The 253,377-nt window shown below is 44.3% G+C and overlaps 8 protein-coding genes across 15 annotated transcripts; 3 read left to right on the top strand and 5 right to left on the bottom strand.

Moving 5' to 3' along the window:
- Window positions 1-202: 202 nt before the first annotated feature.
- PCGF6 (polycomb group ring finger 6) lies at window positions 203-20,728 on the bottom strand. 4 transcript variants are annotated; one of them, XR_014317903.1, is made up of 11 exons: window positions 20,274-20,688; window positions 19,473-19,572; window positions 18,937-19,033; window positions 18,295-18,350; window positions 17,191-17,250; window positions 16,489-16,597; window positions 12,167-12,194; window positions 8,759-8,857; window positions 5,565-5,651; window positions 4,023-4,090; window positions 203-1,882 (listed from the first exon to the last, which is right to left on the bottom strand). XR_014317903.1 is itself a non-coding variant. In XM_082764724.1 (10 exons), exons 1-10 carry the CDS (start codon window positions 20,577-20,579, stop codon window positions 1,826-1,828), a joined length of 999 nt encoding a protein of 332 aa, XP_082620850.1. In that variant the 5' UTR covers window positions 20,580-20,728; the 3' UTR covers window positions 203-1,825. The 4 variants fall into 4 exon arrangements, 1 of the variants encoding a protein (XP_082620850.1); XR_014317901.1 differs by lacking the exon at window positions 12,167-12,194 and having other exon boundaries at window positions 20,274-20,691; XM_082764724.1 differs by lacking the exon at window positions 4,023-4,090 and having other exon boundaries at window positions 20,274-20,728.
- An 81-nt stretch (window positions 20,729-20,809) lies between these two features.
- TAF5 (TATA-box binding protein associated factor 5) lies at window positions 20,810-32,040 on the top strand (the record flags this gene model as incomplete). The annotated part of the gene is made up of 11 exons (XM_082764723.1): window positions 20,810-21,347; window positions 22,548-22,785; window positions 23,888-24,203; window positions 24,865-25,028; window positions 25,487-25,622; window positions 26,142-26,262; window positions 27,236-27,365; window positions 28,071-28,235; window positions 28,649-28,826; window positions 28,975-29,152; window positions 29,490-32,040. The coding sequence occupies 11 exons, from the start codon at window positions 20,810-20,812 to the stop codon at window positions 29,705-29,707; spliced, it is 2,382 nt and encodes a 793-aa protein (XP_082620849.1). The 3' UTR covers window positions 29,708-32,040.
- A 782-nt stretch (window positions 32,041-32,822) lies between these two features.
- Window positions 32,823-35,848, bottom strand: ATP5MK (ATP synthase membrane subunit k). 3 transcript variants are annotated; one of them, XM_082764727.1, is made up of 5 exons: window positions 35,786-35,822; window positions 35,148-35,188; window positions 34,052-34,149; window positions 33,864-33,959; window positions 32,823-32,972 (listed from the first exon to the last, which is right to left on the bottom strand). In XM_082764727.1, exons 3-4 carry the CDS (start codon window positions 34,136-34,138, stop codon window positions 33,867-33,869), a joined length of 180 nt encoding a protein of 59 aa, XP_082620853.1. In that variant the 5' UTR covers window positions 34,139-34,149; window positions 35,148-35,188; window positions 35,786-35,822; the 3' UTR covers window positions 32,823-32,972; window positions 33,864-33,866. The 3 variants fall into 3 exon arrangements, with proteins under 3 accessions (XP_082620853.1, XP_082620852.1, XP_082620851.1); XM_082764726.1 differs by having other exon boundaries at window positions 32,824-32,972; window positions 35,152-35,188; window positions 35,786-35,848; XM_082764725.1 differs by lacking the exon at window positions 35,148-35,188 and having other exon boundaries at window positions 32,825-32,972; window positions 35,786-35,847.
- A 31-nt stretch (window positions 35,849-35,879) lies between these two features.
- On the top strand, window positions 35,880-60,194 carry PDCD11 (programmed cell death 11). Its single transcript, XM_082764839.1, has 36 exons — window positions 35,880-35,993; window positions 36,814-36,931; window positions 37,488-37,619; window positions 37,798-37,965; window positions 38,844-39,005; window positions 39,649-39,772; window positions 40,131-40,312; window positions 40,844-40,951; window positions 41,435-41,641; window positions 41,970-42,094; window positions 42,714-42,774; window positions 43,152-43,298; window positions 43,429-43,680; window positions 43,981-44,124; window positions 44,752-44,952; window positions 45,526-45,696; window positions 46,073-46,292; window positions 47,584-47,733; window positions 48,767-48,882; window positions 49,388-49,908; window positions 50,397-50,459; window positions 50,915-51,011; window positions 51,520-51,609; window positions 51,933-52,035; window positions 52,597-52,774; window positions 53,480-53,536; window positions 54,131-54,253; window positions 54,541-54,663; window positions 54,881-55,085; window positions 55,439-55,561; window positions 55,896-56,042; window positions 57,028-57,278; window positions 57,916-58,084; window positions 58,353-58,506; window positions 59,012-59,177; window positions 59,792-60,194. The coding sequence occupies exons 2-36, from the start codon at window positions 36,824-36,826 to the stop codon at window positions 59,961-59,963; spliced, it is 5,520 nt and encodes a 1,839-aa protein (XP_082620965.1). The 5' UTR covers window positions 35,880-35,993; window positions 36,814-36,823; the 3' UTR covers window positions 59,964-60,194.
- Window positions 60,195-63,316: 3,122 nt separating this feature from the next.
- CALHM2 (calcium homeostasis modulator family member 2) lies at window positions 63,317-67,421 on the bottom strand. Its single transcript, XM_082764840.1, has 3 exons — window positions 67,263-67,421; window positions 64,263-65,243; window positions 63,317-64,183 (listed from the first exon to the last, which is right to left on the bottom strand). The coding sequence occupies exons 2-3, from the start codon at window positions 64,803-64,805 to the stop codon at window positions 63,767-63,769; spliced, it is 960 nt and encodes a 319-aa protein (XP_082620966.1). The 5' UTR covers window positions 64,806-65,243; window positions 67,263-67,421; the 3' UTR covers window positions 63,317-63,766.
- Window positions 67,422-70,524: 3,103 nt separating this feature from the next.
- Window positions 70,525-72,475, bottom strand: CALHM1 (calcium homeostasis modulator 1; the record flags this gene model as incomplete). Its single annotated transcript, XM_082765414.1, has 2 exons — window positions 70,525-71,004; window positions 71,927-72,475. 2 exons carry the CDS (start codon window positions 72,473-72,475, stop codon window positions 70,525-70,527), a joined length of 1,029 nt encoding a protein of 342 aa, XP_082621540.1.
- Window positions 72,476-79,734: 7,259 nt separating this feature from the next.
- Window positions 79,735-82,177, bottom strand: CALHM3 (calcium homeostasis modulator 3; the record flags this gene model as incomplete). Its single annotated transcript, XM_082764645.1, has 3 exons — window positions 79,735-80,178; window positions 80,863-81,118; window positions 81,891-82,177. 3 exons carry the CDS (start codon window positions 82,175-82,177, stop codon window positions 79,735-79,737), a joined length of 987 nt encoding a protein of 328 aa, XP_082620771.1.
- A 15,053-nt stretch (window positions 82,178-97,230) lies between these two features.
- On the top strand, window positions 97,231-251,176 carry NEURL1 (neuralized E3 ubiquitin protein ligase 1). Of its 3 annotated transcripts, none has more exons than XM_082764181.1 (6): window positions 97,231-97,522; window positions 189,673-189,914; window positions 193,760-194,081; window positions 232,974-233,654; window positions 246,828-246,974; window positions 248,285-251,176. In XM_082764181.1, exons 1-6 carry the CDS (start codon window positions 97,438-97,440, stop codon window positions 248,524-248,526), a joined length of 1,719 nt encoding a protein of 572 aa, XP_082620307.1. In that variant the 5' UTR covers window positions 97,231-97,437; the 3' UTR covers window positions 248,527-251,176. The 3 variants fall into 3 exon arrangements, with proteins under 3 accessions (XP_082620307.1, XP_082620309.1, XP_082620308.1); XM_082764183.1 differs by lacking the exon at window positions 97,231-97,522 and adding an exon at window positions 164,819-165,125; XM_082764182.1 differs by lacking the exon at window positions 97,231-97,522 and adding an exon at window positions 165,756-165,847.
- Window positions 251,177-253,377: the final 2,201 nt, after the last annotated feature.

The following is a 253,377-nucleotide window of genomic DNA, read 5'->3' as shown; positions in this document are numbered from 1 at the left end:
CACAAAAAAAGTCTTGTAACTACATAGGCCTTGTATCTATGTTGAAAAATCAATTGGAGATTCTGGTATTAAATTACCTTTCACCATTAAACTGAAGTTTGTGATTCTAACAACCCCAGAGAACATCCAGCAGTTTCAATATTAAATTGCTACAATTTTGAGGCTGACAGAGGTAGCACAGAATGGAAATACGAGAGCTCAATTTAAAATTGGCTAAAATAAACTTTATTTTACTGTTACAATATATAATCTCTTATCAACACAACTCACAAAGTGTTTACAAAATAATCCCATTTTCTGCTGCATTTTAAGCACTAAGTTTGTACAAACTTTGAAAGTAAAATAGGAAACCATAGTTATAAATGTTTGTTAATTTTTTTAGAAGCATCACGGGAATTACTTCCACTAAGACTTTATCTTACGGTGTCATCTTCACAGGCAAAACTGAACATTTATTGTAAAGACCTGAGGAAGGATTCATGAAAGCATTTTTTAGACAAAAGATCCCAGTATTCCTAGGTTGACAGCATAGCAGTGAACGTGACAGGGAGCAAATGCTTTTGAGCTAGCTTAGGCACTCTGAAACGCCTTACAAAGGGATCTCCACCCCCTTCACTACATTGACCATCGAGGGAGCCTGGTACCTAACAGCAGCTTTCACAGCTCTCTCCCATGTTTATGACTGAGAGCGCAGCAAGACCGTAACATACAAAGCTCTGATCCTTAATGCTGCACAAGAAACAATGGAAATCTTACACAGAACTTGAGATATAATTATCACAAAACCCTAGCATTTTTATGTTATTATTTTTTTTTTTATATATAAAAAAAGATATCTATTGTCTTCTGGAAATCTGGTAGTAGTGATAGGCACGTATTTTGTTATTTAACATACTCAAACCTGGTCTGCACTAATACACATTAGAAGGCGTGGAAAAAGCTACTATTTTTTCACTGCTGCTAGAAAGATGGGTGCTAAAATTAAAGAACCTGTGTTTTTGCTAGTCAAGTCATTTGACAGATTTTACGTGACAGCAAAATCAAGCTGACAGTGATTATTGTAAATACAGCAAGCAGGTAGAAAGAGGTGCTACGTTTTCTTTTCCATGCATAGTTTAAACAGCTTACAGCCAGCTCATCTCCATTAAGAGTGGAGATGTACAATCCACCATTTGGTATAAGTCAAGCTACCAGCAAATTTATCTCCAGTGCAAACAAAATTGTTTTTCTTGAAGAAAAACAAGTAAATTTAATGCTACTTCTGGAAAAAATGTTTGTGATACATTATTTTCTACCTATTTTGGTCTGTATTTCAAGAGTTCCCTTCTCACTAAATCACATCTGAAGACAAATGATCACCATTCACTTTTTCTACCAAATGACTGTCTCTTCCCCAGAATACATTATACTGCCCACTGAAGATCATCCCTGAGAGCACTATTCTAGCTAGACACTTAGAAAGTAAGCAAATCCCATAGCTTAGAGGAAAAGGGCTGCTCACCCCATGAGATCTTGTGGTTTTAGGAAGTATTTAAAGAAATGCAGCAACTCTGAGCGTTTAAAGTCCCTGAGCTGAGTGAATTTAAGACAGTCATTTTTAACACAAAGCATAGCAACATCCACAGCTGTACCTACAGAAGCTTTTTTTTTTTTTTTTTTAAAACAGTGATAAAGTCAGATGTTAAATTACAAGCATACAGCAGTTAGCAGTGGTTCCTTTTACTTGCTTCCTGTCACAGAAAACATGATGGCCTTCTTTGGTGAGAAACAGCAGTGAAGAAGCTTGAGGACTTTGCATTCTTTCACCTTCTGATGTATTAGCAATCTAGGTTATGTTTAGCGGAGACACCACGAGGCCATAGTGCAGTACAAGTAAGCCATCCTAGAGAGAAGAGAGATAAACTGTGTTATCATATCACTTTACCTTCTCCATGAGGCATTTTCATCACAGCCCAGTATGACACTTGCATGGCAGAACTGCAGCTTCAACCTCACTCATTTCAGAGCATTCCGCTTCCATAAGAGGAATGCAATTTTTAAGCGTTATAATGGAATTGTCTCATTTTCATATAATAGGCTCCCTTTACAACTTATATTGCTTTCCACATGATACTACGAGGCAGAATAAATCACTTAAATAGCTCTAGAAGGAGCTGCCAAAATCTGGTCATTAACTCAGGACACTGAAAGTCAAAAAGACACAGAAAGAGAATGCAGGAAAAGAGGGAGGAAACACATAGTTGCCTGAGCATGGAACTCAGATTCCAACTTTTAATGTTAATTTTATTAAATTCACTGGTGGCTCTACCTTCTTGCAGCTCTATTACCTTTAGCAACTGGGATAACTTAAGCTAGAAAGACAATATAACAGATCATATCAAAAGTTAAACTTCTTATTCTTAAATAGAAAAGCATTGTTTACATCTCTACAAGTTAGCCAGAGTCTTGAATATGTCAGTAACACATTAAATATAATTGTCAGTTTTTTCCTTATGCAGAAATAGTTAGAGAACTTATGGTGCCAGCTTACCATTTCTTCCTAATTCTAGATGCACAACTAAACACTTCTTAAATCCCCATGCTTCTACTGAAGTTAACAAAAGAACCTTTCACTTGTGAGATGGGATACTTCCTGACTCATTAATGTCTTACTTATGTCACTTAATTCACACGCACAGCTGGTGAAAGGTCTAGCAGTTAGTCTGCTTCCACCTCTGAAACCTGTTCCTGCTACTGATCCCCTGGGAATCTGACTTGTCACGTTAGACCTATTTATATGGACAGGCTTTAGTAAATGTTTTCTTTTGAAGAGAGAAATGCATTAATCACAGCTGACACATTAGAATTTCTACCGTATTTTGGTTTTGATGTTTTATCCATTAACATTAGGACCTGAGATATGTTCCACAGAAGTTCCACAGTTCTGTGTGAAGGACTGCATTTAAAAAACCCACAAACTTGCTCAGTCACTTTCAAATCCATAAACTTTGGCATCTGCAAGTCAAATCCAAGGGAAATAAAATCCAAACGCTTTGTTCTGATCTCCAGTCTTGATCATATGACTGATATCGTTGTGTCCAATGATTCAAAGGGATTAAAATGCAGAAAAGTGGGTCAAAGTAGTCTTTTATATGAAGTGTCAAAAACAACATTTACTCTATGCCTAACAAAGTGGGATGACTACACTACAAAGTGTTGATAGGAGATACTTGTCTTCACTTCTTGTTAGGTGAAACAAGTCCTTTGAAGTTACTTACCAACCTCTTGGCACAGAGTATGTTGCTATACCTCTACAAAGCCGTATTTATACTCATTGTGCCTGCTGGCTACTTCCATAGAAAAAATAAAGCACATTCAAAATTCCTTTCAGAGAACTGTGATCAAAACAATTTTCCTCTATGAAAAAGTTGCTTAAAGAAAATAAAGATTTTCAAGAAAAAATGCTACAATGTATTCTTTGATTAATGAGCTTTCAAATGGATGTATTTGGCAATAAGACATTTCAAGAAGTTAGCTATTTACACAGGATATATCCTTCTTAAACCAAAAGGCCAAGCCAATGCAATTACTTAATTGCTGAGACTTAACCCAGTACTGGTATTGCTTACTCTGTAATTGGCCTCTTTTTAGATATTATACATTTTTATGTCTGTTCAGCTATTTTTTCTAGATACTATTCCGAAAAGGAAATCCAAACTGAAAATGAGGCTTATTACAGATCTCAAATCAGAATAACTCATATGTGCCCAAAGTAAAAAAAAAAAAAAAAAAAAAAAAAAAAAAAAAAAAAAAAAAAGGAGAGAAGTGTAAACCCTTCTTACAGCAACCCCCCAGAAACTTGTAGACCTGTCCTAAAATGGAAAAAATCCTGCCTGTTAAACCCTAATATAAACTAATATAAGCTGAATGACAGAAAAATCGTAGCATATGCACTTTTTGATGTTTTAAGAGCAGCAGTGACAAGAAGCACCCCACTTTCCAAATTCAATATCCCCACAGCAAAGAGTAAAGCACTTTCATACCAGATGCGCGCTAGAGGGTCACGCTAATTAAATCAGATCACAGCTCTTACTGCCTAGCTCAGGAGACGCTAAAAAAACACAATGAGATTGGGTTACAAAAAGGTGAGAGTTACAAAGAGAGCAGTATAATCTGCAAGACCTCTGTGCCAAGGGCCAGGGACATAAAAGAATCTACTCTCTTTAGCTTTTCCCATGTGTGAGCTCATTATACCCATCAGTGACGCAGAGCCTTGAGAAGGACAATTTCAGACAGGAGAAAATAACCAGCAGCTTGGCTCATGTTGCATTTGTGCAGCAGAGGGGACGAAGGTAATGCAGGGAAGAAATTATATGCCTGTGTAATTAACAACAAGCTTCCTTCCTCAGCTACTTGAGGAAACTCTCGATCACAGGCAGATCTCAATGCTTGGTAGCAAAATTGAGCCTTTCAGAAATTTCTGTCAGTCTTTGCAGGAAATTTACTCCTTGCAGTAAATTTCTGAAGCTTTAGTTTTAAAAATTAAGCAGTTACTTCTTTTCATATTAATTCTGTGCAGTAACATTTGTATTTTTCTTCCCTAACTAGAGTTAAAAATCACATTTCAAGCTAATTAGAAAGGCTCAACCAACAAACTCCATTTCATAAACCTTAAAGTATCTTTAAATCTACGAGGCTATAACAAATTTATTGTAAAACTGTACTTGCTGAACATAAGTGCACTTAACATGATTAAAAACAGACGTGTGAAGTAAAACAAGATTTTTTTAAAGCCTTCTATCAAGTACTCAAAAATTATCATGTTAGTCATTTATATTCAACCACTAAGAACAGTTACCTATTCACTCCAATTACAGCAATACAAATAAGTTACTATGGGGTCTGTATTAGGAATACTTATTTTACCAAACTTTAGTCCCAAAGCTGGGAAAAAATCAGACAACCTTGAAGAAGGTTGAACATTTAATCTTCCAACACTTGTCAGAAAGGCACGTAATAATTCTGAACAGGTAAATCCCACTACCTTGTACCTTTTAGTTCAGTCATGCTCTGAGACAGCATTACACATTGCTGCTCAGTATGCAAAAAAGACAAACCCAAAAATCAAAACCACTATGAGCATTTAATAACTCTTTAGGACTAAAACCACCTAAAACATTACAGCGATGACAGCCCAGAAAAACAAATCACGATGTATGTTATGCTGCACTGAATTCTGAGAAACTCTTCCAATATAAATACTGCCAAAGGCATAAATTTGAACATGCATTCTTTGACAAACTGAAACTTATCTGCCTTTCTGAACCCACTTTTCCTCAGCAAAAAGAGTAATTGCTGACGTGAATGAACTTGCAAATGGAAAAAAAAGCAATTCGAAACAGGTAATTTTCTCCTCTAACAGTGACTGTACTCAAAAACCAAACCAAAACATAAAGAACATTTTGCATAAGCTGAAAAGATTTTCTAAGTGATTTCTTCAGGCAAGTTAGTGTTACCTAATAGTTTAAAAAATATTCTAATTTAAACCAGAAAACTTAGCACAAAGCCCCAGCTGCCATACGTACCTGTACAGCACTCTCTCCTATGACTTGCCGGATTTCCCTCAGCGTCTGGTAGTGTTCTAGTAGGTGATCACCACATATTATGTCTACCTGTGAAAGCCCACAAAAACAGTCAAGTTCAACCTACCCTTAGACTAGTAAAACAGCATCTAAGCCCTTTACATTTGATATTTCATAAAGTAAACCCAACATTGTTTGAAAGAGTTGAATTCTAGTGTTTTTGATGCTATAGGCATCTTCACCTTTGCTGTTCAAATGCGTTTAGCATGCACAGCCCAAATGCACTCCCCAGATTGGGGCTCACTTTCGCATCAGAGAAGACGGTTTGGTTCAGCCCCAGTTGGGCATTTCCACTAAAAAACTGTTTAGGAATAGCTGTGATGGATTCAATGGGAATTTAGATTACATATTAAAATGATCCCACAAACATCCTCAGTCATTCATCAGCTGCAAAAAAAGGGCAAGTTGTCAGTGCTACTGGCAAGAAATGAGCCAGTGCTTCCCTCACTCTTACCGTGAGTGAGAAAATGTATGAATAACTCTGCTTAACAAGACTGCTTGGAGGAAGGGTTTGAATAAAAAAGATTAAGCTCACTGTATGCCTCTGTCAGCAAATACTTTTCACACAGTCCTTCAAAATGCAATCAATACTTCTGTGATGCCAGTGAAGGGCGTACTCTGCAATTCTAAGTAACGTCCTCTACTGCAGCTAAACTATGTCAGTGATGCCTGCAATTCTGGAGGTGGCACTTCTGTTAAGTAACTGCCCACAAAGACTGTTACTTTGGGAAAAAATAGATTCAGACTGAGGTATTCTGAATGAGGTATTATGAAAAATAAGTTTCCTTATTAGAGCAGCTAACACAGCACTGTCTCTCTCACAACTGCAGCTCGGTTGTATTCTCCTTATCAGCAATTCCTGGATGTGGAAACCAGAGGGCTGTCACCTGAATTACAATGACCAAACCTCAGAATTAAGAGCACTGACAACATGCCGTTCCACAGCTTTCAGCAACGAGCAAGATTATGCTTTGCCACTGAACTAGTCAGGAAGCATACTGCAGTATCATTACATGTACTCTTCCATGGTTTCTCTTATATAGTCTTCCACGATAGAATGTACTTTGTGCTTCAGTGCAATTTGTCTGTATTTATGCTCTTCTGCATTCTGACCCACTATCTCTCTCCTGTTCTTCATGAAAAGATTTAGGTCTGCTCACGCTGGCAGGTTATTATTCTCAGAAACTGGAACACAAGAATTCTAATCCTTAGAGACTCAGAACAGGCTTATTTACTTCATCTATATAGTGTGAGAATAATGCAGAATACTTCATCCATGCTAGACTTAATCTTAAATAATAGTTCCAAAATGTGCAGAAGATGTAAATTGCATATTACTTCTCCTTTTAGATTCTAGGAGGAAGCAGCAAGAAAAAGCCTGGATATAACATTAAAAATTGATTAGATATTGATCCATATATACGTATGTATATTTAACATCAACATTTGGGCTTTTTAAGAAACCTATCTTTTTGTTTTTGAAAGCTGGTTAAAGTTATTTTTCCTGTTTCCCTTGCATTCTAGCTTCTAGATTTATTAGTCTAGAAGGACAGACATATCTGCTTTGCTTTCCAGTGATGAGTTCAATTACTTCTGTTTCATAAGACTACTTACATAATTTTTGTACCATAAAGTACTGAAAATTCAATTTTGTTCTCACTGGTACATAGTGTGCATACAGACACACTTTATTTGTTCTATTTTTACAGAAAATATAATCTATTTACCCAATATACAATATAAACAGACATAAGGGCAACTGCTGATGAGCTTTCCAAACAGAATGAGAAATCTTGTTTCAAAAATATCCCACTGCTCATCCTCCTGCTGCTCCAGTTTCAAACAGTAGTCATTAAACATCAGTGCCTTCTAATAGATTTGGAATTTTCTCTCATTCACCTCCTCATAGTGCTCAGAATGCCAAATGTCTAATCATCAAATTCTAGCACCTAAGGCAGAATTTCTGCTAGCTAATTGTTATGCTTGAGTTCATTCTGCTAGGACAAAAATATTAAAATATACAATGAAAAAGAAATCCTAGTTCAGCATGGAAAGCAGTTGCAAAATGTATGTCTCACAGCAATCCTTGTGGCTTAAAAAGAATTAATATATTCTATTATTAAGGATGCACCAGCAACAGAAGTGGTATAGATCTACTATAGTCTTGACTGGCTGGTAAATTTGAAGCCAACTAGTACTGACTCCTAGTGAGACAGTGGGAAATTTAACTTCACCTTTTGTTGAAAGGAAAATTGAAGGTGTATCCTCTTAATAACTCGGTCACAGCTTTTAAAATTTGTATTAAAATAAAGCAGCCTTTCCATTATGGCAATTATTTTCATGAAGTGACATTTACTGAGCTATTTATGTAACAAATATGATAACAGGCTACTGTAAGTTAATGCTTACCAAGTAAGCTGAAGTTAAAATGGAAAGCTGTCATATAAGGGACATTCCTCATAAGATTAATCCCAAGGGGAAATCTGGCCTAGAAAGCACTAGATCTCAAATCAATAGTTTCTATGCCAACCCATATTATCCAGGGAAGGACAAAGAAAACATTTTGGAGGTTAGCATGAGTATCTGGGCTAGCTATTCAAAAGCTAGCAAAGCTTTTCATTTCCCTTAGCTGTGATTTTCTTTTCAAAAGGTACCAGAAACCATCTGTTTCAGGGTCTAAAAATTACTCAAAAAATAATTTTTTGGAAAGGAAGTCTATGAAATTATCAGCTAAGACACAGTAACATTTACTCACTAACAGTGAGTTGCAAAGTGGTGAAGTCCAAGCAGAAAGTAACTAACAGGAAAAAAAAAATTCTCAAGTTACCTCTAGTAGGCGATCTCAAGATCACAAAATCTGAAAGACATCCAGAACACAGGTATAGCTTGATTTTGAAAGATTTTGAATTTTGCCTGCTGAAATCTTACATGGCACTTTAGAAACTCTATGCAAATAATAACGAGAACTTAAAACACGTTGCAAATTAGGTGGGAGAGCTATTCCTTGAGAATCACAACACTTCAACAGAATACTTACTCAAAAACCCTAATGTTACTTCTACACTCTAACGAGCAACAGAAACATAGGCATTACATTGATCACAGCAAACTCATACGTGCCCTTACAAGTGGCATACCTGACAAGCAGGGTCCAGATCCATTTTTCTTCTGAGGAACTTCTCCACATGTCCAATTGTTGCCTCCCCTGAAACACGCACAAACTTCTTCTCCAAAGGCTGTAAAGAATAAATGCAAGATGTTAAGACCCTGTACATTTTCAGCCATCATCCCTGGCAAACTCCAAACCTGACTGAAGGCCCAGTAACTGCTGAAGACAGCTTAAGTTTTGGACCTTTCTTTGATATACTTCCAGATTACCTCATACAGAAGAGACTAAATATATATTAACAGACTTCACGTTCAAACTTCCTGCTATTTTAAACAAAAAATAACTACCTATTGACTTCAGTCCTATTTTACTATTGAAGTAGTGGAGAATAAGATTTCCTTTAAATTCAGCACAGAAATTGGTATTACGCAGCTTTTTAAGAACTCTGCTCCCCTTCAGTCCCAGAAAGCAATTACTCAGAATCACAAGAGACTTCCTAAAATTTGCTTCTTTTCCACAAATCAGGCTTTTGCATCAAACATGAATTCAAATAGGTAAACCGTATCATTTTGTAACCAAAGGATCTCAAGTTCCTTGACATGCTAGAAGTATTATGACTCGGGCTAGAATAGATTTAACAGTCCGTGACATTCTAGAATCAATTAAAATAAACTACTATGCGGAACACAAGGGCAAGACTGGTCTGAAACCATTTTGCATAATTTCTAAATACTTTCATAGCAAGGACTGCAACAAGATGACATTTATTATGTCAGCCTCCACAATTTTAATGGGTTTCTTCTCTGTGGATAAAATTTTAAAACAGCTGACTGCTGATACAGGCAGCCAAGCAAACAGGCACAAAGACAGAGCAGATGACTGAGTTCAGAGTAATAAATGGATTTCCTTTTGTGTCAATTAATTGGATTTTTATGTTAACTTCTGAACAGCTGTGATTTACTAGCCAGGTTCATCATATTCTTTTAATTTGAAAAAAAGGTAGATGGGAAGGGGGTCAAAGACTACCCCTGAATTCAATCACAAATTAAGATATGTTGTAACTGTGTTTTTGGAACAATAGTTTGATTTATTAATGTATAAGAGCTAGAAATGCCAGTCAGACCTGACCTAAGCTAATGCAAACTTGATGATGCTGGATTTATGCTTGCTGCATATATAAATCATGGTTTATAGCCAAAAGCCTTATAACCTGTTCTCTCCTTCCACCCCCAGGAGAAAAAAAAAAAAAAAAAAAAAAAAGACAAAAAGGAAACCCTTCATATATGAAGTTCAATGTGTAGTTCAGAAAGATATGGCTGATAAATAATTAAAGAAAAAATAATGCTAAAAAAGGACCAGGGTATGTTTTGTGAAAATGCATAAGAAGGATTTGGAAGGCTGATGAGTAAACCTCTTGATCGTAAAATACAAAAAAAGGCATGAAAATACAGACAAAATGTAGGGAAGAAATACACTGACGCAGGAAGTTAACATGCAATAAGGAATTTGAAAATACTGCAGAATGAATATTAGTTAGAAGATGCAGTATTTCTTAAAAATCATGCAGGAATCTAAATACGCACAAAGGCAGAATGGCACTTTAGTCTATGGACAGTAGGATTATAAGCAGTACAGAGCTATTCACTGTGAGTAAAGGTGGGCAGCTTTTCACCTTCTACATCTTCAGAACACTGGAGTTAAAGTGAATGGAGGTACACTATGGCTTAAATGGGAAAGACACAAAATCACTTTTCTGAGTCACAAACACTCCTTAATGATGTTAGAGCAAGTATTTTTTTTTAAAGGCAAAACTATTCCTGTAGGAATGGCATGCACTTAAGACTATCCGGCAAAATAAGTATCTGACACAAGCATTAATATCAGAAAACATAAGTTAATAAAACGGTTGAATTGCCCTACGGTTATTCTTGTTGGGTCCAAAATGAACAGGATGAAAAACAAACCAGAGAGAAGGGCAAATAAGATCCAGGAAGTATGGCAGGTGATATAAAGGTAAAAAGATTAAAAAATATAAAAACATCAAAGAGTAGCATGACAGGTAATGAGAAAAAAAAGAGTAACAAAATGCTGCATGGGTGCAGGGGTATAACAGGTGATGAAAATTATCCATGTACATTTTCAGGAACATTGCTCCCCTTCTACATATTAATTTCTATTTAAACTCTTTTTGAATATTAAATGTTACTTCTTTGAGAGTTTGAAATTGCTTGCTAAGCTCTGATAATAACAAATGTGATTAGTATTAAAGAGAGCAGGAGTAACTGCAGTCATACCCAGTACTTCAGATTTGTGCCTGAGAATATCCTTATTTAAAGATCAACTCAGCTGAAAACAAAGGAAATTGATTAAAAAATGGAATGAAGACAATCCATATTTCCATTAGTAACACACTTTTTGATCAAATTCTTCAACAGTAAAATTGGAGTTTTGCTGCTAACAATACCAGTAAAATGCTCTTATATTCTGTGCTATTCTATCTTTTGATTCCTACAATTGATACAATGAAAGATAAAATGCAACATACACTGCATAATTTTTAATTATATCTCCTTCTTGCTCCTGAATAGAATCTTTTTCTAAATGTTTAGCCAAAACAGTGGAATGAGATACTGTGCACATCTCTAATTACAGCCTATGAAATAATTATGGCAGTACACAATGTGCAGTTAATCTACAGCTTTTTCTTTTTTTTTTTCTTTTTTTTTTTTTTTAAACACCAATTCAGCTCAGTCATATGATCTATACTGGAAGAAGAGACATTCTTTGGCGAGGACTGGGAATGCTATTTGTTGTTTAGCAGAATGACCACCATTCAGACAACTAATTTTGTTAGTGAAAGGATGTAGAAAAGAATAAATTTGCTGCAGACTAAGGAAGTGCATCATACTGTCCACAAAACTTGCATCATTTTTCTTGTTTAAATTTCAATCATATCACAAATTAGACCATTTTTGTGCTTTGGGTAATGCTTCCTCTGAATAACCTAGGTGAGCTTTTCACTGCAATTAGGCAATCTTCTTCAAAAACAGTTTCGTACGAGAATGACTACACCATTGTTCAGGATTTTAAGAAAAGCCATACTAATGCACCTTTTAGAAGGAGATGCAAGAATAACAACCTAGAATCAGCCAGGGGAAGTTTCATCAACATCATTCCCACTCTCCCAACAAAATTTTAGTTTCCTAGCCTTGGAAGCATTCTCCTACTCTGTAATGTTACACATTGATAGGCTTGACGATGCACTCTAATGCAGGATTATTCATTTATGCTATGCTGGTGAAAGTTCAGGCTGCACTCAATGCAAGAAAAACAAAGAAACTAAATTAAATACATTCAGGTTACACATATTTCTGAAGTGAACATGAGCAAATAAGAGAATAGTGGCATAAGATAAATATTCAAATCACATCTGCACCTTAAAATTCCCTGTGCCTTCGTTAGCTCTGAAAAACAAGAGAAAACACAATCAATATTGCTAAGGTTAACAGTTAGTAACACCCTCAAGCTTTCTTACAATAATGACTTTCTGATTTAATAGTCTGACATACCAAGCTTATTTTTGAATCAGACTCTTCCTTTCATTAAACTAGTATATAAAACCATATTACTCTGAAGTTATATGTATCTTTCCCACCAAGCCTTTATTTGGTTCCCCATTTCTTTTTGTGAATTCAGCTGTTTATGACTTTAAAGTTTGTCTACATGAAATGGAAAATAAATCAACACATCCTAAAGCTCTTTTTACACACACTAACATTAGTTTTCATGGGAACAGGCTGTAATATTAATGCTGTTTAAACATCTACACTTCATTATCCTTGATGTTTGGATCTTTAACAGACAGTACCTAAAAGCCGCTGAGAGAACATGCCCAACCACTAAAGAGGCTTTCTGGGCCAGTGGTTGGCCTTCCAGACTATTTATAATCACAGGATTAATGGTAATGCAATCTAGGAACTCAGAAAAGCAGCAGGTGCTTCTCTGGAAGGGAAAACACACACAGGGTGGCAAATGACCAAATTCCTACCTGCCTTCAATAGAGGTTCATTGATTTACACAGCCTGAGCACGTGACTGTTATCTAGGCTCCACACCCCCATCCTGCAGGGCAGCGTATCAAATTCTCAATGAATTAAGCACAGCTCATGACATTCCATTACTCTTGTATTACTTTAGCAAGTACAGCACAGCAAGGTTAAATTGCAGTATTTCACTGCATTGGAAAAGGCAAAAATCAAATAGCACTACAAATTAACTATATTTCTACTGACCATTTGCTTGCACAGCAAGCACTTGTAACGCTTGTGCAGACCACACATTAGCATGACACTTCAAGTTACTGTAATTAGATAACTCCACCTCTAAATACATACTAACCATCAGACAGACTTAAAAACTATCACCAATTTCTACCACTGAAGTGAAATTTAAATTTACTAGGAAGCAAACATACAAGCTTTTCCACTCCTGCTGTCATTTTCTTTGATATAGTTCCACTGCCACAGGAGACTACTTACTATACTCTAAAGACATAACATAGACAACATCAACTTTCAAAGTAAGAATTTCTGCTGGATTGCCCCATCTATTCTGAGTTTTCTTTATACAAAGAGCTTTCTTAACATCTCATTGCCAAGATAAACTGCTTGATTTTGACCTTTGAAGAAAACAGATTAACCCTTAAAGATAAGGTATAAGATAAGATCAAAGGCTAAAAAATGTTTCAAAAATAAATTGCCACAGATGTCAAGCCATCATCCTTTTTTTGTTCCAATCCTTCTGTGCTTCCTTCCATACAAATAACGAAAACACAGTGGACAGTTTCACATGCTATAGATGTTATTTGCACATTCATGATTGCTTTGCTGCTAGCACTAGAATGGAAGCTTGAAATAAAACTACCAGAAAAAATAAATACAACACAGATTCAAAAGCCATCTTGTTCCACAAGCAGGCATGTACGTGTTTAATTAGTTTTGAGATCTAAAGTGTCTGGCTACTTTCTCTTGCTCTGAAAGGAAAAAAAAAAAAAAAAAAAAAAAAAAAAGCTGTCCCTGCTGAGAATAACCCGGGGCCACAGGGGGAGTAAGTGGTTGCCTTTCACAGCAGAGATCTAAATCAAAGTACTTTTGCCACACTGAATTCAAACTGTATCTAATCCTGCAGTCAAGATAATCTAAGGAAGCTTTCTATAGAGCGATCAAGAAACAGTGTTCCAACCTGAAAGGGACATACTTGGAATAAAATCTAATTTCAGTTATTAAAGTCATTTTTACATTGCAACTGGCAAGGAATCACTCAGACACGGCAATGTTGGTGTAAGCATGCTCCTTCTGCCACCTGGCGGGCCAGCCCAGCAGTACCTGCCACAGGTCCCTGAATGAGCATCCCTCCTGCTCCTGTCTAGATGCTAACCTGAGGTACAGCCACAGCTGAGGCAATAAAATAACCACATGTATATTCCTAGCCCAACACAAACGTAGGGTAAATGGCATTAGATTTATTATTTTCTACTGAAATTTCAGTCAAAACATTTTAAGTTATGTCTGCATACATCCATCTCATCACATTTTAACCAACAAGGTAACAAATCATGCCTGAGCACCAAGACCACTGGGAGCCTGCATTAAATATACGATGAGGCTCATGCAATGTTAATTGAAGAAGAAAAGCTGTTATAAATACAATAAAAAATGATCTTTTAATGTTCTCTAGACAATACACATTGAATAGCTGTGTCTTTGCTTTCCTCTCCTTGTTCAATATGTGACTTTGCTTTACTTACAATCCTGCTCGTAACGTGAAAGCATTAATTTCCTCCTAGTCTCACTTATTCCAAAGTCTGAATGTATTCCCACACCATCCTACGCAGCAGAGGAGCAATATAATACCTTGTTTAAAAAGAGGAACCTGAGACAGACTGTGTCAAAAAGTAACCAAGGATGGCACGTGCTCAGTTTGAGACATCTAAAACTGGATTTGACTGCAGAACACTTCATACTACTGTTCTAGTCATGACTCCCACAGCTTTAAGCTGCATTTGTGAGCATGAAGCACCCCTGCAAGTCAGTCATACAGGAAACTACCACAGAAGTCAATTATGTGGAGTCACAAGCATTTTTCATGGCACAGGCAGGAACCCATCCCTAGATGTTTAGCTGTAAGCCCTTCTTTCTACAATCTCCTGTCTTATCAATTTAAAGAAATAAGGAAGCCACATGATGGTCAACCACACTTAAAAAAAAAAAAATAAATAAGCCACCCCACCTCCACGATCAAAATCTATCCATACAATAATTTTTTTTTTATGCTCTGAATGAAGCAAGGCAGCAGAAAAATTGGATATAAGATGCAAAAGAGCTAGGACATGAAGTCAAATCAAGTTGATGTGCTTTGCTCATAGCTTCCCAGTTAGTGAGGCCTTCATTTTCCATCATTTGTGCAAACTAGTTTGCAGTAATTATGTATTGAGCTCTCCAAACATTTTGTGCAGACAGTCAAGCCAAAGGAGAAGCAGTCTGCATAGAGGGGGTATGTGCTGCACAAGAATCAAGCCACTTCCTCTCTGCACAGTTAAAGCTTTTAATCTACACTATTTCTCAATCGCTGCCATGTAAATCCGCATATGGGCAAAGCAATACAATTTCTTCGTACTGTGTTCCTGAAAACAGCTCAAATGTTTGGGCTGGAATTTCCTCCCTCAACCCCTCCAAGCTATGGCTAAAAGGCGATGCCCAATACAAAAGCTTCAGTATAAATCAATAAAGCCTTGGAAACTGTCAGGCAAACTTAATAATAGCATTGTTAGTCCCATTTATACCATTTAGGGAATTACTGCTCTTGCTGCTTGGGTTTCCTAGCTTGTTTTGGTCAGATAAAACTTGCTGCTTATGAATTATCAAACCACCAATTGCATTTGACAAATTCCTTGTAGGTCTCAAGTTTCTAGCACCTTGTCAGAGAAGTCCCTTAGCCCTAAATGTTAGAAGTTAATAAATACATCAAGAACATGTTTCTACTGGAGTAGCACAATGGCTACAGTAAAAACCTGACTGCAATAAGTGACCTATATTGCTCAGCAAAGCAGAAAAAAAAGACTCTCCTAGACACAGAGCATCAGGCAGACACTATATTTTGTAACTAGGAGTAGAGTAGTCTGGTCACTCACGTCTGTGTGCTGTATCCTGAAGGAACTGTACTGTAGTGCCCAAAACACTAATACTACGCCAATATATTAATACTATGCCAATTTCAGAGATGTCTCCTTGCTTCCTTTTCCCCAGTTCAGAAGGGCTACAACCCTTTCTGGCGTGGTGTCATCAGAATGCATGTTTTTTATGGCTAATAAAAGCATGTCATCATGTATGGTTGCAGCCCCCTAGTTACACGAGCAAGTCCTAGTATAGTCATCATTAACGGTACTGCCACCTACAGGGATTTAGGAAGCACAAGAGACAGGTATTATTCAATTTACTGAGACTACACTACTTTATTGAAAATAAAAGGAATACATCTAAGTTTTAAAGCTCTACACTTTTTAGATATCTATTTTCATAAGAAGACACCTTAAATATTTAACCTTACCTGCCTCATCTAAGGTATTTGTAGTTGGCAGTCACTGTTGCACAGTAAGCTAAAACCAGCCCCCCACACTTGCCACTCAAGACAGAAGAAGTACACACTCAAAACTAAAAGCTCTTGTATCAGCCACTTGCTCTTACATTTGCTCCCAACTCACCCGATGAATTCCAGAAGTATTGAGATGTCAAGCTCTGGTGGGATCCGGAACACAGAGCCCAGAACTTTTCGAGGTCTTCCTCTGCTCGCTGGAACTGGCTGTGGGACAGCTAAAATATTCAAATAGCCAAAATGCAAACACAACTTGAAATAAAAACAGCATAAGACACTAATGTGCGCCAACCAAAACTGATGAGCTCATGGGGAAAAAGCGCCCATGAAATTCATCCTAATTTTTTTTTTTTCCAAATCAGCTGTTTATACTTTTCATCCTGGGTATTTGAACCAGTGTTGTATTAGCTTTCAGCTCAGCATCTCTCCAAACAGAGGTTTATTTGACAGTAAGACAAAAATAACTAGGATAATCCCTCATCTGTCTATGGATGTTCAAGTTCTTATTTTTCCACCTTCTTCACTTCCAATGTTTATTAAGGGCTAGAAAATACAATCTGCTGGTACTTTAAATATGTTTTCCTGGGTGTAGGTGAAATATAATCCGTAAAAATACCCAACCACAATCTGGGTTTTAGTGTGGCTCTTTTCATCTTCTATTTGTGTAATTTGTGAACTATGAAAACCAAGAATCCTATACTTTCATTACCGCCTGTTTTCTTTAGTTGTGAGTTAATATTTGAAGGAAAGCTAAGATAAGTGGGATAGTAAATATTTCCTTAACAGTGTCCTCTAAATGATTAAAGCTCACCTGGTTTGGGCACTTCTAATCCTCTTTCTTTATAAAAGTCATGCATTTGCTTTTTTTCTCCTGAGAAAAGAAGCCAAAACAACACAGAAAAGATTAGAATGTTATTTCAGATGCTGAGAACATCCATACAGTTTCCATTCATCAGAGCTGAAATGCTTTTCAAGTGCCTACAGACCTCCACTATCACTAGTATTCCATACAAAGTTGGGCTACTGGAAATACCTGGACTCAGATTTTGTTAGTAAAAAATGGAAAAAAAAAAAAAAAAAAAAAAAAAGGGTAAGTTGGACAAAAACCATATTGAAATAACTGCACAAAGAAGTATCCCTCTGGCTGTCATTACTCATCTATAGCCCATGTATATAGTCCACTAAACGTGTATTTCACTCAGTCCACCACCAGTAATGGACACATGACAGTGAACACACCTAATAAATCAGAAAAAAACACTCAGAAGTGGGGAGAATAAAAAAGCATTTGAGAGAATCAGTCAGTCCCAGCAACTTTTTTCCTCAGCTGAGAGGAATGAAGTATTGATTAGATGGAATGTTATTTTATTTATACAAAAATACAAAGCATGACTACAAAATATCTGGATGTGTATTTGTACACAATAACACCTGTGTTGCATTAGAGAGCAAAACAAAGCATCTTCAGCACACTGACTGCTGGGTCTATCATCAGAATGGATGCTTTTTCCTGTTTTGGTGTTTTTCAGGGAAAAACACAAAAAAAACAGAGTTGTTGTTTTAAAAATACAATGCATATTATCTTGCAGACAACTAAACATGGAATAGGAATTTTATTAACAAAGCTAACTGCAACATCACTGCTCTTTCATTGTAGTAATTAAAAATAAAACTTCCAGAACACTGTTGCATACCATGTTTCATTCTACACATATTCACCTGTCTGGGGTACATATGGCTATGTATAACAGTAGTTTGTGGCCAGAAAGATGCGAGTTTGCATAGATAATTAAGATTTAAAATCAAATGTTATGGAATTACTTTAAGGAGCTAAGAGTTAAAAATGAGACTTCAAACAACCGTTCTTTCTGCTCATGCTTTGAAACTCTAGATGGCAATAAAGAAATGGACTTACTTTCCTCTAAGTTGACAACTAATTTATAGACTATGTCTTGTAGCTGCCGGTCCAGCCTATCAAAGAGAATAAAAATAAGAGTGTCTTTAATTCAAAACATTCTGTATTACCCCAAACTGGGAGAAAACCACCAAACATATTGTTGAAATATGACATACATAAAAGCAACAGCGCAGCAACTCTACCTGCCTTAATTCATGTCCTGACAACAGAGCTTCAAAAGAAGCCATTAAGTTAAAAAAAAAAAGAAAAGGCACCACCCTTCAAGAATTGCTCAAGAAACCAAAACTCCATTTTCGTAGTTAAAAGCTAAACCATGCCAACAAAAGCTTTGTCTAAAAGACAATCAAAACAAATAGCTAAAACCTCAGTGATCTGTAACGCCATGCAAACGTATAAAAATACCCAGGGTGGAAGGGTAAACAAACCCTAGAAAGGGAAAGAATTTTCAAAGAACAAGGAACTGAATAATTTTACATTTGCTATTAAGCTTCCATAAACAAAGAACACAATATCTCTCTTGTAACTCTTCCTTCATTTGACATAGGAAAGCACTGTACAGGCACTGAGAAAGAAACATTTAAAAGCAAACAGCAAAACTCGACTGAAGTTACACTTACAAAAGAGGCACCAACTTATTACCTGATATTATAAAGGGGCTGTGTCTGATGTACAACTATATTGCATTTTGGACATCTGTTGCTATAGTAGAAGTGTCTCACTATGCAGCTTTTACAAACTGTAAAGAAAAGAAATCCATTAAGTCATGTGTCCATTATACAACGCTAACTGTTTAAGCAAGAGAAACAACTACATTTAGACTTGTCAATAAGGTTTGTCAGAGACAAAAAGTCTTTCAATGACTCTATCAAACTTTTCTTAGAGCCTGCTTAAAAACATAAGGTATGTAGTTGTTCTTGTTTTGTTTTACTTGGACTTGCTCTTTCTCTACACAATATTCCCTTCTTCCCTCTCATCTTGGGTAACTAAGCTGACTTCATGATTTTCTGATGCTTGACATATCCACAAATGCATTTTCCTCAAGGAAATGCACAAGAAGAATAAACACAACGCACACTATCAATAGCAAATTACCTTTGTGAAGCCAGAACACCTGAACACCTGATTCTTGTTTGAATTTGCATCTAGATTCTTAGAATGGAAGCACTGGTACTCACAGGTGTGCAGACACTCTGTAATAGTTGTAGCATCGATAAAGTAACCTTTGCAGATGGAACAGAGGATGTAAGGGGTCAACTCTGCCAGGTTGATCATCCGCTACAAATAAAAAGAGTTGATAAGAGTTTAAATATAGAAGCTAAGATGATAAGTTACGCATTTGCAGCTTCTGAAACATCACATCCTTGAACCATGAAAAAGTTACAGAAAAAATTACAGAAATGGGTTTTCCTAAGAGGTCAATCGTTTGTCGTATAAAGCTCTTTTTTGAAGACTTCTGCCTAGTTTTAGAATTGACCTTTTTTTTGGGAACGGTGATCCAATTTATTTTATGAATCCAATTTATTTCATGATCCTATTTATTTCATGAACTGCCTAAAAACAAACCACAAACCAACTTTTTTGGGGAAAAATGATTCTGAATAAACTGTCAGAAAACATCACACAATCAGCAAGCTCGAAGCGAACACTGGTGGCAAACAAAACCGTTACTTGGAAAGCGCGTGGAAGAAAGCTTTGGGGCTCCAAATTCTGGCTACGAGGTGCGTTTATGAGGACTGTACACACGGAATTTCCCTGCCAGAAACCTGTTACCTCCCCAAAGCCCAGCTTCACCGCTGGCTTAGCCCCGGGAGCTGACCCTGAGGCCACCAGGCGCCTTCCCCCCCCTCCCCCCTCAGCGCTCCCGCCTCGAGCCGCACGCGCCCGCCGGTGGCGCGGGGCACGCCGGGAGCCGGGCCCTGCCGCGCGACGCGGCCGTTACAGCCGTTGGGCGCCTCACGGCCCCCCCCCCCCGCTACCTCCCGGTCGTCGTCCGAGTCGAGCTCGCCGTCGTCCGTCCCGAAGCGTGCCCCGGGGTCCCCCTCGAGCTCCTCTTCCTCCATCTCCTCCTCCTCATCGTCCTCGTCGTCGTCCTCCTCCTCCTCGTCGTCGCCGCTGGACTCGGAGCGGCTCCGCTCGAACTCGAAGGGGACGGGGCGCGACCCCGAGCAGCTGGGGGCTCCCTCCATCTCCCGCTCCTCCTCGGCGGGCCCCGCTGCCGCCGCCGCCGCCGCCGCCCCCTCCCCGCCCGAGAGCACGGAGCCGGCGTCCGCCTCCGCCTCCATCGCTCGGGGCGGGCACCGGGGGGCAACCGCAGGGCCGGCGGCTGGCGGCGCGCGGGGGGTGCTGGGAGTTGTAGTCCTCCAGGCTCCCCCCAGCACAGCGCTTCGCCTCGCCGCCGCCGTAAAGCACCTCCGGCGCCGTCGCAAAGCGAAGCCGCGAGTGCCCGGCCCTTTGCCCTGAGTGTCGCAAAAGCGTCCGCGCTTTGCCGGCGGCGAATGGGGGGCGATGCAAGATGGCGGCGGTAGCTGAGGAGCCGCCGGAGGTGGCGGCGGGGAAGCCCGACCCTGAGGCGGGGACGCCGCCGCAGCCCCCCGCCGCCGCTCCCCCGGCCTCCGCCGCCTCCTCCGCCACAGCCCCGGCCGCTCCTCCGGCTCCGGCGGCTGAGGGGGAGCCGGCGGGGAACGGCGGGGAGGCGGCGGCCGCCGCTGCTAAGGCTGCGGCACCGGGCCCGGCCGCTTCCCCCGCGGCGCTGGACCGGCAGACGCTGGTGGCCGTGCTGCAGTTCCTGCGGAGGAGCAACCTCCGTGAGTCCGAGGAGATCCTCCGCCGGGAAGCTCGCCTGCTCGGCGACGACTTGGGAGCCGCTGCCCTCAGCCCCGCCGGAGCCGGGCTTTTGGGAACGGCCGGAGGCGAGGGGGATGTGGGCGGCAGCGAGGCGCTGCTCAACCGGGTCACCGCCGCCGCCGCCATCTCCGTAGGAGGCAGCGTCGCCACCGTCGCTTCTGCCAGCCCCGGGGTGGCGGCAGCGGCCACCGTGCCGCCGGGGAAAGGTGAGGCCCGAGGGGGGGATGCGGGAGGTGCTGCCGCAGTCTGCAGGGGCCCCTTGGGAATTTGGGGGTGCCCTCGCTTCCTGCAAGCTCCGGGACTCTTCTTTATTCTAGGGCACGAGGAGAGGGATCACGCTGTGCATCCCCTAGAGTGGCACTCCCCGGGGGTTAGGCTTCATCGTCGGTGGGCAGCCCTGGGTCCATCAGTCCCCCACACAACTTGGGAAGAGACTGGGATCTCTCAGGGTGTTCCTCCTGGAGGAAGGGACCAAGGGTAGGGGATCTCTTGCTTACAGGGAGCACGGAGCACTGTCAGAGGAAAGGATGCTTCCCGTTGTCTGTGTGTCCTGTTAGCTAACAGCATTGCAAGAGGATAAACGTTTCCTTTGTAGTTCAAGGTGATGGTCCAGGATGTGGCTGCAGGGATAAGACCAGAGTCCTGACGTACAGGCTGCATTTTACAGAAAGAGCCATAAGATAATTATAGAGGAGGCTTTAAACATTTCTTATATACAGGGTTGCCAGCTGTTTGAAATGTCCTACAGATAATTTGGGTCTAAGTACTTTTAGTCAAGGTGTTTCTTAGGGCAGCTTTGTATAATATCAAAAGTGTTTTGGGATCTTATGTATCTGAGTTCAAGTAAGTGTATAGTATGAAGTCAACTGTATTTTTTTCTTTAACACAGAACAAAGCAATGAACGTGTTTAATGACTGCTATGGAGCATTAGCAAGTGACAAAAAATCATCGCCCTGTAATGGTTCTGTTGTGTTCTTGTTCACTTGACAAACTCCATTTGTTTGGTTACTAGAAACAAAACAGTTATAGTGGATGTATTTTACAGGCTTGGAAAGGTTCAGCTCCTCATTTGACAGTTCCTAGCCTTAGCTGTAAAGATAGTGGGTTCTGGTGATGATGGTGGCATCTTTCCACTTAGCTTAGATGAATTAGGCACTATGTTAAATACCTTATAAGCAACTATTAGCAGAGAAAACACAGAAAATGGTAAAGGGTGCTTGGAGAATAGGCTGATGGAGTGTAGTTAACCTACTGCTGTCCTTTCAATTGTATCATTTCAACGTACAGCTGAACTTAATGTTCAGTTTTGCTTGAGTGCCTCACCTTGGCAGAATTGTTGTCAGCCTCTGTATATTTGCTAGCTCTGTCAGGTGGTCTTACAAGCTGTTGTTAAATGCTTTTGCAGTTGGAGGAGGTGTTGTGGAAGATCAGCCAGATGTGAGCGCAGTATTATCCGCCTACAATCAGCAGGGGGACCCCACGCTGTACGAGGAATATTACAGTGGATTGAAAAACTTCATTGAGTGCTCGCTGGACTGTCATCGAGCTGAATTGTCTCAGCTGTTTTATCCTCTCTTTGTGCACATGTACTTGGAGTTGGTCTACAATCAGCACGAGAGTGAGGCAAAGTCTTTTTTTGAAAGGTAACTTATTTTCATTTGTTGATGTGTGTTATTTGGTGTTCGCTTCTTTTATTAAGTCTGAGCTTAAGGTGTGTGTGTTTATGTACGCATTATTCTGTAATGCTGAAGGGATTTGAAACCTGACCTAATGATTCTGTGGATTACTGTAATTGTTCTTAATCCTTTCCCAACCTCCCGTGTCAGAAAGTTGTGCAAACTACATTTGAACTCTACCCATGCAGATTTTGAGCAGTCTTTATGTTGGTGGGCACCTGGTTTCAAGGTATCAACGAGGAGAAGATGCTACTTTAGGGAGAGATTGTGGGCTCATTTTCTAGCAGTGTAAAATTGCACTGAGATGACAAAGCAATGTATCTTATGTTTGCTGATGTCATAGTACCTACATTGAAATTCTTCTAATAGGATTAAAAGAATTAATTTATAGCTAATTACCGTTTTCTGTGCTTTTACTATGTTTCATTTCTTTATCGCTTGAGGAGAAACTTAAGTTCGGTCTGCTTTCTGGGTTCAGACTGATTATGAAATACTTCAACTCAAAAGGGTAACTTTTTCTTCCCCAAGTACAGTCAGCAAAAAGAGTTCTGCAAATAGCTGTTTCCTGTTGTGAGTATTTTATAACATGATTTGAATAAAAATGGAAAGCTCGTTTTCTCTAGATAAATGGCAGCTGTTAGATAACGTGAGTGGAGAGTGAGAAACATACTCAGTGGTAAATGTACATATTTATATAATGAATCAACTCTAAGCGCATCCAGGTAGTCTTACATAAGAGATGCCTTCTACTTCATGATACCACAAATTTGGGTTTCATTTACGTAAATAAACATGTTAGTGTAACTATTTACTTCAGGCAACCCTTTGTGCATATACATTTCACTGTGATTCTCCTGTTGAATACTTTTGCTGTATGCAGTTTAAGTCACTGATCTATTCCCCCCCGGATTAAATTGATTTTATTAGAAAAATAATCCCATATATAGTTAGTAGCGTCCAAGTGGTACTTACATGTTTTATGTTAAAGTGATGTAAATAAATGTGCGCTTACAAGACTTATTACAAGAACATCATCTCCTATCATGTGTTTTTTTTTGTTTTTCTGTAGATTTCATGGGGATCAGGAGTGTTATTACCAGGATGACCTCCGGGTATTATCTAGTTTAACTAAAAAAGAACATATGAAAGGTAACGAGACCATGCTGGATTTCCGAACGAGCAAGTTTGTGCTGCGTATTTCCCGGGACTCTTACCAACTCTTGAAGAGGCATCTGCAGGAAAAGCAGAACAATCAGATCTGGAACATTGTTCAGGAACATCTCTACATCGATATCTTTGATGGAATGCCTCGAAGTAAACAACAGATAGATGCCATGGTTGGAAGCTTGGCTGGGGAGGCAAAACGAGAGGCAAATAAAGCAAAGGTAGGAGGGAAAGATTGTTGTGCTTTTATTATTGGAACGGTTCTGGAGTAGTTTTTCAGGAAGACACCTTACTTAGTCTAGACTGACTATTCTCACTTGAGATCTTAAAAGACAACATGAACAGAAAAAAGGAAAATAACTGTACAAATAGCTGTTGGCCCCAGTAGAGCGATCAAAATGTGTCATGTAGAAGAAACTGCTGAATCCCAGTGAGAGACAACTTTGTATTCTGTTCGCTGACCTGGACTTAAACTGCTGAATCACTCTGTAGTTTTAACGTGGACACCTGTGTCTTTGGCTTCCTCTTGTACAACAGCAGTAATTCTTACTGCCAGTTGTTACTGCAAGGACTGTTCAAGCAGATCTTGATAGCGTAATGTCACAGTACTTGACAAAATATATGAGCTGTAAGGACTTTGCTTTATGGGAGGTAAGGGGAGAATTTAGAGTTCTCCAGATTAGTTGTTGGATAAAACAGTAGAACATGCGCTACACTTGTTCCAGGCTAACAGTAGTGTATGCAGTAATATTAGACGTACCAGTTTTAAAGGGGCAGCTCTGTTGTTTGACTGTAACATTAAAGAGTTTCCATTTCAAAAATCAGTTTTCAGTAAGAACAGCAGTTACGGTTTTGCATCATACCTATCTTATTGGCTTGCAGGTGTTCTTTGGCTTACTGAAAGAACCAGAGTTTGATGTGCCTTTGGATGATGAAGATGAAGAAGGAGAAAACGAGGAAGGAAAACCAAAGAAGAAAAAACCTAAAAAAGATAGTGTAGGATCAAAAAGTAAAAAACAAGACCCTAATGCTCCTCCCCAAAACAGGTACCAAGGGAATGATGTGTAGAGAAGTCTTGTTAAATCCAGTCTTGTCATGCCAAGTCTGCATCGCTGGTTACATGACATTTTTAGCTCTTTGGCCATTTCAGCTGTAGCCAGCTTTAGCCATAAGATTTCTAAGGGAGGTTATGGAAAGCTTAGCATAAAACCCTCTGCCCTTCACGTCGATCTAGATTTTCCGTGATAAAATTTTATTTGATTGCCTGCTAATCTTTTCAGGTCATACTCATTACTTACCTTGTTCCGCTGCCTGTCTGGAATTTGTAAAGTTATTACCTCTTTTTCTCATCAGATAATCTTTTACATAGTCTTTTATTTTTCCAAATTATTTTTTTTTTCTATTTGAGTATTGAAGTATAGGGTTGCATGGGAAGGTTCTTCTTTCTCTGTTTAAACTGACAATCTGGAAGGTGCTTTTAGTTCGTAAAAATGTGTGCTTGTAGAATTCCTCTGCCTGAACTGAAAGACTCTGACAAACTGGATAAAGTAATGAATGTGAAGGAAGCTGCCAGACGTGTGCGTCTTGGCCCAGAGTGCCTGCCCTCCATCTGCTTCTACACATTCCTTAATGCTTACCAGGTTGGTAAAAGAAGACGTTGGGTAAAATGAAAGAGGGAATCAAAATGATAAACACCTTTATTAAGAAAGAAGACTTAACAGAGTTGACAGGGCTTATCAGAATATTTGGAATAAGCATTGGAAAGTTTAACGTAGTTTAATAAATGATTTCATTTCCACATTCCTCGGATTTGCTCTGATATTGCCATAGTTCTTTTTCCACTTTTCCTATGTGGTCCTAAGTGTATTCCACAGAATACAGTAGATATTTTGCACCAAAATACTGGAAAGAAGTACAGCTTTGTCAGCATTAACTGTGCTTCGCTTATATGCCTTTATGGTGCAAGATTTTGGTGCAAGATTTTTTATCTGTTTATTTCAAATACATGTATATTTTTGTCCAATTTATCCCAGAGTAATCTCTCTTCTTATTTTTGGAAATAACTCTATAGTTATTTTTTTATTAGTATTTATGATTTATTAATATTTGAAATGCATCGTGAAGGATACAAACAACATAAACGGCTATTTTGTGCATAGGGTCTAACTGCAGTGGATATTACAGATGACTCTAGCATGATTGTAGGAGGCTTTGCTGACTCTACAGTAAGAGTGTGGTCTGTGACTCCGAAAAAGCTACGTAGTGTGAAAGCAGCAGCAGGTAATTAAAACCAAAACACTTGAAATGAGCATGTATTGTTTGTGATGCCTGTGTTTTCTGTGAACAGAGAAAGATATCTGTGTCAGGAGAGTTGCTTTCAGCAGTTGGATGTTGTCACTTCAAAGAAACAATATGTGCACAGATGTGTGATTGCATCTTATGTATTGCCATTAGAAATGTATATATTTTTAAAGGTATGAGAAATCTGGTTGTGTACACCTGCTGCTAGGTGGTCAGCACAGAGTTTGAACTAGCCGTAAATAGTGTGGAAATAGCCATCTTGCTCTTGACTGGGTGGTAACTATAGGGTGTAAGAGACAGTTGGGTTCAGGGGATCTAGGGAAGAAAATAGAGGTACCCTGGAGAAAGTTAAAGGGTGGGACTTCGAGAAGGATGAAGGAAAATATCCTGTACCGCAACACCTAGGCAAATTTGTGAAAACCAGGCTGCTTTAATTCTGCTCTGTATGTTGCCGTCTGTTGTGTTAGAAGCTAGATACCAAGGGAACGGTTCTTAGTCTTGGTATTTAACTGAAATGTGTTTGTGATGTTCAGCAAAAGGTAGCCTACAGGTTGAAAGTTGTTTTAAGTTTTTTGTGGTGTGCAGCTGTCAAAACTGATTGAAAAGCATGTTTGTAGTATATTAGCTTTCTGGGAAAAGACACAGAAATATGGCATCTCATGAAGTGTGTCTCAAGGCTGAACACTGTATGTATGAAAAACAGCACCCATTAGGATTAGTTTATCTCTTAGTGAAGATTTGAGAGAGTGATTACTTGTGTAAAACGTTATTTTCACCTTTTACAACAGTAAAAGTGTTGTAAATGCCATTGTATATTTCAAAATTAGCAATCCAAGGTGCTTTGTCCCGTTCACGATGTACTTGCCTCTTTTAGATAAAATACTATTTGTTTTCATGGCATTTGTGTTTGAACTTCTGGCATTTATTATATGAGAACTTTGAAATATTGCAGACCTCAGTCTAATCGACAAAGAATCAGACGATGTCCTGGAGAGGATCATGGATGAGAAAACAGCCAGTGAGTTGAAGATTTTGTATGGTCACAGTGGACCTGTCTATGGCACCAGCTTCAGTCCTGATAGGTAAAATAAGTTTACAAGCTAACTAGCTTACTTGGCTTGAGTCTTAATTGTATGCTCTGAGATGCAAACGCTTCTTAATCCGGCTTTCTCCAGGTTAAAGCAATTCTCTTATATTCTTTAAAACAAGAGATTAAAGAACATTATGTAATTATGAGAGTCCGGACAGTATAGAGGAGGTTTAAATGTCCAAAATATAGCTCCTGTGCAAGTGGCTACATGAGACAGCCATCACAAAAACAGAGTTGAGAAGTAAACTTTGTGTGGAATGTGAATATAGAATCTGTAGTTATGAATTGAGAAGGTGAACATGGTATGAATTCTCTTTCAGGGAACCTTGTCATTTAGTTGTATCACGAATTAAGATTTTTTTAAAGTAACGTAGTGTAACAATTTACTGCTTTTTTTTTCTTTCTCACTATATAAATTGAGTTCCTGAGCAAAGACTAGCTTTCCCCTCCCTTTATTGCTATATCGTCAGACTTAGTCATCAACATTCAAATGTCTCTCTTTTGGGCATAAGGGTATAGGGCTGGATTCTTCTTGTTTACTGTTTATCTCACCAAAATGCTCATTTATGTGTGACACGCTGAAGAGCAGCTGCCCAGTGCCCAGCTTTTCTTATTGTAGAGTTCTTACAGAGTTTATGCAATGGTTGTACAGTCTGTAAGTTTCACGTGCAACATTCTATACTTTGTTCTGTTACAGGAACTATCTGTTGTCCTGTTCTGAGGATGGCACAGTCAGGTTGTGGAGTCTCCAAACGTTCACGTGTTTGGTGGGATATAAAGGACACAATTATCCAGTATGGGATACACAGTTCTCGCCTTATGGGTATTACTTTGTGTCAGGGGGACATGACAGAGTGGCTCGGTAAGAAACCAGATGAGTTCTTTACTTGTCAGGGTCAGTTTTGTGGTGAATTAACCCTGAAAGTGATTAGCTGATATACTCCAGCTTAACCTATAAAAAGAAATAAAATTTATTTCATGTGAATTAAGAGGCTAAATAAATGTTTTAATTTATTTTTTCCTAGTCAACGCACATCAGAAATAATGTCCTCTTATTTGGCTGTTACGAGTATTCTCTCATTGTTAACTAACCATGACAGAATATGCTTTATTTCTCCCTTCTGAGAAGTGTACTTTTCCAGAACAGATCCTGCTAATTCAGTAAACTGCTCAGTAAGAAACCACTGCTTAATTACGTCCTTTTGTTCATCGTTGTGCAATAGATTCTAAATGTTATTATGGCTCTCTATATTAATATAAGCTTTTCTTTTTCAGATTGTGGGCAACAGATCACTACCAGCCTTTACGAATATTTGCTGGCCATCTTGCTGATGTCACATGTACCCGATTTCATCCCAACTCTAACTACATTGCCACTGGCTCAGCAGACAGGACTGTACGGCTCTGGGATGTTCTAAATGGGAATTGTGTAAGAATATTCACTGGACATAAGGTAAAGGCACATCGCTCATTGTGCGGAAGTGACTTTATTTCTGTGGTGGGATTCTGAAGAGTAGCATTTGGAATGAATACAGCTTGACTGGCTGAAAATGATGAGGCTTAACTAATTTGGCTCTCCTCCCCTCTAATGTCTGTTTTAGGGACCAATTCATTCGTTGGCATTTTCTCCTAATGGACGATTCCTGGCTACTGGAGCGACAGATGGCAGAGTTCTGCTGTGGGATATTGGACATGGCTTGATGGTTGGAGAATTGAAAGGGCACACTGACACTATCTATGCGCTTCGATTCAGTAGAGATGGGGAAATCTTAGCATCAGGTAAAATTACCAAGTTAGATGAGAGTGAAGGTTGAGTTTGTGTGCAGTGTAGGGGGAGGAAACTGGAGTCAGAAATAACTCTAAGGCAGACAAGAAGTGGCTGGACCAAGGCTGCAATTGTGAGAACTATAACGTGCATTCACTATGATCAAGGCTTGTTACAACTGTTTCCTTGGATGAGAGCATGTTTTCCTTGGTTGAGGGCATTAAGTATTCAGTTTTGAGTAAACCTGCTTTTTGAGCTGCTTGTTTTCCTGTTGTACTGACTTGCTGTCTTGTAACTTTTTTATGTACATAAAAGAAAAGACTTTAAATTGTTTCTGTTTTTTTTTTAAAGGTTCAATGGATAACACAGTTCGGCTGTGGGATGCCGTGAAAGCATTTGAAGATTTAGAAACTGATGACTTTACTACCGCCACTGGACATATAAACTTGCCTGAAAACTCACAGGACTTATTACTAGGTACATACATGACCAAATCAACCCCAGTTGTACACCTTCATTTTACCCGCAGAAACTTGCTACTAGCTGCAGGAGCCTACAGTTCACAGTAAATGCAGAAGCTGTAAGACTGGCTGTGCCAAGTTGTTGCAGTAGCGACCTCAGGATGTGAGACAAGGAGGAATGTCTTATACAGGTGGACCTCACCCGTCTGTTGCAGGAAAAACAAAACTGTGTAAACTAACTCAAGCAGCATCTTCTGAGTTCTGCTTTCATATTTATCCACAGTTTGAAAATGCTGGAGATTGACAGGACATCATTGTGGCTTTAAAGGAAGGAATTGTTTCATGGTGCTTTTGATAAAAAAAAATATATGTATGTATGTATATGAAAATGGCTGTCTCCTCTCAGAGATGGTATAGAGCTCTGCTGAAACTTTTGGGAAGTTAACAGCCTTGGTATGTGTTCTCAAATGATTTTTTTTTAAAGCACTTAACTTACGGTTGGCAAATGTTTAATCAGTCTCAAGCACAGGTAAAAGCTATTCAGAAAAGAATGTAGTTTAATTCACTATAGCCTGGGCTGGGCAACAGGTTTAGTGAGAGTATCACAGCAACAAATAGGGCATTGAAAAAAATAGGCCCAACAGGCAGAAGCTTGTGGGGAACTGTGGAGAAGTTACATATGGATTTTATGCATCCAAGTACCAAGTCCTGAAAAGATTTCAAACTCCTGTGCTTCTCTGAGGTATCAGAAATGCAGATCTTGTTATTCTGTTTTCACAGGTAGCTTGCTTCTGCTGTGTGATGAGCAACCAGAAATACAGTGTGAACACATTGGAGGGGGGGTGGGGAGAAGGGATTGTTAACAGCCAAAATGGTTTGCCTGCTTTTAACAACAGGGCAATGATTCCTGTCATATTAGATCTCAAAGAGCTTCAAAAACCTGCATCCTTTCTCCATATGGTTTAGTATTTCAAACTGTAAAACTAGTGGACAAGGCATCGAAACATTGCAGAGCAAGCAGTGTAACCAGTTCTAAGTGTGATTATCAGCTCTGAAAGGCTAGTTCAGCTGCTGCTGCTGCTACTTTCCACCCAAAAAAACACCCCAGTAAGTCTTGCTGGACAACCAGTAAAGCTGAGTTTTGTTTCTAAGGAAAAGTAAAACATGCAAAGCACTGGGAGATAGAACTTTTTGGGTCTTTGAACAGGAACATCACTACCAAAAGAAAGCCCTTCCCCTCCTTTTTTTGTTGTTAATCTTACAAGCTCTATACCAGGAAATACGTTTTGTGTTCCCTTTTACTTACAATAAGGGAATGGACCCTTGTATAATGGCTGAGTCTCTACTGAAAATGTGAAAAACAAGATTTGACATTTCTAAGGTAACATAAATGGAGAACTACCTCTTATCATCCTTTCTCTGACTCTAACCCTTGGAGTAAAGGTGCATTAGAGGCATTAAACGTCAAGATAAAGGGTGTAAAATTCATTAGGAAATTCACCTGGAAGTTTTCTTTAAAAGACAAAGTATTTTCTTTAAAACTAAATTATTGAGGTGTTTTTTTTTTTTTTCTTTTTTTTTTTTTCTTTTTTTTTTCGGGATGGTACCTCAAAATTTCCTAGCACCCAATACAACCTGTTGGATTTAATTACGGTGAATCAAGCAAGTTACCTGAAAGCATGTACAGATTTGACAGCTTAAAGAAAACACTGCCACATTCTGCCTTTGTATTTTGTACAGTTTTATACTTTTGATAGTATAATAAATACTAAAACCACACAGCTTGTGTCAGTACACTGTATGTTCTGAGAAGATACTTTTATTCCCCTGATGGTTGCAATGGAAGCAAGAAGGCTGCTTATACGTGTTAGTACTGTCCTGAGAGAAAGTAGTTCAGAAGTGCTGTAGTTGATGACCAACTGTTCAATGTAAATTTAGTTCAAGTGGCAGATGATACATTCTAGCTAATTACGTGTATTACAGTTACCACCACCAATCAGGAAAGCCGTATAGAGCAGAGGCAGTTGGTGTCCACATAAGACAGATTTATTCCTATTAGGGCACTAGATTTTATTCAGAAGGGTGGGCCAGCACCTATAAAGATTCATTAAGAATACACTAATGAGAGTGGGAGAGCACAAGAACCTTGTGCAGTATCTCTGAATTATGTTCTCTTTTTTTCCAAGCAACTGTGCCTATCTCATGTTGCCCTACATTTAGGAATTATATCTGCAGCATGCTTGAGAATCACAAGTCCTAGGTTCAACCCCCGCTGCTGGCAGCCTTCCAAGTGGCATGGTGCTGCATAATCACATTCATGTCAGCACTAGTGTGAAAACTAAAGAACTGTTTTACTGAATATTGGGGGATAGAAAGATGGGGTAAGAGGGCTGTATATACCTAACTGGTAGGAAAATCTCATTGAGATACTGTGTTCAGACAAGAAATAGCACTGAACTACTTAAGTTATTATTGTGAACACCTAGGGTTGTAACAGTTTGGTATCAGCAAAAAGCAAGCTATTTTCATGCTGCAGTTACCTCTTTAAAACAGGCCAGTAACAGAAAAAGCTCAAATACTGTAATTAGTAAACAGCCCCTGTATTTCACTGTTCTGGTCCCCCAATTCCTCCCACTCCCCTTCCTGACTCCTTGACTAAGATGGCTCACAAGAACAAGACAAAATTCTCTCAAATGACTGCTCAGGAAGTACTGCACTAAATTCAATCTCATGATCTAAAGAGATGTAACACCTCCATGCCATCAAATCCCTTTTATACACTTTAAGGAAAAAAAAAACAAACATGTATACTAGGATTGGATCAGTCTATGTTGCGAGCTTTTCACTCAAAAAGGCTCTAGGTAAATCATGGACAACAGAGGCAGAAGCCATTCTATTTTGCACTGTATTAACGTTATTGAAAAAACAATGGTTTTCATGTAAGCCACTAGGTGGGAACACAAAAATGGAAGCAACTGGGACAAGCAAGAATCTGCAGACCGTGTGCTCCACCTACCATAACACTTGGAAGCGAGGAGATGCTCTGCTCATCTGTAAGCTATGTCCTTGGTGATATGGTCATGATGCTGAGGTCTTTCCTAAGACTACCAAGTGTAAGACTAAGACTACCAGGTGCTCATTTTGGGATGTGTTATAAGAGCAAAAGTGTTAAAATAGTCACAAAAGGAATCAGGTATTCCGCCTCCACTACAAATAACTATTTCTGATAGAGGAAAAAAAAAAAAAGTACATTTCTGCTTCATTTTACCATTTCATATTTTCAATAAAGTAATTGTTTATATTTTATTAGCCAGAATAGGACATCAGCTTCCATTACATTGAAACAGAATGAAGGTTCAGACGTGCCAGCAACCTGCCAAGAGAAGAGAGGTCAGACGTAGCACCGCTAGGCAAGGCTTGCTAACTGAGCATCACCCCTTTCCCAAGCCCCAACACTTTTCCATAAGAGCAGGCAAATTTCAACACATACACAAAGAAACGGCTGATGCCCCTTTTACATAAAGCAGTGACAATAACCAGAAGCTTATTGCTTTCTGCCCCGTTCGCAGCCTATGAGGACAACTCATTGTTTTTTTTCCCCAAATGCCATTTCAGTGGATATGTATCTGAAAGTAGACTACAGACTTTTGAAACACTTGGTTGTTGCTATGTAAGAACAAGCTCAAAAACTTTCATATTGTCCTTGCCTAACCAGGTTTGCAAGGTATATATAGTTTCATTGTATAGTGCTCCTTTACTCTGTTCAAAGAGAGGTTTTAACAGAATGCATTGGTCTCTTCCTGGAATTCTCTAATACAATTAAGTCTTTAAGTATTACTTTATTATTTCCATATCCAACAAAGCATCAGTTATTCCCATTCTTACAGTAAAAGTAAGAATCTGAGGCACCTACTACTTGCAGGCAATCCCTGATACACCTGATACAACATCTATCCTTTCCTCCTTCCTCGCTTACCCTTCCTCCCTGCGTGAGGTCCCTAACCCTGTTTGCCATGCTAGAACAGAAAGAATACTGATAACCCTTAATTTCTGTATACCCCCATAACAACCTACTTCATTTAGAATGCCCCAAAATACAATGATGCTATAGTTTAGCTGAGATTTAAAACTGTAAGTACAAAAGTTCACGTGCCCGTGTTTCTCCCTCTAATGATGTTTGTTACTACCAACTTCTCCTTTGTTACTCTTTCTTCCTGGGCTGGCACTGAATCATTTTGGCTCTGGAAGAACATCTGCCACTTACCATTTATTTATCTGCCACAGCAGGAGTCTTCTTTTTAGATCTAAGCTTGAAATATAAGATGAGCATTGCAACGCCTGTGTATGTCGCTATAACGTACTGAAAAACATAATAGTTATGGTTACTTTCAATCTAAAACTCAGAAAACACCATTAGACTAGCCCACAAAAGTTAATTTATGCAATACGTACATTCCTCCTGCCCACCATGGTATAGGAATTGAAGTACTTCTGAAATCCAGTGAACTGGTGTTGAGATCCCGAGTCATGGCCAGCCATGGTTGCTCGTCCTAATAAGCAATATAGGAAAGTTAGCAAGTTTTACGGTCAGTTGGACAAGATCAATACAAAAATCAAGCAGATCTCTACACTGTGCTTAACGCTTCCATTGGCAGCTATTGAATCTGCTTTCAATGTGCCTTTCAAACACACTGGACATACACAAGGAGCAGGTGCATTGTGAACACTGTATCTTAAAGTACAGTATAGATGGCACAAAAGCAGACAAGGAGCTCCAAATGGGAGAACACTTCAGATTTTCAGAGTTCATTCATATCCAAAAGCTTGGTGACGTGATTCATGCTAGACCACTGCTCCATTTTGAGATTCAAAATGCAGTGTTGCAACTGTCATGCTGTATTAGAGTACAAGTGTTTCAACAATAAAATTTGCCCTACTCCCAGCTGCACATTTCTATTGTGTCTTATTTGCCTACCCCTTTATTCGTAGATCTGGCTAAAAAATAAATGTATTTTTTACTTAGCTTTCAGCTATATCAGCAAGCCAATTAAGCCAACTACAAAACCTCAGAAGTACTTTCACAGGTGCAGCAAAACCATTAAATACATGAGGGCATACCTTTGCCTTTTGTCTGCATCTAGATGAAAGTTTCAGACCTACTTTAAGAAGTCAATCAACACACAAGCCTGGCGTGCATACAGTGACATACTTGCAGAATCAGTAAATGGTTGAGGCTGGCACCTCTGGAGATGCCAAAACCCAACCCCAACCTGCTCAAAGGGTCAGCTACAGCAGGTTGCTTGCGAACTTCCCTGTTAGGTTTTGAGCATCTCTGGAGACAGAGCCTCCACAAATACCCTGGGGAATCTGTTCCAGCATTTGATCATCCTTATGACAAAAAAAAAAAATATTCTTTTCAATGTTTAGAGGATAATGATTTTTTAAGGGTATGCTTTCTATATGTTTAAGGAAGATTTATAATTAGGACAAATGTTTATTGTTTACTTTCTAACTCAGCTCAAAGGAAGCACATATGCCACAGCGTTACCTGCCTGATTATGCAGAGATGCTGTCGCCACCAGTACCCTGCTAAAAGAGGGAGACAAAAAAACTGCTGCAGCTGGCTCTGTGTTCATTAACACACTCCTTATGCCTACCTGATCCAACATCCCTGCTGCATAATCAGGTATGCTTGCCTGCAGCTCGGTTAATTATGAAACAGCAAAGAAAACTCACAGAAACAGCCCCTTAATCTCGAAATATTCGCAGTGGATGACTCGGAAAGCCAAAACCACCTATTTTTTTAAGCCAAACCGACTCGGAACCCTGCAAAAACCACCGTGCCCTTCCCAGGGCGGCTCAGAGCGCGGCCCCCACAGCACAGCCCGGCCTTTGGGAACAGCCCGGTGCCCTTGACGGGGACAGCCCGGCCCCCACCGACCCCTCACGGAGCCGGCCCCGCTTGGCAGCCTCAGAGGAGCGCGGCTGACCGGGGGAAGGCTCCCGGCATCGGGAAGGCACCACCACGGCCGCCGAAGGTCGCGGGCACCTCAGGGACCACCCGAGGCCGAGCACCTCACCCAGCCGCAATCCCTCCAAGCATCACGAAGCCGGCAGAAGGAGGCAGCGACCCCCGCCCGCCGCCCTTCACCGAGCCCCCCCCTCACCCCGCGGCCGCCCCACTACCTGGGCCGCCGCCGCGCTCTGCCCTTCCTCAGCGCCCTCCCACAAAATGGCGGCGGCTTCCTGCCCCTCTCCCCGCTTCCGGCGCCGGGCTGAACGCGTGTGGTGGAGGCGGGCATGGCGGCGGCCGCCGGTGACGGGAGGTGAGGGAGAGGTGCGGGTACGGCTCGGTGCTGGTCGCCCGGTGTGGGCTCTAAAGGAGCGTGCTGTGGTGAGTTGTGGTGTTATTCCGCGATTTTGAGGTTAAAGGGGGTCTGCGTGTCTCGCGGAATGCTTTAAGTTTGGGTACTCGGTGCTGTAATGATGATTTTTTGTGAGGGTGGTGTTGGGCAAAGTAATAAAATGTGAGTCGGGACAGTAAGCAAAGCGATCTTTATTTCTTAAGATCCAGTGAGGTTAAGTACGTTTATTAAATATGTATTGAAGTAAGCTTATAGTTCGTCCTAAAGGTGCTTAAAATTATATTAACCGTTGAGCATGGTATAAAAAAAAATGCAATCTAAACTTCCCGCTTAAATCCAGATTTACTGCTTAAATCCAAACTTATTTATCGCTAAAATCCAAACTTTCTATGTGATGACTCGTGCTGGTAGTTGTATCTCGTCTGCTGATTGCAGCAAAGATCTGTTCAGGAAACTTACATGGTTAGAGCATTTTTTCTTATACTTTTAACCATTCTTCTAAGAATATTGTTCTAAAAATGGTGCTTCTAAGCATCTTAAACGCTTGATGCTTCAGTTTTGTAGAATTGGGAGGTAAGTAAGAAGTGTTTGGGATGCACGTGTTCAGGTGGCCCCTTGCAATACTTCTGGTGTACTCAACATCGGATATTCCATGTTTCTATGATAGTCAGATGTTAAATACATTCGCACCTGAGTGGCTTCTTTTTTCCTTACTGACTAACTCAAAAGCAGTCATCTGTTTTCTTGCTTAGTTTTTGGGTAATTCACACTTACACCTCTTCAGCATGCTTGTGAGGAACAAATTTAAGAGCTATGTGTTTATCTTCTATTTTGTCTTTTGTCCTATAGAAGCGCAAGCATGGCATCCATAGAAGAAAACTTCCCCCGAGGGGGCGTCCAGAAAAAACCCACAGAGAAAACGGGAAAAGCACCCAAACCAACGACAGAACAGGACAACTTGTTTGACGTACGTTGTTTTCATGTTCTTGACTAACTCTCCTCAGAGCTCTGAAAATGACTTGTGATCCTTCTTATCCCTTGGTTCTATAGTAGACTAAAGGGACTTCCAGAAAGAGATAACTGCTGCATTCCTGTTGCATCTAGTATTCTAAAGGTGTGATACTTGTTGAATAGGATGACAAAAAGTTCAATCAAAATTATTGTTCAGAATTTAGCTTTTAAATATTCCACAAGCATCTGATCCTGAGGTACTAAGAATCATATAATAGTTTGGATTGGAAGAGACAGTAGATATAGAGTAAGTTTGGTCTTTCTCCTTCTGTGCAGTGAAGTGTGGTGCAGTTCACTTTTGCCACTTCTTTCTGCTCCCAAAATTCACAATCTCAGCCCAAAAGGAGATATTTTGGAGGACTTTTATTTAGATGTATCAGCAAGCTCATTTCCTCTTTTCTCTGATCTAGCATTTTCCTCTAACATTATTCCTGGCAGTGGAGTCTTGCCTTACCACAGTGTTCATTTTCTCTACTTTTGTTGTTTTCGTCTCTGCTTATAATCTAAATTAGGTTCGCCATGAAGAACAATCCCAGAAAAGAAAAAGGAATCAGGAGGATCTCGGAAAGCGGAAAAAGTTCAAGGCAGACAGAAAAGCTGGTGCTAAAGACAAGCCTATGAATATTGAACCACTCACATTTGAGGTTTGTGGATAAATGTTCTATTCTGTGCATCTCTTCTCTCTTAGACTTGTTAAAAAAACATGCTTTCCCTCATTAAATCTGTAAAATACAACAGTAGTTCAGGACAGAAATGTGTCTACCGCACTGCTATTCACTGACTTGCCAAGATACCCACTGTGTACTATTTTTGTTTTCCCAGCACCTTTGTGAGGGGATGCTGCTACTTGGTTGCATCAAAGAGGTCAGTGACTTTGAGCTCGTCATCAGCTTGCCCAATGGACTTACAGGATTTGTGCCAGTCACACAGATCAGCGATGCCTACAGCAAAATGCTGAGCAAGCAGGTGGCCCAAGGGGAAGTCCTGGAGGTGAGACTTCGGGTCAGGGCTGTGATTTGTGTCCGGGAAGTATTAATAATACCCCAGAATCAACACTGAGACCTTGCTTAGGACCTTGGTTCCTGGTGTCTCACTGGCTGACTTCAGTTTGATTATCTATGATGGCTTAGTCTTGGTTAAATAGTTCATGAAGTTCATAGACAGCATGTTGAGGTTGGAGAGATTTGTACTTTTTGCTGCTGTAGCTAAATACTGACCCTTGGCTGTATGTGGTTAAGGGAGGAAGTTATCAAAGTGTTCAGAAGATGATCTGAGGATGCAAATGCCTTTCAGAGGACTTGGTGAATAGTGTGGTCCTTACAATTTCGTTGTGTTTCTGCATGCAATGCATTGCTGCATAAAGCTAATGTAGGCTGACTGTGGACCCAACTTTCCAAAACAGCCTTTGCTATTTCCTGATATTGCTGATCGCTGAAAAGAAAGAGGATGGGGTAAAATGTCACCATGTCTCTGCTCTCAGCGCTCCATAAATTTTCTGAAGTTGTGGCATGTGGGACATGCAAGGTGCTAGCCTTTCAGTGGTGATGTTTTCCTGTGCTAAAGAGGGTGGTGAGGTGAGGGTCTCTGGCTTGGTGCTGAGCTGCAACCTTCTAACTCCATCCTGCATAGGATTCCTTTTTTAAGCAAAGCTTACCAGACTTGCTAATGTGAGGGTTCATCCCTGCCTCTATATTGAGATTTTGATGTTTGTGGTATTTCCTGCCTTTTATTGTAGTCTTGGTAGAGAGCAAGTGTTTTCCTATAGGATTTTGGTTTCTAAAGCTACTTCAGTAACAAATTCTGGCCTTCTTGTATTATGTAATTTTGTTGGATTTGTATGCATTCTTACTGTTATGATCATCTTGCAGGACTTGCATTCTCTCTTGGATATGTATTCTCCAGGGATGCTGGTCAGATGCATTGTGACCAGTGTTGAGAAAAGTGCTGATGGACGTCGGAGTATCAAGTTATCAATCAACCCCAAAAATGTCAATAGGGGTCTGAATGCTTCAGCACTAACATCAGGCATGGTAAGTTCTGGGTCTGCTGCAGCCTCTCTAGGCTTTGGAGGTGCCTCTTGAACAGTGCATGGCGGGGGGGGGTAATGCTTCGGTTTGTCCTTGCATGGTATCAGAGCAGAACACGGAGCTGCTGCTACCAGTGGAATAGACCTGGGAGGAGAGGGCAATATTGGTTCTTGGCTACTGGCCTGAAGGGTGTCACCCATGAAATCCATTCACCTGATTCCGTTTGAATTTGGAAAAATTATTTTATTACTTCTTTCCACATAGGATTCTTTGTTATTTATGCAGACAGTAGTATTTACTAACCTGTCTTGCAGAGGTGCTTTGTCGTTTGTTTCCAGCTTTATGGTTGCAGGTATGTGCCTGCAATTAGAGCACCTGTTATTTTTTATCCCTCTTTTTTTTTTCTTTTTTTTAACCAATGGGTTTATTAACTCTGTACATGCATAGCTAGACAGGGGTACAGTTGAGACCTTGCTGTCAGATGAGCTTGCAAGTAGGAAGGAATGTTGTGTTCTTTCTCCTCTCCAAAATTCTGTTCTCTGTACCAAGTGAGTACACGGGTGGTAAACATCTCGCTAGATGTGTATTCTGTGCAGACTCAGCTGTTTCTTCACATTACTGAACTGCAGTGCTTTCCTCCCAACAGCTGCTCTCAGGCTTTGTGTCTAGTGCAGAAGACCATGGCTACCTCATTGATATCGGAGTCAATGGGACTCATGCTTTTCTGCCTCGTCAGAAAGCCCAAAATTACATCAAAGCAGTCAAGAGAGGTAAGTAGTAGTACAAGAGGAGCTTCTGGGGTTAAAATGGTTGTAGAGAATTGCAGAGATTAAAGCCTGTTATAGCTGTCTTGTTAGTGCACCTCAGTATTATGGTGGAGTCTTTGAGTTGTTGAAAACAGCAGGTTTTTGGCTGGTGGGCAGCAAACTGTTACATGTCAACCTGTTTTCTGCCAGACCGTGTTTCTGCTCCAAGCCCACCCATTTTTGCTGGCAATAGACTTTGACTGAAAGGAGTTCAAACTTCTTAACAATAGCAGCTCTGAAAAAGCTTTGGAGAAAACTGTAGGCAAAAGACAATCCCTTAGTGTTCCTGGAGGGGTTTTTATGCTGTGGCTTGTGTTTGTAGGGCCTGACTTGAAAATAGGTCAGAACCTGAACTGTGTCATCGAGCAAGTAAAGAATGAGGGAAGAATTGTCCGTTTGTCTGTTGATCGATCAGAGGTTGCTGCATCCCTTGCAACAGAGCAACAGAACTGGACACTCTCTAATTTACTGCCAGGGCTGGTGGTGAAAGCTAAAGTGCAGAAGGTAAGCTCTGTTTTTGCTGGTGTTCTCTTTAGTTTTTGAGCTTTCCTGAAGATAGATGAAGATGGAGGTTTTGTACCCTGGAAAACTTAGTTTGGGCTCAATTCCATGAGAAAGGCAAGCGCTTTTTTCAGCTAGACACTCCCACTGGGTCCACCTAAGGTCTGATCTTTGCTATGGTTCTGATGCTATGAGTGTAAAGGCTTCAGCCTGGAGATGGTGATGAACCTTAGAGCAGAACAGATTCCATTTTATGCTTCTATGGTCTTTGCCTAGTATTCAACACCGTAGCAGTAGTCTTCAGAATAAATGTGATATTAGCGAAAAAATAAAGGATTACTTTTACAAATCAGTACAGAAAACAAAGTTGTTAGGAGTTTTCCTGTCTATTTTGATGTGCTTGTTGTTTAGCACTTACAGTGGCTTTTTGTGAAGTGTGTGAACTGCACTCACTTCCTGAGCTACGTGAAAACCAATCAACTTATTTTTCTTTTTTCTTGACATCTTTGTGTGTAATTTCCTTCCCCTCTCTAGGTAGATCCACTGGGGATCAGTCTGACCTTTCTGTCTTCCTTCACTGGCATTGTGGATTTCATGCACGTGGACCCAGATAAATCCATGAACTATTCTCCAAATCAAGTGGTAAGGAGAAAGTGAAACACAAATAGAATTGGTATGTTGCTTACAACATCCTTCCCCAAAATGCTGCTGGAGAAGATAATGGATATTTTTCAGTGGAATCATCTCTGAAATCTTAGTGATGATAGTTGTCTTCTTTATTTGAATTACCATCATGGCTACTTTAGAGCTGTAAAAAGCAAAGCCATTCCAGGGGTAATGGAAGACTTGTTTTCGAAGCGTGAGAGACTTGCAGATGGTGGCAAATGACTTGTGCAGTTGTTTCCCTCATTGCATTGATACCAAACTAGCCCATAAACAGATGGAAGCAAAAACCTCTTGATCTGTAAGCTGTAAAAACTGAGATGATTGTTTTGGTAGCAATATGGGAAAGTGTTCCTGTGAGCAGAGTTCAGGCATCAAGCAGGTCTAAAAAAGCCATGAATTGTATGACTTTCTTCTGTTTTGTATGTGAACTGGTATTTAACAAACATTACCTTCTCCTAGGTGAAAGCCTGTATCCTCTCTGTTCATCCCACCACCAAGGTGGTGCGGCTCACTCTGCGGCAGTCGTTCCTCAATCCTGGAGGATCCCCAAACCAACTCTCCAATGATCGCATAGGAGCAGTGGTGGAGGAGTCAACGGTGAAGGCTTTCTACAAGCAGTTTGGTGCCATCTTTGAGCTTGATGATGGCACTCATGCATTCGCACGGGTAAGTACCAGGGCAGGGAGGGAACTCCTTCATAGATACCAGCTTCTTGGGAAAGAAAGGTAGGACAAGGTTTTACTTTCTCCCTTTAATGTTCTTTGTGAGACTAAAACAACAAAATCTGTAAGATGTTGACTAAATCTAGCCTCTCCTATTTGGGTTGGAGCGTAGCTGAATTGTTCAAGGACTGATGGAACCTGTTGCACAAAGAGTATGTTAGAAAAAAATATTTTTGTCAGCTGCTACTACTTCAGTGTAAGGTCTTCCTTAAGTTTATTTGTAAGTGCTTCCTTTTCCAGACACTAAATTGCTATTTGTTTTTTTTTTCTAGTTGAAACATCTGTCGAAAAACAGAAAATCCTTTAAACCTGCAGCATTTAAGGCAGGATGTAAACATAAATGTCGTATCATTGACTACAGCCTGATGGATGAGATGTGTATTTTATCTCTGAAGTAGTAAGTGCCATAGACTCTTCTAAGAAATTGATCGATGAATTAGAGGGGTTTGGTCAGCATGGAAGATACTACATTGCTTTGCTGAACTGGAACTTGCCATTTTTTTTTTTTTTTTTTTTTTGGCCTCTATCTGTATTGTCTCATGTCAGGTTGTCTAGATACCTCATGTATCCTACCCTAGCCATAGGGTCACCACCTGTATGGTTGGTGGGCTGAGGCTGAAAGAATTTTACTGAGATCATGTCAGAAGATTGACTGAACAGGAAACTGAACGTTGTTCTTCCAAGTCCCAGTCCATTTTGCTCCTCTATCTTAGTGTTTCCATCTGTAGCTTTAAGTAGTGAAGACAATGGGGTTCCCCTTTCTTGGAGCCATGCGTAGTGGCTGTCACCTGGAATGGAACCTGATAAACCTCCCTAAACTTTGTCCAGAGAGCTGTGCTGGGAGTAAAACACAGAATTGCTGCTGGCATTAAAACACAGAAATCTGGTGTTGTAAAGTGCTGGGTATGCATGGGATAATGGGTATTTGGGACACGGTGTAAAGGGGATTGTTTCTCTTATCCTGGGTTCTCTTCAAGTTGACTGACTGGTCGTCTCTTACTGTGTCTCTTTCCTAGTCAAGTTATCGGAGCTCGTTTTCTGCAGTACCAGGATATTCACACAGGGGATGTGGTGCAGGTGAGCTCCTGGGGGACTGACACTATGACGCAGTAATTAAAGAACTGATCTAGCTAATATGCATTTCTTCTGCTTGATATGTGTATTCAACTTCTGATTCAGACTAGTGATGGGAAAGCGAGAAGGAAGACCTTTCCTTGTGGGATTTACAGAAGTAGCCTACGTTTAGGGAAGATGGGTTGTAAAATAAACTTATACAATATGTAACGGTTAATAGGTCAGATTAATTAGGTGTAGTGTGGGTTACACTAAGATTTTATGGAGCACTGTCAAATTTCATGATGGGATGTGGTACAGTGTCTTGGCAGTTTCCTGTCTATGCACAGTCTGCTGTTCTTGTGGAATGCACTGATCCTTTTCTATCCCTTGGGTTCTAGGGCAGAGTGTTGGCTCTGAAACCTATTGGGATGCAGGTGAAAGTGACTGATGGAATTAAAGGGCTTGTGCCATCCTTGCATCTTGCTGATGTAATCCTGAAGCAGCCTGAGAAGAAGTACAACATAGGAGATGAAGTCAAGTGTCGGGTGAGAGCTGCCAGAAAGGGTCTTCAGCTGCTTTAAATTGCCATATTTTGTTCTATAAGAAAATAGCAGCTGTATAGATTAGACAGTGGCAAATACGTTTTTTGAACGTTTTTGTACTCTACTCTTGTAGGTGCTAGAGTGCAATCCTGCAGAAAAGAAGCTATTCCTTACTCTAAAGAAAACTCTTATTCAATCAAAACTTCCAATCCTCTCCAAATACGAAGATGCAGAACTGGGTCTGATCACACATGGCTTTGTGGTGTGTGCAAGAGAATTTGGCTGCATTGTGAAGTTCTACAATGATGTCAAAGGTTTGGTACCAAAGAATGAGTTGAGCGCAGAGCCCATATCTTGTCCTGATAAAGTCTTCCAGGAAGGCCAGGTAATTAACGTATCTATGCCATGCCTTGTAAATGAACGTAAAAGAGTAATCTGCAGTTGAGTCAGCTTTAATGTGAATTTTCTCCTGAGGAGTCAACTGCATCAAGAGATATTCATCTTTCACTTCAAGTAATAGTTTCATCTGTTTAAATGGAGCATGTGAAAGGGACAGCTCTTTGAGTATTTCAGAGCTGTGTTTTTTTTTTTTTTTTTTCGTGTGTGCATTTTCCCATCTCATTTTGTAGGTGTTAGTACACTGAGGAGGCCTATTTAAACTTTTGTTTTATCTTTTTTGTTTCAGGTTGTTAAAGTAATGGTTTTAAAGTGTGAGCCCGAGCAAGAAAGGCTCTTGCTGTCCTTCAAGTTATCAAGCATGTCTGCACCTGAGGGCAAAAGTGAACATACTCCAAAGAAGAAACAGGAAGTGAAATATCAAATAGGAGAGGTATTGAATTAAATGACTGTTCCTCTTTTTGTCTCTTTCTAATTGTTTTACCAAAAAATTTGTATTGCTTTGAGCATCTCTGCTTCAAGAAAAGCTGTTGGAGGTCAGGAACTAGCTCTAAGTGTGCATTTCTTATTGTGTGGCCAGATCAAAAACAAGATCTATGTTGTCAGGATAAAGGAGTCCCAGGACAGTCTTATAGGAGTTACTAATTAACGCTTCTATTCCAAGGTGATCTTTCTTCTGGATGCTGCTGAGTGGTGTTCATTCCAAAAGCAGCTGCTTATGCTCTCTGGAAAAAGATAACTTCAGTGAAATGTTTTGAAATGTCCTTTCCTTCCTTCTTGTCTTTGGAATGAACAGTTTCCAACACCCTGCACCCTTCAGCCTTCAAATTGAAAGTTATAACCAAAAGAATGTTTCTAGCATTTGGCTTCTCTAGGAGCTGAGAATTACTCTTATTTTACTGTGTTTGCATGCTTCTGAGGCTAAGCCCTATTTTCATCAGATTTTTCCTTATATAGCTGGGAGGCTGTGTCAGAGCCCCTGGAGCACAGCATTTGGTAACCTGTGCATTCTTGAAAGGCACTTTGGGTTTTATACCATCTTATTTTTTTGTTTTTCCAGATGGTTGATGTGAAAGTCTTGAAGAAGAAAGAGAATGGGCTAGAGGTTTCTATCTTAGAAGATGAAGGCAATGTGATAGCCTCTCTTCCCACAGTGTACCTCTCTGACTTTGTTGCTAACTGCAAGCTCCTGTGGCATTGTCTTCAAGAGGGAGATGTCTTGCCCAGAGTTATGTGCCTAAGCGACAAGGGGGACCGTATTGTATCCTTTGGCATCTCCACCAGTCAAATGTAGAAGGTGGAAGAGAAGAAAGGGGTGGGGGAAAGGAAAGAAGTGTGTGTCAGGAATCCAGAGTCTCTGCAACAAACTAGTTAATGTGTTGGAGTGTAAGTGTCTGTCACGTTATCTGTGTTTCAGAGAGTCATTATAATTTGTTTGTGTTAAGTGAAGCTCGGCTGCTGCTTAGCATTCCACTAAGACCAGCACTTGGTTGTGAAATCACTGAGCTTCCCAACCAGCTTCTGGGCATCAGTGTTGATCACATCACAACCATAGCAAAAAAAATGCTCCCCTTATAGCAGAAAGGCAGAACTGAAATATTAAGAAAATTTCACTTCAGCTGGTGTGAAACATACATCTTTAATGCTGAGGAGCTTAAGAGACATTGATTGCTAAATTTTAGTGTAGGGGCAGCAAGATTGTAACTGAAATTGTAGGATTACTGCCTAACCTTCCAAAAGTGCTGTAGATCAATAGCTAGTAGCACCAAGAGATTTGATTGGTATCAGGCTCCTTTCATTCGTCTTTTCCCAGTTTTCCTAACTGTTTGTTCAGATACTGTGCAGGAAGTCTGCGGTGATTTCTGCTGTACAGGAGGAGCAAGTTGTGAGAAATTTCTCTGAAATCCAGCCTGGGATGCTGTTGACTGGTTACGTGAGGAATGTTATGCACTTTGGAGTGTTTGTGGAGTTCCCTTTTGGTGTGACAGGACTGGCACCCAAAGTGGTAAGTCATGCATTCACTTGTCTTTGGAAAACAGCATGTATAATCAGCAAAAAAAGGTTGAAATGTTTTTTAAGCAGGGTTGGTGGGAACAGTAGTGTTGGGGGGGTCCTGCATTTATACAGCTTCCCTCAGTGGGATAAAAACACTTTTAATCATGTGTCTTTATTCACTTCCAAAGTGAAGAAAAGGACTTCATTTAATCAGGGATTTCATGTGACGTTTCATGTGACTTCAGTAATTCATTTTAATTGACAGCTTTCTCTTAATTTGGTTAATTTCTTGTGTTTTCATGAAAACCCTTCTCAAGAGCCCTGCAGGTGGCTGATAATTAGCATCTGTGCTCAACAATCCTTACCCCTTTGTTTTCTCTGCACAGAGCATGAGTGACAAGTTTGTGACAGACACCAAGGACCATTTTGTGGTGGGACAGACTGTGATCGCGAAGGTGATGAGCACTGATGAGGAGAAGCAGCGCGTGCTCCTTAATCTGAAGGTGTCAGAGTGCAGCTCAGGCAATCCAGCTGCAGAGAGCTTTTCCCTACTGAATCAATATTTCAAGGAGGTGAAGGAAATCAGGAACTTGTTGAAAAGAAGAGGTAAAAGATTGCACATGTTCTGCCAAAAGCGATCATATCCCAAAAATGGGTTTCCAGAGGTACAAAAAGGGACAACTGTTTTCCTTTTAAATGAAAGAGAGCTCAGTTCAAGCAGACACTTGGCTTTCAAGAACAGTTTATTAGTAAAAGGATGTGTGTGCAGTGTCTGCTATTGACAAGAAGGCTTTTTGGAACTACAGCTGGAAGTAGCCAAAGCATCTGCTCTTCTCACTGAAGTCTGCTAGGTCTCTGGCATTGGTTTGAGGTTAAAACTTAAAGAATTAAAAGTAATATCAGTGAAAAAAATATCAGTGAAGTTAAAAATGAGAGAGGTCAGGGTGAGATTAGATGGTCTGTGGACCAAAGCCTTTCTGCAGGAGACCATTTTTCAGTGTGAATATTTGTAATTGCTTTATGAACCAGTCTAAAAGTTAAGAAACTGAGGCAGTAACATTTCTAACTTCATCTAACATTTTAACTGGCAGTGAAGGACCCTAGCATTCTTTCTAATGGATAATTAAGAACTGTTCCTACTATTCTTATGATGTAGAAATCCATGTTTGTGCACACTGTAATCATTAACTTTTTTTTTTTTTTATTACTGATATAGGTGCATGGAATGCCTGATTTTTTTCACGGAGAGGTTTTTTAAACTGTTCTGAGTCTTAGCTAGGATCTGCTCAACTGGAAGCTATAGTGTTGCCTCAACTAGCTTCAGCACTAGGATAACTATGCTGGCACTTGAATTTTGTGACAGCCCAAACCTAGTACTCATATGAGTTTGTGCAAATGGATTTTTCTACTTGTATTACAGGTTTGCTGAAGAAGTCCTTCAGCAAATGTTTTCTAAAATGGAGTTTTATTACTATTGGGAATACTGGATATCTCACTTTTTTAAAATCAAATTCTGACTGCCTTTTTAGGGTCCCTATATGCAGTAATGTTTCATGTTTTGTTTCCTATGATTGTGAAGTGATGGATCTTTTTTGTGTTTTTTAGTATTAATTCCTGTTTGCTTTCACCTTTTACTATATTCAGTGCTGTGTGCTACTCTTCCTAGAGAGAATGTTTTCCAGTATAACAGTTACCCAGTCACAAGTGTTTCTTCTTAGATTAAGTCATAGAACTTCTTTGTATCTTTACAGATTCAGGGGCCTAAACTGTGTTTTCCTTGATAGATGTGGATGTGAATGCTTGTTCACATTTTCCCAAGAGAACATGAAAACTTTATTATGCTAAGAAATGGCACGGGTAAAACTAACTTGTCAAACCTCTTCCCTTTTTCTAAAAGAGTCTGGCATAGCCCGAAGCCTTTGTGAATTGATGCCTGGGAAGGAGCTGCAGCTGGTTGTGCAGGATGTGAAGGAGGATGGCTCAGCACTGTTCAGTGGCAGCTGTGTGAAAGGCTTGACTGTAACAGCCACTCGCTATCATTTGGGAGGTAGGGCATCTTTTATTTGACTACATGCTTTGGCTTTTGCTCTTGTAGTGTGAAACCTCCATCACGAAATTAATTCTGATGAGGAATCAACACGGGAGGAATCTGCTCAGAGTAGGGACAGGCTCAAAGAGGTAGTTCAGTTTTCTGATGTCTCGCTGATCCATTTGCATCATTTAGAATGCATTGCTTAAGCCTCCCTGTGCCACTGTTAACTAGTTTGTAATACAGACCTAATCCTGCCTCATATCTCAAGCATCTTGTAAGATTTAGTTAGTGCTTTGAAGTCTTTGTCTATGTACACAGACAAAGTATAGAGATAAATACTCATACAAGCCCCAGCTTACTGTCTTTTTTTTACTTTCTCTGGAAGTGTGTTCTTTGGACTATTCTCCATATGAAATTGCTGTTAATTTTTCTTCTAAATCGATGTAAATTTAAAATAGGGCTGCAATTTCAGTGTTTTGTGATTCAGTGATTAAAGCAGTGAAATGGCCTATTACACAGAACCCAACAAACACATGCAGAGATAATGAATAAATCAATTAAACCAATCTCAAGTGTTAAGTTCAGCAGGAGTGGAAACCCAGCATTTCTACATTCAGAAGAGTGTTTGCTTCATCCGCAGCAAATAGGCTTTTTTCTACAAAAGTTGTAATCTCTTGCAAAACCTGTCTTACTTTGAATTTGTGTTTAGTCAGTCTCTTGTCAGTGTTATTCAGAGCTGCATCTTTTGTAAAAGTCAATTTAGTTCTTCCATAAAAGTATGGGACTCATTTTTCCAAATAAAAAAACGTTTTTTTTTCCTCCTTACCATTAACGTTGGAAGAATCTGTTCTCTTCTTAACTTAATACCAGATATATAATACATCTAACTTAGCTCAAGTAACTTAGTTAAAATTAGCAACTAAGCAGTCTCTTTACCACTGCAGTTCTTAAGAATTAAACCTGAACCACTTATCTGTCATGTGCCACTAGCTCAGTAGCTCGAAATTCTTCACTGTCATCATGACGTAATCTTTGTTCTCATCTGTAGATAAAAGTATTGCTCCCGGTGAGAAGACAAAGGGATTGGTTCTTCATGTGGATGCCCTCACATCCAAGGTGTATGTTTCTCTTCGAGAAGAACTGTTAAAGCAAAGACCCAAGCAAGTATGTGTTCAGTTCTAAGACCTGAGTGTTTCTGTTCACGTGTCAAAGTCTGGTGGGTGAATTTTGAAGGAGTGGGCTGTTTCCTTCTTCAGAGCTTTAGACCTCTTTATGGCCTCTCGGTACTTAAAGTTGTTTTACAAAAAAGTTCAAGAGCCACTCTTTGCTCAATCAGATAATGATGGGACAAGGAGGAATATTTTTAAACTAAAAGAGGGGCGATTTAGATTAGAGATTAGGAGGAAATTCTTCAGTCAGAGGGTGGTGAGAAACTGGAACAGGTTGCCCAGAGAGGTTGTGGATGCCCTGTCTGTGGAGGTGGTGTTCAAGACCAGGTTAGATGAGTCCCTGAGCAACCTGATCTAGTGGATGTCATCCTTGTCTGTGGCAGGGGGGTTGGAACTAGATGTTTTTTAAAAGTCCCTCCGAATTCAAGCCATTCTGTGAGGTAAAGGGAAGGGGATCAGAATCTCAGCTGAGGGAAGTCACTCTCTCCTTTTCTGTCTAGCAACTCACAGACAACTCCCAGCACTCTGCCATTGTGCAGCACATAGCAGAAGAGTTTGCCATCGTGTCTCTGGAAACAGGCCAGCTGGCAGCTATCCCCATAGCCTCTCACTTCAATGATACCTTCCGCTTCGACTCAGAAAAACTGAAGGTGGGACAGACAATCTATGTAACCCTAAAAATGGTGAAGGTGAATGAACATGGAGTTGTGTTAGCAGTACAAGACCCAGCAAAGAAGAATGTTTTTGTAAGGGTCCGGAAAGAATCCGAGACAACTTTAGAAGAGATGCTTGCTGCTGCTGTGACACACTCTCTTTCTGTGGGGGATATCGTCACTGGTACTGTTAAATCCGTCAAACCAACCCATGTCACAGTTGCTATTGATGACAAGTTGACAGGTTCAATCCATGCATCCCGGATTCTGGATGAAGTGCCCATAGACTCTTTTCCAACACACACTCTGAAAGCTGGACAGAAGGTGACTGCCCGGGTCATTGGAGGCAGAGATGTGAATACTCACAGGTGGGAATATAAGCATATAATACTGCTTTTTGGGAAATGTGAGAAGTTGCACAGTCACTTAATTCAAATGATCTAGGCTGTTATGTCTGTCACCAGATGCTGTTGCAGCTACCATTGCTGGAGTAGTTGAGACCTTGAGAAAATCTGCTCCTTTGTTGTATTCCAAATCCATGTTTTGGTGAATTAACTCTCTCTACTTATGTCAGTGTATTTATCTGGAGTGTAGGTAGATTAGACGTATTTCTTGCAGTCTTTTATGGTTCAGTGGAAACCTCAAATGCAAGTGGAATCTCTCTCCAGACAGTCAATTCGCTGAAGTACTTTGGATACCTAAATTACCACTGAAATAGTGCTAGGAAGGGCTAAAACAGGAAGGCTTGGTAGTTCTAGGGAAGTTTCACTGTTTTTTGTCAATGCAGAGGGATTACATGTGGCTGGGGGCTGGTGAGGTCATGAGAAGAAACTTTGATCATCTTCCTGTTCTTTAGGTATCTGCCCATCACCCATCCACACTTCACACGATCTATTCCGGAGCTCAGCATTCGACCAAGGTGAGCATTGGCCTCTGAGCTGTTTGCAAATGTTTCACAGACCTTGTATTCATGTAACTTCTCTGCCTTGTTCCTCCCTTTTATGAAGGAGCTGACCATAAGCAAGGAGTTGCAGGTGTAGCAAGGCCTCATGTTCCTTTTTTTACCTTATAGTAGTATTCACATCCAGGTTAGATCATGGTGCTCTCCTAGCGCATGACTTCCTTTGAATATCCTTTTAGCTTGAGGTGCTGCCAGTCTGGACCCTGGAATGTCCCTTCATGTTGGCAGGATTCCTTCTTAAACCCAGGGAAGGATTAATTCCCTGTGGAAGGATGCAGCAGGGGAGGGGATGGGGATGTATATCCCAAACACATTGTCACAGTAGCATTAACTCATTGCAGTTTCTAATTTCTGTCTGTATTGCTAGGACCAAATATTCTTATTGATGTCCTCTTTCTTTCTATTGCAAACAGTGAAATAGAAGGGGAAGCTGAAACAATGAAAGATGGCACCCTCAAGAAACCTGGACTCTACAGTGTTGGACAGACAGTCACCTGTTTTGTGAAGAAGGTGAGGTCAGAGGATTCCTAAAATGTGTGCTGGGGGAGACAGCAATTGAAGGTGACCCCACAGGCTTTAGCTTAAACCTGTAAACAAACTACCAATTCTTCATTAACCATGAGAGTGGCCCATGCAAAGCGCAGCCTCTTATAGGGAGAATAGAGGAAAGGCGCATTTTCTATTCTTGAGAGGGTCAAGCTGATGGAAACTCTTAGATGTACATCTACTGTCAACAAACAGGCTTCCCACCCTGTGCTCTAGCAAAATGGCTTTGAGATATCATGTATGCCACGTGCACCAAATATGGGCATTGTAGATCCCCTCTGTGTGCTCGCCTGTGAATCACAGAAGCATTATACGCACAAGAATAGAACTGAAATCACAGTTTTTGCCTGGTGTAAGAGCAGAGGCTGTAGCGATCATTTCTCGCCTTAAAAATTAGTGAGTCTACTGAGGAAGAGTTTTTTCCACAAGGTCTTACACTGTTTTTCTTTTTGTCTGTCTTGTGTCTTCTCAGTACAACGTCCTCAAAAATTGGCTGGAGGTAGAAGTCACCCCTGATATTCGAGGAAGAGTCCCTCATCTGATGCTGTCTCAGAGCACCAAGGTAAGAGGTGATTATAGGTAAACTACACACGTTTTTCTATGCGTGTGGCTGCAAGTAATGGCCAGAGACACTTTGACATCCATGTGAACTCAAGCCTAGTGCTCTGCTCTAGGCATCATGCCCTTCACTGATAAGCAAATACTGTGCCTGGAGCTAGTTCAGTCCAGGATAACAGAGCCATTGTTGGAAGGCTGAGCTATCTGTCAAGGGTACGCATCTAAGATACATTTAGAAAGCGTAAAGCTTTGTGGGAGAGTATAGCAGTCAGCGTTGTGCAATGCTCCTTTTCCTAGTAATAAGCTGAGGTCTGTTTTTCCTTTCAGGTCTTAAAACATCCAGAAAAGAACTTCAAAAATGGACAAGCCTTGTCTGCTACAGTGACTGGAACAGGTGTCACCGAAACAAACCTCTTCTTGTCACTCATAGGTATGGTGACAAGTAGTCATACCTATAGCGACTATAGGTGTAGCAGGAGCTGCCTGCATGTGATCCTTTTCTTAGAGGAGAGTCTGCACTGACCTCTCCAGGAAAGCTATTGCACTCCAGAGCCAAGCTGTACCTCTTGTAGGACAGAACTAATGCCTGGGACACTCACCCAGGTGTAGCAGTGTGTAAGGTGATAGAGCTCAGACCTTTAGTCTAAAGAATTGCTTGCCTACTGTCTCAGACTGAAGTCTTTCTTTGAGCCTTTATGAATACATTACCTTCTGATCTCAAACATAAGGTAGAACATTTGTCAGTTATCCTGTATCTTAGAACTGTGCAATTAAGGGACTTCTGTGCTATCAAGGCAAATGTTACTGTAAACAACACAAAGACTGTACCTTGCCAAAAGCTTGTGGGTTTGATATGTGACTAGGTAACTAAAATCAGCAAAATCAGCGTCATTGGCTCAGTATCTTTGTTGCCTTGGTTGCATGCTTTTGGGGTGTTATGAAGCCTTCTCCCTCCTTTGATTTTTTTTTTTTCTTTTTTTTTTTTTCCCAGGAATTCCGTCACTGCAGCAGGGTACCATCACTGTAGGTGTGATAGCAAAGATGATTCCTCACGTTGGTTTGACCATCACGCTGCCAGGTGGGAAGACTGGCAAAGTCAGTATTTTTCACCTGAGTGATAAGTACACAGAGAATCCTCTGAGTGACTTCAAAGTTGGTAAGGTTGTCAGGTCAGTAACTTTCTTGTCATTTCTTCGAGTAGCAAGGCGTAGAAATAGATCCCTCTCTGGTGGCAGTCTTTTCACTGATGTCAGACCTGTAAGGTTCAGCCTGCGGCTATGAAGTAACACTGACTTTCTGGGTCAAATGTATTTCAATCTCAAGAAACTGAGGTTTATGAATGCTAATGCATACTGTTGTTTTGCCCCTAGAAGAGAAGGTTATAACCTTTTTAAACGTTTGGCTGAAACAGCCTTGTACTTTCCATGTATGAATGCTTATTTTGGCTGCCTTCTTGGGCTGCCTTTTGAGAGAAAATACTCTCTTAGCTAAGGTGCTGTTGGGACTGAGAGACATCAGTTATCCCAGCTCTGCTGTGGTTCTATTTGGCAAGTCAGTTGTCTTTACAAGTGTAATGTACACATAATTGCATTTCCCTACTACACAGACTTGATGGGAATGCTGGAGGGTACAACAGACCAAGTTGTTCGGCTGTAGCAATCTCCAATTCTTTTGTACTTGTAATAGAGGTACAACAAGTAGACTTGTTCCAAAAAGCCCTTTACCTGGTGTTATGATCCTTTCTGTCAAGCTGGTTTGTGTGGTTTGTTTCCTCTAGAGCTTTGTTCTGCTGGTGAAAATACCTGTTTTCCACTTGTGGCTTTATTCAGTAGGTATAAAAGCTTTCTATTTAACCCCCTTACTCTGCCATGCAGGTGTTACATCCTCGCCAACGAGAATGGCAAAATCCAGTTATCTCTTCGGCAATCCAGGTAGGTGTCTTCCCTCCAGACTGTCAATTTCCAGACTGTCTGTGATGAAAAAGATTGTCCAAATGCTACTGGATTTCACTGTTCATTGTAAAGTGTTCAAAAGACAAGGACTAGATTTTATTTTATTTTATTTTTTATCTTTAAATGATAAGACTTGTTCCTACAAGAATTATTTTTCTAGTGCATCAACAAGTCTGGAAAGCCTGACACTTAATGTAGAGCTGATCAAGAGTTTTCAGATAGAATTTTTGTTTTGCATCATTTCTCAACTTGATTTGACAGCATTTCTTCTTGTTGTTTGTGAAGAAACAAAGCTCCTGCAGTGAGTTTGCAATTCAAACACTTTATTTTCAGTGTTCAGCTGAATTTGGACCGTTTTGAGTAAAAAGCAGACTGTCTTAAATGTCCTTTAAAACAGCCTCATGTATTGTCTGCTCTATACAACAAAAATGCATAAATCATGTTGGAATGAAGTATCTTAGAAACAAATGGGGGCTGCTGTTAATACTGATTTATTTTTTTTAATATCCAGAGCAGAATGTGGTATCCCTTGGTGAATGAGTGCTTTACTTTCTAACCTCTCTTTTCCTTTAGACTAAACCCAAGGAACAGCAGCAAAGTGGAGGATCCTGAAATAACGTCTACTAAGGATGTTAAAAAAGGCCAGCTAGTAAGAGGCTACGTCAAATCAGTCACTCCATCAGGTGTATTCTTTGGGTGAGTAACAAAAATTATACCGCGAAATAAGGGATCCTGGCAAACTTTGGATATAGAATTCTGGGATTTTGTTTAGGGGAGTGTCTGGTGTAGTTCTGTGTTGCAAAATGGATTTCATCCTGGGAATCAAAATGTCATTGCTTCTTTCTTGAGCCTGGGAAACTAAAGTATGGGAAAGATTTTGTGCCTGTGTAGAACTGATGGTGCCACAGATACCATCATTGTGATTTTTTTCTCTTCCTCTGCTATGGCCTACTATTTTTTTTTTTTTTTTTTCCTCTTTTCAGCTTGTCTGCATCTCTTCAGGGCCGAATCCTGTTCCAGAACGTTTCCATTTACTATGTACAGAAACACTCCTTATATGAGAAATACCTGCCTGAAGGAAAGTTTCTCACTGCCAAGGTCCTTGGGTAAGTCCGAGGTTCTTGAAAAGGGGTAATCAGTTAGAAGGGAGATGAGGGGGAGAGGTGGGGATGGAAAGAGGGTAATGGTAAATGGTAGGAAGAATTTTTGAAACCAGTTCATGTACTTGCAGTCATTGTAAAGGCTCTTTATTTTTATTTATCTTTCTACTTATTTATTTATTTTGGTTCTCTTTTTCTCACTGTTCCTGGCAACGAACTGAAGTGTAAATAAAAAAGAAAATCACGTTGAGCTGTCTCTCCTGCCTGAAGACACTGGGATGCCAAGTGTCTTGCCTGAATCCCTGGGCTTGCCACGCTATAATGCAGAGGAAGAGAAAAGAGAAGAAGAGAAAAGAGAAGACAAGGAAAAAAGAGAAGAGCGTAAACTGAAGACAAAACGGAGGAGAAAGAGTTCTGAAATTGAGCAGGTACAGGTGTGATTACTCAGGACTTGCTGGAGGGTTTGATTGGTCTAAATAATGTAAGTGACTGGAACTAGCCCCTGGGATCAGGCACAGGAATTCAAATAGGAAAAAAGATTAAATAACATTGGAGATCAGCAAGTTCAGAAACTGATCCTTTTGGGTTGGAATTAACTGAATAAGCAGCCTGACTGTGTTGCCTATGTGACCTGTCCTGTTGGTCTTGCCAGCATATGTAGGTAAGAGTGAGTTTATTCTGTTGTGTCCATTGTATGAGAGCATAGTGTGCATTCAGAACTGTTTTAAAGACTTATCGCAGCTGTTGCCCTTCACTCTGGACTTGTTTCCTCTTGTTGCAGGAGGCAAAGCCAAAAAAAAGAAAGGTCTGTCCAACAGATGAAAATGACAGTGGAATTGAGGTATATTACCGGGAAGAGGAGGATGGTGACCAGGAGGAAGAGGCAGCTGAAAATAAATCTAAGGTGAGAAGCTTGGAGGAGAGCATGAGTTGGACATGACTTCGCAGCCCTATTGAGATGTATCAGTTCTGGCTGGGATGACAGTAAGCATCATCCTCTCAGATAGGAGTGATGCAGACTGGTGTTTGTCAGCTGTGAATGGTGCAAGGTGGATAGGGTTTGAGGTACAGCAAAGGTGACCAGAGTTGATGGTTTTCTGATGGGCTGTTTGCAAGCATGAGAAGTCAATAATACTGTCTGAAGAGAAGTCTCAAACAAACAGCATCTGTGTCTGGTCTCTGTTTAAAATAAATAAATAAATAAAAATAATCAGATTTAAAACCTTTCCTCCAAGCAGATAAGGAAACGCGGTGAAGCTCCCAGGCTGCAGGTATCCACAGGCTTCACCTGGGATGAGGACATGAAAGCGGTGGATATGGCTGTACTGAATCAGAAGGAAGAAAGCTCGGAGAGTGAGGAGGAGGAGGAGAATCCACAGTCGAAGGTGCCGTCCGTGTACTAGTACTGCCTGCATAGAAGCCGCCACATGGTGGCCATAATGTGTTGTCTTGGTATTTGCATGTCTGTCTGCCCTATAGCAAAGCCTCTTAACCCAAGGGACTATCCCTGACAGCTAATACAGAGCTTCCTTAACTACTCTGACCCCGGGGTTTAGCAGCAGATAATCTTTGAAGCAGAAGAGAAAAGGCCTTATTTTAGTATGGCTGCATCAAAACAGGGTTTCTCCTGTTGGCATACTACAAAATAAAAACAAGTATGTAGGGTCAAACACTTCCATGAAATTAAAATATTTGTATTTGATTTCATCTGTTTTTTACTTTCCTTTAAATTTGGAATATATTCAGAAAAGCGTGGAGATGGAAAAACATTTTCAAATTACAGCTTTCCTAGAAAAAGCACCAAAAATATTCTTCTGTACTGTGATTTTTAACTTTTTTTTTGTTTGTTTAGAATTGTTCTGGTGTGAGCAATCCAACAAAACTGGAAATGAACTCATGAAATGCTCTGTCTGCTTTTCAGGATTTCCCTTCTCCCGCAAAACTCAACTCTGTAGAGGCTGTGTATGGCCAGTGCTTTGCCCAGGGGATAGCTGCCTTGTGTAGAGAACTCTGCCATTTTCTATTCTCAGTCTAGACACCAGTCACCCTAGTGATCCAGCAACGTACCCTAGTCTTGCACAGTTTCTCCCTATGTATTGTGGTTCTCTAGAGTGTAAGGGAGTGGTGAACACTGGCCTAAATAAAGGGTTTAGATGGAAGAATAAAAGCGTGGGTGGTTGTGAAGTGTGAATACTGCAGTTGGGATGCAAGGCTAACGAAGTACTTTTGACTCTCAATGTATCTTGGTAATGAAACCAGATTTCCTGTAGTGCTCTTCCTTTTGGAGGTATGAACTGTACATGTGCAGACTCTGCCTGTTGTCACATGAAGTGTCTCCTCTTCCCCAATCCTCTGTTCTTGCTCTTTTAGCCGAAGAAACAAACAAAGAAGGAGAAGGAGCTGGAGAAGCAGAAAAAGGAGAAAGAGCTTTGCAAATTAGAGGCAGCTCTGATGGATCCTAGCCGTCAGCCCCAGTCAGCAGATGATTTTGACCGCCTGGTGCTGAGCAGTCCTGACAGCTCCATCCTCTGGCTGCAGTACATGGCTTTCCACCTCCAGGCTACTGAGATTGAGAAGGCCAGAGCTGTGGCAGAGAGAGCGCTTAAAACAATTTGCTTCAGGTAAGAATGGGGTTCTGCCTTTCTTTGCCCCACAGGATAATGGTGGGTTCATGGTGATGGGAGAAGAATCTTGGTAGCACCGTTGGTGCATGTGCATGTGAAGTGGAAAAGTCTAAGTGAGCTCAAAAGGATTAAATGGTGGCAATTGTGAGCTGGCCCTTTGAAGGTCTGGCTTGAGTCACCACACTTGGCCTGCAGCTGGCTTGCTGCAGCTTGTGGTCACAGTAACTCCCCAGGGTATCACTGAGCACATGGGCTTACCTCTGAGCAGTTGGAAGGGTTGGGAAGAGCAAAGCACTGTCAGTAATGTCCTTAAATGAAAACATGAAATAAACTGTGAAGCTGTCGTTGCCCTTTTCATAGGGCTACACCCCTGGGTATTAAAGCATCTCCGCAGCATGATTAAGTATATTGTGCTTTCCTGAATCACCTTTGTGGTTTTTAATTATAAACAACAGTGATCAAAAGTTCTAGTGTCAACTGGTGTGCTCTGTTCCAGGAGTGCTGTTTCAGTGAAGGGGTATGCTCCCCTCCCTTGTCTCAGTAACAGGCTACAAGTCAGCGAGTCTTTAGGTGGTTTGCAAAAAGCTGATGAAGGCTGGTAAAAGCCTAAATGTTCTTGTTTGTCTGCTTCAAGGGAAGAACAAGAGAAGCTGAACGTCTGGGTTGCTCTGTTGAACTTAGAGAACATGTATGGTACTGAGGAGACACTGATGAAGGTCTTTGAGAGAGCTGTTCAATACAACGAGCCTCTGAAAGTCTTCCAGCATTTGTGTGACATCTATGCCAATTCTGAGAAGTACAAGGTAAGATAGTGCAAGCAGGTCCCAGGCAAGTATCCCATTCAGTCACGCCATTAAGCTACCAGTCCTGGCTGTGTAAGCTTCCAGGTGCCAGGCATTAGGCCCATCCTGTTCCTAACAGGGATTAACAGTTATGGTTGGTGGCAGAAAAGGAACTACTGATACTTGCCTCTCACAGATGTTCGGAGATGCCTGGGTTGGGAGCACGAGTTTTAGAGCTGCAAGGCTTTATTATGAATCTGTGTGATCTAATCCAACTTTGTCCTTCCAGCAAGCAGAAGAATTGTACCACACAATGCTGAGGCGTTTCCGTCAGGAGAAATCAGTGTGGCTGAAATACGCCTCTTTCCTCCTGAAGCAAGGCCAGACTGAGGCTACACACAGGCTTTTGGAACGTGCTCTCAAGGCTCTGCCCACTAAAGAACGTAAGCACTCTTCCATATCCATAATTTGGACTATGCGTTGATGGGTCTCCAGTATTTTTGCAATATTGCTGAGCAATATTTCCAATACTGCTTTGCAATGTCTCTGTGATAGTGTAATAAGTGAAAACTGCAGCCAGTGGGTGCTGAACGTGGTGCCCTTCACTGTAAGGGGAGGGAAAATGTCAACCTGGATATCAAGGATATATGTATAACATAAAGCAACCAAAGCCAAGAGAACTTTTGAGTCTTGCAGACATCAAGATTAATTTGAATATACATAGAAACTTCTGTCATCCACGGAGAGCTGAAATGGGAAGTGAACTGTGACCCTTCCTCCACTGTGATCTTCCACCTTGGACCAGAACTGCTTTACAAGTCATTTGTCTCTGGGTAGAGATTGGTGCTGTCTCTGTGCTTGCCTGTTCTGCATAATTATAACTCATTTGTGCCTCGTCATAGGGAAGAGGGCTGCTGTGATCCTCTAACATGTCATTGCTTGTTCCAGATGTGGATGTTATTTCAAGGTTTGCACAACTGGAGTTCCGTTTTGGGGACACAGAGCATGCCAAAGCCCTCTTTGATAGCACCCTCAACAGCTACCCCAAGCGGACAGACATCTGGTCTATCTACATGGACATCATGATCAAACATGGCAGCCAGAAGGAAGTGCGGTGAGTTGTGCTACAGCAGGCTGGGGACGGGCAGAGTGTGGTGTTTAGAGTTATATTTTAAAAGAGTAGAGGTGCTTTGCAGCATGGTGATGTTGAGGGCCTCCCAGAGCAAAGGTGGATTTGTATCACCTAGAGAAAGAAAACTGGGGCGTGTGGAAAGGCTTGCCTTCCCCAGGCCTGGGGTGATTGCAAGGAGATCTACAAGGCATAGGAGGATTGATTTGTAAGGAGTGCATGACAAAAACTAGAGGACTTGCACTGAGGTTCATCCCTTCCATGTTTTGTAACATAAAACTGAGGAGAATGGTCACTTTTTGACAAGAGTTGACAGAAGGAAGTTCTATTTCCTACACTATAGATCCAGCTGTGGCCACTATATGAATGTAGGGTCAAATACAATGACTGGATCATAGCTTAAGCTGACCGGTGATGTTAGAGTTCTGCAAGCAAACAGAAGGCTTCTACCTTAAGGTTTTCACCAGTTCTCATGAATCTTTCAAGCAGCTGATTGAATGTCTCCCCTAAGTGTCTGCACTTTGTTCAAATGCAGGTGCAGGGCTTGTGTTGAGTGCTGTCACCAACACAGTGACCTGAATCACTTTGATTTTTTGCAGGGACATCTTTGAGAAGGTCATACACCTGAACCTGGCACCGAAGAAGATGAAATTCTTCTTTAAACGCTACCTGGATTATGAGAAGAAATATGGCACAGAAGAAACTATCTTGGCTGTTAAAACAGCTGCGCTAGAGTATGTAGAGGCAAAGAGTTCCCTTGCTGACGCCTAAATACAGTACAAGTAAAAGCAGAGAGGCTTGGCTCTCCATGTGAAGTGGGAATTGAGAGGTGTGGAGTTCCATTGTGGATGTCCATGGACAGTGGATTTCTGGACAGTATTGATCTATGACCAAACCAAACTGAAAGATCAAACAGTCTAAGGAAAAGATGTGATGAATGTTTGCAGCTTTGTCTGGATGTTACAAATCTGTGTCTCTTGATGACTTTGAAGACAGTTTTTTAAGTAGAGACTGTTTTATAACCAATAGTGTTGGTGCCTTTATCCTTGTTCTTGTAACTCTCTGGTAAGATGGGTATGTGATCATCCACGTATTTTATAGATGGAGAACTGAAGGTGAGGGGGAAAGCAGGAGATGCAGGCAGGTGATTATCCAATGCAAATGCTGGCAAGTGGGTGCCCAAATTCAAAAGACTAAACTTACTCATTGTAGGTACTCTGAACTCGAAACCAGACTTATCCAGGATCAAACCCTTCTACATCTCTGAATGCCCATTGTTGGCAAGGCTGAATGATTATGCATCTAATTCATTCCCAAATCCACTGGGATCTAGAAACAAGTTATTTTACTGCTTACCTCCAGGGAGAGCAGGGTACTGTACATATTCTCATGCTCAGTGCCCTTCTGGGGGAGGAGGCTGCTTTCTTGCAACGTCTAGTTAGCAGCTGCTGCTTTTCTTAAATTAACAGCACAGCTGCAGTGCTGGTATTTATTTTTTTGTGTGTGGATGGATTAGTTACATAATAGAACACGTAAATAAGCGTTGCAGTAGAAACCAAGATCCCTTTGAGGTATTATTACTTTATGATTACTGGGGCTATTATTGTCTCTACAGTTGTCAGCAGGGTAAATGAAAGAGCTGTGGGTAATTCTGTGCACTGGAGGAGCCCAGTTTAAGCACAGCTTGCTGCTGGGAAGTATGCCCTAGCTGACAACCTGTAGGCATTGCTGTCAGCCTGTGCAAGAAAAGCAGAGTGTGTGAGCTCACAGGTTGTGTGATATGGCATGCCAGGAAAACAGGCAGCTCAACTTCCCTCTTGGTATTCTGATTGCTTGCACTGGGGTAAAAAGCTGTGCAGGTTTAATATCCTACTTGGAATATTTTTTTTTGTGGAAGCTAATGAAGGGTATGCTCCCCACCCCTTCCTTTGCTCCCAGCCTTTCCCACAAATTGGTAGCTCTTGCCCTGACTCCTTTCCTCCGTCAATACTTTCTTCCTTGTGCTGACCTCACCTCAGCGTTGTCACTGGAGGAGAATGAGTGACTGCCTTGGCAGGGAGGAATATTCATGAGCGTACTGGTGGGCCAGAAGCCCAGGACTGTGTTATCAGGAGCTGCTCAGGGTTGCAGAAGAAGGGAGGAAAAAATCCTTACCAATTGCAAACAAGTATTTCTGACTGCAGAGGCTTGTTCTACTCCTCACTGTCAGCATCCCAGTAAATAAACCTCTCCAAGAAGAGGGAGGGAAAATGGACAAGGCTCTGGCCCATCCCAAATACATGGAAAACAGCTGGAGTTAATGGTGAGGAGAGAAAAGCAAGCAGAGCGAAGGCTGGGCTGTGCTTATGCTGTGTTCTTAGGATAAACAAATTATTTCACAAGCATTATATGTCTTGTCCCCCTCCTTCAAAGGAGGGAAGGGGAGGAGGAGGAAGTGGCAGTGGAGGTGGTTCAAAGGAAAAACTAGGATTATCACAAAGGAGAGGTGGGAGAAGTAAATGAAGAGGAATAGACACATGCGACTGTTTCAGCAAGTTACCTTGCATCTCCTGACCTGTGTGTGGGGGTGGCATGCGTGTATGCATGTTTGTACCTGAGGGCCAATGAGGAGAAATGCAAATTAACTCTTTCATCTCACGTTAATGCAGTTTTGTTTAACTTGCATATGATCGTTCCTGCAGATTAGTTGATGGTGCATTTGGGAGCTGGGTCTTCCCACAAATGCAAGGCAAACGTGGAGAAGCTGAGCAGGGGTCCTGGGATGAATCAGCCATTAAGAGGCATAGCCCTCCCTTTCAGTGAGGGAATACCTCCCAGCTATTCCTTGCAAGGGGACATATTTGTAAAGAGATTTCTAAATATGTTTTCCTTGCTGCAGTCATGTGTTCTGATGTACAAAATCTGCACTACTTAATCCAGGAAAAACTAAAACGCGGAGTTTCTATCTAGAAACTAGAAGAGATGTGGATGTTTAATAGAAAAAATACCCAGTTTTTAAGTTCAAAGAGAATATTAAAATATGCCTTTTGTGCCCCTCTGAGGGAAAAAAAAAAATCAGAAGGCAATGAAAAAGAACTAATTTAATAGTTTATTTCAAATCTCTTTGTGCTTAAGCCCCTCTGAGTTCAGTGGGTTTGAGTTGTGTTTTTGAACAGTTCAAGGCTTTTCAGTAAAAGGCACAATGTAAATGGAAGTTGTGTCTATGATGGAACAGTCTGAGTAGAAAAACCAAACTCCTGCCAATTCTTAACCGTTAGGTATATGGGGTGAAAAGGTATAAGGCAGTACCATAAGAATAACCTTTAGGCCAAAGTCAGCACAACATCACAGCAATGGCAGTAATATTATACCTCTTTGGTACCTCTCTCTCAGTACAGTTAAATCCCCAAAAGAGAGTCTGCTGCAGGGACCATTTAAAGTAGTGAAAGGAGTTTTTAAGGAAGTTCAGTGGTGGAAGAGTAGGGAGAAGGCTGTGCCCCCCTATCCCATTCCCACTGTCTCCTGTCACCGTAGGGCTGCAGTGTCAATGCAGCAGGTGAGTTCATGTAATGTATTTTGGCAGGCAAGCTTCTTGCCCCTTTTCCTTGGAAGAAAGATGCTCCATTAGTACAGCTAAGTATAATTACTCAGTGTGCGTGTATGTGTGTATATATAATTATATGTATATAACTAATTCTGGCTGGGGTCTTGCTGCAACTCATCAACACAAACAAGCAGGACTCTCATCCAGTGATGGATGAGCAATGCGATGAGCTGCAGACAGTGCTGTGATTCACTGCGAGTACTGCTCTTCTACCCAGCCAGCTTACCTGAAAGCTATTTTGCTGATGGTGCCATCTTCAGAGTTATAAACTCATGGCTGCGACCCTTTGGGCTCATTAGAGATGGCTAGGCACTTCAGTAAGGACAAAGAGTTTGGTGTCTTACCCATATTTCAGCTTTGTAATTACAGTGACTTTCTGAATACCAGGAACATTGGTGATTCCTCCTGCCTTAGTCTCTTGATTATTTGGTGTGCTGCTGTATTACTGACCCACTCCTTCCCAGCTGTTACTGCATCCCTGCTGCCACAGGTATTTACCCACTGCTTCCCTCTTGTCCTGCTCTGGGAAGTCTGTAAAGCACTCCATGACCTTTCTGTATAACAGGCACTGCAGAATGGCGTAAGAAGGTGGGTGTGTGGGAAGGCTAGGGCTAGCCCTGCTGGGGTTGGGGGTAAGATGGGTGGGACTGCAGTAGTCACAGTTAGAAATGGTCCCACCTCTTGCTCCCTGAGGTTTCTGCTGGTGATTAGGCGGCAGGGCTCACCACCAGCCTGGAGGTAAGGTGTGCATCTGCTGTTTGCTCACCTTGTATCTCTGGGATCATTGGCAAGATGGTTTTCTCCGGGGGAAGGGTTCCTGAGTTCACTGTATTGCTTATCGGCCTCTACCTTGAGGCTGTTGAACCCTTTTTACCTTCTGAGAAAAGTAATCCTGCTGGGAGCAATTATTCCCAGTGAATCCATCAGCTGCACACCGATACTGATAGGCCTCTCAGGCAGTCTGGGGAACTGCTCCCAGTGCCCGTCTGTGTTAAGAAGCCAAAAAGAGCATTTCATGGCCCTCTGGCGTTGGCCCATTCCCTTCCACCCCTTTGGCCCATTTGTGGAGCCGGCTGTAGAGGGGGAAGCCCTTGTTCTCCCGGTAGATGTAGACACCCGTGATGGCGTTCCACTGGGGGCTTGGCTGGACACCTTCCACTGGGAATTCCTGCACCAACTCCTTCTCCTCCTTGTCCAACGCCACAAAACCAAAGAAATGCTTCACGTTGTTGGCTGCCAGGATCCTGGAGTGGACCTCAGCTGTGCGGCGAAAGAGCTTGTCCTCGTTGGCGCGGTACTGGGACCAGTAGGCCTCCTGCCGGTAGCTCAGTGGCGAACAGCAGTGCTTCAGGCACTTGGTGAGGAAAACCAGGACCGCGACGATCCCGATGAGCAGCCAGCCAAAGAGCTGAGAATAGAGAAGCTGTGTTAGGATGTATCAAGGCAGTCTTACCCGCTCCATGCAGCTCTCTCCCCAGCATGCCTACCTGGGACTCGTATCTCAGCCTCCGTGTCACCTCGTCCCTGAACTTGGTGAGGTTCGATGGTATGTCTTTACAGGGGAACCTTGCCAGCATCTCAGCTCCGTACTCAGCCGGGAACTTGTCCAGGGAGGATGGCTTGACGAACTCGCTGAGGGCACAGATGTAAGCCTCCCCCCGCAGCAGCGAGATGACCGACCAGGTGACGGGTGCCACGGCTGCCCGGCCCATGATGGAGCCAAAGAGGAGGAAAGTGGCAGCAGTGGAGAAATTCTTGGTGCCACGCTTGTGGCACTCAGCCACTAGGTTCCAGGTGTGGTTGTTCCAGATGACACCGATGAGGAAGAGGGCCAGAGCTGGGACACCGATGGCAGCCAGCCCGTAGATGTAGTTACGGGCTGGGGAGCAGGGGCAGTTGAAGGCAACGACAGAGAAGAGCTCCTCGCTACCCACTGTGCCCAGGGCCACCAGGCCATTGAAGATCATCACATCTTTGCTCTTGAAGAACAAGGAGAGAAAGCGAAAGTTTTCGGCGACGAGGGCAGCCATCTCGTCCTAGGGCTGGGGACTGAGAGGTGCCTGGAGCAGCAGGGGGTTGTGCTGGCCCTTGTCCCAGCACCAAGGGGCACAACGATGCGGGGTGAAGTGGCCTTGGGCCTGCTGACATGCAAGGGGCCGTTCTGGGAGCACACCACCTTCACTGCTGTTCCTTCCAGCTGGTGCCCCAAGCCCTTGGAGCTGGCTGCTAATATTAGGGATGCTTCAAAATGGGTTGAAGAGGGATTCAGCCTAAGCAAGAAGGGAAAACTCAGACTCTTCAGTTTCCCACTAAATTCTCCAAAAATATTTCTGCAGCAAAGATTAGCAAGGGGACAGTTGTTTCTTCCCCTGTTGTTTGCACGTTTGTTGTCTTTCCTCTGGCTTTAGTCACCTCCCACAGAAGTGATTTACCAGTGGAGTTACCACTGGACGCTCGATCTCCCAAGCCTGCAATGAAGGAGGATGCTGTGTTACTGGGGAAACTGGACTGGAGCACTGGGGCTGGGATGTGGCCCCAGCATTGCTCCTGACTCACGCTTCAGCTCAGGCACACACACACAGCATGCCACTGCTGTGCTCCCATATGAGCACTGTGGGATTTGCCCCCCTCCCCTACAATGTGATGAGTTAGTAGTTAGTAATAGCCTAAGGTACGTCAGGGAGCCAGCAGGAGGTGGGCCTCAGGGTGCTGGTAGTTTGTCTGGCAGGTTTGGGTGCAGGGAGATGGGGTGTGGAGGATGAGGCAGCAGAAGGGGGGGGAGTGGGGAGGAAGCAGCTTGGGATTGAGACCCTGCTTTAGGATGGTGTCTTGCTGCCCTGCATGTGATTTCCCTTGTCCTGCCCATGGTGGCAACCCCAAGATACTGCAGCCCTATTCCCCTAGTGTAAGACTCAAGACCAGGGCAAGGAGGTGCTGAGGGCACTGCTGGTGCCAGCAAAGGACGTTACTTTCTGGGAAAGCAAATCTTATCATGATGATCCAAGATGCAAACATCACATGCAGATAGAGCTTGGCCTACAATTACCTAGGAGTTGTTGCTAGTACTGGGTGTGGTAGGGTGATATTTCCCACAGTTGGCTGACATAACTGTGTGTGCCCTTCTGGCCTACAGGCCCGGCTCAGCCTCTTTCCACCAGCCTACAGTTGTCCCTTGACACCTTGGTGCCAGCAATGCACCGTGCTGTGTGTCTTCCTCCAGCACTTCTCTCAGTACAACACTGGTTATACTGGGTAGGATAGGTGCTGAGTGCGGATCAAGTCTGGGAAAATACATACCCTGATTTTTATTTGAGTTTTTTGGAGGACAGGGAACTAATTGGGGAGTGCATCTGAGCTGTGCAGTGATGCCCCTTCCTCCTGTCCTGTGGTAACCAAGCCTCGCAACCTGTGTTTAATTTCTTGGTTTACTTTGTATCTACGCTGCACCCTTGTGTGGTTTTATCTCAGGAAGCCTCAACTGCCTCGCTTGCTGGGAAAGCACTCACCCCTGTGACGAAACCCTTGGACTTCAGGGGAACTGCTGCCACTGTGGCTTGCGGGATGCAGGAGGGAGCTGGGTGCCTGACTAACATCCTCCAGTGCCAGCATCGGTGCACATCCTTTCAGAGAGCTCCTGGACAGCCCTGACCCCCACACAGCTACCCTGATGCTTGCATCTCCCCCTCAGCATGCACAGGGCAAGGTGGCCCTGAGCCAGCCCCACCTGCAGAGAAAAGGCTATGGGGGCATTGGTGCAGATGAGACAAATGTTTCTACAGCCTCTTTTACAATGCTTGCTCAGGCATTGTGCTTTAAATACATCTTGTGCTCTAGTGCACCTTCTGCCACCCCCCAAAGCCTGTTTTGCTTGGTTCCTCCACAGGGAAGCAAAAGGAAACTGAGCTAGAAATTTAGCCTTGTTTCCCCACTCTGTCTAACCCACGGCAATCCCCTTAAAGCCATGCTATCACCCAGCTCAAGCATAAGCAGCCAGGGCCCTTAATTTCTTCCTGCATCTTCCCAGCTTTCCATATGCAAAACTCCTGCATTAAAGGAGCCAGACCAGCCCAAAACTACAGCCACATGACAGCACATCAGGCCTGCAGCTCTGGCTGCCACGCTTCGTAGCATGCAGCCTTTGCAGCAGGGCACCGAACCTACAAACTTTTACTGGCGCGTAGGGTTCAAAGGCCTATTATGAGGGAGAGCAGCAACTACCACTGATAAACAAGGCCTTGCAACCTCCCTGCCAGAGCCTGGCACCAGGCAAAGCAAAATTAAGAGGAGCTGGCAAAAAATAATTGTTTTTTTTTTTTTGGGGGGTGTGGGGGCTACCTTCCTTTGGTTTTGGCTTAAGCTGCCTGGCTAGGAGAGGGAGGGGTAGGATGGGAAGGGAAGAGATGTTTTCAGCAGATCATTGTTTAGCAATCTGTGTTAGCCTTTCCCTGAAGCATCCATGAAAGCAAGTAAAAAATGAAGTCACTTACTTGGAAAGCTGTTGAAATCAGTTCTGGAGCTTTCTCAGCAACTCGCCTGTTTTTTGCGCGGGCTCCGGGTGCGGGGCTTTCCCAGCAGCGAGGGAGGTTGTGCAGCAGAGGGGGTCCAGCTTTGGCCAGGCTGATGGACAAAGTGAAAGTGGGTAAAAACAGCGCTGGAGTTCGGCAGCTTCCTTTTTCAGTCTGCAACGTGCCCTTGGCTGTCAGCTTTTGGGAGGAGGGCGGGGGTTGTTCTCGGGCCCTGTGCTTGGGTGGGGCGATGAGCAGGCATTTGGCTTCTGCTGGGTGCAAGGCTGAGGATGTGCCTTTAAAACGAAAAAAAAAAGAGGAAAGACCGAGAATGAGTCACTGGAAAAATCACTTCGTCCTTTTCCAGATCTGCCACACAGCTGTGCAGATGCTGGCTGTGCAGGGAACCGGGTCTGCCTGGAGGACAGGAGCGATGGATGCCTTGCTGGAGCATGAAGGGGAAACTCCAAAGCCCCCAGTCTGGGGGCTGGATGCGGCCCCTATGCTCCTCATGGGATGCTGGATGGATCCACTGATACCGAGGGTGGGACTCAAGCTAAGCAGGCAGGGGCAGCACGGGAGAAGAAGCCGTTGGTCCCAGGTGAAGGGACAGGAACTGCTGCTTTCGTGCCCAAGAGCTGGCTGAGCCAGCGGGGAAGATGCCAGTCTGTCTGGGTTTTCGGGAGAAGCAGGAAACCGGCATCACGAGCTCCATCGGGTTTCGTTTCCTTCTGCTAGGGACAGACCCGCTCTCGTGGGGCAAGCAGAGGGGAGTGATGGCTGCCATGCAGTGCCGTGATTTGGGTCTGGGGCAAGCTGTGACGGGATGGGGGGCTGGGTGCAGCCCACAGTTTGGCAAGCACAGCGCATTCCTGCCCCCTCTGCTTTTCCGCTTTCCACTTCCTCTGCAGTCTGATGCCTGGAAGGCAGTGGAGGACGCCACACTTTCTCCTTGCGTCTCTCCCTCCTCTCTGCTGTCTGTCCTCCAGCTCCAGCCTGTCTCGGTGGCCAGAGGCTCTCCCGTTCTCTTTTGCCAGCATCCTTGTCACCATGTCCCCAGGGTTAAGCTCAGCCCTCCCCAGAGGACGTATTTAGCCCAGGAAAACCTTCAGCAACACCCATGTTCCCTCTGCCTAAAGCAAACCTGAGCCAAACCTGATGTCTGCAGTCCAGCTACAATCTTTGCCCTGAGTCCTCTTCCCTACCCCAGACATGGGTTTGGCTCCAGACCTGACCTCTCAACGCTTGCCCAGCCCCAGGAGGATTTTTTGCAGCTCGGTGGTGTTGGGATGTGCTGCACCCTGTGGCAGTCCCACATCTCTGCTTGGGGCCCTGCTGCCAACCAGGCCCTGCACTCTGGGACCACAGCCCAGTTGAGACCACAGCGGCTGTCCTGGGTCCCCCAGTGAGGTGTCTGCTCCCAACAGTGATGAAACACATCCCCCAAATCCAGGGAAGCTGCCAGGACAAAGTGCCAACACAAAGAGGACACGCTGCCTGTGCTGTGGGGACTCTCTGCCAGTCGCTGTGTGGGGCAGGGCTAGAATTTCAAAATCTAGATTAAAACTCCAAAAGCTTCTCTTTGCAAATGCACACGAGTTCCTTGGTATCTCGATGGATCTGCCTTGGAGCCTGCCAGCCCCATATTCTAATCACCACTGTGGTGGGATGTGGAGTGAGCCATTAACAGTGCTGAGCTGCAAATAGTAGGAGTGGAAACCACCTTTATCTTTTAATCTCCTTTGCTTTGTAAATCAGGTTTTGTGCCTATTAATTTCTGGGCAGGTGCCTTAATTAAAGTTTGGGGTGTGAAGATTAATGATAAATCTGTGTCATGCTCCTTTCTCCTGGGAGTCAGCCAGATTCAGCCTGCCCTTGACTATGGGCTCGTTCTTGCTCCCGCAGAGCGGCTCGGAGAATTTCATTGTCATTTTTGTCCTTTGTTCTCCTCTCCCCACAGCCTCTGTGGAGTAGCACACCAGTAATTAAGGTTTATGTGCAAGACAGTCACCTCAGTAACCGGTGAGCCATAATGGGTCGGTTTGAACAAGAACGCAGTAGGAAAAATTTCAAGGGGATGAGCGTTTAGAAAGGGACGCGGCAGGGGTGAAATTCATATTTGCAAAAGGGGTTTTCCTGCTTGCTGCTAACAAAATCAGGGCCATCAGGGAACGTGGAGATTTCCATAGTCACCTTGAGGGCCTGTGCCCCATGATCTCCAGGTTTTAGGGAAATGAGCACCCACACGGTGTTGCACAGGGACGGTGTTGCCTCCCCACAGCCAACACGGCCACCCCAGCTCCACCACAGGCCGCAGCCAGCTTGCTGCCAGCCTCCGCGTGCCACCTCAGGTCCTTGTCATTGTATTCAAATAAAGAAACCCCAACATCTTTTGTAAACAGCCTTTATGACTCCTCATGCCTAAGCGCGGAGCTGGAACGGCAAGCCTGAATTATTTATTTGTTGCTGGCTCCTTAAACAAACATCCGGGCTGTTTGTAATGTCAGGCTGCATGCCGGGGGGAATCCAGGTAAAGCTACAAGGATGGGCTGACCGTCCTGCAGAAAATCCATGGCAGGGGGTCAGCCTGGCACCTACCCTCTGTGCTGCTGAGCGATGGCTGCTCTCCTTGTCTTGGCAGCCCCCTCCTTGAATTGTATCCGTGACACCTGACTGCACCATTCTCATCACGGGTAATGCAGTGTGGGGCGCCCCTTTATTAGTTCACTTTTTGTGTCAAATTTATTTTAAAGTTCCTCATAGTGTGGAAACTGTACGTGTCTGGGGGGGGATAGTAAAATAGAGATGGTAATGGGGAGACTTTTGGGGTTTCATGTCTCACCGTGTGAGGGCCATCCCAGGTTGATTCCCTATGGAGGAATTTTTAATAGTGCCCAAACCCAAGAGTGCTGCCCACCATTGCAAGGAGCTGTCCCTGCTCCAGCTCTGTCACAGGCTTGGAGGTGCACGTGGTAAAAGAAGGGAAGTTTTACACATCTGGCATCATCCACCTCAGCAACTGCCACTACACAAGCCTGTGGCATGGGACACACAATGTCGTATCTACTGGCTCCCCCAGGGCTTCTCCATCACAGCCTCGGGCAGCCCAAAGCTCCTTGCCTCCGTTACCCAGGATGTAGAACTGCATTTGGGGAGCAGATGGGACCACCTGGGTGCCAGCACCGCCCTTTGGGTGCACATCCCCTTGCAGCCCCTCTCCCAAAAGTGTGGCTCATGCCTCCTCTCACACCCGGCTGTAGTAGGCAGCCATTTCCTTCCGAGGTGCTGGGGGCTCTGGAGGGGGCTTCAGGGGGAACTGCCCTTCCCCAGTCCAGCCATTGCCACGGGATGGGGCATCTGGGTGGAGGTGCAATGGGGGCTTACACCTGTGCCAGCTTTTCAGGGCCGTGTTCATGGTACCCTGGTCAGTGATGCCCAAGAGCTTCTCGGAAGCTTCCCCATCATCCGTGGGGTTTTTTTTGGGCAGGTGGCAGTGAGCAGTCTCCATGTCCGTGCTCATGCCCTGGAAGAACTGCTGGATGCAGACCTTGGCAAAGCTCCTGGCGTGCTCGGTGCAGGTCTCGTCGAACAGCTTGCGCTCGATGTCGATGTAGTGGGACCAGTACCTGCTCTTCAGGAAGGCGGCTTGGGTGAAGCAGGGCCGGAGGGATCTGACCAAGAAAGCCAGCGTGGTCATCAGCAGCATGAAGCACCAGCCCAGGGCCTGCAGGGGTGAGGGGTGAGACCGGACCCATCATGGGCAGACCATAAACACCCCCTTTTCCCAAGCTGTTGGACTTCTGTGACATTTGTGCTCACTGGGATCAGTGGTAATGGGATGCCCTGATAGTGGGATGTGACAGGGAGGGACAGAGGAGGGCAGAGACAACCCCAGTCTATGCTCATGAGGTGACCCCACTGAACATCTACCTGGCTGGGGTCTGTCCAGGCAGCACCCCCTGTGATGCAGCTCCCAGAGCTTCCTGGCATCTGGGAATTGGGGTCTGCTCAGGGAAATCTTCCTGTGTCTGGGACAAGACCCTATGACTCCATTTCTGTTCTGAAAATGGGAATAATTTATTCCTATATTCCATAAGGGGGGCAGGAAAAGGAGCTTTTAAGCAGGATGAGTGGTCAGAGTGGGTTGGACCATCCTGTCTCCAACTGTGGCCAGAAGAAGGGCTTGAGAAGAATTAAGCACAGGACAAGGAGTTAGTGGCACTTCTTCATTTGTTGCTGCCTGGTGAGGTTAATAAACACATGCCAGCTGTTTCACAGTAAGCAGCAAGCGGCATAGATGGTTATCAGCCCATCGCTTCCACAAGTTATAACAAGCAGCCAGAGCAGCCACGGGTGACTGGTGGGTTACGAGTGCGGGTGACAGCCATGGAGTAACGACCACGTCAACCCCTTCTGTACTTGCCCTAAACAGCTCTGGCTGCTGTGAGCACCCGTAAGCATGACACAGGGAAGAGGAGGGACCGAATTATCAGTGTGAATGGGGCTGAGTCTGAACAACTCATACCCCCACAAAACTGCCCGTCCCTCCTCCTGCAGCTTTATTTCAACTCCCTCGAGGGAAAAGCTAAGGCTGGCAGTGCCTAACCCTAAGCCACCAGCCAGGGCATGGTCCCAACGCCTCTTACCTGTGAGATGCACCGCAGGTACCTGACAGCCACTTCGTTGGCGACGAGCTCCTGCCCATCGTAGATCTCCTTGCAGGGGATGCGGGCCAAGACCCTCTTCATCTCCTCCTGGGAGAGCACAGGGTGGCTGGCATTGCCCAGGGCCCCCACGGGCAGCGAGGTGCAGAAGGCACATGTGATGCACTTCCCATCCAGCAGCGTCACCGACACCCAGACGGCCGGGGCGATCATGGCTCGCTGCGCCATGGAGCAGAACATGTAGCGCAGCACGGCCCCGTCCTTCCCCCGCCGGCCCCGGGGCCGCCTCCACTCCTCCGCCAGCATGGACACGTTGTTGTTCAGCACGAAGCCCAGCAGGAACAGGATGAGGGGGGGCACCAGGAGGACGCCCAGCCCGTAGGCCAGGTTGTAGCGTGGCAGGCAGGGGCAGTTGAAGTCGAAGGCTGAGTACAGCTGGGCGCTGGCGAGGGCCATGATCCCACAGATGCCGTTCATGAAGGACTCCTGGTTGGACTGGAGGAACTGGAAGATCATCCGAAACTTGTCCATCTTGGAGTGATTCCTTCCCCCACCAGGGTCCAAGCCACGTCTTTGCTTTACTTCATTCTTTCAGTTCCCCTCTGCAAAGACTTGATGCCAGCAAGTCTCCTTGCAGCTCCGTTATTCACCTACATGCTTTGACATCCCCAATATTTAAAGCAGAAAGCTCAACATTTTTTTTTTCCTGCTCATTTTGCTGCTTGCCCAACTTCAGGGCTTGCTTTCTCTTGCTCTTCTTTGTTCCCATGAGGCCTGCCTTGTTTCTGGTTTGCTAAACCTCTCTCTGTTCTTCACATCCTCATTTCTGCTGTCTCCTGGTCACCGGTCTCCTTGGCTGTCGGATGCAGGTGCTGCCAGAGCTGTGCTCTGCCCTGAGCAATCTGTGGCCTGGCAGGAGGAGGAGTTGCTGGCAGGGCTCCGTAATCCTGTTTGCAAATGCAGCGGGGCAGCTGGGTGCTCCTCCCTGCAGCAGGCAGGATGCCCCACCTCTGCTCTGCTGGCACATATGGAAAATGGGGCTCCACAGCTTCCCCCCTCCACGCCTGCATCACCCCAGGAGTTGTCTAATGCAAGTGTCTTCTGTCTGCCAGGCCCTGCTCTGTGCCTGCACTGCTTCACTGGGAAATTGCTTTTGTCTGTTTTTTGTTCTGCAATGGGAAGGGAAGAGAAAAGGAAAGGCAGAGGAAGGAGGAATAAAGCTCTTGGTGCTGTGGGATGCAGTGTGTGTGCTGTCAATGACTCTTAGCAGCTCCCCTCCCTCCTGCGGACCTGCACATTTCAGCCAGACTTGCAATATGACACTTGTAGCTCCTTGGTTGTCACAACCCTCTGCCCTCAGGGCTGGCTAAGGTATCCTTCAAGCCCTGGCTCACATGGTCTGGTGTCAACCAGAGGCACACGGTGTGTTTCCTGGCTCTGGTGCTGCAGAAAAACAAGCAGAGAAAGAAATGAGGGCTGCAGGGACAGGGCACAGAGAATATTCCCAGCTCCACTGGTTGGTGCTGTGACATCCAAACCCAGGATGCCCTTGATTTCTCAGGAAGTGCTCCCTGATTGGCACAGCTCTGAAATTCATTTTTTTCCTCATTATATTTATTATTTACACTAACTTTCAATGAGCATTTCTGAAGGGCTTGAGTGCACTGATGAGATGTGATAGCTGTGGTTGGGTCAGGCTTAGCTCCCACAGCACAACCCAAAAAGAAGTGGATTTTGTTGCTGCTGCTGTCCTGCATCTCTGTTCCCATTTCACAAAGCAGTTTGAAGCTTGAAGCACTAGGCTGTTCTCTCAAGATGGCCAAAAAATGGGGAAATACTCGGACTCTGAGTAGCCATAGAAAAAAAGCCATGCTTTTCCCCACAGCTTTGTAGTGCATCAGTAGCAGAGGTAGGAAGCCAGTCCAGGTGTTTTGACCATTAGTCAGTGCAGTTTCTGATGTCTCCCCTTGCCAGGGATAGGGTAGATGATGCTAAATCCTCCCTGAGAGGCCACCACAGAGGTGAGCACAAAGCATGCTGAAAACACCTGGTCGGTCTTAGCTCTGCCTGCTGTGAAGAGGTTAATTGCATGATCTCATCAAACAGAAAGAGATTTGGCTGTATGAAAATAGATGAGGCTTATTGTATTGCTAGCTAAGAACTCAAGCTGGCTTCTCTGTTCACCTGTCGAGTGGCTTTTTGAAGGGCAGTTCACATCAAAGCCTGCATGAATCAACCTTGTAAAAAGCAGAGAGGTTTTTGATCTCCAGGAAAACTCTGCCTTTCATTAAGGATGAATGAGGGGTCTGAGGCTGCCTGGTGTACAATGATGGCAATCCTCACAGAAGCAAACAAGTCAGTGGGATTCAAAACAGTGTCCGTGAAAGACTGGGAAAGTTGTCCTTGTGTTTCATGGCTGTTTCAACAGCCCTGCTGTTTCATGGGCTCCTGGTAGGTGAGGGACCCTGACAGATGTATCTGTATGCTGGGCATCAGGGCAGCCCTGAGAGATAAAGAGCTGCTGAAGCTTGTGAACGACCCTCTCCCTTTCTCCTTCCTGATATAGCTAACAAATTGCTCCTCACGCCCTTTTTTGCATTTTGTATTTTGCAGCCACTCTGGGGTGATTTAAAACCTGAGAACATGGAAAGCAGCATGCAAAGAGGAGCTACAGACCTCTGGTCCGAGCTGGGTTAGGAAAATAGCTGATTTGACTAGAGTGGAGTGGTGAGTCCAAACCAAATCTCAGGCTGAGATTTGTAGGGTTATGTCTGGCAATAGTAAACCAGAGTTAAAATTCAAAGTGTGATGCTGATTTCAAAGGAAAGCACACACACACACACACACAAACACAAAAAACACCTCCCTGGAGGTAAAGAGCATTTGAAGACCTTTGTGCTAGTCCCAGTGGGTGCTTCGCACATAACTTAGGGTGTTTCTGGGGTGGTCTGGACAAAAGGACCCTGCAACAAGATGGTGTGAGTGAGCTCATTCAGGAAAGGGCATTGTGGAGGCACACAGGATCACTCCTGGAACAGACATCGAGGAGCGGGGATGAAGACAGATTTTGTGGAGAGAGCTTTGTGCTCTCTGAGCTCATCCAGGGCAGCTCAGGGGTCCAGCCAGAGCTGGTTTTGTTGTGAAAATAAGAAAAGCTCTTGATGGGGTTGAGAAATGGGGAATGGAGTGGAGGGAAGTGAGAGCAATGTATCATGGGGTTTGCAGAAAGAAGTTTAATGCACCCAAGCAGCAATATCAGCCAAACTTGTTCCACAGCTGAGACTAAATATGTACAACACACTCTGGATAGAGGCAGATAAGGAAGTGATTGGCCTTAGAAGCTCAGGGGTTACGTTCAAATGGTGTTGAAACTGAGGATGGAAATGGCCAGATAGGTGATGCAAGGATTATCCTAGAATCATAGAATATCCGGAGTTGGAAGGGACCCATAAAGACAGTTAAGTCTAACTCCTGGAACCACACAGGTCTACCCAAAAATTCAGAGCATATGACTAAGTGCACAGTCCAAACACTTCTTAAACTCCGACAGGCTTGGTGCCGTGACTACTTCCCTGGGGAGCCTGTTCCAGTGTGCAACTACCCTCTCAGTGAAGAATCTCTTCCTGATATCCAGCCTGAACCTCCCCTGCCTCAGCTTGACACCATTCCCGTGGGTCCTATCACTGGTGATTAAGGAGAACAGATCGGCGCCTGCCCCTCCACTACCCCTCGTGAGGAAGCTGTAGGCCACGATGAGGTCTCCCCTCAGCCTCCTCTTCTCCAGGCTGAACAGGCCCAGTGCCCTCAGCCGCTCCTCATATGTCTTCCCCTCCAGGCCCTTCACCATCTTTGTAGCCCTCCTCTGGACACTCTTCAACAGTTTAATGTCCTTTTTGTACTGTGGTGCCCAGAACTGCACACAGTGCTCAAGGTGAGGCCACACTAGTGCAGAGCAGAGCGGGACAATCCCTCGCTTGACTGAGTAGTGATGCCATGCTTGATGAACCCCAGGGTACAGTTGGCCAACCTGGCTGCCAGGGCACACTGCTGCAAAATCAGTTGTGCCAGACTAATATGTGGTTGTATCTAAGCTTGGAGACTGCAACCATCTTCAACCTTCCAAATCTAGAGGAACGCTTTGGCTGCAGCCTATAAGTCATGTGTACATAAGCTCCTCCAAGGCAGCCAATCTTCTTCCCATGACCTGCCAGAAAACAGCAATGAAGGCATGTAACCAAATTAAAGCCCAAACTTTAAGCCCCGTCCTGGACCTGAATAGTGAGTGAGGATCTGGCATTTACAGGCTGCGTTGTTTCTATGCAGCCAAAGTAAATACTGCAGTCGGAGGTCATGGCACTAGATTTTGAAAAGTCCTGCATAAAGAAGAGATCTCAGAAAAGCAAATTTAAACAACATTAATGTCAAGAAAAGTCGTTCTGATTGCTATATTCTTTATCTGTCGTGACTAGACATATGAAAATCTATGACGGCAATTTTGCCTTTTAGGTCATTTTCCTTTTTCTTTTATTTATTTCTTTTATTTATGTTTATTTATCTTATTTTAACAGACTCTGTACTAATTTTCCTCACAGAATGACTAGCAGAAATATGACCCTTACATGCCTTTTGCATTTAATTCATTAGGTCAACTCTAACCACTAAGCCCCTTGTCAGGTTATTTCTGTTAGCAATAAGGAGCAATTGAACCTAAAACATTGAAGCCAGGTTGATGAGCCTATTCCACAAGGTCTCATGGCTCCACACATGTGAAGTGAAATCTGCCAGGTGGGGATCATTTGACCTTTGCTATATAGGAAGCATGAGGAGTTATGGGAAGAATTACCACTCCAGGGGAGTTTGAGGTTCAAGTTACTTAGGGTGTATTTCTACTGTCCTGGTGAAATGGACTCAGTGTTCCTGAGTAGGCTGCTTTTTCTTTGTGTCTTCTACCATCTCTGTGAAAAAGTTTTGGAGACTCTATGAGCTAGTGGTGACTACTAGTCAGTGGTGACTACTCAAAACAGGAAAACAGTGGTGGTGCTACTTCCCCATGAAGTTGTTTGGCAGTGACTCAAATTCAGAAGCTGGCAGGTAAGTATTCCTAGGTTCTACGGTGGTTTTGTGTTGGGGAGTTTGAGTACTTAATTCACCTTGTATGTTTTCAGTGAAGTTACTTAGATGGATTCTCAGCTGGTCCCTGGTCCTGGTCCTCAGTCCCGGTCCCCAGTCCTTTCCAGAGACAGAGGTGAGACTGACTGACCTATAGTTTCCCAGGTCCTACTTCCTGCCCTTGTTGAAGACCAGAGTGATATTGGCTATTCTCCAGTCTTCAGGCACCTCACCTGTTCTCCGGGACCTTTCAAAGATTATAGACAGCAGTTCTGCACTTTCCTTCAGCCCACCCCCTAATTCTTACCCACAAGCTTTCCACTTGTCCTTCACCCTCCCCCAGCTGGAGCTGGGTACACTCTAATTGCTCCCTCACATAAAGGGCAATCCCACCCTCTTGCTTCCCCAGGCTGTCTTTCCTAAAGAGGATGTAGCCCAGCATGATAGCGTTCCAGTCATGCAAGCTGTCCCACCACCTCTCAGTGATCGCAACGAGATCGTGGCCCTGCGACCGAACACAGATCTCGAGCTCATCCTGTTTATTTCCCTTGTTCTGTGCATTGATGTACAGGCACTTTAGGGAAGCAGCAGATACAGTTACCCCTGGGGGGATGCAAGAAGAAGATATTGGACATGGGATTAGGAATGCTACCTTCTCTGAGGAACTCTCAGACAATCCTATGGGAGAGATCAGAAGTCTTTCCCTGTCTTCAACAGTGACAGTAATGACTACTTCCCCCAGCCCTTCTCTGTTACCTTTAGCTCCCCTCTCTTCCCCCATCAAACCTAGTTCAAAGCCCTGGTAATCATCCCAGAGAGCTTGCTCCCCAACACGCTTGCACCCCACTTGCCCTGTCCTGGTCCCCAGATTTTTGCACCAGGAACATGATTCCACAGAGCCTTCAAGCCTTTCTGTAGCTTTAAAATGCTGAAATGGTCCCTGGCTTAAGAACTAGTTCCCTACCTGGCACTATGAATTGTTGCTTAGGGCTAAAAGCTGAGGCTCTTGTCTGTTACGTGAACAGCCAGAAAGACTCAGCCTCCCTTCTATGTTGAGTTTGGTGCTGCCTAGCCTTAACATTTTCAGTAGTCAGTAGCATCCCCCAGGCTCTTGTATTTTGAGAGGGATTGCACTCCCCTTACATCATATGGGAATCCCCTTTTTCTGTCTCAAGGATGAATGGTGGAAGGCACTTGTAAATCATTGCAGGTTGTCGTTGTTGTCCATTGCCATGTAAATTAAGGCCATGCAAGTACCTTCTACTGTTTCTTCTTCCCTTTCATTTGTTGTCTGGTTTCTACCAAATATTACGTATTTTGTGAAATGCCTTAAAACAACATTATTTTTTAATTAACAACTTATTTTTTTCTCTCTAGGTCTGCCAGTAGCTGACAGAGTAGAAAGGTGTGCTTCTCTCTCTTTCTTGGATAGAGTTAGAGGCAATGCCTGATATCTGGCCGAGATGGACAAAGGAGAAGGACAAGGACAAAGCCTGGGAGGAAGACTATGAGCCTTCAGCATGAGAGACCCCCAGAGGGACCACTGGGGACTGATACGCATGCACCAGTGGGAGGGTTTGGAATCTGGGAACTAATTATAATAACCCTGCCTTTTCTAGAAGTAGTAATGAATGTGTATTAGCCTAGGAGCATAAAAAGCAGCCACCTGATGTAACGTGTGTGCATGTTGGAGGAGCCCAGACTCCCCGTGCACCCAGCCCTCTTTACTCGCCTTTTATTAACCCCATAAATCTCATAAAGCTAAGTTGACTTGGAATTTATAACAGTATGATGAAAAGTGTTGCACTCCAAGTTGGGAAGGGGAGAGGAAAATGTTCATGTATATGTGAGAATTGTACTCAAACAGCTGATTACACCTTTGCATACACCTTTTAAGGGGAAACTTTAAACCTGAGAAGGAACAGGCAGTTTTCTATGTTTCCTGATATGATATCATGATATATAGATACGATATTAAAGGATGATATCATACCTATAGTCTGCTGCAGGCTGAAAAGTAGCCTGTGCCTCAGGTACCGTTTTATGCCGTTGCTTTTGTTACTACATGCTGGTAAGTCTTCAAAAGGGAAATGAAATTATCCTACCCAGAAGAAACACCGTCCGGAAGACACTTGAGTTGTTAGGGCCTGAATTCTCACTGAAACCAAAGGCAGGGATCTTACTGACCTGAAGAAAGAGGCTTTAATCTATCCTGGCTTGTTTACTCCTGAAGGAGCATGAAAGAAAGACACGTTTGTCTTTGTATGTGAAGAGGAGGTGAAGGTACAGCTAGTGCAAGGAACACACAAATCTGTTGTTGCTCCTGGAACTTGTGCTCCAGCCAGTTTGCGTATGCAGCCACATGTTGCTGCCTTGGTTAAATTCTTCCTCAAGGCAGAATGGTTTTATCACAGCTGTAAGGAGCTGCAAACTCAAAGATGACACAAGTGCTATGCAGAGACCTTGGATAAGAAATGTCCAGAATGGTAACTGAGTCTGGGATATTGGGATCCTCAGAGCTGAGCCTCACTAGTTCAGCTGGGCAATCTTGGTGGATGCCCCAGAGCCCAGCCTTTGGGGTTGGGGTTCTGGAGGAAGATATAGGCACCACAGTCATCCATCTTCTGGGCACTGCTCTGGGTAGAGATAAGGCTTTAGTATCTTTGGGACCAAACCCCCCTTTACACATTGGTGTGTTGGGGGAATTTGGACTGGACATGGGGACTGCTTGTCCAGGGTGGAGGTCTCTCTCTCCCCAGGTGATGTCTCTGGGTTGCTTGGCTCACATCCAAGGGAGGTTTCTCATAGTACCATGTTTTCAGAAGTTTGTTCACCTGATCCTGGTGTGTGATGCCTCGTAGAAGATCTTCCTCTTCCTCCTTAGGCAAGTCAAAGCTGTGCTGCCTGATCTCTTCCCGCATGCTTTCAAAGAAGTGGAGGATGCATTTGTGAGCAAAGAGCCGGCTGTGCTCACAGCAGGTTTCCTCAAAAATCTTCTGCTCAATGTCAATGTAGTTGCTCCAGTGACGGGTCTGCAGGAGGGCAGCCTGGTTGAAGCAAGGCCTGAGCCAGCGGGCAAGGAAAGCTGCTATGATGAGCATCAACAAAATGCTCCAACCGAGGGCCTGTGTGATTAGAAATAAGCAGAGGAACAGGATCAGCAACAGCATGAAGGCAGCACAGGCTGTAACACTGAGACGGGGAGTCTGTGTGGCTGCAGATCTAGACTGCTGTCCCCAATCTGTCCCTTCAATCCAGCACCCCAAATTGCACTCAGGATGTGAGTGCTGGGGAGGTGGATATGACATTTATCTGTGCATCAGCAGCTCAGCAGAATAACTCTTTGAAAAGTGGGTCTGGAGCATTTGCTCTGAGCATGGGAGCACCATGTATGAAGGGGACTTTGGTGCTCCCCTGATGGGCACATACTAATCTCCAGGACATTCACCTGCCACCTACACCAGCTTCAGGTGTCTCGTTCTCTCATTGTTCCTGAGCAAACAGCTTTCATTTCTCATGGCTTTCACTGTCCTTGAAGCAGCAGGTCCTGCCTGCAAGGTTAGAAAGGTCTTCTGACCCTGAAGAGATAGGGCCTTAGGAGACCCCAATATTCCTTAGCTTTTTGCTATCTGGGTTTAGAAGTTGCTGGCTCTTCTAGAAGCAAAATCCAATTAGGATTAGGACAGCAAAGAGCAGTCTTGCTCCCAGCAGGACCGTGGTGGGGCTATGCCAAATCAAAGAAGAGTGGGATCAGCAAATGCCTGCCCTGAGCATCTCAAGGACACAGGGCTGTGCTGGCAGCCACCCACCTGGGACCAGCAGCGCAGGTACCTGGACACTGCCCTGCGGGACATGCTGCTCCCCACCAACTCGTCCTCCTTGCAGGGCACCTTGGCAAGCAGCTCCTGCGCTTGCTCTGCGGTGGCATTGGTGAAGCCTGGGAACTTCTCAGGATCCACAGAGCTGCTGAAGGCACAGATCAGGCACTTGCCATCCAGGAGGGCGACCACGATCCAGACGGCTGGGGCGACCATGGCTCGCTGCATGATGGAGGAGCACATGTACCTGGAGTGGGAGGGAGATGTGGGAGGGGAGGTATGTGGGGAGCCTTCTCCTTGCCCAGAGCCTTGATGGACACAGGCTGTCTGGGCTCTGCAGCCCTCCCAGAGCAGATGCATGACTTTCCCCCACACCACTCCAGCTGGCATCTCTTCTGCTCTGGGGTCTCTCTGCTGGGGCTGATCACCAGTGTGAGGTCTGGTCCAGTGCACAACAGGGCTTTTATTTTTATTTATTTTTTTTTCTACTTGGAAAATCCTTTTCTCAGAGACCTTTCTCATCCTGCTGTGTGCCAACCTGTGCTCTGGGTAAAAGTTTGTCTGCCACAGGGTGAAGCTGATTCTCCTCACCCTTTTACCAGTGCAAGTCTGTAATAACTTAGTTGAGGGGAGGGAAATCACAATGCTGTTGATAAAGAAAACTGTGATGGAAATGCCACACTTTCTGCACATTCAGACACCTCATCTTTTTGCACATTTAAGCCCCTTGAGAAAAACCCTGTGTGCACAAAAGGGGCAGGCACTGCAGTTTCCCAGGGTGGCAGTGTAAATGTAGCTGCTTGTCTCGAGATGTTCCTGCCCTTCTTTGCTGGGGATGGGGTTGTGGAGCTCCCTGCTGTGGCCACCTGGGAAGCACTGACAGTGCCCCAGAGTCTGGACTTGTGGGGTAAGGTGTTGGGAACTGAGTTCAGAGGAAAACAAGTGACCGAGAGGATCAAAGATGCAGAGAGAGACAGGATAAATGGGAGGGGGGACACCACCCCTGCTGCAAACCCCACCTGATGACAGCCGGGTCCTTCCTCCTGCGCCCCTGCGGCCGCCTCCACTCGTCCAGCATCACCAGGGACTGTCTGTTGAGGATAAGACCACAGAGGAAGAAGGCAACGGGGGGCACGAACAGGATCCCCAAGCCATAGGCCATGTTGTACCGGTGCAGGCAGGGGCAGCTGAAGTCAAAGCAGGTGTAAATCTTTATACTGGCCAGGGCTAACAGCCCACAGATTCCATTCATTACAGACTCCGAGTTGGACTGGAAGTACTGGAAGATCATCCGGAAGCGATCCATCATGCTCTTTTTGCTAATTCTCCTCCTGGGAAATCCCTGGGCTGCCCAGCACAGTCTGTCTCCTTTCCTCCCCCTTTCTGCTGCCTGGGGATGATGAGGATGGAAGAGGGCACGCAGCTTTCACAGGTCTGTCTCTCACCCTGTTGGTAGCTTTTCTAGGTGAGCAGATGGATACAGCCTCTGGGGGTTGTTTTTTCTGCCCTGTTTCTCATTTTCATGGCTGTCCCACGTGCCAGCCAGTGCCAGCCTCCGGTAGCACTGGTCCCTCCCTCCTTTCCCAGGGCTGCTCACTCACAGTGGTGAGCTGTCAGCAGATGCCTGGGAGCTGCCCTTTCCCCATCAAGAAATTTATCAGCTGGGAGAAACCAGGAGAGTCCAACTTGCTCATCTGTGCAACCTCTGCCTCCCTGTTTCTTTTTGGCCAAGCAGATCCCCAGCCCTGAGCAGGCAGGGAGTGCACGCTTGGCTTTGAGCCCACATTATCACCTCCAGCTCAGATTTCCATAAATGAAAATGGGCTGAAAGGACCAACCTTGCAGTGTAGAGGCTGTGAGGATTAACAGTTTTCCAAGCCTGGAAAGGCACCTCACGGCAAAGGTTTTGTACCATTTGTGCATTTGCAGCACACCTGCTTCCACATTTGAGACCCTTGCATTGTGGCAGCTCATATTTCCCATATAAGATGCTTGTCATGAAGCTGGTGAATGTCAAAAGATGCCATTTTGTGTAAGAGAGGGTTTTATGGAGGGAGAACTCATGTGTTTGCTTCTAAAGCCTCTGCTTGTGCTGCTGTGGGTTGTGTGGCTCTGCCTGCCAGTGAAAAGGCATCCTTGGTACTGAATGTGCATTTTGGCTCAGTGTGCACTGGAAATCCTGCAGCCAGCATGAGCTTCACAGAGCAGGTTGTATGTGGAGGGACTCCTTCTCACTCCCTGTCAGAGAGCACAGTGCAGTCACAGCAGCTATCATGGAAAAAGCATGAGGAAAGCTCCAAGTGAGCTCATTTATCCCACTTATCCCACTGCTCCTGTCGTGGGGCAGGCTGCCTCGGTGGGATCACACCTATAGGGAGGGTTGGTACCTCAACGTAGATGCTCGTGGGCATGCAGAGTGTTGTGCAATGTGTGCTGACTCATGGGGTCACCGTGTCGTCTCCTCCAATCTAAACAGCAACTTGCACAATTACTGTAATGAAATGCAGTTGCACCAGCCATCATATTTGTGTTGTCCTTGACTAGTGAATGGAATTGACTGTTAAAGTGCATCCATCAGCAGTAAAAACCCGTGGCTAATCAGCCACTGTTTGCATTTTTGCCATCATACGGCATCAGGACCCCTCGCTGAACTCTGCAGGTGATTTTTAGCCAGGAAGCAGCCTGTCCAGCTTCCAAAGTGCTTTAATGCTTGTTGGGTTTCTCATTTAATGGCTTGCATTTATGTGCTGATGGGTTGGGAAAGTTCTGTGCCCTTTCTGCAGAACAATTACTTTAAAGAAATTATTTTGTTTTTACAGCTTTTCTGGCAAAAACATAGGAAAGACTAAATAGGTCCCTACAATTCAGGACAATAAGATGTGAGAGTAAGAAACATTCTCTGGGCACCCCAAGCAACAAGGAATTTTTACTTCTCCAGAATATGATCTCCTGGCCTGGATGTCAGAGGTCCATACAGGATGCCTCACAGCAATTATTGTGCACTGCTGTGATCTGGGGTCTTGCCAGTAACTCTGAGCTGAGACATGGGGTTGCTGAATCATAGGAGGGAATATTCCTCCGTTTGTTGCAAAAGGAGCTTCCTGGGGTGAGAGAGAAAGAACCCTGGAGGTAAGTTAGTTGCTAAACATGGACAAATGTTCAAATTGATTTCCAAACCCAAGCACGTTTGACTATCCCTCTTGCTCATTTGACTCAGGCACCGTCCTCTGAGTTAGGCAGCTGCTCCTTGGCAGCTGATCTCCAAGACTACATTGGGAGCTGCTGTTGCTCAGTGCACCCTTTATGTGCCCATGTGGGACAGCCCTTTGGTTTTGACCCAGCAGCACAGCACATCAGAGCACTGGGGAAGGGACAAGGACACATTTCCCTATTCCTTTGTGGTTGTAAAATAGCAGGCCTGGGCTTTTTACCTGAGATGATAGAGAGGATGGAGGGTACAGGCATGGGAAATCCTCATCATATAGATGAAAGCTCTTTTACTCCATCACAGACTTCTTGCTTGAGGAAAGAGGATAATTTCACCACCAAAATTCATGTTGTTCATTTCAAGTAGGACAAACTCAGCAGGATGATGCAGTCAGCTTTGTGCATGCTTTGGGATCCCTGTTCTGCTCTGGGACTGAGCTGGTACCTGGGGAGCAGACACTTCACCCAAAGCTTGCTCTGCTGGAAAAAGGCCTTTGGCACCAGCACCCATGGTGTGGGAAGTGCTGAGTTACCTCATTAGGAGCCACTGGCAGTTGTTTATAACTTTGTCAAATTATTTAATTACATGGACTGATTTTTTTCTGTCCTGAATGTCTGCCTCAGGCAAAATATTTTTAGAAATCTGCTGCATGGAATGGTCAGCTGTTCCTGGGCTGATATAAGGGGGAAAAAAAAAAAAGGATTTATTTTCCTCTGTTAATAAAGGAGGGTTGTGCAACTGATCTGAAAATGCACAGCAAACCTGTCACCCACCTGGGGGGCATGGTTGTGACTGTTCCCAATAGGAGCAGGGGTCCCTCCCCACCAGTGTGACAGGAGCCCAAATTATCCCCCTGCTCCTTTTTGTGCTACTGCTGCCAGCCCTGTAGTTACCCTGGGACAAACCAGGAGCAGAGGACCAGCCTGCAGGAGATGGCTGTGAAATCAATTTAGCTCCGAAAGTCTCTTCCTTCCTAATTTCTTGGCTCATTACTTGCCAGGCAGGGATGCCACCTCCAGTGAGCACTGCGTTACAGCAAGCGCTGTGCAGCCAGGAGCAGCAGGCATCCAGAGACTGCTCCTCTCCTTGGCCTCCCTGTGTTTCTGCACCCATGTGTACATGCAACCTACTGCACCTCTGGGGTGCAAGAGCAGCTGGGTGCTCCCAGTCGCTGCAGGAGGACTCTGGTCCTGTCTCTGGGGACAGCAGAGCTGCATCACTGCCTTCTTCCTCCAGGCAAACAGAATAAATGCAAAGCTGGCAGGGGACTTTACCCCTCGCTGCTTGGAAATCTTTCAGCATCTTGGATTTATCATGGAAGAAACCACCTTCCATTGCAGCTGCACATGAAGGAGGCTATAGGCAGTGTTTTCTCCCTCCAAACAATGTGCAAGCTCACTGACAGCAGAGACAAACTAGGGCACTGTTAGCTCCATGGGGCAGGGAGCATCCACATCTGAGTATTTCTGCAGAGCTGAGTACTCTCCCCAGGTTAAGCAAATAACGAGTAATGACCATTAAATGATTAACGAGATGCTAGCAAAAATAATGGCAGCATTGTGAAATGTAGTTTGTCTTCACTAATAACGTTCTCTGGAGATTGGATGCTCCTGTGCTCTGCCTCATAACTTCGTTAAAGCACCAACATGCAGCTGAGTGCCAGTGAGGAAATACATGGCTTAGTTTTGTGCTTTTCTTCTTAAGAGCTCATTATATATTGCTCTCCTGGCCATTAAAGCTTAGCTCTCTGGCTTATGTGAAAGCCCTGTTTCCCGATCTCTGCGTTATCCCAACCTTGACCTAATTCACGCAGTTTCTGACTGAGAGAGTGTTTTGCAGGTCCATTTATCTGCTTGGCTTCGAACCGATGCTGCGGCGAGATCATTTTAGATGGAGTCTCTTCTCGTCTTGGGAGTGAATTAGGGAATAAGGCAGAGAATTAGGGAATCAGGCTGATCGCTTAATATCCTGGCTCAGTGATTTTCAGACTTCTCTGATCTGATAACACTCGCACATCTTCTAAGGGAGGTGCAAACTCCAGATAGCAGATTTAAAGCTGCTGACATTTAACTAGCTTTCCTTGTTATTTTTCTCAGACTCTTAAAATTAGGCTCTGGCCCTGGGGAGCCTGCAGTTTGCAGGCTGAAAGCCACTGATAACAAACTTTTCTTGATAAAGCAGTTTGTCTTCGGTGCGCAGAGGTGTCACAGAAACCACTGAGGTGTTCAGGAGGAAATGGGGCTCGGGTGAGGGAGCCCAGCTCAGTGTGGTAACCTCAAGCTTGGGCAGCTCTTGGGGCTGACGTGGTCCTGCACTGGTGTTATTGCTTCAGGCAAGACCTTCAGTAGCTGGATTCGTGCCTTCTAAGCCAGTAGCTCTGCCTCTACAGTGTTAATTCACCAAGGATCCTCTGGTAAGTCATAGCTAAAAGCTGATTCTGCAGCTGTATTTCTTTCCAGTCTCTGGAGGATCTCTTGGTCAGTGGGTGTGAGAGCTCTTAAGGTATGGGCTTTGGCTGCCAGTGCTCACATCCCATGCTGGTTTGCTCTTATTCTTTTCCTGACTGTTACACTAAAATGACAATAAAATTATAAAATCTTGCCTGATTTAACCCTAGAGAATATGGTTTTATAAAATACCAAAACAAAATTTGGAGGCTAATTCCATACAAATCGTTCCATGCTGGCAATGAAAATGAGAGATGAAATACGAACTACTTTCTGTTATCAGTTACCAACAACTTGGGTAGCAACCCAACTGTATGACCACATAAGCCCCTTGTGTTTACAAGATGTGAGCCACAGCACAGATTTCTTAAAAGTCTACTGTGGCTATGGGTAAGTTGCTATAACATGACTCCACCTGTGGCTACTGGCTGTGATCAGGCTTGATTCTAATACCTCCAAGACCCACAAATAATGATGTACGAGTTCATGAGGAACTGAATAATGTGACAGACCTTTTGTTAGGAGTGATACAGGATTTCTATCACATGTTAGGAATGGAAGACATTTGTAAAGACAAAATTTCATCGGGAAATTTCACAATTCTTTTTCACAAGAAAAAATACTTAATCATGGCTTTAAAAAAAAAAAAAAAAGTTGACTCTGGTTTTGAGTCAGGCTTTGGGCTCTGAAGGAGGGGCTTTATAAACGGGGAGCTGTGGCTGCTTGCACCCAGAGGAACAAGAGCAGAGAAGGACGGAAGGAATTAGAGCAAAGGCTCTAAGAGCTGTGGAAATACTTTTTATTTTGTTCAACATAAAACAACATCTGGGTTTATGAGGCAGGCAGTACCCATCAGTAACAGCACATTGAAAAGGAGTGAGTGCTGTGCAGCCTGAGCTCAGCATGCAGCAGGGATCCTACACTCCTCCTGGCCATCCATCGGCCTGTCCGATCATACTCAGAGGCAAGAGGGGGATGTTTTGGGAGCACTGAGCATCCCAGGATGGGGCCAACACTCATCAGCAGGGCCAGGAACATCAGCATTGCTGTCCCTGCTGTGTTGTCACTCAGTGACACAACTGCCTGACCATTGGTGCCATCGGTATGGTGTTAGAGATTGAAGCATAAGCGTGGTAGTCACTAGGTACACTTGAGCTCATTTTATATGTGTATCTCAAGTACAAAGATTTATGAAGCTAAAAATCTTGAAAGATCTGTAAATCTTTTCTGGGCTTAAATAGTGGTACAGCAGTGTTAAATACTTCTTATGCACTGTGAATAAACTGCAGAGGTTGTTCTGGTAGCTGAGAGGGAAGCGATCCCGCTGGCAGGGCTGGGTGCTGCTAAAGGTGATGGTCTCCACTCCTCTGCACTGTGAACCACAGAACAGGAGGTGGAGTTTCCTGAGAAAAATGGGATATGCATTGAGACATCAGAACCAAAACACTACAGACTGCTTCTTGCTGCAGGAAAATCTGATCCCTCTCCACAGGGGTAAAAGTTCATCCTGTGTCCATGGTTCGTGGTGGGGTGAGCAGGGAGATGTGCTCTTCCAGTGCACTGTGTAGTTACTCACCCTTGCCCATAGTGATAGTTACAATAACCCACCTCTACAAGAGGAGGCTGTGCAGGTGGTGAGGCATGATACGTGCCTTGCTAAGGTGTGAGCCATCACACAGAGGGGTAGTAGTCTGCTTGGGGTCTGGGTTTGGGTTCTCTCTCAGGCTCCAGTGCTAGCTCCAGCCTGGGCTCAGAGTGAGCCACGAACTCAGCTCATTACAGCATTTCTCCACAGAGATAGAGCGGCTGTTTCTCATCAGGAGCCCTTAGTCCCAACCTTCACCAACCACTCTGGCCCCTTGGCTGCAGTGCTGTCAGCCGGGCTGGGGTGCTGCCGGCACAGGCATCCCCTGCCCCGAGCTGCTGCTGTGTTTCTAAAAGCCTTTTCTTCCATTTGGAAGAAAATCTCAGCCTGTTTGGTGCCCCCGCACGCTTTCTGGTATTTACCTTCGCTTTTCCAGCTTCTTCCTCCCATCTGGTCTCCTGCATTTGTTGCCAAGAGCTACCCTTGCTCATTGTGAGTAAGTCATCACTGTGTGGTTTAAACTGATTTTGGGGGAACCAAGCCAGCAAACAGTGGCCATGAAACAACCACAAACCGGTGTTGCTGCGGCGGGTTACAAGCAACACTCTGAGCTGACTTCACTCTGATTGCTGGCTCTGAGCCGTGGCTTTCTGACCTGAGCAGCAGAGCAGAACGATTAGCCATATAAGTGCAAGGCAGGGGCTGTATTTTGGATTATTCAGATTATCAAACTCTCAATCTCTGCGTCTGGCATAATCACTGTTTCATTGCCTGCTTCCTCTGTTAGCTAAAAGTGCACTCTGGAAGCAGATAGAAGCATTGTAACCCCAGCTCTTGCTCTCAAATTCCTTCCCAAAATGAGGCTAGATTCTAATCTACAGGGATTTGACTATTGCAAAGATGGAGAAAGTAAAGGTAAGAACGGTAAGAATTATATAGAAGCAAGGCCTTAACTGCTTAAGTTAACCTTAACTGCTAGCAAGCCTGTAACTAGGACCTTGACCTGTTCAGTTTGTGGAGAAGAAGGTTGAATCAAGGAACGATAATTTGTAAGTATCTTCTTTGGCTGCTGGATCAAACTGAAGAACACCTAATGAGCTCCACTGGCACAGAACTTGCAACTCAGCAAATTCAGATTGGAAGAGAGTTGCGAGTTTTTAACAGACAGTCATTTAAACATTGTAAAATTTAGTTTAATAGTGTGGCAGCTTCTCCTTTACTTGCAACTTTAAAATTAAAGGGGATTTGTTTTCTAAATATGTTTGAGACAGTGAAAATCTTGGCACTAATTCTTAGGCAGAGAAGCAAAATTGCCTTTTGAATCTAGCAGGCATAACTCATGCAGAGACTTTTAGAAAAGATAATAATGTCAGAAATATGTTCATCAGTAAGTGAGAACTGCAAATCTATATCTGTTCGTGAAGTGAATAATGATGGATAATGCTCAGTCACAAGGCTATAATGCCGCCTGCAGGATTTTAGTGACAGCGTGAACAATGCGAGTGGTGCAGTTAGAAATGAAGTATTTATTCATACAGGAAGGTAGTGTTTAGTCCTTATGTTCACGTTTATCAGAACCCAGTAACAGTATCTGATTTCATATTGTGATCCTTTGTGCAGACTGGAAATTTTGAGAAAAGAACAGATCTGTCAGCAAGATTATTCAAATAAGCCCTGCTGGGGACTTGTGCTTCTCCTCTGTTCTTCCTTGGTTTAGATGTGCATTTTGAGATTAGTTTTGAAATGCATGCTAGCTCTTCCTGGCTGTCAAGCCAAAATTAAGGCTGACATTTGCCTGTGGGGTTAGTCTTCACTGCTGGGACAGTGTTGTACCCTTGGAAAATAAATAAATAAATAAATAGTTGCACCTGTTTTGCTAAATTCAGCAGTCCCCAATAATTTCCTGGTGAAAAGTGCTTCCATCATGAATGCACTACAAATTGTCTTTGTGTATCAAAGAGGCTATATGATACTAAACTTGACATTTCTGAGTTTCTGGCTGGTTCCTACCATTTGAGTCAGAGCAAAGAAGAAAATCTGACTTCAGATGCTACCAGCAAGCTGCACATCCAGTGCCACCAGCACTACAGCCTCTGTAGATGGGGATGAAAAAAATAACTGCTGTTATTTCCAGGTCACCTTTTTCGGATCCAGCCAAAATCAGTGAAGTTGGCTGAGGAATCCCCACAGAGGCCATTAGGGAATTAATAAGCAGCATGGTCAGCCCTGTCTGGGGACCTCTGAAGGTGGTGCTCAGCTTCAGGAACTACACAAGGGCTGGACAGCTTGGATGGAAGCTGGTCAGAAGGCGAAGTACTGGGTGCATCCTGCTTCTAAGATCAGTCTAAGGGTGAGTCTAGCTTGTCTGGCTGTTCAGCACAGCTTTTGACATGGTGCATGGTGGTTTTGTGGGGCTGTTTGCTGCCTCTGCAGACTGTAGAGGAATTGGAAGTAAAAATCCAGATTTTTCCCATTGCTTGAAGTTTATTTGGAACTTTTAACCCTCTGAGGCTGTGAAACTATACTGCTCTCCAAGAACCCAATGGGGAAAGGCTGAGGGGTCTGGACAAGAATAGGATTAGGTTGGCCCATCATCCATCACTATGCTAGGAGTGGGGCCAGGGACTGTTGGCAGCCCATTCAGTGAGGAATGTGCAGTGATGGGAAGGATCTGGACCAAAAAGATGTAAAAACATCATGTGCAATATGGCTAGGAAATACTACCATAAAATAACTCCACCTGTAGGCAAAACATCATGTAGGGTCAAGACCTTAATACCTTGGCAATTGAGTATTGAGTAGTATGTCAGAGTTCTTCCTTTGATAATCCAGACCACATTTTTAGGCACTGAGGATGTCAAGCACATTTAGACGTAACCCTTAAGGCACTTGCCCTTTTTCTAACTGACCATATTTAGTAAAGGTTTGTTTTTTTCCAGTACTCCCTGAGGAGGCTGATTTCTCAGCATGATGTAAAGTTGGCTAGAAATGACCCGATTAGAAATCTGAGCACCTCCGCTGTTAATTTGGGCAGTAAATCTAATTAAAAGCAAATATTTAGATGCAGAAATAGGAAGGAGGTATGAGGTTGGCACTGGCATCTGTCATCAAAGTCTTGATTTGTTCCTGTTTTAACAGAAAATCATTTAAATCTGCAGAGAATTAGGGATCTCCTTTAAAAGGCAAATATCCCTCAAACTCTGTTCTTCCACAACAGCTTGTTTGCCACATCAGAAATATCCATCGTCTAGACCAGGACATCAAAGAGAGACTGACAGGAAGGTCTATTAATCAAAGAGAAATGTTGAGGGAGAAGTTACCCAAAAGTAAAGTGAATGGGCACAAAGAGAAGAGAGAGAGAGAGAGGAAACAAACAAACAAAAAACAACAACAACAAAAAAACCCCAAAACACTACCCTGCAATGCCGGTAAATCTGTGGAGCTGGTAAATTCACCTTAATGTGCCAGGAGGGATCTCTGCTTCGTGCTGCTGGAAGTGGGGGTTCGGTCTGGCTGACAGTGAAACTCCAAAGGGAAGATCAAAGACCTGATTATTAACTATGCTAAAATCCTGTTAGATTTCTCTTGTAGATCAAAGGACCCTTTAAAGAGGGAGGAGCTGATTCCCCTGGAAATAACTTCTGCTCAGCACAGGGCTTTCATGTAAGCCCCAGCTTAGCGGTAAGATCTGGGCTTCTGGGATATGGGACAAATGTGTTGCAGTATGGTTATTCTCTGCTCCTGGGAGCTTTCCTCTGTGGGAAGAAGCAGCCCTGGGCTTGTTCTAATACATATGTGGGGTTCAGCAGGCCCTGCCAAACTCCCCAGTGTGGGGAGCACAAGAAGTCTGAATGAAAAGTGAGCTAAAATCTCCTTAGGTAAGTCTTACAAGGCTATAGGTGAGATGTGCATGCCAGAGCTCAAAAAATATAAGCAGTAAGTGTGGGAGAAATACATATTTTCTAACCATCGTATTTATTCTACTTGGTCAATAATTATCTTCATCACATTAATTTTGAGCCTAGTTCATAGCAAACATAAGCAATGCTTTGCAAATGGCTTAAAAATGCAAAAGTCTTTGGGTTCTGCTTGTCAATACAGGGACGAGACCCTTACCATGACTTCCATCCCATAACCAAGCTGACTTTCTTCATTAAAATGAAACTTCCCAACTGAAGCAATTGTCCAAAGGAAGCAGTTCTCTTCTGCTATTTTCCTTGCTTTGTCATGTAGTGCAGTTATTGGATTTGTATGAAGCTTTTCGCACAAGCAGCTTCAGAGAGAATGAAATTACCAAGTGAAAGAAATGGAAAATGAAAAGATAAGATAAAGGCATCTCTGTGTCTTACTTAATCTGGTTCCATGAAAATCTGCGTGGAGAGATTTGTGAGAGGATGGGGCTCCTTCACCTGTCACAGGAAGACACTAGGTGGGGCAAGACATGGAAGTTCAAGTTAGCAAACTCAGAGCTGGAAAGCAGGCACACATTTTTGACTGGGAGGCCAACTGTTGTAGCAGTTACTTCTTTTGAGCGTGAGTTCTCTGCTGTCATGCTGTGCTTTCAGGTCACAGCATAGATCTCGAAAATCTAGTGCACTCCAGTGCAGGAGTCACAGGATGGAGTTTCATGCCCTCTGTTACACAGGAGCAAGATGATGCTGGATACTGTGGTCAGCAGTGGTCCCCACATGGACGTGCACTGACTGTTGGGGAAGGTTTATAGGGCATTGCAACAGGGGATTGCATTACTTTTTTTTTTTTTTTTTTTTTAATATGGGAAATGAAAGAACTTTGCTTACTTTTATGGAAAATGCCTTCTAAATAGACACTGCTGTGAAGATACTTCATGAAGCTGCTTGATGGAAAATTTATTAGGTGGTTAATCTCAACCTAGCAGCTGCAGAGGAGACATGAAGGGGAGGAACGTAGGAAGGCTAAGGGAACAGAGAAGTAAATAAGAAAATTTCATGCTGTCTCTCTGTGCTTCTTTACGTCTTCTGAAATTTCTCCCTTTCTGGCAACCATGCAGTACCATTTGGCTTTGGGGATGAGAGCCAAGAAGGGTTAGGGCAGGCTTTGCCAGAGCCTGTGGGGCAAGAGACATGAAGAACTGCACAGTGCAGAGCTAGAAATAGGCCAGAGGCTGCAAGTGGGCTGATTTCTACAGAAATGGAAAAAGGGGCACTCTGACATGCTGGGGGATGCTGGCAGTCAGGGTTAACTAAAGCCCGTGGTCCTGCAGGATGGAGCTGGGACTCTGAAAAGCAACTCCAGAAGTCTGATGCTGTTAGGAAGCAGATCCTGCAGGGCCACATAAGCATCAGCCCAGGAGAATGATTTTTCCTGTGGCTTCCAGGATGGATGTCTGTGTATACATGAGGCACCAACATATTGTGTTAAGTACTACTTGTGTTTCTGCATCTTGTCTTCAAGGTCAGACAGCAGCTTCTGCTCCTGTGCAGGTCCTGTGCTGATGAATGGGAGAACTGCTAATGTAAAGGTCAGAAAACAAACAGAACTAATCTGAAGCATTAAGCTGGCTGTGTGAAACATGTTTTCCTAGTCTACACACTGTAGAGCCGGTGTGTCATGAAATATTGAAACTTTTTCCCTATCTCACTCATTAAAAAAAAAAAAATAAAAAAAAATATCTACTTTTCTTGTGAGAGAGGTGACCTCAGATTTAGCTGTCTCAGGGAAGGAATGCCAAACTGGAAGATCACCTGTCATGATGTCCTTTTGCTGACTGCTGCCTTAGACTGAGCATTTTATAAATGCCGATGGAGATTTGCACCATCAGCCCCTTCGCTTTAAGGTAATATTTCTGAATATATCTTCCAAGACAGTGCTGGATGCTGCTGTGTAATCTGTTGTTTTCTGGCTATGGCTTCGTGTGTACTCCTGCTCATGTGATTCTTCATAATTACTCCTTGTTTGTGGTTGCCTGGTTTTGTGTGCAGTCCCTTGAGGGTTGATGAGCCTAGAAGGCACAAACACTGGCTTTGCAAAGGGAATTTTTAACTACATTTTCTTCATTGCTGTACAGCACTCTGGAGTTAGAAATCTCTTCAAAACACCCAGAGTCCTTATATGCAAGTGCTTTCATCTGATCTTGCCTTTTTCATAGTCTGAAATTGTGCCTGGGTACCAAATCTGACAGCCTGGCCATCCTTTTCCAGCGAGCTCTCTTTGCATGTGACAGTAGATGCTACCCTCGAGCCGTCTCACTAATCCTCCTCCACATCCAGCCTCTCTCCCCTTTGACGTATGCCCGAGCTGAACAGCTGGAGCTCATCCTTGCACTCGGCTTTTGGGTAGAGAACTCATGGGTGTTGTCGTGACTTAAGGCAGCAGAGGCTGTCTCATGCGCAGATGTGACTGCGCTGTGGCTTTCCCCTCATGTTCTTTCACAACAATAATCACGAATTGTGCACCTCTTCCAGAGCTGATGCTCATTTCAGGTGAAGTTCATGGACTGATTTCATTGTCCTGACAGACTTCTCGGCATGGATTGCAGATCAGTGGTCAGCTGCCTATGCACAGGTACAGGAGGTGGAAGGGAATTATAACGTAGTGCAAGCTCACCCTGCTCTATCACACAGTGTTGTTGCTCCACCAGACCCTCCCCACTGCTTGACAGGACCAGTACCAAGAAATTATATGTCCCTAATTAGTCAGTTCAATCGATATTACTGGTACTAAGAAACAATCAGTATCCTAACTTATGGGCATGGAAGTCCTGCAGTTCTGGCAGGCTGTTTCAATGTTCCCTGTTGCTGAAGCACAAGAAAAAAAGCAAAAACCCAGAATCAGTATGATCCTGTTTTGTCTGTCAAGGGCCCCTGTGATCACAGAGCATATTTCTCACCCTGCTCAACATTTTCTGCGGGAAGAACTGACACAAGTTGGCAAGGACAGCACCAGCCCCTCCTTCCTATTCCTTATCCAAGCAGAGCTATGAGCAAATCCAAATACCCTTTGATAAAGTGAACCAAGATACGATCACAGCAAAACCCTGGTGCTGTTTTGCATTCCTCCCCACAGTGTTAATGACAGCCTGTGGTGTGAGGCGAGGCGAAGCCCATCCCTCAGAGAAGCTGAGCACATTGCTAAGGCAGATCTATACGGCTTCCTGCTTCCACTGATGGAATTGTGTTTTACCTCGGCTCCCCAGGGGCAGCAGGGACCTGGCTGAGGACATAATCTACAAGCCATGTGTGGTATAATTTAATATCCTTGCCATGGTCCCAGGATTAAATTGGTGCCTGATTCCTACAACTTGGATTTGGTGGAAGTGAAAGGCACTTGGTTCTTCTGGGAGTGAGCCCAGCATGCAGCGAGGTATCACACAGCGCAGTTAGCGGGCATGATGCATGCGTGAGTGCCTGTGGTTTAATGGATGGATGCACAGAGATGTTCCCTGTGCTGCTATTTGGATGCCCACCATGCCTACAGTTAAGAACTCGGGGAAAGAGAAATCATTTTTTTCATGATCTCTTTTATCCAAAGAGAAGAAGCACCTTTCTGTTATAATTTGCCTTACGATGATGCTTCTTTCTACCATGTAGAACATGATTTCCAGAAAAGTGTAAGTCCTTACTCAAGACCTCTTACAATTCAAGGACAGGCACAGAGGGAGAATAGACAAAAGGAAATAAGAAAGAGTGGAGCTTTTTTTTGTTGTTGTTGTTGGTTGCAGATGATTTGATTCAGCAGGATGGAAGGGGGCAGGAGCTGGAGTTGCCCGTCTGATGCCCATTCCAGTCTTGTGCTTCTTTGTGAGCTCGCTGTGATGAGCTGTCTCGAAGTAGTGTTCACAAAGGATATAAATAAAGATGTGACTCAGTCTCACAGTCTCTGTCCCACCTCTGCTCATGAGCTGCCTGCTGGTGGATTTACCACGGGGCTGGAGCAGGACCCAACACACCAGCAACACCCACCATCGACAAGCTTGTGTCTGAGCAGCAGTTCAAGTGTTTTCAGAGAACAGGGGATCCTTTGGCTTTTTGGGTGGGGAAATCATGGCAATAGCTGTTTTCAGTGTGAAAAATATTCATGTGTGGTCCCTGACCAGAAAGAGCTTTTCTTGTACTTACTAGGAAGAGGCAGAGCGGAAGTAAATAGATAGATGGACAAAGCCACCTTTTAGAAAGAAGCTGAGCATTAGACATTTCATTCAATAGAAGGAAGGAAGACGACATTTTGGAGCCCTGACATAGCTGAACTGAAGCTGTTCTCAGTCTTCAACGTTTGCTGAAACCCCAGATGAAGCTTGCAGGTGTGTGCATCTCCAGAACCTGGAGTCTCTTGAAGAAAAGTTAATACAAATACACAGTAGACCAGCATCCTGTGGGGATTTATTTTAATGTGGTACCTCCTGAACTCCTCCAGGTCCTGGACTTACAGTAAAAATCCCTGTATGACCTAGATGCTGCTGGGGGAGGATGAGGGGAACCTCACTGCCCCATACAGTCCCAGCTGCTTTTGTGGAGCACCTCCACACCTTGCAGGCGCGAGGGAGGTGGTGGTGCATGGCTGCACAAGGTGGCTTTTGGGGGGGGCTGGGGAGGGAAATAATGGCACTGGCCCTGAGATGTCCATGCCTCATACATCAGCTCAAGTGTTGTGCTCCAAGGGGAGACTGGTGCTGCTGGGTGCAAGGGGGGGATGCTGGGGAGATGGGTGAATGTTGGGGGGATGTCAAGGGATGCTGAGGGGGTGTCTGGGGGATGTCAAGGAATGCCGGAGGATGCTAGGGGGATGTGAAGGGATGCTGGGGGATGCCTGGGGGATTTGAGGGGGTACCGGGGGGATATGAGGGGATGCCGGGGGGATGCCGGCTCGCTGCCAAGACCCCGGCCACCCCACTCCCTGCACCGCAGCTGAGCCGTGGGGGTCCCGGCGTCCCCCCACCTGTCGCTCCAGCGGCGCCCCCACCCCATGCCCGCTGTAAGGGGGGGGGTCAAGAAGGAAGGGGGGGGGCAGAACATCTGTCTCCATAGCGACGGGGCGCGGCGGGGGGGTCTCGGTGCCGCCGCCCCGCCCCGCCGTACCGAGCCGCCGCGGAGCCGAGCGGAGCCGGCGCGGCCCCGCGGAGGGCGGCGGCAGCGCGGGGCTATGGGGCCGGCTGGGAGCGGGGCTGGGAGGGCGGGCGGTGAGCTGCCACCCCCTTAAACCCTCCAAAACCTCCCATCCGACCCCATCCCATCCGACCTCATCCCATCCCAGCCCGCTCCGCCGCCGCTGCTCCCCGGGAGAGACCCCGCGTGGTGCCCTCCCGGCCCGGCCCGGCTCGGCTCGGCTCGGCTCGGGGCTCGGATGCTGCCATGGGCAGCCGCTTCTCCAGCATCCCTGCGCTGCCCCGCGGCGGCCAGGGCCGGCTGCACCGCGCCCGCCACCATCACCTGAAAGGTAGGGCTCCCGGAGCGCCCCGACGTGGGGTGGGCACCCCGGGCTCCTCTTTGGGACGCGTTGGGTCCCCTGGGTGCTGTGGGGTGGCACGGTCCCGTGCCGGCACCCCTGGGGAGCGAGGGGACAGCCCGTCGGAGGAGTCGGAGAGCTGAAGTGCCCCCCCAGGTGCTTCTCTGGCAGGGAACGCTTCGCTTTGGCATCTTTTCTGGGTGCCACGGGCATATGTCTGTGTGCGTGGGGCTGACAGCCCTGTCTGGAGGAGGGCAGGGGGTGTTTGGGGCACCCCGGCCAGCTTACGTGGTTATTCTCCTCCTCGTGAGGATGAAATCCCCTTTCTGAAATCCCTGGGCACTGGCAGGACCAAACCAGATGGGGATGGCTTCTGTAAGGCGAGCAGGAGTGACTGCCAAAGTCTCCTCTGTCCCTGCCCTTTTCTGCCTCTCTGGGCTGGGAGGCTGGTAGCAGAAAATAACCTGTCATTCTGGAGAGGGATTTCCTTGGGCAGCAGCACACACCGTGTGTGTTCACTGCTACCTGGGTACCTCTTTGTTAAGCAGAGGATGTCAGCCATCCCTCCCTGAGCAGGGATTGAGGGCAGGTGCTGTCCCTGCAGCCGTTTCAGGAGATCAGAACTTGTTGCAGCTTCACCAGTATTGCAGGATTTACAACTGGCAGCATGGGAGATGGGGATGTTGGTATTCACCCTCATTTTTACTGAGCTTTTAAACCATAGGATAGGGGAGTGGAAAGGGTTAATAAGGAGCTAGGCAACTGGTTGCTCTTCTGAAGGATTTTCTAATACTTGCATTATACTTCCCTTCCACCTCTGTGCTTGGATGATTTGGAACAGTTGCATGAACTGAGGGTAGTCATACCACGGCTGTTAATGGCCATGCAAGGAGGCATTACGGATGCTTGCTGCTCTGTCATGGACAAAGTCAGTCAGAAACTCGGCCCAGACAATGGCCGTGCTTAAAATCAGACTTGTGAGAAGGGTGCTGAGCCCTAGATGGTGAACCATCAGCTCTGTCAATGCAAACAAGAAGGTGTATGACATGCTGTAGTAGCTGGTGTGCAGTTGTAAACTGCCAGGGAGGATTTATCTCTGAGAATCATGCTGTCAGCTAGAAATCTTTCTGGAGCAACCTTAAGCAGATAAGAATTTATAAACTGGAGCCAGAAGGGACACTGCCACTTAATCCATTACCAGTGGCTTACGTGAGATTTCCAGGATGCTCAGTATGAATCACCTGATCTAGGGGGAGGGAGGCTGATGGCACTTTTGTTTGTTTTGTTCTTCCTTTAATTTCCATTTTAATGAAATTCCTACCTGTGCCAAGGCAGCAAGTAGAAATGTTCTCAGACTGTAGCACTGACATCATTTTGATTTGGAGTAAAGAGTTAACAAGACATTGTCTTTGTTGTAAAAACCAAGCGACTGCCAGGGACAATATGTGCCTTTTCTGTCTTTTTTTGAAACCGAACTGCCTCAGGTCCTACATTTAAATGCAGAATAAACAAGTCTGATTGGATCTGACAGGTTCCTGTAAAATGCTCTGGAGGCACCGCAGTGAAAGTATGAATGTCACACAGTTTTGTTACAAATCTGCCATTTAACATTTTGTAAAGTGTATTTTAATTGAAGGTCCCCAGTTCTTCTTCCCTTGGTGCCTGGCTCAGTGAGAGGGACACTGAGCTTTGATAATTCAGCCACCATCGTGTACTCCCCTAGCCTGGTGCCAGGGGTGATTTAGACTCATCTTTGCTCAAGAAGAAGCTCTGACTGCTATTGGTGGTCTGGGGACTCTGAAGCCAGTCCCTGAACCTTACAAATTTATCCCTGCTGTGTAAGAAGTAAGACCCCCATAGATCTGCTTTCCACATGTACTGAAAGTTTTTATACCTTTCTTTTCTTGCTAATCCTGCTAAAAATGTTCGTCGTTAACTAAGCACATCTTCTGAAGACCCTAAGATACTTTGGGTGACATTGAAGACACAGAAATATCATTGAAGACACAGAAATATCATTGAAGACTGGCATGGCTGGCAGAGTACTTGCTGTGCTTTTGGTGTCTGTGTGTAAGAAGGACAGCACCCAGATGGGTTCTTGGATTTCAGCTTCAGTTTTAAGACCAGGTAGCTGGAATAGGCAGGTCTCTACTGAAGGTGCTGGTGAGAGTAAATCTGGAACCCCAGGCAGATGATTTTACTGCTGCTTTCAGAGCTAGACAACACTTTAAAATCTGATCTGTCCAGCCTTAGAAACGTCTGTTTCTGTTCACTAGAAACTGCTGGATGCCAGGACTTTGGTGTTACCTATTCCAAAACACTGTGTCACCCCTGATATTAGTGTCACGGCTGTGCCTGAAGGCTTTGGCCAGTTTGGAGACGGTGAAAACTAAAGTCAGCAAAAACAAAGACATTTGAGTCCTCAGCTGCTCAGATGCCACAGTCTTGATGTGGCTGTTAATCTTGAGGCCATGGCCAGTGGCTGGAAGGAGCTTGTCATTTGATGGCATAACGATGGGGAGGTTGAGGTGAGATTATTTTCAGTATTCCTGAGAGTTCTTCACTTCCCATAATCCAGACATGGCTGTTTCCCTGGGGTGACAGAAGGTGATGCATTGTGTACTTTCCTAATGAGCAAAAGATTGTGATTATCTGGGAACAATCTCCTTACGTTGCAGCCAGATAAACTCCAGGAAATTTTTGCTGTCCACCCTCTCTGAAATATGGTTTGGGGCTGCTGTCGAGCAAGGTGTCTCTTCATTCTCCTTTGTAATCCTGCTGTAGCTGTAAACTGCCCTCCTTGCCTAGTGTTACCACTTCCACACACCTGTAGCTGTTGCACTGTTTCCTTAGCTATTGCTCAGCCTTGCTAGATCCGTTTAACTCTTCCTGCTGTGATCTGTGGGCTGTGTACTCCATCAGGCCTGCTGTGTTGTTCCCAGATTTGCTGGTCTTGGATGCTAGGAATGTGTTTTTGGCTCTTGGACCAGAGGTGAACCTGGTGGTGGACCAGAGGTGGGCTCAAATTCCATCTCTTGGGCTCTGTGGGCAAGCTTCTCTTTATCCTCGCTTGTCTCCATGTCCTCAGATGCAAGAAGGCTTAGCAGTTTCTGTGGACCACAGATCAATATTATGTTGTAGAAGCTAAGAAGTCATACTGTCTCCTCTCTTAAACCCTTTTCTTGAGCATCCTAGGCAGGTTTGCTGCTCTTTTTTGATCCTCCTCTTGCTTTGGAAGGCTGTTTTCCACGGGGAGTGAAAGTGAGCAGGATTTCTTCCCGTCGTTCTTCTGACGGGTTATGATATTTATGCAAAAGAATGCATGCACTACATTAGAGACAGCCCGAGGTACTCAGGGATCCTCTTCTCAGCAGTGGGTGATTACTCATGGGTTATTCGTTATTGTTTGTGTTGCAGTGGCATCTGGAGGCTCCTGTAGAGATCTGAGTCATGCTGGGCTGGGTGTTTCTACAGCCCCTGCTGAAAGGGTGTGCTGTGCTTGCTGCTTGTTCAGACAGATAGCTCTTGCTCGTGGGTGTGTGTGATCTCTGGGACAATTAGGGGCTTATATCTCTAAAGAACCACGAGAAGCAGGTTATTACCTTGGCAGGGCAGTTCTTCTGAATCTCTTCTTTTGCTTGGAAAGCTGATGTCAGGGCCAGCAGTGGTTTGATGAAAGCTGGGACCCTGCCCTTCTGTCTGTGAGCCTCCAAAAACACAACTGCTGTGCAGCACAGCGTCGTGGAGATGGGAGCTTCCCTCCTTCCTTAGCCCCTGGGGATACCAGTCATCACTACACATCTTACATGATTCTGTAGTCTTTGCCGGCATTTTTGCAGTTGCCATTCCAAATCTTACATGTCCCATTGACTCATAAATGTGTCGGACATTTTTCTCCTTTCACTGGTATTTTATGAGCCTCTGAAATGAATGCGGGAGATAGGAATCTGGATGGTGGAGGCATTTCAATAATTTTATGTTGTTGACAGGAAAGAATATCGTGCTGCCAGCTCCATTTCTTGTACTTGCCGGATAAAACTAAGTGGGGAGGAAAAGAACATCAGCAGCTGGTGAACGAGGGGATTAGAAATTGGGGTGCAAGCAGGGCATCAGGGAGAATGCCAACCATGGTGCTGTGGGATAGCCTCGGCTCCCAGTGCTGTCATAATTGGTTCCTTGAACTATCATTTCATTTTCTTCCAGCCTTAGGGAGTCAGAAGTTTCACCATCACAGGCTCTGAAAGTTGCCTCTGGCTCCCTGCTTTTCTGCTTCTGTTCTGTCCTGGGGTTTGATTTCCCTCTGACCTGTCAGTCTGTCTGGGTCATAGGTGTAAAGCTTGTCCTGCATGAGGTTTCCAGGTGTATGTTACCTTTTCCCAAGCACTGGATTTTTTTCCCCAAGTTACTGAACTTTGATGTATTGAAATTTAAGCTGTCTAAAATCACCCAATGCTCCAAACACAGCAATTTATTGACTTTACTTTTTCTTTCCAATTGTCCCTTCCATAAGGTACAGAGGCCTGTTGGTGAAGCAGGTAATGGTGCAGCTTGTTGGAAATTTCCCAGGAAACGGTGTGGTGCTTTGCCAACAGGGACTCTCTGTATTTCACAAGGGCAAGAAAGGCCGCTTCTGAAAACCACTAGGAAGCAAAACAGCAGTGAGGTGATTGAGCTGAAAATGTTAGTCCAAGGCTCAGTGGTAGTTAAAAGAGCAAATTAAATAGTAGAAATCATAAGGGAAACCAAAGAGAAGAAAATAGAGATGTATACAATTTATACAAAAAATAGATTGATACGATTATATAATTGTATAAATTGGGATGTTGCCTGTAGTTCTGGTTCTTCCCTTTCCACCATCTTAAAAAAGGTACAAGGAATCTGGAAAAGGTTCGGAGGAGGGCAACAAGGGCGATGATCAAAGGTCTGAAATAATTTAATGTAAGGAATGATTGAATAAACTGGGACTCTTACCTCTGGAAAAAGGGACAGCTGGGGTGGTAAATGATAGAGATTTAAAAGTCCTGACTGGCATGCAGAGAAGGGGCAGAGCTCCACACTCTGCTGTCTCTTCCAGTACAGGAACTAGGAGGACATCAGGTGAAATTGGTAGTTCCCTTTGAGCAGATGGAGCCTGTAGCCATCTGCAGTGGCTGGTAGCTCTCAGAGCTCATTAATAGTGGATGTTATGAGTGCAAAAATGGGTCCAATTTTACATGACATTGGAGGAGGTCATGAAAGAGGAATCCTCTGAAGTTTCCTGCATACAAAGCCCACACACTCACCCTGCTCGTGTGGGCTTTCTAAAGGGGTCTTCCTAAGGCTACCCATAATCAGCTGATAATGATAATGCTGAGATGAGAGCTCAATGTTTCTCCACACCAGTGACAGATGGAGCTGGGATGTTCAGCGATTGTATTGATGGCTGCAGGGACAGCCTTCTCTGATGTTGGCTAGTCTCTAACTGGATCCATCCTCTTTTTTTGTAAATATCCCTGCCTGTATGTTTACAGAGTGGTTCATCACCACGGCAGCCTCGGAGTCATGCACAGAACAGAACATCCAGGCTTTATCCGGGAGACAGCAGGGACTGTGACAAGGTCCCTGTGCAAACTCCCACCACATCTTTCATGGATGAGACTGTGTCTCCTGCACCCCAGGGTTTGGACAAATAAAGGTGTTTTTGCATTTGAGGGCTTTTGTGAGTAAGAGAAAACAGGTTCTCTTTGCTTACTTTGACCCCCCCCGAGTGACAAAGAGTGTAAGCAGCCCCCGCTTTGTTTTGTTTCCTAGACTACTGAAATATCAGCTTTTGTGGATATCCCTGTATCTGGGGAAGGTTCTAATGCAGAGGCTTGGAAGATTTCAGATTTGGCAGCTGTTCTTACCTACTGCTGCTAGGATAATTGCAGGAACCAGCTACTTCTGCATCGCTCAAATTGTTGCCCATGGCAAGTACACAAGTACATGTCATTTTACTTACAGTGTGTAACTTCACAGTGGCTACTTATTTCAGGGTGGGGATCCACATGTGCCCTGGTTTAGGCTCTCTTGAAATTTTCCTGAACTGTCCTGTAGAGTAGGGTCTGCAACACCTGTGTTTCGGTAGCGTGTCCATTCTCCAGTGTCCATCCATGGTTGATTTGTGATTAACGTGGATCACTGCACCACGCAGGTGCTCAGTGCCGGGTTGCAAACTGACAAATCCCCAAGTTGTTTCTGACTTTAATCACAGCACTGTAGAGGTGCTTGGTTCTGTGCCACAAATTGACAAATCCCAAAGTAGTTTTGGAGACAAGAGCTGAATTTTAACAGAAACACAGAGCCTGGCAATGTTAAAGCTTCTGCTGTGACTGAAACACGTGTACATAAACCTGAGCTGCCTTGTAACCTAACTGGGTAGGGTACTGCTAGCAGTGCATCTGGGGAGGAGGGTAGGCACGTGGATAATTCCCCATATGAAGGTCTTAGGTTGATGCAACTATGTCGCTAAAATTAAGCCAGGGCAGCTTTTCATCTCCGCTCATTCTTGGGCATCTCTAGCTGGTAAAAGCAAGTTGTATATAAGATTCTAGTTCATGTTTATATTACTGGTTATTTGGCCTTCCAGTAACACGATTAAAATAGAGTTGCATTCTAAAATTATAGAGCAGAGGATGCCATGGTAGTATTATATGTATACAATTCTGTTCGTCCCACTCGGTTCATCTCTTTGCTGAAGCATGGGGAAGGATTCTTGGCTCTCAGAAGATGATCAGGTCAAACCTCGGGGCTATTTTTATGCAAAATTCTAGAAAGTAAATGTTAATTGTTCTCAGCCAGCCTGAAAGATAAAGTACCATGCAGATTTTTAATTAATTTATTTATTTATTTATTTTTTTTAATGTGCTTCGTGTATTGTGTAAACACTTTTGGAAAACTAATACTAAAATTTTAGCCAAAATAAATTCTAAAGTACTGGCATTGCTTGCAAAGTCTCTCTCCTCTCTTTGTTCCTTCATATTCAGTATTTGGGTTTCATGCTGGTAACACTGATGCTTCCAGATGTTCCTGCATGTGTGGGCTTACACATGTGCATGGGCATATGCAGGGATTCCCTGTTGACTGTTGAGCTCATCATTTTATGGTATGGCCAGAACACACACACTGTTTAGCACCGGGACGTGAGAAGACTGGCAGCTCCCACATTATTTCCTAAATGCGTTACAGCCTTTTCAGCAAAGCAATGGCTGGGGAGCTCTGTAGCTGGCCATTGCCAACTACTCGTGATGAAACAGAGGTCTGTGGGTTGGCCATGAGCTATGGCTGCAAATATCTGCTATCCAACCGAAGTCTGCCTTTGCCTTCCTGCTTTCCCCTTTGTGCTCCCCTTGGCTTGTCTCATGGAGGGGTACAAGAAGCAACACATCAAGTTTAATTAAAACTTCCCGTGTGACTCCAGAAACCACTGCTGCCTATTTTCCCAGCTAGGCCAGGAGAATATTCTGGGAAGCAGTTGTGTGAATAATCAAAGGGGAAGAAAGTTGATGAAAAATTCCACTGACCCAGTGGAAATGGTTCTACTCTTGGGAGTGTCTTTAAAAAACTGTTCAGTTTGGGTAAATGAAAAAGTTGAATTTGCTTTCAAACAAAATGCTTTGAAAGTCTTTTAGATGGGACCAACAAATGGGTCAGGTTTGGCAGGTTTTGAGCATTTCCTTTCATTTTGAAATAGGGATTTCAGAAGGGGTTATAGGTCCATTTTCCAAAATTAAGGGAAGGGTGCTGCCAACAAGGGCCTTTCTTCTCAGCAACAGTCACACCTTTCCTGAAGGGGTGATTTTTTAATAGTAATGGAATTGGGTTTGGTAAATTGAGTTTCTCTGTGAAAGAAAGGTCTCAGTGCTTAAATCCGTTAAATTTTATAACATTTTCTCAGGCAAGTGAGAAGAATTCTTATCTGAAAAACATATTTATAGTCATTGAAAATATTGTATTTGAATTTGCTAAAAGGCAAATAAATCAAAGCACTGTAGGAACAGAAATATCTAATGTGCTAGCACAGGCATTTTGGGTTATGCTTTGAGAAGAAGTTTCATCCTAATGGGGTATGAAGGAAGGAGCCTGGCTTTTGAAGAGACAAGGGTCTGCAGGATGCTGTGCAGAGGTGGAAATGTGGGATCCTTTGTCCCAGAGGAATTAATCAGGGGCACTTTTGGGGTGTTACTTATGGAGCGGAATGGGAGCATGAAAGTCTTTGTGAGCAGCGTCTGTCTGGACGTCTTTCTGGCTTCACCCTACTTGAAAGCTGGAGCTCACACCTTGACCCTTGTTTAGAAGAAATATAATCATGTTATGCTTGATTCATTCTAATTTATGTTGACTTCCCATATGCCAACACATGATTTAAAAACCCCACTGATCATCTTTTATCCTCTGTTAGGCATACGCTCTGCTTGATTTCCCTTTAACTGCTACTTGGATGGAGCCGTGACTATGTTTTGTGCTCTGCTGCTCATCAACACCATCTAATGTATAGATTAGTATTAGACTCTTAACTTGCTGCTGGACAGGCTTTTGCCAGATAAGCTGAGCAGAAGTAGATTCAGAGCTTATTTACTATCCAGATTTCAACTGTTCATCAGAAGGTCAGTTGAAATCTCCTCCTTATGTGATAGCTGCTTAATTTAGCATTTAATTGTATTGATATTACTATGGATGATTTCTTTTATTTGAGCAATTGGTGGAATTGCATTTTAAAATATATATCTCACTGGATCATTTTTGTCCATGATACGTTTACTTTGTATTTAGCAAGTATTTACTAGGTAGGAAGGGAAGAGATGGTTTCCCACAGACATATTGACTCTCTTCAGAAGACAGGATGCAACTGGAAGAGTTCAAACAGAAGCTGTGTATTATGTGAGTCACCTGAGCATGTGATAGAAAATGGGAAAGAAAAATTGTGCCTCACCAGTCAGTCATGTTTCAGCATTTCAGCAAATACAAAAATGGGAGAAGTAATTGAAATAATTTATTTATAAAATATTCTGCAAATACATTATGAAGGGCCTGGGTAATGTTCTGGATTTCTACATTCCCATTGCTATCTTGGTGTGTCATTTACTGTATTTGTTTTAATAGTAGAGCTCTTCAATGATTGGATCCCTTAATAGGCATAAAATAAAATAAAAATGCAAAAAGTGCTCACTATTTAAATCTACAAATACGTTTTGTTTAGAGTAGAGATGCCAAGCAATGAGGACAGGCATCAAGAGCTTTACTCCTCCACTTGCAATCTGTCCTGCATTCGTTGCAGCAGAAAGTTCTCACCTAAGCTGGATGCCTAACAGCCTCTACGGATGGTCTGGTACACGGTGCATTTGCTTTGGATGGTTGTTCTCAGACTGGATTGTCATGCACTGGTGGACTTAGCAGACAGATTAAAAATCAGCTGGAGGTTTCAAGCAGAGAGCTCCTGCAGGTGGGACATGTCGTGATGAATGGAGCGAGCTCTGGTGCTCTCGCCCACGCTCCGCGTGTTTGGTGGCTGAGCAGATAGAGTCAGTCCCCAGTTGTCATCCGAATGTGAAGCCCAGGAGGAAAAATTGCCGAGTGATGGGTGGGAACAGAGACTGAGGGTAAACTCCCAATTTGGAAATGTTAATGTGACATCTATTATTAATAACCCCACTGTGAAAGAAAAGAAAAACCACAACCCTAATGTTTTGCTGCAAATGAAGCTGTGACACAGGGAAGTGGCAGGCAAAATTAAAATTTCATTCTTGCCATGGTCTTACAATAAAGGTTTTGTGATACACACCCAGCAATGCCACTATAAATAGTCTCGTTATCTAATCTTCCAACTCAGAATATGACAGAAGATTACAAATAGGGAAACAGTGCAGTGTAGCTTTTAGCTATTTTCCCACTGCTTCACTTGCTTCTGCCGGAGCATTATTGTTCTGCCCCTTGTAATTCTTACGGAGACAACATTATTCACAAGTACAGCATGTCACAAGCAGGAGGAGAGTACAGATAAAACCCCGAAGATTTATGACATAGTTTAGATAAGGCCACATAGGAACTGAGACGAGGGAAGCAATAATTTGGAGTCCGGCGGCATTTCTCAGGGTGCGGTGAGAACTTCTTGCCAGCTCCACTGGCTCAACACAAAGCGAGCGTTTTATAAGAAGGTGCTCCATGTGGTGGGCTGCAGAGAGAAACCTTCCCTAATGAATAACCCAGACACTCACACAGCACAGACTCTGTCCATAGAGGTTTTGGACCTGATCCAAAACCAACAAGACGATGCTAGAAAATTTCACAGGGGCATAGCTAGTGCAGAGAAAACCTCCTGTTCCTTTTGAACTTTTTTTTTTCCCATGGGAGAAGACAGAGGTGGCTGGAGGAGAGATGATAGCTCCTTTCTTCCCACTTCCCTGCCCTGCTGGGGATGCAGATGCCCATTTTTGACCCTTCCTTGGAGCCCTCCCCAGCCCATCTCACATGGGGCACCTGAAGGCAGTAAGGAGAGCTGAGTCTTTGGGATGCTTCCCCTGGGCAGGGGCAGCTGAAAACAACCTTCTGTAGCCTTTGAGTGTGGACACAAATAATCCTTTTCCACAGGGGACTCTGGATTGCCTCCTCAGCTTACATCAAGTGACACAAACTTATAGTGGCCATGGAAGAGGTGGGAGGGAGTATGGCTGTTTTAAATCTTTAAAAAAGACTCAAACCATCCACTTTTTGCTGTATGAGGGGAGCATGAAGGCTCTGAATGCTTGTTCAAACCCCAGTGTTTCCACACTACACAGCCTGAGGGAGGCTCTCAGCCTCCAGCACCCAGCTGGACCAGGCTGGGGCCGATGGAGCACATCCAGGCAGCTCGGTGGAGCTGCACATATATGCTGTCCAGCCATTGCCAAGTACAGAAGTCCTCTTCTATGCCTCTATCAACACCTTCTCATGAAGCAGCTAAAAGCAATGATGAAACTTGAGGAATTGAGCCTCCCTGCAGCTGTTGCTGGGAGGAGGGAAGAGAGCTTGTGCCATTCCCTTGTCCAAAAATAGGACAAGGGATGATTCCCAAGCTGATTTTTAGGGAGGTAACATGATTTGTTTTTATGTTCCACAACAATTCAGTGACAGGAAGACTCAGTTAATCAGCTGTGTAGGACACAGCAGTCCTACATCCATCAGTTCCTGTAGAGCTCTTGTAATCCAGGGTCAGGATACAGTTTTGTCTCCCAGGGAAGTGCTGGGACTTGAGAGCTTCCACCTGTACTCCCAGCCCATTGATGCAGCCAAACAGGCATTCACCTCCATGTACCTACATCACCCACTCCATTCCCTGGTCAACACAGCACCCATAGCATCCTTCTGCGAGAAGGCAGTCGTCTTCAGCTGACTCACTGAGGTGGGCACTTCTGCCTCTTGCAGAAAATCTGAAAATCATCCTTAAATATTGCTAAAGGCAAACAAGCCAAAGAATGTCCCTGAGTCTACCCGCCTGAACTGAGGCCCAATATTGCTAGCAAACTCTTTGGGTTATTCCAACCACCCCAGATTCTGTTATTTCAGCTAAATTCATAGGCATAAGCAATCAGAAACAGTGGCATCTGCAATGCTTTCTGGGCACAGGCACTCTTGAACCATAGCCTATTCACCAGGGAACAGAGTTACCTTCCTAGCAATTAGATTCTGCAGGCAGATCAAATCAGCTGTTGGAACAGAGGTTTTATATATATATATAGTAAAATGCTCCCAGGTGTGCTTTTTAGTACTGCTTCTGGGCTGAAGTAAGGATTGATTAATAAGAGGCACCCAAACCAAGTTATGTGGTGAAGCAGAGCTGGAGCAGGGTGCTTTTGCTCTGATTCAGGGATCTGATTGAATTTGGTGACAGATGCCAAGGATTTATGTCCTTGCCCAAGTTTATCTGTTAAATTAGAAAGTGTTAAAAGCAGGAGCTATTTTTGGAATAAACATATTAAGTAGTGATGGAGAGTGCCAGCTAGGTATTGGTGGGGTGGTATTTTATTTTTATGTATGCTTGTCCAAGGTATATTACTCAGAGCATCAGAATAGAAAGCTGCAGGGATAATACATTGCTCTAGGTTTACACCAGAATACTTGAGTTCAGAGCAACCAGTATGTTTTTTTGTGACATTAATGTGGTATCATAAAGAATATGATTAAATTATATTTATTGTATAAGCACAAGTGAATATAATATAGTACTATGCAGTTATAATTTTTGCTGTAAAGCTCCTACCAGTTGTCCATATTTCTACATTAACATGGAGAGGGGATTATCTTAATTATGTTTTTTTTTAGCATGTTGATAAATGTCCAAACTGTAGAGAAGCTGTTACTTGCCTTGGAAACCATTGCAAAGACACCTCCTGGTTCTCTGCTCACTCTCCTCCTACCAGTAGTCTTTCTCCATTTAATTTATTCTGTAGTATTGCCAGTAGTGTTGTTTTGCTTGATTTATTCTGTAACTTCACCTAAAATAGACTCTGACCTTTAATTTTTGTTTATAGCTTGTATCTAATTCTTTACATTTTTTTTTAATTATTTTATTATCTTATCACCTCCTTAATGAGCGTTTTACCCTTTTTAGCCATTATTTAGCCTTTTCAACTTCCCACAGGCCATCTTGAAGCCCCTGAATGGTGACAATTTATGGCTGAATCAAGATGCAGGGTGAGGCTGAACAAGGTGACCCATAAACTTCACAGAAGTTGTTGCATTTCCAGTGCCTCTGAGGCCATCTTGTGCCTCAGAAATTAACATTAGTAACTGCTACTTACAAATTGCCTTTTACTGTGCTCCACCAAATAATATGATGCTGAAAAAATTTATGACAGCTAAAATATCCTGGAGTATTCAAATAAAAGCCAAACATATAAGGAAACCATGTCCTGTGTAGGAAGGTTACAGTATGAAAAAAAAAGATGGCTTGCTTTGTCTGCAGGTCACATTGACACGTGAGCTAGAAATACATGTACGAGATGGAGACCTAGATGTGCTAGATTTAAGGGGGAACTCCGTAGCTGCTGCCGTGGGACTATTTTCAGGTGCTCAGATGAGTGAATAACCCAAATATAGTTTAAGCCTGTGACTATTTAATTTTCATAGCAATGCAAATACATTAGGTGAAGGCTAAGAGCTCTGCATCTAATTTAGCAGTGTTGCTTTAGCAACATCATGCAGGATGCAAATAGTCTCCTTGGTAACACTTCCTAAGTGTCATTAGATAAGCGATGGTTACAAACACGGAAGCAGATCAGAAAGAGAGTCCTGCTCTTGTCCTGTGCCTTTTTATAGCCCCAGACACCACGATTAGCAGGAAGGCAAAAGAGGAGAGGAAAGCAGTTTGGAGGGTAGGAGCTCTTGTTAGCATTTTACGTTTTGTTCTTTGGAAAAACACACCGGTGGTGACTGGGTTATCTGAATTGTTTTAAATAATGTTTTAAATAAAAGGAGGGTGCTGTCCCTGCCACTGATGGCACCTCCACCTCTCAGGGACAGGCACACACTGTTCTCCTTGCTCTCCAAGGGATGCAGGTTGCAGGTATTAATGCCTAATGGCATCCTCATGTCTTGGTGAGTTTTGAACCTACAGGATAGAAAGGGGAGAGGGAAGGAGACCCCAGCGCTTAGTGTGAGGGTGACCGTGATATCTTCACTCAGTGTGGTGGTAGGGGATCTGCTTCTGGGCTGGGACCAAGCACAGAAGCTGCTCCCCTTCTGCCGAGTCACTTCCCCTGCCCCACTATCACTGTCAGTGTATTGCCTCTCCAAAACCAGATTTGGGTTTTCTTGTTGAATTTTGAAGACCTTTTCCTAGGAAGCAGCAGTGCAGTAGGGATGAAGGTGAGAAGTGGGGTAACTTAGTGCTCAGAAACAGGGCAGTTGCTCTGATGTTGGCAGAGGCAACTTTTCTATATAGAAAGAGTTGTGAATGGTGGCAGCTTTTCCAGCTCTCATGCAATATATATATATATTTATATTATTTATTTATTTATTTATTTATTCATGAGGGAAACTGCAGGGATTGCACAAGAATCCTAGCTTTCGTTTGACAATGCTTCCCTTCCCCATCCTTCCCTTCTGTATACTTCTCTTTTACACAGAAAAGCTGAAAGGTACGTAACCAATATGACCTGATGGCTCAAAACTCAGAAACCAGACAAAAGTCTGCCAATGCTTTTGTTTTACACTGATCTTTATTTTAATCCCACTTGTTGATGTCTGAGGATCTTATCCAAGGAATCTGAATGCCTGGTAATGTCAGCACATGAAGGACAGTGGTGGAAGGAGCCAAGTCTACAATGGCATCAGAAGAGGTTTATTCAGGTTTGGGATGAAAGTCTGAGAGCAGATGGTTTTATTTTATCATGATCTTGACCCTGCTTTGGTAGAGATAGATATCTGGTGGACTTCTGCACTTCTGGGGAGACCCTCAGAACCAAAGCTAAGCCAGACCCTTGCAGCCAAACACCTCTTGACCAGTGACCATCAGGTTTGTATGTAATTACAGGTTCCAGGGTCTTGGGGCTGGTTAGGCCAAGGGGCTTCATTTCAGCAGTGTACAGCACCTTGTGATTTAGATTCGTGGCAACAGGCTGACTGCAATTTCTCCTCTTCTGATGTAAAGGGAATTGAAATGTCAATAGCCTCTCTTTACAAGGAGAATTTAAAAAGAAAACCAAACACCAACCATCCCCCACAGCCCTTTTTTTTTCCCTCCCAAATCCTCTTGGAATTCATCCATCTTCATATCGCTCTTATCTCGTGGCCTCTACTCTAAATGTCAGTGCTAATTAATGGGACCTTGGTCCTCCGTGTTCAGATGATTAGCAATCTGCTGTTCCGATGATGAACAATCAAACATTTGTTCGTGAGAGGGGGGCCCTCAGGTCTCCTCTACCTCCTGGGGGAAAGTGCTGGGGCTGTTGGCCTCGTGTGCGACAAGAAGCAAAGTCTGAAACATGTCTTTACCTCATGCTGTCAAACCCAAGCAGGTGATGTTCTCCTGAGCAGGGTGAGAGATGTGTTTCCTAAGCCTTCTAGAGGTTAGAGCAGCACTGGTGAGTTTTTTGGATACCAAGTGCAGCACGATGACCTTCCTGCAGCGAGGTTTGGAACTGCTTTGGAGGTGAAGTTTGGCTCTGCATGCAAGTTGTTCTGCAGTGGAGGAGCAGCTTCTCCTCATCACCGTGGCCCATGGCTTAGTAGGACAGGGGACCCGGACAAATGACAGCTAAATGGGAGCTCAGCCCTCAAACTGCCCCTCCGGTTGCTGTGTGCACAGCAGCGTTTCCCTCCAGGACAGCCACATTGCTGTGTTTCTGCCACCTGTGGTTTGTAGGCATCATTTTTTAAACCAAATTGGGATAGGAAAACTATCCTTTTTCTTCTTTTTCTTTCTTGATACTCCTGGGGCTGCTCCATCCCTGTGTCCCTGCTGGGGCCTGATGGACATCTCCTGTCCTGCACTGCTCCCTCCCCCTCACAGCCCCTGGGTCGGACGCTGCCCCTCATCCTCCTGCTGGCAGTCAGGGTGGTCTTAGGATGGCAACTGGATATATCAAGGCACCCAACACAGCACACAAGCCTCCTCTCTACCAGCCCCCTCCTGACCCCCAGCCCTGACTCCTCCGTTCCTGTGAATACGCTCCTTTCTCCCTTTTTCACCGAAAAACAAACAGAAGCGATTGCAGCCAAAACTCCCTCCCGGGGTGACTCTGGCATGGACACAGAAGTCTCTCATTCAGCATTCACCTCTGACAACAGATGACTTTTGGCAACTCTCTGCTTGCTCGGATGGGTTTATTAGCACTTGCTGTGTGCTTCCTCTGCAGCTGGAGCTGCTTTCATGGCCATGCAGGCATCCGCAGTGTCTCTTCTCTCGCTGGCACCCCTGTCTGTTATTTTTATATTTTTAGTGGCCTTCCTCATGCAATAACAGGAATTATCTCTTCGATAAGCATCTTCTCAACAGAATATTAATGTATATAATTAGGATAGTATTTGCCTCTTGATTCACACTGTTCATCCCAAAATTGGCTTAATTACACAGCTGCTCCTCTTGAAGGAGGCCGTGTTTGTTTAAAAGCTTAAATATGGAGATAGGGGCTAAATTCCTTCCTTGGAGAAGGCAACCTCAATTTCGGATTTCTAGCTATTTTGTCAACAGTGTTTTGTCTGTTTTAAGGAGGGGAAGAAGTAGAGGGAATGGTACTGCTGTTTTTTGTTTTAATCCTCTACACAGGGAGCAAGGCACAAACCCCCTTGGCCGATTGATTGATTTAGTCACTTTTGAGCTGCTGAAGGTAAAAAGCCTGAGGATCTCACATCCCTTGATTCAAGTGTGATTCCTGTGGTTTTCCTCTCTCTCTGATGTCTTGAAACTCAGGTGTCCCTACCAGCCAGACAAAGTCTGTAGGGTAAGGCACCTGCCTTTCACCCGCTTCCAGTTTGCAAACCACAAAGCTAGCTTTAGCAGCAGCCTCAGCCTTGGTGTTATAAAGACATGGAAGAAAAATGCCTCCAGACAAGTCTGTGGGATTATTTCAGCTTTCTGGGAGACAGCTGAGATGTTATGTTCAATTTTGCTATCAATTCTTCAGCTTTGAGCATTGCTGCTGTAAACTATCAGCACCTCCTGTGAGTATGTTAGTGTTTGGAAGTATGCAGTAAATCAGATTATAGCCGCCCTTTATTAACCCTGATGCACAAGACTTCAGCAGTAGAGGTTTGATTCAGTGAAAATGAATGAGGATAGTTAAAGTCAAATATAAATAGAGCTCATTAAAAAACAAACAAACCAGCCTCTGTTTCATTATGTGACTCTTAACTGCACCATGAGAACAGAAGCAGTCCTCATTAAAGTCCCCTGGCAGCCTTGTTCTCTTCATCTTCTTCTGCAAACTCATGAGCTATAGGAGCTCTTGGGGACATGAATCCAATCTGTGCCTTGTCATGACAGAAAGAGGGGGAAAAACAAACAGAACAAGCCTGTGTGCACGCGCAGGCAATAAAATGAGCACAGCCCTGCTGGCACATCCATGTCCCATCCAGACCCCTGACAGAGCATCGCTGCTGTCCTGCACCTGGGTAACCTCTCCAGTGCTCTCAGCAGCACCCTGTCCTTGCCAGGCTGTGAGGTGATGGAGGAGCCTCTGGTGTCTCCTCTTCTCCCAGCACCTTGTTTTGGTGGTGCTGTGGGTTCCACATGCTCCCTGTCCCCATGCAGAGGGTGCTCCTTTCTGCAAGGTTTTGAAGCATGTGTGTGTTGTGTGTGAGTGCTTTCATGAATAGGGAATGCTTGCCTTCCTGAGGTCCTGAGTGTGTAGATGCAAGGGAGTGTGGAAAGAGTCCTGGAAAGGATAACGGGCAGTGTCTGGTAGGGAGACCTGTAGTTCTGGAAGTGCAGCGCCTTCTAAAGCAGAGTTAAAACATATTTTGTTTTAAAAAAGGTTTATTAAAGAAAAGACAGCGTGAATCTCATTACAGATAGTGCAATAGCACAAGTGGGAGATTAATATTCTGCATAAGGGAATAAAACTGCAATACCTCTTGAGCAAACCTATTCCCACTGGAGAAACTGAAGACCTGGAGACTTTATCAGCAAACCGCAGCTTTATGCCATTTACAGGTGGAGAAAGTGCAGAGCCTGCAAGGGACCTGTCTGCATCAAATTTTTAATTATTTTTTTTAATGGTTTCCTTCTCTTACAAGCACCACCTCAGTCCCAATGTTGTCACCAGTTCAGTCCCAGGGTTAGTAGCACTGGGAACAGGTAACCAAAGGTAACAAAAGTCCTTGGTCTTTTAAAGCAATGTATCACTGACCCTTGCTCAGCACAAGTTTAACATGCACACCAGCCACAAGGGCTCCCACCATTCCAATTTTAGGCAGAAAATCATTCAGAAGTTTTAATTAATTTTAATTCATAGTTGCAGAGCAATGTGATGTGTGCAGATGGAAAGCGGTAAAGAAGTGTTGGTTCATCTCACTTTAGCATTTTTTTAATATATACATATGTTTTACAAAAAGAGTTGCAGCTTACTCAGAACCTGGACTGGACCGAAACCCGACTGTTTAATTACTGTTTACACAGAAGTAATTTGCAAAGTGTTAATTTCCAAAATCAATGCACTCCAGTCCAATAAATATTTAATGTTTCCATCTGCCATTTTTAAGTTAGTTACCAACCCTGTCTGATGAAGTCTACGAGACAGTTGCCTGCTGTTGACATAAAGAATGGTTCTGAGATCCAGTTTGTGTGGAAACTGAGAAAAAAACAGGTTTCCTAAATGCAGTTGGATTCTTTTCTCTTGATTTAATACACATGGGGAAACCATTACGTATGGAGACAGGTTTATAGCAGGCAGGCCTACGTAAAATTACTTCTTAATTTTATGAGGGGAAATAGGCTGAGTCTTTTCCGCTGGCATGGTGACTGCAGATCCGGGGTCTGACCTGCAGGAGAAACCTGGCTGGCACATGCAGCATCGTTAGCAGGGGGAGACGAGGTGGAGAAGACCTCTGCCCACATATGAAGGGGGATGCCAGCCACGGTGGGATGCTGACTTCTCCGGCTGCACTGGGGACAATTTAATTGCTGGTAGTCACAGGGGATCTGGAGCTCTCTGGATGGGAATGCCCTGTGCCAATGCAAATGTCACCACTCGCAGCACAGCACGGGGGTCTTGATGATTAGTTGTTTTACTGTTTTTCTAGTATAATTATGTTTAATTCATGTGTTGTTTCATCAAAGTGTCTGTCACTCAGGGCTTGGCATCGTCTTCTTAAATAGCTGGATATAAAATTACAATGTGTTTCTCCAGTGAGACCATATTTCCTGAACATCATGACAGCTTTATTATGACACAGGGCTCTCTGTTTAGCTGAACAGATACAGTGAATTATCCTCTTAAAAAATCAAAATCTCTTGCAGTGGGTCATTAGACTTATGCCATTCCCTGCACAGGGTTACTCTGAATCAACATCAGAAGCATCTGCAGCCAGGGAACTTGTGCTGTGGCATTTAGGCTTCCTTGCTGGGCTGGGGCGGGCTGGTATATACATAGGAAATAAATTGCAAAGCACCAGGCAAAACAGGGCTGATTTTCCAGCAGAAGCTGTTCTCACCCCGAGTCCTTCCCCAGCCTGGTGGCAGCTTCCAGGGATTATTCAGAGAGCAGTGAAATAGTGGGAATGATCCCCATGTCCCCGTGGTGCCTAAAGCTCCCGCATGAACCCAGAAAAGCGTTGCTGCCAGTACTAGCACGCTTTAAATACCACTCCCCCAAAATGCTAGCGTGGGCTGCTGACAGATGGGTGGAAGCCTGTAAATAGGAAAATATGGTTTAGATAACATTTGTAGCAGTGTATTCAAATTACTGGCTCAAAGCTATTCCTCACTATACTCTTGAGTGTAAAAAGACCTGCCCAAACCTAACAGGACCCTAAGGAATTGCTTCCCGTGGCTTTTCTGCTGTGCAGGTGGGTGTTGTACTGCCCCAGGGAGCTGTGACAGCAAAGCTCTTCTGGATGCACTTCATGATGTTTCTTGTAGTGGATGGAGGGCTTTTGGGATGGGTAGGTATGTCAGTCAATCTAATAGTGACACCTCTAGATTAAAAAATTCACCGGATTATGGAAAAAATTTTGGAATTGCTACTGCAAAGGGCTGCCCCTGTGTGGCTGGGAAGCACAGTCGTGTGCTGGTCTTGGTGTTCATACAGGTGGTGACATCCCAGAAATGAACGAAAAAAAAAGAGGAATGGGGGAAAGTGTGTTGGAAACATAGTTTGCAGTATTACTTTGCCACAGTTATTATTATTATTAATTACTTTAAGATGGCTTTTAAACTTTGCGGGGCAGGTGCTGACTGGCTGCCCTCTGGCTTCATTAAACAGCATCTAACCTCAGGAAATCCCTGGTGGCTGGAAACAAATATTAAATTAAGCAATGTATTTGGCTAATGGCTGTGCCTCTACAGCCAGCAACGTGGGGTCCCAGGCAGTTTTCTTGCTGTTTTTTTTTGGGCAGCCAGACACACCACATGCAGGTGAAGTGGGGGGAGTGGGAAGTGTTTCGCTGCTTCATACACCAGGCTGAGACATTTGTGATGCTGGGGCAGTTCTGAGGAGCACCTGGCACTTTCTCTCCCCATCGTCTGCTTTGCAGCAGTCTCTGTAGGAAAATATAATTTGAGCACTGCAGAAATCTGCTTGTTAATGGAGGACGGCATGGTCTGCTAGTCACAGCAGGGCTTACTGGAGATAAATCCCTCTACTTGATGTTCCCAGCTCTCCCACGCAGACACCGAGGCATTCACCTCTCTGTGCCTCACGGTGCCCACGTACAGAGATAAAAGAAGCAGAGATGTGGAGTTGCATTATTGTTATTGGGGACTAATTCGAACCAGAACTGAGTGGCAGGAAAGAGCAGGCAGCTCCTGATTCCTGCTGCCAGCATTTAGACCCAAATTTGCAACTCACTGTGAGATCCAAGGCAGGTTGAGCTGATCAATGTGGGGCCTGCTGCAGGCCACCGTTTCCTTCCTTCCCAATTTCCTCCTTTTGGAAGGATCAATCCATGTGCCTTTGCTGAAAATTTAACTCCACTGGAGGGATCGTTCAGAAAACTGGAGGTGTCTTTGAACTCAGTGTGTGGTTTGTCATTTGACCAGCTTGTCGGCTTGATCTGATGAGTTCTTGTGCAATTTAGATTCTCCTCCTGCTGACACCTCCTTTGGTCTCAGTGGCAGCCCTATGCCAGCCGGTATGACCATACCTGCACTGATTTGCAGTGCTGTCCCTTGCAAGTTCACAGAATCATAGAATCACCTGAGGGCCGGTCTCCCAGGGCTGTGATTTTCACATTTTTCTGAACCAAGAGACCGTCTGTCATGAATTCAGCAGATGAAGTCAATGAGGCAGCCTTGCCATACCACATATCTCCATCACAGGACCTGGCGTCCTGCCTTGCATGGAGGCTGAGCAAGGCAGCTCAGTTTGGGGAGGAATGGGCCGGTTGCAAGGCTCAGCGCATTTGCTTCTTCATCGTCTGTGGGCCTCGCTACAGAGGCCTGATTGTGCCGCCTCTGTAAGCTTCAATCGATTGCTTGCAAGGGCCATATTAGCATTCTGCTAAGAAAATTGAAGTGCTTTCATGAAGTCAGCTCAAAGGACTTGTGTGTGAGCTATTGTAGGGAACAAAATGGTTGCTGGAAAAATTAAGCTTTTCCATTTTTAAACTTATGTTCTGCATTGAATAGTTTAGGTTAAAAATAAAATAAAATAAAATAAAATAAAATAAAAAATGATGTAAAAGGCTAGAGCCTGGCTCAGGAGAGCAGGGCTGTGGCAGCCTGCAGGATAAGACCCAGGGTACAACTTGACTTCTGTAGCCTCCTGCAGAGCAGCCAGTGCAGAAGGAGCCTTGTCAAAGAGATAAGCAAAGGCAAGCTGGCAAACAACAGCATTCCTTAATAGTGCTCTTCCTGGGTATTAAAGTAATTCTATGAAGCAGGAATTTAATAGTACAAATCTGGCTGATAACCATTCTGGTAAATAATAATAAAAAAGCTCTGACAGTCCAGCCCTAGCTTGACTAATGTAGCGATAGTATCTGTCTTGAAGAGAAAAATGTAATAGCAGAGAAGGATCCTTGCTGCCATTTGTCAGGGTTGCAGAGGCTGTCATTGGGTGACATTCAGTCCCAGAGACCAGCACCCATCTACACACCTTCAGGTATGTTTTAAGCCTTCTTAAAATCCCCTGTTTCTGTACCCCAAACCTTTGTTCCTGATGCCTTTCAATTTGAAAACAGCAGCCTCCTTCCCTCATTTAGTGTGGGGATTGTTTCTCTCTAACAATCAGGAAAGTCTGGAATATCAACCCAGGCAATCTGTTTCTCCTTTGCTACATTAATAGCATTTGCTAGTGCTGAGACCTCTGCTGCCCTGGGCAGCATTATGGATTGTGTGTTTTTCTTACTTAATGACCAAGAGAAGCCAGAGATAGGTGATAAACTTGGCTAAGCACAGAGTACTGAATGAAAAGGTTTGCATCTGCCCAGGTGGGAAATGGGGGGTTTCATTGCTGTGCTTTCCTGCTCTTCTCCACCATTAAAAACTTGGAATTAATTTTCTTTGGGTGGAAATCATTGGAATTGATTGGAAGGGGCTGCTGAGTCATCTCCTCCCATCTGCATATTAATGCCACCCCACACCCTTCATCCCTTCCCACCCAGTCTGAAAGCAGGAGGATGAGGAGATTCCCTGGCAGCATCTGGGAGCCAGAGGTGAGAGCTGAAGCTGTGAGACCTGGCTGCCCTCACCGTGCAGCAACCAGTGGGAAATGCTGCCTTCCACTCAAGTGTCTGCTCTGTATTTGCTTCTTCTGGCTGCAGCCAAGGTAGCGTGCATTGTTCTTTCCCAGGTAGACACTGGTGTTCTTGTATGAGTAGCTCAGGAGGGGTCTGCATCAAGCAGCAGGCAGATGTTGGGAGCTCTGCTTTTAATTGCAAATGTGCAGTCCTGATGTATAGCCCAGATCAGCTGTATTTTTACTCAAATAATGCTTCTTGGGACAAAGAAGGGAGCATAAAGGCTCCTCTGCTCTCATTTCCTTGAACAGGACCAGGCTTTGGCTTTCCAAGTGGTAATAACCAGTGTTGTTGGAGTTGTTCTTACAGTAAACTAGAGGCCCCATTTAGGATTATGGCCTATGTGGTTTGGTGCAGTAAAGAGGGCTTGGGGAGCGCAAGCTCTGCCTTGGAGAATGTGCATCCTTCTTGAAAAGGTCTTCTATCTTGTTTTGTGGCTTGCCCATCAAGCTTTATTTAGTTCTCTGTCAAAAGCAACAGCTTAAAGTGCTCAGAAGTTCAAGCTTGTTCTTTCTTTTGTTGCTTTTAAAACAAAAGAAAATTATTTAGAATAGCAACTTAAGTAAGGTAATGTTATTTGCAGCTTTCTAAGAAAGTGTTGGAAAAGGAAAGGGCAAACCTTTGCTATGTTTGGCAGCTTTCTTGGAAACATTATTCCCTGTGTGAGAGTGCATTAAAAATAATGCTCTCTGGCAGCTCTTTTGGAGCCTGGAAGTTAAAAGGTAGCAACGAACTCTGTATCACACACTTATTATGTCTTCATGAAATGTGAAATCACAGAAGTTTCAGACTTGTGACTCAGTCTCCTGGAGAGCAAAGCCACTGGGCACACTTAATTTTAATGACTATTCAGTGTTATATTGTTCCTTCTTTCCCCAGGTCCTGGAATGGGGTTTATGTTCTCATATGATAACAGAGGGTGAACCTCACAGAGTCTCTCTGATGGCCAATTCTTGTGTTTAAGTTTGCTTGGAGCTTCTCTGCTGATGCCTGCTGCTGTATTGTCTCTTTGGCTGGGATTTCATCCAAGTTTGTAAGCAGACACGAGGCTCAGCCCCTACGAGTTTGGACCCTGCTCTGAGTTTTCCCGGAGTGCCAACTGGCCTGCTGTTGGGTACCAGCTGTACTGACTCTGCTAATAAATCTTGCAGTCTTGGGTGATAAAAATCAGTTTCTAAATTTAGGATACCAAAGAAAGTGGTAGCTGTTATTCAGTGGGGAAATATATTTTTCCTCTGAGTTACTAATCAGATGTGCATTGCTGGAAACACCATCTCAATTTCTTGTACCTTCTTTTCCCCCCTCCTTTTTTTTTTTTTTATTGCATAAAGACTTATCCATTCAACACTTATCACAATGAAAGAATACTAGTAAACACAAGCTTGTTGATATTTAACATTCTGGTGCTGGACTTGAGGGGAGATCTACAACTTAAAAGGGGTTGGAATAATGAAACCCACAGTATAGCCTGTCCTTGGGAAATAGGAATGGTGATGTTAACCCTGAGGGTACTGGTTTCTTTCAGTTAGCAATAAAATGGGATCTTTAAATTAAAAATTGCTCTGCAGCTTTTCATCTGGGGCTGTGGGTACTGTTCGTGTTCAGCTGTGTGTGTTCTGAAGAATTGCTTTGCTAAGAGCATTCAGAAATGGTGACTTCACATCTGTCTTCTGCTGTGAGGCATTGCTCTGACACCCTGAAGATTGGTCTCCTCCTGCAGGAAACAGTTACACCACCTCTCAGCTGAAGGCAGAGTAATAGGTGTTTTTTTGTTTGTTTTTGAACAATTTTTTATCTTAAATGACAATGTTCAACAGAAGCATCCTCTGATGGCATGCTGTACATCAAGCAATACAGCCTTTTCTCCCTTTGCACAAGCATTTGTTGATAAGGAGAGCTGTGTGTGTGACTGTGGAGAGGAGGATGAAGGTGTGAGGTGTGACTTGACAAGGTCATGAATGCAGGTGCATGCACCCTGCTTTCTCATGTTCATTATCCCACAACCACTTCAGCTTCCTGTCACTTCCAGCCATGTGGCACATGGCTAAGGTCCTTGGTACAGCTTTTATTGTACAATGATTTGCTGCTCTTTCACAATTGCTTGCACTTTCTCTCTTGCTGTTAATTCTGGGAACCTGCTTACTAGAAAGACTGATAAATTCCAAGAAGAAAAAGTATATGGTTACCAATGGGACGGAGGAGATTGATGTAAGAACAAAGATTAAAAAAGCTGAATCTGAGTAGTTTTGCCAAGCAAAGACTAAATAAGTAGATATGCTTGTATTGTATCTGATGGGTGTAAGCACAAGACAGGAAGGCATTTAACATGTTCACTGGGATGTAGCAAGGATGAAATAAAAGGGGAAGGCTTGATATGATTAGCAGGTAAACCTTGAGACATCACTGCTAGAGAAGTCACAGGCGTTGTAACAACCAACTTATTGGTTTAGCTTTTGTGTAATTCAGTCTAGGGAGAATCCTTGTCTAGTAGAAAAATTAATGGTTTTGAGTATGAAGGAATTACTCTGATCCTGTAACCTGGTCCTTGTCTGGAGTAAATGGTACAGTAAGGTTTCTCCACACTGAGGTCTCAGTGATGATGTGAAGACAGGGGACCAATGCTAACCTTGCATGGGTTTGAGTTTTCCTGGCTAATGTGGTGAAAAACTGAGGTCTGTGGCAGAAAATCACTGTACAGTCATTCAAGGAGGTTGTGCACTGCCCTGCCTTTGGTGCGTCCCCCTATTACTTGGTTACAAACATCCTTTGTCCTCTTTCTTCTCCAGTTTCTTCTGAGGTCCATCTAACAGCTTGTGCTTTGCTTTAGCACCCAGAAAGCATTGGTGATTCAAGGGGCTGCTGATGATGAACAGGCCAAGGATTTGTAGGATATGATATTGCTTTCCATAAGTCTAGTGGCAAAAACCTTTCTGAATTGACCAGGCTCAGATTTGGTCTCTTTGCTCTTCTGGGATATAGCCAGCAGTTACAGCAAAAAGGATGAGTGGTTGTGGTACACCTTGCTCCTCCATTCCTTGACACGGGTGGCTCAAGATATACAGAGCAGTTATCGCTGGCTGCCCCAAAGGTCTTTGGTGCAGTATGGAAAATCTGTGTTTAGGCCTTGCTGACAATGTGCTGTGGACTTATTTTATGGGCAAGGATGTTCCTGGGTGGGTTGGAGGTCTCCCCCTCCACGTCCTCTATTCCTGAGATCTCTTCAGTCTGTAGATTTCCTTGTCCTTGATCTGAGAGCAGGGGGGTGCTGTGGATCTTGCAGTCCTCACAAAGCAGTAGCCAGGAAATCCAGGTCCTTGGATGTTGATGCTGTTGGGCTCTTCACAAGGTTTTAATGCTGTTCTCCTCCCTGAATTCCTGCTCAGCCATCTTGCTTTGCTTCCAGTGCTTTCAAATTAATCACATTTATCTTTCCTTGTCAATAGGACAATGAATGTGCTTTGTGCAGCAGAAAATGTCCTGAGGGATGGCATGATCTTCCTCCTCCCCTCTCCTCCCAGATGGCAGCATGTATGCGAGGGTGTCAGTGTCTTCTTCTCCCACCCTCCATCACCCAACAGCCTGGCTGGGCTGCAGCTCCTCTGAATCTGCAACTCACTGCAAAGTCTCGTTGTAATTAAAACAAGACATCCCCACGTAACAAGCCTGCTTTCCCACGATCTTTCTGTGCTTATTTCTAGGGCTCTGCCTTTTCTTGCAGGTGTGTTGTGAAGCTCAGGGCCACCCTGTATGGAGCAGAACCGTTGTTGCTTTTGCTTCAGCAGCCTCTAGTGGGGAGATCAACGCAGCTGAGGCCAGGGCACGGCTCCTCCCTTACTGCAGCCAGAGCCGTGAGTTGGTGTCTGGAGTTGGAAATGATCTGTTTTAATCTCTGTATTGTAAGCAAAGGCTGATGAATAGAAGAAAAGATTATTTTTCCCCCTCCAAGGGGCCAACATAGGAGATTTTTTTTTTTTTTTTCATATCAGATGTGGGGAAAATAAAACTATCTAGAGGTGAATGAGTCACTTTTCTGAGTCACCAATAGTGGGAAGAGGGGATATAGTATTTGTGAATCAGAAGCAAAAAGTACAGCCTGTTCCCTACTCGGTGTGAGAGAAAATAATGGACAACATCAAGAAGCAATCTCCTCCTCAGAAGAAGCAAGTTTTAGGCTCTGCCTCAGCATCTTGGGGTGAACAAGTGCCACCCCCCTGGGCACCATGGCCCTGCTGGTCTGGAGCTGGCTGCACCCAAAGGTGCTTGTTGCCTCTGGATTTTTCCATACCTCAGGGACTTGTGTCCTGCACTGCTGGTAACTTCTACAGCGTCACCTTGCACGTGTTCCCCTACAATATGAGTCCAGAGCTGGCAATCTGAAGTTTACTAAGCCAGACTTTGTGCCTTAAGCATCCCATTCATGCTCACAAAGAGAATGTGCAAATGCAGGCAAGTCTTGCAGGCAGCAGGAGGGGTGGAAAGCAAACAGAGGCAGTGAGTAACGCACTGATTGTGCTAATAACTCTTTCCAATTCCTGCTCTGTGCTGCATAAGGAGAGGATAACTGTCCAAGGTCTCATAAGAGGGAGGGTGTACAGCCCTGCTGATTAATACACAAGGGGGAAAGGGCTGCCTGAGCCAGCAGGGAGGGCTTGGTCCTGGGTGCTTTCCACTGAAGGAGCAGCAACCTGTGGACACGGTGTCTGTTGTGGCTCCTCACTCCAAGGCTCTTGGGTTCAGCTGAGACTAACCAGAGGTGGAGGACATGCACCAGTGGGCTGCTGATGTGTGGGGCTTTCTCCCCATGTCCGCCAGCTGTCACTGTTGCCGCACACACAGGGGGCAGCGGGTGCATTTTGTCTGGCTGGGATCTGCGGCTGGTCCTTTGAGTGCTGACACCCCTCCCAGCTGGCCCCAGGATGAACTGGGCCTCTTGTGAGAGATGCTGCAAAATGCCTAAGATGATTTTTACCCCAAACAGCCAAGGAGGCTTGGTTCACACTCAGAGCATTTAGCAGTCTTAAGAATGCGTTCCTGAAGTCACAATTTTGTTGCCTATTATAAGGTTCTGTAGGGAAATACAAGAATTGCAGCACATACACGTTTCCCTCTTTTGGGTGTAACAATTTCAGAGTTTTTTTTTCTTGTTACAGAGCTCAAGCTCCTTCAAATTACTTCTGATTAAACAATGGCTTGTAAAACTGAGGGGAAGAAAGTAGCTAGTAAATCAGGAGTAGTGGTCACAGCAGGATCTGGCAGGCAGTATCTCATGGTGATAATCCCCTTCCAGTCCCCCTTCTCCGGCCTTGCCCCAAATGTGTGCAGAGTGAGCCCCAGCTGCCTGCAGAGCAGGGCCAGGTGTGCCCTGAGCCTGGTACATCAGAGCCAAGTGGTACTGCAGACTTGAAAACTACATCAGTGTGTAGAGGGAAAGTTTCCTACTGAAATCAAGCTGTGCATTCATGTGGATAAGTATTCATGTACCTATCTCTATACATATGCACTCAGCTTCTTCCACCTTGTGTTCTGTGTGAATTTTCCTGGTGTGGTTGAATACATGAGAACTGTATATGGTTGTAAAGTGGAGGAGCTGGAGCTTTGCCTGCCCGGTGGGAAGCAGCTCAGAGATGGAGGTGTTCTCTGCGTGCTCGCCAAGTGATACTCTGCAGCTACCTGTAGGAGCAGTTCACATCCCTTTGAGGAATTGTACTTTAAGTGCCTCAGTTGGTAAACACAAAATTCAGTGAGTACTGATCAACATGAGATGAGAGGAGGCTGAAATCAGCCTGGCATTTGCCCTGTTTCAGGAGATAATACGCATATATTGTCGTCATGTTTTGCTTGCATTCAGGTAACCGAGAACCTGATACTTGAATAGACTGAGTCATAGTGTTACTTGTGTTAACTATTCATGTACTCTGTGGAGATTATGCAGCAGACTGCCTGCACCCTATGTTTTACATGTCACCTTACATTGGACGTGAGGTCCCCATACCTATTGGACCAGATTCTTCTGTGAGATGCAGATGCAGCTGGAAGTCATGTCATCCATCAGTAGTGTTGCTCCAGATTTGCAGCAAAGACCAGCATTTGACCTTTAAAATTAAATTACAGTAAAAGCAAGCACAAATCTAGACAAATTTCTGCACTGAGATTAGATCCTGTCTCATACAGATGTAATTCAGAGGAGAAAGCGAGCTCCTGGCAGAGACAGATGGGTGATTCCAGCCCCTTCTTTTTGTTTGTGTACTTTCACTTGACTCCTTTCAAACCCATGTTTTCTTGTCAGTTGTCTCTCATGAAGCTAAGCACGCAGAACAGCAAACTGATAGATTTCAATAGTTTTCTCAGCTCCTGACCAGATTAGCAGAACTGATTATAAAGGTGAAGAATTTGTGGGAACTTGTGCCTGTGTGCAGTGGGAGCTGCATGGGAAGCTTCCTGGGAAGAGGTTGGTTGCATTTAATTTTTTTTTTCTTTGTGTGTGTGTGTCTGTGCTCCCATGTCAGACAATGTCTGTGCAAGGTACATGTGTGACTAGTGGGGAAAAAGGCATCTTTCCCATCTCCATTTCTGCTTTTAATTTGGCAGTGCAGCGGGCTGGTTCACAGCCAGGTAAGTAGCTGTGCTCACAGCCCTGCCTGCACCATTAATGTCACTGTGTGTTTGTACCAGAGGCTTTTCAATGCAAAATAGGCACATTACAGTCAAAAAGTCAATTTGTTTCTCTAATGAGACACTTAGATGTGCCTAAACACCACCAGAAATGGGGTGTACTGGTGTGTGCTTTGAAACCATTAAGTTGGGCTCCTGGAAGGAGGCTGATCAGCAGCTTGGGCCTTTCCAAGCTTCTTGCTGCTGCTCTCGCCTGCAGCTGCCTGCTGCTGCTCAGCGCTCATCCGGTCTATTTTTAATTGCTTTATACTGATGTGGTGGTTTCTGTACGGATCTCCGGGGAGCTGGCAGTGCACAGCACTAACAGGGAAATCAGTCCCTAGCTGGGCTGCCTCATGGCTGTGTCCTTGCTTGTTGGTTACGGTGGTCCTCTGCCTGGTGCAGCCCCCCAGCGTTCCCCGTGTGGGGCTGGGGAGCTGGCAGTCCCCTGCTCTGCGTTTCGGGAAGCATGAGGCTTCTCAATACCTTATTTTTTGTGGATTACAGAATTATGGGACTGATAGGATTTAGACATACTTTATTCAGGAGCAGCTGGGGATGAAGTTTCTCTGAATGTTGCTGAACAACGGGGTTTAGCACTGGTGGACTTTGCCTTGTTTGTCCCCTATCTCTCTCTTCTTGTTTAACCACAAGCACCGTATGGAAATTCTGCTCCTAACTAAATGTCACAGCCCTAGCAGCATGTCTCTGTTTTCCATATTTCTTGCCACGTCGAGGCTTATCTTGTTTACCAGGTTTGAGTAAACAGGTCGTGGCTCTTCAGAGATGGGAAAGTGAAAGGAGGGTTAACCACGTGGCAACCAGATCCTGCCAGCTGGGATGTGAGCAGATGTCCGCATGCAGGCTGAGGGGGTTCAGTTTGTCTATGCTGAACCTGAGCAAATAAAGCTTTGCTGAGAGGCAGGTAACCTTAAGATGAGCTCATACAGTGTCCAGGTGGCTCGGAGGGCAGAGCAAGGCTGAATCTGCCCATGAGGGATGGCATAAAATTACCCACTTCAAGTTTTGTTGCACTAAATAGGAAGGCAATTTAAACAATGCGGGAAGGAAGTAGCCTGCTTCTATTTAAATTCACAGCAGCAATTAAAAGGAACAGGAAGTGTGGTGTAAGTTTTGCTGCAAAGCACTGAAACTTCTCCTAATCTGACACTTAATAAATTAATTAAAAAAAAAATCTGACTTCTGCACTGCAACAATAGTGGGGAAATAGAAACTTTGGGGCCACATGTTAGCCCAATTAAAAAGTGAGTTGGTGCAGTTACACCAAGGTGGGACTGGAGCTGGTCCCTCCTTGGGACTTGCATGTGGTTATCCCTTGCTGAAACTGTCCCAAAGACTCTTAAGAAAAACGAGATAACCCAACACTGGGTTCGCCGCGGCGCGGTTTCCAGAAGAGGCCGCAGGGCTCTCCTTCATCTGCACTCTGGAAACAAACAACCAATTTTTCATTTTTAGTGGTTAATTCTGCAAATATGAAGGTCTGTTTAGTCTTGTCTCCCTAACATAAACCAGCCAGAACCAGGCAGCTTGAGGGGAGTTTGCAACAAGTTCCCTTATTTGGACTCACAGGCGTTGCATTCACGGGGCTGCTGGGGACCCTCAGGGTGCAGGGGCTGCTCTCGGGCTTCCTCATGGGGCTGGCCCAGGGCACCTGGAGCAGCCACAGACACTGGGACGAGTCCTATCCTGCACTGTCTATGTTGGCTGTGCATAGGGTGTACAAGGATGCTATGCAAAAGAAAGTAAAATCTGTGTGGAGGCAAACTTTTCCATGTCACTTCCATGGATGTGATATTTTCCTTTCCTTCTACAGGGCAAAAATCCTCCGTGTGTGCTTTCCTAGATGAGCTTTTGTCCCCTTTCACATCTATGATGTGGGGTAACTATGATGTGGGATCCTCACCTCACTGCTATGCTGCTCTGTCTGGACGTGGTGGTCTTAATCTTGCAGAAAGGGGCACAAAATGACCTGTTTGTGTATTATATTTTTCTTAATTTATGCTCTTTCTCTACTGGCATAAGATTTTCAGTAGCTTGCTGGTGGTGCACACTTGTAAGCCTCTTAAACCAACAGTGTTTTGTGGTCAGAAATGACTTCCCCGGTCCTCAGCAAACAGGGGAAGTGATTTTTTTTTTTTTTTTTTTTTTTTTTTTTTTTGAGCTCCTGCTAGGAGTTTGGTTTTGGTGAGGAGTGTTGGTTTTTTTTTGGCTAGGAGTTTGGTTTTGGTGAATCACTGATGTGATTTTGGAGAGCTGATTACTATTTACCTTTGACAAGAGCAGAAAGAAAATTATATGTGTATTTCATTTCTACCTCTGACTTTTAAGTTAAATATTGTCCCTGAGCTGTTTCTTTACACTCTCCTGCAACACTGCCATACTCCCTTCCCTACTAGTATGAGAGCCTTTTTTGCGCCGTTGCTGCTGGAGGCAGTGCTCTTTATCCAATGTCTTCCACCCCTAAAACACCTTTATTGGTTCTGTTTGCTGGAACTGCATTGCAAGCTAATATTTGGTATGACAGATGCTGAGCACGCTTAAGACATGATGATACTTGAATATGCGTTCATCACTGAGAGAGCCAATATATTTTTTTTTTTTTTAGTTTGCAAAAGCACTGCTGAGCCCAGGTCCCAAATTCTGTGCTGTCCTCCCAAGAGTGCTTGCAGTATCAATGCGCTTGGTTTTGATGCAGCTGTCTCTATTGAATATGTTCATAGATATGTTCGTAGTGTTGGAACATAAATCTGCTTTTATAGGTAGATATTTATCATTTCATAGTCATCTAACCAAATTTCCATAAATGGAGGGTTAAGTACTGTCTAAATTACTTTCATGCCATTTGAATTTTTTCACAGATACTTCTCAAGTCCTAATGATGATTTTAAGATGATGGAAATCTGTATAACCATGAAGAAATATTTCCTTTTCATGCAGCATTTTTTTCCAAGGAGTCACTGTAATAACTTGTATTCCTGCTCAAGGTGCTTTATAAATTCTGGATCTGGTTCAGCAATCCATCCTTGTTTAACAAAGTGTTTAAGTGCGTATTTGAATTTCACCTACTACAAGAGAGTTAGGCCAAGTTCACGTGGCAGGAACTGGATAAGGCCCAGAGGAACCAGCTCCCTCTCTCTTGAGTTAGTTAGGGGACCTCTGAGCATTGCTGTGAGTGCTGTAGCTGCTGGTCTGGGATTTTGGCCCTTTTGCCGCTGAGATTTCTTCTTGTGTGAATTAAGATGCTACAGGTGGAGCAGGAGCATCCTGGTCCTGGTCAGAATGTGCACTCCCACACCATTTTGGAGCAGCCAAGCTCTTCACTTCTGCCTGCTTACTCAGATGTGTGGGATGAGCTTTTGTAAATTTGCTCCTTTTTTAAGCTTTCTGTACTAAGGCTCTTAATTGACAGTCAGAACCATGAGTTTATTCCCCCTTTACACCCACCTTTCCCTTTAAAACTCCCACTTGCAGAGAGAACAGTAATTACAGATGCCTTTTGAATCACTTTGCTCTCTCTGTAAACACAGTGCCTGACATCTGGCATATTTTGAAGTTTTGATTGAATCTTGATCATTCCTGTAAATAGGCTGCATGTGTGTCATACCTCAGTGCCAGTAAATAGACGTATTTCTGCCTGCACAGGCTGAATGGGAGATGCTCTCCTGGGTCACTCCGTGGCTGGCAGAATCCGGAAGATGGATGCCCCTGGGGCTGAACCTGTGAAATAAGGACTCCTTCAAGAAGAGTGGGAGGGCATGCACATGCTCATGACTATGTTGGCCTACAGTTAGGATCCTGGTAGGAACAGATCCTAAAATGGATAAATGATGTGTACGGAAGAGACAAAATCAAGTCAGTTTTGAGGGAAGCCTTGTTTTTGGTTCTCAGATACGGAAGGGGTTGAAACTTATAGCATCTTTTCCAGATTTGAAAACCTTTTCTGTGAACAGAAGTTCTTTCTTAGTGCAGTAGAAAAGTCTGTAGTTTCCACATTAGCTCAGTATGAGCCAGGTGGTAAAATAGGTTGTATTTTTGCAAACTGGGAGTTACTCTGTGAAGTTTCCCACCCTGCTTTATAGTTTAAAACAAAACAAAAAGCTTATAGCCTAATGGTGAGGAAGTTGTAATGTATAGCATGAAATTCAAAGCTAATGACATGAGGGCCAGGTGAATGAACCTGGCTTTGAATGCAAATGTGAAGTCAGCTTGAAATAGGAACCTGGTTAGTTAATGTCAATGGGTTTAAGCTGGCATTTCCCTTCTCCCTATATCCAAATGTGGATCTAAAATCATTAAGAGAGGACATGTTCACCACTGGCTGCTGAGGTGGAAGGTTTATTGCTAAATTCTAGGCAGAGGGAGGTGAAGTGATTGGTCAGGGATCGCAGAGGAAGGTTAGTAGGATCAGGAGCTGACCCAGATATCCTGAGATCTCTTTTGACTTTTAGGCTGTACTGGGGAAAGCAAATTTTCTGTGCTTACTATAGGAACCAATGGTGGAAAAAATGTTTTACATTTGGTGTAAACACGGTTCATTTTCCATGCTTCGCGTCTGTACAAGTCTTGTGACAAAGACTGAAATTTGTTATGAAGGGCTGTAATTCCTACACACTGGAGGGGGAAGGAATGAAATATTTCCCTTAATCTCTATAGCATATTCCATATTTTCCTTGCTTTGGTTACATTTTTGTGAGGCGAACTATGAATTCCCTTGCCTATTATTAATTTATTGTTACTGGAACATAATAGTGCAGAACGCAGTTCATCCAGGAAAAAGCTTCAACAGGGAGTGAGTCATGGATGGTAATAAACTTCCGTCCCTCTCCATAGACCATAGGACTGTTTAGAAAAATGTTTTTGCCATGATTCCTGAATTGCTTGTGCTTTGTGCAGCAGCTGGTAGAGATAAAAACTGAGCAGAGCTGGGCAGACTCCCTGTCTCCCCTCTATTACTATAGCATGTTTCTGAATCATACGCAGAAAAATGTTTTTGGTATGTAAAAGTGACTTTAGAAAAGCAATTCTGACTTGAAAACAGCCAGCGCTGCAGAGAGGATACATTCTCGGATCATGATATCGAGTGTGAGATCTACCATGCATATGGTGTTCGGGGAGCTGGAAGCGCAGACGTGCGGAGCTGAGCTCTCGCGTGCTGCCCTTGCGTGAGACATGTTATCTGCTGGGAGCCCTGGGGCTGTCAGGAGGCGAACGTGAAATGGATCAGATAGTGCTCTGCAGCTGCTCGGGTTGGGACATGGCTTTGCACGTTGTTGTCTGTAATTTCAGTCTCGTTGGTGTGCAAGGTCTCATCTGCAGAGGGCTGGTTTCGTGTCTGACGGCTGCGTTGTGTGTTCCCTGCTTGGCCGGACCCAGGACCAGTCCAGGAGAGCCAGATGTGTCTCTGGCCATGATTTACTCTCTCTCTGAAGAGGCAGGGTGTTTAGTCACAGGATAGATATTAAGCACCTTGAGGATGTTCATTAGCTCTATTTAAAATGGCATTGCTGGGATGTGGAGTGTGTAGGCAGTCCTCAGGTGGAGAATAATTCTTCCCACCACAAACTTAAGGCTGGTGCCACAGAAAGTAAACACTTGTGATATCACATATCAGCATGAGGGCCGGATTCTGCCCAGCTCATGAGCTGGGGTGCTGTGTGTGCCCAGCAAGCTGCCCCCAGCAGGCTAACTGAGCCTTGTGAACATCAAGACCAAAGGTTTTGGAGAGGAGCTCTGGCTGGACAGTCGCCCTTCTGGCAAGCGAAGGGGAAGCAGCACTGCATGCACAGTGCCGTGACTGCACCCAGCGTTGCCTCGATAATGCTTTCAAGTCTAGTTTATCATCTGATGTTTTAGCTGGCAGATTTTATGATTTTAGCAAGAGCAATTGCTGTTACCCTTCAGGGCATGTTTTCATTGTAAAGCCTACAGCTGGGTGACTTCTTGAGTACAGTGGTGTTATCTGTAAGGCTGCTTACGGCGGTGCTAACACAATCGATTTTCTTCTTCCACAGTAAAGAAACAAACCATAATTTCTGGCAGAAGATAATAAGGCATTATTAAATACTTAATCATTTTGATCATTTTTAAGAGACTTTTACAAGATCCTTCTTCATTAGAAATCTCAGTAGACTTCACTTTGGCAATAAGTATTTCACCCCTTGTTGCTCAGAAGTGCAGCACTTCTGGAGCAAAGTGCAGCAGCAGCATCGTGGGCAGGGGTGCGCAGCATCCCCTGGGTGAGTTGCACACAGGTGGGCAGGCTGCCCAGGTTCCTGCATTGTCTTCAGCTCTCTTACAGGACCTGTCCTGCTGGAGTATCTCTGGCTCTGTATCTCCTCTGCCAAAAGGAAGAATGTTTCCTGAATCACTTTCTCACTGTTGTGAGATTGGTGAAGCCTCGCAAAACGAATCACTTGCTTCCCACAACAAACTTTTCAGCATTATCAATACTGAAATTACCAAGCACCTGCCCTACAGTTATGCCTTCTGCTTTAAACATCCCTCGGGTGCCCGTCTACCTGTCCTCTTGCAGCTGTCTCCCTTTATTGAAACATACTTACTCCCTTAGTGCCTGATTCTGATGCCTGCCTAAAACGCCACTGACTTCTCTGAAGGAAATCCTGATTCGTTTTTGTGTAAACAAGATTGAAACTAGGCCACAGAGCTTGGATTTTGAGATAGCAATAAAATACATTGTTCACTCTGTCCAGAAACCTTAAACGTTGTAGGTAATGAAGCTGGGCAGCCAAGAGGGTGACTGCTGATATGACTTCCATCTGTTGGTCTTCTGCTGTAAAGGAATGGGAGCTGCACATCCCCAGCACACAGATCTGTTGGGGAATGTGTTTTAGGTGCACAGATGCTGTATTTTTGGCCAGCACCCAGAAGGTATTTATTCCCTGGCTAGGAGTGGCTTAATTTGTTTTATCATTAATTGTTTAATTCCTACACTGGGACGGGCTAGCACAGTATAAACAGAAGAGCAATCAGAGTCACTGTGATTGTATTTAAGCTGTTTGGTGTTCATAAAGCAGCAGAAGAATTGTGTACTCTTGTGTTTTACACTTATCTGACAAACCTGAGATGTGGCAGGGGAGCAGCACGGTGAGATGCAGCCTGGGCAGTGCTGCTAATGCACACTAGTGCAGTTGTAGTGTTTGTCTGGGATCACATCTGGCCATAAGACCTCTGGGCTGAAGGCATGGGAAGGGCAGAAGGTAAGAAGACAGAACAACCTTTTCAGCCAGGGCAGAGCTCAGCTGTAAAGTTCTTTTCTTGCAGGAAAGAAGGAATTTGAGTAGACATCACTAATTTTTGTAATCACAACCAAATGTTTTATTTGTGCATTCCACTAAAAACAAGGAAAATGGGTTCTGTTCTAATTAATTCTGGATACTTCTAGGTAATGTGGGTGTGTGCTGCCTGGCTTTATTTTTTGAGTGTGTAATTATTGGACATCTGGGACATAAGCTCCTCTGGTTTCTTCCCTCCTAATTTTTGTTTGGGAAAGATAACTTTTTTTCTTAAATCATGTGTTGCTGATTTAAGCCCCATGTCCTTGCTTCCCTGCAGAAATGTAATGTTGATGTAAGTATGGACCTTTCTCAAACAGGAATTATTTTTGTTGGTTCTTTTCTAATTAAGGTGTCTTGCAGCACTTTTCTCTCTTCAGTGATGTGTATGGATTTGCTATATTTTTTATATTCTGCTTGTTTCTTACTTCTGTGATTATCTGATGGCTGCAGCAGGCAATGACCTATCTGCAGTTTGTTCCCATTCTTGCAGATATTTTTATCCTTTTGAGCTAACATACAGTAATTGCTGTCATTGTCACTGAAAATTAGACATACGAATAGCCATCGTCACTTGTTCTCATTTGCTGCTCATTCTTCTGAATAATGGGTGTTGCTCAGATACAGTCACAGTTTAACACGAAACTTCATTGTAGCCAAGTAGAGAATTGAGTTTGTGTCCTCAGTGACTTCCTAGTAGATGCATCTCTGGAATTTACCCAAGTGACCTCAATTCATGTTGTAGGTTCAGGATAGCAGGCGTTGGTTTAAAGGGCAGAGAAGCTATCTGTTTTGTCCCAGAGATATTCTCTTTCAATCAAGTATGGGTTATGCAGGATAGGTGAAGAGTGGGAAGCTTGTATTGTCATAAGAAATTGTGGAAAAAGCTGCTTTTGGATATTTGAGTTTATCTGTATTTAAGGTGAAGGAATTTTGAGCATTTCTGTGAATAGCGGTTGTGGCATAAGGCAAAATAGCTGCTTACTAGCTAAAGCTGGGTTTCCCTCTGCAACCAGGCTCTGAATTGTCTTTTAATGTTGTGTAACACATGCTAAAATCATTGCTTGCTTGTAAATATTTTATTGTTTGAACACACTTTAAAAGGCTCTTAATATTTCAATCTGTACCCTGAAATGTTTTCTGCGTAGCAATTAGAGTGCAGCCAGAGAACGGTGCTTCAGTTTAACGGCTTGTGAACTCAAATTGCAGTGATATTTTTCTCTAATTTTCAAGAGGAAAGACCAGTGGAAAGCTAAAATATTCACCGTGTTGAAAAATGTCTGTATTTAATCCCAGGTCTGTGGAATCTGAAACACTATGTGTGACCCATCAGGACTTAATCTTGGGTGGGAGATGATTGGATGGTGTAGATTCAGCCTGCCTCAGTTGACTTCAGCAACAATTCTACCTATTAAATAATTATCTTCCACTGAAATGGGCTGGAAATTGCTGTATTGAGCATAGAGCATTTCAGGAGTAATCGTGTATCACCCATAATCTGACTGTAATAATCCCAGTCTTCTGCAATGACTCGGTTGTTCACGCTGCCTCTTTCACACCATATCAAATTTACTTTTCATTATCACTTAACAGTATTTTTCAAATGGGCAGGTTTCTCTTCCCCATGAACTTTATTTATTAGGGTTTTTTTCTTCAGGATGTACCAAGCTTGTATCCTTGGAGTCTGCTTTCCTGCTGTGTTCTGCCAGCACCTCTTCCTTACTTATTTATTCTTCCCGCTGATTAGATTTTCTAATTAGTGTCTTCTACCATTTCACTTAATGCGCTGTGGCCCTTTTAGCGTGACATGCCTGGCTATGCACCTGTCCACCAAGAGATGATATGGCTACCTGGGCTTTCTCCCAAATAGAGGTGTTTGCTCAGTAGAATTTAATTACTGTGTCCTCGCTGCTGCTGCTGCTTTCTTCCCAGTGGTTCAGCTGCTTCCACCTGCTGATGGACTTGACTGATGGATGTCTGTTGTTCTCAATCAGCTTGTAAGATGATTCCTGGCTTATGAATTACTTAATTCTGTCAAATTCATCTTGCCACATTTTCATGTAACTTTGGACTTTAACTGATTTCACTTATTTTCTGAATCAAGACATTTTAAAGCAGTCTTTTTTTTTAATTGTCACTTTTCTGACATCTGGCAAAACATCTCCGTCAGTCATACTTTTCCAATAATACTTTCCCAGCTAATTTTGCTTGTAATTGCTTTCATTTTGGGGAGTTGGGTCTTTTATCATCTGTATTATCCTGTAATTACTGTTTTGAACTTACTATGTTTCACATGCTGAATGCAATCAAGTTGATGAAGGAGGGCACCTGGCTGCTGCTATTTTTACTCTTTAACTCCTCATTCCATGTGAAGATGAGATCTGCTTTGGCATTTCTCCCCTTACTGAAGATCTCAGAAGGAGAATGTTCAAATTGTGCCTTAGCTTCAGTTGAACATTTGAGCCTTACAAAATGTTGCGTGGGAGCTTGTTGCTGATGGCACTGCAGGGTCAGGTGCTCACTGCTGCAGCTCCCGTCTTCCCAAAGCAGCTGCAAACCAGGCATCTGTCCCCCATGGGGGCCTCCCTTGTCCTTACTGGACTCTGCTGTAACAGCAGTGGCTCTCCCCTCTCCCCAGATGACTTTGCAACCTGATAGCATCTGTGATCCCCGCTGCAGATGTGAGGAGCCAAGCACGTGGCTTGTGTTTCCTCACTGCTGCACCAGGAGTGCACAGAACAGTGCTGCATCTGACAGCATTGGGTTTGCTCTGAAATAGCTAGTCAGGAATAACCTTCCTTACGCTTTGCTTCTTGTCCTGGAGAGTCTTCAAATACTCAAGTTATTTGGTGAAGTAACCTACTTGTCTTGATCTCTCTATATTGATTATCCTTTGTGTGATAATTAAGTTGCCACTTAAGGCAGGCTGTTCTGAAGCTGTGATGCTTCAGAAATGGATGCTGCTAACAAACCTTCCCCCAGGAATAGATTTACCTCCATGATGAGGGAAGCTATAGTGTTTTACTGCACGTTTCAGCAGGCTGAGAGCTTGGACATTACCAATTAGTGTGACTTGCTTGCTGGGGGGAGGGAGGGGTAATTAGTTAAGTAACTGGTTATGTGCCCATGCCTTCAAACCTTTAACTGGATCAACGACCTAACCTAGCACAGCAATTCCTAATTCCTTTATGAAACCTTGTGCAGAAGCTGGCCTCCATCCAGTTCAAGAAGCTGCTGCTTTTCATTAGTGGCTATCTAAGAAAGCCACTAAGAGCAGCCTTTAGAATTAGTGTCAAGAGTGACGTTAAAGGAATATTTGTTCTTATTTGAGGTGCGATAAATCATTTTAAAAGCGATGAACTGGCCAAAGAAAAATCTCTCAATCGATCAGGTGCGTGCAGCAGCCCTCTAGCCTGTGATATTGATCTTGCCCCGAACAGCTAAGCTCTAAAGCAAAGATACAAAGTGTGACTGCTAGAGACATCGAAGAGATGATTTTCAGGAAACTGATTTCTTGAGTGCACATAAAAACCTGATAATTAACAACTGTATATTTGAAAAGAAGATAATCTGAAAAATGCCTAGTTGTGGTTTTGTAGTGGCTTGATATCCAAAGGAGGGTAAGTTCATATAGTTCTTTAAAGAAAGCAATGTTTGAGTGAAATCTGCAGACAGGTAACTGCAGTAAGTTTTACCAGTAGACCAGAAGCACTTTTACTCACTAGGATCTTGATCATAAAACTTAAGAAATAGTTCAGAATTGGCAGATGTGGCTCAGTAAAGACAGTAGAATGATGCTGTTCTTGAAAAGAAGAATTTGTGGGTGCAGATAAGTTAGTGTGATGTGGATCTGGGAGGCAAGCTCAGTGAGAAGTGGTGTGGTTCTGCTGCAGGAGAAGGAAGCCTTTTTCCCAAGGGAAGTGATGGAAACCCCCTTGTTGGACAGGCTATGACAGCGTGTCCGGTTCTGTCCTGCATGCTTTGGGAAAGATGTAGAAACTTAATAGAGCCCAGAGGAGATAAACAAGAACAATGAGGATGTGGGAGCAGTTTCCAATGAGAATATTTGAAGGAAGTGGCTTCATTTCCTTGGGGAGGTTAAGGGAGGTGAAGGCCTTTGAGAAGGCTGTGGCAGAGCAAAGCTATCCCCTGCCCTTCTTCATGAGTAGGAGACGGGCAATCACTGTTGGAGCATTTCAGGCAAATATTTGGGAGAAACTTCCAGAGATTAGCATAGGTAAGTGCTAGGAGTTGTTACTGCAGGAGAAGTCTGTTTTAAGGGAGGTATTAGTGACAAGTCAGATAGCATCCACCAGGCTCAGCTCCTTGTGCCCTAGGCATCCAGGTCAGTCCTCCTGGTGAGGACAGATGGAGCTCTGACAGACAGAACCCCTCATTAATCCATGCATCAGGTACACTGTGGTGCTGCCAGTGGCACAAGCAAGAGTATGGTGGCTTCATCCTGACCTGGTGGGACCACCATGGGGGTAAAAGGGCATTCAATCCTGTGGAGGAATATTGTATTACAAGATTAGGATTGGTTTGTGTAGGGGCTAAGTGGGCAATCCTGGATTTCTTTCAAGAGGCTGATGTCTAAATTGTAACTCCAGCAATAAAGCCTAAACAATGAAAAAGCCCCTATCTGTAAAAGTTATAAAAGCAACTTAAAGACACCTTGTGGATCTTACCTCTTGCTAACACAAAAGAGGAAAAATGAAGTTGACTGCGCTGCATATATTGTCATGTTCAAGTAGCTGAGAGTAGCTCATCAGGTTTTAGGTCCTGTCTTAGTGGACTTGTTTTCCTTTCCTCTTCATTTTAGATGTACCGGTTTGGTACAGTTTCATACCTTTGTGTGACATAATTATTTCTCTGTCTCTGAGATAAGATGTGTATTAGGAAAAACACTTCAGAGTTGAGCTTTAAGGTTTGTTTAACTCATTTAAGCTGCTAGATAATTAGTCAAATGTTCACAGGTTTTGAACACATCACAGTCCTCTTAAATCCCCTCTGAAGCCCCAGGAGTTTGACTACTCAGTGATATCCAGCCTGTTGTGAATATCCAGCCCCCCAAAATTAGGTCTATTTGTTTGTTTACTGAGTGGTGCTATTTAAAGTGTAGTGCAATGGATGAAGCCAATTACTGAGCTATCTGAATACACCTGATTTGTTGCTCACCCTCCACCTGTATCCAGCCCCTGTTCTTTGTGAGCATCTGTGCTGTGTTGCAATATGGGAACGAGTCAGGACTGGGCAGAAATGAGCTTTGTGAGAGCAGGTAAGAGCGACTTGTGCGGGAGCGGCAGATGCGACTGTTCTCTGCAAGTAGATGATTCCCTAATCCTCTTAAGGACAGCCTCAGTAAAATCCCCTTTGTGACATTAGGCACAGCTCTGGGCCAGGTGGCCTCAGCTTCTGTCACTGGTTCTGTGAGCTGCTTTGCTCTGAGAAAATGCTGCTGTGAGAAGCCACCGTAAAAATAGCCAAGCTGCCAGGTGTGCTATAAGGGCTGGGATGACAACAAGCCTCATACAGCAAGATCTTTGAGTACAGCTGAGAGGTTCTCTTTGCTTCCAGGTCCTTGGAGACTGTGGGTGGTAGAGATGTTGAGTGCCATTTGTAGCATTTACATATATTACACTATTGTGAAATAACGTGCAAAAATAAAAAGGGATGGCACTATGGGGGTGAGGGATGAGTGAGATAGTACAGGAGAAGCCTAGTGATGGATGTGTTGTGAACTGACCTGGCACAAGGAATACTTTGCAGCTCCCTCTGTCTACTTCCAGGGACAATTGCTCCTCTCACTTTTCTTTGCAACTGCACAGTTTAAGTATTTCCCCGTGGCTGGATTGAAAATAACGTGGTGAAGGAGAATGGCTGGGGTTGGGATGGTGGTCAGATGCCTGCAATCACTCCCCTGCCATAAACTTTGTGACCTTGGAAAAAATATTTTGTGCTGGAACGTGCAAAGTACCCCAAATCTGTACCCCAAACCCAAGCTCCATCCCATTGTTTTTCTTGTCCAGTGCCTGCCACTCTCTTCCTTCCCCCATCTCCTTGCACCATATTCAACCACCAAAATCTGTTTTTTGAACATTCCTCCCAAACCGATCTTATTAACTGCTATGAGGAGTGGTGAAGGCCATGTCTGAATGCCATATGGCACCTTGATCTTTGTAGCATAACAGTGAAATTACTGTGAGGACAAATGGCTCTGAGATTGTTGTTTTCCTTTCAGTTTGGTAGACACCAGTATTTTTGTCCTTGTTTTAATTAGCCAAATAATTTTGGTAAGCCAAAATTAATCCTTGGAATGACACAAAATACAGTGTGGGAGCACATCAAGGCTGCCAAGTTCTCTGGATTTTGGTGAAAATAATTTTGGAGGGTACAGTCCTGAGGTTTTTACTTGGGCAAATATCCCACTGACTCATCCAAGACTATCATGTTAAAGTCCTCACAAGGAGATTACGAAAAGGTCTGAAACTATGTGTTTCTGTAACGCATTTTTGTGTGTCTAAAATGGCTGATATTAGCTCTATTTCATTGTTTTCTGGTTTATTTTTTAACTACTTCACCATTTTGGTTCATATGTTGTAAAAGACCTTTCCTGACATCAGAAAAGAGGCAAAAATTTCTGGCCTTGCTTCCTTTGTACAAGATGGTGATAGCAGGTACTAAAGTGGCTGGTAGTAACAACATCAGGATGAAAAATATTTTTTTTTTAGTCCAAATAAACAGTGGCTTTTCTGCAGTGATGTGTACCACCCTCACTCAGTCCTTGTGACTCAAGGTTCAATTGATAAAGCAGCAGGGACACCGGAAGCATTTTTAGCTCAAAAGACATTTGACACTGTGGGATCAGTCAACTTCTACAGTTTATACAAATAACATGTAAGAAGGAAGATGTCAGTTCACAAAGCAAATTCCTGATACAGGTTGTGATTAGTTTGCTCTCTTGTGAGTTTGAAGAATTGTACCCATTTTGGACAAGCTTTCTTTTTAACTGTGTCCTAGCAACCTGGTGGAAGGCCAGTGCCTGCTGTGGAAGTGTGGCTCCGTGATTCAGTCATTCCAGCAAGAACAAGGTGCCCTCAGAGGGTATTTTTCTCTGACTGGTATTTGTCACCAATGTAACTGGTCTTTATGAAAAGAAATTGCATGAAGGAAAGGAGTCTGGGGTCTGAGCTTTCAAGTATTGAAACAAACATTTGACTTAGGAAGCTCGCCCACCTTTGGACCTGCTCCTGGCTCAGCCCCTGACTTTGAGGAACCCCAGCATTTCTGGGCTTGGGTCCATTTCATGAATGATAAAAGATAAGTAAGAAAAAATAATAAGGCTGTGCTTGCATTGAATGAGCTTTTAACAAACTATAAGGCATGGGACTGCTGCAGCATTACATACTTTTTGGCTTCGGTGGTGTTACCCTGCATTTCTACTGGTGTAAAGAAGATCTGAATCTGTCCTCTTGGCTGCCCCACTTCAGCAATTGATTCTAAATCAGCCTTGCTATCCAAACATGCAGAATTAAAGATTTGTTACTAATTATGTAGCTGCGATTCCTGACTATTTTTCTTCCTAGTTTAGTCAAAATCTTTCTGACATTTAGCAGATTGACATTCTCTTAGAATCTCCACAACAATCTGTCCACTTTGTTTAAGAAGGCAACATTTTTGGAAGAAACTGCAGCATCTCTGTTGGAAACTCAAGTACCTGGCAAGATACTTGTTGAGCTGGCCAAGTTCTGCTGCTGAGCTTAGTGATAGTAATGGGCAATCATGTGACATCATGTTTTTTTCAGCTGTTTAGGGTTCACCTTTTTGTTTTCTGATAGAAAGCTAGTGAAAAAGTGGCTTGGAGTGATGGACCGCAGCAAGAGCACTGTTGCCTTAGATAGTTTTTCTGTGGTGCTGACTATTGTCTTTGGTGAGAGGTGATTGATTCCAGTATGACGCTTGGTCAAATTTCTAGTTTGTACATTTCCTCATTCCTGGGGTGTGGATAATGACTGCTTGCTGGTCAGACATTGTCACCAATGCTCAGGAAATGCTTGACTCACCTCATTGCAGGCATAAAATGCTGGATGATGGTTCTTGTTCCCAGAGCTTTGTAGAGGAAGGTTTCTATGTTAAAGTTGTCACTTCATGGCTATATTTTAAGGGACTATCCTACTTAAGAACTAAACCCATCACCTAAGCTAATTGTAGTCGGAGACCAAGCTATAGCTATTGTCATCAGCAACAGCTGTCAGCAGTCTGAAAATAACCATGATGGTTGAACAACTCGCACCTTACCTGGGGTCTCCCAGCTCCACCTGGGGGCTGCATTTCTCCAGCCACCCAGACTGCTTTCTTCACTGGTGTCTGTCAGTGCCCTGAGAGTCTCCTTACATTATTTGTTGTGCCACTTGAATGATTTGGCACTGTTCTTGATTTCCACCAGGTAGTGGTGAAGAGACCTGTCGAAGAGCCTTAACAACTGTGAAAGCACTTTCAGATGTACAGAAATATGTAAGAGGCATTCATTCTCTTTGGTTTTCTGCTCTGTGCAGTACTCTAAGATACTTATACCTGATGCATCCCACATTTCAGAGTGATCATGCTGACCTTCTCTGCCTGTGCAGATCACGATGGTGATGAATACATGATGCATGCTCAATGTGAGGCTCATTTTTTTTTGTTCATTATATTCTTTATTGCAGTAGTTAAGTGGCTGCAGGCAATATTCCATCTTTTGGGGCAGATTGGTTCTTGCAAGATCAGCTGTGCATGCTGTGGACAAGACAATTGGTTTGTGTGTTTTTTTTTTTTTACATAACTTATTGCACTGCAGTAGTTGCTTTCTGTTGTACGTGATGACAGGTACTGAATTCCAGGTTAGCCATACAGAAGTGTGTACTATTTTTGCTATAGTCCTTTTCAGTCAGTACTGAAATGTGGTGGTGACTTTGGGTGTTACTAGCTGATCCTACAAGGGTTACTCAAAGTTCAGCCTTTTAGCAGATACTTAGCTTATCTGTACTTGTCCCTATTGGAAGATCACTGTTTATTCTCATTTTGAGGTCCATGATTTGGATAGCTTTTTACACATTGCTCATTATAAATTATACTTAGTGTGTTTCCATTTGGCCTGGATTCCTTTCTCTTTAAAAGCTTATTCCAGGATTTGTTCACTATCTGTTTCATATTCAAGTGGCCCCTTTATAACCTCAGTGAGAATTTACATGTAATTTAAAGCCTTGTGTCCAGTTTCAGTTTACAGTCCGCTTTCATTTATGGTACAAGAACAGACTTTGTTCTGCTGTAGACACAGCAATTAAATCAGTATTGTTGGAAAAGCTGTGAGGACTTGGTTACAGAGACAGATTACTGGCAAACTGGTCTCTGCCTTAATTTCAGAAATGACAATGGAGAAAATACGAGAGCTGTGCTGAGCCAGAGCATCAGTGACAACAGTAGCCATCAATATCTCTCAATGAAGTATTTACTGATGGACTCCCACTCCCCAAGACTTTGGGGTTAAAAAAAAAAAAAAAAAAAAAGAGCAGATAAGGAAATCCTTCCCTAAGAGCCCTGGGCTCTTTGACTCATCTAAAAGATAAGTTCTTTGTTCTTGGTTGAAGAGGGCTTATGACTTGCTCAGGCATTGCTTACTCTGGCTGCTGCTTTGCTGTCTTAGAGGCCATCTATTAAGTAGTATGCTGGCAGAAACTTATACTCTTTTATATAGCACTTGTCATTTGAAGATCTCCAAATCTATCCAAAGTGGAGGAAATGTATCATCTCTATTTTGTAAATTTAACAACTAGAAACAGGCATTCAAGGTCAGAAAACCATTGCCAGAGCTGGAAATAAAGCTCAACTCTTTTGAGTTGTATTTTCTGATCTTGCTAAGAGCTAGATCACAAAGGTGGAAAGGAAAACTGTTCTTAAAACCACAATTATTAATTTACATCTGAAGCTATCTTCTGCTGAAGTTGCTAGGCTGCCATAGTCTTTGTCATTCTCTTGCATGGGTAAATAAAAGCTGTTTGTACAGTGTAAACTAAAACATTGCTTTACACACAGTAGCAGTAAACCACCACATAGCTTAGGAATTCAAGTGTGTGCTCTGGGTCAGCATTATCCTGTAATGTTGTGTTAGTTATGGTGATGTGCCCCAAGGGATGGGGATTGCCTACCAGTAACTGTACAGAGCCTGGCAAGATGATACCTTTGTCCTACTTTGATCTCCAAGATGTTGCTGAAATGTAAATGGTAAATAACATATTTAGGTGCAAAGGCAGTGAACTTGTAAGAAGCAAGTAGGAAATACTCGTTGCAGCAACCAGTGAACCTGCTGTTTTCTTGTTTTCTCAAGTCTTTTATACAAACTGTGTCACTGGGTGTATGTGCCTCCTTACTCCCTATATTGGAACTAAATACAAGAGGGCAAATAGTTTTTGAAGAAGCAGAAGAGTTGGAGGGACTTTGTCCTCTGTATGCAACTGGCTTGGAGAACACTACTGCTTCTTTTAAAAACATCAGCTGCTGACTTGTTGTGCAAGGCAGTGTCTCCCTGGGAAAGACAGTCTCCTAAATTCCACAAGTCCACTGATGGAGAAAAGGAGGGAAATTTTTATCCTTGTCTCTGATGAAGTCATCTCCCCTCTGTGAATCACAATGCATCTCTGCTAGAGGTGGCCAAAGCCTCAAAATAGTGAAAATGTTTCAGTTTTATCTATGTTCTTAAATTGATCCCCCTCACTGCATTCAAACATCTGTTCCCTGGGGAAGACCATTTGCTTCAGTATTTTGATTTGGAAATTGCACTGACATAAATAGACAGTAACATCAGATTCAGCATCTTGAATGCACTTTCCAGTCTCTGCATATCTTCAGGCTATCTATTAGGATAAAAAAATTAAAAGTATTTCCAGTGAATTCACTAAGATGCCAAGTCATTTAAATTCTCAGCCTTTTTTAGCCATTGTTGTTACCAGACATTTATATAATGGCACAAAGAAACAGCGTTCCCCGTCTCCCCCTCCACATTCACCCCAGCATGTAGCCTGGTAGGCTCAGGGACAGCAACTTAATGTGATCCTTTTGTTAAAATGGACAAGTCACCTCTGAAATGGAAGGTGCCCTGATCTGATTTGAGATGGTCTTTTCTGGTTTCTTGGAATAATACAAGAAAACAGTTCTGTGTCACGTTGACATAGGCAACTTTAGAAATCCCTGGATTAGCGTACGTCAAGTGACTGGTGCATCCAGCACTGCTAAAAGCAGCTGAGAGAGAGCCTACCTCTTGCTTTTTGACTGTGGCAGCACTGGAAGTCTTTCTCTAATTCTGAAATGAGAAGTAAATGAGTGCTGAAGACCATTTGGGAAAGCTTCTGCTGAAATGCAATGATAAAAAAAAAAAAAAATTAATCCTGAAAGGTCAGTTAACCTAAAGCAAAGTGGTAATGTCTGCTATGTTTTGCTGCAAGATGCCCAAGTAGGCTTGTGTTAAAGACTGCTTGCAGAAAGGCTGCTCATCCTGTTGTGTTGGGATAGTCTTTTCTGTTTTATGGCACATAACATAAAAGTCTGTCTTTCAGGTTCTGTTAGTTTAAGTGCTTTTTTAATTTTTTTTTCAGTTTTGCATACTTAGGAAAAGTCACTGGTAAAAGAGGCAGTAAGATTCAAAAATAGATCTGGATGATCTGATGGGAGAAGGGATTTCAAAGCAAAATGCTTTGAAACTCTTTGATTAATAACCACTAAACTCTGAAATCCAATGGGCGGTTCAGATGTTTCCTTAGGGGTTAAACATTGCTCAAATTCCCTTTGATTATCCTCATTATGAGCAGGCCTGAAGATTGCCAGGGTTGTTACAGCAGTGCAACCAACCATGACCAGATTTCATACTCATATCTTTAAGCTTAAAGACTGTCTGGAAACCAGACAAAACCATTCTGTGTCACCCAGAGTATTGAAAGCCTTTAAGATCATCAGGGGTGATGTTCACTGTCTCACATCTAGTGAGTATTTTACAATTTACCAGTAACATCTCTTTTTGAAAAAGTTTATTGCTCGTGTTCTGCTGCAGGGCTCTGCTTACCTGATGTGCAGGGATCTTGAAAGCTTTGAAGGAATGATATCGCATAGGAGAAGTCATGTAGATGCAACATATAACAGAGGTTTTTGGCAGATAGGAAAGGTGACTAAGGCTGCAGTAACAGCACTGACAGTCCCTTCCCTTGGATTCTGCTGGGGCTGGATCAGATAGTCCCTTATATATATTTATGGCTGATTTTAATTCTGCAGCCCTGCTCGTCTCAAGGTGGATGCTGTAAGCAATAGTGAACAAATTTAGGACAAAGTTATGTGTAATGCTATAACTATGGATTTTTGTACTGATTAACTTCCAACTCCAGAAGTGCATATATATTTGTAAGGTACTGAGTACCTTGGTCTCTTAAGCTGTGAAACATTTAGCACCTGTGGGATCTAACAAAACACACAACTGTGTTTCTATCTGGCACATATTCTCTTTTCTATGAAAGTGTGTGAAATAACTCTTAGTTCAGAGGATGGCTTGGGTCTATTCTGGTTGTAGGAATAGGGCAGGTGTTTTCCACAGGTGCTATCTCCCTGTTCTGCCTCTCTAACTTACTGCTCATTTACCAAATGAAGCTCCTGGGCTAGAGACTATCTGTGATGGAGGTACTCACCCCCAGAGGTACAGAGAACAAGATCCCAGAGATCAGTCACAAAACTCACTCTAAAAGCAAAGTGGAAATGCTCTTTTTTATTGCTTTGGTTTTCTCTTTCCTGCCATGAGCTTTTAAATCTCATGTAAGAGCCCAGCTCTGTAGGATTCAGCATCTGCAGGATTTAGAGCTTAAGGCTGGTCTCCTGGACACAACAGGGCATCACCCTACAGCCTATGCATCTGCAAGTAGGCTCGCTATGCTGTCTTGCAGTGTCATCCAGGGGCTGCTCAAAATGAGAATTGCTCATGTGGTTTTATGCTAGAGTATATTTGGGAAACCTGAACCAGACCATGTGAGAGATGTCTGAGAGACGAAAATCTTGCTAGGCTGGGCAGTGCTGAGGGTGGCCTTTCTGCATCCTCCACTCAGGCAATGGGATACTTCCTGCAGTCTGCTTGCAGATGCTACCCTCTGCTTGGCAGGCTGCACAGTGGAAGTTTGCTCTGTCAGGCTCTTTCTAGAAGCCTGAGTTCAGATTGCAGCAATGTTAACAGTGAAAGGAAGGGTGTCAATAAACCTAATACCCTCTTGATCTTTGTTTACATACTAGGTTTGCACATTTTTGCCTCTGTAAACCAAGTGCATTGCATGTACAGTGGTTATGTCCCTCTTTCTCCCACAAAGATCCCACCTTTTTGTCCTCTGTTTTGGAAGCTCCCTGTGTCCATGGCCTCACATATAGGTTATGGGGACTTCTGAACAACGTTTTCCTTTCCTTTCTATGGGCTCTCCATATCCCATGGTCAGCATATTCCCACTGGTCAGCAGTCTTTGTGGCCACTCTTTTCTCTGCGACAAATCATGTAACTTGTGATTTTTTTAATAAACTTTCTAGGGATGGGGGAGAGAAGTGAGATGAAGAGTAGTCATGACCACCATTACCTGTTCCTTTCATCTGCAAGTGATTATAGAAGTAGCAGCTGTGATGTCTGCAAGCTGGGTGCAGGGCAGCCATGTGCCTCGTGTTTTCTCCTTAGAATTTTTTTCTTTTTCCTGATTATCCCCTCAGAAGTAGATGGCTGCCTGCTTTGTGACACTTGGGAGATCATTTGGCAATGGGTCCAGTGGGGTGTTGCAAGGCTGTTGTGCTTAAAGACAGGAAACTACTTGCTCTTTATTTGAGCAGGGTAACATGCATTTTGAGCCAGGAAAACTTATCTACTCAGGCATCCCAGACAGGCATGGGCTCCTGGGTGTGACACCCTACTGCCACCTGTCCTTGCATTCGGAGGACAAAGCCTTTGCCTCCAGGGCTTTTCTTCAGCTCCCATTTGGATAGGGCAGTGCCAGGAATGACCTTGTGCATCTCTGTCCCACCCTCAGAGTCGCAGCAGGTGAGCAGAGGCTGGTTTGGGGATGGGAGGAAGGTGTGCATGTAAGGTGATTCTGCCCCATGTGGGGAGAGGAGTGATGGAGGACCTGTGAGGTCTTGTCCTCCGTCCACAGTCTTGGCCTGGCTCTGGCAACCACCAGAGCAGGCTGTGTCCTCTAAGAGACCTTCTGTTTGAAGCCTCCAGGCAAGGAAGTGCATTAGTCATATTTTGTCAACATGATAGTGCAAACAGTGAAATCAGTGAGTTGCTGTTTGAACTGGTGTTGTGGTAGATGTATTATCTTCTGCGGACTGGGAATAACGCAAATCCTATAACCCTTAACAAAGGGTTCCAGCTGTTTTTATAAGACTTTTATTGGTGTTGAGTCATTCTGCGGGGTCCTTCTGGATGCTGAAGGTAGTGTGTTGGCATCTGAGTCACCCGTGTGAAAGGTCAAAAGCTTTTGCTTTTGTTTTCACTTTTGATCCGGTTCCACTTTCACATCATAGGTAATAACTCACTGATTAAACTGCAATTTCACTGACTGGGGTGAAGGCCAGCATGGTCATGGCCTCGCAGGACTGTCACCCACGTGGGGTCCCCATGGGCTGCAGAGGCCGCTCCAGCTGGGTGCCCTGTGTGCAGGCAACAGGTGGAGTTGTCCTGTTCCTTAATTGCACGAGGTGTATCTGAGATGTTTGTGTGTTTATCTGAAATTTGATGGCTGCTCTTGGTTAAGCAATTAATTGCTTCTGACCTATTAATCAAGAGTGTTCATTCACTGCTCACCTCCCCAGTGTGACATCTCTTTCACAGAATCACAGAATCACAGAATTTTCTAGGTTGGAAGAGACCTCAAGGTCATCGAGTCCAACCTCCAACCTAACACTAACAGCCCTCCACTAAACCATATCCCTAAGCTCTACATCTAAACGTCTTTTGAAGACTTCCAAGGATGGTGACTCCACCACTTCCCTGGGCAGCCTGTTCCAATGCCTCACAACCCTTTCAGTGAAGAAGTTCTTCCTAACATCTAGCCTAAAACTCCCCTGGCTCAACTTAAACCCATTCCCCCTCGTCCTGTCACCAGGCACGTGGGAGAACAGGCCAACCCCCACCTCGCTACAGCCTCCCTTGAGGTACCTAAAAAGAGCGATAAGGTCGCCCCTGAGCCTCCTCTTCTCCAGGCTGAACAAGCCCAGCTCCCTCAGCCGCTCCTCGTAGGACTTGTTCTCCAGGCCCCTCACCAGCTTCGTCGCCCTTCTCTGCACCCGCTCAAGCACCTCGATGTCCTTCTTGTAGCGAGGGGCCCAAAACTGAACACAGTACTCGAGGTGCGGCCTCACCAGAGCTGAGTACAGGGGGACGATCACCTCCCTAGCCCTGCTGGTCACGCTGTTCCTAATACAAGCCAGGATGCCGTTGGCCTTCTTGGCCACCTGAGCACACTGCTGGCTCATATTCAGCCGACTGTCCACCATCACTCCCAGGTCCTTCTCTGCCTGGCAGCTTTCCAACCATTCCTCTCCCAGCCTGTAGCTCTGCTTGGGGTTATTGCGCCCCAGGTGCAGGACCCGGCACTTGGCCTTGTTAAACTTCATGCAGTTGACCTCAGCCCATCGGTCCAGCCTATCCAGATCCTCCTGCAGAGCTTTCCTACCCTCAAGCAGATCGACACACGCACCTAACTTGGTGTCATCTGCGAACTTACTGAGGGTGCACTCGATGCCCTCGTCCAGATCATCGATGAAGATATTAAAGAGGACCGGCCCCAGCACCGAGCCCTGGGGGACGCCACTAGTGACTGGCCTCCAACTGGACTTGGCTCCATTCACCACGACTCTTTGGGCCCGGCTATCCAGCCAGTTTCTAACCCAACGAAGCGTGCGCCAGTCCAAGCCAAGAGCAGCCAGTTTCTTGAGGAGAATGCTGTGGGAGACGGTGTCAAAAGCCTTGCTGAAGTCAAGGTAGACCACATCCACAGCCTTTCCCTCATCCACCCAGCGCGTCACTCTGTCATAGAAGGAGATCAGGTTCGTCAGGCATGACCTGCCTTTCATAAAGCCATTCTGACTGGGCCTGATCGCCTGCTTCCCCTTCAAGTGCTGCATGATGACTCTCAGGAGGATCTGCTCCATGAGCTTTCCTGGCACTGAGGTCAAACTGACAGGCCTGTAGTTTCCTGGGTCAGCCCTCCGGCCCTTCTTGTAGATGGGCGTCACGTTTGCTAGCCGCCAGTCGATTGGGACCTCCCCCGATAGCCAGGACTGTTGATAAATGATGGACAGTGGCTTGGCCAGCTCCTCTGCCAGTTCCCTCAGTACCCTTGGGTGGATCCCATCTGGCCCCATCGACTTGTGCACATCTAAGTGCCGTAGCAGGTCACCAACCAGTTCTTCATGGATAATGAGGGCCACATCCTGCTCCCCATCCCCTTCCACCAGCTCAGGGTACTGGGTATCCAGAGAACATCCGGTATTGCCGCTAAAGACTGAGGCAAAGAAGGCATTGAGCACCTCCGCCTTTTCCTCATCTCTTGTAACTAAGTTTCCCCCCGCATCCAGTAAAGGATGGAGATTCTCCTTAGTCCTCCTTTTTGTGTTGATGTATTTATAGAAACGTTTTTTGTTATCTTTAACGGCAGTAGCCAGATTGAGCTCCAGATGAGCTTTGGCCTTCCTAATTTTGTCCCTGCACAGCCTCGCTACTTCTTTAAAGTCCTCCTTAGTGGCCTGCCCACTTTTCCAAAGCTTATAAACCCTCTTTTTCCTCCTAAGATCAAGCCACAATTCTCTGTTGAGCCAGGCCGGTCTTCTTCCCCGCCAGCTCGTCTTTGGGCACGTGGGAACAGACCGTTCCTGCGCCATTAAGACTTCCCTCTTGAAGAGCGCCCAGCCTTCCTGGACCCCTCTGCCCTTCAGAACCGCCTCCCAAGGGACTCCACCAACCAGTGTCCTGAGCAGCTCAAAGTCAGCCCTCCGAAAGTACAATACAGCGGTTTTACTGGTCCCCTTCCTGGCCTCGCCAAGAATAGTGAACTCCACCATTGCGTGGTCACTCTGCCCTAGACAGCTCCCGACGATCACGTCCTCCACCAGTCCTTCTCTGTTTGTGAAGAGAAGGTCTAGCGGGGCACCACCCCTGGTAGGCTCACTAACCAGCTGCGTCAGGAAGCTATCTTCCACGCTCTCCAGAAACCTCCTAGACTGCTTTCTCAGGGCTGTGTTGTGCTTCCAGGATATGTCAGGGAAGTTGAAGTCCCCCACGAGTACAAGAGCTGATGATTTTGCAACCTCTGTCAGCTGCCTGTAGAATTCCTCATCCGTCTCCTCATCCTGGTTCGGCGGTCTATAGCAGACCCCGACCAGGACACTAGCCTTGTTGTCCCTGCCGATCCTAACCCAAAGGGACTCGACCTTGTCATTCCCAACCTCGAGTTCTACAACCTCGAAAGACTCTCTAATATAGAGAGCCACACCACCACCCCTTCTATGCTGCCTGTCCCTTCTATAGAGCTTATAGCCAGGCATTGCAGCACTCCAGTCATGAGACTGGTCCCACCACGTCTCCGTGATGGCAACCAAGTCGTAGCCTGCCTGCCGCACGATGGCTTCCAGCTCCTCCTGTTTGTTACCCATGCTGCGTGCATTGGTGTAGATGCACTTCAGCTGGGCCATTGCCTTATCCTCCGGCCTTGCCATTGTTCCCCCTGGCACAGCCCCAACAATCCTAGCCTCAGCCCCATCCCCCTTCCTACCTAGTTTAAAGCCCTCTCAATGAGCCCTGCCAGTTCCTGGCCCAGGATCCTTTTTCCCCTAAAAGATAGGGACCCGTCTGCGGCCATCAGGCCAGGTGCTGAGTAAAGTGCCCCATGATCAAAAAACCCAAGATTTCTGCGTTGGCACCAGCCCCGGAGCCACGTGTTTAACAGGTGGGCTTTCCGTGTCCTCTCTGAACTCCTCCCTGCCACCATAGGGATGGACGAAAACACCACCTGCACTCCCGCTCCATCCACTAACCGACCCAGCCCCCTAAAGTCCCTTTTGATAGCCTTGAGGCTTCTCTCTTCGATGTTATCACTGCCCGCCTGGACTATCAAAAGGGGGTAATAGTCAGAGGGGCGTACCAGGTTAGGAAGCTTCCTGGCAACGTCCCTGACCCTGGCCCCAGGGAGACAGTAGACTTCCCTACGGGTAGGGTCCGGCCGACAAATAGGGCCCTCTGTTCCCCTAAGAATCGAGTCACCAACAACAATAACCCTCCTGTCTTTTTTGGTGGAGGCAGTCCTGAGGCGCGGAGTCGACCTCCTCGCCCCAGGCATCCTCCTGGGAACATTTGCTACCTCTTCCTCACACACCGGCCTCTCAATCTCTAGGGCCTCAAACCTGTTGTGTAAGGGCACCTGGCACTCTTTGTGGTAGTATTTCTGCTTACTGGTTGGGTGATTGCAGCTCTCTGTCTTGGGATGAATAATATACTTTCTCTAAACATTCCTATTAGTGCAGTCTTGCTTGTCTGAGCATTTATCAGCGGTGAATAAAACTTCTTTCCACATATGGTGGGTTTATATTTACAACTGGTGTTTATCAGAACACTCCAAGGCTATTTACTGAGGTCTAATTGAGGGAGAACTGTGATATTCCCACATCGTAAGGCTTGGACAATGAGGAGAGGAATTAGCACTCTTTGATTTTGCATCTTTTAGCTTTGAAGTAGATTTAAAATGATATTAAAAAAAATAATCCTATAAATACTCTCTGAATGTGAAGAAATAGCAAAAGAATTTGCTCCATCAGCGAAGCTTCCTGTCCGCAAAAAAAAAAAAAGTCAGAAAACATGCTGAACTTGAACTGCACAAGATTTGCAGTGGTTGCCATTTCTCTGGGGCTGGTAACAAGGAACTTGCCAAATGTCAGAGCTGGTCCATTACCAGCAATGGTCCATTAAACTGCTGCTTGGCAGCACCCCCTTCCCCCGGCAGGAAGAGGGGCAGAGCAGCGGGCAGTTCTTCAGCACCGTGGTGTCCTGGTTCTGTGGGTCTGGCACTGGTACCTTCTCCCGTCTCATCTGGGCTCTGACCTACAGCTGGCTGAGGATGGCAGTCAGATGTCCTCAAAGGACTCAGGGTCCAGCCTGTCTGTCATGTCCCTGGCTTTTGCTGGCCCTGTTTAGATGTTAGCATTCATCCAGCATTACTGTTCCTCCTACACACCTTGCCTGGTGTCAGGGCTCTCTGCCTCTGTGATGCCTCTTCATATTACTTTGTGCTTATTTAAAAAGGGAGAAAGAGCCAGGTGGTGTCAGGCTGCATTGTGCATGCTGCCAATTTACCCTCATGAAAAAACACATACCCCGTGTGACTTTTTTCATACATGGCTAAAGGGAAATCATTACACTTAATGCTTCAGAAGTGTTTTCAGAAACTTCTAACTTTGTTTCTTACTGCGAAAGTAAGTGAAGAGAACAACTGAAGAAGAAACCCCCACATTTTATTCCTTTGAATAAAATAATAGTAATAAAAAACCGAACACCTGACTTATTAGGTAAGAAACAGATGGCAAAGGCTTGAGGGATAGTGCACACACACAACATCTGCTATGCAGATAATATTTAGGTAACGATGGTATTAGAGCCTGTTGCTTCCCAAGGGCTATAAACTGTGGGAACAACCCTAAGACACGTGATTCCCAGAAAAGGACCTAAACCCGGATTTGACTGCCCTGAACTGCTAGTCTTGGATCTAGCTGTAGTGGCTTTATACTGCTCTGTTACTTACCCAAATGCTGATTGTTTGGGGTTAGTGGAAGATGATCCAGCTGAAGAACCCAAAGCCTTGAAGACCTCAGCCTTTATATTAGGACAGTGAGTGAGTGGCAGTACAGGCCTATGAAAGAGTTGGGAGTGTAAATTGTTCAGTTGTGGAGAAATTAGGAATGTAATTGCATAATTGGGATTTCACAGCCCATCCAGTCTTTGAGTCTGGAGGGATTTCTCTGGGATGGAGCTGCGAGTGGTGATGGTGTAACAACCATGTGGGTAAAGGCCATCAGGCAGCACATCGCTGGCAGCATCTGAGCAAGTGCCCTGGGAGGTGGGGAGATGGCACCTTGTTCCTATTACTTGGATCCTTCAATATGTGTTTACTATGGGAATATTGGAAAATATTTTGTGTTTTAAAGCTCATCTTCCTCCTCTTGGCTGGGTGATCTCTGCATCAGCTGTTGTCCCTGCTATCAGCAGAGAGGGGTTCTCAGCTGCCTCCCTCCTGCAGGAGCCTGGGAGAGGAGCTGCACTCCTGGTGGTTTTGTACCTACAAAACTGTAGTCCTAAAAGTGAGGTCTCTTACACTGCATCCCAGAGCTGGGTCTGTGCATGTGACAGACAGACAGCCGTCACTGCCAGCCACGAGGTGTGAAAAGCCAGAAGGACCCATGTGTGATGCAGGCTAGCTCACACTCAGGTTAAGATTGAAATGCACAGAGCTTTGCTCAGTAAGAATCTGCGTGCCTAAAACACATTGGACAGAAACTTTGCTTTTGAGAGGTTGGAGTGGGACATGCAGGGCCATGTTTCCAAGTTTCTGCTTTTGGCGTTTGCTGGTCTGGTTGGTACTCAGCTTGCTGAGCTTTGGAAAAAATGACCCCTTATTTGCTAGCTAGGTGGGAGATGAGAGCTTTCTGAAGTGTCCAACATTACTTTCATTTTTATTTCTTGTTTCCCTTCCTGCTTTTGTGCTGCTGCATCGTTTCTTTCTGCATGGTTCCTCCTGCCATTATTTTTCCCTCTCCCAGTGTGGTTCTGCTGCGTGCATGAATAATCTACTGAGAATCCCTGTGTTTTGATGTTGAGGTCCAAATCCTGTTTTTCTGTTCTGCCTTATCTTCATTACGTGTTTTGTGCCCATAGAGGGATTAATTCCTCAATACCATTCTCTCCATTTTGACCCCTCCGCAGCTGTGTCATTATAATCTTAAAGGTACAAAATCAGATGCTTTTTATTTATTACTAGATAATGACTTGGCAACCTAGGTTTATATAATCAATTCCCAAAAAGTAATGATTAGCAGAAATACTTTCCTTTACATACAAAGAAGTTTAAGGATTACTTGAACAATAAATTATTTACAAACAATTTTATCCAAATTCTTTTCTACTTCTGAGCTTAAACCTTAATCTCTGTTGTATTTTTGCCTTTTTTTTTTTTTTTCCCTCTCACGTGTTATTTGTTTGATGTCTCTATAGACTTAGCATGATTATCCAAGTGGAAAATCTTTCCAAATATGACTCAGCATAAGCAGCCTTTACAAGTTCCAAAATTCTCCAGATCATGACACTCTTGTACTGGAAAATGGAGGTTTAAAATCATCCACTGCCTATGGTACATTATTTACCCAGCTCATAGGCTATTAACTGCAGCAATTTGTATGGGTCTAACATAGCAATTGTCAGATGTTGTTTCCATTTCTGCTTTTGTTTTGCTTCACTGGCAAAATCCTCATTGATTTCACTGGTGGCAGATTAAGCCCTGCATATGTTTCATTTTCATGAGCCAGCAAAAATGTCTTTCCTCTTTATTGTGCCCATCTCCTTTAAATATTTTTGTGCGTCTTTGCACAACTCTCCCACTAAAATTGCAATGTCTTCCAAGTGTCCTTCCTCAATTCAAGCTGTCTAAATCCAGGCAAGCATTAGCTCAGACTAGGTCTTACCCAGAGAAAGGCCCATCCCAGCTGCAGTAGGCCCTGCTGCTGTTTGCTAGAAGGTCAAACAAGCTATCGAATAAATATGCTTTCCTGTGTTGCCTGAGTTTTGAGGCCAGACTGTCCAGTGTTTCACAGATTTACGAAGCAGGAATATGAAGTAGGGACTGTGGGGAAGGAAGTACAAGTTACTAATCTTTGGTTGAAAAATATCCAAAAGGAGTGACTAGAAAGTAGCCCCTGTGGTCTGAGCAGCCAGGGGTACAGAATCTTAGAATGGCCTGGGTTGAAAAGGACCTTAAAGATCATCTAGTTTCAACCCCTCTGCTCTGGGCTAGTTTGCTTTACACCCACCCTGCCAAGAGCAGCTGGTTCATGGGGAAATTGCTGTGGTATGGGTTGCCCAAATCTCACACCTATTCTGTTAAATAATCCTCTGCCTTGACAGATGGCATCGGGGTTTGTCTTGTAGCAAAGACTTCTATCTGGGGAGATGATAAACCTCACAATACATGGATCTCAAATAGACTTCTAACTGTTAAAAGGGCCATCGTCTGACATAACAGCCATGTAACGTATAGATGTGTCCTGTTAACACCGGATGCAAGGAGATGGTAAATCTTTTCGTGTCCCACATCTAGTGTTCCTGTCTTAATCTAGGACAGAAAGATTTGTATTTCTAAGATGCTCTATAGTAATGGTAGCTGCTCTCTCCCATCCTCCAAAGTCACTGCTGCTGCAGGGGGAATAGTCCTAAAGTGTGAATGAGACCACTGTCACACCTCAAATGAGGTCTTGGAAATGCCAGTAAATTTGTGGATCAGCAATGAGTCATGGTGTAATTTGATAAGGATCTGGTGGAAGGAGGGGAGTGCTGAGCACCAACCTTCCCTGTTTCCTCCTTGAAGGTAAAGGTTGGGTGTGAGTCAAGTGGGGATTCCCTGGGAAGGAGCAACAGTCTCCTGTGGGCAAGGGTACAATTTCCAGTAAAGCTTTCATATTGCCTCTTGAAGCTACAAGGCAGGAGCTAACGTATGAAAACGTCTACTTCTGCCTTGACAGGTCAGAAACATGGCAAAAAGAGTGGCTGTTTTTACACTTCCAAAGAGACCTGTGAACATTTGCTTTCAACAGAGCAGTCTAGCTACTGAAATACTCTGTCTGCATTACGATGGCTCTGTTGCTTTAACTGTGTTGATAAAGACTTTGAAAATGGACATTTGGTCTTTGTGGCTACAAAAAGCTAAAGCAACAAAAGTCACCATAGCTGACATTTAACTATGCAGGTAAAATTATTTTTTTCCAGATAAAACACCTCTGGGACATAAAAACAGCTCAGTTAAGTTGACTTGATAGGATGGGAGAGATGCTTTGTTTAGAGTGATGGGGCAAATGCTGAAGTCATTGCTGATTTTACTAGCCTGGGGTATGGCTCACAGGTCACCTTAAGAAAACTAATAACTGTGCAGAATAGCTATAGAGTCTTTGAATCTTGTGGAATGTACGCTGTGGTCCTAATAAACAATATTTATGTCTCAACTGAAACTCAACTTCTTCTGTTCTAATTTTGTGTAGAAATCCCAAATATTATTTTTAGAGCCTTGGGCTGAACAGAGTTCAGATGTATTTTGCCTGTTCAGTGACCAAATGTACTGGGGTCAGCTTCTGGCTATTGTTAGGAATGTGTGAATTTCATAAAATCTCTTGTTTATATTCCAGGCTATCAATTTTTTCTTTCTCAGATAGGTGTGATTTAACATAACATTCTGGTATTAAAGATATCTGCCTGTGTTCCACCAAAAACAAATAAGCTTGGGAGACTGAGAGAAGGGTGGGAAGATGCAGACATCTAAGTAAAACATATGTTGAATGGGAAAAAATCAGTCATTCTGGGTTCTGGGCCTGTGATTATTTCCACATGCCTGGACTGTATCGCTGTGCTGTGTGCCATTAGTGTCATTAGATGCTTTATGTCGGAGTGGATTTTTGCATATGCTGATGAGATTGCAAGATTGGGGCCGTACTGGGTCTGCTCTGCCAGTTGCAGAGCTTTACGTGGAGGTGTGTGTCCTTCTGGACCCCTCCTTTTGCCACGTGTGTGGGCATGTGTGTGTGCCCGGCCAGCTCAGCGGTCCCCACAGCGCCAGTAAATGCCTGGCTGGGTAACGAGCCTCCAGGCAGCAGAGTTTGTCCTCAGCCTTTTCAGGAAAAGCAGACAAGAATATTGGCTAATCAAACCCCACGTTGTAAAAAAATGGATATTTTTAACTGGTGCTTGGTGCTGGAAGGAGACACGATTAAAAATAAGCTTAATGTTATTGTTCAAAGGTGCCTGTGTGTTGGGGAGAAATGCCAGTCTTCTCCCCCCCCTCCTCCTTGTTTTTCTCTGGGCTGATTTGCAAGAACATGAGACCTTGGGAGCCATTTCTGTTCCACTTGGTTCCTGGTGAAAGGAAAAGAGATTTGACTGTTCCCTCCAGATAAAAAACACAGAGAAAAGGAGACTTGTAGGCCAGAAAACATCTTACTATTATTTTTTCTTTCTTTCTTTTTTTTTTTTTTTTTTTGTTATTTGAGCCTGCCAGATTGGTCTGCTCTCTGCTCTCCAAGTGTGTGGGCGGCACAGACGAGGATGCTGAGGCAAAGAATGGGGGAGGGAGGGAGGGAAGAAGTGAAAAAGACCTTTGGACTGAAGGCATAGTGCATGGGAGGGAGAGAAAGTAATGGCAGTCAGAGTTGTTTTGGTTTGCAAAAGTTTGCAGCAGATCAGAAGAAGCTGTGGTAGGTCAGAGACACTCAGTCTAGATGCTGTAGTGATGAATATATTAGCATGTTTTAGATCTGAAGCATACAGATGTTTTTCTGCGTTTGGTAATTTCATGAATCTTGCGTCCTACTGGTGGAAATGGGGATGTTGGATGGAGTGGCTGGAGGGGAACATGACCATTGCTCTACTCAGTAGTGTACTTACAATTTCTGTTTATCCGCTGTGTGCTTTGAATTAGGCCCTAAAGAAATGTCATTTGATAAAAGAAAAGCTCTGATTTCATCCTGATAGAATCCTTTTTTCCTGAGATGAAGAACCAACACTCTTTTTTTTTTTTTTTTTTTTTCTTAAATTCCAATAGTAGCTACCCACTGCATCTGGCTTATGGTCATTTGTGGTGCTTTTGAGAGATTGAATTATGTGCAAAACATGATTTAACTCCTTTCTCCTATTATTTAAATGAAAAAAGTACAATAATGGAGGAAGGATAAACTTCAAATACAACTTGAAAAGCCACGATGAGAATGGGTTGGAGGGGTGTAGGTCAGTGGCATCAGGTGAGGGAGAAGAGACCAGAGAAGAGATAAGCAGGAGATGAACAGAGGGAAGGGGCAATGTGCATGTAAGGCATTATGTGGCTTGTTTCATTTTTACACCCACAAGATTCATCTTGCTTGGGCTGAAAAACTCACCCTTGCTGTTCAATTTGCCCTTAAAGTATTTAACCTTCATCTCCTTTGGCTCCTTGAAGTCTAATGCAAAAGAACTCGCAAAAGCAGCCCTGTAAGGGCAAAGTTCAAAAATAAATCCAAATAAATCCTACTTTGTACAGGACAGCCCTGCAGCAGGGGGCAGGGAGATTTTGGTGAGATGGGATCCAGTCCTGGGAGAGGATCTGGGACCTTCCACTGTGAGCCCAGCCTGAAGCTTAGTGCTGGGGGTGCTTGGTGGGGACATGGTCTCATGGAGATGTGGCATCTCACCTCTCTGGTCATCCCAGAGTTTGTTTTGAACTCCACTGTGCTTTCCTGTCCTCTCCAAAGGACTTTTAGCAGGGTAGGGAGTTCAGGTAATAAAAAGGTGTTTCTCTGCTGGGTTAATATTTACATCACAAACATACAGTGCTTTGGTTTGGTCACAAACATCTGTGTGTGTGAGAGGCATTTTTCAGAAAGGGTGGGGCATAAAGCACTGAGGTTGTCCTATCCTGTAACATGTATTCATTTGCTAAGAAAAATCTTGGAAATTACACTTTGACGCCAAGGGAACATTATCAAGGTTACAAAGTCAAGCTCTCTAAAGTGAGCATGTGCCCGATGGAAGCAGTCTGTCTAACCTCCACTTTCACCCTGGTGCCAGTGCTTTCTGGTTACCTTACTTGCCTCTTGGAGCTGTTTGCTTCACAGAGCTCCTGCCTGTGCACTTTCTAGAGCACCAAGCAGAGGGCATGGAATTAAGGTGGTCAGGGCAAACTAACCTGTTGCTCACAGATCCCCGTGTGCCTTTTTTTTTCCCCCTCAAAAATCAGAATACACTTCTCTAGCTCAGGAAGAGGCAGCACTTCTTCCAGGAATGTTGTGAAAACAAATGGTGTGTTTGCTCAACATGCACCATAAAAATGCTATGACTTCTGCAGGTAATTCCGTTTTTCAGTGTAGAGTTTCGATATTGCCTGTGATAAAGTGCGAATGAGCTACTTTATGTGATGTAAATGTATGTGTAGTGCACAAGTATTCTCTGTAGATTTGTGTGAAACAGTGCTCTCCTTTTGTTGCTAAAAGCTTATTGCAGTGCCATATCATATGGAACATTGTTGTTCTAAGTTTCCAAACATTTGATAGACATAGGACTGGGACTGAAATACGATTTCTCAGTACTGCCTTGCTGCCATTATGCTGTGTCTATGGGTGGAGTCAAAATGAAGATGTTCAAGGGGGAATTAAGAAAAATCTTTGCTTGATGGTAGACCTAGAAAGGAAACTGAAGTTTCATACACTTTCTTTCAAAGCAAAAGCCTGCATCATTAGCGTGAAAGGTATAGACCAATCTTTCTTTGTGTCTTTTTTAGATTAATATGTTTCTTCTGGTGAGGTGATTGCTTTTATCTTCATATTTCATTACACCTAGATAGGTCTAAAACTCTTTTTGAAGAAGTGTTGTGGATGAAGAGCTAATCTGCAATGAGAGAGAGAGACTATTTTATTAATTTGGTTTATAAATAGATGTGAGGACTAGAAGTGTTCAAAAATGCAGTAGGTGTCATGTACAGCATGTTTTCCCTCAGGGGATAGACTTCTGGCAAATTCCAGATGATATTGCCCCAGAGTGCACAGCTTTTCTGTATTATCTAAAAGTTGCTTTTCAGAAGTGCCGTTGAGCCCAATGCAATGCTTTAATGCAAGGTGCATCTTACATTAATTTTATCATTTTTATCATTTCCAAACTTTGCTACCTTACAATATTCTGTGCAGATTTCTAACCTACATTATCTCTTGAAAGTGCAAAAATATGTGAGGAAGGAGATGCTTTTGGCTTTGAAGATAAAGGCTGCATCCAGTGGGGCTTTTTGAGCATTTGCATGATGGTGAGATACTACACAACCCAGCCTGGGGTTTGCTCAATTCCTTGCCTTGGAAATCCTTTTCCCCGCTCAGTCTCATGCCTCTTTCTAGTACTTTTCCCTTCTACCACTCCTGCAGATGGTGGCACAGGGATTATGAGAAAATGCCGAGCAGGCAGGGGTTGGCTGGGCTCTCCTGCCACCGTGTCTCTTTCATTGAACCAACCCACATTGTGGACATCCATTTAAATACCTCACTGATGTCTTCATCGCCCTACCGAGCAGCAGCCTTTACCGCTGTGCCTGTGTGGTTCCTGTCACCAAAGCAAATGGCGTTGATGTCTCTTTTACGCTGAGTGCAAGTGTGAGGTGAATGCTCAGCCTAAAGACTTCCCCGTCCCTAAATCCTCCATCCTGCTGTGCCTGCAGTGAATTGTCCCGGGGTAACCGAGTGCCTGGGTTAATGGTCACTGTGCCGTAGGTTGCAGGTGTCAATCCTGGTTTCAGTTTTGAGAATTTTGGCCTGGGTTTTGAATTTCATGTGACATAAATATTGAGATTAGACTTTAATCCAGGGTAATACTTAATTACACAACTCATCGTGTTTTCAAATAAGCATCATCTAGTCAGAAAATCTTTTGCTAGGTCAGGATCTATGTATTTTGCATTACAGATAAAGAAAGGAAAGCAGAGATGCATCTTTGGTCTAAGCCCTCTCCACTATGGGCAATAAATTCATGTTAAGAGGAGGCTTAGAATGTAAGATTTCCCAGCGCTGGTCACTGTTTTTTGTGTGCTAGCACATGCTGATGAGACACTTTCTCTTGGATGCTTTCCTGCTGAGAACATAGTTTTTCCTCTGGAGTTACAGTGTCAGAGGTTCCCAAATGAAGTCTGCTTTCTGTACAGGTGAAGTCCCTGCTGTAACAGCAGTCAGGAGCTTATGCTAGAAAAAAGACCTGAGAACATTCTTCTGAACCCTAAAGTCTTATCTTCCTACATCATCTCCAGGTGGTTGCAGAGAGCTACTGTACTGAGTGAAAAAGGACAACTTTTAGTCAACCAGTTTGTTACCATAACACCGAGTGCAAGTGGTAATAGAGAAACTGTTGTTAACTTCTCAAACACTGAAGTCATTAAGAGAAGGTTACTTGTCCCTGGCAAATATCAGACTGATTTCCACAGTTGCCTGCTTTCCTCCATCTTTCCTCCTTACTGATTTTCAGGGAAACTCTTTGGGCCATTTCTTGGAGAAATCTTGGTGCCATCACCATTAAAGTGAGCGCAAAACCCCCATCAGGAGAGGGGCAGGCTGAGCGATGCAGCGAGCACAAAGGAAGAGTGAGGTGGTTTTGGTCCACACAACAAAAGGTCATCAGACACCACAGCTATTTTGAGATGTCCTTTCCCAGACCTTGGTGGGTCCCTGGTGTCCTCCTTGCTGACTGCCAGCCTGCTCCTGCCTTGCTGACCAGGACACAGGGAAGCAAAGCAGCTGCTCATCACCCCTTGCCTTTCCTACCCAAAGCTGCTGCCCGGGGCTGGGTATTTTTCCTGGGGCTGTGGGAGAGGTGCCCTATTTTCTTGCTCAAGGCTGGCTCAGAAAAATCCAAGGCTTTAGTCTAACAAGGGGGACTGATGACTGCGTATCTGTCTACAGAAGTCATCTGCAGCCTCAGCATTCTGATCTTCTGGTTAATAAATATATTTAGCAAGTTTGGATGCTGCCTCAAAGTGCTCCTGTAGCAGATCCCTGCTTGGATAGCAGCAGTGCTGTTTGGCCCTAGTTTGCTGGATGCAGTTCATGAACGGGAATGGATTTAGGGGCTGGGTTTCTGTTGGGTTCAGCCTTAATACCTTTGTCAATAATTTAGAAGGGAGCACAAATGGAGATATTGATTATTTTTTTTTATATACTTCATGCCACAATGGGAGGCCTTGCAGGGATTGGCAAGGGCAGAGAAATAACCCAAGGGGACCTAGAGGGTATCGGCATGGAGAATTGTAATTGGGAACGGGGTTGTAGATAGGTTTTCTTTGTCCAGAGAAAAAACAGAAGCCTGAAGGACAGAAGAGAAATTTGGGAAAGGGCAAGATCTGAAAGGGATTTGGAGCTGATAAGCCTGAATCAAAGATAAGTTCCAGTGTGATGTGGCTATGTGGGAAAGCTTTGCCATACAGCAAGTAATCCTGGAGGAGCTAGAACGGGGCAGACTTGCACTGCTGTGGCTCTGGGGGCTGCATCTCACAGGAGCTGTTCCACAGCACTGGGGGAAGTTGGGGAAAAGGGGTACTGTTTTTTCAAAAAAATAAAAAATAAAATAAAAAAGGCAATTTTTCAATCAACTGAAACCGTTTACAATTTTCTGCCAAACTGGATGACTCATCCTGGCATCTTGCCCTCCTGGCCCTCCCCCTCAGACAAACAAACAAAGCCAATAACTCACAAACAGTAAAATAATCTGAAAAGATAACAGTTCAAACTTTTCCTTTTGGTATACTCAGAACAAAGTGCTTAATGTTTTCTTCAAGACATCATTTCAGAGCTGGATTCAATGACCGTAACTTGAAAAAAATGAGGTAAAAATAACTCCAAAATTAAATGCTTCGTTTTGAGTTAAAGAAACATTTTGTTCAGCAAGACATACAAAGCATTCAGTTTTGGGCCAACACGAAATGATATTTTTTTTCTAGCAATCTCTTGGTTGAGGCAGTGAACCAAAAAGTCAATTATTCACAGAGCTGCAGGAAGATTAAGGTAAGGATGGAAAGCAGAGCTGAGAGAGCAAGAGAGAAAAATTGGGGCTGGCTATTGGAGTAAATCTTCACTCCTTGGGGTGAAATGCCTTGGTTGTGGTGTCAACACCCAGAGGTCCCTTTGCTGTCAGGGCGAGCGGGTGGGCTGCCCGCCAGGGGACAAAATCAGTGATGTCCTTGTGGTGGCTGCAGGTCCCTGGTAGTGTGGGAGCAGAGCAGGGTGTCCTGGGTTGGTGCGATGTGAGAGATGCCCTGCATTGCTCGGGGTGCGCGGGCCGCGCTGCGGTGCTCTTGCTGCTGCTGTAAATGCAGCATCGTCCGGGAGGGGAGGAATTAAAAGGAAAAAAAGTCTTCTGCCAAGAAGCTGCCGTAAGCTCTGCAGAGTGTGAGTTTGGGCAGGGAGGAGCTGAGCGCTGCCTGTGCGCCGCTCATCCTGGGGAAAGCTGCTGCTTGGCTCTGGGGTCCCGGCGTGAGTCTCCTCGGCGGGGCAGGAGGGAGCTGGGTGCTGGCGGTGGTGCTGGCTGCTGCTCGGGGGCTTGGAGATGCTCCTCTGGAAGGTTTGAAATGCTGGGCACAGCCTTCCTCACGCACGCAGTGTTAGTGCAAACACCCTGACTGTGCTTCTTTGGCTTGAGCTTTTCTGCATTGCTTTTTTTTCCCCCTCCTCTTTTCAGAAGTGCTGAGTCCCTCAGCACCCAGCCATCCTAAGCAATAACCTTACAACACGGGTGAGAGCAATCTTATTTCCCAGTTTCCCGGTGGGAGAGTCGAGGCAGTGGGATGGCAGGATTTGCCCAGCACCATGGTAAGAGTTGGGAGGCAGAGCTGTGCTTGTGGCTGCATAACTTTGGGTCTCACTCCTTTGCAGAGCGAAGAGCGACTGCGGCATGCCATAAAGATGCATGAACTAGATTTTCAACAAGCCAGCTTGGACACACCATGGCCGGCTGTGGCAGCACGATGCCTGCTGTGTTAATTTACCCTTAGGCTCGTGGACAGGACTGATGCAGAGAGATGCGTGCGGGCAGGGGCATGCGGTGCTGGAGACGGACAGGAGGGAGCTGGCTCCTGCATGAACCGTGGTGTAAAGGGAGCAAGCGAGGGGCCAAGCCTGGCTGCGGTTCCCCGTGCACCTCCCCGACCACCCTCGGCATCCCCCTGCTTTTAGTGCTGCTGGCCCTTATCCGGCAGCAGAGGCAATGGGCTGGAGAGCAGGAAGCACTGTATCTGGACGGAGCATGCAAGCCTCGCACAAAAGAGTTGACGGGGGGTAATGTTTTTATTATTACAGTCCGTGGCGTACCCGTCTGCATTTCAAGCACTTCTTCTTTGCTTTTAAATAACTAATAATTAACCAGCAGAGGCCGTTTGAAGACTCTGGTGCAGTGATGTCTGGTAATAATTCTTTTCCTCTTATTATTTTTTTTTTATTTTGATTTTTGATTATTATTATTATTTTTTTTTTTTTGCCATTCCACTTTCCTCCCTAGGATACCAAAGCAAGTTTCAAATGGCCGGAGCCGTTTGATATTTCTAAATGAAGTCCTTAACGTCGTGAGCGAAGTTGGCAGCGCCTCGGGCTTTGTTCTGCGCGTTGCCTGGGAGCCGGGTACCGCGGCGGCTGCCGGCCCCGCACCTTCTTCCCCCCCTCGGCTGGGTTAAAAGGGGGCTGGAGCAGGGCAGGGGGGTGCTGAAGAGCCCCTGTGGGATGCTGAGAGCCCCCCGGCGGGGATGCGAAGAGCCCCCGTGGGATGCTGGAAGCCCCCATGGGATGCTGAGAGCCCCCGGCCGGGGGATGCTGAGAGCCCCCATGGGATGCTGAGAGCCCCGGAGGGGGGATGCTGGGGGCCGTGGGCGGTGGGGGGGCCGCACCCGATCTCCCCGGCGTCGGCAGCTATTTCAGGAAGACGCGAAGTCTCCTCCTCCTTATGTAAATAGAAAGGACAGCTCCTGGCTCCTAGGGCCGGCAGCGGGTGGAGGCAAGCGGCGAGGGGCAGGCGGCTGCCGGGCGGGCCGGGGGCTGGCGGAGCAGAGCTGGGGGGGGGGTGCAATGAGCCCCTGCCCCGCTGCTGTCTGAGGCCATATGGGGGGCCAGGTGACCCGCGGGGCGCCGCACGGTAAGGGGAAGGGGGGACAGGAGCCCGAAAAGGCCGGGTGGGGGGCAAGGGTGGAGGGCGAGGGGTCGCGGCACGGGTGGGGAGTGGGGGCGTGGGGTGGCCGCATCTGGCGGGGGGAGGCTGGTGGAGCCGTCACCTCGTTTCTCCTCTCCATCCGTGGCTGCATCCTAGCAGCGGGTTCTCCTCTCTCTGGTGTCACGCCGGTAGGGTTTGGGATGGACGCGGGGCTGAGCTGGCTGCTTTTGGGCTAAGCTGAGGTTATCAAGCAGCGCTTGCTGTCAGCTGGGTAATGCAAAGCGATGTGCGGGAGGGCTGCAAAAGGACCCGAGTATCCTGCCCAGGCCGGTGTTGCAGCAAAATTGGGATGTCCAGGCAGTGTGTGATGCTAGCCGCCTCTGTGTCTGCACAAATCTCATGCCCTAAGCGTGTCGGTGGAAATGTTGTGCTGGTTGAACGTGCTGATCGCGCTGCAATGTTCCGCTTAAAGATGTGCTGCGTGTTCCGTGCAGTTTGGATGTGTTTTCAGGCAAACTTCCTTATTGCTATAGTAAACACAGATAGGAAACAGAAGCATCATGTAAGCTTGGACTATCTCACGTACTTTCTTTGAAAAGAGGTTCAGGAGGTATATACTGAGGCTGTGACTATTCATATTATGGTCCTAGTTCTTGTTGTATTTTCCAGCAAGTCCAAACTCTGCAGTTTAAGGAGCAAATGGACATAGTTAGGAGGCAGATGACTTTTCCCTAATGGTATTTAGCAAGCACATCCTTATAGAGATTTTAATTTGTTCATCATCTGTGTCCTGAAATTTCATCTGTAGTCTGACCTTCTTACTTCTCCTGTAATGTCACAACACAAGCGTTACATGCAGAATAAGAGCACTGTTGGGTCAACATTTAAGGAAAAAAAAAAAAAAGCACATCTTTGGCTGTTGTCTTTATAGGTTCCTTTTCCCCTTTGAAACATTATTTGAATGAGAATGAAAAACCTGTCTGGGAAAGAATAATAGCTATATGTGTTCCCTGTGTGTGCCAGGGACCTGGTATTCCTGCTGGGGCTTTCTTCTGTCTGCAGCCAGCAGCCCACTGCACGCTAATCCTGCAACTTCTGCCTTTCAGCGATGCTACTCCAGCGAGTGTGGTTCTCTTTTATTTTGTTGGGTGATGGAAAGTGATGAGGAGGCATGGGTAATCAACTCTGTCAAATTTTCCTCTCCACACAGAGGGGCTACAGGCTGTTACAATCAGAGGTGAGACACTGCGGTGTTAAGCACGATGATGCTTTTAAAAAATGGATGCATAGTGTATTTTAAAATAATAATAAAAAGTCATGCAGCAAATCACATTTGATGAAAATAGATTGCATCTGGACTTGTGGTTTGTCTGTGGCTACTGTTCCTCCAGTTCCTTATTTCTGTTGAATATTTCTATTTCAGATGTGTCCCAAAATAGCTGGGAAAGAGAATAAAGACCTTATCCATTTCTCTGAAAGATAATTGAAACTGAATGTAACAATACCAAAAGGGAGCTGTATTGACAGCCCTTGGGGTTAACACCCCTTGTTTTTAGAAACCAGAGGTAAAGTCCAAATTCACCTCTTCCAGGTATTTCTGGTGACCTCTCTGTGTTGCAAGGATGGGCTGGGATTTTCACAAGCACCTCAGTAACTCAACCTTGCTGTAAATCAGCAGGGCGAAACCGTGCTGCTGGGCTGTGTGGGGCTCTGCCACTGGTAGGGCAGCTGCCAGCTCCTGAGTAGCATGCCTGGGCTTGGAGCACAGGGTCCATGCCTGTGCTGGGGCTGCCCACCCTGACTATGGTGGGGATGGAAAAGTGAACTGAGATATTGGCTGGTGAGGGTGGCATCCTCTCAAAAAAAAAAAAAAAAAAAAAAAAAAAAAAAAAAAAAAAGGCACCAAAGCAGGCTGGTGATGTTTAAAACCTGTGTGACGTGTGGTCAGTGGCAGGTGATGCTGGATATCCTGGGATTTGCTCTTCTGTCAGGGGCTTTTGTGAGTGGTCCTGTCTGAGCTGCCTGGGGAGTACATGCACACTTGTGTGGGCAGGCAGCTCCTGCCTGGCTGCAGGGGGCTTTGGGTGGAAGAGCTGCTCACCCGCAGGTACAGTGGCAACAGAGGAGAGCCCTGCTACTGTGTCCTGATAAGAGCTGGGCACTGAACATGTCCTGAGTCACACCCAAAGGAAGTTTTCAACATGGGACGAGGCTGGAAATGAGCTTTAACCAATTAACCAAGGGGCAGTGAAGCAGCAGTAGCTGCTTTCCCAGGAGAAACCTGCCTCTGACTCCATTTCTCATGAACAAACCAACCCCAGCATGCTTGAAAGGCAGCACCGTTAGTTTTGAAAAGGGACAACCAATGGCTTCAAGTGTTGGGAACTGCCACTCCTCCTTCTCCGTGAAATGATGTGCATTGCTCAAGCATCCTCATGCAATTTCTGTCTGCGTGCCCATGTTCTCACTGGCACCGTGATGGTGCCTGCTCCTCCTGCCCCTTCCTAACCTGTGTGCAGAAGTCCCTGGGGGGATTTCCAGTGCTCTCCATGCAAAAAGTCAGAATAGGAAGTTGAGTGGTAACACAGTCTTGATGGACAGGATGTTTACAGGGTATGTTAAAAAGAACATCTATACATGTGGTGTTTACTTTAGCAATATTTTAAACAGGAAATGTTAATATGATTGCTCGTGGTTCATCTGAGGCTAGTTTCTTCAAGAATGACTGTGTGCTATAGTGTTCCTACAGCATAGGCAGACTTAACTAAATATTTATGTTAAACAGTACTTGCTAACTAATCATGCATAAAGCATCTCCAATAGATGCATAACTCATAAGTATGTTCTTGTTATCCGTTTGATTCAACCGTTACCTGCTGTGTCAGCTTTTAATTCCTCCTTATGAGTGAGATGCTATTTCCTGAAGACCCAATTCTTAATTTTAGGGGGCCAGATCCAGGAGATCTTGTCTGGGAAAAACGCTCTGAGCTTTTCGTTTTTTTCCTCCTCATTCACTCAGAACCAAACTGACAAAAAGTTGCGCTTTAGCCAAGGAAGCTGCTGCACTGTACTGGGAGAGGAATTCAGTGTGTGTATACGTGCAGGGGTTAGCGATTAACACGTACGCATCCCTTCAGAAGGCTTTTGACAAACTAGAGGGTACACAGTGGATTAATTCATGTGCCGAGGATGTGTGTCTGTGCATGCATGCACATTTGCTCAATAACCTCCCTTCCTACAAGACATTGTCACTAATAAGTCCCTCATTGCAGGGCTTTGTTTTATTTTTGTTTTAATTACTCAGATGTCACATGTATTCATCAGTGTTTTGCAGTGGAATAATTTTTACACGGGGCAGGGAAAAAAAGTATCTTGTCGCATTTCCCAAACTGTAATTATATGGCATCAGCATAATTACAATGAAGTCTCTGGTGAGAACTCATCAGCTTTTTGCCTGGGAAGGAGCAGTGACTGACAGATGTAATTTTTGGCTTGAACAGGTAAGTTTTTAAGCTTCTTAAGCGGATGATGCTCTGTAACTTGTGGATGCAATACAAGTAATGGCTCGTGTGTCTCTGTCTGATGCATATACAGGTGTAAGTATTACGTATGGCCAAATTTTCCCCTCACCTTTTTCAGTGTATAGGTGCTAGTTAGCATGCAATAGAGCCACAGCTGTGTGCTGTATTTTTCACGCAGGAGAAGGAAGTGGGAGCTGTGGTGTAACAGCACTCCATCCGCACTGCATGGTGATAAGGACATTTGGGTAACTATCTGGACTCATTCCCCACTGGGAAATTTCACTGGGATCTTATTTGCCATGGTCCTTCCTGCACCTGGCTGTTCGTTCATTCCTGTGCAAAATAGGTGTGAAGCACTGGTATTGTCCTTCACCTGCATTTTCTTCCCATGAAGAACAATCCATGGGTATTGCTTGCTCACCTCAATAGGAGTTTTGGGATATTTGGGGTTTGCTGGAAGCAGCTGCTGTAGGGCTTTAGGGAATGGCAGAGGGTGGAGGCTGTTTCCCTAATACAAAATAGCTACTGTATGTAACTTCATTTATTCTTTCTGTGCACAATAGAGCTCTATTTTTAGCTTTTTTCTTAATTGCTTGTAGTGTAGTGAATGGTATATCCATAGGCAAGTGCTGGAACCAGCCCCATGCTTTGTTTCCCACTCTGTTCAGTGCCTATACAGCAACAACCTTTCCCAATACCACATTTCACCCATGCAGTTAATATCATTAAACAGAATTGTACCCCAGTGCATACTATTGTACACACCTTCAAGTTTAATAATTGCCAGCTGCTTTCACCTAATTAAAACTGCAAATGTCCCAGAAGAAATAAGAAATGAATGAAAAATGAAGACCTGACAACACCAATTTAGTGAGATTTCTTTGCATACCAATGTTACTTTGTATTCTTATCTTTAAATTACTGTCTGGATTTTGGGTATCAAGCTCCCAGATGTGATGGAATGATTGAAAACTGGTTCCCCTCACTAGTGGATTAACATTTGCTAAAATCTGCATGCAGTCACTCGTTGATAACCAAAACGGGACTGAGGAGAAGAGGCTCTTTACTAAACTCGCCCTGCTTTCAGCAAGATTGCTATATAGCTCTGAAAGCAAGTGTGTGTGTGTGTGTGCGCGTATGAGAAGTTAATCCTGCTCAGGGTTGGATTAACTGGTGCAGAAGACCCTGGGCAGGGTGCCAAAGCAGTGCTGGCATTTGCTAAAAGTGGGGCTCCCAGAGATTATTTCAGTTTGTGCCTCTGACCTGCAGGTCACCTTCGAGTGTCCTTAGGTGGCTGATAGTATTGACTGCTGACAATGCTTTTGAAAATGAAGTGTGGAGTACCTCCATATAGAGAGATTTTATGGGCAACCACACTTAAGCTTCAAAACAGTGCTATTTGTTGTGAAAGGCAAATGAGTTTTTCATTAGTTGTGGCTATATTTGACCGTAGAGGTCTTGGTATAAGTGACGAGAGCAAAGAGCATCCCCGTTCTAATTTTGTCCTTTGCTTTCCTGGCATTTTCCCTGTTCATTTCTCCATGTCCTCTTGATGCTCTGCTGTGGTAGGACCTACGGACTACATGTTTTGTGTTATTTTTCAGATTTGGTTGTCTTATTTGTCCCCTCTTTGACAGGCCCTCTCCCTCCCTGCAGGGAACCGTTCTTACCTCTGATCTGTTTTCACCTGTTCCTCACTTAATTTCTCTTTTGTTGAGAATTATGGATGATATATTTAGCTATCATTCAATTAATCTAGAGGTAGCAGGTGTCTCTTCAGGAAGGTTTGTCAGATCCCCTGACAAGTCCCAGGGAATCATCTGCATGCCTAATCAAAACAAGTACTCCCAGTGCCAGGCGATTTGTACTGTTAATGGTATAAAATAAATCTGTGAAACAAACACAATTACCATTGTTGACATCAAGAAGAAATTAAGAAGAGGTGGTCTCTAGTCATATAATCTCAAAATTGATAGAATTTTTTTAAATAAAAAAAAAAGTTATATTAATGATGTCCATACATGCTGAGGATAGAATTGAGATCAGTCTAAAAAAGATTAATCATTGAGGAATGGAAGCTTCTTGAAAAGTGAAGGGAAAGCAAAGAATTGATCCTGAGGGATTGCCCTAGAGAATCAGCAGGGATTACTGAAGGCACAGCAGGGAGTGGAGGTGGAGGTCAGGAGAGATCTTGTCTCCCAGAGGCTAAACGAGGAGCATGCCTGCCAGCTGCAAGCCTTGTGGTCCATGTGCCCATGATCAGAGCATATGCTGCAGCCCTCTGTATGACGGTATCTTGCTGTAGGGCTGATCCCTATTAGTGTTGCTGCTGTCTGCTTTTTTTTTTTTTTTTCTTTTCCTTTCCCATCCATACCCCCTCTAAATCACAGCATTTTGCTTTGATGATGTATTTATCTGAGTGAAGCTGGTCTGAGATGAGTCAGAGCCTTCTACTCCATAGCTCTTGTCAAGTTGGTCTCAGTGGTATTTCTGTTCCTTGACTCTGTCCTTGATTTTCTCTTGAAGGGATGCTGTACTTCATTGGCATTAAAAATAACATTCAAGATGACTGCAGTTGATGGGGCTGGGCAGATGAGTCCTTTGGTTTATCTGAGACTTATGGTGGGTCTGACAGCACAGCGAAAGTGGGGGGCTGAGAGAGCCACAATAATTGATCAGATGCATGAATGCATTTTCCCCTTGTAAAGGCTGATAGCAATGTTATTTTAAAGAAAAAGGGATAGTAGTAAAAAGGGGACATAATAAAAGCTATATACATTAATGAACATGATATAGAATGTAAATTGTATACTCCTGCTTGCCTCCCTTGCAACAGCCCATGTTGGCAGAAATCTGGAGTTCTTGTCCTTTTCCTCAAGATAAAAATCTCTATTAATAGAAGCCTTAGAGATAAACCAAGGCCCCTTGTTATTAAAATCAGTTCCTCTTTGATGGTTTGGTTTACAGCCTTTTCTGCCTACACTGGTATAGTAAATGAATGCTAATACGGAGGGGATGCATCAGGGGTCAAGTACCACAGAGTCCCTTGGGTCTGAGTTGTCCCACCTTATGGATCATGGTGTACCTCACACAGCAGTCCTGCCCAGAGGCTGCTCTAGGTGTGGGGACCCACACGGGCACACTGCTTTAGCCCCTGGGGAACTAAAGTTGCTCACAGCAGACTTTGTTGATGAAGTCTGGAGAAAAAAGGACCCAACACTTGACCAAACAGGAAAGATGTTTGGTGACCTCTTTATAAAATTTGCCTAGGTAGCAGATTCCCATCTGCTTCAGAGTTCCATCTCATCCAAAGTTCCCATCTTTGACTACCTTTGAAGAGAAATTTTTCTGGATCAAAGCACACGGGGCCCGAGAGAGAAAGTGCCCAGAGCCAACATGCAGATTGTTCACTGTGGCTTCTGAAAACGCCACTTTTAGTCTCACTGCAGGTTTTGCTCTGGTGTGCTGCTTGCGATTGCATGAAGTCTTCTCTGTCTGACGTAGCCAGCGTGTACCACTCAAAACAGGTCAGTCTTGGTGTGGGTTTGGGGAAGCAGAGTTCAGCTTTGACTTCAGCTGGGAGGCAGCAGTTTCTGTGAATCCGTAGAGCATGCTGCTGCTCCCTTTTCTCTGCTGGTCTCAGGAATGAGCCATAGGCAATGGGGTGTATGGGCCGGCCTGGCCCTGGGAGTCAGCCTTCTTGGCTGCGCTTCACTAGGCCATCTTCAGCAAACAAACTCTTTTCTCAGCCAAGGGGTTTCCATCTGAGAAGCAGGGACAGCAGCTGCATATCTTCCTGGTGATTCACCTTGCCTGTGCAGCCAAGTGGCACAGTGTGGGTACAGTATTGGAACATTTAGTCTGGTAGGCTTGTCAGTGAAAGCAGGACCTGCTGTAAGATACCAGGGCAGGACTAAAAATTTGGTTTTCAAGAAACTGAGAGGCTTGTAGTGTCTTAGCTCTGCTTAAGCCAAGCTGAGGCTGCAACCTTGGAAGCGGCACCGGTTGAACCAGCAGGTGGTTGGGGAGCAGCAGGTGCTTGTGATTGAGTTGCACCTTGCCAGGACTGGAGGTTTGCTTTGACTCAGCCTCTTGCAAGAGCCTGTTCCTCTTCTGTTCTCTGCGGTGCTTCCTAGCAACTGAGCCCTTGGCCTGCTTTGCGAAGTACAAGTGATCCTCAGGCTATTGCAAATCCCAGGCCTGTGTTACCAGCCAGGAGGAAACTGCATAACCTCGAGGAGAGTGGGTAGGGTTGGAGGAGCTCCCCCACCTGCTGAGAGGTTGCCAACACCAAAGCAAGGATGAGGAGGGGACTGTGCAGAGCCTCAGTGTGATGCTACCCTTTGCTTGCAAGCACAGAGGGAGAATTGAGCCATAAACCACACCGTGGCTCACAAAGAAGCCATTTTAATTTCAGTCTCTGCTGGAAGCACCTCATGGAAAAAAAAAATGTGATCAGTATAAAAAGAAATGTTTATGTTTCTAGGAGCATAGACCTCCCAAATAATTAACATCACTTGACAAACTGCTGTTTAAAATGCAAGTGGTTTAAGTGCTGCTGCTCAACAGGCATTTGTCACAGCTCTGGTGTAAACGTGGTACACGCTGTGGGTTGGTTGCTGCTTTAAAGTAAAGAAGATTTCTTCTGGTAAACATCTTTTGCTTGAGGAGAATGTCTTCATAATTCTATTTTTTCTTATTTGGAAAAGCTAAATGTTAGAGAACCATTCAAATGGCACCTTGGAGGCAAGGGCATTGGAGATGCGGTTTTGGAATGAAGTAAATTCTGGACTTCAGTTTCTGCTGCACAGATCATGCTTTTGGTCAGAAGACAGGCAGACAAAGGTTTTTTGGCTTTGGCATTTGTGGAGTAAGAGACAGAAGGGAAAAGGCTTTTAGAGGGAGATTTTTGGAAGCTACAGCTTCAGCTTTGGTCTGTCTATATCTAATATTCACTGACTCAACTAAAAGTACTTTAAATAAAACCTTACTTTTCTCTAGGCCTGTTGGGTGAAGGACTGGAGACATAAAGATTGTTAAGAACTGGTATTTTCAAAGGTTAAAAATAGCAGCTTACAAAGACTGAGATTTAAAAAAAAAAGTCTCCCTGGAAGATGGAAATTTAGGGACACCCATATTGTGCTGAAACATCTGGGATCAAAATGACTTCTGTCTTTGCACACCAAACAGAATCAGATTATCAAATATAAAAGAGAGTCTTAAGTATCTAATTACTTGTACAAAGGCATTACTGATTCTGTCAATTTCATATAACGTGGAAAAGGAATGAAAATTGCTTAATGTATTTTCTGCTTATCACAAATTACTTCAATGCTGCCCTCAGATTTTTTTTTTTTTTTTTTTTTGTATTCCAGTTCTGAGTAAAGCTATCCATCTCACACTGTAAGATCTGCAATATGGTAGGAGTTGCTGTCCAACTTTCGATCCCTCAGAGGCTTTGAAAAATTGCCTGAAGAGACCTTGATCAAGTGGCATGACTGTGATGAGATTTCTGGACAATCTTGTTCCTTCCTGTCCAGTGCTTGAGCAAGGGTAGTTGATTCAGTATTTAGGTATCATGTGTCAGTATTTTATGGCTTGTAATTTGCATGGTTATTGACTAGAAAATGACCTAATTCTCCTTGACTTCTGCTACTTTGAGCATGGCTTATAGCAGTCAGGCTTAGGTTGGAAAGTGGGTAAGACTGTCATTGGAATGCAGTAGAAAATCTTGTCCTATTTTAGAAATTAATTCCTGAAATCTTCTGTTTTGGGGAAAGAAGGCAGAAAGACCACCTCTTATTTCGCCAGGTCCACCTGCTGGAGCAGCATATTTTTATTCCCCACTACTATATCTTACACCTGGGGTGTTCCTGCTTGCAAAAGATCTGATCCTGCTGTGAGTCTGGGGTTAGAGGCTCTCATGAGTTTCCCACTTGACACAGAACAAGGTGCAATTCCTGCTAAATTTAGTAATTAAGATGGTGAACACAAAGATCTGCAAGCTGTAATTGCAGATCCCCATGGCCCTGCTTAAGTTGGATTTATACCTATATAAACTGATGTTAAGGACAATCCCAAGTCTGCTGAAATAGGGTATAGAGATGCGTTGATTCCAGCTTCCTGTATCCTTCCTAGGCAGATGTGCATTGGCATTTATCATGCAAAGGATAAAGCTTTCAGGCTATCTGTTCCCATGGTAGACAGGATAAAATGCAGAGAAATATCATCTGAATGTTCTCCAAATGGATTTGAAAGGGTGCGAAAAACATTCAGTATGTCTGCAAGAGATGACTGCAGTTTTTAAAAGGCTCTTTGCCAAAGGTCAGGTAACCCCAGCCATTTCCTGGAAGATGTTTCTATCCCTTTATCTGTAAAGTGTCTACCTGAGTTCTCTTTACCCGTTTATCAGTTATCCCACAGTTTCAGAGACCTTCCCTCTCTGAACCCTCATACAGCAAAGCTGCTCTTTGGGGACTCCAAAGGTCGTGCCTCATCCATAAGTCTGAAGCTGCGTTCAGCACACAGTGTACAGGTAATTTCTTGTAGTAGTTTGTGAAGTTAGTTGGCATATGATAACTGGTATCTTTTGTGTTTCATTGGCCATATGTCCATCTTCCAATCCTTTCCACTTTGGGAAATCTGTGCTTGAAGTTAGGTCCATTAGGTCCTTTGTGCATGCCAGAAGCAGTACTTTTGTGACACATGCATGCCTGGTTCTGCTGCTCAGTTGTGGCAGGAGGAGGTGTATAGTATCGTGTGGGAAGCTGTAATAAAGTGTAAATACAGGCAAGTTACATTGAATAGCTTCTCCACTCCAGAGAAGTAATTTTGAAGTGCACAATCTGGGGAAAAAATAGAGGTTGGTAGCAGTTTTAGATTTGTGCAACTTCAATTTGATGACAAATATTGTGGTTTTACTCTATATACAGTATTTACAGTATGTGTTGAGATGTGCTTTTGGGTGCAGAGAAACTCAGCAGAGAAATGCTTCATGGCCCAGGAGTCCAGATTTGTAGACTCCAGTTCAACAGCTCTGCAAGTCTCTGCATGCTAGCAGGAAGGGATATCTGTCAGGGGTGCAGTGTGCTCCTTATTAAATCAGAATTTAAGGCTGTGGCTTACAAAATCAGGAGCAATTATATATTAGAAAAAAAAAATTAAATGGTCTTTGTTGTCAGAAAAAATGCCCCTTAGCAGGACAAGGACTTAAAGGATTTTCCACAAATTTTCAAGCTACAAAGAGCAAGGAAAATGGATGAATGAATTTACCTCTGCACTTAATTGCTCCTTGCTCTTCTGAAATAGTGTAGGTGTCTTTCCACCAAGAGAATACAGCCCCTTGAGTCCTCTAGGCTTGTTTCTTGTTCATGCAGACCTTCAAGGCAGTCACGCCACAACTATGGCTACATCAGGAACAATGCACTGAATTGCGTGACATTGCATTTCTTCCTCCTTCCATTCTTACCTGTAACCCAGTATGCAAAAAAGCCCTTTTACACAAATTAAAAAAAAAAACAACAACCACCTTCCTTTTTCCCAAGCTGGTTTGCCTTTCCAACACTCACTTTTCTCTTCCTTCAGCTATTTAGAAACGCAGTCATCTTCATGATGTTCCTCCCAAGTCTCCTACTGTAAGGTACCCAACTTTGGTAGATGATAACTGGTCATCTGAATAAGCCGTGGCCATGTGAGCAAGCCTGCAGCAGTATGAAATTGCTGAATATTGCATTGCTGAAAGGTTGTCTTCTGCATAGTTTGCATACGTTGATGTTAACACAACTTCAAGCAGAAGTGGTAGAACTTCCTTGGCACCTTCTCACAAGAAATTTTGGAGTAACCTCCTCTACAAAAAAAACTTGAGAAGTTGACCCTGCTGCACAAGTCATAAAAAAATAGTCAATATTTATGGAAACTGTGAGGGCTTTTAATATGCAGGCTTTGATTTTCTAGTCTGAAGTATACTTCTGCCTACATAAATCAGAGAGAACTGGAGCTCTTTCTTGTTCTGTTAGGGTGACAGAAGAGGGGTGGAATTACCTCCCTGCTGTCTTCTGGTGTGAGGAATCACATTGGCCATGGGTATTGAAGGGAACTTGTCCTGATAGATTACAAAGTTCATAGAATCATAGAATCATAGAATATCCTGAGTTGGAAGGGACCCTTAAGGATCATCAAGTCCAACTCTCGACACCGCACGGGTCTACCCAAAAGTTCAGACCATGTGCCTAAGTTCACAGTCCAATCTCTTCTTAAATTCAGACAGGCTCGGTGCAGTGACCACTTCCCTGGGGAGCCTGTTCCAGTGTGCAACCAAGTTGTTTTCCTTTTTCCCCAAAGTACACTCTGTGCTCTTTTACTCCAATTTACTGGCTTCTTTTCATATGTCCAGACTGTAAACAGGGTGTGGCAAGACCCACCACTTCTTTCAGTTTGTGATATTCAGCAAGAAGGGTTGGATAGCAGGTAGGATCACTTTGAAAGACATAAAGCATCTCTGCATGTTCTTCCTAAGGCAATATGAATGTAAGACCCTTGGCCATTTACTGGGTGACCTGTTGCAGCAGACACTAAGGAAACCAAGTTCCTGTATGGACTACTCCAGCAGTTATTTATAGCAAAGCGTTAAGTAATAACTTCATGGGTCTGGCATGGGAATTGGTAGGAAGGATGATGGAATAGTATTCATGCTTTTTCTTTGTAATCAGCGCCAGGGATGCTGTTTGTCTTTTGTTAAAATAAACGGTAACTTTATTCCTAGGCTGGCCGTTGAAGTTTCATTTTTGAATTCAAAGGATTGGATTCAGATGCTGATTTGAAAACAAAACAAAATAAAAAAAAAAACACAGGGTTAATTACTGGTAGAGGGTGTTTAAACTGGTGCAAGCAATGTTCTGTAGAGCCAAATGAGAGCGGGAAAGTCAATAATTCTGCACATAAATTGCAGATTAACGAAGGAATGCGCCAGTGGATGGCCAAATTCTTGTGTAAAGGGAGAAATGTTGCCCTTTCTTCTGTTTTTGCTGCAGCAGTACTTAAATTACTTGCCTGGAAAAATAATATTTTAATTGTGTGTGGTGGCTAGCACTTCTAGTGCTACTGGAGACCTTTCTGGTCTGGGCAAATGTTCTCGGTAATATCTATTTGTGAGGCAGGAGGCTGCCGGAGTCCTGCCTTGGGCTGGCACCTTTGTTTCTGTGCTCTCATTCCAGCTCTTCTGGGTGGGCTGCAAGTTTTTTAGTTTGACTGTGGAAGTCAGGCTTGGAGCTCCTGTGTTTTAATCATAACAATGCACCTGAAGTGAATTGTATCAAAAATCCCCTGCTGATGACAAACTCCATAACCTCACTTACTGCCCACTGCAAGTTACTTTGCAGAAATACCTTATGGGATAAATAGTGGGTGCCACCAAAAGAAGAAAATCTGGTTCTAACTTTTTGGGGCTGAGGAGCCTTGGCTACTCATTAGGATCTGTTTTGTTTTAGGAGAGGGGTAGGGTTTTTTTTGTTTGTTTGTTTGTTTGTTTGTTTGTTTTTTAAATGAGAAGTGAAGCATGTCTGTTTAGAGGAGAACAAGACAAGAGACCATAAGAGCTGAAAAAGAGTAAAGGTGTGACAGAAATGTGCTGAGTAAGTTGAGGTCAGTGATGGAAGTGGCTGAGTACTTATGAGAAAGGAGGAGGAGGAAGATCTTTTGGAGAAGGAATGGTAAAGCAGAAGTGAAGGTCATCTGGTCTGTGAGTTCTCACAGGAATGGCAGATGGAGAGGGAGAGGTGGGAAGGAGAAGGCGGGAGGATTTCAATACAGAAATGGTGGAGGAGGAGTTCAAGGAAGTACATTGTTCCTGTAATCCTGAAACATTTATGAGGTTGTTAAACATGGCCAAATAGTAAAGTCACATTTTCACGTACCTGCTAAGTCGTTAGCTCTTAGTAACTCTACACTTTAAGGGTTTACGTACTGCCAAATGTAATCAGGAATAAAGCCATTGGGATCAATATCTTCTGGGATTGGCCAGACAGCATGTCAAAAACAAAAATTCAAGTGCAATTTTAATTTGTGAATGAAGAAACCAGAAGACCCTCAGTAATTATATACTTAAAGGGCTTCCCTGTAGGATTGCTTTGCACTTTATACTGAATGAAAATCCTTGCTATTTGGTTAACTGGCATAGATGTAAATAGTTTTAAGACTGTACCAACAAATGGCAAAATAAGCAGTGTAATCCTCTTGCACTGAAAAAGTGAATTTTCAGTTGATCAGAGAGGAACAAAAACATACCAAAGAAGACAGAAGATGTACTGGGTAACAGCACATCTACCAGTACAAAACTGCAGGAAGGAAAAAGCAATGGTCTGAGTATTACAACATCACCACCAGCAGGGTTTTGCAAAAGATTCAAATGCTCCGTGTCACAAAACAAGTCATTGTTGTCCTCAGACAGACACGATGGCAGTCAGGAAATTCCTGGTGTTTCCATTGAGGGGTAGAAGATCTCCATCATGGAGCTGGGCACTGTTCTTTGGCTGTGCTGTCACCTCGCAGTGTCCCCTCCATGGGAAGGGGAGCACTGGCTCTTGGGTTTGGACCTGAGCTGTTTCTCACATGCTTGTGGGCAGCCACCAGCAAACGAGATGCGCTCTGAAAGCAGCGGAAGGGAAGTACTTAGTGTGAAGTACTGCTTGGGCTTGGAAAAATAATCACAGCATTTTAGAAGTGCTTGTTAAGTTTTAAATACGGAGGGTGTAAGGAGCTGCTTCCAGCAGGCATGCTCTCAGAGGACCCTGCAAATTACGGCAGCGAACTTTAGGAGGAAGAATTTGAAATAAGCATGACCTGAGCGCGCTGCATTTTTAAAGAAGACTAACACAAAATGACCCAACTTTATGGTACCTCAAAGTGGATCTAAATTGATGGTTTATATTGGGAAAGAAGGCACGCTCCAAATGTAAATGTCATGTATGAGAGAAAAACTGCTTCCTGAGATTCTTTAGAAATGGCATTATGGCTTAAAGCTTCATGGTATGTGGTACTGAATGATAAACATAATCTACGCTGTCCAGCTGGGAAAGAAGAGAAGTAAAAAATAGTCTCTGGATTATATATCCTGACCAACCAGATACTAAATTAAAGTGAGGGCATTCACACGTGACATTTGCAATAAATTCAAGCAGCAAAATACAGAAGAGGCAACACAGCCACTGGAGGTTTCACAACTTCAGTCCAAAGTTGTCGTCAATGTTTCTGGATTGAAAGAAATGTTATGCTTTACTCACATATGCTGCTGTAAGGCAGAAGCACGTCGGGTTGGTGCTGGGCATACCCTTGCTGTGCCCAGAGATGGGTATTTGGGTTGGCAGAAAGTACGTTAAGATCCTGAATCCCCAATGTGATTGAGCCTGTGAGCTCTTGAGGAAGAGCTCTTTGCTGATTGCTGATCTAAGCTCATCTAGCCCGTTGGTGTCTGAACATTTTGTGGCTTTGAGGAGCTGATGGTATTTGAAGCTTAAATCTCTATAACCTTGGGGATATTTCAATTAGTGCAAGTGTAGAGTTTGCTCTGAGGTGAATGGTGCTATCCACATCTTAAGTGTTATCCAGGCTCTTTCTAGAGGCATCCATCCCTCCAGCAGCCTTTGTTCTGTGCCTTGCAGCTATGAATGCAAGCTTTGAATGCCCAACATAATACCACCATCCTGCAAATGCTATGTCTGCAGAAATATTCCTGTATTTTTGTCCTATTTTGGGGAGCCCGTGCTATTCCAGTGTCCTATTGTTCACTTGTTCTATTCCAGGGACACACAGCAAAGCCATGATTTTTGTAGAGAGCAAGGTAGGAGGGTGTCTGATTTTTGTCTTAGTGCAAAGTGGTCTGTGATTAAGGAGCTTTGCTAAACAGAACGCTTAATACATGAGAGGTCAGAAACAGCAGGAGGGTTTTGGCCAGCGCCTTCTGCATCCCTAATGTATAGTCTTATACGCTGGGATGGGGTAGAACAGTGGGAGAGAATCCTCCAGTTGATGATCCAGACAAGAAGATAATTCAGAGATGCTCTTCATTACCAACTTGAGACCCTGTGTCTATTTACTGGTGACAGAGGGAGTGTTTAAAGAAAAGCAACCTAATACAGCCCTTTGTATTGTAAATATGGGGTGTGAGAGGCCTGCTGTAAGCCTAATCCAGCATCTTTAGACCAGAGGAACATTCTCAATTTTATACAGGTATGATTCAAAGCTAATTCAAGGAGATGAGTTTAGAACAACAGCTTCTCCAACTTGCATTTTCTTTGCACTGTTTGGGAGGTTACACCACTTTCTACTTGATTTTGGATTTTGGTTCTGCATACCCATTTTCTTGTCTCTAATACTTTTAGGTTTGCAGGTTTGCTTTTTATTATTATTATTATTATTATTTATTTATTTTTTTCCCTGATCTCTATTGTCCCCACCTTCTTTCTTGTCCTGAGAAATATCTAAGTTTAACCTTTATGGGTCACTTCATTTTGTGGTGAACTCTCAATATTCGGGCTTCCAAGCTATTACACCGTACATGGAAAGTGTGCCCAGGATAGACTTTCCATTAAACTATTTAAATTGGAAGAGAATGCTGGCACATCTACAAGTATTCCAGAATTAGATCCCAAAATACTGAGGCTAGTTAATCTTTTGGAAGAACAAAAACTCTTACTGATTTATATTTAGCAGAGGGAATGCATTTTAAAAACACAGTCTATATGAGGCCCCTTGAAGAAAACATCTTTTACATTGATTTGTAGTCCGTGGAAATACTACATGGCCATAAAATATTTGCAGTTGGGCTCTGCTTTTATGCAGCTACTTCTTTCCAGCGTGAAGTGTCATTAACCCTCCAGGCATGGCTGTGCTGTGGGCTGTGCTGCGGAGCACAGCTACCTCTGGGCAGCAGCTTCGCCGTTCATCACAGCTGTGCCCAGCATTGCAGGAGGGATAGGGAAAAAGCACCTTATGCTAGGGTGGAAATACTGGACTGGGAAAGATGCTTTGGTTTAAAACCGATGCAATGTTTGTTGTTGGGATGAGTGCCTTCTGGCTATGCCTGCAGGGTAACGTGACTCCAGGGAATTTGCACAGTATCTCAGGGCCTGCCAGGATATCAGTGATGGTCAGGTATGTGTCTAGGACCATTAGAAGCTACATCTAAGATAACCAGTCAGTGGGTTAGAACCTTGGCTGAAACTTGTTATACCAGGAGACTGCATTTAGCAGTTCCCTGGGCAGCAGCATGCTGGCCACCTCCAGGTGGGACACAAAAATCTTCTGACCCCCATAGCTTTTCTGGGGGAAAAGCTGAGCAAGTAGCTGCCCACATGCTCCCCAAGGAGCTGGCACTGCTGCCATCAGGGCAAAACGCTGTTTTCTCAACCAGAACAACAGGGAAACCAGCTCTGGAGCCTGTCTAGCCCACGAGTGAGCAGACGTACTGCTTGGGGACAGCATGTAAGGAGCCAGTGTATTGCTTCCTGGCAGTCCCATAGAAAAGCATGGATGAAAGCAGAAGCTGAACTTGTCCTTGCCATCAGAGGATGTGCACTCCTGTGAAGTTAGAGAGACAGGCAGAGATGCTGGTGGCCCTAATCTTGCAGCACCATTCTTAGTTAAATGTGTATAATATCTACTTAGGCTTAGTTTATATTATTATAAATTAGGAGGATCTCTAATGTTAATACAGGTGTAGAGTGCTCCATGCATAGCTCTGCTCTATACTAAGAAAATTAATAAATGGAATTAAGTTAGATGGGAAATGACACTGGATTGTCCAAGGTGGACCATGATGTTAATGTTTTTTGGAAAAGGAGCTTTGACAAGTAGTTCCTTCATTAATACATTGGAACAGCGGAGCAAAGATAACTCTGGGATTATTTTATTAAGTATATGTAATCTTATAATTTAATGTCAAACAGTGTATCTACTTTTCTTTGAGACAAGGAGGATGAAGTCAGAAGTCCATAGTTCCTCCCCAGAATAAATAATTAGATAACACACCCAAGTTGCTCCTGCTTGCAAGAATCAGTGAAGCTTCTGGGAAATAGCGTGGTTGCTGCTGATGGAGGGACTTGCACCATTGCACTTGCTGGCTCCTTTCCATCTCCTTTCTCCTTTTCCTTTCTTTCTCTTTTTCTTTCTTTCCAGGGGGCTGCTCAGCCCATCTTTCTCCTCACACAGCCAACAGGAGCATGTGCTGCTGACTTAGTGCCTGCTGGTCTTATGTGCTCAGCACATTTCTGCTCTGTGGGGGCTTGGGGAGAGGGCAAGAAGGGGGCCTGCAAAGGCAGCTGCACCCACAGAAGGCAGCACGGTGCTGGAGCTCTTGGTAATGGGGGTGGCTGAATTGTTCCAAGTGACTGTGCGAGATGCTGAGTAAAGAGTGCCTTATTAGGTGCCAAGAAATTGTTAATGATTACACGGTAGCATTACTGAAGGTGGCAAGTTTAAAAATTAATTCTCCTGGTAAGGGTTTTCTTCTAAGCAGTCCTATATGCATATAGAAATACTTCTGTATTCTCACAGCTCTCTTGCATATCATATTTTCTTCACAAAAAAAGAGCATAATGAGCCATCCTCATGGTACTTAGCTTTGCTAAGCACTTGTGGTGCTGTCAACTGGGTTATTGCTCCTGAGGTTGCTCCCTAGCTCCGTCCTGCCTCCTCCCTGCCTGCCTCTCCTGCATGTCATTTCAAGGGTCTTTCTCACCTTCCTTTGCACATCCAGGAGAGGTTCCACTAGGCTCTGCCCAGGAGCATCATCTTTATCTTTCTCTGAGTAAATTCAACCACAAACATTAGTTTGGATGTAACTTTCCTACAGACAATTAACAGATTTACTGCTCCTCTGTAGTACTTAAGTCTTCTTTGGCCAACCTAAATTTTTGCACTAGGATTTTATTTTTATTTTTATTTTTGCTTTTTAAATAAAATATTGCAAACAATATGGGCTTAATAGAACTGAAACAGAGCTCTTTTATCTCTCCTAGGCTCTTTGACCTTCTTTTTCAATCTCCATAAAAATTGCCACTCTCCTGACTCTTGCTAAAACTTATAACCTTGAAGCAAGCCCTCATAAAGTCTTGCATCCAGGATTCAGGTTGTAGCCATGGAGTTGTTGTTCAATGGGTTCCACTGAGGTTGCTTAAAAGAAAAAATAATTAAAAAATAGCACATCTCCAAGCCCCACCCTGGCTGGTATTATTTCCTTTCATGTACATGTTGTCTGTCCGCACCTGTCTCTTGTCTCACAGTTTGCAGTTTAAGTGGAAAATCTTACACTATGTGCAGACCTACTCTCTTGATACATCTCATCACTGCTAAAATAGCACAGATGAAAATAAGTTATGTTTTGGCTTTGACTAGTTTTGTAGTCTTGGATGGGAGTGCTAGATCTGACCTGCTGGCTCAAATCCACCTTGTAGATAAGTCCCTAATTCTCTGAAGTTTAACTGAAGATGCTGTATAAGTTCAGGTTGTCTGGCTTTAATGCTCCCCTTTTAAGCATTTTAATGCTCCTCTTAAAGAATTAACCCTTTGCATTCTTATAATTGCATGCCTCAACTCCTGCAAAGCTGTGGTCTTCGTGGAAGAGCAAAGTTGTTTATCTTGGTCATTCTGTAATGCCAAGATCAGTAGCTGACCTGGTGACAGTGATATAATAAGGCCATTATCATCATAACAGGCATAGGGGGAGTTGGTTATAGCCTGGAGATGCATGATTACTTATTCCTTCAAGAGAAGGCAATGGAAAAAAAAGCTTTTTTCATTTGCACTTATTTACAGTTCCTTCTCTCCTGTGCGCATGCACAGGGTCAGGCTGCACGCGAGGAAAACAGGGTTTGCAACCCCTTTCAGTTTCCCATGGTGTTGAGCTAATGTTTATTTTTAGTAAACCATATCTTGAAAAGTGCTTTTAAGAATACATTTGCAAAGCCTAGCACAAGGAGTTCATTGTGGTTTTTCTCCTTTTGATCTTTATTAATATGCCTTTGGAGAGACTGTGCAGATACTTTCAGGGCTAGGGCTTTCCTGCTGCACCTTGCTCACGTCCCCAGGGAATTGTGTCCTTTGCATTCCCCACAGTGGTTCATTTTCTTCCTTCTCAAAATCCATCCTGTAAAATACATATATGGTACAGCCACCTGGCAATAAAACTAACTTTCTCATCTCCCTTTGATAAAGTCACAGTATTGAAACACTTTTTTCTTTTTAAGAATTTTTTTTCATGGAGGGACTGGTCAAGCCTTGGAGGGGGCTGTCCAGGGAAGTGGGGGTTTCCCCATTTCTGAAGGTGTTTAAGAGATGTGGATGTGGCCCTAATGGGCATGGTTTAGAGACGGGACTTGGTAGGTCAGGTTGATGATTGGACTTGATGATCTTTAAGTCTTTTCCAATCTAAAGAATTCTATGATTTTTGGTGTGGTGTTTTGCCCTGTCCACTCTTCTTACTCTCACTGGCCTGCAGGACAGGCATGCCTCTGTCACCAACCCTTATGCCTCTCTTTTCCTCTTTACCAGGTACATGGGGATTTGTCATTCCCACTTGTATTTCAAGTCAGTCCCAGGGCTCTGGTTTCAAGTTGTCTTTTCTCTTTCGCTCAGTTCTGAGTGCCAATCATATTACACGCTTAAATAAGTTAATCTTAAATACCTTGCAGTTAGTTTCCACTCTGAAATGAGTTTTGACAATGTTCTGATATGTGCCTGTCAAGATTTTTTTTCAACTGGAAAAGACGTATTTGTTAAAAATGAACTCCAGTCATTTTTTTTTTTTGCAGCATTTAAGAAATCCAAGCCTTTAAGACTGTCTCATTTTTGCAAAGCATGAATGCTTCTAGTGAAAACCCCTAACAGGCTTTGGGATGCATTTTCTAATCTGAGAACATCCAGTGCCCCAGTGCTGCCTTTTATAAGGCTTGTGGATTTTGCTCAGGCCTTGAGATTCTTGAGCCCAGGGACAGTTAGCACACATGAAGGGAGAAGCGTGCCACTTGTGGGGCAATATTCCGCTTTCTCAAACAGCCTGGGCTCCAGAAAGGATGCATTTAGGCATCTGAAGGCAGAACAGCTTGGAGTGCTTCATGTTGTGGTTTCCAGTACTGAAGGAAATGGTACAACCAGCATCTGTTGTTGAGCATGAATTGAAAATTAAAGCCTATCCAATCTTTAAAACCATGAGAGTGAGCAGATGCTGATCTCTGTGACCCACAATGTGAAACCTGGAAACCTGTATGGGGACCCATGGGGCTTCTCTAGATTTGCAGCACTTTGACACTGGGGCTTTTTTTCAGACATGCCTTGACTCTTGTGACTGTTGTCACAAGATACCAGCTGTTTGCATGATCATGGTACGTTGTTACAAGTCCCACTTGTCAGGAGGAATTTTTTTTGCCTGGCTATTTTACAGCTGTGCTGTTGCATGGGAAACCTGTGGTGCCCTTGAACATGCTTTTGGATTCGAGCCTTCTTGTTTGTTTGCAAACTTTATTAGAAGCTATTACTTCACTTCTCCTTTGTAAGTGACTGATAAGTCAGGCTGTGGAGGAGGAGGATTAGGTTTCCAGCTAATGGAATCTCACATGATTTCTCTGATGCCAGAAGGACTTTTGCCTGTTTTGCCAGCTGAGACTCCAGGTTTGTGAGCTTCACTCAATTCTTTTCTATGAAGATGAAGAAAAACAATAAGTTGAAATCTACTGCAAAGGCCTCAGATGTGTTGTACCAATATTCCTAGCAGCAAAAGCTAAGGATGTTGAAATGTGTAGTAATTTAAATAAGTGAATGGGAGAAGACTGGAGTCCAGGTCAAGCTCAGTTTGAAAAAAACTTTCAGCAGATGATTTATTTTTAGCTGGCCAAGCAAGGACACTGATGTATCACCATATTGTGTTTCAGAAGTGTCCCTTTCCTTTCTTAAGTCCAGTCTTTGGTGTTTGTGTTACCATCCATCTGAACTTGCATGGTGTATCCTCCTTTTGGAGTGGGCATACTGTCCTGAAGAACTGAGCAAAGGCATCTATCCTATTTGGTCCATTGCTTTGTAACTTCTCCAAACATTTGTTAAGTGAAAGTAAAACCCAAATATTTTGGTTTTAAATAAAGACTTTTTTTTAAAAAAAAAATAAGATAGTTTCCTGTTCTTATTCAACTCTGTTCCTCAAGTGAGAGTCATTGCTGAGTGAGAGCATGTGGGAGCAGGAAAGGGTCTTCTCCCCATTTGCATTTTCCACCTGAGGATGCCCTTCCCTGACTGATTTCTTTCCTTCCCATAGGACGTATTTGCCCTGAGTTTCAGCCGTATGCACAGGGGCACTTCTCCTGCAGGTATTGGCCTAGGGTGAGTTTGACCCATTCTCACTCAGCAGTGCCAGACTGTCACAAAAAATAAGCATTCCTCTAACATCTTTCCCGTGGGGGCAGACAGGACCCTAAGGCTCCATAACACAGCTCCAGCAGATGCTCTGGACATATGTAGTGTTGTTATCAGAGCGTGTTTTGAAAGCTGTGAGCAGTTTTTGTCACTTCATTACCATGTTTTAGAAGGGTGCCACATCCTAGGGAGAGATGCAGCAGTTGTTATAATCACAGCCAAATTATCCAGTAAAATTAGAGTAGAGATATGCAAACAAGTTAAAATGTCTGTGCCTTTATGCTTCACAAGTTTGTTTTGGTAAGTGGCTGCTAGCAAAAAGTTGGAGCTACAAAATTCAGGTCTGGATGCAAGTTTAGCTTGAATTGAATGTATATTTGGTGTTTGCTTCTCTTGTGAGAAACAGGAAGATGTCTTATATTCTACACAATTTTTAGCATCAAATCACTTCCAGCTGGTTCATCTCTCCCTTACAGCATTGATGAGAATTTTTCAAGGTAAAACCACTTGTCTGGCCTCTTTGCTCTGTTCTGGAGGGATAGCATTGAGAAACAGAACAGCAAGAGGATGAGAGCAGAAAGCTGAAGAGGCTGATGTTGAAGTTGCGTCAAAATGTTCTCATCAGAAATCAGCATTCTGAGTTCTGTTGTTACTTATTTAGACTTGCTGTGATGATGAACCATTGCAATGTCACATAGTTACAGGCTGCCCTAAAAGCTAGGAGGAATAAGGTTCAGGCTCTACATTTCTACCTCCCAAGAATTACATTAGAGGTGTAAGCATTATTTTATAGTAGATATATAAAGACATAAGTGTCAGCAATTAATTTGCATGAAGAATGTATATAATTAGTTTATGTAGTTTGTGCATTAGAGGAATAGAGTTTTAAACCAGTGTTTAGTCATGCACAAGCAAAGTGACACAGCTTTAAGGTCACATTGCTTTCATTGCATCCCTGAGTCTATCATAGAATAATTCATTACTCTGTTGGTACTCTATTTCCAAATCTATGAGCATCTCCTCCCAAACATACGTGCATAATGCACTCTGTTTGTGCACACAAGGAAAAGGAAGCAGATGACTTTTGTTCAGTATAATGATTGTTTTGTGCTTGAACTGCTTCAGGCTCCCTATTGAAAAAAAAACTCATGAATCCTGTCATTCATGAACAAAGCTGCTGTCGTGATCATGTCAGTTGTGCACTGACTCTCTTGGTTAAAGACATAAGCTCCTCCCTGCTTTACAACTTTGCTCCCTCTCCACTTTCCTTGCCATGTCATGGTGTGCTGGTAAGTGCCTTCATGACGAGTGGGATCTCAGCTGAGGCTCCCATCGCTGGAGGAGAGAGGAGTGTAGGTGGGTGGAGAAGTCCAGGTGGGTTATCACTGAGCAGCGCTCAGGTATGAGTTAGGAATTTATGTGTCTGAGCTGGCACTTAGTGAGAGCGGATAGAACAGCACACAAAGGCAAATGGGCACAAGGATTGATGGAGCTGCTGTTGCAAAGGAGAAGTGGGAGAAATGGTCAAGTTGGGTGGGACAGCTTTGATACACAAACATCACACATGCTTTGGTCCAGTTTTGGAGCTGATTCTTGCCTTGTGTTCTGATGTGTGGCCTCAAAATGGCCTCAGATTTCAGGAGCTGAGCTGTGTTCTCCATGTCAGGCTCTGTGCCATCAGATTGCCCGGATGGGAACCTTTGGTGTCCTAATAGTCTTTTGTTGTTCAAGATGCTCTAGAAACCTCTATTAGTTTACAGAGACAGGATTTGACTGACTTTCATTTTGCTCTACAACCTTCTCTCCCCTCCTCCCCCCAATTTTTTTCATTGATAGTTTTTTGTTTTACTTATTACAGCAGATTTTAAACCTCACTTTTCCTCATTCTGCTTTCAGATTCCATAGGTGGCTCATTTCCAGCTTCCTCCCACCGATGCCACCACAAGCAGAAGCACTGCCTTCCCATCCCACAGTGTGGGACTCTGACAGTCAGCCCTCTGCTTTTCCACCCCCACACGAAGGGATCCCAGATCATCATGGACACGACACAGAAGGCAGTAAAACGCCAATCTAGCTTCTGCAATGCCATTACCTTCAGCAACAGGCCCATCATTATTTATGAACAAGTCAGGCTTAAGGTGAGTGGTCGATACCTTCCCTTATTGGTATGGTAGCTACTGTGAATGACTGTTGGGGTGTACCAGGTGCTCACAGCAGGTATTTATCCCCTCCACACAAAACACAGTAGTCAGATCTTGGCCTTAAATATCTATAATCTTTCTGCTTTTGTCACCATTGTTCTCAGACCCGTTAGTACAGACCCCTATAGAAACTGAAGAAAAGGGAAATCCATGCTCCAAGAGAGCTTGTCTGGATGTTAGATGAGGAATAGCAGATTAAGTTGAGATTGCTTGGAAAACAGCAAGAAAAAAAACAAACATATTTGACATCCTGAGAGGCAGTAGCTTTGGTGCATCTCTAGCCATCTCTAGTCTGAATGATCCTGCTGTTGTCCATTGCTAGAGCTCCCAATGTGCTGGGATCTATGGCCGCTTGCTAGGCTTCTCTGCCTCTTCCCTTATAGCCAGAAAAGGAGCAAGAAAGGAGGGAGATGCTTCCTTTTAAAAATGTAGGGCAATTTTAGGCTCAGGCCCATAGGCAGAAAATCCCCCCTCTAGGTTTGCTTCGTCTCCTGTGGAGTTCTTACTGGTTCCATTCAGGCTGGAAACACAGCAGGACTCCCTCACATTGCCTAATAGGATTTCTTCCATGTTGGCTAGCAGTTTGGACAAACAACTGCAAGAAATGATTTGGGAGGAGATGAAAGCAACATTTCCTTTTTGAAAACACTATCAAAGGTTTGAGTGGGCTTAGTGGTTTAGGCAAAGGTTCTGGATTATTTCTTTCTCATTCTGAAACAATGTAACTATCTCAGGAAATTCAGTTGTTTATTACTGTATATTTTAGGATTTTAGTTTGCATAACATATGTGAAGAATATGCATGCAAATGTTTCATCTCTGCATGAGGGGTTTATGAGCAGGGCTCCTGCTGAATCTACTGGGAAGGCCTCCTGGGAGTGATCAGCAGGCTTCAGCAGAACTTGTACCCTAGGGACGGATAGAAATGTGAAAATGCCTCTGTTTTTCTGATAAGTCCATAAGCCTTATTGTTACGTGTGCCTGTGGAATATGGGATCTTAAACATTTCGTGTTTCTTACCAGCTAAAGACCAGCCACTAACTTAGTTATTCAGGTCTTATAGAATCCAAACTCCCTTTGGAAAACTAGGGGAAAGAGGTCAGGAGGTCTCATTCGGTTTATTGAGGTTTATTCTGAGATTTCGTTGCAGATTTGAGAATCCCATCAAGCTGCTGGAACCATATGGGGTTCAGGAAGATTTCCTCCTTCTCTGCCTCTGAGATGCATGCCCCAGTTTGGTTTCTTCCATGTAATTCAGGGTACTGCTAGGGAGTGGGGGTCCCTTCCAACACTTCAGTGGGAGCCTGAGTCTGTAGAAGCAGCTATAGCTTAGCAGTTTGGGTTTGGAGTGCATCTTTTCCTCCCCTTCTGGTACCCAGGGGACCTCCCAAGCCTTTCTACTAGCAGTGGCTGCTGAAGAGAGAATCTGGTCCATCATTAACCATTGCCTTTTTTAGCAAAACTGTGTATCCTTTGTCCAGCTGTGTCTAATTCTTGGCAGGCTTTATACAAGATTTTAATTTGGATATTAGTTTGCCTGTGGTCAGACTGTATTGAGAACTGTTTATAGGTGCTGATTAATACATGGAACATGTGCAGCCTAGATTACCATATGAATATTTACTTCATGCAGCCTGTGATTGCTGTAAAGTATTGGCAAGAGACTGTGAAAGAGTAAATTGTACGAATAACAATGAGGCCATATTTATCTCAGTCCCAAAAGCTTTTAGGGCTTGCAGTAAATTTGCTACAATAAATAATCCTGGCCGCTTCTTGGAGTGCGTGCATATTCCCTGTTTTGGCACATGCATGCCCCCATCCACCCCCCTTCCCCTGGGGACATGTGTGATCCCAGCCCAGCCCAACCAGGGATATAAAAGAACAAATCTGCTTCGGTCCTTTCTAGTGCCACCCCGGTGCCTGTCCTGCAAGCCAGAGTGTCATTCCCAGGGCAGAGGGCAGCTCTGAGTGTCTGATGCTGTTTTGTGTAAACAGTTTAGGTGCTTGGCTGGGTTGAGGAGGGGTAAAGAGCAGCACTCACTCAACTGAGAAACTGTCTGTCGGCTGGTAACTTTTTTTTCCTGAAGCCCTGAGGTGTTTTCTCTGACACTTTAATAAAGCAGAAATCTGTAGGCTTTCAGCAATGTCCTTGTGGTGAGATTGTTGTGCTCGCAAGGGCACGTGTTCCAGATTTGCCTTGGAGAGGAACATGCGAAAGAAAAAATGCAATATTTACAAATGTTATTACAGAACTATTCAGAAATCCAAAGAAAATGTCTCAGAGAATCCCTTGGTGAAAATCCTGCACTGCTGGCTCCCACACTGGTATATGAGGAGCTGCTGCCAGGCTTTTGAGGACAAAATCCAGCAGTCCTGGGCAGCTTAGCCTCTGGTGTTGCCAATCACCTGAGCCATCAGCACTTGGACACAAGGAGAAATTACAGTAAGGCAGCAAGTTGTGTGAGACATCTGCTCTGTGGTACCTATTCCTGTTTCTGCTCTTGTCCTGCAGCAAATACTGAAACTGCTTGAGGCTATCTGGGCGCTGCAGGTTTAGTGCACAAATAAACACGCTAATTATGCATCAACTGACAGGCAGTGACTATCCTGGCCCTGCAGAAGGATTGGATTCAGCATTCTTAGGTTTTCATTTCATAGTCTGGATGCTGATGGGCTGTATGCTTTTGAGAGGAGCAGTTCCCAGCATGGTCATAACGAGCAACCATATGAGAGAGAATTCTCTGCGAGCATGATGTCCATGTGGGGACCCTACTGCCACCCTGGAGATCACCCCCTTCTGCAGGTAGAAGGTGATCTTGTGCCTGGGTGGTGTTCCTGGTGTGCTGCACGTGCTTAGGACCCACTGCCCATTCCCTGCCCATCCTCTTCAGCTCAGGGCCCAGTTCAGGTGAGAAGCAGTTGATGGCTCTGGAGGCATCTCTGAGCCTTTGTTCTGCTCTCTGAGGTGCAGAAGGGTGGGTATGACTCATGCAGCATCCCAAAATTTATTAGCCAATGTTTCTAGCATGCTTTTCAAACACACTAAGTAACCACACAATGATGGGGAGAGGGAGGGTGGGTATAGGGGAGCACCACATATCTTGAAAACCACCACTCATGGCTGAAATGAATAGGTTTTCATCACTTATAATACAACATCTATCATTGTCCCCTAACTATTTATTAAATATTGTTAAATACTTTAAATTGTGCTTTTCCCCACACAAGTTCTCTGCTGTAAAGCTGTGATTTCATCCAATCTGACAAGCTAAAGAAGGGTGAGATTGTCTTTAGCTTGGCTGGGAAACCCAGAAAACCCTATGGTGGTGACTGTGATTCTGGAGCCAGTGCTTTTCCCTCAGGTCCTGAGAAACCCCATCATCCAAACACCAAGGGGGAAGAGCTCTGCTGCTGCAGGTGCTGCCTCAGCTGAGATAAAAGCTCTTATGGCCATTTTTTTGGCACATTTTGCAAGAGGACATTTCTTAGGCCAAAAGGAATTACCCTCGAAATAGAAGTGAGTCATCATGCAGCTGTAATTACATTTCATCTCTCCCCATAGATTTGATGCAAATTTTTTTTTAAATATGTGTATTATATCCTAAGTGTGCAGTATTGCTACTTGCAGATGAGATATCCGCAGCAATGTTTGGGTAAAAAGTTTCCTAAATCTGGTGGGTTTATCTGCACGGTGGCCTTTGATATTTGATGGCATGGAGCCTGAAGCGTGTAAATAGAAGTCTGAGTGCCAAATGCTGTTATTGCTGCTGTTGTTTTTTGCAGATCACTAAAAAACAGTGTTGCTGGAGTGGGGCTCTTCGAATCGGGTTTACTTCTAAGGATCCATCAAGGATTAACCCTGACACCCTGCCGAAGTACGCGTGCCCCGATTTGGTTTCCCAAACTGGTTTCTGGGCCAAGGCTCTGCCTGAAGAGTTTGCCAACGAGGGGAACATCATCGCCTTCTGGGTGGACAAGAAAGGACGGGTTTTCTATCGGGTGAACGACTCTGCCGCGATGCTGTTCTTCAGTGGGGTGAGGACGGCAGAACCCCTCTGGGCCTTGATCGATGTCTACGGGCTGACCCGCGGGGTGCAGCTCCTAGGTGAGTACTGCATGAGCTGGGCTCGTGCCCAGGGGTGACAAGGAGACATCTCCATTCTCCCTCCAGCATCTCACCACCCCAGTGGGTGTTTGAAGCTTAGCACATAGATACCTCACCACAGGGAGGGGGGAAATGATGGTAATAGTGCATCACTGGCAGCCATCTGTAAGTAAGTAGATTTCTGCTCAGAGATGTTTTGCCAACTACGCTCTATCCGAGCATCTTCTGGAGTGTGGCACATACCTTGCAAAACTTTCTTTTTGTCTGACATGCTTTCCCTGTGCCAAAGTGGGGAAAAGCATTTTTTGTTTTATGGGTAATTCCTGCCTGGATGGCGCTATTGCGGTTTTCTGGCTGGGTTAGTGGACAGATCTAAAACGTGGATATCATCCAGATTACCTGGGAGAAGCTGTGGCTGGTATTGCCAGGAGGTTACTTTCACAGAGGAGTTAGTTACATTCATGCTCTGGAGCCAGAGGATTGGAAATGCGATTGGGGTTGGAGGATGGGGAGTGCTGAGTATCTGTGCATTCTGCCATCCTCAGCTAAAATAAAGGTTGTTGGCACTCCTGAGGACTCAGTGTAACCCCAGGCATGCAGTCTTGGCAAGGTTTGGGGTATTTGAGTTTATACATCTTAAACTGAAAAGAGTCTCCAAGGACCCAACTTAATGGTCTGCTAGGCTGGTGGGGACCAGAGGTGTCAGCATGCAGTCTCCTAGTTGGCTTTGTGGTGTTGCTGGGAGGCAAATCACAGCATTTCACCCATGTAACAGCAGCTTCACAGGTGTGGTTTTGACTTTAGAAAAATATTAGATGGTAGCTGCTATCTACCGTGAGCTGAAGTTAATTAGATGATCCTGCTAGGCTGAGGGAGATTCTGGTTTCTCTTTCATGCAGCCTGCTAACCTCTTAACCAACAAACCCTCTCACCTTTATGATATATATTGGACTTTAATGAAGCCTTATTTTGGCAGTTCTGCATCCTTTCTGCACTGGTACTAAGAAATACGGTGGCAGGGCTGCCCATAGCAACCTACACAGCCTCTAAGAGGCATGTTGGTTCAGGACATGAAGAAATGGGACTGTCATCTTGTTGCAAAAACTACTGGCCCCAGATTGCACAAGGCAGAGGAATGTAGGGATTTCTCGACAGCTTTTTGCTTTCTTTTAGGAGTAGAAAGATTTATCTTCTGTTGTGAATCAGCTTGAGTCAGAGCCACTAGGCAACCATTCTTAGGCCAAGAAGGTGATATTTGAACTGGGATCTAGAATTTGGGCAAATGTCACATTAAGGATTCAGTTAGGAAGAGCTTACGAATGAATGACTCAAAGTTCTCTGGGCTGCTCTTGCGAGATTTGGCACCTCAGGACTCCTCTGCCTGATTAATGAGGGCCCATAACTCTGGATTATGTGTTTCCTTTCAAAACACCCGAGAAATGATTTCCTATCTGTCATCCACCCCTGCATTGTCCTAGCATCTTCCACATCCCTTTTCACAAGGAAAATGTGACTCTTGCCAGCCACTGTTTTGCCTCTATTTTAACAGGCTCTGAACTCTCACTGCAGCTCTGGTGGGTATAAACTCTCTGAATGAAGCAAGCAGCTTCTGAGTTTACACAGTTGGCGTGGAGCTCAGATACATATTTATAGCATGTTCCAGCAGCCTTCAGCAGGCTTTAGTCCTAGCAACTGTGCTGAAACATCTTAGGCTTGAGTCCTCTCTATCTCCATTCATTGTTACAGAGCACTAAAAATCAGAGCACTGAAATCATCAGCTCCGTTGCCTCTGGATCATACAGACATACCCACTGTAAAGCTTTGCATGCATGTGTTAGTGTAGTAGACCACACATATAGTATGGGACAACTTGCCAAAAACTCCTGGGACTTGACAAATGAATTTCATAGCTTAGCTACAAACATATGGTCAAATTCAGACCATTATGGCATGCAGGGCATGTGATGGAGGCTGGAGATGCTGGAGTGGTACGTTGAACAGAACAGCCCAGCATTTCAGATTCCAGTTCAATGATTTATTGCCTCCTGTCCCCCTTGATGTGTTCCTTGTTCTTGAGCCTCATTATTTTCCTAAAGACTGTAGGGTTGCAGTGTCACATTGCACCTCTGCACTGCCTCCACTTGATTTTATGTGTGCTTCACCCAGGAATCTGACCAAAAGCTTTACCATTTGTGGTGGTTGTCTTTCTGTTTATTGCAGAAATATTCCCTCCCCACTCCCAATACGTAACTTCACTTCCAAAATCAGACTTGTCCCGGAGAAAGATGTGTAGCAGTCACTGCAAGATCCCACTCTGCAGGGAAACTCATTTATGTCCCCAAAAGTCAAATTCCAAAACTTTGTTTTTCTTATCTGCATTACAATAATAGTGCCAGCCGAAATTAGGGATGCGGTAAAGCATGGCAATGACCAAGTCCAGTGAGATTGCTCTTGTATTACAGATTTAATACAGGCAAACCTGGGAAAAAGGGGACAGAAGGCTGTGAGAGGTAACCTCTTTGCTGGAGGTATACAACAGCAGCATCCACTTTAAGGATGCCATCAGCCTTGTTGTGCTGCCGCTTTCAGTCCTTCTTCACCTCCCTATCAGCTTCACAGGTATTGCACAGCATTCAGCATCACTAAATTGTGGCAGTGGATGAAAGAAGCAGCTGTTTTGTATCTTAATGTTCGGTTTTGTTGTGCTTATGGCTTTACCCACAGCTTCTTCCCTACTGCTAATTACACACTTAATTGCTGCAGTCAATGCATAAATATATGTGACTATCACAGGTGTCCCTGGGTCTGAATGCCCCCACTGTAGGTTCAGAAGCAGAGTCCTTTAAACAGCTTCTTTGCCTGCTTGATTTTTGTTCTGAAACAGGTAAAAATGGCTTGCATGGTTCACTGAATTTCAGCCAAAGGGAGATCAAGGAACTGAGTTTGGGCCATGTCTTGGCTATCACTGCTGGAACAAGTCTTAAATGAGAGACCAGCTTAAATCTACTTTGAAGGTGGCTTTGGTGATGAAGTTCACCATGTGGTCAGTCACGTGGGAGGCTACTCCTTGTTTTGCTCACCTCTACCCACATTTTACGGAAGAAATGTCTTAAATTCATCCAGGAAGCTGGTGCTCCTATAACCACAAGGTCTCGGCTGTTTTCTTGCCACAATGTAAGTGCCCACATAGGAGAGGTGGTTGCAGTCAAGTGCATGGAGGTTCAGTGCTATAGGGTGCATAGATGCAGGCTGAAGTGACCTGTAAACATACCCTTATACAGTGACACTCTCCTGCCGACATGCCCAGCTTGCAGGCAGGCTGGTTTACAGCTTTGCTTCCCTTTTTGGGCAGCTAGTTTTGCACAAGTGCACTTTTACATTCCAGGATAATTTAAAGTAATATTTACTAGAAATGTGCCTTAGCCTTATGTTATCACTCCAACATACACACATGCTCATTCACACTTTAAAAAGAGTCCGAGAAAAATGGGATATAAGCAGTCTGCTGCCTCACTGCTATAATAAAGCATTAAAAAAGACAAGGAAGGGGCCAACTGTTAACTCCTGGGGTCTTCAGAGCCTTGGAAGAAGGATGGCAGCTCATGGGAACCTAATGGTGTTGTCTCACATTAGCCTGCTTCTTCCCAGAACTTGGCTAGTAAGCCTGGCATAGGCTAAGAAATGTTCATGTGTTCTTTCTATGGATTCAGTGCAGGACAACAAAGATAGCAACTTTCCTCAGTGATGCACAGGTTATTAAGATGTGTTTTCAGCATTTTTCTGTACCTCTTAGTGAAGAGTTTCAGCTTTACCCACTATGTTCTGACTTTTTGAAAATTACCCCATTTCATTGACATTGTGGTGCAGGACCACAGAACAGTTGAGATTGGAAGGCACCTGCAGAGATCATCTAGTCCAAGCAGTGTCTCTTCTTTCAAAGCACAACAGATGTGCTCTGAAAATAAAGAAACAGGACTGCAAAGAAATTTTAATTTCAGTACATGCCCTACTTCTCCCATATTTATGTGTTGTAACATGAGGAATAACTTATTGGCTTTCCTCTTCATACCATTTGTTACCAGTATGGTCAGCAAACAAACACCTTTCCTGTTTATTTTTTTGTTCACTCTTTTCTCTCATCCATCTGTATTTTCATTCAGGCAGTATTTCAAAGTCCTCTTGGTCTTTACTAGCTACGACTTGGAAAATCACAGGTAATTTTGTTTAGGTTGGCACACTGAAAGGCACCTGTTGAAAGCAAAGCTTCACCACCTCTTGTAAATATAAAATAAGTGGTAGTCTAGCAAGACCTTGCAAACCAGGAAAATTTAAAAAGTACATATATTAAATTCTTCTGAAGTAGACAGAGTATAAATATATATGTCAATCACAAATATGTATACAGATTCTGTTAGAATTAACTGACAGTGCTGTATATTACGTTAGATATTTAAGAGATCTTTTCTTTCTCCATATTTCCTTCCTAGCTTCTTATCACTTTGTGCTTGCAAAGTGACAAAAGTCAAAATGTGAACCAATCATGCATGAAAATTTACCCATCTTGAGACTCAAGCTAGTGCACAGTTGACAAGGAAATTGCACATTTTGTAGGGAAGGAAGGGAACATGTTTTTCTTTCTTTACCCATGTCAGTTCTTAGGTAAATTGAATCTTGAGCTCCAGGGCACCTTTAGAAGAAACATTAAATAAGTCTCAAATGAGGTGGATTTATGCACAAATTTCAGGTGTGAATGGTATAAGACTGAGGCTAAAACTGATTTATCACATGCATCTGTAATTTTACAATGTGGTTATTACTATTTTATTTTCCATGTGCAAAAACTTATTTTCCATTGCCCATGGTAATCCATTTCTGTTGCTATTCTGAAACATGCAAATAAGCACGCTGATGTGCTGAGAGTGGCTCGCACTAAATGAAATTGGATAATCAAATCTGACTGCAGTGTATTTTTACAGTGCATTGTTGAAAGTGGAAGCTATAAACTATTTACCCTCTCTGTGGAAGTCTGTGACAATCTGATGGAAAAGAATAATATGTGTTTAAACAGAGTCCTACTTAATGAAGGCAAGATATATGCAACCTGCAAACAGTCAGTTGTCATTGTTTTTCCGCATCTCCTAAGGGGAGAGAGAATTTAAATTGCTCATAAAGTTTTATTGTCTGTAGCTGTTGTCTCTATGGCAGCTGCAGGAAGCTCTCTAACATTGCTAAAAATGTGAAAACAGCTTAATAAATAACTCATCTCTTGCCGTTTTAATCAATCCCTTCTTTGCCTTGGCATCTCTGGAGGGATATATTTTTTCCAGAAGCGATAGGTACCAAAAGTTACGGCTAACCCAAAGGTATCTGGAGGTTTCTCTGTCCTCCAGGTCCGTCTGTCTTGCTTACAACAATGAGGCTGCTGGGGACAGCCCTTCCAAACAAGCCCGAGTTCATCATGGCAGCGACTTTTTTTTTTCCTTCTCTTCACTTTTGATGGTAAACAGCAGAGAATTTGGGCACATCAGCCTGCGCTGGCATCTCCCCAGGGTCCCGCGTGACATGGCCCCTGCGCGCCGCGCTCCTGCCACGTGCCTTGGCAGCCCCGGGGAGCTCAGGCTCTGCGCTTGGACAGCAACCTCTGAGCGAGCTGGGACAGCCAGGCGCCAAGGCAAACACGGCCTCCGAGGGGTCAGTGCGTTGGACTTGCCTGGGTCTCGATGAAGTGGTGAATTACATCTGTCTTATCGCTGTTGCTCAAGGGTGTACCTGTTGCTTTGGCCCAAACTGCCTCTTCCTTAGCGGGACTGGTCAGGGAGCTAAAACGTTACTAAATGGGAACAGAAAGGACAAAATCTGGCATATAAAAGTCTATTGGTGATATGTACACCACCAGAAATTGTATTCACATTGGTGTCAGGAGAAACTGCAATTGAACCTGGGTAGAAATAAATGGGAGAGGGATTAGCCTGGCTATTACTGTCCAGACTGAGAAAAATGAAGACTGTAACAAGACAGCAGGATCAGTGGAAAATAAATTCTGTGCTTTGTCAAGTTCCTTTAGTTCTGCTATGCTGAAATATTGTTCCTAACACAGGCAAGAAAGGCTATATAATAATATTTTCCATTGTACCCATAAAAGCGCAGGGAAAACTGACAATTTTAAGTGGTGTTTACACCATGGGTATGTGGGTGCTGTAGTTAGATAATGACACTGCAAAGATAAGCTCTTGAGTGTTTTTTTCTTTTTCTTTTCTTTTTTCTTTTCTTTTCTTTTTTTTTTTTTTTTTTTTTTTTTTTAAAAGATATCTTCACATTAAATATCTGTTTTCATGATTGATTTGGCTGTTGCTTTAAGGAGGTAAATATTCTGGTTTTCAATGAGAAGTTCATCTTGGCTTTGCTAAGTGTTGTTATTTTTTAGCAGAAGTATGGAAGCTGTAGTCTGGAAACAGTGATTCCAATTAAAAGTGCTTTGACCTTATTTTACGTCCACTAGAGGTATAAACTACTGGAATAATTGAATATATGCAGAATTTATTACACAGCTCTTATTCGTTGTAGAAGTTTCCAGAATAGGCAGGGCCTTAGAGAATAAGAATACGCTGCGAATGGAGCAGTGTGTACTCCTGGGAAAGATTTCAAAGAATTACTTACATTAGCAGAGGTTTTAGTATTTTGATTTAAACCATTAGGTTAAAACAACATTAAAAAAAAAAAAAAAAAAAAGCATTCTCCTAATTGTTACTTACATGGCGTATAATTGCATTTCCCTTAGTTTGTCTGATGTGGTTTCTATTGTAATTGTGGAAGTGAGAGGAGTCTTTAAAAAGAAAGGTAGAGAGAACGTACTAACACAGGGAATTAATCTTTGCATCTTTCTGAATACTTTCCTCAAAAATACTCAGTAAAATAGTTTAAACCTCACAAACCCTGTCTTTGAAAGCTGAAGGCGAACTCCTCTTTGTTCATAAAGCTAGAGCTTGACAGAAAGTGTGTGTTTTCTCCAGTGAAGGCAGTTGAAGCTAGAGGTGAGTAATGTATATAAACTGATAGATGATCTGGTAGAAGAAAAACAATTTATTGAGCTAATCTTGCAATTCCAGCTGTTCCAGCTGAGGAGGCCCTTTCCCCTAAGTCTGTATGACAGATGATGGCTAAACATTGCTTATATGATAAAACTAAACACTGGCTCTGTACTGTATGTCTCCACTGGCATGAGAAAGTACTTCATCATTTCAGTATCTAATTGGTATCACAGCTGCTGAACATGCAATTCACCGTACAGAGGATGTGATTTTATTATCCCTCTAGGTGTCTGAGTTATTAAAAAAAAGTTTGACACCTTTAATAAAATTAAATCTGCTTTTCCATCGGTATCAGCAACAGAGCTAAAAATGAGCTTGCATTATACTCCAAAGTTTCCATTTGTTTTCCCAGGCTGCTTAAGCAGAGCTGTTGTTGGGCTCAGTCTGGAACTCCTTACCCTTAATCTGATCTGCAATGTGTTACCAGCCATTTTGACCAGTTTTACCAGCTTGCAGCCGCTTTGTGGAGTTGCTCCGGTTTTACGCTGTGAGCAGAACCTCGCCTCTGGTTTTTACTTATTCATCACTTCTCTTTGGCCAAACACCAAGCAACAGAAGCTCCTCCAGACCTTTCCTGGCCTGTCCCAAAGAAAACAAAGGAGTTTTGGACTGGGGAAACTTGTGCTGATTCAAGCCAGGGCTTCTCCTTCTAAGTACCCTTGTCAGGAGAAAAGAGCCTCCAGGGGTCTGTGCGAGTGTAACTGTTCACGGGTGTCTGAAAGATGGCAAAAGTGCAAGGGGTGTCATCTGCTTGTGGAGACCCAGCTCTTTCATTAACAACTTGGTTCTGCATCCTCATGTCAAGGGCAAACTGTCCTGATGGCAGGAGGAAGCGTTGAGCAGCAAGCTGCCCTTTCAGCACCAAAGGGCTGATGCAGCAATGCACAGCTGAGTACACAGTGCCTGGTGCCACAGCGTTAAACTCAGTAAACCGCCCTCTCAAAGTAACCATCGCTAAATTATGGTGCTTTCTTCCCCCTAAAAGTTATCTGTTAAGTGTGCCTGATACTCATTGCAAGTAACTGGCCTTAGACACCAAGTTCACATTAAATCATCACGCCAATAAGGCTAGATGGGCTAGAATGACCCATTTGTTCACTTATTCCAAAGAAATTAGTTAGGATTTCATACATATGAATCAAAAAGAGCCTCTCTGTTCAGCAGCTGGATGTGACCCTTTCCTCGTGTATGAAATGCAATTCATGTAACCGTCTCTGTACAAACAATACAGTGCAAGTTTTGGAGTTGTCTAGATGAAAGATGTGTTGAGTTGAATGAAAGACTTTCTTAACAGTGAAATTTTCAGTGGTGCTTCCAGGGTAGGCAGTGCCAGTGCTCTGGGGCTGGAAGGTCTGGGAATGAGCATGGAGAACAGATCCCTGTGCTGCCCCAAGCGTGTGTGTTCTTCACCGCAAGTCTCCTTCGCTCTGTGCAAACAGACAGAGCCTGGGGCTGAGCTGGTCCTGGTTTCGTACCACTCGTGTCTGGAGCTTGCTGTGGTCTTGTTCCTACTCCTTGCTTTAGCGTGGGACACATGCTGTGTCACTGAAGGTCCACTGAATCCAGTGTCCTGTCTCTGGAAAGGAACAGTATCTCCAGCTCTCCACATCCTCTTGGAAAGAAAATTTTGCAAGAACAGGTGATATTTTCTTCTGCCTTCCATGTTTAGTCATGTCAAGCTGTTCTCTAAGATTCTCTACCTGCATTAAATTTACTTCCAATTTCAATGCAGAAGTTACATTAGTTCTGCCTAGGCTGCAGGTGATCTTGCAAGGTGCTTTTCTCAGAGAGACACTGGGCTCCTTTGTCCTGCACCTTGTAGTCTTCTACCATGCTATTTTTATTACATTATCATAATATGTTCTTCTGGTACTATTATATATATATATTTTTAATGAAAATAACATCTCTTATACTAAGATGTGCTAGGTAAGTGCTTCCTTGTACTGCCATGGGTATTATAGCAGGGTGTTGGCAGAATGATGCAAAACTTATAAAAAGCATTTCCGTACACATAGGCTAGAACAGTATGTCCAGTCACTTACAGGTTTTGATTCTGATTCATCAATGTCACTTTGATCTTAAAGGGCTTTACTGAAATATTTCAAAAGCAATTCCCATTCCATCTGCTCCTATTAGAATTTGAAATTAAACTTACTTGGAAATGTAATTTTTTAGTCTGTAGCTAGAGTTAAGTCTGATAAGTGGTCTTGTACCACTGGCTGTTGCTGGTGAGTTTAAGAAGATGAAAATCTCTTGTGATGCATCTGGCCACTGGTGTGACCCTTCACAGACAATTAATTCTCTTCAGGGAAAAAAAAAAAATGTTTAATTGCTCTATCTTCTTTTAAGAGGATAAAGACCGCTCTAGGGAAAAAGCCTTTAGAATCCAGTAATCCTATTGCCATGCTGGTACCATGCCAATAAACACTGTGCATCTTGCATGGAGAGAACTGAAGCCCCTGAAATCTTTAATGCAGAGTGTCCTGCTTTTCTCTGCATACCCTGGTCTGGAGGACCTCAGCACCATGATCTCAGCTTACCTGATCTGGGATTCTGATGATGATTTGATCAATGTATTCCTATAGACTCTTACATTTCCTCCTCATTCTGCAGTGGCGTTTACCTGGTTGTTTTTCTTTGATCTCCTCAGCATTTGTAGGCAGCAACCATCATCCTCCTGAGCCTTCCGCAGGCATCGGCAGACCGCTCTGTTATCCCAGCATGGTTTGAGTGAAAGCATCTTTTTGACAAGAATGCCGGTCCTGTTGCTTTCTGTTCCTGTTTGTGGCCTGGTTGGTTCTAACTAGATCTTATTCAATGGCTACGTATACTGGAGTGTGCTCCTGCCTGAGATGAGCCTTGGTGCTGCATTTGTCAAAACACTTTTTTATCGCTCCATTCCCAACATGGTAGAGGCTGTAGGTCTTGACTGTAACACCGCTTGGCCAGGTGGAAGGAAATTGGCCTCATGTTGAAGGTCAGTGCTAGAAACAGTTGGAAGGAAAACTGAACTGATGGAGAATTTCACTGTGGAGCTGCAGGGACTGGCATTTTCAGCTCAGCCTAATTGGCTTACTCAAGAGAAATACATAAATAATTTGTTCATAGGCCACAATCACTATTATAACTATTCGTATTATAATTTCTAGTGCTTCAGTTTTGAATGTGTGACTGAAAGGATAAATGCTCCATGTGAAACGGATGAGCTCCAAAGAGCCTAAATAACAATCAAATGGTGAGGCAGAGTGCTCTGTGTTGGCAGGCTAATGGATGAAAGCTGATGGAGGAGAAATTCAAGAGGGAAGTAAAATAGCAGGTTTTAAATGTGTGCAGTTCCCAACCCCTTCTCATTTGCTCAGAAGACTGCATAGGCTGCAGGACCTGAATTCAACAGGAGCGTTAAATACTTCCCCACCTTTTACACATATGTGCCTGTGTCCGGCGTGCCAGAAATTAAGTATATGCTTGAGTAAGTCTGTTAATTCACATTCCTAAAGATAGCTATGTGCTTAAGAGCCCTGCTGGATCTTTTTCTTCGCCATCTGCTTGTTACTGGGTTCTGTGCAGGGTTTGCTAGGTTAAAACCAGTGATCTGTGGTTAATCAGTAATCAATGGTTATACCAGGATCAGGCTCTGTGCTTAATGGTTTTTCTGGCCTGAGAAGTAAAGACTCTTTCAGGAGGAGAGAGGTGAGCATGAGTGGGGGAGGTTGGATGTACTGCAGCAGCCTGAGAAGAGGTGGAGAGGCTGCCTCCCAGCAGTGCTTGCTGTTCTTGGAAAACATGGATAGCTTCTGTGCAGGGAGGTTTACACAGGGTCCAGAAGCAGGAGGAGGGCAAGAAGATAAAAGCATGGAAACGGGTGAACTGCTGGCTGAAAGCAAGGACGGAAGAGCAGGCTTGGCAAAGCAGGATCAGGATATATTGGCAGGGAAGGGAAAAACAGCTCCATGATCAGGATACCATCCCTGCCTTGCTTGGTTTCCTTACTAGTGTGAAGTTACATGTGTAAATCACTGCCTTGCTTTGACTTTGTGATGGCAATTATAACCCAAAGGCTTTTTTTTTTCTTTTTTTTTTTTTTTTTTCTTCTTTTCTCCTTTTCCTCGACAGCATATTTGATGCTATTTGCTCTGGGGTGTTAGGAGTGTTTCAGCCACTTTGCATGGGCCACTTTGGATGCCCGGCATGTTCCTTGCAGATAAGTCAGCTCTTTTATCGAGTCAAGTACATACTACTGACACACTCCCTATAAAAGGAATCATTAAGAGACAGGATTAAAACAACCCATGGGGAAATATCTGAGTCAGATGTCTCTTACATCCCAAATTAGATTGGTGGCTTTCTGTTCTGCTCTTGATAGCACCTATTCCTCTTTGTGCAAAAACACTCTTTATCATCTAGTTAATTTATTATAGAAGTCTTCTGCTAGTGAACATTGACAGATCTATCAAGGGGGTGATTTAGATGAAGGTGAGTAGGCTCTGTGAGGAGAGAGTAGAATCTTTTGTTGGTCAATAGTTTGCAATGGGGATTTCACACTCCTCCGGCTTTGTCTGTGGAATTTGCTGCCGGATGAACTCCCGTCTATCAAGCTGCACTTTAGTCTAATCTTCTACTTAGTAGCATCTCTACAGCAATCAGTCGAGGAGAAAACAACAACAAAAACCTCTAAGATATGTGTACTGAGTTCAGTGCTTTTCTGCAGAGGGTTTAGTTACAAATGGGAACAGTGGAAAATTAATGCAAATCAATTGCAAGCATGGCTTTAGAAAGAACCAGTTATGCCTACCTTCATCATTTCTACAGGCAAGTGTTTGGAGTTCAAATAGCCTGATTTGACATAGATTCAGAGTGAGCTTAGCTGATACTGGGTTAACTCTAAAAGTTTTGTGGCAACCACAGAAGCAAGGATGAAAAATCCTGGCCCAACTTTGAAACTGGCATGAGGGTAAACGACACCACTGGACAAACCGTGGCAGCAGTCTCTGCCTGGCTTTAACAGAAGGACGAAAAACAGTGGTGAATGACAGCAGCTTCTCAAATTGTCCCAGGAAGACAACTTCTTCACCCCTGAAAACTTCCACTATTCAGGCATAAGCATTGTCTGAGACATATTTGCAGCCACCAGTGCCAGATGCTCACAACCACCATCCCCTCCCGAGGATGTTCCTGTTGGCAGCTACTTGACCAAGCTATTATTTTATGGTATATGTAGTTTCTTTTTATCTTTGCTCGCTGTCAGTCTCTCCAGCCCAGTAATCATGTTTTCTTCTTTGCCACAGCCTCCATATCCTGCTGTCATTCTAAAAATCCTTCAACGATGTTAAATCTTTTCCAGTTATATGATGAGAATTAATTCATTCTGACACAGCCATGAAAATCTGATTCAATTCCTTTTTTTGGTATCTCAGTCACAGTCCTTGATCACAAATCAGCATGAGTCAGAATTTCCCAGGTTATTATTTCCTCAGAAAGGCTGATTGCAAGCCTGTCTCCGTATTTAATATCCTTTTTTTCTGACTCCTGCAGAGCCAAGCCATCAAGGGTGCTGCAATTTTGTTCTGAGATCTGCCTGTTGTCTTGTTATTTAATGTCACAGGTGGAAAACAAGGTAAGAAAAATAAATATCGCAGACCAGTTTTAGTGTTGCAGCTTCCCACCATCAGGTAGCTGTGTCCACGCTTGCTCTCCAGCATGATGATGAATACAGAAACTAGTAGGATTTATTTCTCTGGAGACCTAGAAATCTTGGGTCACAACTGGGAAGGAAGCATGTCTTTATCAGCTCTTGCAAGGACATGCAAATTTAGTAATGATGGGTTTTCAAAGCAGCTGTATCATGCTGGGATCATCTGCTGAAATGTGCTGTGCTAAAACTCCTCAGATTGGTTTTGAATCCTTTTGGGTTCAGCTCCTTAAATGAGTAGCTTATCTGGAGTTACCAAAAGTAGGCCAGAACAGAAAATATATGGGAAATACTGTCTTTATTGTTGGGATTTTTATAATTTATTCTCTCCAATGCATGCGTGCCTCTCAAATATTAAGCCTTGAGTCCAGGACCATGTTGGCTGCCCACTGGCAGTGTAGGCTGCTGTCAGTCTGCTCCACATCGGGCTGTGCTTTGGCCAGGAGGTGTTTGGAGGTGTGAGACTTCCCTTTCCCTGCACAGAGCCGCTGCCTCTGGAGGCAAACGCAAGGAAATCCTGCTTCCACTTGCCTTTGTAGCTCTCCTGGTGCTTGCTGACCATTGAGCAGCAGCCAAAGGGCAGTAGGAAGGGGCAGGCCTTGCTTCTCCCTGCTTACAGGAGGCGAAACCCCTGAGCACGCCACATGGGTTTGTCAAGGCACAAAGTCAATGCCCAGCTTGAGGATTGAGGAATTGTTTCCATGTTCTCCATTGATCGCTGCAGTTCCCTTTTGTGATTCTCTTGGGTTCTTCAAAGGGGGTAGTAGTAGCTTTAATACCCAGTTGGGTGTTTTGCCTGTTTCCTACCAAGCTCTAGTTATTGTTCTGTTTTGTTTTGTTTTCCCACATTAAAAGAGGTGAGAAAAATGCACAAAGTCAGGATCATTATTTTCATGAGGGAAGAATGCGTTTTAGGATTTAATTGTTCAGCAACCAAGCAACAGATTCCTCAGCCTTTACACTCTGGTGTAAGTATATCAGATTGATAACTAATATTAACAGTAAGGGACAAAAAACCATCCTTAATTTTAGTGGTAAGGGATTCAGCTCCTAGTTCAGGTTCAGATTTCTAACCTTCCTGGGACAAACCATGGATGTGTCTGCTTGCTGCAGAGTGGCAATGATGCTTTTCTTCCTTGCAGGGGACTGTGGGTTTCCACTCCTCTGAATTACTGGTCCCCTCATGTGTCAAAGGCACAGCAGTTATTAACACTTAGCCGAGTGAACTCAATTTCCCCTAAAATTTCCAAACAATTCTGGGCATTATTGATGAGGATAATTAGAATAAGATGCTGGTATGTGCAGAAAGGGTGGCCTTTCCGAGGCTCATCTATTATTAATCATCCATATAATTTCCCTTAAGTGACAAGGTGCGATTGCTTTTTTAAGGCCCAATTGCGTCTTTAGGCTACAGGCAGAGATGAGACCCTCTGGCCTGCATTATTGTGAATTACCCACTTGGGAAATGAGAATGCAGTGGTTGGAGATACTGCCTGGGAGCACGCTTGTGACACAGAGAGACAAGCAGATGCTGAATAAGCAAGAAATTAATTCTTTCTTCTCTTTCTCCTTCCCACATAAGAGACCAGTTTGTTTTTGCTGGACCTTTGCCGGCATATGGGCTGCAATACAGAGCCAGTGTCACACTTAACTGTCACACTTAACCTTTGGTGTGGCAGAAAGCAGCACATGGTAGGGGCAAAAAGCCTGCCCTGGTTGCAGCGTCTGCTGGGCTGGCTCACAGCTTGGATGGTGTATGGGAGGAGTGTGGGGCTGAGATATCAGCAATGCATTAAAATGTTGGAAAACAACTCTTTATGGATGAAACAAATGTTATACTCTGATTTAATACAATACAGTAATTGTGCTTCTAATGAAGAGCAAATCAGTATACTCTTCATTAAAAAAAGTGATAGCATAATAAACAGAACCTTATTAAGCTCAAGGAAGCATAAATCGCTTGTAATTCAAAAGCATTATAAAAAATGATTACAGTTCACTGCTGAACTCTGTATCACAGCCTGTGAAAGTTTTTTGGTTTTTGTTTTTTTTTGTTTTGCTTTAAAAATGTCATTTTTCTTAATCAAAGTCATTGCAATTAGAGGGAGCAGTAATGATCCAGAAGATAGCTGGATGGTGTTGCCTTTTGAGGATCTTCACGCCATTTTCTTAGTGTGAAAAGTGATGCTTGGTGTTGGCAGAGAAGCTCCCGTGGCTCAGCATTGCAGCAACTGGAAATGTTGTGTTTTGCAATACACCCCTCTTCCCCCAAACCTACCATGCTGTTGAATTCCATCCACTTAAAACAGAGCCTATGTTTAACAATAATTTAAATCATTATCCTGCCTGTCAGCTCGGAGTTAAGGGGCTACGCAACTGCGATTCTCTGTTTAGAAACTGCCTGGAATAATAACTTTCAGATGTCTCAAATATGCACCACTTATCTATAACATCTAAATACAAATGTCTCCCTGCTGAGCGAGCCCGACACTGTTTACCTATCGCGTCCAAACCATTCCAGTGGGCTTGCTTGGCGCGTAGCGGAAAGCCCTACATCCGCAACTCCTCCAGCGCTGTCAGTGTAATGTTTTTCAACTCCTCCTCACCTTTGGGTAACAGCGAAGACAGAAACAGCCTAAGCCTGGGGGTGACAAGTGAAGAATGTCCCTGTGCACGCAGCCTGCCCCCATGCGAAGGGTAAAAGTGCACGGCAAGCCAGTGCCGTGCTCGTGCAAATGGGATGATGCTTGCGCTGCTGGGTCCCTGCCAGCCTGCTGTGAGATGATCCAAACACTGAATCCCACGTGCCCCCAGTGTGCTGGGGCTGGGCACAGATGAGGCTGTCTCTGGCTTGGTGGTCCAAGGCGCTTTCTTTGCCTGCAGAGCTTGGTGGGATGTGTCAGGTCTCATTGAACGTGAGGCTCACGCTTGGCTCCTGCTGCATGCTCCCAGCAACTACAGCATGCCCAACCCATGAGGGGCTGTGGTGTGGGGCTGCCTTGGGCAGGGAAAAGTCCTCTTCTCCTCTTTACATCTGGCCTGTGGCTTTTGAGGGTGAGTCTGCGATTTTGGGAGCTCTCCCTAAGGTGTGGTGTGTCGCATGCCACTCATACCTGGAAGGAGAGGAGCTTCACCCCCAAAACTGGCACAGGGTACCAAAACACATGTACTGATGCCCTGCAGCCTGATGGATTATGCTGTGAGCCCTCAGATTTCCTAATGTATCCCTTAGAGTCCCACACAGTGCTCTGCTTTTGTTTCTCTTGGGCACCCTTAGCTGGCCTGATGCAGCCAGATGAAGGTTAAATAAGGTGAAACAGAGGTATTTAATGCATCTTTGCATCATCTTTCATTCCGAAGTGAAATCTGAGTCACAGCTCACATGCCATGAGCCAAAATATATCAGATCTCTGCAAGTGTTGACAGTTCTACCTGCAGTGACTTGGCTGCATAAGGCAGTTATCCCTTTGCTCTCAGTTAACACCTGAATTACCTGTGGTCTGGACCCCTGCAGCACTGCTGCTTTCCTCGTATCACACACACAACAACAGGTTGTCTGAAATGTAGGTGTTCTGGGCATTTAACATGGCTGTTATTTTTTATTGAACGTGTGAAAGCTGGACTGTTATCACGTGCTGGACTTGTTACCAAATCATTTTACATGGATGCGATTATAGAAGCAAGGTTTTCCCCATTCGGTTTTGGTGGCAGCTACCATGCGTGTCCCCTCCACAGCTACCCGGGGCTGCCACAAAGGAGCACCGCTGGTCTTCCGCCTCTGCGGCCTGGTTTAGCCCACTACTGCATTTTTCAGACTATGTATAATTGGTGAAGCGTGCACAGCATTGGTTAAGCTCAGAATACGGTTTCTTCTTCCCTTTTCTTTTTTTAATGCAGGCTTCCTTGTAGGGATGTGGCTTGGAAAGGAGTCTGGTTTAGCTTACTCTCAGCCCGCTCAGGAAACCAGCCCAGTTGGGCTCAGCTTTCCTCATGCAGCAAGCCTGCCTCTACGCACACCAATGTCCAGTTTACTTACTTGAAATGCCCGGGCTGTGTTTTCGTTCCTCATGAGGCATTCATCAGCTGGCGTGCTTTAGGCCTGTTTTTCCTGGCAGGGTGTTTCTGGGCAGGAACACACAGAGGCGCATGGCTCAGGCACCCGCTTGGCTTGCCCAAGCTGCTCGTCCCACGGCCGGCCCCACACGGCGTGCTCGGGGAGCAGCTCTGTGGGGCAGCCACACAGTTCTGCCACCTTCCCTCCGCCCATCCTTATGCTTTGTGTTGTCACAGGTGCCATCATCATAGGCCTATCCCCACCCGCCCAGGTGCCAGAGCAGCTGGGGATGGGGATGAGAGCAGCATGCAGGACCCAAGGCCCCTCCAGGTACCAGAGTTGTTTTCATGCTGTTTGTTGCTCTAAATTTGTGCTGGGTGTTTGCTGCCTGGACAGAGAGAAGTCAGTATCTAGGATGCTGGCATCTCAGGTATCTTCAGCAAGAGATGACCAGTGATGTGGCCCTTCTCAAGAGGCATCCCAAGGTGACATGACTGAAAGTCTGACAGACAGTATTGGCTTGCACAAGAAGCACTGCTGGCCAGAAAGAGTTAAGCAGCTGGTGTGGACCTGTGTGATCAGGTACACCCGGTCTCCACAAGGAGCTGGGGCTAGTTTCATTTATTGTTGGTGGGAATTGTTTACTGTAATAAACTAGAAGTGTGCAGTTGAAATGAGTTTCAGCTCCTCCACAGCCCCCAGCACTCTCTGATCTGGTGTTTTGATTACCTGGGCCCATTTTAAATGCTAGCTCAAGCGTCAAGCCCTCACATTTCCATTTTGTTGATGAAGGCAAACAATTTTAATAGCTGCCCAGCTATTCGTCAGGATTAGGCCCTGCTGCACTCGTTTGGATAACATACAAGCTAAGTGCAGTGTGGGAGCTGATGAGCTTAACTGGGAATGTCCAGAGGTACCAAAAATCTTTTTTTCAGCAGCTCTTCATTTCTGGTAGAAACAGGGAGAAGTTCTGTGTAAATGATCACTGTAAATGTTTCTTGGGATGGCCCCTGCTGAGGTGAAGGGCCCTGGCCAGGTCCCTGGCCAGCACTGAGCCAGGTTTCAGACACTGTTTTGCCAGTGGCTTCAAGGCCTGGTGATGCACATGGGTTTCCTCCTCTGTCTCATCTTCATGCAGATGTGGAGAAGTTTTACTTGCATTGTCCAGTTTGCACTGGGAAAAAGTTAGAAAATTTATGTTCTTCAAAAACAAGAGAAAAAAATAATAGAAATGGAATAGATTACAGTTTTTGCCATGCTGTTGCTGCTGATGGGTTTTTCCCTATCCACAGTTCTCCGGAAAACGTTGGAGAGCTCCCGAGAAAGGGTCAGTCACCCCAACAGGCTTGCTGCAGAGGTGGGAACGGGTCAAGGGTGATGCTGGCAGCCTTCAGTTTAATCACTGAGATCTGGAAGTGGGAGCTGGAAATCCCAAAAGAATCTGGTTTCTTTAAGTACTTTGACCCTTTGGATTGGCTGTGGAGGCTCCTGGGACAGGAAAATTTATGTAAGACATTTTGCAGTGTCATCTTTTTTCTTGGTTTTTAGGAAATGATGAGGCTGGATGGAATTCAGAGGGGTGAAGGGGACTGTTCTCTTGTGTTTAATAACCATGGCTGCTTGTTCCCAAGGAGTGTCGGTTGCTTTACAAGGGGAGGCAGGATGGTGTCTGCTTTCTATCTGCTAGGACAGTAACCATTTTATTCACAGAACTGTCTGAATAAAGATAAATTACTGAATCTTGTAGAAAACTTGATGGTGGGACAGCCTTCTCACTAAATGGAAATAATAACATTTTTTTTGAGCTTCTCTTTATAACTGCTTACAGCTCTGGGTATAAAAAACCAACAACCCTCCCTCCTCCCCCCCCCCCCCCCCCCCAATAATCATACAACCAAACGACAGAAAACAAAACAGACTGCACAGGGACCAGAAATCTTCCAGACTTTCAACGTTTTCATGAAAAGCAGGGGGAGAGTAATCCATTAAATTGTTCGCACTTTTTCAGTTGTCTAGACAGTGCTATACTGAAATAACAGAATGTGTCTCGCAGAAAAGGGAAATTCACTTAGGACTGCAGATCACATGCAGACAGCAGGGAGAAATTGTTGAAAAGCGTAGGGGAGCAGTGAGATCAAGCTGTCCACCTGGGCACTGCATCTGGGAAGAAGGGCTGCAGCTTGAAGCGTCTCTCAGCTGCTCAGAGGCATCCTTCTGAAAAATAAGAGTTACACGTACTGAAAGTTGAGTAAAACTGCAAAGGAATGTATTTAGCTCCTACAGGTTATGTGTTCACAGTACTTGACAGATCTGAGTGAAGGAGAAGAGTAAATTTGTTGTTGTTTCTGTTGTCATGGGAGTGTTCCTCTGGCCCTGCGCTTCTCTGCATTGCACAACAAGCCCAGGATGCAGCTTCTGTGTAGGGGAAAGTGTGGCAATTCCCTTGAAAACCAGAATACTTCTTGATGTGTTCAGTTATTTTAGTGGAATTACAGAATGCAGAGCTACTTTGTATTGGCTTGTTCCCACAACGGTTATTCAGGGTTTGCTCCTCCGTGCTCGGTCTCCAGCACAGAGGAGATGCTGACTGCTTTATGGAGCAGAGCTGAATTTCAAGCTAAATTTAGGAGACTCTCATACCCAAACTAACAGTCTTGACAGATACAAAAGAGCTTTCTTCTTTGTCCTTGTTACCAGGACAATTTCCTCAGATATGCTTTTATTAGGGTATTCTGAAAGCAATGCTCCAAGTATCCTGAAATGTTTCTGCATTTTTCTATGTGGGTTGAAGCATGGACACGGCAATTTGGAAATACTACCCCATCTTATTGCATGTGAAGCCTGAAAGGAGATTATGGCATGATACACAACGAAACCAAAGATAGAGTTCCTTCCTCTGATTGTGGTAGCAGATGAGTAAACAGAAGCCCAAGCGTCTCCTTTCTGTCTGTCAGCATCATCTTAACTGATCTGAAATGTATTTAAGCCAGTGCTCTGGCCAAGCTGTGCTTTGTGCTTCTCTCAGGAGATACCTCTGTGTGTGCAGACCAAAAGCAGAGACTCAGATCTGAAAAACTGAGTCATCAGACATGAAGTCTCTGATGATTTTCCTTAGATACTGGATGGAGGTGACAAATATGACCAAAGCAGAGGGCTGGGAAGGGAGACCTGATCCCAGGTGTCCTCCAAGGATTAGGAGCACAGCAGAAAGCCTTCTGCAACTGACAGGGAAGGCTCAGCCACACAGAAGGCTGCTGAACCGCGTGGTGGTAACAGCAAGGACAGGAGGGATTGTATACTTCTCTCACGCCAGCGTACAACAGATTTATTTAAAGTCTCTTGGGCTGTGTTTCCCACTTAAAACTGCACAGATTTACAAGAGAAGTTCAGCTGCTGGCCATCTGCTCACCAAAGAAACACTTAAAAGGGCCTTTTCTCCCTTTTAACACCTAAGAAGTTTTGACATTTAACAAGGCAGCACTGGACCTGTAATCGCAGGCCCTGGGACCTACCTCCCCGCAGACCTGCTGGGGACATTCAGAGCATCATGAGCTGCTCACAAGAGGAGGACTCAAGTCATGGGTCACAGGGATGAAATGGCATCCCTCTGTGGAGCAGACGGGATGGGAATAGAAGCTAAGGAGCCTGACTTTCTGTCTTGTTCTCGAGCTCATTACAGCACGGCCTGTTCACAGCTGCAGTGACAACTGGGGGCTGCAGATGTGGTGGGAGAGTGGTGGTGGGGAAGCTTTGGGCAGGGCTGGCAGCACGAAGAGCAAGAGGTGGGAGAAGGGGAGCAGGAGGAGGCAGATGGACGTGGGTGTGGAGGGGAGGGAATCTTAATGGTGAAAACAGAGGTGGCAACCCCACCAAAACAGGTCAGGACAGAGAATAGCATTTTTGCTCTGTTTGGAGAATCCATAAATTAGTTTAGGACACACTCACAATTTAACCAGGCCAGTGTTTCTAATCTGAAATCCTGTCCTCTAACATGGTGTTGGCTGTCAGCACTTTCCAATCTATTGTGTAAATAGATCGTATTTTAACATTTTGACAAACAGCTTCCCAGGAAAAGCTCCATTCCTCCAGTGCTTCCCCGGGGTCCCATTGTCCCGTACTGGTGTCGGGGTCTGATTTTTCCTTCCTGTTTCACATGAACGTGCAGAGCTTTGACAATTGCACTTTGTACTCTGGAAATATGAATGCCTTCCAAAGCTCAAAGGAGCCTTTTGGTTTTTGAGACTGACCTTTGATTTCCAGTGACAGCCAGGATGGATTTCTGCAATTTTTCATGTTGCCCAGGGCCTGACATTGACTAATAGGAATGGATATTCAGCAGGAGTGGTAGGAAAGTCTTGGTGATGAGATTTATTCATGCCGTCCATGCACGCTTTCAAAACTGTAGGGCTGAATTCGTGTTTGGGGTGAGTGGAGCAGTGTTACAACAGGGGTGAATTTAGACCATTACTCCTGAAAGCACAGAGCTGCTTTTTCATTCAACCCCACCCCAGATCTGTCTGATCAACAGCAAGCAGTCTGTGCTGCCTCAAGGATTTCGGTAACTACATGCAAAATCACATGCTTTTCTGTTGAAGAACAACAGCGAGTATTTGCCTTTCATTTATCTTACTTAAGAAAACAGAGAGATTCTGCCTAATTTTACTGGAATAGTCCCTTGCTGGATGGAAAATACTAGCTATACAAAAATATGTAGCAGGACATAGCTCACTGTGTTTGAGAAATGTTTCTGCAGAGCTTCTGCACTGACCGCACAGGGGACACATGGGGGAGACGACTCACAGCAACCGAGGGCATTGGAGAGGCTATTTTGCTTCTGGTTATGTTTTTATTGCCAGCTGGGGTCACAACCAGCACCTTCACCACCCACATCCTTCTGCCCCAACCCCTCAGAGAGAATCAGGTCTGTGCTTGGGGTTGGCCGTGCTACCTACAGAGAAGGTGCCAAGTGCCCATGGTGGGGGACTCAACGGTGAAGGGGGAATTTGGATCCAGTTTCATCTTTCCCAGTGGGGCAGATAGGGAATGCAGGGGATAGGAGAGGGAGTTTTATTATTATTATTTTCCTCTGCAATTAGTCAAAGATCTCCAAAGGTATTTCTAATTGTAGATAAATTGTGAAAACCCTCATAGGAAGCTTGGCCACAGAGCACCTATGATACAGTAGCACCTGGTTACACTGGGGCTCCTATTTTAACAATTCTTCATTCAGGTCTCTAGCTGTCCGTGAGTATAATTTCACACGATTAAAACAAAACTGACTTTAATAATTGATTAATTCCTTCCTGTCTTCCATGTCTGCAGCAGGGAGGAAGAGTGGAACATTTTTCTTCCTGTTTGCTAGTTAAACTTTGCTGTGAACCAGCAAAGGTTAAAATTAAGGGAGAGTTTATTTTTTATTTTTATATAAGTGAAGGATGTGGAAACAGTCCACCTTTGCCTCAGATTTTGTACAAGGCTATTGTTATTTTTTTCCAAAGCATAAATTTTGGATCAGGCTTGATCTGGCAACATTGGTTTTACTCCAGGGTTGCTTTGAGCCAGCCACTTATCCTCATGGGCACTGAGCTGGATTTTACAGAAGTTGAAAACTGCATCTGCATCACCTTAAATGCTCTCACCACCCCTCGTGGGCCCTAGCGACCACAGCTCATTCCTGGCATGGCAGCTGATGGCATTCTCACCCCAGCAGCCAGCTCATAAGCTCAGCAGTCCATCCCATGAGGATGACTACTAAAGGATCAGCACGCATTTACTTGGCTTTTTTTTTTTTTTTTTTTTTTTTTTTTTTAAGTGCTCTCTTCTGCCCCTTTGATCAGAATTTGGCACTGGTTCAGGCAAAACACGAACCAAGCAACCCCTTTCCCAGCATCCAAACCAATGTGAGAATCTGAAGCTGATGTCAAAATAAAGATTTTCAGCTCACGATTCATTTGGGCATAAGCATGCACTGTCTAAAGAAAGATCCTCAGAGAAATTCATCTGCTGAATCCTTCACCTCTGAAGGACCCCAAATATAGTGCTGTACACCATGTGCCTCTTCTTGTGGGTGAGATATTAAGAGCTTATTTATTTATTAGAAAGTGGTTTACAATGTAAGTAAATTTGTGAGTTCCAAGTCTCTCCCAGCTGCCAGATGTTGGGAGGATGTTTATGGCCTCTGTAAATAATTTCTTAGCTTAATACAAATACATTTTTAGAAATCAAGGGCTGATGGCTGGCCGTTTATGGTGTGGTTGAGGATTTATCAGTCCCTCAGAATATGAGAAAGAAAACAAACAGGATATCAGATATTTAAAAATTCACAGGAAAGAAAAACCCCGAAGTTGTTCTTCATTCATGGTGCTGGGGACTCAGGTCTGCGCTGCTTCTGCTGAGCTCTCTCAAGTCTCATCAAGTCAGGGAGAGCAGAAATGTTCAGCATCATTCAGGATCTGGCCCAAGCATTTTGGAAACTGCAAAGGCTGAGACTTAGTAGTGCAAAGAGGTTTCTCCTGTGCCAAATGTGTATTTGCAGATTGCTTCCTGCAGCTGAGTGACCTTTGCTAAGGTCAGGTTTAAATGAGGGAGATCAGATGCAGTGGAGCCAGCAGGGCAACAAGGTGGGCAAGCACAAGGAATGGGCTTTATGTTGTGGCTGAAGGTGATGAGGACTGAGCAGCACCTGTGATTACTGGCAGGGGGTGACTCAGGAGGGGGACTTGCTTTCCAGACACAAATAGGACACGGAATTAAAATGGAGCTGGAGGAATTTCCTTTTCAAGGCACGTGCGCAGTGAGGAATTAGAAACCGGCGATGTGATGTCAGGGTGCACGTGGGATGCTCGGTATGTTTTTTTTTTTTTTTGTGAAAAGTCTCTGTGCCTCAGGGAGGAATGGGAAGAAATGAAGGATTACGGATGCTTCATTTGAGTGCTAGGTCTATTTTCAGCCTTGATGGGGATGGCAGCAGAGGGCCTGCAAATATCAGCCGAAGCTGTGGGCTGCTTCTGCCAGAATGCGTTGTAGTGGCTGCACATTCCTGCCCCACGCTCTCCATAGCAACATATTTTCAGTGTAAAATATCAGAAACAGCCAAATAGTTGTGAGTGCTGTCCCTCCTCGTGCATGGGAGAAATCTGGTGCTGCTGAGCTGCAGCAAGGCAGAAACCATCCTCACCTCAGCCAGCAGCCTGCACTGGGCTTTCTGTCTGTGGCTGAAATGCAGCTTTGGCACTGGGCGGTGCTTGGGTGCAGGCACTCATAGGGTTTTTGTTCATTATGGAGGAAAAGTGTCCCTTTTCCTAATACCTGTCTGCAGCAGGACAGAGTCAGATGTCCCAACACAACAAGGTTTGCCCAGGATCCAGTGTTACATCTAGTTAATTTAGGGCCAAATAACATTTTTGCCTGGTGCCATCCCAATCCTTTTCAAAATGCCACTGGACTGCCCAAACTTTGAATTTAGCTGCACAGCTTACTTCTATCTGTCCCTTGAATCATTCCCATCCTGCTGATTTCTGAGGCTGGCAATATGTGTGCTTGGGATGGCTTTGGGACACATGGCAGGTACAGACAGCAGTGGTGAAGCATCCTCTGAGCAAGCATGGAGCTGCTGTCAAAGGAGTCATCTCCAGGAGCTCTGCCTCCAGCCACCCATGGAGCAGGAGCACTCAGCAGGATGGCAAAGGCACAGAGACAGTGACAGCATTGAAAACACCCATGCTCAATGACTGGGAGTGCTGGGGAATGAGGCTGCTGACCTGGAAAACAAGCTGGGATGAAGAAATGTCAGATTTCTGGAGAGAAGAGGGTTTCCTGGAGGGCTGAGAGGTGGAGAAAATAGACTCTGAAGGTTACTTGGGATGGCTGATTTCAAATGGACTGTGAAGCATGCTGTAGCTCTGGTGCCTCTGGGAAGGGCCATGCCAACACCCTGCTGCAGCTGAGACTTGTCTTCCAAACCTGGGCACTGGGGCATGACCAGCAGTCAGCAGGAGGCGTGGGTGTAGAGGTGACCTCCTCCAGACAGAGCTGGAGGGTGGTGCCTTCTAATCTGCAGGTTTTGGAGGTCCTCTCACCAGGTCAGCATACACACAGACAGCATGAAGCAAGCACAAGCCACATCTTGGTGAACCTCGCCTTGCTGGGCAAGATGGAAGGGCTTGGGATGCCCCATGGTGGCTGTCGACAAGCCGGCAGGTGGAGGCACTTTCTGTTCTCTGGCGCTGGCAATCTGGCCCACCCCTAGTAACGCTTTTACAGCTTGTGGGAGGAAGGGAAGGCTGCAGTAACTTGGTCTACTTAAGTTTTAGGTTTCTAAACCTGCTCCCCAGGCCAGCACCAAGGTTGGTCGGTGCCTGTGCACCACTGCGCCCTAGCAGAGCGTGGGGAGGACTCAGCTCAGCTCCGGGATGGAGGCTGTGGCCTTGCCTGGGGAGGCCACGGGTCGGGCCCTGCCATGGCTGGGCAGTCACAGCTGGCCGCCAGGACACTGCAGTAAAACTGCAGAGGGATGCAGAGCTGTAATGTGGTTTAATGTGGAGAATAAAGCCCTGACAGGGTGCACGCGCGGCAGCTCGCTGTCCCTCCCCGACCCTCTTCTCCCCGTGCCGTGTTTATCGTGCCCTCTCGCTGTGTTATGTCTAATTCGGGCCGCGAGCTCCCCTGGGATGGGACCTGCCATTTTTAACTGCCAGGCGCAAAGCACACCTAAGCCACCTTATAAATAATATTTCTGTGCTCGGGGAAACTTGACACGAGGACGTAAAGGGGTAGCTATGGCAACGGCTGTCCGTGTGTTTTGTGTCTCCTGTAAAGAGCAAAGTGGGGCCGGTAGCACGGCTCCAGCCTAAGCGGAGCAGAGCACGCATGGCGTGGTGGGCCCAGCCCGCACACCTCCTGGGCCGCCTTCTGGGAGAAAGTCATGGCACTGCTCTTTTTTAATTCTTGTTTTGTTATGAAAAAGAGTCATAGAATAAAAATTCAGCCTGTAGTAATCCTTCTTTCTTTGATTTAGATGTTAGGGTAATGCTAGATTTGAGTACATCATCTGCTTTTTCCTCTCTTCCAGCTTTTAGAAACGTATGGATTTTAGCGATGTGCATTCCCTGTGCCATCCTTTGGCAGTCAAAAATGGATGCAAATGTGAATTACCCAGACTTTAGCACTGAGCTGTGTCAGTGCTTGGTAACAAAGAACATTTTCTCTGTTGAAAATGAAAAAACAGTCACACATTTTAAAAGTCAGTGCTATTATAGCACCCGGAATGGTTGGAGTGCACTGAGCAGAGTGGTGAGAGGGACCATTTTTCTCTGATAACCGGCTCTGGGATCCATCCCAGATTCCTCAGACTGAACAAGACATCACTGGCGCTGGCGAAGACATTTCAGTCAAGCCCAGCAATTTTTATTATTATGTAGAAAGGATTTGATAGTTCCCTACAACAGTTCAGAGTACATGAAGAGAAGTTCACAATAACATTGTCACCAAATACTGCTTTAAAGTTTGCCGCAGAAGCTGTAGAAAAATTTAGTATATTAATGGGGTGAAAAATCCTTGCATCCCTGTACTGGTTACCATCTCTTTAGCCCATATAGATCTCAGCTGGGTACTTGCCTGTTATGTTGCTGTATTGACTCTTCTGTTGCAGGCTATACTCAGTTCAGTCTAATCTCCAAAACAAGGCTTGTTCATGACATTCTGGAGCTAAATATCACTCTTTACAAACCACCAAAAAATAGAGGTTGATCAACAATTTCCCAAATTAGAGAAGTACAGCACCATGGAATAACGAAGGGTGACAATAAAGATGTAGGAGTTTAACAGTTTGAAACCTGAAAGTGCATGAATGAACACGGGTACCCAGTCCTAGGCAAATAGCTGCAAAAACAATTCATTAGCAGCAGGTAAGGAAGAGGTTTAGAGCATACATCAGTCAGAGAGGGTGACCTTCGGCATCAGCTGAAATGTTAAATCCTAGTGAAAATGCACTGACAGCACAATGGGGCATCATGTGGCAAAAGGCAGCTGCTGAGAAATGACAGAGGAAGGTACCTGCCATGGTCATTTAACAAGAGGTCAAAAAGGAAAGGAAAATCACCCTGTAGAAAAGGAAGAGAGCCAAAAAAATAAATAAATAAAAATCACGGCATTTTTAGGTGCCTGTGTCTTCACCATCCCTGGCCCCTCCTTCACAGGTCCCAGAGATCAGTAATAGCACAAACCAGTTGTAAAGTCAGGTGTCTCTACGGTGGTATGTTTATAGCTGGTGTGGTGTTTTTCTGAGGAAGCCGTGAAATGACCCCAGGAGGGTTTTTTCCCCTGCGTCTGTGCATGACTCAAATCTGACAGTCCAGCACAGGACTGTTGGAGTCATTCCAGGCTGGCTCCAACTCCAGGATCCCAGCAGGACCAGGGGTTTTTAAGCTTATAGCACCAGGTGAGAAGGGAGGAGGAAGAGGAAGAAAAGCAGTGCTGTAGGAAGGTGGGATGTGGAAAGAGCAGAAACTTTTGGCACCCGAGTCCTCAGGCCAGGCCCCCTTCCTCAGGGGGCTGAGGAGGGTTTGTCTGCTGGGGCTGCAGCTGAATTCAGCATCAGGCAGCGCACGTCAGATGAACTCTGTTCATGCAAATCCCTTGGCTTCAGCAAGGTCACACTGCCCTGATTGACAGCCAGACTGCAGCCCTCTGGCTTAGTCTTATTTATACTTTCAACTTGCAGCTTCAGAAAAGCCTCCTGTTGTTCTGTCTGAACCTTCTGAGGCCACGTCCTATCATCTGTGCATTTAAATCAGCTTTACTGATAGCCAAGGTGTTGAAGCTTTCCCTGGGGTAAGTGAGAGCAGAATTCACCTCTGCTTCAGGAGTTAGGTGAGACTCTGGTAACAAGATGCATAGTTTCTTTAGTTCAGGGCATCAAAATAACTTGTAAAGAAATCAAAAGCCTAATGGGCATTTGTCATGACTGAATATATAAAGAATTTATGGAAGAGATGAACTTTCCAATTGCATACCTTGGCAGAATTGAGCATCAACTCTCCCTCCTAATTTCATCCATCTGTGACAGCTAAAATGACTGATTCAGGGCTACTATTTTAGGAAATCTCCTTTGCTGCTTACTCCTCCAGCAGCATGCAATGGGACAGTGGTGGAGACTGGAGTTTGCCATAAGAACTTTTTTTTTTTTTTTTTTTTTTTTGTCAGGGAACGTAGTTTTTAAATCTTTCCCTGTGTAGCCCTGGTGCAGAAAATTATGTTGATTTGAGACTACTAATGCACTCGTGTGTATGTCCTGTTGTATTCAGTGGGATATAAATATTTGTTTAGATGATGTGGATGCTTAAGTGCTGTTGTGAAATAGAATAGACCTAAACAGGTGCTGAACTTTTCTGAATTGTTGCTGAATGCAATAGTTGTGTTATTTTAGACCAAGCTCATCAAAGAAAGCCTTGATTTACTGTTCCTGTGCATCACTGGGAGAATGGTTCTTGCAGACCACAGAAGCTCTGGAATAGGAGTGGAGTAGATGGGGTGTAATAGCTGCAGTGCCATTTTGTACATGTGTAAAACAAGTCAGACATTTTTTGAGAGCTTCTTCATATGAGATTCTGGGGTAGAAATTCTCCAAGAAGTGGATATTGGGAATTAAGACAAAGAAAATACTATGGACAAATAGCATTATGTGCATTCTTTCAGAAATGTAATTGTTGGATCTTTAGGTGAGGAACCAGCATGGAGGAGGAGAGATGTTCTGTAAACTTAATTAGTCATTGCTAAAAAAAATTGAAACAATTTTGGCAAACTGTAGCTGCTTTCTTTCATTATTTTCAAAATGATGTATTTCCATTTTGAGTCTTGAAATAACATTTTAATCTTGAGAATTGCCAGAGCAATTTCTAAATAAGCCCCAGAAATCAACTGCAGTAGCTCTTGGTTCAATAGTCATTTGCTTTGATAAAAGGAAGCGAGATAAACTGAGTGCTTTGTTTCAGGTTATCCTGAAATGCTGTATCTTTTCAATCTATTTTTTCTTCAGACAGTGGATTGAAATATTAAGTGTTATCACTGCCCTACACAGGTTGTGTCTTCGCCAGAAAATGTTGTATTCTTAGGTTCTGTTAGTTAGGTAATTGCAAGGAGGCAAAATCCCTCTGATGCCCAGACCATTCATCATTTATCAGTGCCTTTAGCAGACAAAAAGGGACTGCAATGAGCCCCAGAAGAGGCACTTTATGGGCACAGGTGATCACTAGCAGCATTTCTCTGATTCCTAAGGGAGTGGGGAAGACCTAGTGGTGTATTTCAGGTCAATGAGCAGTGATGCTGAGTGAGATGCTGGACCTTGAGGAGGCTGTGGCAGAGACAAGGGGGTTGTTGCTGCATTGACTGCTCAGCTGGCTGTAAAGCTGTCAGCAATGGTAGGAGCCTCTCGCTGGGACATGTGGTGAGGAGTTAGGGAAGTACTCATCATCTCCACTCCTGGCAGGAAAACACAGGGGGAAATGAAAGCAGGTGAAAAAGGATAAATGCAGGGTACATAAATACCACAGGAGGGAGGATGATGGATGGGAAGGAGGGAGAAAGCACTTGTTTGGAAGAAAATTGCTGTCAGATGATTCAGGGGGTAAAGGGATGTGTCTGATGCAGCTTGGAAATTGGCTGTGAGCACTGAGATGCTATGGAAACATTCTCACAGTAATGCAAAGAGCATTAGAAATAGAGTTGTTGGAGGGCCCATAGCAATCTGAGACAGTAAGTGGTAAAAAGTAAAGCTGTGGGGTTAGCTCTGCGTGTAATGCTGGGCTACTGTCTTACTTCAATAGGTATGATAAAAGAGGGTCAAAGTTTTTAGGAGACAAGGAGGGTAAAAGGGATGATAGTGCTGGTGGAGCCACTGGGTATGAAAAGAGGGCCCCGTAAAGTTATTAGACAACCAGGAATTGTAATTATTGCTTTAATTTCCCATGGAGAAAGAAAATAAAGAAGAAAAAAAAAACTTTTCTAAAGAGGAATTCACATTCAAAGATCAGGAAGCTTCAGATGAAGTAAGGATTGTCAGACTCCATGGAGAATTAGTCTTGCAAAGGTAATTAAAACAAGTAGTAAAAGATTTTCCAGTGGTAGAAAGAATAAGAGGACATGTAAAGAAAAGGTGAGACACTGTACAGAGGGGGGCAGGACTGAGATTAAAAATAGTGTAGGCATGATCCTAGAAGTGCTGATTGCTTTTCTGTGGTTTGTACCAGGAATAATAATATCCGATCATGGAGTCCAGCAGGTCTGGGGGAATGGAGATGGAAATCCTTTCATTGGGGGTGGGAGAAAAATTCAGAGAGCGTGTGAGTAGGAGATAGATTGAGGAGGGAATGATGGGGATTAACTGGTCTCCACAAAACCAAGTCACTTGATTTCTGTTGAAACCTTCTTTCTATGACTTCATGAGGAATTAGGAAACATCAAATGGAAAACCCATGACCACATTACAGGGAACCAGACAAGGAGGTGCCAACATCCAGAGGTGGCTGTGGCAGTGCTCAAGCACATCCTTAACCTGAGGACATCTGCCTGTCTGCGTGACCGCTGGATGGGGAAGATGAGTTTACCCAGAGTGAAAAGCCTTCCTGGACAAAAAACAAAATGTGTTGTTTGTAACACAGAGGCTGCCAACACCCTGCAGACTCTGAGCATCAGCTTTTGTGGAAAAGAAAACAAATCCACAGCCATAACACGCGTATGGAAGTTTGTTCTTCATAATCTACTGTCAGGCTCTTTCAAAACATTCATATTTGCTAAGGAAAACAGTAATTTATTTTAATTCTATGAGGCTAGTTATGTTTTTTGTGCCATTTCATATGTTCAAATCAATTTGACATGCTTACAGATGTTATGCAGAATTGCATGAATGTTTGTTATGAACCAGACTGGTTCAGAGCACTTTGTTACATAGCACATGTCCCAAAACTATGATTTATAAGTCAGTACTCAACCTTTGTCCCTTAAACTATAGTCTATCCATGTACGAAATTGTATGCTTTCATTCCATAGACGTTATTAAAAAATACGCAGATGATCAATTCGATTGCTAAGCTGGCCTGGAAGCCACAGTTGTTCACTCTGGCTTAAAAACATCTGCAATTCTCTTAAAGTCAGGGTTTTGTATTTTTTTTCTTTCTGGATATTCCAACTCAGAGGCTTGCAGTACGTAAGCACACATTCCTTTCCCTCTTTTAAAATCTGTTTTTTTCTTTCTTTCTTTGCTTGCTTGTTTTGTTTGTTTGTTTCTGATTTGTTTTGCTGTGATATTTCATCTGTACTCTGAGTACAGCACTGACCATTCATGACAAGAAATCTGTGATAATCCTGGTAAGTCAAGGAAGGCTATTTGTATCCTTAGGACACATGTCCTTAGGACACCTGATGTACCTAATGGTACAAAGGCACCACTCCCTCAAAAGCTGGATTTGGTGCTAACAGCCACAGGAATCACCAGATTTGCACAAGGATTTAATCAAACATCTAGGAGCCAGTAGCAATGACATGGCAAAGTTTTTCTCTTCCATCCCATTTTTATCACATCTCCAAAACTGAACCATGCAAACCAAACAGCTTTAGTGCTCAATCTCTCCCAAAATGCCTGGAAAGAAATGTTGATTTTGATCCAAACAAACAGGAACACAAAGCAAAGGCCAGTCCAGTGAGGTGCTAATTAAGCAGTGTTGATTTCCAATAATTTCTGTGAAAGCAGAAGATGTTCATAGCCTTGCAGCTGGATCCACAGGGTCAATGGTCTGGCTTCTTTTGCAGACCAGTTTTAAAATCTGGTGACAATTTTTGCATAATCATGAATGACTTTTCCCACAGATGAACTCCAGCTTTGGTCTCTTTGTAACCCTTGGAGTGGACTTTGATGTCTACCCCTTGGCTACAGCAGTAATTCTCTCTGATGTTTTCAGCTGTATTGGCAAGACAACTGACTGTCTTTTCAGAAAGCTAGTCTGGATTGTGTTGGTTGTAGGCAAATAAATGGGCTCAGCTGATTTACATAGCTCTCCTTCCTGCAATGAAAATGGCTGCTGTATCAGTTAGCTCGGCTTCCAAATTGCAACGAGCAGGAAGCCAGAATTTGCATGTAACCCTTAACTCCCACATTAGCCATGGGAATGCACATAAAAAACACATTTGCTCTCCGCTGACCATGCAGTGAAGCCAAGCTGGTGTGTTGATGAAGAAGGAATTATTGAACAGCAGCTTCCATACTGACCATCGGGATCCTGTAATGGATGAGGGGCCCCAAGAGGTTGAGTTTTGAGGTGGAGAGAGGAACCTGCAGATGGAAGCAGAGGAGCAGCAGGTAGAGAATAAAGCATTGAGTGAAGAGGTGGGAAATGAGAGGGTGCAACGTGGGAAATGGGGTGGTTTTGTTGTGCCTTGGGCTGAATCCCAAGAAACCCAAGAGGTTTCAATCAAGAACTCTGCTGGAGAAATTGACTGTCCCCTTGGACTGTCCCCATCCCACAGTTTCCAGTCTATAAAATAAGAACAGTAATTCTTTCTGCCTCCCACTCACCGTTTACACCTTTCTTCTGTTCATGCGGTGAGGAGCATCTTCTGCTGCAGAGCCCAGCAGCTGGGTCCTGATCTTCGATGCTGTTTGCCCCAGAGCAGATTTTGCTGTCTCTTAAAGAGCACCCTGGGCATCTTACACATATAGCTGCTACAAGTGAAATCATCTGTTGGCTGTAGCTTTGCATATATTCCTGTAATCATGCAAAAAAAAGAAAGGAGCCAAAGCAACGAGAGCAGAAGGAAGCAGCTTTATTTGAAACTATTTATACTATCAACGAAATAGACAGGCACATGTGCAGGTATTGTATAAGTAGGTGTTTATTTAACTGATGTCCTTGATTCTATGTGGGTGTTTTGCAAGGAGAAGGAATGGTTGATCTGAGGCAATAACTTGGGTCGTTTGATTTCTCGGTTGTTCATAAAGGGAAATGTACTTTGTAGAAGTGAATTCCTAAGTATATGGCAAAGGAGGTTTTTAGTCTGAATCATTCCTTTGAGAGATTTTAAACATTTGCCTCCCACATGCTACAATAATTCTTGAAAGTGGCTTCACTGCATGATCCGAGAAGCTGCATTCTGGCGCCTGATGGTTTATGAGAAGTAAACACAATGGAGTGGTCTCGGATCATATAAATTCAGGATTTAACAGTAACAAGCGGGGAGGGGAGGGGGAGACCCGTGTGCAGCATCCCAGCAGCAGCATCCACTCGGGCGTGCGGGTCTCGGCAGCGTTACGCTGAGCGCAGCAGAGCCCAGCCTCCTCCCCAGACCTCACATGGAGCGTACAAACTTGCAGAAAAACAAATAGTTTTACAAGTGTCTGCTCTGACACGCTGCCAGCAGGCAAGAGCACTTTGGACGTGCTCTGTGAGTGGAGCTTTGTCTCTTAATGACCATGAGCGTGGCCTCGGCTTTCTTCACTTCTCATTTTTTCCTCCATGTTTATTTTAAGTAAGGGTGATTTTCACTCTCCTGTTTGCTTAGCTCGTCCTGGTGCAGTAAAACAGTTAAGATACACGTGGCAGAGCCTGAGATAGCTTAGAGCAAGAGCATCCTCTGGTAGTGAGGACATCTCAGACACTGTGAGTGCAGCAAGCTGCAGCAGATCGGCTTCCATTTGCCCCTTAATTTGGGTGAAATTTGAACCCAGGGCCACACGGCAGCACTCCTCTTCCAAGATCCAGTCAGGGCTGCTCTTCTTCTTTCCAGTCGAGGTGGTGCTGTGGACTGGGTGCTGTACACACGCTGGAAAAGCTGGCAGCCAAAAGGATTTGGGAGCCAGTATTGCTCCTTGCCCCCAGGTCACAATGATCTTCATCCTTCATTTTTGCGGGATTAGTGAGAATATAATTTGTTTCCATTTTGCTGAGTTTTCAGTCCTCAGCTGCCTTAGAGCTCATAATAAATGGAGCTATAAACGATGTATAGAAATTCCTCTGGCTACTTCTGGGCTGAAGCGTGGTGGTTCCCAGCAGCATGCATCAGCTCGAAATGACTGGCTCAGCAAGGCAGCAAGGACTGCGGTCAGGATTAATACCCACACTCCCACGATGGGGAACACGGGGCTGTGTGTGATGAAGGGTTTCCAGGAGCATAGGTTTGCTTCTTGTCCCGATTGCATTTGAGGGTGATATTATTTTACAGCCCAATACATCTGCCTCATATTTCAGAGACATCCCCTTCAATGGCAAAGTGTTGCCAGATGTGCAGTTGGCTGCACAAGTCTGCTGTGGACCACGGAGGAGATGGTGCTGGAAGCCCCGTTATCCTCCCTGCATAACCCCGTGTGACAGATAGCACAGACAGTGGGGAAAGCAGCCTTCCTTTGAGCTCCTGAGTAGGAATGGAGCTGCTCCAGCATGGTGGGAGTGCTACGGTATAACTCCTTCTGCAGTTGTACATTTACACAGTCCATTCCTGTAGGTGCCACTGACTGTAGGCTGTCTTTTTGTAGCTTAGCACCTGTGAGGTTCTTTGGTCATGGAAAATACATAGTGAGCACCAGTACACATTAAAAATAATATTACCCAGTGAAATGAGGGCTCGAAAGAAGAGGAATGCACTTGTGAAGAAGTAAAGCAAAGAACAGAAGGAAGGAAAGAACATGGGGATGTGTATTAGAAGGAGAGGAACATGCCAGCAAGGTTCTGACCTTACCAATTTCTTATTCTACTTAGTAGCAGAGGACAGAAATTTTCTCCAGACACAAGGAATCCCTAGATTGTTCTTTGTCTTCTCAGCATCTCTCTCTCCTGGGAGGAAGGATCATGAGAAATGGGATGGGTTCTTACATTATCAGGTTATCAGCCTGATTCCCATAATCTTAAGGCTTTGATTGTTGGTTTCTTGTTTTTCTTTTTTTTCTCTCTCTTTTTTTTTTTTTTTTTTTTTTTTTTTTTTTCTTTTGTGTGTGTGTGTGTGTTTTATTTTGTTTTGTTTTCTTTTAGTCATAAGTCTCAAGTTTGATTTATTTATGTTAGGTCTTCTGTAGCTCATTCTGGAGGGTGGTTGCAGCCCACTCAGGTTATGTGAGGCTGGAGGCTTGCTCCAGTCTCAGAAAACTCATGGAGAGGAGGAGGTCAGCTTCCCTAGAGCTAGCAGTTAAATCTGGAGTTTCCAGTACGTGCGTGCAAGTGTGTGGGTGCCAAGTTCACTCTGCCTTCTCAAATCCTCTACAGGTGTGTGAATCCCTGCTGCTCATGACCTTGGAAAGTCAACTCTTCAGGCAGTAACAAACAATACTGAGAAGGAAAAGAAGGAAATAATGATTTGACAGCCTGATGGCAGTACATCCCCTTTGGGTTTGTGTAGGGCTGAGGTGACTTGTGCATGCTGGTGACTAGAAATGCATTTGTGTCTGAATGTGCACATCGATACAGTAAACACGCATGCATGTGATAACTGTAATAAATATATATTACTTTTATTACACGTGTTTAAGGAAATAGATGGTCTTAAGAAGTCAACACTTGGCAGCGGTTCAAATAAAAGGCGGTAGTGACACACTTCTGAGCTGGATGCAGCGATTCCAGCTGCATCTGGCTGCTCACCAGCACCTCGTAACCTCTGTTTTAAAGTGTTGCTGCAGTCACCGTGAGCCTGCAGAAAGCAGGAGGCTCCTCCATGCCCTCTGAGCAGGAAAACGGAGAGCTTTGAAGCCTCTCATCTGAGGAAGATACCTCAAGTTAATTTAGTATGCAAGGAACCAGCTGCTGAGAATATAAATTTTGTAGATATACATCGCTAAAGAGGGGGAGAAAACAGAAGACTGCTGAACTGCTTAAGTGCCCTTCATCTCTACTTTGCTAAATAAATTACTCCTACTCATTTTTTTTTTTTATTTTTTATTTTTAATCAAAGCCAGAAGAAGATACAAAGCAATTTGTGAAGTCAGGCCTCCTTTGCAAAAATTCAATGTGCCTCAGGTTCTTGAACTGAGGAGCAGAAAATTTGTATTTAGTGGAAATCCTTTCTGCTTTGGCTAAGGTTAGATCACTACTGGAAATTTAAGTCTATGAATACAACATCGGCATCAGAACTGTACTAATGTAGAAGTCAACAAAACCTCTCTGGGCAGCCAGCCTGTGCCAAGCTGCATGTGGTGGTGGCCCTGGGACCCTTTTCGTATTGAACAGTCTCATCACATAAAGTCATTCTGTCTTTTTGATTTGCGCTTTTGGTTTGTCTCTGCAAATAGAAATGTTCCTGAACACACTTACATGAAGAGTCCCTCCTTTGTAGGCATTAAAAGTCAGTTGAGCAGCTGGGTCTGTGTTAGCAAAGTGGTAAATGAAGCTTTGGGGGAAGAAAACAACTTGTTTCTGGGTTCCTTTGGGGAAAGAAACTGCTCAAAGTCACCCCATTTGTTTCACATTTCACCAGAATTGCTCTTTCATAGCCCTTGGCTGTTATCACTTATTCTGGATAAGTGGCATACCACATCTCTTCCAACTTATCTGCCACCCCAAAAGATGAATCCCACTTTGTTTTACTTCATATGCAATGGGATTGTTTTTCTTCTTTGGCTGGCTATCTTGTGATTTGTGAAAAAAACAGAGCCCTGGAGCAGGCCAGCATCTCTTGAGAGTCATCTCAAAATTTTCACAAACTTACTTCAAATGCCAGTAAACTGCAATCCTTTTTTTCCATGGATATTTGCAAACATTAATGAACTAAGTCTCACAGTCAATCCCATATGCTTGAGACATCTTATCCCTTATGTGGCTAGGCATCTGAGCTACTGATGGGTTTAAGTAAAACAGTTGGAAGCGTAACCCTGGTTTGCTATCACTGCCATGTGTCTTGGCTGCGGAAGAACTTCATCTCTCTTAACCTCTTTTCAGATAGAAAGAGATATTTTGTCCAGCAGCCAAAGGGAAATGCAAGCATCCTGGTGGAAAACAAGCTGTTTCAAAACCCTGGCTGCAAGCTACCCACACATCACAGTTGTCAGCCAGGCTGCACATGCATAGTTACAGGGAATAAAATAGAAAGGACCTTCTGTTCCTATTCAGAAAGGTCTCTACCCATTCACCTACACCAAAGGATCGTCATCAGCTGCCAGTATTAATTTGTTCTCCTCTGTGGATTTCCAGCCAAAAGAAGGCAAAATAAATCTAATTCTATCCAGTAGGGGCACTTGCAATGCAAATGCGAGCCCATATATTACAAAGCATTAATGCAACTTGTTTCTAAATTACTTGGGGTAATTTTTGATTTTATTTATTCCTCTTTTTTCTTTAATTAACTTTTGGGAAGAGAAGCTGAAATATCAGTTTGGGGAAAATCAAATATGAGAAACAAAGCCCTTTTTTAGTTTGAGACTGTGCTTCCCTTGTAATAGCAGATTATTTAGAGAGAAGCCTGGAATAATCCAGTTTAAGCAAAGCAAAGATCTCTGCTGAAGCCAAATTGTGTGTGGGTGTGCTCTTGTCAGGGCTCCCAGAAGAGATGGGCAGGAACGGCTGTTAGTCAGACCTCACCCATCGCGGTAGATGTTGGTTATTCAGAAACTGGCATTTTATTTTGGCACACCAGGGCAGAACCACTACTCTGGTGTACCAGGAGAGGGCTCATCCCATGGGGAAAATCCTGAAATAACCTGGGTTCCTGCTCTTTTGTTATCATAAAAGAAAATCCCAAGGAGACGTGGCTGGAAGAAGTGTCGCCTGCAAGGGTCTCACCCATGGGATAGGAATGAGTCTCTGCTCCTCTTCCTCTTGTTGTTCCACCTTGTGCCATGTTTGTGGCAGGTCCTGGGCTGGGATCAGGCAGTGTTGCTTTGTGCCACTGTCAGGGGATTGCGTTGCATGGGGTGTTCCCACCTCATGTCGTTTGGAGCCTGGCTTGAAGCCACAACACAGTCTTCAGGCTTGGGGCAGGCATAGCTCCTGTGGGGAAATAGTCGATATGGGTCATAGCTTATTGTAATTTTTGCAGAGAATTCTCCACATGCTCAGCTTTCTTACAGAGAATAGTCTCTTGACGCTGATAGGCTTCGTGCAGCACAGAAAGTTAAGCATATGTATAAATCTTTGCATTATCTCAGCTTACTTTTATAATCTGTTCAAGTAATGTTTTTTTTTTTTTTCGTTTTTTTTTTTTTTTTTTTTTTCTCAGTATATTGCTCTTTGAAATTTCTATGGTAACAGTGTAGCTAAGAATATGTTAAATAAAAGTAATTTAAGCATTAAAGGCAGGTGATTATGTTTCCTGGAAAAAGAATTGAATAAATTGATGATTAGCTCTTGAAACAGCAGGTGAGACTAACAAAGAGGATAAGGTTCAATTCTGTTTCCACTGATGGGTACGAATATGAAAGCGTCATCTTTCTTTGTTATATGCCTATGGGTTTGATTTTTAATTGTTTGTCTTAGAGATAATAAATGATTGTGTGTTATTTATAGAAAGCAGCATATGCCCAAGTTCTACACCGTGAAATCCATATCTGTACTGGTTTGCAGTGAGGACCAGACCACTAATGATTAATTATATGCAGGAATACAAATTAAATTTCATACGATGATAAATAAATTAGAACTGAACATAGCATTTGTTTCAAAGCAAAAAATATCCAGTTAGAAATTCATTTCCTAGATCTATGAGAATTACTGTAGACAATAAACAGGGCACGAAAACTCAGAGCCTGCATGGGTATTGATTGGCACGTTTGGGGTGTATTTCATATATTTACACTCCGCTTCCCCTCTCCAAGGAGACCCTCCCCTGGTCAATTCTTTCCATCGATTTTGAGTCCGCCTACTCAGAAGCTGAAAATGGTGGTGCTGGTGTGGAGAGCACAAGAACAGCAATCGATTGCAGATACTTTTTATGGCACTCCGCTCCCATATTTTAAAGGGGAAAATGTATTAATGGCAGCAGGTCTCTGATTTTCCCTTTTAAACATCTGAATCAAACCGATTTGCAAACTCCCAGGCCCTTTTCGTTCTCTCTGCAGTGACACCTCTTTTGTTTTCTCCTGCCCTTCCCCGCAGACAGCGAAATCATTCCTCCTGACTGCCTGCGGCCCCGCTCCTTCACCGCCATCCGCCGGCCCTCGCTGCGGCAGGAGACGGAGGATGCCCGCCTCTCGGTCAGCCTGTGCGACCTCAACCTGCAGGAGGAGAGCTTCCACGTGACGGCCACCACGTGCCCCATCCCGCAGAACTCCCTCAACTCCCAGCACTCCCACCTCCTCCCTTCCCAGCTCGAGAGCGACCTCCGCTTCCACCACCTCCGGGGAGCCCACGTCAAAATCCTCGATGACCAAACCGTGGCCCGCCTGGAACACGCCCGGGAGGAGAGGACTTTGGTTTTCACCAGCAGACCCCTTCGGATCAACGAGACCATTTTCGTCAAGATTAACAAGTCCAACGCCGCACGCACGGGGACGCTGTCCTATGGGGTGACGTCCTGCGACCCCAGCACCCTGCGCCCCAGCGACCTCCCCTATAACCCCGAGTCCCTGGTCGATCGGAAGGAGTTCTGGGCTGTCTGCCGGGTCCTGGTGCCCCTCCAGAGCGGAGACATCTTGGGATTTATGGTGAATTCAGACGGCGAGCTGCACCTGAGTCACAACGGTGCCAGCACCGGCATGCAGGTCTGCGTGGACTCTTCCCAGCCCCTCTGGATGTTCTTTGGTTTACACGGTGCCGTCATACAGATCCGTTTGTTGGGTATGTCCGACCCCTGCCTTTCCCAAAGCCTCGTGCACAAACAGCAAGGTGGGACATGCTGTGGGGAGGGGTGGTGGGGATGAATGAAAAAGCTGCCTCTCTACTCTAGGATCAGGTATAATTTTTTTTTTTTTTAAGGGAAAATAAAATAAAGAAATGTACGTAGTGCATGGCTGCAGAGTTACAAGACATACCTCTTTCCACTTCTGTAGTATCTTTCATCTGACAGTCTCAAACCTTTTTTTTCTGACAATGAATAAAACTGCAGAAACCTCTACTGAGTACCAATGAGTCACCATTGACCTGGGAGAAGCAAGGAAGGGGGAGGAGAGGTGCTTTGGGATGAGCTAATCTAGGGTATAGCCCGCAAGAAAAATGAGAACGGATTCCCTTTTCTGTGCATTAGATTTCTGGCAAGTCTAATTCCCCAAAAGCAGTCCCATTGCTTTCCCCAGGCTCATACGTGAGAGGCAGGCTGGAAGGCGGAGAGGAAGCCCCGTGCTTTGTAATGCCAGAGGTGCAGAGAGCATGGCGCTGACCAGCACAACAGGAGAGGGGTTTCCTTCTTGTTGTGGTTTAACCCAACAGGCAGCCGAGCACCACATGGCGTTTGCTCACCCCCCACCCCTGTGGGATGGCGGAGAGAATCAGAAGGAAAAAGAAAAAAAAAAAAAAGAAAGATAAAAGTGACTGATCCACTTTGTGTGTGGATATTGGGCAAGCATTTTCACAAGATCACAAGTGTAGGATGTGGTTGACCTTGAATTTGGACCTTATCATGGTTCTGCTGTCAGAAAGTAATTGATGGTTTCTGAGAACATGATGTAATTCCTGGCCCCGTGCTAACTGGAGATTATTTGAAAGAGCTCCTTTCTTGTTCATACTGTTATAGACATTTCAGTACACATATGTTCCTTTTTGCTTCAAATCCTCACTATTAAAATACCCTTTTTACCCAATAAGAAAAACCCAACCAACTAAAACCCAACCAACACCACTTTTCTTAGGATTTTTGGAGGGTTTTTGAAGATATATTGTTATGAACACACATATCTGTCTGCAGGGTCCAGTTCACATTAACCACAGCCCAAAGTGCCCTAAACAATTTGCTTAAGGTTGACCATAGGCCTTTGCTGTCAGTGTTTTGTGGCTATTAAAGGATCAGAGATGACAAATGTAATACTACGATTTATTTCCAGGAGCCCAGGACTCAATCCCTGATAATTCAACCTGATTACATTTGTGGAGGGTACTGTATGTAATCCATGGCTAGCTCTGCTGTCCACCAACACATAATTTTGATAATGGTAGGTGAAGTCAAACAGATCCCAGTCCAAGCAGGAAGATTAAATGCTTCTTTATACATAAGAAGGAAACCATCCTCAGGTCAATGGGCTTCTGGTAAAACCAAGTCATCAACCAGTACTCCCTTTCATATGAGATCACAAATTCGGGCACTTTTGCACAGCATGAATAGCTTGTTTGTATGTAATAGGTCCTGAAATGGGTCAGAGAGGGTGTGTCTCACCAGAAGATCAGATTCATGCCCTCATAGAGAATTCAACAGAGCACTGACTTGGGTGTCCTGCATCCTGGGCAAACCAACTGCTAAGCAAGTTATCTCCCAGTCCCCGTGGGTGTCCTCCCTACCTGCTCATGAGTTCTGCCCAAACTGGTACACTCCCAGTAAATGTTTTAGATAAATCCATGTTTTCCAGTGGAAATCTGCTGAGCTGGAAAACTCCACACTACCTGTATTTGTATACACATAACAGACTTCCTGGCCTCTGTTGCTGGAGGAGAAGCTGAAAATGGGTTACTGTTCTTACATGAGATGTAAATGAAGAGAACTGAACCTGCTGACCTTGCCTTGCTCAAGGTAATGGTAGGACCTTGCAGGGCATACAGCTTTAGCTACATCAGCTTGGGCAGCAAGCTGCTGTCTCCCAGTTAAAAACTATAAAACAGGAGCTTGCCTGTAATCTTTAACAAGTGCTAAAATACAAACCAAGCTTTTCAGACCTATTTTTTTCCAGTATAATAATGCTGGAAGCAGTACATTCCCAGTATCAGTACAGTGCTGCTGCCTGGAAAATTGTGCTGGTGCTGTCTCACCACTGCACATCTCTGCACCTGCAGTAATTATATAGATCATCAATACCCCGATAGAAGGCAAAGAAAATAATGAACTTCCATCTCTAGCTTTTGCAGTGCTATTAGGGAGGTGATGTGCAATGTTTGCACAGCAGTGGAACAGATTATGGCACTTGCCATAATATCTGTCATTATAATATTAGAAAATGTAAGAAGAATATAAAGTGTTCATCTTTCTAATGACAAGCTCCGTCTTCAGAATGCAAACAGGAATAATTTTGTGTGATCTATCTTTTGTAGTTTGAGCTTTATATCACAGGAAAAGACATGTTTATAGTCATCTTTTCTAGCTTTAATGGAAAACGTGAAGTTCCATGTCCTTGAAAGAAATGAGACAGAAATACTGCAAGAGGCATAATTGTACCAAACCTATCTTATATAGCAGATGTCATTCTTCTTCTGGGGGCATGCCATTATTGGAATAATCAAAGCACTGTTATGCAGTATTAAAAGAACATCACACACACAGTGAACCATAAAACGCAGCAAATGAAAGTTGTTCTTTCTGCTTCTTCATCTTTTCTGCTTTTCTGGGAGGATGGAGAATGTGGAAAGCAACACTACCACCCTTGAATCTAGAGAAGGTTTATTTGTGATTTGGGGAACAAAATCAAGGAAGGCTCACGGTATTTCACTGGATAATACAGTTCACAACCTGAGATTAGTTATTTGGTCCTGATCCAGAGAAGGACCAAGCTCAGGGCTCTCCTGGCTAGTGTCTTTACAGTGGAAGCTGATGTTTGCTACCAGCAGCTGTTCCATGGTATTGGTACAACATTTCCTAATCTAAATACCAGGGGACACCATCTCTACCCAGGCTGATGGTCTTACAGCACTCTGTAGGAGAGCAGGGCAGTGTGAAGTTGGTTTGACAGTAAAGAATTCTGACTTTTGTTTCAATCTTATCAGCCTGGCATCTTATGCTGGCAGTGTGTTTGCTGCAGGAGAAATAAAAAAGCAGAAAATGAAGATGATGTTGGAAACATTTTTTTTTTTCTTTTTGCCTCCCTACCACGAGGAAAATAAATGAAACCGAAGCACCACTATAGCATGGTGAGAGACCACAGACATCTTCAAAGGGAGGCAGGAGGATGTCAATGATATTGCAAAGAAAAGGTTAAAAGACAACTTTACCACATGGAGGGAAGATAAATGAAAGGGGAGGGTGCATTAATGTAGCAGATACTAGCATAAGAATATCAAGCTGCTGGCAAATGAAGGGACACATTTAAATTAGACATAACTGAGGGTAATTAGCAACAGGAATGAGCTATTGAGGGAGGCAATAGATCTTTTTGTCAGTATTGGAAGCATTTCTAAATATTTTAGATATAAAGTGCTGGTCTTGATTCAGAAATTCTGTGGGTTATGTATGTAGGACAACCAAACTGAAACCCAGATCATCAGGCATGTAGAAATGAAACAGAGTTTGCACATCCTTCAGGAATTCTGTTAGTTCTGGTCTGGGTGGTGTTTTTTTTGTTTTGTTTTGTTTTGTTTTCAGGCATTGTTCCTGTACAGTAGACAAAAACAGCCTATTAAAGCTGATTTACTGTTTTCAGCTCTTGCTGGTAAGCGTTTGGACTCTCACACAGTTTTAGCAACAGCTTTGAAAGACTGAAACGAGCCAGTCTGGATACATTGGTCTGGTTTTGGTGGTGTAATTCATTTATGAAGTTAAATTGATCGACCCCATAAGGGTTTGAAATGTATGACTCATGTCTGGAGGAGCTATCACAGCAACAAGTTTATATATTTAGTATTTGGGGAGCCAAATGGTTGGGGAGATTCTTTCATTTTCTTGTGTCTCAGAGTGAATCACCAGAATGTAAAACACCATCCTTCTTCTCCTTTATATTTTTGCATGTGTCTGTGTGTGTGGTTTCCTTTGTGAATCTCATCCTTTCCAGTAATATTGAAGTTTTCCTTTGAGCAGTGAAATAATATGTTCCATCAGCAGTTGTACTGATGAAGCTGAGTTGCCAGCTTATCTGCGTCCTGTCTGCATACACACTTCAATAACTGCAGCCCCTCTGCAACAGCTGCTCAATTTTACAGCTCCCTGGATGTCTCCTCATGCTGGCCAAGAGCCTGCATTAGGTGTGGGTATGTGTATTCACATCCATGCTGTGTAAATGCAGAGTGTGCATGGGCTAAACTCTCCTGCCTCCTTTACAGTGCACATTGAGTTGGAGCTCCTGCTTGGCCACCCACTGCAAGAGATTTAGAAATCAGTTGTTGCTGAGGTTTCCATCCTCCTTTCAGACTTTGCTGAACTTCGTCAGTGGGCTCAGAGCAGGGAAGGGGCAGGAGGCAAGAGCTGACCTGGACAGACCAACTGTGAATCCTGGGGTCCTCGGGATTCCCTGCAGCAGCAGCCAGCAAAATGGAAATAAGGGGCTTCAGGAGGACACTGCAGAAGCACATGAAAAGTGAGGGAAGAGAGTTAATAGAGAGTTAATAATCCCGGAGCTCTGGATGCAGTCAGATGCTTGTCTCCTTGGACCAGTGTCAGCAATGTCAGAGTTAGGACCTGCCTGGGGCTTGTGCCATCCAGCTAAAGATCTTGTCACTTGTGACGCAGGGACCCACTCCTGCCATGGGTAAGTCAGTGAGCTTTAGCCCGTGTGCTGAGTTATCAGGCAGCATCTGGGCAGAGGCTGGGTAAAGCAAACAGATCTCCTCCAAGTGACAGCCCCAGGGCATGCGAATGTCTCGCCCCTCTACACTTCCCTCTGTAAGAGTAAAAGCGATTATCACGACTAGGATCATAAACTATCCCTGCATGCAATGAGATGTTCATAAAAAGTGATGTACAGATATCCCTTATCTCATAGCGTCTTTGCCTGCCTACAGTGAATGTACAGGATAAGGGATCATGTACAGGTCTCTCTGAATTACAGCTCATCTGTCAGGAGATAAAATCTACCTATTCTTTGAGCCAGCACTGGCAAGTGTTAGTTTTTCTGGCTACCGAGAGAGTGACACAGCAGACTAAACTCTTGCTTTTCCTTCTTTGTCAAACCCCTTTCATCCAGCAGTGTGTCCCATAGAAATTTGGAGCAGTGCTGGCCAAGAAAAGTGGAAGTATTTGTCTCCTGTATGTATCTGCCACCCAATTTATACACGTCCCTCCGGGCAGAGCACAGTGCTGGAGCAGCTGGGTTAGGCAGCAGTTTTCCTTGTGCTCACAGAACCACTTTTGCTGTAGTTTCCCAGTTATCCTGAGCCCAAGGACCTTTTTGAGATGAGGCTGGAAAAGACACCGTTTATGAACAGGAGCCTTTTTGGTCACAGTAATTAATACCTGTGCTCCTTTAGAGGGCTTTTTATTTTCTTAAAGAAGATGTAAGCTCCAGTTCTCATTTTTCATACATTTCAGCTACTTAATCTAGGCTCAGTTTTGACCTCTTGTTGGTCCAAACATCTCTCTGGGTGCTTTGTTGGTCTAGAAAGTGAGATGGAGCCCTCTTCGAGGCTCTTTCACTTCGCTTCAGCTAGATGCTCATCACACGGTGTCCATGCCTGCAGGACTTTTCAGGATGAAGTGCTGATAAACCACTGAACTTCACCCTTTGGGTCAGGAGGGACACCAGCTGGCCTGTCAGTCTGCCATGTGCTCTTTGGCTTCAGACAGCATTCTGGGCTGTAGCATCTGGAGCTTTCATTTCTCCTGCTTAACTGCACAGCAAATAATGGCTGTGCTGGTGCCCTGCTGCCCTTCTGGACACAGCAGACAGCAACACTCCCGTGAAGCCGTAAAGCACATTTCTTCTCTGATCCACAGGGAAGTCTGAACTGTTCTATGTGTGATTTGGATCTAACTTTTGCTTCCCCAAACCGTGGTTAAGTCTGACACCCATCTGCAAACATAAGCCTCTTGGTTTTGCATGCAGAATCTGCCAGGCTGCTTTTTGACCTTTTTTCTGGACATTTCTGTAGCAAAATGCAAAATTCCTCGTGTTTTCACGGCCTTGCAAAGGACAAAATGTAGCATTGTTCTGGTCAGAAATGTAGTATTGTTCTGTTCAGAACTAAAATCGCCCAGGAAATACTGAATGCAAAACTCCCCATGGATCACCAGCTGATGTCAGTCACCTGAGAGGTGGAGATGAATTGCAGCACAGAACCCGGGCTCTGAGAGCATGGTAGGCCACAAACAGTGAGCCCAAGGGGAAGGAAGCTCTGGCTGCTGGTCAATGCTGTATTGTTCCCATCACCGTGGGAACATAACAACTGGCTGTGTAAATACATGTGTTTTATAGCATTCAGAAGTGATGGATATGATTACATCCTTCCCTAGCATTATTGTTGATCTTTAACTACCATGTGCCCATGCAGCTACAGGTGCTTTGTTCCTTTGTTTTACTACGACGTATTCAAAAAGCCCTCTTGTGCAAGACCTGGGTGGCCCCATGGGACAGAATAGCTCTCCTGCAGCCTTGACTGGAGGCAAGAAAATGTGATAATATGCATAAATTTACATGGCTGTCCTTTGGAACAGAGAGCGTGCTGAGGGAACAGCTGTTATTTTAGCATTGAGACAAGCTCGCTAAAGACGTGGTTGGTATTTGCAGCTCTCTCTACAGCTGATGGGAGCATTTGCATTAGTTGAAAGCCAGTTACTGAAATATAATGTAGAAGGATTTAGCCCTTGCAAAGCTTGTCTTTATAAGGCCCGCCTTTCTGTGGATGTACCACTGAAGGAATACCAAGTTTTCTGGTATTGGTATCAAGTGAGAGATCTGTCTGGCAAATATCAAGAGAAACCTTGTCTCTCTTCCTGAGAGAAGACAGGGGAAGGAACCCAGGAGATCTCAGTACTCTGTGTCCTGCCACGAGATTGCAAGGTCAAGGGAAGGCACATTGGTGTACAGTTCCAGGTTCCTGACTGCATCTTCAGTATTGGCTTTTGCTCTCATAATATGCAAAACAGCTGTGTAATTCCACCAAAGTCTGCATTCTGCAACAAATATAGGTATGTATCTACTCATTTTTTTTCTGTAATGGAAAGATGAACAGAGGAAAAAAACGAAGTGAGAAAGTTCCACACAGGCTACATCCAGGAGCAGAAAACTATGAGACTTCTCATTAAAAAATAGTAAAGACTGAAACTGAGGTCCTACAAGAGTCTTGCATATGGTCATTTACCACAGGTGGTCACGTACTAGGGGTCACCATAAGGCCAAAGACCCGTAGCAAGTAAAATTAAGTGAAGATAGGACACTTTACAGGGTTAAGTTGCTCGAGTATCCAGTCTCTGTAACCTCTCAGCTCGCTCACAGCGTAAGAGCGCATGTTTTATGGGACAAGATCTCCATAGTCAGCTGTTTACATGAGCTCAGTACCCACAGATTTTTGTGCCAGATTTTTCAAAGAGCCTTGATCCCATTGAGATAACAAAATCAATGGCCCTGATACATGCAGAGTGTTAAACGTGAGAACATATATTGCACAGATTTTGAGATAAGGAAATTATTTTAGCTGACAGGCTTAAAAATCTGGTTCCCAACAAATAGAAATCAAATTGAGAGTTGTGTAAGGCAGCTAAATGAGTGGGACTGTCAAGTGCCAGGGCTCACTGGGTAAAATGTATGAGAAGTGCATGGCTCTCTTGTGCCCCTTTAAAAGTGCCAATTGAAAGCTGCAGCCAGATTTCAGCCTCTCATCTAGTCATTTCCACTGTGTGCTGGAAGCTCTGGAACCTGCAGATGTGTGGAACAACATTGAAAATCTGTGATTACTATTGGTAATTATCTGGTCTTTATTAGCTGTTGTATTTATGCAACAGATGTGTTCAGAAAGGGGCTCAACATATGTGCAAGTATGTTGCACAAGACTTTACCTTTCTTAGAAACCATGGCAGGATGCTCCCCTATTTTTTCTTTCAGGCACATTTACTTAAGATCCTGGCATGGTCCTTGTGATGGGTATGGGTGGGGAAGGCCCGTTAAAGCTGGACAGCAGTGGTCATTCACCGACAGCACCCTGTGAGCCAGGAAAAACGAAGTTTAATGGCTAGCCTTGGAGTGCAGGCAGTGGGTATACATTATTTTTATAATACTTGTGAAATAGTCATTAAGAGCCTAGACAGGTAATGCAATTAGCAGGAACTGAATGAACCACCCGAGATGGTGCTTGCCACAGGCATCTGCTATTGCCAGAAACCCTTCTGGGCACAGAAGTCATACTGTTCATTCCTGTTGGTAGCCAGCAAACCCTGGGCTTGCCCTGTTGGTTTGCTTCTTTCTTCCTTGAAAACAAAGTCTCCAGGCTATGCAATACTGCATTTCCACTTCAAAGCGGCAGAGATTTTCAGCCTGTGGAGCCTGGTGTCTGCAAGACTTCCATGAGTACGGTCCCAGTGGTCCAAAAGAAACATTGTGCTTGCAGGCCTTCTGGGTTCAGATCTGAAAAAGTGCAGTGGGACTATGTAATGTTGAATTTAATTATGAGGGGGAAAGGAATAAGAGAGGAAGACAGAGATTTAGTAAAACGGGTAGTCTTACTTTTGTCTCTTTACGATCATGAACACTTCTCCCCATCTGAGACAGCATGAGAAATACTCCGTTCAAATCCCCCAAAACTGCTGGGCACCTTTTGCTGACTGATAGATGTTTTTCATAATAGGATGGCGCTCAGCCTGTTGTCATTATATGAGTCCCACGAAGGGCCTTGCCCTTCTATCTCTTCTCTCAGGAACAGATCCCAGATGAAGAAGTGCATTATGAACACCTTGAAATGGCACTCATTCATTCTTCCGAAGACAGCAGTAATAAGGAAGCAGCCTACTGGTATTACTGATCTGTTCTCACCATCTCAGCTGCAGTTGGAGCCTGGAAGTCTGCAAGTACTGCTTGGGTTGGGAGAGCTGCCGAACAGATTTGAGGCAGCTAATCCCTGCTCCAGGTCACAGAAGTGCCCTGGGTATTTCCTTGCAGCGTAGCAAATGTCCCTGAGCACGTTCAGAAGGAGAATACAGGCAGCACATTGCTACTACCCACCTGGTTTTGCTGTTGTGGTTGTTTTCTGATATTCTCTTTGGGGCCCACACAGTAATAAGTGCTATTCTCAGAACTTTGTTATGAGAAAGAAATGTACAAATAATATCCTTATAAATGAGAGAGTTAAGGGGGGAATGTTAATTGGCAAATTTTGTGTATTTTTAGGGAATATTGCCATTGTATCTGTCCTGTTTGCCAACTTAAAAACTTCAGTGGCACAGCTTTCCCTAGACAGCTGCAATTAAGAGAGGAGCAAAAAGATGTATTTTTAAAAGCTGGGACAGCCCCAGGGGGTATCCCCAGAGAGCGGAATGCAATGTTCTGGGAAACCACCCTGCTCACCACAATAGACAAAGCCAGCCAACAGCATCTCCGAGGGCCACAGCTGCTGCATTTTAGTCACTTTTAAGACCTTCTATAAAAGGGCAGTTATGGATACAGATAACTACTCTCACAAAAATCATCAATACTGGATTGTATCCCAAGAGTTGACCTACCTCACCTTACTTTTCTTTAAGGACTCCAATGCTGGAGGTTCCGTAATCTCTCTGGGAAGGCTGATTGCTTTACAGTGCTTTCACTGTCTATATAATGTCCAACCCAAGTGCCTTAACATTCAGCTTATGCCTTAGGAATGCCAGGATTTCTTGTCTTAAGCAGAACTTTCACGGAGAACAGATTGTTTCTTCCCTCATTTTAGCAGCCTGTGAAAGCTGTTATCATCTTGAAATCATGGAATCATACAACATTTTAGGTCACATGCAACCCCTGGGAATTATCTAGTCCAACCTTGGGCTCATTAGCAGGGCTAAGTGCCAAGTGAGCACAAGACCATGACCAGTTGAGTTTTGAGTGTTTCCAGGGACAGGGATACCACAGTGCCTTCAGGCCCCTGCTCCGGAGCTTAACCACCCTTGTATGACCCTGGATTGGTGTAACCTTTCCATAACAGGATGGCATTGTTGATTCATGGTTATCTGGTGACTTCCAGCAATCCCCAGGCCCTTTTTTTTAGGACAGCTGTATTTTTCATTGAATGGTCCAATTCCCTGGCCTGTATTTTGGTGACTGATTATCTCTGCTTAAGTGTTACAGTTCTCATTTCATCCTATTGAATACCTTCCCTTTCCTTTCTGACTCTAGTTCTGGTTTGGCAAGACCATTTTGAGTTAAAAACCACTAGCGTACTAGCAGCCTGTCCCCACATGAGGCTGTCTGCACACTCCATGTTCATACTCTCTTCTACTGAAAATATAATACTCTCTTCCCTTTTGTGGGTGGACATACAGGTTCGCTTATTTACACCTCTCCCACAGCGATGACACAGAATTGCAGAGAAAGAGTCAAACTGCATCGGATGTTCCTAATGTTAGTGCTGCAAAGATAAAACACCAAATGGAATTGATTCAAAATCCAAAAAGGTGATTCTGGTGTGTTCAGCATGTTTGAGATCAAGCACGAGGCAAGATAGCAGCAGAGACAAGTTATCTGGGGGCTTTACAGAGAGGTAGAATGTTTTAAAATCAGTATCTAACGCGATTTATTTAGGTTTTTATAAAAATCATGGATTGAAAGCTAGCTTTTGGTAGGAGCTCTGTGCACACAGTGAGCGTGTTTGGCCTTGAGCACATGTATCTGGTTTTAGTTAAGCCAGGCTGGCCACACTCATTCCACCCTGCACATGATCTCATTCCGTGCTCCTTGTCATGGTGTCTGCACACCATCCAGCAATATATTAGCAGCGTGAGTAACTTGTCTTATGTTGATTATCCTGTCACCAAGGGAGAAGCGTGTCTTGTCTGGTAGGGAACTCAGATTGTTCTAAACAAAGCTCTATACTTACACTGGAGAAAAGTCAAAAACTGTGCCTTGCATTGGGAGAAGGAGCTGGGAAGGGGTGTGCTGGCCCTTGGGCCTTGGGCAGGGCCATGCTGGGAGGCAGCCCTGCCGCTCAGCAGGAGCAGACTGCAGATCCTGCACTGACAAACTCTCCTTGCACTGCCGAAAGGCCGTTTGCACCGGTGCCAGCAGGCTTCATCAGTTCGTATCCGTGAAACCTGGGGTGCCTCCAAATTCCCCAATCAGCCCAGGAAAAAGTGCTCTTAATAGGCCTTATTTTGCGTTTAATGAAATGACCAGGTTGGTGTTGGAGATGCAACATGCTGTGTGTCAGCCGAATGGAAGAAATGTCTCCGGGCTGCAGGGAGAAGAGGGAAGGCGTGGAAAACTTGTTCAGCTGTTCAGCCTTCGCGTTTGTTCTGTGTGCAGTGAGTGAGCTGAAATTGGTGCCCCTGCTGGGCCTGTTTACAGTATGTGTTACCCACAGGGCAAGTTTTCTGCTACGGTCATCTGTCAGATTGGAGGAGAGGAGACATTGCTAGTGGCCGTCATTAGAGGCTGCATCATTTTGCATATTTACTGAGCCAAGCTTCAGCCTCAGCTCCCATCCCTGCGAAAAAGGAGGTGCTGCTCTGCAGCATCTCAAGTGTGAGAGTCACAAACGTGCTCCCTGCTGACCTCCTGGTCCCTGTGCCACACCTGCACTACTTGGTCCTGGTGTGCTGCAAAGGGCAGGAGGATCTAGCATCTGTGCTTTTGCTTTTTTACACAATCCAGAGCTGACACTTGGAGTCCCCGCTTCCTGGATTTGGTCCTCACTGGCTTGCTAGTCTCCCTGCAGATAGGAACAGAAAGGCCCGTTCTACAGGAGGAAAAACAGGGTTTTTCTGGCCTCCTACTGCTGCTTTTTCTCTGGAGAGTAACTCCTGACCCATCAAGGACACTGCGGCTCCAAGCCCTCCGTGTCTCTGGGCTCCTTATAAGGCCACACGGAGAAGCTGTGGTGTTTTAGCGCTGATTTGGAGTTACCCCAGCTTCTCAGCTGGCAGGGAGAAACTTTAAAACTGCAGACAAAACTCGTTCTTGCCACCAAGAAACCATATCTCGGTTCATGCACATGTATGCTGCTGTCTCACCACTGTGTTGTTGAAGCCCAGGCTGTATCATTAACAATGGATCTCCTACAAAAACCTTTGCAGCAGCCAGAATTTTAAGCATTCCTTTTTTTTTCTTTTTTCTTTTTTTTTTTTTTTTTCCTTCCTTCTGGGAAGGATTTTAAGATGCTTGTTATTCTAACAGAAGGAGAAGGGAGGATGCAAAGCAGGCTGGGGGGCAGAGTTGGCTTCTCTGGCAAACAGCACAGTAACCCAGAGCTGATGGTGAGCACTGAGAGCAGGAGTCAGCAGAGCTGGGGACATGTAGGAAGGATGTCAAGGAGCTCTGCAAGCCTGAGCCATCACAATCAGGCATACAGGGATAAAACATTGCTGATTTGAGGGGGATGTCCTTGTTCATCCAAGATTCAAATGCATTTGGGTTGCTTGTCTCTTGGCTGGCCTGAAGCCATTTCTACCCACATTTCTGCCCTCACCTGCTATCCCCTCTTCTGACAGAGGCCACCCTAGAAAAGAGGCAGAGCAATTAACAGATCCGTTTTCCTGATCAGTAAACCCTCACATTTGTGTCTAGGAAGTCCTTGGGTGACTTAGCATGAATTCATCAGAGCCTGGGATGTATTTTACTCTGGGTTAATGTAAAGTGCTTTGACAAGGTGATATGTTCTCGTGCTGGAGCCTAGCCCACCCTGCTGCAGGCTTTGTCCTCTACTGGCTACAAGCCCGTCACTGGATATAGTGCTGAGGGCGCATATGAGCATGAGACCATAAGGAAAATAACTGCACTTAATGATCTGAGACACATTAAAGGGCAGAAACAAAGGGTTACGATGGCTAAAGGAACAGCAGCTAATTTCAGGGGCTGTGGGATTTCTGGGCCAGCTGCTAGCATTTGAAAAGTTGTGTAAATATTTTTTTTTCTTGATCTCTTCCCTAGATTTCAAGCTGATAAGACGTGAGTCCTGATTAGTATCGAGAGCTGCACCCCCAGCCACACATCCTCAGGCCTCGACAGACCTGATCTTTAAAAGTAATTGTTGGTTTCTTTTCTCATGGTGCAGGTTCCACCATACTAACCGAGCGGCTGGGGCCATCCACACCAAGCTCACCCACGTCAACACCCAATTCCCCAACCATCCTCTGCAGTGGTGTCTCTGACCCCATACTATCGACATGTGGCTCTGGCCCACTCTGCAGCTCTATCAGTGGTAAGTGTGGTAAGATTTCTCTGTCCTCCTTTCCTCTGCCTCCCCCTGCCCACTCCTGCTCTGCCTCCCTTCATGGTCTCAGACTTGTCTCCCAGAAGGGCTTTAAAAACACAGTGATCAACAGAGGCTCTTGTCAGCTCCCTTGGGGAGGAAGGGAGAGCCTCTGCAAAGTCTATTTTCAGTCTTCTTACGTGAAAGCCGCTTAGATGCCTAGACAGCAATATTTCTCCAACCCTTTTCATCATGAAAAGTCCCAGGGGAGGCAGCAAAGTTTCTGTTATGTTCACGGCCCTGTGACGCACAGCTCCTCCTGGAGCGCTGTGTGGCAGTGACACGTTGCATGCTAACTCGATTTGAGCTCTGAATATGCCTAATCCCCCCCCTTTCCCTCTCCACACACACACACTATCAGAAAAAGGCAGATATTTCTAACATACCAATGAATTCCAGTAGGACTTAGATAAAATATACATGCGGCACAAATGATAGGATGTTTTGCAGCATTTCTAAAGCCCCAGGGACCTGCATGATCCCACAGCTGTATGATTTACCAAATCCTTGTCACCATTGTCCTAACCTGGGTTGTTCTTCTTTGAAAGGCACAAAGGTACTTTCAGTGTCAGGCCTAATAACTTGTGACAGCAAATATTAAGATTTTTAATGTTTTTTTGGGGGGAGAATATAAAAAGAAATTCATTATCTTGCTACCTCATCAGGCTTCATGGGGAGGCTTTGTCACAGGTGGGTACTATAAGCATAATTACTGCAGCCTCTTGCAGCTCTTGTTGCAGTGTGCTGTATATGAGCTAAATGCAGTCCATGTCAACACCACCTCACCCCTCTGCTGGAGGATCCGCCACGTGGATGGGGTGATTTGTAGCCAGGCACCGTAAACCCAGATCCCTATATCAGACTTAAAGATGAAGTACTGCTTGTCTTGGGAGCTGCTGCCACCATGTGCCACCATCAAAGCAGATGGCTTGATCTAGCCCTTCTAATTTTTCCTCCTTTGTTAATATTTAGACAGAGGTTTGAAAATGTGAAACTGTTCTTTGTCCCTGCTGCTTGGAAACTGCTGTCTCCTGGTTTGTTTTATGTGGGTGGCAGATCCCAGCAGATGCTGCCTCTCTGCTGCCCTGAGCCTTGGCATGTGAACCAGGTCTCAGCGACTGGGCCAGCAGATCACAGAAAGGACCCTTGAACCTCAAGCATCTATTTCTTCTAGGCCATGGTTCCTCCCTCTGCAGCTGGCTTCAGGGTGTCAAGAAACATTTTAAGCAGTATGAGTGACCCTGTTCTTTGTGTTTCAGGCACAGCTCCCAACTCTCCTGTCAGCTTGCCTGAGTCACCCATCTCCCCATCCATCTCAGGGCCCTGGGGAGACGAATGCGCCATCTGCTATGAGAACATGGTAGACACGGTCATTTACTCCTGTGGACACATGTGTCTCTGCTATTCCTGTGGGCTGAAGCTCAAGAAGATGGCCAATGCTTGCTGTCCCATTTGCAGACGAGCCATCAAAGATATCATCAAAACATACCGCAGCGCTTAGAGCAGCAGCAGATGCTGTGGTGGGACTAGGGAGGTGGAGAGGAGTCTGTGAAATAATGCAGGTCTCGGTCTCTATTCATCACCTGGGAGATTCAAAAACCATCACCCACCACCACCCTGATCCCCACTTCCATGGACAACAGATGACACCAGCTTAGATGCTGCTCTTCTACCCTCCAAGCAAGCCCTGGGACTGAACTCCAGTGCGTCAGAGAAATCACAATGGACTAGTCTCTCCTACAGATTTTAAATTTTATCTCAACAAAACAAAACAAAAAACAAACAACAGCTGGAGCAATCATCCCTTTTCTACACCATACACAGCGGAGGGGAATCTCCCATGTTTAGCAGGGAGAGCAAGTGGTAAAAGGTTCAGTGCTGCACCTCTCCTTCTGAAGAAACGGTGTGTGCAGAGGACACCTTGGCAGAAGAGGAGAAATAAGCAATGTGTTTCTGTGTACAACTAGCCTGCCCATAGGACGCCCATTAGAAAGCGTGGAGTGAGGCAAATATTGACCCAGCAAGGGAGATGCAGTGAGCATATTTGCAGTGGAAGGCCTGGAGCCAGTGCAGAAAAAGACCTGGAACTTTTGAAGCAAAATTCTCCCTATGGACATGAGGAGGAGAACAGTACCACGGCAGTACCTTGAGCGCCGTCCTGCTGTTCCCCAGCGGAGGCGTTCACGGTGGGTTTGGCAGCCAACGTGGGCCACCCTCCCTCCCAGCAGCATCCCGCCACCTCCTGTCACCATCCTGTTGCATGACAAGCATCTCTCACACCCCATCACCACCAAGCTGGCTTGTCCCAAATGGTCTCCATGCAGCACAAGGGATCCAGCAGCATCTCTGCCCCCATGGCCTGCAGGAGAGGGAGATGCACCTCCCTCGCCTTTCCTCCCTTTACCATCCAGACAACACTTCTAAGGGAGAAAAAAAAAAAAAAGAAAAAAAGAAAAAAAAAGAAGAAGAAAAAAAAAAAAAACACAAAACAAACAAATCCAGAAACACACACAAAAAAACAACCCCATTGGGGAAGAATGTATAAACCACATGTCTGCGGGTCTCATTTACTGGTAACTTTATCACTGTGCTTTAAGACAAAAACAGCCAGGTGGTACTTAGCCAGCCCTTCAACAGCCAGCCCGCCGGCAGGACATGGCTGTCCTTAGGTGTTAGAAGGGGAAAATTATAGCTTGAGGGGTTTAGTTTGCTTTGGTTTATTTAAACAGCCCCCCTGCCCCAGCTGGGAACCCCACTGTGGGTGCCTGTAATGGCGGCCCCCATGGTTGCCATGACAACCACCGCACCACCATGGCCGCTGGCCTGGCCTAGAGCTGCCGGGCCTTGGGTCCAGCCAGGGCAGCTCTGCTGTATCTGGTGCTCCCTGTCTGCCCTCTGGCCCCATCTTGGTGCCTCCAGGGCTGTGTGGGAGGAAGAGGAGGCACCTGGGCCCAGAGGGGGGTTGCCCACCAGGCCAGGCTGGGGAAGGGCACGGGGTTATGCCCATCCTGCTGAGCCTTCTCCTGGCATGGCTACCCACAGCCCTGCGTGCAGTGGAGCGGGTGAAGGAGCACCTACCCGCAGGGGCTGCTCCTGAGAGCACCTGGAAAACATGGCCTTGCTCTGTGTCCCCTTGAAGAAGTCAATGAAGATGCTGAGAGCTGGAGGGCGCATCTTAGAGCCTTTCTCTAAAGGCACCGCCATCACTGCAGCCTACTGCAGGGACCTGCAGCCACCCCCTGCCCGCCTGGTGGGCAGTCCGTGACTTGAACGCTGATACCCTGGTTACAGGGATTTATGTTATTTCTTTGCACACTTCTCATGTCCACCCCTAACCCAGGGGCTCAGCCCTGTGCTCTGGGCTGGCTGTCAGAAGCCCTGGAGCACCCTGGCTCCTGCGCTTGGACCCCTCAGTGAGGAGTGGGAGGAAAGGGTGAAGGGTGACCGCTGCCATGGCAGGAGCACAGCCAGTTTGTGGGCACGGAGCCAGCCTCCAGGACAGCACAGTGACTGGCGGGCATGGGGAGCCTGTTTCAGTAGTTATACAAACACCAGTGCAAAAATTTCAGAGAGGGAAAACCCAACGGGTAGGAACATGTCCGTGGAATAGTGGATGTAGGGAAACGTGCAATAAGCAGCCTCCCAAGCCTTTACCACATCACTGGGACCGGTTCCCTCCTGTGCAGGGCAAGCCAATGGGTACATTTTATTTTTCAACAAACTCCATCCATGGGTATCAGTGCAGTGGTGTGAATTCCCTTTTCACCTTTTGAATTCAGAGTGTTTTAATATATAACTGTGTTTGTTTTACTGTGGACCAAACTCTAGGAGTTAGCAGAAGCTGAAAGCTCCCCCAGCATCCAAGCTCAAAAATTGGGGTTCAGTCCTGCTCCCAGCATCAGCTGGCCTCCAGTTGTGAGCAGGTAGGAGAGCAAGGCTCTCTCCAGGGAGAAAAAAACAGCAAAAGCAGTAACAGTAAGAACAACAGTCCTAACCTTTTGTTTTTGTTTGAATTGTGTAGGTTCCCACGTACCTCTGTGTTCTTGTGTCATTTGCATTTCATCGCTTTACTTTAAAATGTTTTGTGTTCTGTTTAAAGAGAAGAATAACTAATTGTGAAAAATTGGATAACTGTGATTGTGAATAAAGTTGATTTAGGCATCCTGCAGCAGCATGAGTGACTGAGTATTTGCCACTTCAGCAAGTGTGGCAAAATGTGATAGGCAGGCAAGAAGAAGAGGCTGAGGTAAGAGCAATGGTGGCATGAAAGCTGCTTCCTTGTGACCCCCTGCAGCCCTCCTCATGCTTCAGGTACGGCCATCCATTCCCAGGGCTTCCCTGGCCGGCGGCTTGTAGGGCCTGAGCCCACGGGCTGCGCTGGAGGAGGACGACGAGGAGGAGGAAGGAGGAGGAAGAGGGAGAGGATGCTCCGAAAGTGGTCCAGGAGTGGCAGAACTGGTGCACCATCGCCACCTGGTGTTCCGCGCCCACCACTGCACTTAATAATCTATTTTTTGAAGGGTTGATTTTGGTCCTTTTCACAACTACACACACGTGGGATCAGAGGAACTAGTCTGGGTACACCATAGCTCTGATGGTGGGTCTCAGAGAAAAATGGGGAATGAAGGGAAAAATTAATACTGGGTTACAAAATACAAGAGTGTATGTTAGAGTAATATCTTGGTTGTATTGGCCTAGAAAAACCCTTCCAACCCTACGCACACAGAAGAGAAGGCACAGGTCCCAGGCGTGCTCCTCACGCATATGTTTGTACCTTAAAGCACCCAGGACTGGGTGCTGCCCTGGTAATTCCTTGCAGGTTTCAGAGAGCTGGGGTGCCCAAGCAGGGCTCCTTGTGCATCACCCACTAACATGCCAGCATGGAGGAGCATCTCACAAGTGCTGTTAGCAAATGCTGTGCCTCTGAAGACAGCTGACCCATCTCCAGGGACATCATTTCTCTGCAAGATGTTTGTGAAGTGCTGCAGCAGGGAGCAAAGGCATGTCCCCCTGCCAAAATGAAGGACACATGCAGGCAAGCTCAGCCATCCTCTGCTGCAGCAACAAGGAGTTAGTGAAAGCCACCCCCCTCTGCAGCTCTGCTTTGCAATGTGGAAGCCAGGCACTAGGAATGACCCTTTTTACCTACAGATTTGCAAACTGCTAACAGACAAGGAAGCAGACAATTGTGGACAATATTTCATAAAGGCGTCCCATAGCTGAGCTGGGGATTGATGTGCTCGAAAACAGTCTTGTTTAGAATTACATCCCTTATTACAACTCACCCCACTCTGCATCCCCTAATCCCACAGCCCCCTGCATCCTTCAGGGACACCCCTCATAAGGAGCAGGGATCCATTAGTAGAAGCTCTTCAGCCTCCTTTACTCATCTGCTTCACATAGCAGGAAATTTCTACCTATTATTTGGGCCTCCAAACACAGCAAGGAGTCAGCAGGGCCCAGCACAGGACCCAGCAACCTTGCAGGGTAAAATCTTAAAATCTCATGTTCAAGCACAGCCTGCTCTGCAGCCTGCATGCAGAGGTGTTTAAGAACTCATCCCAACTTGCTCAGCAACCCTTTTATCACAGAAGGGCCACTCAAGCAAAAGGATGCTTCCCTTCTTATTTTGGATCTGATGTCTCATTACACTCCAAAAATCACACTGACATGTATCTTAAGACCTTGCTCAACACAGACAAAGGGTCTTTGTATTTGAGGGCAGCAGTCCCTAAAACTTTGTGAATTAGGAGACAAAAATACAGGTACAGTAACAACTCAGAGTCAGGGGACAAGACAAGATCCTTTATCCATTTAAGCCTGAGCTGAAATTTGCAATTGCACATACACGTAAGTCACAAGTTATTCTGGGAAAGTTAAATTGAGTGGTTTGACAAACTGAGTGGAATTAAAACAGTACTGAAAAGGTTGAAAAAAAATAAAATAAGCCAACTGGATCACAATTAAAAAGGTCAAAAATTTATTTTTCCTTAGGGCATAAGAGGCAATGTAAACAAAATACAAAAAAATCACAAGTCAATTCTTACAGTCTGCAAGCATTTGAAGATAGAGTACCCTTTCCCCACCTCCCCCCAGAACACTGCAAGCCTGCTCAAATGTTATCAAGCAACAATTCTGGACCCTGAAGGTCCAGCGAATTTTGCCAAGTCCCAAGCAGGGAATAAGCTTCTCATGTAAGAAGGACACTGCATCTGTTTTTATCAAACACTTCAAAAAAAAAAAAAAAAAGTCCAACAAAATATAAATATTACAGATGAGGATCAGATTTAGCACCACCTTTGGTCCAAGCAATCGATGAACTGGGAGATGACAGGTACAGTCTGTTTAGCAA

This window comes from Aythya marila (assembly GCF_965140915.1).
Source record: "Aythya marila genome assembly, chromosome: 7".
Lineage (NCBI taxonomy): Eukaryota > Metazoa > Chordata > Aves > Anseriformes > Anatidae > Aythya > Aythya marila.
The sequence above is the reverse complement of the archived record's forward strand: the minus strand, read 5'-3'. Positions and strand labels throughout refer to the sequence as shown.

Excerpts from the sequence above, each read along its gene's own strand:
- PCGF6 (XM_082764724.1), bottom strand. The coding sequence starts at position 20,579 with ATGGAGGCGGAGGCGGACGCCGGCTCCGTGCTCTCGGGCGGGGAGGGG. Across the intron at positions 12,195-16,488 it reads ATACTTCTGGAATTCATCGG|AGCTAACGAAGGCACAGGGA; the intron begins GTGAGTTGGGAG and ends CTTGTTTTTCAG. Across the intron at positions 5,652-8,758 it reads ATCTGGACCCTGCTTGTCAG|GTAGACATAATATGTGGTGA; the intron begins GTATGCCACTTG and ends GGGCTTTCACAG.
- ATP5MK (XM_082764726.1), bottom strand. The coding sequence starts at position 34,138 with ATGGCTGGCCATGACTCGGGATCTCAACACCAGTTCACTGGATTTCAG. Across the intron at positions 33,960-34,051 it reads CCATGGTGGGCAGGAGGAAT|TACGTTATAGCGACATACAC; the intron begins GTACGTATTGCA and ends TATGTTTTTCAG.
- PDCD11 (XM_082764839.1), top strand. The coding sequence starts at position 36,824 with ATGGCATCCATAGAAGAAAACTTCCCCCGAGGGGGCGTCCAGAAAAAA. Across the intron at positions 36,932-37,487 it reads AACAGGACAACTTGTTTGAC|GTTCGCCATGAAGAACAATC; the intron begins GTACGTTGTTTT and ends AATCTAAATTAG. Across the intron at positions 51,012-51,519 it reads TCACCTGTTTTGTGAAGAAG|TACAACGTCCTCAAAAATTG; the intron begins GTGAGGTCAGAG and ends GTGTCTTCTCAG.
- CALHM2 (XM_082764840.1), bottom strand. The coding sequence starts at position 64,805 with ATGGCTGCCCTCGTCGCCGAAAACTTTCGCTTTCTCTCCTTGTTCTTC. Across the intron at positions 64,184-64,262 it reads GGCTGAGATACGAGTCCCAG|CTCTTTGGCTGGCTGCTCAT; the intron begins GTAGGCATGCTG and ends CTCTATTCTCAG.
- NEURL1 (XM_082764181.1), top strand. The coding sequence starts at position 97,438 with ATGGGCAGCCGCTTCTCCAGCATCCCTGCGCTGCCCCGCGGCGGCCAG. Across the intron at positions 97,523-189,672 it reads CCGCCACCATCACCTGAAAG|ATTCCATAGGTGGCTCATTT; the intron begins GTAGGGCTCCCG and ends TTCTGCTTTCAG. Across the intron at positions 194,082-232,973 it reads CCGCGGGGTGCAGCTCCTAG|ACAGCGAAATCATTCCTCCT; the intron begins GTGAGTACTGCA and ends CCTTCCCCGCAG.